The sequence below is a fragment of the Balaenoptera acutorostrata genome, chromosome 4, assembly GCF_949987535.1.
Source record: "Balaenoptera acutorostrata chromosome 4, mBalAcu1.1, whole genome shotgun sequence".
Lineage (NCBI taxonomy): Eukaryota > Metazoa > Chordata > Mammalia > Artiodactyla > Balaenopteridae > Balaenoptera > Balaenoptera acutorostrata.
Window position 1 is genome coordinate 85,997,006 of NC_080067.1, and position 288,358 is coordinate 86,285,363.

Here is a 288,358-nt window from a genome sequence, read left to right on the forward strand (position 1 = left end):
TTTACAGACAAGCAAAAGCTAAGAGAATTCAGCACCACCAAACCAGCTCTACAACAAATGCTAAAGGAACTTCTCTAAGTGGGAAACACAAGAGAAGAAAAGGACCTACAAAAACAAACCCAAAACAATTAAGAAAATGGTCATAGGAACATACATATCGATAATTACCTTAAATGTGAATGGATTAAATGCCCCAACCAAAAGACATAGACTGGCTGAATGGATACAAAAACAAGACCCATGTATATGCTGTCTACAAGAGACCCACTTCAGACCTAGGGACACATACAGACTGAAAGTGAGGGGATGGAAAAAGATATTCCATGCAAATGGAAATCAAAAGAAAGCTGGAGTAGCTATACTCATATCAGATAAAATAGACTTTAAAATAAAGAATGTTACAAGAGACAAGGAAGGACACTACATAATGATCCAGGGATCAATCCAAGAAGAAGATATAACAATTATAAATATATATGCACCCAACATAGGAGCACCTCAATACATAAGGCAACTGCTAACAGCTATAAAAGAGGAAATCGACAGTAACACAATAATAGTGGGGGACTTTAACACCTCACTTACACCAATGGACAGATCATCCAAAATGAAAATAAATAAGGAAACACAAGCTTTAAATGACACAATAGACCAGATAGATTTAATTGATATATATAGGACATTCCATCCAAAAACGGCAGATTACACGTTCTTCTCAAGTGCGCATGGAACATTCTCCAGGATAGATCACATCTTGGGTCACAAATCAAGCCTCAGTAAATTTAAGAAAATTGAAATCATATCAAGCATCTTTTCTGACCACAACGCTATGAGATTAGAAATGAATTACAGGGAAAAAAACGTAAAAAAGACAAACACATGGAGGCTAAACAATACGTTACTAAATAACCAAGAGATCACTGAAGAAATCAAACAGGAAATAAAAAAATACCTAGAGACAAATGACAATGAAAACACGACGACCCAAAACCTATGGGATGCAGCAAAAGCGGTTCTAAGAGGGAAGTTTATAGCTATACAAGCCTACCTAAAGAAACAAGAAAAATCTCAAGTAAACAATCTAACCTTACACCTAAAGAAACTAGAGAAAGAAGAACAAACAAAACCCAAAGTTAGCAGAAGGAAAGAAATCATAAAGATCAGAGCAGAAATAAATGAAATAGAAACAAAGAAAACAATAGCAAAGATCAATAAAACTAAAAGTTGGTTCTTTGAGAAGATAAACAAAATTGATAAGCCATTAGCCAGACTCATCAAGAAAAAGAGGGAGAGGACTCAAATCAATAAAATCAGAAATGAAAAAGGAGAAGTTACAACAGACACCGCAGAAATACAAAGCATCCTAAGAGACTACTACAAGCAACTTTATGCCAATAAAATGGACAACCTGGAAGAAATGGACAAATTCTTAGAAAGGTATAAACTTCCAAGACTGAATAAGGAAGAAACAGAAAATATCAACAGACCAATCACAAGTAATGAAATTGAAACTGTGATTAAAAATCTTCCAACAAACAAAAGTCCAGGACCAGATGGCTTCACAGGTGAATTCTATCAAACATTTAGAGAAGAGCTAACACCCATCCTTCTCAAACTCTTCCAAAAAATTGCAGAAGAAGGAACACTCCCAAACTCATTCTATGAGGCCACCATCACCCTGATACCAAAACCAGACAAAGACACTACAAAAAAAGAAAATTACAGACCAATATCACTGATGAATATAGATGCAAAAATCCTCAACAAAATACTAGCAAACAGAATCCAACAACACATTAAAAGGATCATACACCACGATCAAGTGGGATTTATCCCAGGGATGCAAGGATTCTTCAATATACGCAAATCAATCAACGTGATACACCATATTAACAAATTGAAGAATAAAAACCATATGATCATCTCAATAGATGCAGAAAAAGCTTTTGACAAAATTCAACACCCATTTCTGATAAAAACTCTCCAGAAAGTGGGCATAGAGGGAACCTACCTCAACATAATAAAGGCCATATATGACAAACCCACAGCAAACATCATTCTCAATGGTGAAAAACTGAAAGCATTTCCTCTAAGATCAGGAACGAGACAAGGATGTCCACTCTCACCACTATTATTCAACATAGTTCTGGAAGTCCTAGCCACGGCAATCAGAGAAGAAAAAGAAATAAAAGGAATACAAATTGGAAAAGAAGAAGTAAAACTGTCACTGTTTGCGGATGACATGATACTATACATAGAGAATCCTAAAACTGCCACCAGAAAACTGCTAGAGCTAATTAATGAATATGGTAAAGTTGCAGGTTACAAAATTAATGCACAGAAATCTCTTGCATTCCTATACACTAATGATGAAAAATCTGAAAGAGAAATTATGGAAACACTCCCATTTACCATTGCAACAAAAAGAATAAAATACCTAGGAATAAACCTACCTAGGGAGACAAAAGACCTGTATGCAGAAAACTATAAGACACTGATGAAAGAAATTAAAGATGATACAAATAGATGGAGAGATATACCATGTTCTTGGATTGGAAGAATCAACATTGTGAAAATGAGTATACTACCCAAAGCAATCTACAGATTCAATGCAATCCCTATCAAATTACCAATGGCATTTTTTACGGAGCTAGAACAAATCATCTTAAAATTTGTATGGAGACACAAAAGACCCCGAATAGCCAAAGCAGTCTTGAGGCAAAAAAATGGAGCTGGAGGAATCAGACTCCCTGACTTCAGACTATACTACAAAGCTACAGTAATCAAGACAATATGGTACTGGCACAAAAACAGAAACATAGATCAATGGAACAAGATAGAAAGCCCAGAGATTAACCCACGCACCTATGGTCAACTAATCTATGACAAAGGAGGCAAAGATATACAATGGAGAAAAGACAGTCTCTTCAATAAGTGGTGCTGGGAAAACTGGACAGCTACATGTAAAAGAATGAAATTAGAATACTCCCTAACACCATACACAAAAATAAACTCAAAATGGATTAGAGACCTAAATATAAGACTGGACACTATAAAACTCTTAGAGGAAAACATAGGAAGAACACTCTTTGACATAAATCACAGCAAGATCTTTTTTGATCCACCTCCTAGAGTAATGGAAATAAAAACAAAAATAAACAAGTGGGACCTAATGAAACTACAAAGCTTTTGCACAGCAAAGGAAACCATAAACAAGACAAAAAGACAACCCTCAGAATGGGAGAAAATATTTGCAAATGAATCAACTGACAAAGGATTAATCTCCAAAATATATAAACAGCTCATTCAGCTCAATATCAAAGAAACAAACACCCCAATCCAAAAATGGGCAGAAGACCTAAATAGACATTTCTCCAAAGAAGACATACAGACGGCCACGAAGCACATGAAAAGATGCTCAACATCACTAATTATTAGAGAAATGCAAATCAAAACTACAATGAGGTATCACCTCACTCCTGTTAGAATGGGCATCATCAGAAAATCTACAAACAACAAATGCTGGAGAGGGTGTGGAGAAAAGGGAACCCTCTTGCACTGTTGGTGGGAATGTAAATTGATACAGCCACTATGGAGAACAATATGGAGGTTCCTTAAAAAACTAAAAATAGAATTACCATATGACCCAGCAATCCCACTACTGGGCATATACCCAGAGAAAACCGTAATTCAAAAGGACACATGCACCCGAATGTTCATTGCAGCACTATTTACAATAGCCAGGTCATGGAAGCAACCTAAATGCCCATCAACAGACGAATGGATATAGAAGTTGTGGTACATATATACAATGGAATATTACTCAGCCATAAAAAGGAACGAAATTGAGTCATTTGTTGAGACGTGGATGGATCTAGAGACTGTCATACAGAGTGAAGTAAGTCAGAAAGAGAAAAACAAATATCGTATATTAATGCATGTATGTGGATCCTAGAAAAATGGTACAGATGAGCCAGTTTGCAGGGCAGAAGTTGAGACACAGATGTAGAGAATGGACATATGGACACCAAGGGGGGAAAACTGCGGTGAGGTGGGGATGGTGGTGTGCTGAACTGGGCGATTGGGATTGACATGTATACACTGATGTGTATAAAACTGATGCCTAATAAGAACCTGCAGTATAAAAAAACAAACAAAACAACTAATACTAAACTTTCATTGGGTTATTTGTATGGAAATATGTTAATATAAATGTTTCAGACATTACATGAAATTTCTAAAAATGTTATATTTGTATTTGTATGGAAATATGTATGGAAATATGTTAATATAAATGTTTCAGACATTACATGAAATTTCTAAAAATCTTATATTTGTATTTGTATGGAAATATGTATGGAAATATGTTAATATAAATGTTTCAGACATTACAGGAAACTTCTAAAAATCTTATATGTTCTGGTATAAGGTTATAAGTAATAATCCTAGTTATTACTTTAAAATGTATATCTCAGAAATAACTAATTTTCTTGTCAACTGCATTATTATGAACTTTCATCAAATCTTTAACCATGGTCATTTTTAAGTCTTCTGTCATTTACAGACAGTTCTGGGTGTACTCTGATGATTTTGCAAGTATGTTCCTATAAAAGGGTTTCATCTTCAAGAAATTCATGGAAAAGACTCTGACAAGTACAGGTTTCTGGTAACTGACTGTACTGCTGAACTGAATGAATAAGCATTTTCAGAACTCTAATGAAAAACTGATGAACTCATAAAAGTGCTAACAAAAGATCAAGATGAAAAAAAAAAATTAATTACATGGGACTGAGTGAACTGATGAGGATGAGTATAATTTTTGTGACTTTCTGTCTGAATTAAAAAAAAAAAAATCCCACAAGGACTCAGAGGCAAAGAATATACAAATCAATTTTCACTGCAAAGTAAAGGAGCTGTTACAGTGGAGGATTACTGGACTGAATGTCAATATTATGACATAGTATGAGTGTGTTTCATGTTTGGTAATTGCAATCATTGTTGCTTTTGTTGTGGTCATCCATGTACAATGCTTGGTGTCAGTCTATTTATCTCTTGTAAAAATAAAATACAGTGTGTGTGTGTGAAAAAAAAAAAAAAAAAAAAAAAAGAAAGAGAGCAGGAACCTCATTGGAAAAGGAATGAAGATTAGGTTTTATAAGGAAAGATGTAGGTAGATATTTAAGTAAAATAATTTCAGATGCCATGAAGGTCTCTCTTCCCATCCAACCAAAGCAAGCAAGAAAGAAAAAATAGAAACCCAACCAAAGTAATCAATCACCACAATAAAAGCATCTCTATTTAACATTAAAATAAAAGCATTACTAGTTAATAAATACTTGAAATTAGTTTAAGAAAGCGATAAGGTTTAAAAGAAAAAATTTTAAATATTGTAAGTTGATATAAGTTTTACTAAAGGGTCAAGAGAGGGTGGTCTTTGATAGGAACTGGGAGTTAGGGGCATGCTACAGCCCCTACGCTCTTTTCAAGGAAGAAACGGTAGTCGGAAAAATAAAAGGTATAGGACAAACCTCATCGATTCTTAATTTTGCTAGAGTCAGGTTCTTTTGGGTTACTTAGGGTACAGAAGAAAGGATTGAGAGAAAGTGAAACGGCCAAATAGAAATCATCTGAAAACTGCGATAGAAAAGAATCTTGCCTCTTCGGACGCAGGCCGTGGTGAACTGCCTTGTGGAGCTCTCTGGCGCTCAGGACTGTCACCGCCGGTCTGGGGAGTGGTTCAGGGCGGGGGAGGGGCCCTGGCTGCGGACGAGGAGGATGCCCGCCTTCGGTCCCCAGCGCTCGTGGAGGTGTGCTGGGAGCGCGCGGTCCCGCGCACAGGTGGCCAGGGCCGCGCCAGCTGCGCGCCGCGCTCGCTCAGCGGGTGGGCCGCCAGGCGTCGCGCTGGAGCCGCGGTTGCCGGGGAGACCAAGCGGGGCGAGTGGGCGGCGCGGAGCCGAGCTGCAGCCGGGCTGCCTCCCGAGTAGCCGGGCGAGAGTTGTGGGGAGTGGCTCCCCGGGCGGCGCGAGGGGCCGGCGGGTCCTGGGGCAGCGCGAGGTGGCGGTGGAGCCGCGGGGCAAGACCGGCGAGCCCGGGTCGCGCCTGGTCGCAGCTCAGCCTCCCCGGAGCCGGACGGCGCGGGTGCCGCACTTGCCTCGTTTGCGGGTCCCACCGTCCCAGCCCCGCCGGGCGGTCTGCGGCCGGGCGGCGGGTCTGGGAGGTCCGGGCTGCCCCGAGAGCTCAGAGAGCCCGGCCCGCTCCTCCGCTGCCGCGACGAGGAGCCGGGCGGGCGGCGGGCGCGCTCCCCGCGGCCCCGGAATGACTTGTCGGGGCTCCCCTCTGGCGCCTTTGCTGCTCCTCTCTCTACACGGTGAGTAGCCCTCCCCTCCCCTCCCGGTGGGGCCTGGCGGGGCCGGCGGGCCGGGGGAGGCTGCCTGCGACGCAGACAGCCTTCTCGCCAGGGCCGGTCTTCGGAGCCCAACTTTCTCGGGGGCCATATTCGTTGCTGTCGGCCGAGGCTCCCGCGCCCACGCGGCGGCTGCTGCCCAGCCGCCCCGGTCCCCGCCCCCCGCACGGCTCAGGTGTTCCGATCCAGAGGTAACTACGCCCACCACGCGGTTACCGCCGGTCCTGAACCCGGCGCTGACTCCGACCCCGCTCTTTGCCCTTTATAGACAACGAACTCCCTTACTTACTGGGTCCAGGGAGAAACGGGATTTAGAATCGTTTCCGTTGTCAGGCGGCTGCAGGAAAACTGGAGATGCTTTTAAAATAATTTGGAAAACTTTAAATTGTAGCTTTCCCCAAACCTTTAACGAGCATATGTAGGTTATGACGGAAAATGTGGTCTTTATTTTAAAAAATAACTGCAGTGTGCTACACTAGATTAGAAAACAAGAATTTATTTATTTTTTTATAGTCTAGCTCCTTCCCCAAGGGCTTTAAATCGACTTACAAAAATACATAGGACATAGCAACGTAAGAACAAAAGAAATAAACATGTTTAATTTTCTTAACTGTCTTTAAAAAAATCTATTTAAGTTTAATTTTCTAATTTCTACTTAATCTTTCTTATATTTTATTTTCTATGAATAGTCGTCATATTTAGATCCTGATTTTCATTTTATACACTGCCCTTTCTTTTTGTGAGTGTCCTGTCCTGTGGAATCAACTTTTCTGTTCCATTTAATTGATTGTTGAGATTTACTGAGATTTATTCTGAAGGCTTTTATTTAAAAAACGGGTTAACTGATTTATGGAGTATTGTGGTTAATACAGTTTCTTTCTGGAGATATCAGTATGTTTCCCATAATTTTAGTTGAACTGATAGTGTACCCATAGATCTTGAAGTAACCTAATTTTAGCCGACTTAAATTGTACAAATTCAATTTAAGGGGTCCGTAGGAGTAATAGAAGGAAATAATCAAAATTACAGATAACTTCTCTGGACTTCAGTAGGTATATATTTAGTGATGATGTGTAGATAATAAAGTGACATCAGTATGTGCATTATGTAAACTTGTGCTTCTAAATTAATTTTGTCTGGTTACTACTTAGAGAGGGCCAACATTTTTCTCTGTCCTACTTCCTTTAGGTATGAAATAAGATAGAGTAAATGGGCTTTTAAATAATCCCTTGGACATAACTGAAACTATTATAAATATTACTATAAGAACAACTGAAATTTTTGGTAAAAAATTGGGTTGTTAACCTTTGTATATTACAATAAATGCCACCCTCTTCTTGTAAATAGCATTTGTGTATGGTTTGTTTTTGAATTGTTAGGCAATACTTTTAAAGAGTTGATGAAATTTGCAGAATCAGACTTACAAGGTCATCTGATGTGTTTCTTTTCCTTCAGCAGAACTATTCCTAAACCATACTAGGATGTTTTTAAAGACTTCCAAGGACATTTTAGCCTTCGTGGTAATCTATTCTGTAGAGGCACTTTTCACCCTCAAAAAATGTGTTCATTGGTTCAGCAAGTGTTTACTGAGTTTCCACTCTGGGCACTTGGGTGTCTGGTGGGGCAGGATGGTGGTGGAAGACAAAGATGCGCAAGAGTTTGTCCACAGCCTGTAAGGAGTTTGCGGTTTTAAAACAAGCTGTAAGCATGCACAAGAGATTTATGATACAAGGAGTATATGATGAGTGCCATTTTTTGTTGGTGATATCAAGGGAGACTTCATGGAAAAGTTTCCTTTTGATCTGGACTTTGAATGAGTAGAATTTGAATTGGCTGAGATGAGAGAGTTTGGCTTTCCTAGCCAAAGGGAGAGCCTGGCTGTAGGATATGAAGTGGAAAGTGCAGGGGCATATTCTGGAAAGGCCAGGCTTGTAGCTGCTGGAGCAGGAGATGTATATGCAAGGCACAAAGGGCTAAAAAAGTAGTAAAAGGATGGTAGAGAACGTTGAATACTGAGTTTGGGCTTTATTCAGTGGGACATGGGTAGGCCACTGATACTGTTTCCGTAAGGTGGGGAGGGGATGAGGATGAACAGCTGTTGAGTGCCCAGCATAACAGCCTCCAGGAGGGTACCATGTCCTGACTGTGTTAAGTTCTTGAACCAGTCAATGGCAAAGTTGGAGTGAATGAACTAAGGCCCATTCCTAGGACTTGCAATGTGGAATGAGGGGGAAGAGTGGATATCAGGTGGAACAAAGTTGGTTCCATTATGAAGGGAGAAAAGGGAAATGGATGCTAGATAAACAACCATTATAGCAGTGGCCACTACAATGGGAGAATGCACCAAAGGTAGAAATAGGCTTTTACATTTTTGAGAGAAAATGGTTGTCAAGAAATTTCTGTTTTAATCTCTGTGGAGTAACTTCAAAGGGAATTTGAATTGAAAAGTTGACTTCTGTATAGTTCTACCAGTGGGTTAGATATATCTAAAGCATTTCTTGTATTACTTGTGATTCCTTGAAATAGGAGGTAACCTTCCAGAATCTGAGAAAAATATATAAAAGGTGACATAAAATGAAAAGAATTATGAGCTCTGATTGTTAGCATTATGAAAAATTTATTGTAAACTCCCATTTCTTATATCTAACTTTAATTATGGAACTGTTTTGGAAGGATTCACTTTTTATAAAAATTTGTAGTTTGACCTACATGAAAGGTGACAGCCACTGGATGAACATTTTAGAGAAATTAAGTTCAGTATTCAACATGGACCACTCAGGAAGCAATTTCAATATTAAATCACCAAGCGCTTTAAAAATGTTTTGCTTAGAACTGTTGTGAGACCCAAGGTAATGATGCAGTGGATAAAGACTTTTTCCCCACAGTAACAGTATGTGGCACATTTTCAAATGTGTTTTCACACTTCGATAGTGGAAGCATTTATAATGAAAATTCTCATTTGAATCTTTGTACTTAAGCCATGTGATTTAGTGTCAAACAAAGTGATGTGCTGGTACGTAAGATTCTTTAGTTGCTCTGAGTTATACAGAACACCGGTGTGGAAGTGAAAGTTGGGAAAATTGTGGCGTTCCCCTAATTTCTCATCTAGAACTGGACTATTTAGAATAGGGATTCTGAATCTATTGTTATCTACACCAGTGGTACCAGTTTACATGTTAGGCAGTTTGAGGTAGGATTGCTGACTTTCTAGTAGTCTGATGACCTCAAGTGAACACTGTCCCCTCAATTTCCTCCTCCTTTGTTTGATGAGGACTCCCTGGCACTTACACATCCAACCCCTGTGTTCTGAGGGCAGCCTCCCACCATCTGGAGGCTCTGAAATCCTCCCTCGATCGTACTTTGAGAGAAGCTAGTTTAAGAGACGTTGTCAGTTCTTGGGTGATATTCAAAATGCCATCTGATTTGAGCTGATTTTGGTCTTAAAAGTGGAAAGTTAATTAGTTTACTTATTAGTTAAGCTGATCTTACTAAACTGGAAGGATTTCTTCCTGTTAAAGTTTGGGTAATTGATTTCCTCTCTACCTGGTTTCCTACCATGTAAGAAAGAGACTGTAGTAGTAGTTTGCCTCTGTGATGGTTTTAAAATTTCAGAAATGTGAAGTCAGTCAGTGTTTCCTAATTTTACAAATGGTAGGCTCAGTCATTGATCTGATACCAGTTCATCATTAGCATTATTGGGTACTACATAGGTGCTATATGGTGTGGCTCTGCCTCACTCGTGTGTTATAGGAAGGTCACATTTTCATAAATATCATTAATTTTTAATTTTTATAGAACAGTATTAAACCAATGCAATTTGCCAATGTGAACAAGAAGTCTATTCAATAAAAAATTCTTAGAAGTTGTCTACTTACTGGTTTCATTTATCATTTTCATCTTGGGAGAGGTAACAAACTGACAAGGTTAGATGCACACTTTTATTTAGAAAAGCATTGTGGGTAAAGAAGTTGAGATCCCAGAAGCACTGAGTTCAGGAAGTTCTTGTACCACAGAACGTTTTTTTTGGAAAATCTTCAGAGAATTAGGTTAACATTAATGGCTAATAACGATAGTGGATCAGGATTTAGGGTTGGGATAGATGGTTAAAGTATAATAGCTTTGTGGGATTGGAAATTCAATATTGTTTTTTCATGGAGGGTCACAACTATGTAATAACACAATCTGACATTGTGAATGTAACTCTAATGTAATGGGCCCACTTCTGGGCCATTCTTAAAAGACTCATTAATCCAAATTTTTTTTAAAAAATGAAAAGAAGTTTAAAATTCCATCAAAATCTGTTGAAGATCACACCAGTGGAAGCTTAAGAAATGTTCAAATTTAGAGTTTGAACTTTATCCACCTTTGCCCAAAGTCTCCCTGTTCGCAGCAGTAGCTCGTGTAAAATCTGTTCTCTCACTCCTGTTTTCTCATTAATGTTGATTCTTTTCTCTCCTCGTCCTCCCCTTCCGTTTTGGAGAATGTTACGTTCTTTTAGTAGCATCAGATTCTTCCCAGGTAAATAAATCTAGCCAGTCATAGCTCCTTCCAGTTATCCAGCTCTACCTATTCCAGGATTGACATTAAAAAAAAAAAAAAAAAACCCTGCAGCCAACCAGACAGAACCAGAAATCCCCTTAGAAGCTAGAATTGGTGGGGGTGTATGAGAGTGTGGACATAGTTCTATGCTAACAGTTTCCCCTTGTTCCATGAGGTTAACTTTATGATATAATTATGGGTGTGTATATATGTATGTATGTATGTGTGTACATTTTCCCTAAAAGACAGTACCATGCCTGGCACAGAATAAGTGCTCAGTAGATAATTGTGACTGAATGAGTGAGTGGTTACAAAAACAGGTGGTACTCCCGTGTGCTTGGAGTACCTGAAAAGAATGCTTTTTTTTATTTTAAAGAAAAAGAGAATTTCATTAAAATTTTCCTTAAGGATTTGGTTTGACTGTCAGCTTCAACTAATCTTTAAACCTTGCTGTATGTTTTGTGGAATAGAGGTGATAGAGTTCTATTTTCATAGTCTTTTCAAATTCTATGATTTTAGAAGTTTATTTAGAAATGCTGTATTCACATATCTTTTAAAATTGATTCTTAGCTTATCTTTAATCCTAAAACTTTGAAGGTGTCCATCTTGAGATATTTTTTTCCTAAGGAATTTCTGAAGGTTTTGCTCCATGTAGTGAAGAATGATGTTGGACTTCCGGGAATCCATTTAGAACCTCGAAGTTTCCCATTTATGTCACTGGTATTCTTAGTCCTGAGGGCCTGTGTGTTAGAACTAGTCTCCCAAGAATGGAGATAATTAAAATCACTCCTCATGTGATCTAAGCCCTCTCTCCTCCTCCCCACATCATGTGTACAAAGTACTAGAGAAGCTTTTTTAGAAATAGGAGCATTAACTCAGTCAGCCTCATGTGGGAGGCGTTATAACCTCCTCCTGGTGGAGATTGCTAGTTGTCTTCCCCGCCCATTCCCTTTCCATCCTTTGAAGGCTATGTATTTCCAGCCATAGTTTCTTCCAGCTGTGATTCATTCCTTTATGGACCATCCTCTCAGTCTGCAGTGATGTTTATAGCTCTCAAAATGTCCAAAGTCTTCTACTAATCATAACTGCAACCTCAACAGTGTGCTTGCAGATGCCTTATGTATCATCATCATTTTTTTTTTTAACATCTTTATTAGGGTATAATTGCTTTACAATGGTGTGTTAGTTTCTGCTTTATAACAAAGTGAATCAGCTATACATATACATATATCCCCATATCTCCTCCCTCTTGCATCTCCCTCCCATCCTCCCTATCCCACCCCTCTAGGTGGTCACAAAGCACCGAGCTGATCTCCCTGTGCTATGTGACTGCTTCCCACTAGCTATCTGCTTTACATTTGGTAGTGTATATATGTCCATGCCACTCTCTCACTTCGTCCCAGCTTACCCTTCCCCCTCACCATGTCCTCAAGTCCATTCTCTACATCTTGCGTCTTTATTCCTGTCCTGCCCCTAGGTTCTTCAGAACCTTTTTTTTTTTTAGATTCCATATATGTGTGTTAGCATATGGAATTTGTTTTTCTCTTTCTGACTTACTTCACTCTGTATGACAGACTCTAGGTCCACTCACCTCACTAAAAATAACTCAATTTCGTTTCTTTTTATGGCTGAGTAATATTCCATTGTATATATGTGCCACGTCTTCTTTATCCATTCATCTGTCGGTGGACACTTAGGTTGCTTCCATGTCCTGGCTATTGTAAATAGTGCTGCAATGAACATTGTGGTACATGACTCTTTTTGAATTATGGTTTTCTCAGGGTATATGTCCAGTAGTGGGATTGCTGGGTCATATAGTAGTTCTATTTTTAGTTTTTTAAGGAACCTCCATACTGTTCTCCATAGTGGCTGTATCAATTTACATTCCCACCAACAGTGCAAGAGGGTTCCCTTTTCTCCACACCCTCTCCAGCATTTATTGTTTGTAGATTTTTTGATGATGGCCATTCTGACTGGTGTGAGGTGATACCTCATTGTAGTTTTGATTTGCATTTCTCTAATGATTAGTGATGTTGAGCATCCTTTCATGTGTTTGTTGGCAATCATATATCTTCTTTGGAGAAATGTCTATTTAGGTCTTCTGCCCATTTTTGGATTGGGTTGTTTGTTTTTTTGATATTGAGCTGCATGAGCTGCTTGTAAATTTTGGAGATTAATTCTTTGTCAGTTGCTTCATTTGCAAATATTTTCTCCCATTCTGAGAGTTGTCTTTTTGTCTTATTTATGTTTTCCTTTGCTGTGCAAAAGCTTTTAAGTTTCATTAGGTCCCATTTGTTTATTTTTGTTTTTATTTCCATTTCTCTAGGAGGTGGGTCAAAAAGGATCTTGCTGTGATTTATGTCATAGAGGGTTCTGCCTATGTTTTCCTCTAAGAGTTTGATAGTGTCTGGCCTTACATTTAGGTCTTTAATCCATTTTGAGTTTATTTTTGTATATGGTGTTAGGGAGTGTTCTAATTTCATTCTTTTACATGTAGCTGTCCAGTTTTCCCAGCACCACTTATTGAAGAGGCTTTCTTTTCTCCATTGTATATTCTTGCCTCCTTTTTCAAAGATAAGGTGACCATATGTGTGTGGCTTTATCTCTGGGCTTTCTATCCTGTTCCATTGATCTATATTTCTGTTTTTGTGCCAGTACCATACTGTCTTGATTACTGTAGCTTTGTAGTATAGTCTGAAGCCTGGTAGCCTGATTCCTCCAGCTCCATTTTTCTTTCTCAAGATTGCTTTGGCTATTCGGGGTCTTTCACATCATCATTTAAGTATCATCAATTTTAAGTATCATTATACTAATCTTTGTTTCTTTGGACCATGCCCATCACTATCAGTTATACAACTTTTAACAGCCCCCGTTGGTCAAGTTCATTTGCCAGAACACAAAATACGTGGCAAAAAGAGAGGCTGAGGTGTAGTGAACATCGCTTGTGGCAGAACATATTCAAATCAGGCTAACATTTTATGCTTTCATTGGCTGAGAAAGTTTGTAGTACAGTTCACTTAGGTGTACTGCCCACATATAAGTACAGATTGCTATACTTGCACTTGTTGGCCAAGACTTAAGGCAGTATGAAGAACACATGAAAAATGTGTTAACAGTACACTGCAAAGATTCTCAAACTTTTTGGCGTTAAAGATTATTGGGACCTTAATGATTATAGAGGACCAGAAGAGCTTTTGTTTATGTGGGTATGACTATCAATATTTACCATATTAGAAACTAAAAGTGAGAAAATTAAAAAATATATATTAATCAATTTAAAAACAACAATAATATATGAATTATATGTTGACATAGTATATTTCTATGACAAGTAAGAATTTTTCCAAAACCAAAAAATATGAGCAAGAAGAGTGGCATTGTTTTACATTTTTGGAAAACTCTTAAATGTCTGGCTCATTAGAAGACAGCTGGATTCTCCTGTCTGCTTCTGTATTCAGTTTATTATGATATGTTGTCTTGGTTTGGTTGAACTATATGAAGAATATCTGGCCTCACACAACTATGTATTTGGAAAAGGAAGGAGTATTTTGATAGCATTTTAAGATAATTTTGGTTATTCTTCTTTGATATTCTACCAAAACACTTTAAGTGGTAGTATCTTAAAGACTGGTTGCAATGAAGAATCAGAAACCATATCAATAAACATTTCTTACTCTATTATATTAAAGTCCACTTTAATTGATATTAAATATTGTACTTTAAATGGATCTTTTACTCATGCGTGATTTTTTTGTAACATTATTAATTGATTATTCAGTTGAATAATTATTCGGTTGAATAATAATATTCAGAAAATATTGGTTCACTTATGCAGACCTTACAAATGTTGACATGTATTACATTTTATAAAATGTAAAAAAAAATCACGTGTTAATATCACCATTGATCTCACCAGAACAGCCTTTAAGTATTGCGAAGCCATTAAGCTCACAATGGCAAATTCAAGCTTTCCAAATTTTAATATTTACTCAAATTTTGTCTTTGGCAACAAACAGTTATCAGTTATTTCCCTTGAAGTGATAGTCTTACTTTGTTCAATTTTGAGGCAGTGTCATCCGGGTACCTAAGTCTGAATGATTAGTCTGTCAGTTGTTCTTTCAAGTACAAGTCCTGATCCATGGAAAAAGCGAATAGTTGAGTTAGCCTTGAGCTCCAGCAGCTGCCCCAGTGCTTCTCCTTGGGATACCATTTGGCTCTGGTAGCCACATATGGGATTCATGTTTCATTCTGCCCGTTCGGTCACACAGAATATTAGAAAAGGTCAAGATGTAATGAAACTGCTGTTGTTGCTTCACAAAGACATTTTTTAAAAACTGGTTTTCCTTTTTTAACTGTGAGAGCGTGATGGTGATGACTACAATAACTTCTCCCACGGTTTCGTGACAGTGGCTTGACTTGTGCCAAGGCACCAGCAGTTTTACCCACCACTGCTTCTGCACCATCCATGCAAATGTTAACTCAGGCAAAGAGGCAGATAACACTTTACCATTATTAAGAAAAAAGCTTTTACCTCATGGACTTTCTGACAGGATCTGGGAGACCCCCGTGGGTCCGTGGACTAGACTTGAAATGCTGGTGTACTGTAATGGGATGTTAGTTTCTTTTTTTTTGAAAAGTGTTTTAGAGACAAATAGCCACACAATTATTCTATGTTATGGGGGATGGCATTAAATGGAGTATGCATGCATTTAAAAAAAAATAATAAACTCATTTAAAATTCTTTATTTTTGTATGATAATTTTTTAAATCATAAAAGTAACATATCCTAAAAATTCAGACAATGCAGAAGTGTTTAAGAATTGACTCAAACCCACCTCCACCCACCGAATTCTCTGCTTTTACTGTGCATTGTTCTGGACCTTCCTTTAATCACAAAGTCTGCATGCACATATAATTTTTTTTAAAAAATAAATAATGCCATAAATACTGTTCTGCAACTTATTTTTAAAACATAACAATTTAATATGGGTATCTTACCACATCTGTTACATGGATCTACCTCATTCTTTTTAGTGACCATTTAGTATTTCACAGCATGTATATACTGTAATTTATTTAGCTGTTTCCCCATTATTGGATATTTGTGTTGTTTCTGATTTCTTGTTATTAATGATGTAGTAAACATCTTTGTACATATAACCTATAAATTTGTGTAGGTATTTTTATAGTCTAGGTTGCCCAAAATGGAATGTTTTGGATGTACACATTTAGCATTTGGGGGGAGACGTGCATTGTGTAAAAGTTCATGGGTTTGTATAGTCAGACAGGTTGGGTTTGAATTCCTGACTTATTTATTTGTTCTGTGACTTTGGGAGTGGTATGATGTCCTGAGCTTGAGTCTGATTATCTTGTATCAGTGCGTTGAGAAGTACTAAATTAAATTAAATGACACATCTCTCAACTGTCTAGCATAGTGCCTGGCATGTAGAAAATGCTTGGTTAGTAACAGTTACTGTTATAAGGATTGCTAAGCCCCAGCTTGAGTCAGGAGGCAAGAGTTGTATCCAGGGTTGTCAATGGAGGTGTGACCTGGGGCACATGATACAGCTGTACAGGCCTGCTTTCATCTGCAAAATGAGGGATTAGGTAGGGTAATCTCCTCTTCTTTTCCAGCTCTGTGATCTCATGATTCTTTAACTTGGCTTCCAAGTATTGAGAATATTGGCAATAAAATAAGCTGGAGATAATATATGACTGGTGTTCACATATTTATAAAACTTTTCCTAAAATAGTTACATGACTTTCCTCTCCCTCTCCCCCATCAATATAATGAGACTTCATGGTGATATCTGTTCTAGGAATTAAACCCATCTTCATCTGTTGTAGAAACTTTATAAAAAGTGGTTTCAAATATAAAGAATTATATTTTAAAATTAATTTCTGTTCACTTTGACTCAGGCTATGTACATACATCTTTATTTTCTTAAATCCTTTATAGCATAGATAGGTATCGTGTGTGTCAGGAGAGTGTCAGTTGTGAACAGGCTTTAAATGTGACAGAAAAACGTTTTGCCACAATCACTGTATCCAGGTCCTTTAAACTGATTTTTAGGACCTTTCTCTGCTTTTATCTCATAATGACTTTTCTTGGTCTAAGCCAGGCATAGGTGTGAAAATTTATCTATACTGGGTTACATGATGAATATAGACACTTTAGTAGTGCTGCTGTTGATTAAAGGTGAAAAGCCTGTGAGCTTTTAAAAAACAATGGGTTTTAGTTAGGGAGGTAGTGATAAAAGCTTTGGAGAGGTGTGGTTGGACACATCTTAATTCTGACGTATGTCATTGATAGTGTTTCCCAGCTGTTCTTTGTGCATTTTCATGAAAGAGAATGTTTTTATACAAAGCCAGGTGGTCTCCCAAACGGACAGTTAGTCACATTGGCAGAACTTTCAAATTAATTCTGAGATTCATAAACTCACTGCCTACTGTGTTTTCTTGGTAAGTGTGGTTTGTCTTCAGATCATTAAATTTTTCCTGAAACTGAAACACACTAGTAGAGAAGGTTCTTGAGGTTTGTACTCCAAAGTAGTTATAGAAACTTAAATATGATTCATTTTCATGAAAATATTTTCTGAAAATGTGACTTTTAATTCTTCCTAATTCATGATTTCATTGTCCTCAGAGCAAGACATGTTTCAGTTGCCCTTTGATATCTCCAGTTTCCGTGTTAACATTTGCACTTCTTTGGACAAATGAATTGTGCTCTTGCCTCCTCCCTCCCTGGTTACTTCAAATTCAGGGGGTTGAGTTGTCTTTCTCATTAATAAGAAAGTGCAATGTTGTGAGCCACTGGGAGCTGGACCAGTAAGGTCTCTTAGAGCCCTTTAATTCCGTAATGTCCTTGATCTGATGAAGCCGCTCAGTAAATCTCTTCACAATTTCCACCACCAAGCCATCTGCCTGCATTGAAATAAATCAAATCTGCTTATTCCGTCAACGTCTAACGAATATTCTATAAACTGATGATGATGACCATGAACACGAAAATAATTTGCAATCTTGAGCACTTCCTCTTGAATTCTCATCTCAGATTCTCTTGACATAGTGGAAGTCGGCCTGCCAGCTTTCTCTTTGACTTGAGAAAGAGGGTAATGCAGCCCTTTCCCCGACTCCTTGTGGTGTAGTTATCCCAGGTACAGTGAGTGCACTTCTTCAGCTTTTCCACATTCAGATTAAACTTCACAAAACCTTTACTTGCCTTTCTACTTCATATATGCTTGCTAATATGTAAACACACACATAGTTATCTAATTTTATATGCGGCAGTTTGCATATATACATGTGTGATGTGTGTGTGTATATATATATACACACACACACACACACATACACACGCATATATTTATAATTAAATCTCAGGCAGACTGATTTTATGTGTGGCCCAAGCTTCTGATGTTGTCCAGACTTTGGAGACTGTGGCAGTCATGCTGTACAAGTGCATGATCCCATGGCCTGTGCCTCGGCAAAAATAATTCATTTTTTTCACACCTGACACCACCGAATCTAAACCATTTCTTCTCAGCGTTCTTAATTTCTTGCTCTCCTTTCTTTCCTCACCACCTTCCTTAATTTATATCCTTATCATTTTAAGTTTACAGTATTCTGACAGTTTTCTAGCGGGTTTTTATTTCACCTTTCTTCTCTTTGATCCATCCTTTCTTCTCTGCCAGGTTGCTTTTCTGTCAAACACTGTTTTCATTATATTTCTCCCTTCCATCAACAGCAATAACAACCGCAAACTCCGAAAATCTTTAGTAGTTACTCAGCCTTTTCCTTTATGGAACTAAGTTTACAGTAGCTTCCCACTTTCTTCTGACATGTTCCTGCTGCCTTTCTAGAATTTATACGTTGTTCAGTCCACTGAAGAACGATGACATACAGAGTTATTTTTTGGATTATATTTCAAAGTTGCTAAACTTATTAGAAAAGAGAATAGTGACCAGGACAGTGTAATGTACACAAAAATAGTGTAGAAATATTGAGTACTACTTAGTGAATTATCGTAAGTCATATACTTAGGTAACCACCATCTAGATCCAGTGGCGTGCATTGCCCACACCCAATAGCCCTGAAAGACCGTCTCAATCATCCTACCATTCCCTGCTCCCCAAAGGTAACCACTTTTTAAACAAAATGTTTTGAAGTATAGTTGATTTACAATGTTGTGTTAATTTCTGCCATACAGCAAAGTGATTCAGTTATGCACGCATATACGTTTTCATATTCTTTTCCATTATGGTTGATCACAGGATATGGAATATAGTTCCCTGTGCTATACAGTAGGACCATGTTGTTTATCCATCCTATATAGAATAGTTTGTATCTGTGAATCCCAAACTCCCAGTCCTTCCCTCTCCCATCCCCCATCCCCCTTGGCAACCACAAGTCTGTTCTCTATGTCTGTGAGTCTGTTTCTGTTGTGTAGATATGTTCATTTGTGTCGTATTTTAGATTCCACATATAAATGATATCATATGGTATTTGTTTTTCTCTTTCTGACTTTGCTTAGTATGATGCTCTCTAGGTGCATCCATATTGCTGCAAATGGCATGATTTCATTCCTTTTTATGGCTGAGTAACACTCCATTGTATCTATACCACGTCTTTTTTATCCATTTATCTGTCGATGGGCATTTAGGTTGTTTTCATGTCTTGGCTATTTTGAATAGTGCTGCTATGAACATAGGGTTGCATGTATTTTTTAAAATTATAGTTTTGTCTGAGAATATGCCTAGGAGTCGGATTGCTGGATCATATGGCAACCCTATTTTTAGTTTTTTGAGGAACCGCCATACTGTTTTCCATAGTGGCTGTATCAATTTATATTCCCACCAGAAGTGTAGGAGGGTTCCGTTTTCTCCATATCCTCTCCAGCATTTATTATTTGTCGACTTTTTAATGATGGCCATTCTGACTGGTGTGAGGTGGTACCTCATTGTAGTTTTGATTTGCATTTCTCTAATAATTAGTGATGGTGAGCATCTTTTCATGTGTTTATTGGCCATCTGTATGTCTTCTTTGGAGAAATGTCTGTTTAGGTCTTCTGCCCATTTTTTGATTGAGTTATTTCTTTTGTTATTGGGTTGCATGAGCTGTTTGTATATTTTGGAAATTAAGCCCTTGTTGGTCACATCATTTGCAAATATTTTCTCCCATTCCATAGGTTGTCTTTTCATTTTGTTTATGGTTTCCTTTGCTGTGCAAAAGCTTATAAATTTGATTAGGTCCCATTTGTTTATTTTTTGCTTTTATTTCTTTTTTTTTTAAATTTTATTTATTTATTTATTTATTTATTTATTTATGGCTGTGTTGGGTGTTCGTTTCTGTGCGAGGGCTTTCTCTAGTTGCGGCAAGTGGGGGCACCTCTTCATCGCGGTGCGCGGGCCTCTCACTATCGCGACCTCTCTTGTTGCGGAGCACAGGCTCCAGACGCGCAGGCTCAGTAATTGTGGCTCATGGGCCTAGTCGCTCCGTGGCATGTGGAATCCTCCCAGACCAGGGCTCGAACCCGTGTTCCCTGCATCGGCAGGCAGACTCCCAACCACTGCGCCACCAGGGAAGCCCCTATTTCATTTTTTATTTTTTAAAATTAAAAAAAAAAAATTATTTATTTATTTATTTATTTTTGGCTGAGTTGGGTCTTTGTTGCTGTGCGTGGGCTTTCTCTAGTCGCGGCAAGTGGGGGCTACTCTTCGTTGCAGTGTGTGGGCTTCTCATTGCGGTGGCTTCTCTTGTTGTGGAGCATGGGCTCTAGGCGTGCGGGCTTCAGTAGTTGTGGCTCGCGGGCTCTAGAGTGCAGGCTCAGTAGTTGTGGCGCACTGGCTTAGTTGCTCCACGACATGTGGGGTCTTACCGGACCAGGGCTCGAACCTGTGTTCCCTGCATTGGCAGGTGGATTCTTAACCACTGCGCCACCAGGGAAGCCCTGCTTTTATTTCTGTTGCCTTGGGAGACTGACAAAGGTAACCACTTTTTGACTTCTAATACCAGAAATTAGTTTGTTTTTGAAATTTATATAAATAGAACAATCCATATTCATTATGCATTCTTTTGTGTCTGGCTTTGAAAATTCAACGTTGTTTATGTGATTTATCCACGTTGCTACATGTAGCTATAATTTCTTCATCTTCATTACAGTATAGCATTTCAGTGTATGAATACACCATGGTATCGATTTATCCATCCTACTACTCATAGACATTTGGTGGTTTCTGGTTTTGGCCTGTAATGAACAATGCTGCTGTGAACATTATGTGTCTTTTCACTCATAATCAGAGTTAGGTATATACCTAAGAAACAAATCGCATGTATTCAGCTTTTGTAGGTACTGCCGTTTTCCCAAAGTGATTGTGCTGATCTTCACACCTTTCTAGCAGTGTATGAGAGTTCCGTTTCTTCTACGTCCTTGTGAACACCAAGTATTGTCAACTTATTTTACTTTAGTCATTCTGATGGGCGAATAAAGGTATCTCATTGTGTGTGCCTGTTTGTAGGTATTTTGCACTTTGCACTTCCCTGATTACTAATGAGGTTGCTCACCTTTTCCCCTTCTTACTGGCCATTTAGGTATCCTCTTTTGTGAATTGTCTGTTCAAGTCTTTTGCCAGTTTTTTAAAAAACAGCTTTATTGGGATATAATTAACATACCATATATTTCACCCATTTAAAGTATACAATCAATGTTTTTTGGTGTATTACATTATTAATTTTTAAGAATTGTGGTGAAATGTTACATAAAATTAGCCATTTTAATGATTTTTAAGTGTGCAATTCAGCGGCATTAAGCACTTTCACATGTTGTGCAACCGTCATTACTATCTATTTCCAAAACTTTTGTTAACACCCCAAACAGAAACTCTATAAATATTAAGCAATAACTCCCCGTTTGCGCTTCTCCCAGCACCTGGTAACACCTAATTTATTTATATATCTATGAATTTGCCTATTCTAGGTACCTCATATAGGTGGAGTCATACAGTGTTTGTCCTTTTGTGACTGGCTTATTTTACTTAGCATGTTTTTGAGGTTCATCGATGTTACAGCAGGTATCAGAACTTAATTCCTTTTTATGGCTGAGTAATATTTCATTGTTATGTATATGCTGCATTTGTTTATATATTTATCTGTTGATGAACCCTTGGGTTTTTGCCAATTTTTAAAAGTTGAAAGTCTTTATGTCTTTTTTCCCTCTGATTTGTGTAGGTTTTAAAAACGTTTGCTGAAATACTGGCACTTTATTGGTTATGTGTGTTGCAAAATCTTTTACTCTGTGACTCGCCTTTTCACTTTCATACTTCAGTGTCTTTTAAAGAACGGTTTTTAATTTTAATTAATTTAGTTTTGACATTTTTTTCCTTTTTGACTAGCACTTTTTGTGTCTTGGCTAAGAAATCTTTGCCTGTAATCTTCTAGAAGCTTACTGTTTATCTTTTATATTTTGACCTGCAGCCCACCTGGAACTGATTTTTTGTGTGTTTGATGAGAACTGGGAGGCAAGGACTAAAACTTACTGTTTGTGGTGGTTTACTTTTTTATATTTATGTCTGGTCTTCTTGGTTAGATGAGTGCTTTGATGTGGTCTTACACTTCGTTTTGCCTCCAAGGTCTAGTATAGTGCCTTGCACATAGTAAGTGATCAATAAATGCTTAGTAACAATGGTCAGGCCATAAAGACTCATTTCCCAAAAGATACATAGAGACCCAAACAGAACGGTATCAAATCTGACCTTCTTCTTAAATAGCATTCATTTATTAATTCCCTCTTTACAGCATTAATTTCTTCTCTCCTTTTTTGTTATCTCCCTCTTCCTCCTCTGTTGCCCCTGCCATCTTTGCCATCATTGTCTCCTTGTCCTTCATTAATATCATCCTCATCGTCTGGAACTGAGGTTAGATTCTGAATCTCATGATCTTAATTTTACCATTATATAGTACTCTCCTTTAAAAATAATAATTTTAGTCTTATAATAGTGTTTTATATTGCTGAGTACCTTGCATCATAACAACACCACCTTACATTTTTTTTGTACCAGGAGTTTTAACCCATGGTCCAAAAGTGGTTTTCAGAGATGTCACAGAAATTTTTGTGTTGTACACATTTGGTATTTTTCTTGGTGAGAATATCTCAACTTTTAAAAGTATATTCTTTCATTTTACCATAAACTGTTGAGAAACCTACTCTATGTACACCACTGTACGAGGCATTGTGGGTCATACAGAGTATTCAATATGGTACCTGGTCTTAAAGAACTTAACACACGTGTAACTATAGTTAAAACTGTAAGTGCAGTTACAACTTGGAGATTTATGTGAATCAGAAAAGGAGTAATTGTGGAACACTTGTTGTCAGAATCATGTGAGGAAACTGAAGTGCAGATATGTAGTAGTTGAAGTGTCAGGCGCAAGAAGGTAGAGCCAGATAGTTAAGGGCCTTGTGCACTGCCTGTCTGGTCTTCATCCCAGTTGATGAGGCAGAACACCTTTGTTTTTTCTTTATTCAGCAGTTTTTAAGGAGAAAACAAAACAAAAAACGGAGGACTTATTATGCTCCAGGCATCTGGGGATAGAAAGATGAAAAAGTGTAGGATTCCATCTTCAGGACTCCATGAGTTTAGTCAAAAAGACAAACATGATTCAGCTCATTATTATTTAATTTGTTACACTGATATGAATGCAGTGTTGTCTCCTGCTCAATCCTCACTCTTGTTTTGACCAAGCCATGTCATTTTCCTAGGTGGTATGGTTCTTGGGGTCTTCCAGCTCTGCAGCTGGCCACTTTCAACATGTGCTGGAGTGGTGTTGTGGAGGTAGTGGCAGAAGGCAGGTGGAGTCTGAGGCAGTGCTCCTGGCTCCCTAGGGCCTGCATGAAGTGTGTAAGAGACCCGGTAGTGCTTGTGTTATCCTGGTGATAGAGGTCTGAGGTTAGACTGAAGAAATCCATGTGTGCAGGAATTTCAGGATCAGAGGCAAATGGCCAGGACCCCTGAATAAGGATGGGAACCAGCGCATAGCCACCACTGTTCCCCATTCAACACCACCACCACCACCACCGGAAGGAACATCCCCACAGAGCACCAGTCTTAACTTAGTGGTTATTAGTCTGGGAGTAGCGAGTTAAGATACTCTACAGCAGAGGCCGGTAGAGACCCAGAGGACTTTGTGTGGATAGGAGGGCCAGCTCTCTTCTCTGCCTTGGCGTAGTTTGAGGACTCTGTCCTTCATGCAGTCAGGTACCGTCTTGAAGAAAAGCAGGACGAGGGGAAAGAAATCTGAAAGACGGAGCATTTATCTGAGCCATCCAAAAGAGACATCTGTAAGATTACTTAAAGAAGTTGTTCAAATTATTGGATCAGCCTTAGATGACCAGATTGGGCTGAATTGAGTTATCCCCCTCACCCCCACTACCCATCTGGTTTTGGGGTGGGTTGTTGGGAGATGAGAAGTGGTAAGAGGACCATATCAATTTGAGAGAAAATAGACTGTTTCTTTGCACATGCTTATTTATTAACAAAGAAATGCAAACTTACTTATTGCTGTCCTCTTGGTAACATTTGGTTTAGATGCATGGCCAATCCCACAGAATCTAGGGTCCTCCTCTGGCCAGATGCGCCCATCTTGAGCTTTGTCCTGGTTTTTAACTTAAGCTGACATACCAACATGGCAGCAAATGTGTAAACAATTGCAAGAACCGTACAACAGTGGTTTATTGAATCTCGATAAATGATCTTTTAAGAAAAGCCTCTTTATTTGCTTGATCACTTGGAGTGCTTTTTAAAAATACTTGGATCTGGCAGGCTTTTTCGATACTGAGGTGCCCACAGCGAACCGAATGTGGTTAAACAGCTTGGAACACTGGAGTTGAGTAGGCTCTGGGCACATGTGCCAAAGGGTTGGCAAGCCAAGCCGTCCTGCCTCCAGTGCCAGCTCTGACAGGCTTCAGTTCTGCTGCTCTACCACTTCTAGATGCCTCTCAAAGTCAACACATTTCTCCTGCTTTTAGTGTCCCAAGTTTGCGGTCTAGATGTCAAATTTCCATTAAGGTCATAACTGCCATTATTTGGTACCCACCATGTGCCATGCATCACCCAGGCATTTTAGGTACATTTACTTGAAGATCCTTAAGACAAGCCTGTGAGCTAGATGAATATTAGCCCTGTTTCCAAGCGAGAAAGTTGATTGTGTGGTTGGAGAGTAGCGTGAATTTCAGTACCTGGAGTTAAGTGCCTGGAAGAGTAAGATAGTATGTAAAGGGCCTAGTGCTGTGTCAGGCTCAGACAGTCAGTGACTGGATTACATTTTCTCTTTTAAGCTCTGACTTTGTGGTGATTTTGTCTCCATTCTAGGGCCTAACTGGAGAAGAATTTGGGGAACTTTTATATGAGCTGTGTGAGCAGGGCTCATAAAGACCTTTAGAACCCTAAGCACGCAAAGATTATGGTGCCCTTCCTGTGAAACTCAAAATGAATCCTAAACTGTAAAGCAAGAATAAGCAAGTCGAGCACAGTTGTGATTTTTCCTTCAGGAGAACTGCTTTAATCTTTGTTCTGAAATATCAAATATCAACCTTAAAAAACCCTCTCTCTCCCTCCTGCCTTGTTGGTGCCTTAGGTATTTGTTTGGATAATACAGCATGAGCCATAAAAGAGTTTAGAACTTCGTTTTTATTTATTTCAAATAAGTTGGCATGGTAAATTATAAGTTCTCACATTCAAAGGGGAATGATTGAAAAATAATTATAGCAAGAAGAAATTGTGCTTGGCCTTTGTGTTAGACACTGCAGGTGGTAGGATAGAAGTGCACAGCTCCTTTCCTGCCTTCACTGAGTTGACAGTTTTCAAGGAGGGAAGGGAGGAAACATTTTTTTGAATGCCTACTAGATACTAGCCCTTCAAATGTACATTATATAATTAATCTTCATCACACCATTGCATTATTTCCATTTTATAAGCAAGGAAAAGTTAAATAAGGTCACACCTCTAGTGCCTTTTGGTATCAAAAACCTACCCTCTTCTTGCTTCAGGAAAAGGAGAGCAAGAAAGCACTGTCATTTCAACTTGAAATCCCCTTTCTTCCTCTTTCTTCTGGGCCTGGAAAATAAGGCTTATGCTTCCAGACCGAGGTTAGATGTCATCTCCCATGTGGTCTCCCTGAGTTGGCTTTTTCCCTCCCTATCTCCATAGAACGTTGTTCAGACGTAAGCCCATCCTGTTTTCTGTAGTCTACACACTCTGCTTTGTTTAACCCTCCTCTTCCTTCCTTACCTTTAGGCGCTGTGCCTGGTACACAGCCAGTGCTTAATAGATATTTGTTTCATAAATCATAAGTGATAATTGTATAGCTCAAGCTGTAAGAGCAACTGGACTTCAAAGAGACTTTATGGAACAGCAGGGAACTAGCAGAGTCTCGCAGTATCTGAATAGGATTTAGCCGAGCACTAGGGAGGCGGGACACAGCAGATTGGGGAGGCTGAGTGTGGCGACAACATCAGAAGTGGTCACATGGAAAGGAGCATTGCTAGCTCCTGTTAGGAAGTAATGTGAGTTAAATTTGGATGCCACGTTTATTATTTCAGCTCTTTGAAAACTGCCCCAATGATATCTCTTTTCTTTTGTTTCCTCAAAATTAATTATCTTTTTGTAGCTATGGCAACTCATTTGAAGCTCTATTATGCTTGTAATCTGTACACATTGAACTATTTGCTTCAGCATTCTAAGCATTTTCCTGCATAGTCAATAATTCTATATTTACAATGTTCTCTTCCTTCTGGTGAAAATTGGCTTTTCCCTTTAGATTTCTAAAGATTATTTAAAAAAGAATTAGGAGTGACAGCTTGACTAATGAATTACCATAAATGACCATCATCTTTGTCACTAACATTCATGCCATTATTTGCTTATACTGACATATTTCTAGGCCGTTTTTACTTTGAGAGCTTTGAACACATGACGCACACCGCCCTGGTTTCCCTGATTCCCCTGGTTCCGAGGACCCCTACACCCTCACCCCCGAGAGTCCTGCACCTCCCACCCTCCCTGTTGGACTCCAGCAGCCCAGCGGGATGCCTTTGGTGCCTCCTGCCTGGCTCTGTGGTCCAGCCGGTTACACTGTTTGTACCTGCTCTTCCCGTGTGCTGCTCATCCTGTTGCTGGCCTCCCCGGCTCAGCCTTTTTTCCTGGTTGTCTTTTATGTCCTGCTTCTTGGAGGAAGTTTGCACCTGCACCGCAGCTCACCTAGGTAGACTAGATGGTCAGGTGGTTCCATGTTTCCTCCTCTTCTTTGGTCAGAGTATTGTTTAGCCTTTGAATCTTTTTCTTCATTGGAAAGTGAGGCCCATGACACCTACCCCGCTGAGTGATGAAGAGATGGCCCTCACACACGTGGTACATAGGAAGAGTCTGTAACTCTAAGTCCCTGTGTCGTCTTGAGATGCTTGTTCACTTATAATGTAGTGGTAGGTTAAGAATAATGTAACTGACACAGAAAGAAATTATGTTAAGAACTTAAGTTTCCTTAAGTCATGGTAAATGTGCTTTTTAAAGCTTTTACAACCTTTGGATTTGTGTTTATGTTCTCCAGATAGATCAGTTTCTTCAGTGAAGTTACAACCTGTGCTGGGTTTCTGTCTCTGCAACACTTGCAGTTAGTTGTGTTAGATAAGCTGGATCTTAACACAAGAATTTGAAACGAACTCCCGTTAGTTGTATGGTTTTTATTTCTAATTAAGTGACTCCCTATTGCTAAGAACAGTAATAAAAACTTTAACAATTTCGTCTGAGACAGTCATTGCTTAGTATTACTTATACCACAGTACCTTACAGTGGGAAGGTGTTCAGGAAAGGTTTATGGACCCAGGAAATGTTTATTTCGTTAACTGAGAAATAAACTTCTTTTTTGGGGGCTTTATTAAGAATTACATCTGATGTTTATCACCAGTAATAAACACCATCCTCGATAATGCTTGTTTTTCTTTTTCTTTTACCTTATTTTTGTACTTTAGAAATGTAGAATTGTCTTGTTTGAATTGTGTTTATTTTAAAAATACTTCTAGGTTGTTTTAGTATTTACTAAATATTTGTTTAACTTCCAATGTATATACTCATACATTTTAGGGGTAATAAAAAGGTATATAAATAAATATTGATCCATTTGCTTCTGGGTTTAATGTTGCAAATTTCAGACTAGAAGGGGAAAACTTCTTATGCTTACGGTGGCTTTTTGTGAACATTTCTGCAGCTGTCATGCAGTTCCAGAATTGTATATCCGGAAAACACCTTTAGTCTCTGGTTTCTCTTCTTTGCTCACCTCTTTCTTCCTTCCCCTCTTGCCTCTATTCTGGTTGTATAATAAGAAACCCAGAGAGGTAAAATGTTAAGTGGCAAAGTTTGGACTAGAATCCAGGTTAATGCTCTCTCCAATAAAGGCAAGTAATACAGCCAAGCAATGTTTCAGAAAATGTTACTTTTTCTGTCTTGTTCACACTAATTTTAACTGCTTTAGGGTCAAACATCATCTCTTCCTAGGGTCTTTCCGTCTCTGTCACACCACCACCTCAACAAAATATTATACAAGAAAATTGTACATATATCATGAGTGTACACAGGTGTGTATAAATAGTGCATGTGTTTGTGTAATTGTGGTAGGATTATTTAAACACAGTGGAGGTGTTGTGTGCACCTATATATATATATATATATATACACACACATATATATACATATATGTGTGTGTATATATATATATATATATATATATATATATATATATATATATAAGATACCCTGCCCTTACTACAATTATGCTTCTGTCATGTCCTCCTATTCCAGACTGGGTAAGACAAAACAGACAAGAAAATACGCAAATTTCATTTCAGAATCTGTAGCAGCTGGAGTGAACTCAAACAGATGGGCTTTTCCACCCTGATTATCCTAACTTCCTAAATTTAGAAATACATGCTTTAAAAAAATGTAAATTACCCCAGGGGGTGGTGTAGCACATGCCAGGCAGTGCTAACCAGTGCAAATAGATGTCATCTGCTGACTTAGATGAATCTCAGCTCCCACTTCTGTGTCTCTCTTATTTCTTTCCCTTTAGATTTGTTTTATGTCACTGCTTTCCTTTCTGAAAATGTAGTGTCAAGCCTCTTTTCACATATAGGTTAATATTATTTAAAATTGGTGAGATTGATATAGTGTCTTAAACCAAAATAGTGTTTAATCTGTCTTATTACTCAAAGTCCCTTCGAATTGGTGGAAAAGGATAGGAAAGAGACATTAGATGAGCAGTTTCTTGTATCTTACCTTTGCAGCTAACTAGCTGGGTGAATTTGGACAAGATACTTACTCTGCCATCAAATGGGTGGACTGGACTCAGTGGTCTCTAACGTACCTTTCAGTTGTAAAGTTCTTTGTTTCTGAAAATTATCTGTACCTATAAATTATTTTGTGCAGTGTTGTGGCCTTAACATCTAGCTCCGTGCCTGGCACATAGTAGGTATTTAATAAACATTGTCAAAAGAATCAGTACAGCCTTATATTTTCAGTTTTACAAAATTCATTGGGCAAATTGTTTTAGAGCTAAGTGTTTTATAGTCACCCTGTCCTATGTATATTTCTCTCCTGTGTCTTATAGTTAAGTTGAGGAGATCAGCAGTCATCCAAGGACATAAAAAGCAATATCCAAATAAGTGACGAGGTTTGTGAATATGCACATCACCTCCATTGGCATGTGAGTTGTATGGGGAATCACATCTCATGCAAATGAATATGTCGATAGAATCTCCTTTATTCCAAAGTTACAGGAGGGAAAGCAGAAAACGACCTGTATGTAAGTCCATTAGCCAAGGGAAGTGGAATGATCAAGTTTGCAAGATGAGGTCAGAAATGAGTCCAGAAGCTTCATCTTAGGTGATGAGTAGGAGTTCAGGAAGTAAGGGGAAATGTTGAAGGGAGGGGGCCTGAGAGGGCCAGCCCTCTGGCAGAGTAACAGAGGCATAAAGTCATCTGAGAGCTACCAGTAGTTCTGCATGCCTGGAGGGTAGGGTTCCCCCCCCCCCCCCCCCCCCCCGGAGCAGAGGCCAGAGATGGGCCAGCAGGATAGGCCAGCACGGGGATCTGGACTACCTGGTGAGCAGTGGGAAGCCATCCCAGGGTTTTCAGGAGGAATAACTTGCTCAGCTTTGCTCTTTTAGCAGTTTGACTTTAGCAGCAGAGTGGAGGATGGATTGGAAGTGGACCAGGAGGGAGATGGCGAGGTCAGCTAAGAGGCTGTTGTGGAAGCTCAAAATCATGTGAGGTTCCTCCTAAATGTTGATAAATTAAGTCCAAGAAGAGAGAGATACTCTCAGTAAATCTTAAAAAAACTCGAAGCTTCCCTCCCCACGAAGTGAAGACTTGTAAAGAGAATATTTTCTTCTCAGAATGGGGGAAATGTAAGAAGGAAAAAAGTGTTAAGTCTGTGGGAGTTTCATTAATATATGGATAAATGTGAATAATTGAAAGGTTATTAGTGTTGTATGGAGCCTGAAATCTAGGCATTTGTGTCTATGTTCTAGTTCTGTGGTTGGTGACCAGGCCAGACCTTAGAAATCTAGATAGCGTGGTAGACAAAGAAACTCAGTTTCAGTAAAACAGTATCCATCTGAGAACAAACTAAAACAAACCACTTTTTTACAGGGAGTATACAATTATGAATACAGCAAATAAAGCATGTAGAATCATAGTGTAGCCCTTAATTTGGGAATTTCGTAAGGTTTGGGAAATGTCATAATGAATAATCCTGAGAATGGGTCTAATGAATAATCCTGAGAATGGGTCTAATGAATAATCCTGAGAATGGGAGGTCTTCGTGGTTTTTCTTTTCTCGAATTTGCCTTGAGTCACTGACCAAGGCTCTTTTCAGAGATTCTAATTAAGTTGCGTCTTGCACTTCCTGGAATGCATCCTCTCCCATCGTCCTCTCCCTCCTCTTTCCCTTTACCTTAGACTCCCCAGTAGAAGTACATTAAGCTAAGTTAGCCCTTATTAACTGTAGCTTCCTTCCCACACCCCACGGGGAAATGGTTTTTAAAAATTTACATCCCTTTTACTTAGAGTATTTTTAGTATGGAAATGAAACATGATTTATTTTTTTAGTTTGGTTGATGTAATTATAGCCTTTATTGAACCATGATTTCATGGCAGGTGGTAAGATGGTGAGTTGCCTATGACTAGGTCACTCGTCTTACTACAGAAAAAAGGCCCTCGAAGTGGGCATCAATGATTTTTTTAAAAATCCACTTTGATAAGGTACAGTTTGAGTACAAAAATCTGCATCCATTTTAAAGTATACAGTTCGATGACAGTTGTATAGACATCCGTGGACCCACCACTGCAGTCAAGATATGGAATATTTTTACCACCCCCTAAAGATTATCTGTCTCATTTTGCATCCCTCCCTCCCTTCTTCTGCCTCTAGCCTCAGGAAACCACTGATCTTCTTGCTGCTACTGTGTGTAGGTTTGCATTTTATGGAATTTTTGTAAATGGAATCAAACAGTATGTACCCTTTTGTGTCTAGATCCTTTCACTCAGCATGATGATTTTGCCATGTTGTTGCATGCATTGATTTGTTGCTTTTTTATTGTTGAATGGAACCCTTTTGCATGGATATACTGCAACTTGTTTTTCCATTCTCCTATTGAGGAAAATTTGAGTTATTTCCAGTTTGGGGACTACTCTTGTATGCGTCTTTGTGTGAACACGTTTTCAGTCTTTTGGGGTAAATAATTTTACGTGGAATGGTTGATGTTTAACTTTCTAAGGAAACTGCCGAACTGTTTTCCAAAGCAGTTGCCTCATTTTTTTTTTTTTAACCCCACTACCAGTGTGTAAGAGTTTCAGTTGTTTCACATCATTGCCAAGACGTGGTGTGGTCAATCTTTTAAAATTCTGGCCATTCTAATGGATGTGTAGTGGTTTCTTGTGGTTTTAGTCTGTATTTCCGTGACGACTAGTGATGTTGAGCATCTCTTCACTTGCTTAATGGCCATTTGTATCACTTTTTTAGGGAAGTGTTTGTTCAGACTCTATTGCCAATTTTTAAAAAATGGGTTGTTTGTCTTATTGAGTTGTAGGAGTTATTTGTATATTCTGGATACCATTTTTCATCAAATATATGTATTGTAAATATTTTCTGCCTTTTTGTGGGTTGCCTTTTTACTTTATTAGTGGTGTCTTTTGAAGAGCAAAAGGTTTTAATTTTGAAAAGTCCACTATAATTTTTTTCTTTTATGTTTTGTGCTTTTTGTGTCATAAGAAATGTCTACCAAAAGTTGCAGATATTTTCTCCTATGTTTTCATCAGTGAGATTTATAGTTTTAGCTTTTACATAAGTGTCTATGATCCGTTTGGAATTAATTTTTGTAATTCAAGGTGAGGTGAGAGTAGATGTTCACATTTATTTATTCATTTGTTTTTGGCTGCGTTGGGTCTTTCTTGCTGCACACAGGCTTTCTCTAGTTGTGGCGAGCGGGGCCTACTCTTTGTTGCGGTGCACAGGCTTCTCATTGTGGTGGCTTCTCTTGTTGCGGAGCATGGGCTCTAGGCACGCAGGCTTCAGTAGTTGCGGCACACGGGCTCAGTAGTTGTGGCTTGCGGGCTCTAGAGCGCAGGCTCAGTAGTTGTGGTGCACGGGCTTAGTTGCTCCGCGGCATGTGGGATCTTCCTGGACTAGGGCTCAAACCCGTGTCCCCTGCGTTGGCAGGCGGATTCTTAATCACTGCACCACCAGGGAAGCCCCTTAGTTAATTTTTAACTAGTATCGTTCCTTGAGTTCAAAATTATATTTACTTAAGGTGACCAGATGGCCTATTCTTTGCTACTGTTCTTGAGTATTGAGGTATTAAGAGAAGCATCTTGGTGTTTGCTAATGTAGGAATTGCTCCCATCTTTCTTGCCTTTCCCTTTGTTGTTGTGTTCATTATCTTTATTCTTTTTAAACAAGGCTGCTGGGAATCCCGGTTGAATCTCTGTGACCTCATGCATACTGCTTTGCCAGAGGAAGCCCTATTCTTGGTACACTCTGTGCAGGGTTGTCACCTGACTCTAAGTCCAGCTGGCTCTGAAACAGGAGTCTGAGAGGGAAAACTAGCTGACAACACACAGAGCCCCAGAGGGCAGCCTCTGGGATGACTCTTCTCTTCCTAACTTCCTCTACTTTCCCTTCATCCCTCATTCCTCCATTTTTGTCTTTCCCCTTGTTTGCTCATTCCTATTCTCCCTCCTCCCCTCATTGTGCTAATTAAATTATTAGATTAATATTCAAAATCATATCAAAATAGTATCTTTTGTTTCCTAGCCAATAAAACATTACCTTGCTTTTTAAATTGTCTGTTTCATTTGAAATTTGGGCATTGTATGTTTTAAGGTAGACGTTAAGTATTTTATAGATCCTTCCCTTCCTCAGTTTGTAGGGTAGCTGAAAATAGTGTGACAAAACAGTAGAGAGTGAAGCAAGAAAGTCCATGAACTCCCAATTATGTGGGAATAGAAGTACCTGCAGAGGCTGAGTGTAAACAAAATAATCTTTTTATCTGTTAATTCCTATCAGTTCTCTGTTAAAGTCCTAAGTTATTATTGTTACTATGATGGTTATTATTTTGGTAGTATTATAGATGTCTCGAGGAGTGTGCTATGGAAGACGGTGTTGGATGGAGAGAAAGCTTTGGTAGCAGAATTTCAAATATCTTAGCCTAACACTATACAGCTTAGTCTTTAGAATTTACAGTCTGAGAGACTGAGCACAAGTAGATTACAAGTAGGTTAAGGAACGTACGCTCTTCATGCTCATGGGCATGTTTATTTGTAAAAGAAGCTAAGCTCTAATTCAGGAAAACTCCAGGGACTTACTTAAAATGACCAACAATATCTGAAAGAGGTCTGTAGGGGAAGATGTGCACACTTAGCATTCAGCACTGCTGACTGCTTCCTCCTCCTAGAAACTCCTTGCTTCTTATTCCCCTGTTTCTCTTTCTACTTCTCTGACTTCAGTTTCTAGGCAGAATCTTTCAACACTCAGATTTAGACTGTGTATTGCAGACAAGTGCATGGCGGAGGGAGGAATAGAGAAAATGAGGAGGAAAGTTGACTTTCCTGAAAAGATTTCACAGTGGAACTTTATTATTTGGTTTAGATGTTTAGGAATTGATAAGGTTCAAGGACACATTCCAAAGCCAACTGAAATGAGCTTTGGACTATCTGTTGCTATATTTGTATTGACCTTCATTTCAGGTTATAAATGTGGCTCTTCCTTTTTCTTTTGTGGAGATACCTGAAATAATCTTGAGTAGGGGTCATCTTGCTTTAGTTAGTTATCTCTTTTTTTTTTTTTAATCAAGAAATGTGTATTCTTCTGGATGGAAGGCTGTCAAGATTCCTGCCCACAGTGATTCACTGTATAATGTTGGTCAAATTAATCCCTCATGAGTGTCAACTTCCTTATCCATATAATGAGATAAATGGAGCAGATAAGCTTAAAGGTCTCTTTCAGTTTTGACTCAGTGATTAGGAGGACATTAGGGAACTTTGATAAGGCTATTTTAGTAGAGGATTTGAAACGGAAGCATCCTGAAGGAAAATGGAGGAGGTAACGGATGTGGATTATATTTGGGCAGCTTGACTAGAAGGAGGAGAGAAATTTGACAACAGTTAGACGAGAGAGCAGGGTCAAAAGAAATTTTTCAAAATAACAAAATTTTTTGCTTTTTTGAAGGCACAAAGGAAGCAGCCAAAGAAAAGGGAGCACCTGAAATATGAAGTGGTTGGGTGATGAAACAAACAAGATCCTGGTGGAGGTTGAGGGATGCTTTAATTAAGTAAAGGAAGGAGTTACCCTACCTCCTGTGGGATAGAAGAGAAGGGCAAAAGGATAGGTAAAAAGATGGACACTACAGTGTGGTAGAGAGAATTGCTTGAATTTCTTCTAGAAAAGATGAAAAGTGAGGTGTTTGCCAGGAGTTGGAAGGGTAGGATGGGAAAAGGAGTTAAGAAAGATGCATCTTTGGAAGACCTGTTAAAGTCTGTCTGCTATGAACTCAGTGAGAGATGATTAATGGGAATATCTGTTGGAAGTTGGATGGTGAATCAAAACGCCAACCTTTTTTGTTCATTTTGTTTTATATTTTTAGATTTGTGATTTTTGTTCCCCAACAACTCTGGGTGTCAGTTGGTCACTATTTAGGCAGCTTGCTTTGTTCTCACCGTTTTTTTTACCTGAGACCCTGTTTCTCAAGAACCTCCTTATGAATTAATTTTTACAAAGCATTCTGTCATTTTGGGGGCAATGCTAGCTAATGTGGTTAAAATAAAAGTGACCTTAAATGGACATTCTGTTATTAAGTACTATTGCTATAAAGTTTATATATAATATATGCTTTAATTTAGCATTATAAATGAAGAGACATTTTGACTTTTTTTACTTAACAAGTAATGTGCAGTGTGATTAGAAAAATCAAATATTTTCAAAACTTTTTTGCTCAATCATTTCTTATGAGGATTTTTCAAGAAACTCATGTTTTTACTGCCGTTTCCTTGTAGCCCTGAAGGAAACCCATTGTAATGAAATGAAGGAACCCATTGTAGGTACTATTTCAACCATTGATGGAATACAGAAAGGATTTGGGATGAAATTAACTCTAAGATTGCTGTGTTCCATGTGATTCAAGCGGGTGTGTATTGAGCAGTTTTAAGATTACAGACATAATTGTGATAGTTCCTTTTTTACAAAATGGTTTTATCATTGTGGTTATATATAACCTAGTTATTGAATACAATGTTTTTGAAAGTGTTCATTTCTTTTAAAATAATCTTAGACATGGTTTACTTTTTGAAAATGTCATCTATTTTAAACATTTCTATCTTGGAAAAAGGTTATACATTCACATGGCTCAAACTTCAAAAAATATATAAAAGAATACTTCATTGAAAAGTTTCCCTTAACCACATTCCTCCAATATGTCTCATCCACCAGGCAACCAATGTTAGTTTCTTTTGTTGTTGTTAAGAAATATCATTTTAGAGTTATTTTAAGCATATTCAAATACATGTATAACCCTCCCCTTTTTCCTACACAAATAGTAGCACACTGTACCTGTATGCTTCCTTATTATTTTTTTAATATCTGCACAACATTTCATTGTATCGGTGTACCATAACTTGTCTTCCCTGTTGATGAATACTTAGGTGGTTTCCAAACTTTTACTTTTGTAAGCAACGCTAAGATGAATAAACTTATATTGTATATACATTATTTTGCATGTGTAACAGGATTGCTGAATTTACTTTAAATTAATCACATCAAAGAAAGCACCACTTGTCAAATTTTAAGGTAACAGGCTTTTGGACATGAATATAGAAAGTGCAGATTGAAATTTAAGGTTGTGTTGAGGCATTGAAAAGAAATAAAAACCTTACTTTGTTATCCTGTCTGGTATTTTGTCTTATTTTTTAAAAACTGTTTTTGAGGTTTTCTTTTTGAATACAGTAATAGACAAAATATTTCAAGGTGCTATTTGTAAGTACTCTTTTGGCAAATAGCACATTGTGGGGGCAGTCTTTATTCCCCGTAGATGAAAAGCCACTTTTGATGTGATATTTTCTGTATCTTTCCTTTTTTTTCCATTGGATTGGGAAGTACTGGAGACATTTTGCAAGGGATAAGAAATTTGACCAGATAATGCGATATACGCAGCTGGTAAATGTCATCTTGAGTTGAAGTTGCAGGATTTAACGTTTGTGTTTTTTTATTGACTTATAGTTCAATAATTCTTACGTTTTCTGTATTTAGCCAGTGGTTCTTTCTAGACATCAAATAAATGATATATGACTAAATATAAATCAGTTTAAAACCTTAGTACTGTCAAAGTCACCAGGCTGTTTCCTGTGGTCACCTGAATAGTTAACCAACTGACTAGGTCAGAAGCCGACCCCTCTTACACTATAGTCATACATGCTCCCTGGATACGTAGAGAGAGGTTCTCAACAGTTCTGTTTTAAAAGTTAAAATATTTGAATAATTATTTTATTATTGACTTAAAAATTGAATACCATCTTATTGAACTTGAAGGGTTTGTATTCAGTAGTGAAGAAACACTGATACTGAGGAAAGTTAAGGAGGAAAAAGAATTAGGAGGTTGTAATCAGTGTCCCCTACGTCTGCCTTTGGAAAAGTAATCATTACTTAAAGAAACTCTCTGTAAGCTCTTCATGTTTATTTGTCATGTACAGTATTTTATATTAAATGCTTTGCACAGTACTCTAGGAAACCCACTGTAAGTCATAATTTAATTATTATTGTCTAAAAATCCTCGTACCAGCACATTCTAAGGCAGCTCTCTAGCGTCAGTGGGAGAGAGGAAGGGAGATAACTTTTGTATCTGTCGCCTGAACTGTTAACTTAGTCACATGCCCAGACTGAGAAATTGCCTGGTGTAGTGGTCAGGATACGGACTTCCAAGCACGGCCCCAGATGTACTGTCTGAGAGTCAGGAATGATTTATGATTAACTAATAGAGAAGGCATTTGGAAATTGGTGAGGACATCAGATAAGATAACAGAGGTATTGCAAAAGCAGTTTGAAGGAAGTGCCCAAATCATAGGCTTTGCTACCAAATCACTCCTTGTAAAGATCCCACCACAAATCTAGTGCTATCTCAGTGGTTTCTCTTGTCCTTGAAATGCTAACCTAGACCTGACCTAGAGCTGCAGAATTTCAGATTAGAGAGACACTTTAATCTCTTCTAAGAAGCTGAGCTTGCTTCAAGCTTTATTAACTTAGTTCATGATTATCTAAAATAGTCTTAGTCCTGTTTGCCATAGATAACTCTACTTCTGTTAGTTCTGAAATAGTGAAGCCAAATGTCATTGGGATCCAGGCCCATACTGCCAGTTGCCAGTAGGGTAACTCTACTTAGATATACCATAGGCACCTCAAACCCAGCCGGCCTGTAACTGAGTTCATCGTCTTGTCCCAGACCTGATCCTCTCTCTTTCATTCTTTCAATGTACTAGGCACTGAGTATCCCAAGATGAATAAAACCAGACATGTTCTCTGTCTTAGACATTAAGTGCAATGGGAATTCACGGAAGGCTTAAACTTCAAAAAACAGTTTTTTTAACACCTTAAAAAACTAAAAGTAGAACTGCCATATGACCCAGCAATCCCACTACTGGGCATATACCCTGGGAAAGCCATAATTCAAAAAGATACATGTACCACAATGTTCATTGCAGCACTGTTTACAATTGCCAGGACATGGAAGCAACCTAAATGTCCATTGACGGATGAGTGGATAAAGAAGATGTGGCACATATATACAATGGAATATTACTCAGCCATAAGAAGGAACAAAATTAAGTTATTTGTAATATGGTGAATGGACCTAGAGTCTGTCATACAGAGAGAAGTAAGTCAGAAAGAGGAAAACAAATACCGGATGCTAATGCACATATATGGAATCTAAAAGAATGGTACTGACGAACCTAGTGGCAGGGCAGGAATAAAGATGCAGACGTAGAGAACGGACTGGAGGACACAGCGGGGGAGAGGAAGCTGGGACGAAGTGAGAGAGTAGCACTGACATATATACACTACCAAATGTAAAATGGATGGCTAGTGGGAAGCTGCTGCATAGCACAGGGAGATCAGCTCGGTGCTTTGTGATGATCTAGAGGGGTGGGATAGGGAGGGTGGGAGGGATATGAGGATATATGTATACTTATAGCTGATTCACTTTATTGTACAACAGAAACTAACACAACATTGTAAAGCAATTATACCCCAATAAAGATTTTTAAAAAAAGGTTATCCTTGTTTGTAGACTGGATTGGAGTGAGTCGAGGAGAGTGGTGAGGAGAGTGATTGAGGCCATTGGAGAAATCAAGGAGTGAGATGATGGTGGCATGAACCAGAGTGGCAGCAGTGGCGATAGAAGTGGTGGATAGATGAACCAAATTTTGGAATTGGCACTTGGTGGTGGACTGAATGGTGGAGGGGTGCTCTGGAGAGCCAGTGTCAAAGGTGATTCCCAGGTTTCTGGCTCCAACACTAGCATCATCCTGGTGCCGTATACTGGGATATGAAACCCTACACTGGAAAACAGGTTGGGGAGGAGGAGCAAGAGTTCAATTTTGAGAATTATTAGACTTGAAGTATCTTTAGGAGAGTCAACTCTCTCTTGTACATTTCCTCTTATCAATGACATTAATTCTCTTCATGCAGCCTAGAAGCCCAGAAGTTATCCATGATTCTTTTTCCTCACTCTCTACATTCAGTAAGTCATGAACTCTTGTCAATTCTGTACTTCTTTAGAGTTTTCTGGACTCTTTTCTCCCCTTTCTCCATCATTAATGATTATTTTAAGCATTGGTCATTTTCCCCTGGACTATTGCGCTAGCTTCCTAATAATCTCCATCTCCTGTTATCCTCTCTTTAGTGCAAAGTTTTCCACACCTTCTTCTGCCAGAGCACAAAGGGCTGTTCTGTGGTGGGGGGTAGAGGGACATTGTTCAGGCCCTTCCACCACTGTTTCAACCAGAAGAGCTTTGCTTTTTTAACATCTTGGGTTTCTGTGTAAAATTTCATTTGAAGACGCATTCAAAATAACATAGGTCAATAAAAACTGGAAAACCTCTTTCCCTAGTGAATCTTCATCCTACAAACTGTTACGTGGATGATATTTCTAAAATGAATCTGATCGTTTCATTCACTGCTTAAAACCTTTCAATGCCTCACTATTACCTTTAGGGTAAGGTTTAAAATTTGTAGCATATCCAAAAGATCTTTCGTGATCTGGCTTAATTTCCCCAACTCACCTTCTAACATTCTAGTCTCACCCTTATTTGTTCCCCAGTCTCTTTCAGTCCCCCAAGCCTCTTTGCCTTGATTCTGGTTTGCTTCCCTTCCTCCATCCCCTTTCCCACACCATTCCCTTTTACCAGTCCTTTGAAGCCCTGCTCAGATGTTGTCATTCCTATGAGACATTTGTGGGTCATCTCTAGACAAAGTTAATTGCTTCCTTCTCTGTACCATTTCTCTGCCCCCATACTTATACTAGTTTGCACACAGAGCACTGAACTTGAATCATGTGCTTACATGTCTGTCTTAGACTTAAGAGGCTATGAACTCCTTGGGCGTTGGGCCCACTGTATCTTTTGTCTGTGTGTTGTAAACCTGGCCTATGGTGGACTTCAGTCAGTGTTGAAGTAAATGGAGCCAAAATTGGCAGCAAGTGCTGCTAGGTTTTGTTAATTCTTAGAGATTCAAGGTGTTTGGAATATAAATATTGCGTCCTTTGGTGCCCCCAGAACCAGTCCAATTCTAGACCAATGCTTGGGATATGAATGCATGTTGATATGAGAATAATTGTTCTACTTCAAATATGCCTGGCCCCATCTGATATCAAGTAGCTTGCAGGATGGCTTTTACGAGCGCATAAAGATTTGCGGTTTGGCACAATTTAAAAAAAGCTTTATGGAGATATAATTTACATACCATAAAATCCACCCATCTATACAGCAGTTTTCAGTATGCAGATTTGTGCATCCATCACCATAATGTAATTTTAGAACATTTTCAGCCCTCCAGAAAGAAAGCTTGTGTGCATTAATGGTCACTCTCCGCTCTCTCCCACCCCCTCCTAGTACTTGGGCAACCTGTAGACTATTTTCTGCCTCTGTAGAGTTGCCTATATGGTCTTTTATGACTAGCTTCTTTCACTTAGCATAGTGTTTTTGAGGTTCATTCATGTTTTAGCATGTATCAGTACTTCATTCCTTTTGTTTAATGCTGAATAATGTTATATGTGTGGGTGTACAATTTCTATTTATCCATTCATCATTTGGTGGACATTTGGATTGTTTCTACTTTTTGGCTTTCATAAATACTGCTCTGAACATTTATGTACAGGTTTTGTGTGGACATGTGTTTTCATTTTTCTTGCATATATACCCAGAAGTAAAAATTGCTGGACCTTGTGGCACCTCTCTGTTTAACTGCCAAGCTATTTTCCAAAGTGGTTGCACCATTTTACGTTCTCCCCAGCAGTGTGTGAGGGTTTCAGCTTCTCCACCTCCTCACCAACACTTGTTACTGTCTTTTTATTGTAGCCATTCTAGTGGGTTTGAAGTGGTTTCTCATTTTCCTAATAACTAATAATGCTAAGCATATTTTCATGTGCTTATTGGCCATTTGTATGTTTTCTTTGGAGAAATGTGTCATTCGAACCCTTTGTCATTCTTTAATTGGGTTTTTTTGTCTTTTTATTATTAAATTTTAAGATTTCTTTGTAGATGCTGGATGCAAGTCCCTTATCAGACATATGATTTATAAATATTTTCTCTCCTTCTGTTGGTTGCCTTTTCACTTTATTGGTGGTGTCATTTGAAGCACAAACATTTAAAATTTTGATCAAGTTTAGTTATCAAGTCTTCCCTTTTTTGCTTGTGCTTTTAGTACATATCTAAGAAATCATTGCTTAACTCTGGTGCAATTTCTTCAACTTCTCTTTTTCCATTGAACTTTTTTCTTCAATCCGAAAGTGGCTATGGGATCCTTGTAATTTATCTGTGACTTGTTACAGCCCCAGGATCAGTTTCACAAAGCCAGGTGCATAAATCAGATAGGCCAAAATTGCATGAGTGCTTGGAGGTGGGAGTGAGGATGGTGACTGTTTGTCTTGCCAGTCTGGAAGAGGTATTTGCTAGAATCTGTTAATCTGGTGAATAAAAGCTTTTTAAATGTAGATCCAAATAGTGTATAAACAGGCTTTGCGCTCTTTTACTAAATGTTTGAGGAATACCATCTAAATTAACTATGTGCTGGAATCTTAGATTGTGGTTTACACTTGTATGTATGTAATAAGAGATTTACAAAAGGGGAGTATTTGGGTGAAATCTCCCAGTGTAGGTTGACCACTGGGAGATGCATAACATCCAGACCCAGGTCTGCTATGTGAAATTTTTCAACGTGTGAATAACCCTGGTAGTCCTTATTTTTTATTTGACATTTTGGAATATGGGTTGTTTGTGATGATTCTGGTACAATTCCCTGCTCTTCCTCTTAGTGCCAGTTTAAGAAATTGCTAATTGTCCATTCTTACTGGAAAGTACTGATTTCCATTTGAATATAACAGTCTTTTTGCTAAAACTTTCCTGTGGTTGATTCGAGCAAATACAAGAAGCCTTCTGTTTGTGGACTGAATGTTCAGCCAGCCATGACGTGGCCACTATTCTCAATGAAGCTTATTCATCACTTTCCGTGCTGGTGCATTATACGGGCCTTGCTGAGGATCCTGGGGACTTTGAATGGAGAGCTTCTCCTCTGCTTACCTCCATACACTGTCGGTATTAAGGGATTCTGTTCTTGATCTTTTCCAGACCTTGTGGATAATTAGATCTTTTTGTTTTCCGTTGATTCCCAATAGTGTCTTGCAGATGATAGGCGCTGATTGAGAATTTGTTCTTTTTCTAAGAACGGAATGGCAATTAATGCTCTTAAGAGAAAGTTTTTTGTTCTCTTCTCATATACATGAACATTTATCTTTGATCCAATGTCAGTTTACACAGACATAGGCGATATGTTTTTATAAAATAAAATGAAATGGCTGTTGATGATGTTAGATTCAAAGCTCATTACTCTTTAGGTAAATTAAACTTTTTAATATTTAATCTTGTATACTTGTTGAATAATTAGATTAAGTTTACAGGTTAATTGCTGAATTTCATTTATATAGATAGAGCCGTAGAGATACAATAGTGGTTATTTGTTCCAGTTCATGACTAGAAGGCAGTCAAAGTTGTTATAAAACTAAGCCTATTATATACTTTGGTAAAATCATGTGCCCTGAGACATAGCAGGCACTTATTATGAGAGCCTGGTCAAACACCATCAGACCACCATATCATGGCTCTTGAGCCTGTTTCACAACAGTAGTATTATGATAAGTAGTGTTCCCTGTGTGTGTTAGTTATGGCCATTGGGGGTATAAATATCCATGATAGAATAATATTTGAATTGTTTTTGACTACATCTAACAACAGGCTTATTTTTTTTTCAAAATATTTCATGAAAATGGTATATGCTTGCTCTACATTCCCCACTCCTGTTGCTTTCTCTCAGGAGTCACTGAGTTTCAGGGACTCACTAGGCCTGTGACCTCTATTCTAAGAAGAAGCCTAGCTCTGGATCTCAGTGGAGTTTATACTGTGTGTGGGAGGGCTGCATTTTCCCTGAAGAGTGGGTGCTTCCAGAGGAGCTGGCTGGCTCAACAGTTTTCATTTCAGGGACTCAAACTTGCCCTGGGGACATTTCAGGAAATACGAATTTCTTCCAGCCAAGGGACCCTCCCTCCCCACCTACCACCACACACACACACACACACACACACACCATACTCTTTAGAGATTCCTTGAACCCATAGAATTCTCTTGATTGAAAGTGAATCTTGGTTTGTTACTTACTATGTTAAGCACCTCAGACCTTCTGTGGTCCAGAACTAACTTCTGGGGAGTCTCAGGAGACCCTAGAATTGTCCTGGGACTAACAGTGAGGTACCTCCTCTTATTCCCCTTTGTAGCTCCCATAGTATCTGCAATACTGCTCTGTTCATAGAATGTGCAAAATAAATGTGTTGGCTACAACTCTTTATCCATACTTCTTCTCCACTGATACATGTGAATCTATTTAGATTATTTAAGCCCAATATCATTCTAGAATTTCACATTTCACCCCAGATACCTCCCCTGTTTCTCAGCAACACACCCCACTGTTCTTGTGTTTACTGGACTTTCACATTTTCATTCCAGAATTTCCCATTTTATCCCAGTATCTCTCCTGTCTCTCAGTAACGCACTCACTCATTCTTATACTTACCGATCTCTCCCTTGTATAATCACTTACTAAGTGAACAACTGTCTGATTACAGATTCTGACCCATATTGATAAGTAAGGAATATTATGCATATTATACCTTTAAAAAAATTTCTCTAATGATACAGGTGTGCTCCAGGATGACAGTTATGAACCTCAAGGTTATGTAATTTTCATAAGTTTTAGGTTGTCCACATTATCTCTCTAGGTAGCCCACAAACAGATGAAGGCTTGGCTTAAAAACAACTCTTCCCACAGAGAAATAGGATGTGGCTCTAAATTCCTTGATTTCTCTGTTTTAATTCTGATCTAAATTTATGTGTAATAGTTGATAATTATTTATTCATTTGAGTAGGATCTGTGATATAAGGCAAGTGATTTTTTTTCTTGAAAATAGTTTGTTCTGATTGCAACAGGTCAACATATTCTAGGTGGATTATGCTGAATAAAAACTCCATATTGTCTCTTCTTAAAAATAAAAAATAAAAACATGAAACATTTCTCTAAGTCATTCTCTCTTGCCTATTTTCCTTGACATATGCAGGTTTCTTCACTTTCCACCTAGATTATTTTCCAGTATGTTCATAACTGGTCTCTATCTCTCCCTGTTCTCTCTCCCTTCAAATCTACCTACTGTACTTCTGAAAGAATAACTTTAATGAAAATATAAACACATCCTTCTCCTGGTTATAAAAATGGTCAGTGATTCCCTCTTGCGTTTTGGGTAGAGCCCAAAGCCTAAACTATAAAGTCATACAAGTTTCTTTGAATCTTTGTAGCTTAAGTTTCTGCACTTTTACTGTTTATTACTTTGCCTCAAAGTCTGTGCTGTAAACATACCATCTACTTTTATGACCCCCAGGCTTTTGCAGATGCTCTTCCTCTGCCTGGGATGCCTTCCACGTCTCACTATGTCTGATGTATCCTTTGCAGCTCAAAGGTTATATCCTCTCTGGAGCCTCTCTGAACACGCCATTTGTCTTCGTCTGTGCTCATACAGTATTGTATTATATAGTACTTCTGATATATCACTTTATTGCTTTGTGTACCAATACTTCTGTAAAATGTAATAAAAATGAAATAGAAAAATGAGGTGTAAAGAAGACACAGAAAATAGAAACTTCATTTTAAAATTATTAGATTCAACAGACCTAAAATTACTAGGTTTCTAAATGTTTATGCTCAGTTTTGAACTTAACTATGTTTTTATGGACCAACAGCAAACAATTCACAGGTCGTCATTGGTCCACAGGTCACATCTTGAGTAGCACTGTTTTATAACATTTATCAAACAGTTTTACAGTTATTTGCATGCATATTTGCTTTCCTGACTAGACTGGGGTTGTGTCTTTTTTATCTTGTGTTTTCCTTTGCCTGGCTTCTCATCCTTTGTCCCCTAACCTCCCCCCTGACACCCCGGTCATCCCCTCCCCCCCAAAACCAGGTCTTAAAATAGTACGTGACAGAGTTAATCAGTGAATGTTCATTGAAGGATTTAAGTGTAGCAGTGGTCTCATTACCATATAATCACAACTGGCTTGCATTTCAGTTTGCAAAGTCACATGGGTAGAGCTTTGTGTTAGTTCATACGGGTATTGCTTTGAACTTCGTGATGCCATAGTGAAGTTCTGTTGGGGAAGGGGCTTGCAAACTCAGTCTGAAGTAGATGCAGTTATGTTGTACTCTGCCTAATTTCAGTAGTCTCTGAGAAATCTTGCATGCAACACATGTCCACATTCTTCGCACAAGTGATAAAATAGCTCTCTGCTGTAGGGGAGGAGCAGAGAACTAGTAACACCACTGAAGCAACTTTTTAGCAAATACTTGTTTTGAGGAGAATGTTTGCTGCCAGTTACAAATGAAATGCTTTTAATTTTTCTGGTTTTACTGACACACTACATGCAGATGCCAGGTCTCCCACCCTTGGGGACATCCAGCCCTCACACCCCTCCTTCCATCCCCATTCACAGTTCATTAGTCAGTTTAGAATCTGCATTTTTGAAAGTTGTAGTTACCCAGCTTCAGAAGCTTAGAACTTGTCCCATATCTGTGATTTTGGAACAGTGTTCTGCTATGGTGGAAAGCAGTGGAAACCTGAGTTCCAGCCCAGGCTTCGCTTCTAGTTGACTGCATGACTCTGGGCAAGTCATACTCCCCTTATAACTTGTGTCCTCATTTGAAAATCCAGACTAGATTATTTATAGGGTTGTTTTTTAACTCTTCCCTTTGGTCCTTGTGGGAGTCGACGTTTGCCTGCTTTGATTTTGGTCATTTAACTCTGGCTGGTGATCTTCATATACTGTCATGTACATACTGTGCCAGTAGTTACCATGTTATATTGACATTCTCTTTGCTTTTTTTCTTTCCCCCCAGTGCGCTGTAGTTTCCTCAAAGTCATCGTATTCATACTTGTGTTACCTGTTCTTGGCCCAGTGTCTCAATTCACGCCCTATTAATGTTGGTTGACTTGTTAAGCTGAACTCTGTCCTTTGTTTTTGCTACAGAGCTTTGTTTAGCACTATGCCTACCGGGGAACAAGCCTTGCATCAGTTGCATATTTGATATCCAATTAATATATTACAGAACTGTTTCAGGTTGTGGACGTCATGAAGCCCGGTTGGAGTGATGCTGATCAGTCCCGCGACTGTGTAAAGCAGGTGAGAGTTGTGGTTATTCATTCACTGTTCTCCTCTGGAGGGGCTCATTGATTATTAGCTTGATGGAAGATCTGAGCTGGTAGTCCTCTGTCTGGGCCTTCTTGGCCTCTGGCAGCTGAGAGAAAGATGTGAGTTCTCTGCCCACAGACTGTCCAGCCCTGTGGGGCAGCCTGCCAAGAGTCTCAAGTCACATGCCCAGGGAGTTGCTGCTACATTTTTTTCTTCCTTGTCTTTTTCAAGGCTACTGTTGTTGGGCTCTGTGCCTGGTGTCCCTGAATTGTAGCTCTTTGAGTTCTCTGGGTGGTGAACTCCAAACATCGTTGAGCAGCCGGTGCAATCTTTATTGGGGCTGGATTACCTCCACCGAGTAGACCAAGCGTGTTTTTATGCCGTCACCAGGCAAGACTTGCAGCTGTGACCCGTACGCTGAGCCCACAGTCCCCAGTCCCCACAGCGTGCCCCTGAATATCCCCAGCCCAGGGTGTGCGGGGCTGTGGTGTGAGCTGTAGCTTGTCCTCACCCATGTCCTGGAGGAGAGTCCTCCTCATCCTGTGCGGTGAGCTCATGCACTAACCCTCATGCTTAGCTTCTCTGGGTAGGTATTCCATTGCGCATTCCATTTGTAGAGCTGAGCCCTGAGCCTCTTTGTAAGATCTTTCATACACCAAAGTGTTCGGACGCCACGAGGAAGGTTAGTACTTGGAGTTGTATTGCAATGGTGGTGATGGATTAAAACTGAGCCCCGACACACGTTTTCCTAGTCTACGTGTTTGTGAAATGGTTCACAAGGTTAGAAGTTTAGTAGATGGATATCTAGTGGAATGAAACTAATTAGTGCTTAAGTTTATTGCACCACTAGCCTTAACTTTCCTTAACATGGTGTTCTAAGTAACAGCTGTGGTTTTAGGATGATCCCATTACCCTGAGTCACTTATTCTGCTGAGAAATATGGAGAAAAGAGACTGTGAGTCTGGAGAACTTAGAAAATTTTCTTTTCTTCTTCTTTGTGTGGCCTTTTCTTTCCATTTAATTTCTGTGTTCTCTCTCTTATGTGAGAGGCACTAACGGATTCATGTAAAACCTGTATTTTAATGTTGACCCGTCTGCTTTCCAGTTGTTTAGCCTTGGGAGAATTTATTATCCTCTCTGAGCTATAGTTTCCTTCCTAGTAAAAATAAGATACTGCCACTACTATTTTAAACATTAAGCATCATGTGAAGGTGTGTACTTGGTGTGGTACCCGGCTGACCTGCGGAAGGATGATAAAGGATCCTTGCCATTTTCCTGTTACATTGAGCATACACAATATTTCTTATTATAAATCCCTCATTTGTACCTGTAGCGAAAATGTTACAAATGGCATCAAGTAGAAATCGAGGCACTTAATGAAAAAAGTTTAGTGAATGTTTCTTGGGCACCAGGCACTGTGAGTGGAGGAGAAGACAGCTTCCCTGAGCTGTTGGCAGTCTCACGGGTAATACAGAGAAGCAAGCGGCATTTGCAGAGGGTGTGATGGGTGCTGTGGCGGTGCGGCTGGTGTGCTCTTCAAGTGCGGAGACAGGGCACTCGCTCCTGAGGCGAGAGGAGCAGAAGGGATGGCAGAAAGTCAGGGGAGGGTTTCTGGAGGAATGGGGTTTTGAACTGTGGCTTGTTGAAGAGAGGAAGGAGGTTCCAGGCTGAGGGAACTACACGCGAAAGGCCAAAAAGTGTAACGTAGCATGGGGCGTGCAGCGCAAGTCGTTCAGGCTGGCTTCATTGTAGCGACGTGTGACGTGGCCAGTGCTGGACGGTGGAGCTGCTGATGGCCGGCGCATGGAAGGCCTTTCTGTCATGCTGAGAAACTTGGTTTGTCTCTTGTGGAGAACGGGCTTGTCATCGCGAGGCTCTCGTCTGAGGTGTGGCGTGATCAAATTTGCATTTTAGAAGCATCCCCCTGGTGCGAGGGCGTAGAATCTGTTGGTGGGAGACAAGGTGAGGAGAAGGGGGGACATATGCTAAGAGGCTGGTGCAGGGGTTCAGAGGACAGATGATGAGGGTCGGAACTGAAAGAGCAGATGGCAGAAGGGATGAAGAGGAGGACACCAACTGAGAGTAACTGAGGAGGTAAGCATCTGTGACTCCTTCATCTTAAAGAATGAAAAAGCATCTGGGGGAATCTCCTAGGTTCTTGTCTTGGCTGCATAGGAATGGAGAATAATAAAGGAGGAAGGTCAGGTTTTGGAAAAAGATGATAAGTTCAGTTTGGGATAAATTGAATGGGTGCTGCTTGTGGAATGTGATCCAAGGGAAGGGAAAACCAGGAAGCAATTTGATATATGGGTCTAGGGCTTAAGGGAGGTCAGAGCCAGAAATGTAGCTTTTCACCTTGATCGATTATAACGACATAGGAAACAATAAGTAAAATGGTCGTTTTGTCCTTGCACTGTGACAGAGGGACAGACATTTATAATATATCACAAATGAAGCTGTCATTAAAAACGTACAATAGATCCCCCTCCCCTCCTACTTCAGTGTTCTCCTTGGTAGAGAAAGGATATTGCTATTTCTCTTTTCTCTCTCAACTCCCATAGGGCCTTTTGGTTTGAAATACTGCTTTGAAATTAAATAAGGTTGAATTTTGAAGGGTCTTAAATTTTAATATACTTTCCATAACTCTAAGCTGCATTTTAATGTGGCTTAGCATAACTTCTGATGCCTCTGGGAGTGCTTCTTAGTAATTTATTATTATTATTATTTTATCATTAGCTCTTAGACAAAAGTTGAGAGAAAATTATTAGAACAATCAGGATGTATTCCCTAGGCTGTGAAAGGGATGAGTGTAAGGTCTCGGCTACAGTGGCTTTTTGTCTTCTCACTCAGCACACCCTGGCTTCTGTCTCCTGGGGGCTCTGCAGTTTTAGATCAGCATCAAGGTGTCGCTGAGTGGCAGCGTTCAGTGACAGAGTTCTTACAGGTCAGAATTTTTTGGATAATCTTCCACATCCTCACCTTTCCTCCTACCATTCTCTCTTCTTTTTTTCTCATTTCAGCGGACCTTAGGAAATCATATTCTCGGGTGTTCTCATTCTATTCCTTTGTGGTCTCTACGTATTTTCCTTAATTTTCCTCTTGTCAGTATTGAGGTTTATGGTAACCTGTCCTTTTCTATCTTCTTCCATTTGAATATGCATAGAAAATCAGCCATGCTCTTCTGGCATCCTTAAAATTATAGCTTTGCCTGTTTTTTATTTTTCTTTCTCTCTCTTCTACTATCCATTGAGATGACAAATATTCTAGGTCCAATCACCACCACTTCTCCCACCCCCACCCTCCAAATATACCTGTTAAACCTCTGTATTGCTCTAGCTACATGACCAACCACGCTTGCCTTAAATACTTCTTATACTGGGAAGTTCGTTGTCTCGTATGACTTGTTTCATTTTCAGCAGCTTCAGTTGTCAAAAGGCTTTCTTTATAATATAAACACGTGATACTGTGATATGTTAAACAATGTACTTTCTGTTCCTGGTATTTTCTGCTGCCCTCTGACAGTTTTACTTTTGCTGGTTAGCAGGGGAGGGAAGAGACACCACAGCAGAATGCAGAGAAGAGGCAAGTGTCTGGTTTTTGAATTTCAGAAATTACAAAGCCTGGGTCTGACTATAAAAATAAATTTGGAAAAGTCAGGAAAAAAGACTTTGTAGACAAGTTGAGGGAGAGTCAGATAGGGAGTTGAGAGAGCCCAGATATTGGCCTTGTGCTTGAGAGAACCTCTAGGAAGGTTTGATGAATTCTAGAGGAGAGTGAACTTCTCTGTAAGACCTCACAGCAAAACTGCAAAGATTAAGTTTCTGCCTCTCAGCTCAATGGGGGCTCACAATCAAAATTAAGTTTAGTTACTGAAAAAGTGAAGAGAATGAAGTTACATTTCTTGCCCATCTGATTTGTAGGCTGAGATTTGTATGTGTTATTTCTATATTGAAATACAGTGAGACGTAGTGGAAAATTGCACAGGCTTGGAAGCCAGATTAATTTGGGTTTAAATCTTGGCTCTGCGTAATATCCTAGTCAAGTTACTTAATCTCTCTGAGTCTGTTTTTGTGTGTGTGTGTGTGTGTGTAACTGGAATAATAATACCCACTTAGTGGGAGTGTTCTGATGCTTAGATGAGAGGTACATACAGTGTCTAGAATGGTGTCTGGCTTATAATAGGCACTCAGAAATAACTCTCTCACTTAATTTTTTGTCTCAGTACTACCTCTTGTTTTGTCCTCTTAAGACTTAATAGAATATATCTAAATACTTCTTTCATATGATAGGCTTATAAATATTTGAAGACCAATATCCTCAACAGTGCCTAGCACTGTGTCTTGCATATTTGAGAAGCAGTGTGACATAGTGTATTCTGGAGCCCATTGCTTGGATTTGAATCCCAGCTAGGCCTCTTACTAGCTTAGGTAAGTTACTTAACTTCTTTGGACCTCAATTTCCTTGTTTATAAAATGGGATAATAATAATAATACCTATCTCGAGGTGGTTGTGGATATTAAAGATGTTAACACATATAAAGACTTCCAGATGCGTGGTAGTTCATTAGGCAGAGAGTAAGTGCCTCATGGTGATGGAGACAATGCTACATGATCACCTAGTCCTGTTTTATTTTCCTCTTTAGAGCCAGGTCATGGCTGCTTTTTCTTTCCTTCCTTGTGGGTTAGGTTGGGACCATGTATTTATTCTAAACAGTAGATTATAAGCGGAGGTGACAGGTGTCATTTATGAGCCAAAGCACTTTGCCACGTGGATTGTAGAGACCCTCATGTGGATTGTAGAGACCCTCATATGATGGTTTCACAAGGTCATACTGGACTGAGTCCCTGAGTCACCATTTAGTAGAGAGCTTCTGGATCCCTAGAGGACATTGTGTGAGCAAGAAATAAACTTTGTTTAAAGCTGCTGAGATTTCAGAGTTAATTTGTTACTGAGGCACAATGTAGCCTATGAGGATTAATGTAATATGGCTGTTATGATTGTTGACTAGTTGAATACCAAATGAAAGAAACTGTTGAGTCAATTTTAGCAGAGGCCTTTTCAATGAAGATATTAAGGAGAGAGGAGGGGATTTTTTTTAAAGGAAACACAGGGTTGAGACAGGGACATTAATTTTTCTTTTTGAAAGAGGTTTCATGTAAGTTTATGACTGGGTGATAGAATTCTTTGCCCTTCTTTTTCTTGCCCCATATCCTATAATAGAAATCTACTTGTTTTAAAGCTTCTTGTATCTTGTTCAAACAGTTGTGTTCTGGAGTGGTAATTGATAATTTTATTAGTGAATGAGTTTATCAGATAACCATTTGATAGTATTGACGACAGCATGAAAGGAGTTTGAAAAGATAGCTCCAAGGTTAGAGCCGGTTGTTACCATTAGCTAGAAAAAAAATTGGGAAAGCAAACTTATTTTTAAGGAGAAGATGGTGACTTCACTTTTGGACATTGAGTTTAAAGAGTATTAACATGGTGGTTGGAAGTGTGACACTCCATCTCTTGTGAAAAGCTGGGCTAACAGTGGTTTAGATAGAGACTTTTCTGTTGTTAGGCTCAAATAACCCCAGTCCCCCAATTTTATATTTGATAGAGCACATCTTTGAGATTTTAGAACAGGTTTGTGGAAGTATACGATTTATTATTTAAACTTCGGACAGACTTTCTGTGAGCACATCTTTTGCTCATCGGGGGTACAAACTTATCTGTTATGTGTAGTAACAGAAACCTACATGAAATGAGTGAATTATTTTTTTAAGGAAAGGTACTACTGAAGAAAATAGAAAAGTGGAGTGGCACTTAAAAATATATATTTGGCTCTGTGAACAAAATGATTTTTTGATTTTTTTTGTTTAATTTTTCTTTTTCAAGGCAAAGTTTCTTCAGTAAAAGGATGAGAGAGGAGAATTTCTTCTCTGTCAAATTTAATCTGTAGCCATCTGCTGCTGTATCTCATTATGTTCTTCATGTAATTAGAGCAATTAGGATGAGGCTTGCACTATATATTGGTCTTGGAAAGAGGGTTGAGCTGTTTGCAGGCTTATTTTGAGAGACTGGAGATTAACAGCCTAATCTTTTAGGTAAACTGATGGAAACCGAGAAATGTTTAAGCTACTAAAAGAAGAAGGGCAGTTTTTTCTCTTCGCTGTAATGTTGCTTTCCTATCACCATGGTGACTAGGTATGGTGACAAACATGTTTTTAATGAGAGGAACTCAAAAGGTAATAGAGAAGAAAGGTTGTAGAAGAAAGAGAGGAGGAGGGCTCTGTGGAGTGGTGATTGTGGTGGAAACCTCTCTCCAAAATTTTGACACTGAGCTGCTTGGAAGGCAGGAATGGAGAAAAGGAGGAGAATTGAAAGGAGACAACGTTGATTAGAGAGGTACAGAACTCTCTTTTGGGGAGCCAGTCACCTGAATTTGGTTTGTGTACTAAAGAAGGGCAAGGGGGTTAGGTACTGTAACAAAGATGTGCTAAACTATTGTGGGATCCCTCGGATAGGACCGCAGTGCCACTCCACACACCCAGCTAGGATTAGTTGCCATTCCACATCCTGGAAGGGGCTTCTCACGAGGGCCGACAGTTCTTCCTTCCTGCTCTGTCTCCCTCTCTGCCCTTTCATCTTCATTTCAGTTGCCAATACACTAGTGGTGATCCTCATTACCAGTAACTGAACTGTTGCATTATTTTCCAACCGATCTTTATCAAGTCATTATCTACTCCAATTCAACCTACCTGAGGCCACCAAATGCATTTTTATGAAACATCACTTCATTTTCATCTCTCTTTTAATTCACGTGTTTTCCGCATTGCCCACAATGCCACACTTCTTACCCTGGCGTTCAAGGTTCCCTGAAAGGCTACTGACCCATGTTATCAACCATAGCTCTTCTGCACGAACCCTACTATTTCCAGCTAGTCTAGTGTCTTCCCTGTCTTAAGAATGTTTCATGTTCATGTCTACTGCTGCATCTCTGCACATGCTATTGCTCCTTTCTGAAAACCTCTTTATTTCTCTACGTCCTAAATCCTACAAGGTCTATCTCAGTACTTAACTATCCTAATTATTTTCTACCACTATTGTCGCTTATGTTTTTATTGAATAGTCCTTACTGTGCTCAGAATAGTTGTTTATAATATGATAGATGCTGAAAAGTTGGTGGTGATTGAACCATAGCCCTTTAGATGTGAAAGAACTTTAGAGATCAAGATGGCCCATCTTGTTCTTAATTTCAAGTGGTTGTGGCACCGAGTCTCTGGGAACTCAGGCAGGCAAATCAGCTTAAAGAAATGAGTTGGGTCTTTACTGCATTTCTTCATTTAATCTTCTGTCAGAGCCCTGGTGTCACTGAATGTTTGACAGAGACAACCATTTTCTCCAGTTTTAAGGGGATTTATCCTGGATGCACTGAGTGTGTTTAGCTTCTGGGTGCGTGCCCAGGGCTGTGTGCATGGAACACTTAATTCTAGGGGCTGTCCGTGCTCCACTCTATTCAGATCAGAACTTATTTATGTGTGCCAGGCCACTGCTGAGCTTGGCACATGGTGGTGGGCAGGAGAGGCCTGCTGGTCTCTGTGCATATGACAAGTTCTGCTCCTGCTGGGCGGGGCATATGCCCGGGTGAGAGAGCAGCAGAGGGGCAAAACACTGGGAGGGAGAGACTGGGAGTGAGCGCTAAGAGCAGAAAGAAAAGGAGATATTAAAAATGGAGGGGACTGGTATCCACATTCCTAGTGGAAACAGCCAGGGAGAGCATGGCTGTGATGTCTTTCTCAGTGTCTTGCATCTTTATCTGGGTCCTAGCATCACTTGAAGGTAACTGACTCCAACTCCTTATTCATTTACAGTGTGATCTATGCCTTATCCCAAGTCTACTTTAAGAAGGTGTTAATTCTTCATGAAAGGTGTCCATATTTTAGTTCTCCAGGGCTACTTAACTCTTTATTTTAGTTATGCCAGTGAGATCCTGGTCTTCATATCTGAAACTGTTCCATTTATCCTTGAATTATATCTCCAAAGCATTAAGCTCTAGCTTTTACAGATTCAGTCATGGAGTCTGCCCAAAGTGTCCAGGATACAGCTGTCCAGCCCCGTAACCATACTTTATGTTTCAGGCACATGGATTTTGTTGCTTCAAAATGGCAAACTTATAGGGTGTCAGGAATTGCACAGACTATGCACATGAATCCATTCAACAGCTATTTATTGAGCAAGTATTCTCTGATATGAAAAACGCGAAGATCCTTGCCCTCACAGAGCCTCCATTTTACAGCAAGGAGAAATAGACAATAAAGAGTAAGAAAAATAAGGATAATGTATACTACGTTAGGAGGTGGTAAGTGCATTGGGAGACAGAAAAAGTAGAGAATAGTAAGGAGGTGACTTGAAAATATGTGAATGAGACTAAATATAGCTTAATATTTTCAATTTGAATAAATTTAAACCTTTTTTTTTTTTGGCCGTGCTGTGCAGCTTGCTGGATCTTAGTTCCCCGACCAGGGATTGAACCCCGGGCCCCGGCAGTGAAAGCGTCGAGTCCTAACCACTGGACTCCAGGGAATTCCCAAAACCTTATATTTAAAAAAAATATGTAATTTGAAGAGATTGTACCTTTTCATGGGTTTTTAGGACCATGAGGAGTCGGGCATTCAGATGCTGGTTTCTGGACCCTACAGGAATAATTGGTTGTTTAGTCCTGTCCATTTGGGACTGGAGAGAAGGACAGGAATAAACCCCCAAATCTCAAGTCTGTAGATCAAAATTTAGTGAGAAGAAGCTCCAAAGCAAAGAAGACACTGAATGCCCCCTTTCTGTTCTCATGGACTTGGGAGTTGCTCTTTAAAGATAGAAATGCGTCTTGCTCTAATATTTGTCTTCAATGTCCAGCAATAATAATTGGAGTTTTAGGTATTTTTGATTAAATACCTTTTTATTGAATAGATTTAAATATGAGTTTAGGAATATGTTATCTTGAATATGCCATTCTTCATTCTTAATTTACAGGCTAAAATATTAAGGTGCAAGGAAGGGCTCAAAAAGGTGAGTGGAGAAAGGATGCGTTTCCTTTATCTACCTACTAGACTTTCAGTCTTTTATTCTCCCTTTTTCTTCTTGTCACTTCTCTTTAGGATAATCAGTGTTACTGAACTGAGGAACTGTATCTCAGAATCAAGGTCAAACCACATGTCCTGGCATAACCCTTAATTTTTGATGTTCTGTTTTTCATGTGCATGCATAAAATGTTTTCCTTTAGGTATTTATTTTCTGTTACCAAATTTTCACTCCCTAAAGTTCGCTAATCTGACTGGAGCTGACCTACTGATTTATAAGTTGAAAGTCATTCTCTGCTCTCTGCCCCGTCTCTGTCCATGCCATGCATGCCCGTTGTGTGCTTCAGTCATTCAGTGCTTTTTTTTTTTTTTTTTAAATTAATTAATTAATTTATTTATTTATGGCTGTGTTGGGTCTTCGTTTCTGTGCGAGGGCTTTCTCTAGTTGTGGCAAGTGGGGGCCACTCTTCATCGCGGTGCGCGGGCCTCTCACTATTGCGGCCTATCTTGTTGTGGAGCACAGGCTCCAGACGCGCAGGCTCAGTAGTTGTGGCTCACGGGCCCAGTTGCTCCGCGGCATGTGGGATCCTCCCAGCCCAGGGCTCGAACCCGTGTCTCCTGCATTGGCAGGCAGACTCTCAACCACTGCGCCACCAGGGAAACCCATTCAGTGCTTTTTACCCTCAAACACTATAATTGACTCTAGCTATATATTTCCTCAGGTTGTTCTCTAGTCAGAGATTTAGTTAGTGAGGTAGCAGTAGGATCATCTGTCAGTTCCAGGGCTCACCAGGATTCACATCCCGGCTTTGGTGGGGTGTGGAGAGCTGGGCCAGGCTCGTTTTTGTCAGCCTATTGTTGCCTGTTCTGTTTTAGCTGCCCAGCTCTGTGTGTGTGAAGGTAGCACAGCATTATTCTTGGTTTCTTTTTCAGCTAAATATTTTTTTTTTCCAAAGAATAAGTAACCTATGTACCTATTCCTATAAATGAAGAGACTGTTTAATAGAGAAGTGTGAATGGAAAGGCAGATTTTAGGGTTTGAAGGTTTTAAAAACTTTTTTAAAAGATCGGTTGTGCTGTCTCTTTCATAAAACTGTGTATCTATTTGAAGTCTGATAGTATTTGAAAACCATAGTAATGAATGTATTACTGAGAAGCAACTCAGTAGTACTAATTTCTAGAATAAGTCTCGAATCCTTTTTTTGCTGGCATTTTAAGTCATCATCTTGAACCAGAAAAACCTATGTGAATGTAATTCAAAACCAAATTCAGAACCTTTTCACTCTAAACTGGTGTCTGTTTTGATAATGCCATTATTTTCCTAATCTCAAAGGCTAGAAAAACCATGGGATGATTTTATTTTCTCTCTTATTCAGTATCCTTTACTTCTGTTAAACATTCCCATCCATTTTTCCTTTTAATATCTCTCACCCTACCTATTTACTGTCCATTTCCAAAGATCCCCTGGTTCAGGTCCTTTTTATTTCCCACTTAGTTTGATGTGATAATGTTTGCAGTATTAACCAGTGGCCCTCCCCTCCCTATTGTTTCTCTTATACTTACCCTTCTTTTCGTTTGGCAGTCTGACTTATTTTTTAATGAAAAGATTAAACACAGCATATTCCATAGTATAAAAAAGTCAAGTTCTTGACTTTTCAATTTTAGAAGTCAGGTTCGAGGGAGAAAGGGAATTGATGTGGAAGATTCCAAATCTGCTCTTCCTGTCCTCAGAAAAGTAGAGCTTGACGTGGTGGCAAAGAGATCCCCGTGCCCAGCATGGTAGATGGAGCTGAGATAGCTATGCCAATTCCCATGGCCAGGATAATTTAGGTGGCAACAGGAGGTGCCTGTGTGTGCACAGAGGGGTATAAATGTGGCCAGGAGATAGCCAGACTTGGAGAAGGCTTGTGGGAGGAATGAGGAGGATGAGGGAAGGATCTGGGTAGACCTGTTGGTGGAAGAGCTTCAGGTATTTGCAGGGATAAAGGCAAATGATGGTCTTCACCCATCTTGTCCCCAGATCCCCCAAATCTAGCGTTTTGTAATCCTTTGGCATTTAGATATAACCTTTGAGAAAGAAGAAACCAGAAATTGATTGAGATTACCCTGAATTGACTGAAATTTAGTTTTTACCATTCAGTGGAATGGTAGCCCCCAAACAGAAATGAAATTCAGCTATACAGAAATAAACTCCAATTTCTTGCATGCTTGAGATGGTGCTTTGCAGTATGTGCACCTGTTGCTCTAGTTCCTTTCCAGTGCTGCCTTCCTAATGTTGCTGCTTTCCGTGTGGAGGAATCTACCGTCGCTGTTTGCAATACATGGGCTGGATTTCCAGATTCTTCATAGTCGAGTTCTACCCCGTTGTTTCCCACTGTGCTGCAAATTGAACCTCTTCATTTAGGCAGGCTGGTCTCCTCATTAGCCTCATGTCTGCCAGAGAACTCCTCAGCGTCCCACCCAACCACTCTTTATTTGCTTGTATTTCTCCTCTTTACGTTCAGACAGGGACTGTGCATCTCCTCTTTTATGCCAGTCTAAATCCTGTCCATTTTCAAGATTCAGCTCAGATTATGCTGCCTTTTTAAAAAGGTTTTGTTTTTTTTTTTAATTTCAAAATCACAGTGGTCTTGGTTTAAAAAAATTACAATACCGTCTAGCCCTTAGTTACATAGTGCTATTTGTGCCTTGATTTTTGTTCTACAGCCATTAGTCTTTATTTCTCCGACTAGATGATACGCTTCTTGGGAATATGGGTCATACGCCCCCATATTTTTCTTGCATTCTCTTAAATATTAGCACATGATGGGCAAGAGCAGATAATGGAAAATTACTCATTAATTAGCAGGGTAGAAGCCATTGCTGTTTATATTGTGCATGTGAGACAAAGTTTATCTTTATCTGTTTCCTCTGTGTATTTCTACATCTCTACCACTCCAGCAGTTAGATAAATGAAGCAAGCAGTGGGTGGATGCATGCTCCCACAAGTGAAACAAAGCTGATTTGCTCTATTTTTAGAAAGCTCGATGGTGTTCGTTTTTCAGGTGTCACTTAAAAATAGGTAGCTGAATAAGTACTCTGTTTTAATGCAGTCGTATACTTTGGTAAAAAGATGTTTGGAATATGGGCACCTACAGGTTTAACCTCTTTAGTTAATACTTGCTCAGAGTTATTGAAGGGATAGAGAAAGCAAATGCTCTGTCTTGTTTAACATTTTTTAATTATGAAATATTATGTGACATTAATTGCAGTCCCTTGTTTATACAACCTCAAAAGAATAGTTTTATCACAGATTTTAGTTCTGTGTTTCATTTGTTTGCTTGAAAGAAACTCAGCTGGTTTCCTGCCCTGTTCTGTACTTTCCTTTTTATTCAGTATTTGGAGGCTCTTCATAGAGGGGTCGTCCTCCGTTAGGTTTTGGAGAGGCTGGATCTTCCTTTCGCATATTACCTCTCTGGCTATAATAATTCCCTGGAGATCCAGGTCAGGCAGGAGACCTGGGAAAGGAAGGCAGGAGCTGAAACTCGAGAGGCTTCAGGCATGTTATCCTGTTCCCCCTCCCCAGCAATGCATCTGTTTCCCCCAGTTCCACAGGAGAACACAGAACCCATTTTGCAGAAGTCGGCCATATGCCCCTCTTCAGGGATGACCTATAAAACATGTATTGTTTTTCACATGTAAAGGTATATAGTGCATCTAATATTTTTTAAGTCCTCAGATGACCCCTTACAAACAATCTGAGTTTTGTAATACTCTGCTTTTAATGCAATCTTATCTGAGTTGTATTTTTTAAATTAAGAAGCTCTCAAAAGAAATCATGTGTGTGTGTATACATACACATGCACGCACATGCACACACACACACACACACACTTTTCTACTGGTAATGACCCTGTCACAGTAAGGTTATTCCAGAGTGTGCCCTTATTGTGAGAGAAAGGAAGAAGATGCATTAACTTTGGGCAGAATCCTTGCCCCATTCGGTGATACTGCTTGCCAGTGAATAATAAAAAAATGAAATAAAATAAATAGAAAATCCTCTACAAAGAGAAAACAGTACAACTATATTTATTTACTTGCTTGCTCATGCACTTATTTATTTAACATGTTTCAATAGATGCTGATGAGAAAAAGCACCTGGTACTATGAGAAAGAATGCATAGGAAAGGGGGCCTTTCTGAGAAGGGTGCTTTAAGGAAGTGATGTCTAAGCTGACACCTGAAAAGCAAATAAGAATTAGAGAGCAAAAGGGTCAAAGAAGAGGCTGTTGTCTTGAAGTTGGAAATGGCCGGGTGTGTTGGAGGACCTGAGGGCTGGACATGTGGCACAGCGACTGAGGGGCAGAGTGGCAGGTGCTGGAGGCAGCTTCATTTATTTTTTATTTTAAAAAAATTTATTTATTTAATTTATTTTTGGCTGCATTGGGTCTTCGTTGCTGTGCGCGGGCTTTCTCTAGTTGCGGCGAGCAGGGGCTACTCTTCGTTGCGGTGCACGGGCTTCTCATTGCGGTGGCTTCTCTTGTTGCGGAGCACAGGCTCTAGGCGCCCGGGCTTCAGTAGTTGTGGTGCACGGGCTTAGCTGCTCCGCAGCATGTGGGATCTTTCCGGACCAGGGCTCGAACCCATGTCCCTTGCATTGGCTGGCAGATTCTTAACCACTGTGCCACCAGGGAAGCCCGGCAGCTTCATTTAGAAATGCTTATATTTAACTTTTAAAAGATGATTCTTGGGTTCATGATTGACAGCTGTAGAAAGTGAAATAGTTTGTTTTGGGTCATCAGTTTGCCGAAACAGTAGATTCTTATACAGTCATGTCTAACTCTTAATAGAGAATGTAAAGAAAGCCTAGAGGAGAGATTTAACACAGGTCATGCTATGATCAATGGCCTTTATAAACCTTTTAATCTTTTACTTTAATGAGTGGAATACCTGGACATTTACTTGACAAATTTCATATATATATATATATATATATATATATATATATATATATATATATATATATATGTATATATGTATTTGTCTTTGAGTTTAATGTTTTTGGCATTAATTTTTGAAACTCAGTTTATTTGGCATCCCCTTATGTTTAGTAACCTTTAGAACTTGGGTTACTTCACTGAGAATATAACAATGTGGTTAAGTTAGAGCCCTCCTTCAGTACCCAGTTAACTTTGGAACATGTGTCCTTTTTTTCCCTTTTCCTTTCCCTTCTCCAGCGTATCTGTTAGGTAGAATTACAGAAGGCAATGGGAGCAGTTGTCTCTTCTCCACGTGGTGCTGTGTTACCACCTCCTGTGCAGGCAGAACCCTGCGCGTTCCAGAGATGTCCTGGGAATGGAAATGAGACAAAGGGAGAGGAAGGAGCACTGGGCTGGTGGGTTAAGCTGCGGGATACTCAGTTTATGAAAGAATAAACTGGATGTAGAGACTAGGAAGTGGCAAAAAGTTTTTCACTTGGCTATCTTACATTTAAATCTAAATCTGGCCCTTATTACTGTAATCGGATTGCCTTTTATTTGGGTAAATATGTAGTCCTTGACATACTGTCTCAATGCTACCTTTGTACTCACCTAAGTCTGGAAATCCTTATATTTATCATTGGAGATTCATGATATGGAGATGGAAGTTGCCTACAAGAATGAGTTTGTATAATCTTCTCTTCTACAAGCCTTCATAAATAAGATAGATGTTCTGTTTGTGTGAGGTGGTTTAGAAGTGATCTTATTTGGAGCTAAAATAGGTTGGATTACCTATGAAAGAGCCATATGCTCAGAGCCTTAAAAAAACGAAACCTAACAGCTAGTTAAAAGTATAAAATGTCTTTTCTTCTTTTAGTTTGCACCTTCTCCTCTTGCCTTGCTCTTCTTCCTGCAGGTAACTTGTGTATTTGCTGTAATGTGTGTACTTACCTTAAGCTAGTATTTCAAACCCTTTTCTCAGCCTGTGGCATACTGGTAGGAAGTCCTCAGCCCTGAGCCCCTTTCCTTTTCTCTTTAGTTCTGCCCATTCTTTAACCCATCCTCTGATTTGCACTCATTATCTACCTGTATGTTAATTGTTTCTGAAACACTGTGGTTCATACACAGTCATAGATATAACCCATCCAACTTTCTGACTTTTTTTTCCACTTGCTATTTTACTTACAAATCTGCAAAGCAGGTATGCAAACCCAGAGTGTAATGATACCCAAGACTCATCTTTCCCAAGGTAGTCCGATATACAGAATGCCACAGATGAGTCAAGAGGGAGTGGCTGGAAAAACTCAAGGGAAACGAGCACATCCTTTAGGCTTCAAGTGGTGGGGGGGTGGGCAGGGAGGTGCTAGAGTGATTTTTAGAAAACAGTGTGTGGCAGGCTGCACTAGAGGGCCTCCCAAGGATCTTCCTGGCTCCAGTATGCTGAGACCTAAAAACTGTTGCCTAGTCGGAGACCACTGAAAACAAAAGGTTTCTGTACATAGTGGAGCTCATTGTGCTCCTGACCCAGGACGCTTGGCAGCTAGGCCCATCATAAGACTGTCATTAGTCAATTCAAATCAATACCAATTAGGGAGTATTAATTAAAATTGCTGCCTCCCTAAGGAAAAAAAATTGATTCTCTGTTTCTATACATAGATAAAAACACTGACTCTCTATTTCTATATATAAGTAAGTAGAAATATCGTTTTTTCCCCAAATCAAAAGAAAGGCAATCACACTGAATATCTTTAATGTATCTAATAATAGTAATCTAGTGCTTTTAGGTTGCATGACTTCTTTATAGCACCTCAGTACCATCAAACAGAGCTTTTTCTTTTCATTCTTGTTTTACATAGTTCACCTGGCCCTCAACCCTCATCTCCGTGGTCTCCTGTCTACCCATGAACATAATTCTCCCCCCCGCGGCTACTGTACTTCGTCAACCCTCATTAGAGTGATGGTAATCATAATTGAAATGAGCTGATGTAAATGAAGAGCAGAAGTGTTATCTTTGCCCTGAGTACTTCTGATTATTGTATTTTTATCATGTAGTTTTTGACTTCTGGGTGGATGCTAGTAATCATTGTTGTAGCATCCTATTTTCAGAGAGACAAATTACTGAACTACAGAATGTCAGAGGGAGAATGGACCCTGAAGAGCATATAGTGCAGCGATCCCCAAGTTTTAGTATGCATGGGATTACCTGGGGAGCTTATTAAGGATACCTAAGCTTGAGTTTTAACTCCTTAGGTTCTGATTCAGAGGTCTGAGGTAGGGTCCTTGACTCAGCAGTTTTAAACAAGTGTCTCTGATAATCCTGGTGCATGTGGTTCAGTGACCTTATTTCTGTAGATCACTGGAGCGCAGCGAGTCCACTCTGGTTCACCTAGGGTTAGGAACATGGGCTTCTCATTCTGCAGTTTTATGTTTTAGCAAAATGGCCAGATCTACTCACCCTTTGTGGACTGCTTTTGTAAAGACCACCAAAGACATCCTGGTTGCCAAATCCAGTGTGGTTGACATGCAGGCTTCATAATAAATTGACTTTAACATACAAATTGATTTCGTGGGTTTTTGTGCCTGTGTTACTCTCCCCCCGACACCCCCCCCCCACCTTGTTTTTCCCTCCTCCAGGTACTTGCCTTACCTGTCCTCATTCATCCTTGTTCTCTTTCCCCAGTTCCCCTTCCTCTGCCTGCCCCTGAAATGTGCTGTGCCATGAAGTTCTGGCTTTTATTTTATTTTATTTTATTTTTAATTTTTATTTACTTATTTTTTTAACAGATCTTTATTGGAGTATAATTGCTTCACAATACTGTGTTAGTTTCTATTGCACAACAAAGCAGATCAGCCATATGCATACATGTGTCCCCATATCCCCTCCCTCTTGAGCCTCCCTCCCGTCCTCCCTATCCCACCCCTCTAGGTCATCGCAGAGCACCGAGCCGATCTCCCTGTGCTATGCTTGCTGCTGCTTCCCACCAGCCGACTATTTTACATTCGGTAGTGTATATATGTCCATGCTACTCTCACTTTGCCCCAGCTTCCCCATCCCACCCCATGTCCTCAAGTCCATTCTCTATGTCTACCTCTCTATTCCTGTCTGGCTTTTATTTTTGTCTTTCCGTGAATGACCTTTTGTTCATTGTCATGACTTCATGGCCCATTTGTTTGTCTGGGACGCTTAGATCTTGCCCTTTACCCGTATTTCCAGCTACATCCTGAGCCTTTTCATTTGCTAGTCCCTTAGAAGTTCAAACTCAGTGTCTAAAATTGAACCCCAAATCATTTCCCCCCAAACACTTCTTCCACCTGTATTTCCTATTTTAGTAAATGGTCCCACCAGTGGCCTATCCAGAGTACTTGATAACCAGAGTGGATTTTTTGATACCCTCCTTTTTTATATGACAAAATTATTTTCAGTAATGATCATGAAATGAAACAAATAATAATGGCCAGGAAATAAATTTTTCTCTCATGCCAGTAACAAAATAAATATTACAATGCAAAATGAAAACTTGTAAATTATAGTAATGCAATTATATTGATATAATAGTTGAAAAAAGAAGGAAAATACGTGAAGAAACACTTCCAAAAGTGAATTCTGCAAGGTTCAGAGGATGATTTGCAGGTAGAAAGACAGACCTGAAATAATTCAAGCTGTGTTTCTTCCCTTACAGTCACTGTGCTAATCACTGTTTATTTAGAATCTACTCTTCAAACACAGGACCATGTAGTTGGAGACATACGTGGGTTGAAGACAGGAACTGCACTTGAAGTGAGCTCCAGTTCTTTCAAATAAACATGCATCAGAGGCCAGGCTATATAATTACATATGTGTAAATCTCATATAATTAGTGATTTCTGTGAAATAACTTCCATGTGGAATATAATGTTTATTAAAGGATAAGTAATAAAAATGTGCTAATTCAAAGTTTACATATATATTATTCTACTAAAACTTAATAACCATGGCAAATGTTTAGACCAGCACATTTTCTCAGGGAGTAGTTTATTCATGATATTGTTTAGAATTACTGGTTCATGGTGACAAGAAGAAGCTGCCTTTTGTCAGCTGTATTATTATTATTATTTTTAAATTGGCTGTAAACAGTGCACCCCGGTGTTGTCCAACTCACTCCTATGTCCTTACTACTCCACTGGATCCTGCCTTCACGCGTTTACCTCAAGCCAGAAACCTTAGAATCACGTTAAAAAATTCCTTTTCTGTTTTTTTTGAGTTGAGTTTGTTATTCTTTTTTAAACTTTTCCATATGTGGTTAATTCATTAATTTTGAGATTTTCTTTTTGCTAATGTGAACATTTTGGGCAAATTTCCCTTCACCACTTTAAAAAATAGCTTTTTTTTGAGGAGTGATTTATATACAGTACAATTGACCCTTTTTCTAGTGTACAGTGCTGTGAGTTTTGAGAAATGAATATGGTGTGTGAGTGTGAAAGAGCCTGTGGACCTGCAGACACCTAGTGTTGGAGCAAGAGGTCTCTGTGCACGGCTTCACAACCAGAGCCAGCTGTTAGGACCACAGGCCCCATAGTGAGTGGCAGCAACTCTTTGCGGAATAGCCCAGGACCAGCCACATTTCAGCAGGAACCAGTAGAAGGAAGAGAGCCACCCTATACCTGACAACAGTACTCAGATCAGGGCCCTCTTCTCCCCCCGTCGCTGGAATGATCTTGTGATCCCCCATATATACTGTCTCCTTTGGTCTTCCTGGAGAAGGGGACGGGGTGACATAGAGCTCTGAGAGACTGTCTGAGTCCTCCAAAGGGGACCACTTAAACCAGCAATTTTGTCAAGTCAGATTTTAATAGATAAATATTTAAACTGAAGAATTATTTAAACTGGAAGAGTTTGAAATATTGCTGATTAGCAAATCTGTTTTCCCACTTCCCATGAGGTGCCTAAGGATGATTAAATCAGCCATGGAAATGAAAGAGGCTGCATTTCTTTGCACACTGAAAGTTTTAAAAATAAATTTGCAACATTTTACCACAAAAAGTAACCCTTGCTAAAAACAGGTGTGTAGCCTTGCTGTGTGATAATAAGAGTAATATAATAAACACATGGGAAAAAGATCAGAAATATGTACCAACAGTCTTCATCTCTGAGAAGTGACATTACAGGTAATTTTTCTTTTTTTTCTTTTTGGGTTTTTTCCTCCTAAATCATCTGAAATAAATTAATAAATAAATTATCTGAAATACTTTATTGCTAGGAGAAACAAATACTATTAAAAATAATAAATTAATCAGCCATCAGAACTAATAATTTCCTTATCGGATATATATGCATTATTCCACAGCCTTATGGTATACATTTTACGTGTACATATTTGATGCGATATTTTTTATAGAATTTCATATCCTGTTTTTTATCACCTCATGTTAGAGCATGATCATTTTCCCTTTTCCCTAAATGCTTTTCAAAAGCGTTTTTTAAAAAGTTATATAATAGTTTGTTGCTGAACCGTTTCTCTCTTGCTGGACATTAAGATTGTTTTAAAATTTTTACCATTTTAAGTAATCCTGTAGTATAAATAGTTTTTGTAAATCTTTGCATCTTTGATTGTTTCCTTGAGATAGAGTCCTCGAGATGGTATTACTGGGCCAGAAAATAGGAACATTTTCAAAATACTAGGTAGTAGTTTTATTTTATTTTTTAATTTTTTAAATTTTATTTATTTTTGGCTGTGTTGGGTCTTAGTTGCGGCACGTGGGATCTTCGCTGAGGCATGCGGGATCATTCGTTGTGGTGCAGGCTCTTTGTTGTAGCGTGCAGGTTTCTCTCTAGTTGTGGCATGCGGGTTTTCTCTCTCTAGTTGTGGCGTGTGGGCTCCAGGGTGCGTGGGCTCTGTAGTTTGCAGCATGCGGGCTCTCTTGTTGAGGCATGCAAGCTCCGTAGTTGTGGCGCTCGGGCTTATTTGCCCCGCGGCATGTGGGATCCTAGTTCCCTGACCAGGGATCGAACCCGCGTCGCCTGCATTGGAAGGCGGACTCTTCACCACTGGACCACCAGGGAAGTCCCATAGGTAGTAGTTTTAATTTTAGTGATCCTTTAAGCCTTAACTAAGGACTGAGCTACATTATCTGAATATAGCCTTTTCATTTCACACATATATTATTTCTTAATAAAAACAACAACAGCAACAATTAATACACCCACTTGTATGTGTGCACGTGCGCACACACACACACAGCCGTTCTGTTCTATCTAATCAAGACTTACAAGTCCATACTCTCCTAAAAATTGAGGACACCTATTGTCTGTCCTCTTTGAGGAACCTCTCACTCCTTTTTCTTTTTTTTAACATTTTTATTGTAGTATAATTGCTTTACAATGGTGTGTTAGTTTCTGCTTTTTAACAAAGTGAATCAGTTACACATATACATATATCCCCTTATCTCTTCCCTCTTGTGTCTCCCTCCCTCCTACCCTCCGTATCCCACACTTCTAGCTGGTCACAAAGCACCAAGCTGATCTCCCTGTGCTATGTGACTGCTTCCCACTAGCTATCTATTTTACATTTGGTAGTGTATATATGTCCATATGTACACTACCACGCTCTCACTTTGTCCCAGCTTACCCTTCCCCCTCCTCGTGTCCTCAAGTCTATTCTCTAGTAGGTCTGCATCTTTATTCCCGTCTTGCCCCTAGGTTCTTCATGACTACTTTTTTTTTTTTTTTTTTTTAGATTCCATATATATGTGTTAGCATACGGTATTTGTTTTTCTCTTTCTGACTTACTTCACTCTGTATGACAGACTCTAGGTCCATCCACCTCACTACAGATAATTTCGTTTCTTTTTATGGCTGAGTAATATTCCATTGTATATATGAGCCACATCTTCTTTATCCATTCACCTGTCGATGGACACTTAGGTTGCTTCCATGTCCTGGCTATTGTAAATAGTGCTGCAATGAACATTTTGGTACATGACACTTTTTGAATTATGGTTTTCTCAGGGTATATGCCCAGGAGTGGGATTGCTGGGTCGTATGGTAGTTCTATTTTTAGTTTTTTAAGGAACCTCCATACTGTTCTCCATAGTGGCTGTATCAATTTACATTCCCACCAACAGTGCAAGAAGGTTCCCTTTTCTCCACACCCTCTCCAGCATTTATTGTTTCTAGATTTTTTGATGATGGCCATTCTGACCAGTGTGAGATGATATCTCATTGTAGTTTTGATTTGCATTTCTCTAATGATTAATGATGTTGAGCATTCTTTCATGTGTTTGTTGGCAATCTGTATATCCTGTTTGGAGAAATGTCTATTTAGGTCTTCTGCCCATTTTTGGATTGGGTTGTTTGTTTTTTTGATATTGAGTTACATGAGCTGCTTGAAATTTTGGAGATTAATCCTTTGTCCGTTGCTTCATTTGCAAATATTTTCTCCCATTCTGAGGGTTGTCTTTTCGTCTTGTTTATGGTTCCCTTTGCTGTGCAAAAGCTTTTGAGTTTCATTAGGTCCCATTTGTTTATTTTTGTTTTTATTTGCATTTCTCTATGAGGTGGGTCAAAAAGGATCTTGCTGTGATGTATGTCATAGAGTGTTCTGCCTATGTTTTCCTCTAAGAGTTTTATAGTGTCTGGCCTTATATTTAGGTCTTTAATCCATTTTGAGTTTATTTTTGTGAATGGTGTTAGGGAGTCTTCTAATTTCATTCTGTTACATGTAGCTGTCCAGTTTTCCCAGCACCACTTATTGCAGAGGCTTTCTTTTCTCCATTGTATATTCTTGCCTCCTTTATCAAAGATAAGGTGACCATATGTGCGTGGCTTTATCTCTGGGCTTTCTATCCTGTTCCACTGATCTATATTTCTGTTTTTGGGCCAGTACCATACTGTCTTGATTACTGTAGCTTTGTAGTATAGTCTGAAGTCAAGTCCGGGAGCCTGATTCCTCCAGATCCGTTTTTCTTTCTCAAGATTGCTTTGGCTATTCGGGGTCTTTTGTGTTTCCATACAAATTGTGAAATTTTTTGTTCTAGTTCTGTGAAAAATGCCATTGGTAGTTTGATAGGGATTGCATTGAATCTGTAGATTGCTTTGGGTAGTATAGTCATTTTCACAATGTTGATTCTTCCATTCTAAGAACATGGTACATCTTTCCATCTGTTTGTATCATCTTTAATTTCTTTCATCAATGTCCTATAGTTTTCTGCATACAGGTCTTTTGTCTCCTTAGGTAGGTTCATTCCTAGGTATTTTATTCTTTTTGTTGCAATGGTAAATGGGAGTGTTTCCTTAATTTCACTTTCAGATTTCTCATCATTAGTGTATAGGAATGCAAGAGATTTTTGTGCATTAATTTTGTGTCCTACTACTTTACAAAATTCATTGATTAGCTCTAATAGGTTTCTGGTAGCATCTTTAGGATTCTTTATGTATAGTATCATGTCAGCTGCAAACAGTGACACTTTTACTTCTTCTTTTCCGATTTGGATTCCTTTTATTTCTTTTTCTTCTCTGATTGCTGTGGCTAAAACTTCCAAAACTTTGTTGAATAATAGTGGTGAGAGTGGGCAACCTTGTCTTGTTCCTGATCTTAGAGGAAATGGTTTCAGTTTTTCACCATTGAGGACGATGTTGGCCGTGGGTTTGTCATATGTGGCCTTTATTATGTTGAGGTAAATTCCCTCTATGCCTACTTTCTGGAGGGTTTTTTATCATAAATGTGTGTTGAATTTTGTCGAAAGCTTTCTCTGCATCTACTGAGTTGATCATATGGTTTTTCTCCTTCAATTTGTGAATATGGTGTATCACATTGATTGATCTGCATATATTGGAGAATCCTTGCATTCCCAGGATAAACCCCACTTGATCATGGTGTATGATCCTTTTAATGTGCTGTTGGATTCTGTTTGCTAGTATTTTGTTGAAGATTTTTGCATCTCTGTTCATTAGTGATACTGGCCTGTAGTTTTCTTCCTTTGTGACATCTTTGTCTGGTTTTGGTATGAGGGTGATGGTGGCCTCGTAGAATGAGTTTGGGAGTGTTCCTCCCTCTGCTATATTTTGGAAGAGTTTGAGAAGGATAGGTGTTAGCTCTTCTCTAAATGTTTGATAGAATTGGCCATTAAAACCATCTGGTCCTGGGCTTTTGTTTGTTGGAAGATTTTTAATCACAGTTTCAATTTCAGTGCTTGTGATTGGTCTGTTCATATTTTCTATTTCTTCCAGGTTCAGTCTCAGAAGTTGTGCATTTCTTAGAATTTGTCCATTTCCTCCAGGTTGTCCATTTTATTGGCATATAGTTGCTTTTAGTAATCTCTCATGATCCTTTGTATTTCTGCAGTGTCAGTTGTTACTTCCCCTTTTTCATTTCTATTCTATTGATTAGAGTCTTCTCCCTTTTTTTCTTGATGAGTCTGGCTAATGGTTCATCAGTTTTGTTTATCTTCTCAAAGAACCAGCTTTTAATTTTATTGATCATTGCTATCATTTCCTTCATTTCTTTTTCATTTATTTCTGATCTGATGTTTATGACTTCTTTCCTTCTGCTAACTTTGGGGGTTTTTTGTTCTTCTTTCTCTCATTGCTTTAGGTGTCAGGTTAGGTTGTTTATTTGAGATGTTTCCTGTTTCTTAAGGTAGGATTGTATTGCTATAAACTTCCCTCTTAGAACGGCTTTTGCTGCATCCCATAGGTTTTGGGTCATTGTGTTTTCATTGTCATTTGTTTTTAGGTATTTTTTGATTTCCTCTTTGAGTTCTTCAGTGATCTCTTGGTTATTAAGTAGTGTATTGTTTAACCTCCATGTGTTTGTATTTTTTACAGATTTTTTCCTGTAATTGACATCTAGTCTCATAGCGTTGTGGTCAGAAAAGATACTTGATACGATTTCAATTTTCTTAAATTTACCAAGGCTTGATTTGTGACCCAAGATATGATCTATCCTGGAGAATGTTCCATGAGCACTTGAGAAGAAAGTGTATTCTGTTGTTTTTGTTTTGGACGGAATGTCCTATAAATATCAATTAAGTCCATCTTGTTTAATGTATCATTTAAAGCTTGTGTTTCCTTACTTATTTTAATTTTGGATGATCTATCCATGGGTGAAAGTGGGGTGTTAAAGTCCCCTACTATGATTGTGTTACTGTCAATTTCCCCTTTTATGGCTGTTAGCATTTGCCTTATGTATTCAGGTGCTCCTATGTTGGGTGCATAAATATTTACAATTGTTATCTCTTCTTCTTGGATTGATCCCTTGATCATTATGTAGTGTCCTTCTTTGTCTCTTGTAATAGTCTTTGTTTTAAAGTCTATTTTGTCTGATAGGAGAATTGCTACTCCAGCTTTCTTTTGATTTCCATTTACATGGAATATCTTTTTCCATCCCCTCACTTTCAGTCTGCATGTGTCTTTAGGTCTGATGTGGGTCTCTTGCAGATAGCATATATACGGGTCTTGTTTTTGTATCCATTCAGCCAGTCTGTTTCTTTTGGTTGGAGCATTTAATCCATTTACATTTAAGGTAATTATAGATATGTATGTTCCTATTACCATTTTCTTAATTGTTTTGGGTTTGTTATTGTAGGTCTTTTCCTTCTCTTGTCTTTCCTGCCTAGAGAAGTTCCTTTAGCCTTTGTGTAAAGCTGGTTTGGTTGTGCTGAATTCTCTTAGCTTTCGCTTATCTGTAAAGGTTTTAATTTCTCCGTCAAATCTGAATGAGATCCTTGCTGGATAGAGTAATGTTGGTTGTAGGTTTTTCCCTTTCATCACTTTAAATATGTCCTGCCACTCCGTTGTGGCTTGGAGAGTTCCTGCTGAAAGATCAGCTGTTAACCTTATGGGGATTCCCTTGTATGTTATTTGTTGTTTTTCCCTTGCTGCTTTTAATATTTTTTCTTTGTATTTAATTTTTGATAGTTTGATTAATATGTGTCTTGGCGTGTTTCTCCTTGGATTTATCCTATATGGGACTCTGTGCTTCCTGGACTTGATTAACTACTTCCTTTCCCATATTAGGGAAGTTTTCAACTATAATCTCTTCAAATATTTTCTCAGTCCCTTTCTTTTTCTCTTCTTCTTCTGGGATCCCTATAATTCGAATGTTGGTGAGTTTAATATTGTCCCAGAGGTCTCTGAGACTGTCCTCAATTCTTTTCATTCTTTTTTCTTTATTCTGCTCTGCAGTAGTTATTTCCACTATTTTATCTTCCAGGTCACTTATCCTTTCTTCTGCCTCGGATATTCTGCTCTTGATCCCTTCTAGAGAATTTTTAATTTCATTTATTGTGTTGTTCATGATTCTTTGTTTGCTCTTTAGTTCTTCTAGGTCCATGTTAAACGTTTCTTGTATTTTCTCCATTCTATTTCCAAGATTTTGGATCATCTTTACTATCATTATTCTGAATTCTTTTTCAGGTGGCTGCCTATTTCCTCTTCATTTGTTAGGTCTGGTGGGTTTATACCTTGCTCCTTCATCTGCTGTGTGTTTCTTTGTCTTCTCATTTTCCTTAACTTGCTGTGTTTGGGGTCTCCTTTTTGCAGGCTGCAGGTTCGTAGTTCCCATTGTTTTTGGTGTCTGCCCCCCGTGGGTAAGGTTGGTTCAGTGGGCTGTGTAGGCTTCCTGGTTGAGGGGACTAGTGCCTGTCTTCTGGTGGATGAGGCTGGATCTTGTCTTTCTGGTGGGCAGGTACACGTCTGGTGGTGTGTTTTGGGGTGTCTGTGACCTTATTATGATTTTAGGAAGCCTCTCTGCTAATGGCTGGGGCTGTGTTCCTGTTTTGCTAGTTGTTTGGCATAGGGTGTCCAGCACTGTAGCTTGCTGGTTGTTGAGTGGAGCTGGGTCTTGGCGTTGAGATGGAGATCTCTGGGAGATTTTTGCCATCTGATAGTACATGGAGCTGGGAGGCCTCTCGTGGACCAATGTCCTGAACTTGGCTCTCCCACCTCAGAGGCACAGCCCTGATGCATGGCTGGAACACCAAGAGCCTGTCATCCACATGGCTCAGAATAAAAGGGAGAAAGAAAGAAAGAAAGAAAAAGGTAAAATAAATTTTTAAAAAGTTATTAAAATAAAAAACAAAAAATAATTATTAAAAAAAACTTTTTAAAGTAATTTTAAAAAAAGAAAGAAGAGAACAACCAAACCAAAAAACAAATCCACCAGTGATAACAAGCGCTGAAAACTATACTAAAAAAAAAAAAACAACAAAAAAAAACACGGAAAGACAGAACCGTAGGACAAATGGTAAAAGCAAAGCTATACAGACAAAATCACACACAGAAGCATACGCATACACACTCACAAAAAGAGAAAAAGGGAAAAAATGTATAAATATTGTTGCTCCCAAAGTCCACCTCCTCAATTTGGAATGATTCCTTGGCTATTCAGGTATTCCACAGATGCAGTTGATTGTGTAGATTTAATCCACTGTTCCTGAGCCTGCTGGGAGAAATTTCCCTTTCTCTTCTTTGTTCACGCAGCTTGTGGGGTTCAGGTTTGGATTTGGCCCCACCTTTGCATGTAGGTTGCCTGAGGGCTTCTGTTCTTCGCTCAGACAGGACGGGGTTAAAGTAGCAGCTGATTCGGGGGCTCTGGCTCACTCAGGCCGTGGGGAGGGCAGGGTATGGATGCGGGGCGAGCCTGCGGTGGCAGAGGCTGGCGTGACGTTGCACCAGCCTGAGGCGTGCAGTGCGTTCTCCCGGGGAAGTTGTCCCTGGATCACGGGACCCTGGCAGTGGCGGGCTGCACAGGCTCCCAGGAGGGGAGGTGTGGATAGTGACCTGTGCTTGCACACAGGCTTCTTGGTGGCGGCAGCAGCAGCCTTAGTGTCCCATTTCCGTCTCTGGGGTCTGTGCTGATAGCCGTGGCTTGCACCCGTCTCTGGAGCTCCTTTAAGTGGCGCTCTTAATCCCCTCTCCTTGCGCACCAGGAAACTAAGAGGCAAGAAAAAGTCTCTTGTCTCTTCGGCAGCTCCAGACTTTTTCCCAGTCTCCCTCTCGTCTAGCCGTGGCACACTAGCCCCCCTTCAGGCTGTGTTCACGCTGCCAACCCCAGTCCTCTCCGTGGGATCCGACCGAAGCCTGAGCCTCAGCTCCCAGCCTCCGCCCGCCTCAGCGGGTGAGCAGACAAGCCTCTCGGACTGGTGAGTGCTGGTCGGCACCGATCCTCTGTGCGGGAATCTTTCTGCTTTGCCCTCCGCACCCCTGTTGCTGTGCTCTCCTCCGTGGCCCCGAAGCTACCCCCCTCCGCCACCTGCAGTCTCCGCCCGCGAAGGGGCTTCCTAGTGTTTGGAAACCTTTCCTACTTCACGGCTCCCTCCCAGTGGTGCAGGTCCCATCCCTATTCTTTTGTCTCTGTTTTTTCTTTTTTCTTTTGCCCTACCCAGGTACATGGGGAGTTTCTTGCCTTTTGGGAGGTCTGAGGTCTTCTGCCAGTGTTCAGTAGGTGTTCTGTAGGAGTTGTTCCACATGTAGATGTATTTCTGATGTATTTGTGGTGAGGAAGGTGATTGCCACGTCTTACTCTTCCGCCGTCTTGAAGCTCCTCCCTCGTTGTAGTGTTCGGACCTCTCACTCCTGATACTAATTGCTCTCCTTCTGTGAATTCAAGGACAGCCAGCTAAGAATGGCTTCGGTAGTCAGTTCCTTGGTGCAGTCACATTATCTTGGAATATTATTCCTTACCTATCATTCCATCAAGAGTTATGCACGACATGTTTCTCTGAGGAGTTCATTGCTGTTTCCTTTGTCTGGAGTATGGTCCTATCTCCTTGATGTTTAATTATTCTTCTCCCTGTATTTACAGATCTCACACAAAACTCAGACCATCCACAGTCTTTCCTTTTTGAGTTAATCCCATCAGTCTTTTCCTTTTCTGACATCCAGTAGCACATGTAATCTGAGCCAGACATCTTACCTAGTGGCTTGGATCTTCTCTAAGCAGAGCCCTGTGGCTTACAGTTCATGATAGGAAACATTGAAATTGACTCCCAGTTTAAAGAAAAATCTTCCATACATATTGGAGGGCAGGTAGCCTATCTGCACTTCTTGCCTAATCCAGACATCACCTCCAAAATGCAGTCTTTAACGTCCAGTGAAATCTGGTGTATCCAACTTTATTTATTAGTAAAGTGGTCTTCTCTCACACACACACACATTTTGCATGTGCCTCTGTAGTCCATAACGTTCAGCAGAAGTAAGTTACTGCTGGGAGGAAAGAGGGGAGTTAGCACTTGGAATACATGAAATGGGATGATGACTTCTGTTAATGTAGAGAATCTCATTTGCTGCTTTTGTGTTCCTCACAATGCTTAACTCAGTGCTAAGGACAAAACTTGCCCTTAATAAATATCTGTTCTCTGTTCATCTACACTTCTGTTTCATTTTATTGTTATAATAATGCCTTTTGTGATAGTTAAGTGTTGATGAACATCTGTTTTAAAGCATATTTATTAATATACTTGTCATTAACTCAGCTTTTTACGCACTGCACTTACATCTAGTGTTCTTCATTTTTGAATCATTTCAGTGGCAGAAGCAATCATGGCTATCAAATGTTTACATTTCTTGAGGTTACTGTAGTGAATATTCATGCATCCCTTTGTAATAGTGTACTTTATATTGCTGCTTATGACACCATTTTTATTGTTTTCACTGTTTTCATTAGTTGGAGACTAATGCAGTGCTTCCTACAAGATCCCTAGACACTCATATAAGTCATCTCTGGGTACATTGTGATAAAGTAAGGGAAGGGAAAAATTAAATTACCAAGTTTAGTCACAAAATATGCCTACTTTCCTCCTTGCTTTTCCCTCTAAAGCATGAGTGGTGGTCACAGTGATGGTAATTATGATGGCTTCTGGATTTTGGTTCACTGCCACATTTGTCAACTTTATTTATTCCTCTTCTTCTTTTATGAAAGAACAACAATAGTCTTCATCATTGACAAGGTTAGTTGTGAACTTTAACCCTTCCTTTTTGCAACTTTGAATTTTTTAAAAGTACCATATTCTATGAAATATTACAGAGAACTTTGCAGAAATATTTGATTCTGAGAAATACAAGAAAAGAGGTGGTTTGCAAGTGACTATAGAATAAGCAGGGTTAAGTTTATGATTTCCTTTTTCTTTTGAATGTCCAGTTTTGGATTGTAGTACCTTTGATTTTAGGAAAAGAGTTGTGCAGCTGCTGTAAACCTCACTCATTAATGACGTTAATGTTAATGTCTCCTAATCAAGTCAGAACTTTGTAACACGCTCAGTAGCCCAGGGAAAGCCGGAAAGGTAAGGAAATTTGGAGGGTGATGTCCTTTCTTGGAGGTAAAGAAAGGAATGTTGGTTTCATGAGCCCTGATAAAGTTTGTAACAAAACCAGCTGTTCCTTTACTCTGGCCTATAGAGAAGGCACTTTCCTCTGAAGCCTCTCCTAGCAGTTGGCTGCTGTTTCAAAGTAGAAATTACTTTTACTCTGTAAAACAGGGGTGATAGTAATTGCATTGAAAAATTATGTTTGAAATAAGTTGCTTGTAAAATAAGTGATGATTGGAGGAAGTAAGCTCGCCTGTGAGGCATGGAGAGCATAGAGGTTAAGAGCATGCATGCCCTCTGGAGACAGGCTTCCTGTATTTGGGACTGGGCTCTGTCATTTATTTGCAGTAAGTTGGCAAATTACTTAATCCCTCTCTGTCTCACTTTTCTTATCTGTATAGTAATAGTACTTATATAAAGGTTGTAAAGCTTGAGCTAATATATGTGAAGAACTTAGGATGGTTCTTAACACATAGTAAGTGCTCATTAAAGGGCTAGATACTATTAGAACTATTATTATTTTAAAAAGAAACATCACCTGAAGCTTACTAATATGTAAATGTGTGATGTTTTATGAAAAGGAATCTGAAAAATAATACCACCCCATTTTGTAGGAGTACCAAAGTCAAATGCTTGTGTGTGTGTGTGTGTGCGCGCGCGTGTGTTTTTGTGTGTTTAGGGGAATCAAGAAATGTTAGATATATTGGCCAACTGGGGATTACCATGTCTAAAAGTATTTAATTTAGATTAAGAGCAAAAAATGCTGTGATCACCAAACCAGACCCATCTGTCAGCCAAGTTAGGTCCATGGATCACCTGTTTGCAACCCCTGGTGTGGAGGAAACATGCATGATGAATAGTTTAGCTCTATAAAAAGACTAAGAATCTAAAACTGTGCTATGCATTAGCCACACATGGATATTTAAATTTAAATTAATTAAAATAAAAATTTGGTTCCTCAGTCACACTAGCTACAATTCAAGTGTGCAATAGTCACATGTGGCTAGTAATATATTGGAGAATGTATATATAGAACATTTTCATCATTACAGAAAGTTCTATTGGATAGAGCTGACCTAATGGTTTATAAAAATATTCACACATTACTGTCTACCAACTTACATGTACCTCCATGAGAAATGGCCAGGCCAAAGGCAGTAGACCAGTAGTTTACAGTAGTATGGGATTGGGAGGAATTGTTTTCTGCTTGGTTTTACATTATAGCTGTTAATCCACTCCCTAGCAGCAGTTTATAAGTTTGTTTTTGAAGTATTTTTAAGAAAGCTCTTTGGTGACTGTAGGCTTCTGGCACTAGGTGAATCTCATTTGAGGAGAAAATTCTATAGGATAGGGGAATAGAAAGGGTGGTTTTCCCCACAGAATTTCAAAAGATACATTATTAGTGCTTTTCCAGGGATGAATGGGAAAATTGAACTGAGGTATATATGTGTTTGCATTTGTGTGTATTTCCTCCCACTCAGAAAAATACATCAGTGAGAAACTTAAATATTCGTTATAGAATATATGAAATGCATATTGCCTTAGAAACTTTTTACCATCATAATAATCTTGTATCTCAGGTTGACCATCAATATCTACTATTGCCAGAATAATGCTTTATCATGTACAGTGGGAAATAGCACACTTTTAATCATTTAATGGTGATTTGAAGAATTTTCACTATTAGAACTACTGGAGGAGGCTTAAACTGGTGGTGGTGTGATGTAGCAGATAAAATTCCTTAGGGCTGTTCAGGTTAGTGGATAGAATTGTATCTCTATTGCCATTCATGATAGAGCCCATGTGTTACTCCTTGAACAAAGAAAGCATATAGAGGGAGTGTGTGTATGGCTATGGTTTCTTTAGGAAGAGCTGGTAGCATCAAATGTGTGTGTCAGGGGGAATTACCAGTTTTTCCTGAACAAATCTGTACTTCCATTCCTGACTCAGTAAATATAGGGCAATTCTTTGTATTTTCTCTCTTTATTAAGCTTTTGCATTGGTAACTGTCCCCTCACCTCCCAATCTAATCTAATTTATTCCAAGCCTTGGGCTTGAGGATTATAACACATATACCAATTTTTATTGGTGAATGAATTTCAGATATTACACTCACATTCAAGTGAATGTATCCCTTCTCTAAGATGTGACGTATGCAGAGGCATATATTTGAGATGTGTGCATTTTTCTTTACGTTTGTTATGTTTCAAAAATTTCACATTAAAATATGAAGTTACAGCTAATTTTATCTTATTTGTAAATGTTGGATTTATTTACTTTTGGTAACTAAATACTTTTTCTTGCTTATCCATCAATTTAAAGAACATTTACTCTTCTTTAGTTTTGTTCCTGATTATAAAAATAACTATTATAAATTTTATTTGCTTTATTTTGTTATTTTCTAATACAAGTATTTAGAGCTATAAAGTTCCCTTTAAGCACTCATTTAGCTGCATCCCAAATATTTCAAGGTTACAGAGAAAAATGCTCATGGCACTCCATGGCAAAGCCAAGGGGTTAATTCAAACCTGACTCATCATTACCATGGGGAAGCCCCCTAACCTTGATTATACTTATTTAAGGCCCTCTGGAAGAAGAAACTTAACTAAACTATGAGCAGCAGGGTAGAGAGGATCTCCCTGAAGTATGTGAGGAATCACTGAAAAAAAACCCAACAAGTGGATACCTGGATACATGGGAAAGAAACAAAAAACTGAATCAGAGATACTAAATTTGACCCAATTGGAAGTCCAGAATTTACTAAAAGAATGTAACGAAAAGATAAAAAGGCACCGATTGACTTTTGCACCTCTACAACATAGGTTCTGAGTTAATTTTAACATCTGCTGAAATGCACTTTCATTTCATGTCTTAATTGATGCTGGGACTCAAATTATAGTTATACCTGAGGATCTTAATAAATTTAAACAAGGTAATCCTGTACATGGGGATCCTACCAAATTTTAATAAGGTACCCCTAATACTCCTAGAGAAGTTACCAAATATGTAATAGAGAACAAATAGGCCTGTCTTACCTTACCCATTGGAATTAATGCCTTGCCTAAATTCCCCATGGTCATAGCATTTATTGCCCTAAAATATCGAAGGTCAGCATGGATGCACTGACCCAATGAATAATAAATTAAATTACATCTTTGACACTTACAGTTGGCTTGGAAATATGGGACTTCCTTGAATCCCTCCCCACTCCATGATTAAAATAGCTAATATTGCCCAATGTAAATGAAAATAAAGAGCCTTCAAGAATTAAAACCCATATATAAGACCCTTTAACAGAATGGGTGATGATTCCTACTCTTTCTCAGTTTAACAGCACAATCTGACCTGTTTGTAAACTCAGAAAGAACGAATGGTACCTCCCAGTGGATTACCATAACTTTCGAGCCATGATCCTACCCATTAAGGCCTCCAATCCTAATATTATGGAAATTACTGACTCCATCTAATCAGCAGCTGGTAGTACTTTGCAGTCATAGATTTGGCTAATACGTTCTGTTCAAAGCCTATTTCAGCAACCTCTCAACTGCAGTCTGCCTTCATCTTTGAAGAGTACACCTCTGCCCAGCAGTCCATGGGGTCCATCAATAGTCCTATTATTGTGTACAGTCTTTGCAGGCAAGATCTTCACCACATCCAACTTTCTCCAGAAGCACAAGTATGACATCACCCTGGTGACATTCTCCTCCAAGGAGATCCACTTGACATACTCATTCAGGACATGCTAATACTCACAAAGGACATGAGCCATTGATTGCCCCGCACATAGTACAGGACCCTGCTACATTTGTTAAATTCCCGAAAATTATTATTTTTTTTTTTAACATCTTTATTGAAGTATAATTGCCTTACAATAGTGTGTTAGCTTCTGCTTTATAACAAAGTGAATCAGTTATACATATACAATATGTTCCCATTTCTCTTCCCTCTAGCATCTCCCTCCCTCCCACCCTCCCCATCCCACCCCTCCAGGTGGTCACAAAGCACCGAACTGATCTCCCTGTGCTATGCGGCTGCTTCCCACTAGTTATCTATTTTACATTTGGTAGTGTATATATGTCCATGACACTCTCTTACCCTGTCACATCTCACCCCACCCCCTCCCCATATCCTCAAGTCCATTCTCTAGTAGGTCTGTGTCTTTATTCCCGTCTTGCCACTAGGTTCTTCATGGCCTTTTTTTTTTTTCCCCTTAGATTCCGTATATATGTGTTAGCATACTGTATTTGTTTTTCTCTTTCTGACTTACTTCACTCTGTATGACAGACTCTAATTCCATCCACCTCATTACAAATACCTCCATTTCATTTCTTTTGATGGCTGAGTAATATTCCATTGTATATATGTGCCACATCTTCTTTATCCATTCATCTGTCGATGGACATTTAGGTTGCTTCCATGTCCTGGCTATTGTAAATAGAGCTGCAATGAACATTTTGGTACATGACTCTTTTTGACCTATGGTTTTCTCAGGGTATATGCCCAGTAGTGGGATTGCTGGGTCGTATGGTAGTTCTATTTGTAGTTTTTTAAGGAACCTCCATACTGTTCTCCATAGTGGCTGTATCAATTTACATTCCCACCAACAGTGCAAGAGGGTTCCCTTTCCTCCACACCCTCTCCAGCATTTATTGTTTCTAGATTTTTTGATGATGGCCATTCTGACCGGTGTGAGATGATATCTCATTGTAGTTTTGATTTGCATTTCTCTAATGATCAGTGATGTTGAGCATTCTTTCATGTGTCTGTAGGCCATCTGTATATCTTCTTTGGAGAAATGTCTATTTAGATCTTCTGCCCATTTTTGGATTGGGTTGTTCGTTTTTTTGTTATTGAGCTGCATGAGCTGCTTGTAAATCTTGGAGATTAATCCTTTGTCAGTTGCTTCATTTGCAAATATTTTCTCCCATTCTGAGGGTTGTCTTTTGGTCTTGTTTATGGTTTCCTTTGCTGTGCAAAAGCTTTTAAGTTTCATTAGGTCCCATTTGTTTATTTGTGTTCTTATTTCCATTTCTCTGGGAGCTGGGTCAAAAAGAATCTTGCTGTGATGTATGTCATAGAGTGTTCTGCCTATGCTTTCCTCTAAGAGTTTGATAGTGTCTGCCCTTACACTTAGGTCTTTAATCCATTTTGAGATTATTTTTGTGCATGGTGTCAGGGAGTGTTCTAATTTCATACTTTTACATGTTCCTGTCCAATTTTCCCAGCACCACTTATTGAAGAGGCTGTCTTTTCTCCACTGTATATGCTTGCCTCCTTTATCAAAGATAAGTTGACCATATGTGTGTGGGTTTATCTCTGGGCTTTCTATCCTGTTCCATTGATCTATATTTCTGTTTTTGTGCCAGTACCAAACTGTCTTGATTACTGAAGCTTTGTAATATAGTCTGAAGTCAGGGAGCCTGATTCCCCCAGCTCCATTTTTCGTTCTCAAGATTGCTTTGGCTATTCGGGGTCTTTTGTGTTTCCATACAAATTGTGAAATTTTTTGTTCTAGTTCTGTGAAAAATGCCAGTGGTAGTTTGATAGGGATTGCATTGAATCTGTAGATTGCTTTGGGTAGTAGAGTCATTTTCACAATGTTGATTCTTCCAATCCAGGAACACGGTATATCTCTCCATCTATTTGTATTGTCTTTAATTTCTTTCATCAGTGTCTTATAATTTTCTGCATACAGGTCTTTTGTCTCCTTAGGTAGGTTTATTCCTAGATATTTTATTCTTTTTGTTGCAATGGTAAATGGGAGTGTTTTCTTAATTTCACTTTCAGATTTTTCGTCATTAGTGTATAGAAATGCAAGAGATTTCTGTGCATTAATTTTGTATCCTGCTACTTTACCAAATTCATTGATTAGCTCTAGGAGTTTTCTGGTAGCATCTTTAGGATTCTCTATGTATAGTATCATGTCATCTGCAAATAGTGACAGCTTTACTTCTTCTTTTCCGATTTGGATTCCTTTTATTTCTTTGTCTTCTCTGATTGCTGTGGCTAGGACTTCCAGAACTATGTTGAATAATAGTGGTGAGAGTGGGCAACCTTGTCTTGTTCCTGATCTTAGTGGAAATGGTTTCAGTTTTTCACCATTGAGGACAATGTTGGCTGTGGGTTTGTCATATATGGCCTTTATTGTGTTGAGGAAAGTTCCCTCTATGCCTACTTTCTGTAGGGCTTTTATCATAAATGGGTGTTGAATTTTGTCGAAAGCTTTCTCTGCATCTATTGAGATGATCATATGGTTTTTCTCCTTCAATTTGTTAATATGGTGTATCACATTGATTGATTTGCGTATATTGAAGAATCCTTGCATTCCTGGGATAAACCCCACTTGATCATGGTGTATGATCCTTTTAATGTGCTGTTGGATTCTGTTTGCTAGTATTTTGTTGAGGATTTTTGCATCTATGTTCATCAGTGATATTGGCCTGTAGTTTTCTTTCTTTGTGACATCTTTGTCTGGTTTTGGTATCAGGGTGATGGTGGCCTCGTAGAATGAGTTTGGGAGTGTTCCTCCCTCTGCTATATTTTGGAAGAGTTTGAGAAGGATAGGTGTTAGCTCTTCTCTAAATGTTTGATAGAATTCACCTGTGAAGCCATCTGGTCCTGGGCTTTTGTTTGTTGGAAGGTTTTTAATCACAGTTTCAATTTCAGTGCTTGTGATTGGCCTGTTCATATTTTCTATTTCTTCCTGGTTCAGTCTCGGCAGTTTGTGCATTTCTAAGAATCTGTCCATTTCTTCCAGGTTGTCCATTTTATTGGCATAGAGTTGCTTGTAGTAATCTCTCATGATCTTTTGTATTTCTGCAGTGTCAGTGGTTATTTCTCCTTTTTCATTTCTAATTCTATTGATCTGAGTCTTCTCCCTTTTTCTCTTGATGAGTCTGGCTAATGGTTTATCAATTTTGTTTATCTTCTCAAAGAACCAGCTTTTAGTTTCATTGATTTTTGCTATTGTTTCCTTCATTTCTTTTTCATTTATTTCTGACCTGATCTTTATAATTTCTTTCCTTCTGCTGGCTTTGGGGTTTTTTTGTTCTTCTTTCTCTAATTGCTTTAGGTGCAAGGTTAGGTTGTTTATTCGAGATGTTTCCTGTTTCTTGAGGTAGGCTTGTATTGCTATAAACTTCCCTCTTAGCACTGCTTTTGCTGCGTCCCATAGGTTTTGGGTCGTCGTGTCTCCATTGTCATTTGTTTCTAGATATTTTTTGATTTCCCCTTTGATTTCTTCAGTAATCACTTCGTTATTAAGTAATGTATTGTGTAGCCTCCATGTGTTTGTATTTTTTACAGATCTTTTCCTGTAATTGATATCTAGTCTCATAGCGTTGTGGTCGGAAAAGATACTTGATACGATTTCAATTTTCTTAAATTTACCAAGGCTTGATTTGTGACCCAAGATATGATCTATCCTGGAGAATGTTCCATGAGCACTTGAGAAAAATGTGTATTCTGTTGTTTTTGGGTGGAATGTCCTATAAATATCAATTAAGTCCATCTTGTTTAATGTATCATTTAAAGCTTGTGTTTCCTTATTTATTTTCATTTTGGATGGTCTGTCCATTGGTGAGAGTGGGGTGTTAAAGTCCCCTACTATGATTGTGTTGCTGTCAATTTCCCCTTTTATGGCTGTTAGTATTTGCCTTATGTATTGAGGTGCTCCTATGTTGGGTGCATAAATATTTACAATTGTTATACCTTCCTCTTGGATCGATCCCTTGATCATTATATAGTGTCCTTCTTTGTCTCTTGTAATAGTCTTTATTTTAAAGTCTATTTTGTCTGATATGAGAATTGCTACTCCAGCTTTCTTTTGATTTCCATTTGCATGGAATATCTTTTTCCATCCCCTCACTTTCAGTCTGTATGTGTCTCTAGGTCTGAAGTGGGTCTCTTGTAGACAGCATATATATGGGTCTTGTTTTTGTATCCATTCAGCCAGCCTGTGTCTTTTGGTGGGAGCATTTAATCCATTTACATTCAAGGTAATTATCGATATGTATGTTCCTATTCCCATTTTCTTAAATGTATTGGGTTTGTTATTGTAGGTGTTTTCCTTCTCTTGTGTTTCTTGCCTAGAGAATTTCCTTTAGCATTTGTTGTAAAGCTGGTTTGGTAGTGCTGAACTCTCTCAGCTTTTGCTTGTCTGTAAAGGTTTTAATTTCTCCATCGAATCTGAATGAGATCCTTGCTGGGTAGAGTAATCTTGGTTGTAGGTTTTTCTCCTTCATCACTTTAAGTATATCCTGCCACTCCCTTCTGGCTTGCAGAGTTTCTGCTGATAGATCAGATGTTAACCTTATGGGGATTCCCTTGTGTGTTATTTGTTTTTTTCCCCTTGCTGCCTTTAATATGTTTTCCTTATATTTAATTTTTGACAGTTTGATTAATATGTGTCTTGGCGTGTTCCTCCTTGGGTTTATCCTGTATGGGACTCTCTGTGCTTCCAGGACTTGATTAACTATTTCCTTTCCCATATTAGGGAAGTTTTCAACTATAATCTCTTCAAAAATTTTCTCAGTCCCTTTCTTTTTCTCTTCTTCTTCTGGTACCCCTATAATTCGAATGTTGGCGCGTTTAATGTTGTCCCAGAGGTCCCTGAGACTGTCCTCAGTTCTTTTCATTCTTTTTTCTTTATCCTGCTCTGTAGTAGTTATTTCCACCATTTTATCCTCCAGGTCACTTATCCTTTCTTCTGCCTCAGTTATTCTACTATTGATCCCATCTAGAGTATTTTTAATTTCATTTATTGTGTTCTTCATCATTGCTTGGTTCCTCTTTAGTTCTTCTACATCCTTGTTAAATGTTTCTTGCATTTTGTCTATTCTATTTCCAAGATTTTGGATCATCCTTACTATCATTATTCTGAATTCTTTTTCAGGTAGACTACCTATTTCCTCTTCATTTGTTAAGTCCAGTGTGTTTTGAGCCTGCTCCTTCATCTGCTGTGTGTTTTTCTGTCGTCTCATTTTGCCTATCTTACTGTGTTTGGGGTCTCCTTTTCACAGGCTGCAGGTTTGTAGTTCCCGTTGTTTTTGGTATCTGTCCCCAGTGGCTAAGGTTGGTTCAGTGGGTTGTGTAGGCTTCCTGGTGGAGGGAACTAGTGCCTGAGTTCTGGTGGATGAGGCTAGATCTTGTCTTTCTGGTGGGCACGTCCACGTCTGGTGGTGTATTTTGGTGTGTCTGTGGCCTTATTATGATTTTAGGCAGCCTCTCTGCTAATGGATGGGGTTGTGTTCCTGTCTAGCTAGTTGTTTGGCATAGGGTGTCCAGCACTGTAGCTTGCTGGTCGTTGGGTGAAGCTGGGTCTTGATGTTGAGATGGAGATCTCTGGGAGATTTTTGCCGTTTGGTATTACGTGGAGCTGGGAGGTCTCTTGTGGACCAGTGTTCTGAAGTTGGCTCTCCCACCTCAGAGGCACGGCCCTGATGCCTGGCTGGAGCACCAAGAGCCTTTCGTCCACACGGCTCAGAGTAAAAGGGAGAAAAAATAGAAAGAAAGAAAGAAAGAGGCTATAATATAGTGAAGTAAAATAAAGCTATTGTAAAGCAAAGCTATACAGACAAAATCTCACCCAGAAGCATATACATATACACTCACAAAAAAAAGGAAAAGGGGAAAAATTAATATCTCCTGCTCCCAGAGTCCCCCTCCTGAATTTGGGCTGATTCGTTGTCTATTCAGGTGTTCAGCAGATGCAGGCACATCCAGTTGTTTGTGGAGCTTTAATCCGCTGCTCCTGAGGCTGCTGGGAGAGATTTCCCCTTCTCTTCCCTGTTCGCACAGCTCCTGGGGTTCAGCTTTGGATTTGGACCCGCCTCTGCGTGTAGGTCGCCTGAGGGCGTCTGTTCCCCGCCCAGACAGGACGGGGTTAAAGGAGCAGCTGCTTCGGGGGCTCTGGCTCACCCAGGCCGCGGGGAGGGAGGGGTACGGAGGAGGCGGGGCGAGCCTGCGGCGGCCGAGGCCGACGTGACGTTGCACCAGCCCGAGGCGCGCAGTGCGTTCTCCCGGGGATGTTGTCCCCGGATCCCGGGACCCTGGCAGTGGCGGGCTGCACAGGCTACCGGGAGGGGCGGTGTGGAGAGTGACCTGTGCTCACACACAGGCTTTTTGGAGGCGGCAGCAGCAGCCCCAGCGTCTCACGCCCGTCTCTGGGGTCCGCGCTGATCGCCGCTGCTCGCGCCCTTCTCTGGAGTTCGTTTAGGCGGCGCTCTGAATCCCCTCTCCTTGCGCGCAGCGAAACAAAGAGGCAAGAAAAAGTCTCTTGCCTCTTCGGCAGCTGCAGACCTTTTCCCAGTCTCCCTCCCGGCTAGCTGTGGTGCGCCAACCCCTTCAGGCTGTGTTCACGCCGCCAGCCCCAGTCCTCTCCCTGCGATCCGACCGCAGCCCGAGCCTCAGCTCCCAGCCCCGCCCGCCCCGGAGGGGGAGCAGACAAGCCTCTCGGGCTGGTGAGCGCCGCTCGGCGCCGAGCCTCTGTGCGGGAGTCTCTCCGTTTTTCCCTCTGCACCCCTGTGGCTGTGGGATCCGCGCTGATAGCCGCGGCTCGCACCCTTCTCTGGAGCTCGTTTAGGCGGTGCTCTGAATCCCCTCTCCTTGCCCGCCGGGAAACAAAGAGGCAAGAAAAAGTCTCTTGCCTCTTCGGCAGCTGCAGACTTTTTCCCCAGACTCCCTCCCGGCTAGCTGTGGTGCGCCAACCCCTTCAGGCTGTGTTCATGCCGCCAGCCCCAGTCCTCTCCCTGCGATCCGACCGAAGCCGAGCCTCAGCTCCCAGCCCCGCCCGCCCCGGCGGGTGAGCAGACAAGCCTCTCGGGCTGGTGAGTGCTGGTCGGCACTGCTCCTCCGTGCGGGAATGTCTCCGCTTTGCCCTCCGCACCTCTGTGGCTGCGCTCTCCTCCGTGGCTCCAAAGCTTCCCCCCTCTGCCACCCGCAGTCTCTGCCCGCGAAGGGGCTTCCTAGTGCGTGGAAACCTTTCCTCCTTCACAGCTCCCTCCTACTGGTGCAGGTGCCGTCCCTATTCTTTTGTCTCTGTTATTTCTTTTTTCTTTTGCCCTACCCAAGTACGGGGGGAGTTTCTTGCCTTTTTGGAGGTCGGACGTTTTCTGCCAGCGTTCAGTGGGTGTTCTGTAGGAGCAGTTCCACGTGTAGATGTATTTCTACTGTATCTGTGGGAAGGAAGGTGATCTCCACGTCTTACTCTTCCGCCATCTTGCTGCCTATATCCCGAAAATTATTTGATAAGCCAAGAGCCACTCCATCTCTGACACTGTCAAGAAACAGCTCATGGCCCTTTCAGCACCCACAAATGTTAAAATAGGCTCAACGTCTTTCTGGGTTTTGAAGACAACATATTTTTCATTAAAGAATTTTACTTAAGTGAATTTGTGCTGTTACTTGCAAACCAGCCCATCTTAAATGGGACTCCCTACAACAAAAGGCTATAGAATCTGTCCATATTGCAATACAGTGGCACTCCCGTTGGTGCCCCTCCTCCAACCCCAAGACTCTTTTACTACAGAGGCTTTAACAACCTCTTCTCATACCTCCTAGAATCTCTGGACCACCCTTAATGGCCACACAGCATTGACTTTTGATGTGATCAACTGGCCTCCTGGTCCCACGCTCTTTGCCATTAGATACTGAGATCTGGAAACAGAGGCTCTCATAGGCCTGAGCCATAACCTTTTAGACTGTCTCAACCTGCAGCATCTGTGTTCAGCTCCCCAGTAGCTCTTCTCTATTGAGCTTCATCGAATCATGCCCTTTGCTTGCACAGCTTCATCTTCAGCCAAAGACTTAGGGGAACTCTGTGTGGACATCTGGAGCTTGTTCTTTTTACAGCTCCTACTCTCTCGTGACCTACTCCACAAATTCCACCCACCTTGGTAGCCCCAAACTCGTCTGCCTTTTCAGCTTGATGAGTATGCTGTGCTCTGCTTTGACTCCACTTGTCTTCCCTAAGTCTAGAATGTGCCTCAAGGCAGAAGGCTGGGACCATCATGGGACTCACATCGTTACAGTCCTGTATGCCTCTTTTCCAAGTTCTGAAAGCAATTGCTTCATGTGTTCTGCTCAATTTTGTAGGCTCTTTGTACACAATGAAGAGGGAGAGTAAGATACTCTTTAGTCTTTTATGGCTGGTAGTAGAAGTTATAATATATTTTTTACTAATACTTGATAGGAACTTTATCCTAACCATTTCAAGTAGTATCATCAGCTTTATCCAATGGTATGCTATGTTTTAATTGTACATTATACTCAACTTTGTTTACATAATCTAGACAAGATGTTTTTACTTCGATCACACTCTTACTACTTAAATAGCTGTTGAGTTACTTGTAGGTTTTCTGCAGAACTTGTCTTTAATATTACCAGATTCAGTTGTATATAACTATGGTACATGACATGTATATTTTATGCTTTACACTTTTTATCGAATTCAACTCTCAAAATATTTCAGTAACTTTTAAAAATACATTTGAATTTTTTATACAATGTAATTAGATTATCATAAATAGGATATTCTGGCATTAATTGTAACCAAATAGCTTTTGTATTTTCCCTATGACAGAGTAAGTTTTCCAGCATCTTGTATTTAGTTTGAGTTCATGCAGAAACATTAATACCAATGTTTGATTTTCTAATTTAGAGAATATTTATTGATGTTTTCATGGGGGTTGTGACCTAATATATTAGAAGGTGGGGAGACATGAAACATAGATAATTAAAATGATTGAAATCATCAATTGTAATTTCTCCTCTATAGTTTTAATCTCTTTTCATCCAAAAACTTTAAAATAACTAAGTTTTCCAGAAATTATTAGAATGGACTGAGTTCACAGTCATTTCCTTTCTCTCTATCATCTATCATTTGGTAAACAGCGAAATGAGTAATGGAATAAATAACAGTGGAAAAGATAAAGAAACATAAATTTCAGGCTTCTTATTCAGAAATACTTGAGACTTATTCCGTAGTTTTTGAGTTTATGTCTTTTGTGCCACAAATCTGATACAGTGGAAAAGACACTGAGCTGGGAATTGAGGATTAGCACTAACTAACGGTGATTTCAGACCTGTGACTTCCCTGTTGTGGGGGAGGTTTTTCATTTATGAAATAAAAGGATTGGATTAGATGATATTTAAGGTCACTTTCTACCCTTTTAACATTCAGAAAAGCTTCAAATTAAAAAAAAAACACCAAACATTAAAATGACACCTAAGGGGGACTTCCCTGGTGGTGCAGTGGTTGAGAATCCTCCTGCCAGTGCAGGAGACATGGGTTCGATCCCTGGTCCGGGAAGATCCCACATGCCACGGAGCAACTAAGCCCGTGCTTCACAACTATTGAGCCTGTGCTCTAAAGCCCATGAGCCACAACTACTGAGCCGGTGTGCTGCAACTACTGAAGCCCACACGCCTAGAGCCGGTGCTCCACAGCAACAGAAGCTACTGCAATGAGAAGTCTGTGCACCACAATAAAGAGTAGCCCCCGCTCGCCGCAGCTGGAGAAAGCCTGCACGCAGCAATGAAGACCCAACACAGCCAAAAATAAATAAATTAAATAAATAAATTTATATATGAAAAAAATGACACTTAAGGTCTAGGATTTACCCTAAACCTTGATTTTTACATGAAAAGTGAAAGAATCTGTGAGCTCTGTACGGAATCTTAAGGGTGGCACATAAAACCATCCAAAATAAATACTTTCAAAGAGACTCCTAATGAAAGACGAACAGGAGAGCAATGTGAAATGCCATCTGGTCACTGACTTTATTTCTGAGTACAGCTTGGGTAATTGATACTTTTAGGAATAGAAAACTCACTGTAGCAGACAGCAGAAGGAAGAACTACAGTCCTGCAGCCTGTGGAACACAAACCACATTCACAGAAAGAGAGACAAGATGAAAAGGCAGAGGGCTATGTACCAGATGAAGGAACAAGATAAAACCCCAGAAAAACAGCTAAATGAAATGGAGATAGGCAATCTTCCAGAAAAAGAATTCAGAATAATGATAGTGAAGATGATCCAGGACCTTGGAAAAAGAATGGAGGCAGAGATCGAGAAGATGCAAGAAATGTTTAACAAAGATCTAGAAGAATTAAAGAACAAACAAACAGAGATGAACAATACAGTAACTGAAATGAAAACTACACTAGAAGGAATCAATAGCGGAATAACTGAGGCAGAAGAACGGATAAGGGACCTGGAAGACAGAATGGTGAAATTCACTGCTGCGGAACAGAATAAAGAAAAAAGAATGAAAAGAAATGAAGACAGCCTAAGAGACCTCTGGGACAACATTAAACGCAACAACATTCGCATTATAGGGGTCCCAGAAGAAGAGAGAGAGAAAGGACCAGAGAAAATATTTGAAGAGATTATAGTCGAAAACTTCCATAACATGGGAAAGGAAATAGCCACCCAAGTCCAGGAAGTGCAGAGAGTCCCATACAGGATAAACCCAAGGAGAAACACGCTGAGACACATAGTAATCAAAGTGGCAAAAATTAAAGACAAAGAAAAATTATTGAAAGCAGCAAGGGAAAAACGACAAATAACATACAAGGGAACTCCCATAAGGTTAACAGCTGATTTCTCAGCAGAAACTCTACAAGCCAGAAGGGAGTGGCATGATATACTTAAAGTGATGAAAGGGAAGAACCTACAACCAAGATTACTCTACCCAGCAAGGATCTCATTTAGATTTGATGGAGAAATCAAAAGCTTTACAGACAATCAAAAGCTACGAGAATTCAGCACCACCAAACCAGCTCTACAACAAATGCTAAAGGAACTTCTCTAAGTGGGAAACACAAGAGAAGAAAAGGACCTACAAAAACAAACCCAAAACAATTAAGAAAATGGTCATAGGAACATACATATCGATAATTACCTTAAACGTGAATGGATTAAATGCCCCAACCAAAAGACATAGACTGGCTGAGTGGATACAAAAACAAGACCCATATATCTGCTGTCTACAAGGGACCCACTTCAGACCTAGGGACACATACAGACTGAAAGTGAGGGGATGGAAAAAGATATTCCGTGCAAATGGAAATCAAAAGAAAGCTGGAGTAGCAATACTCATATGAGATAAAATATACTTCAAAATAAAGAATGTTACAAGAGACAAAGAAGGGCACTATGTAACAATCAAGGGATCAATCCAAGAAGAAGATATAACAATTATAAATATATATGCACCCAACATAGGAGCACCTTAATACATAAGGCAACTGCTGACAGCTCTAAAAGAGGAAATCGATAGTAACACAATAATAGTGAGGGACTTTAACACCTCACTTACACCAATGGACAGATCATCCAAACTGAAACTTAATAAGGAAACACAAGCTTTAAATGACAGAATAGACCAGATAGATTTAATTGATATTTATAAGACATTCCATCCAAAAACAGCAGATTACACTTTCTTCTCAAGTGCACATGGAACATTCTCCAGGATAGATCACATCTTGGGTCACAAATCAAGCCTCAGTATATTTAAGAAAATTGAAATCATATCACGCAGCTTTTCTGACCACAATGCTATGAGATTAGAAATCAATTACAGGGAAAAAACCATAAAAAACACAAACACATGGAGGCTAAACAATACGTTACTAAATAACCAAGAGATCACTGTAGAAATCAAAGAGGAAATCAAAAAATACCTAGAGACAAATGACAATGAAAACACGACAATCCAAAACTTATGGGATGCAGCAAAAGCAGTTCTAAGAGAGAAGTTTATAGCTATACAAGCCTACCTCAAGAAACAAGAAAAATCTCAAATAAACAATCTAATGTTACACCTAAAGGAACTAGAGAAAGAAGAACAAACAAACCCCAAAGATAACAGAAGGAAAGAAATCATAAAGATCAGAGCAGAAATAAATGAAATAGAAACAAAGAAAACAATAGCAAAGATCAATAAAACTAAAAGTTGGTTCTTTGAGAAGATAAACAAAATTGATAAACCATTAGCCAGACTCATCAAGAAAAAGAGGGAGAGGACTCAAATCAATAAAAGTAGAAGTGAAAAAGGAGAAGTTACAACAGACACCACAGAAATACAAAGCATCCTAAGAGACTACTATAAGCAACTCTATGCCAATAAAATGGACAACCTGGAAGAAATGGACAAATTCTTAGAAAGGTATAACCTTCCAAGACTGAAACAGGAAGAAATAGAAAATATGAACAAACCAATCACAAGTAATGAAATTGAAGCTGTGAATAAAAATCTTCCAACAAACAAAAGTCCAGGACCAGATGGCTTCAAGGTGAATTCTATCAAACATTTAGAGAAGAGCTAACACCCATCCTTCTCAAACTCTTCCAAAATATAGCAGAGGGAGGAACACTCCCAAACTCATTCTACAAGGCCACCATCACCCTGATACCAAAACCAGACAAAGATACTACAAAAAAAGAAAATTACAGACTAATATCACTGATGAATATAGATGCAAAAATCCTCAACAGAATACTAGCAAACAGAATCCAACAACACATTAAAAGGATCATACACCATGATCAAGTGGGATTTATCCCAGGGATGCAAGGATTCTTCAATATATGCAAATCAATCAATGTGATAAACCATATTAACAAGTTGAAGGAGAAAAACCATGTGATCATCTCAATAGATGCAGAAAAAGCTTTTGGCAAAATTCAACACCCATTTCTGATAAAAACTCTCCAGAAAGTGGGCATAGAGGGAACCTACTTCAACATAAAAGCCATATACGACAAACCCGCAGCAAACATCATTCTCAATGGTGAAAAACTGAAAGCATTTCCTCTAAGATCAGGAACAAGACAAGGATGTCCACTCTCACCACTATTATTCAACATAGTTTTGGAAGTCCTAGCCATGGCAATCAAAGAAGAAAAAGAAATAACAGGAATACAAATTGGAAAAGAAGAAGTAAAACTGTCACTGTTTGCAGATGATATGATACTATACATAGAGAATCCTAAAGATGCCACCAGAAAACTACTAGAGCTAATCAATGAATTTGGTAAAGTAGCAGGATACAAAATTAATGCACAGAAATCTCTTGCATTCCTATACACTAATGATGAAAAATCTGAAAGAGAAATTAAGGAAACACTCCCATTTACCATTGCAACAAAAAGAATAAAATACCTAGGAATAAACCTACCTAAGGAGACAAAAGACCTGTATGCAGAAAACTATAAGACACTGATGAAAGAAATTAAAGATGATACCAAGAGATGGAGACATATACCATGTTCTTGGATTGGAAGAATCAATATTGTGAAAATGACTATACTACCCAAAGCAATCTACAGATTCAATGCAATCCCTATCAAATTACCAAGGGCATTTTTTTACAGAACTAGAACAAAAATTCTTAAAATTTGTATGGAGACATAAAAGACCCCGAATAGCCAAAGCAGTCTTGAGGGAACAAAACAGCTGGAGGAATCACACTCTCAGACTTCAGACTGTACTACAAAGCTACAGTAATCAAGACAGTATGGTACTGGCACAAAAACAGAAATACAGATCAATGGAACAGGATACAAAGCCCAGAGATAAAGCCACACACCTATGGTCAACTAATCTATGACAAAGTAGGCAAGGATATACAATAGAGAAAAGACAGTCTCTTCAATAAGTGATGCTGGGAAAACTGGACAGCTACATGTAAAAGAATGAAGTTAGAACACTCCCTAACACTATACACAAAAATAAACTCAAAATGGATTCGAGACCTAAATGTAAGACCAGACACTATAAAACTCTTAGAGGAAAACATAGGAAGAACACTCTTTGACATAAATCACAGCAAGATCTTTTTTGATCCACCTCCTAGAGTAATGGAAATAAAAATAAACAAACTAATGAAACTTAAAAGCTTTTGCACAGCAAAGGGAACCATAGACAAGACGAAAAGACAACCCTCAGAATGGGAGAAAATATTTGCAAATGAATCATTGGACAAAGGATTAATCTCCAAAATATATAAACAGCTCATGCACTCAATATTAAAAAAGCAAACAACCCAATCCAAAAATGGGCAGAAGACCTAAATAGACATTTCTCCAAAGAAGACATACAGATGGCCAAGAAGCACATGAAAAGCTGCTCAACATCACGAATTATTAGAGAAATGCAAATCAAAACTACAGTGAGGTATTACCTCACACCAGTTAGAATGGGCATCATCAGAAAATCTACAAACAACAAATGCTGGAGAGGGTGTGGAGAAAAGGGAACCCTCTTGCACTGTTAGTGGGAATGTAAATTGATACAGCCACTATGGAGAACAGTATGGAGGTTCCTTAAAGAACTAAAAATAGAATTACCATATGACCCAGCAATCCCACTACTGGGCATATACCCAGAGAAAACCATAATTGAAAAAGACACATGCACCCCAATGTTCATTGCAGGACTATTTACAATAGCCAGGTCATGGAAGCAGCCTAAATGCCCATCAACAGACGAATGGATAAAGAAGATGTGGTACACATATTCAATGGAATATTACTCAGCCATAAAAAGGAACAAAATTGGGTCATTTGTAGAGACATGGATGGACCTAGAGACTGTCATACAGAGTGAAGTAAGTCAGAAAGAGAAAAACAAATATCATATATTAACACATATATGTGGAATCTAGAAAAATGGTACAGATGAACTGGTTTGCAAGGCAGAAATAGAGACACAGATGCAGAGAACAAACATATGGACACCAAGGGGGGAAAGCGGCAGGTGGTGGTGGTGGGTTGAATTGGGAGATTGGGATTGACACATATACACTAATATGTAAAAAATAGATAACTAATAAGAACCTGCTGTATAAAAAAAAATAACAGTCAAAAAAAAAAAGGACTGGTCATAAATACTATAAAAGATACCTCATAATTGAGGAGTGTATTACTCAGTTTGGGGATTGTGTAGACCTCTGGCCTCAGTGTCACTTTCCTCTTTATTGATCGCTTCTCTGGTGAGGTAGCAGTCCCCATTGGAGTCTGGCTTCAAGGAGAGAAGTGGGGTAAAGGAAGCAGATGTTTCCTTTGAGGATATTTTCATTAGGAAATTGGGTTGAGAAAGATAGAGCTGTAACCTCCAATTTCTCCTTTTTTGTGTGCCATGGAAAAAACACTGAACCCTTTGAAAATTGTAGATAATGTGGCAGTCTTATTTTTCTTCTGATCTTCAGCTCAACAGCTACTTTCTTCATGCAGTTTTATTAATACTGTTCTTTTTTTTTTTTTTTTTTGGTATTCAACCTGGGTAACTGATTTTTATCTCCAAATTTTCAGGTTGTATGTATGTATGTATATGTATATGTGTGTATGTGTATGTGTGCATACACACACATACACAGGTGCTTCTATGGTTTTTAAGTAATTAGTCGCAAGCCATTTTGCCCCTAGTAGTCTCTTTTCATCTGGCTAAATCTGAAAACCCCAGACAACTTTGAATAGCCATGGAGTTGTCTGAAAGGATTAAATTGGAATGATGTGAGACTCTTTGTCTAGTTCACAGGGCACTGAGGGAGTGGCCTTCTTGGGTGCAGGACATTAAGATGGTGTGCACTGTACAAGGAAAAGTCAGAGTCTAGGACTACTGCTTCTCATTCCCCACTGGAAGGTGTTTGGGGGAGGGAGAAAAGGAGAGAAGAACTTTAAAAATCATATGGAAGGAACGTATTACTCGTGTTGTATAAGTAGTTTTAGTACCTTAGATCTGAGAGTGCTTTACAATTTTCAAAGCCCTTTAACTCAGAAGTCAGTGGAAGCACCTATTTTCTTGTAAGCAGCTTGTTCCATTGTGATTAGAGTGGAGCCGGATAAGTTTCACTCTCAAGCGGTTACTCTCAGGCAGCAGCTTAATTTTTGCAGAAAAGCGGCAGCTGTGCAGAAAATGCTCTCTGTCCTGCTTGGTGTCTCTAGTTCATGATCATTTCTTCTCATGCCAAAGAAAACATCCCTCCACCAGGCTGTCTGGGCTTCCTCTGAAAATCAGTTTGATCTAAATTCAACTGAAATCCTCTCTGAACCTGAGACAGCTCTGGAAGGGCTGGATAACCAGAGCGGGTGCCCACACACCCTCTGCACCGGGGCACAGAGTCCTAGGGCTGCAGGGAAGAGTCGTGCCCTTCGGTTCACCCTCTGGGCTCTTGCGTGTCAGTTGCAGGCCATGAGCCAGCCCTGGGTCCATGGTATTTTTCCTGAGACCTGAGGACTCAACATTGTAGACAGGCTGAGAGAAATAAAAGTGCATATCTTCTGTATAACATTTATCACCATTGTGTTTAATCGATTAACAGCTATATTTCCACTAGTTGGTGGATTCCTTGAGGGTAGAAACTGTGTCTCCTGTGTTTGCCACTCGTACTGGTGCCTGGCATTTGGTTGGCTGCCTGAATTAATAAGGGTAAAATGTGATCAGCCTGGGCTCATGTGAGCCTTGTGGCCGAGGTGGAAGCATGAAGAGTATGGTTGCCCTGTGCTCCCCAGACTTTAGCCCCAGCCAGTGCCTCCTCCTTCTTTCCCCCCAGCTTCCCCCTCCACTACTCACCACACGCACCAGTGCTCCAGCCTCAGTTCCCTTCTCATGCCTGAAAAGAATTAAGTATATTCTTCCCTATTAAACAATAATATACCTGTCATCAATATATCTTCTCCCTATTCTTCCTCCACTTAACCTGTTTTGTCCAAATCCCTTATTGCCTGTCCTTTTCCTATATTTTAATAACGAAACCCATAAAAATTTATCTTCCTGTGACATTTAAATTACCGGATGTAAATATATGAGCTGAGCCGGTAATAAGACTTCACCATTTAGTGAGAGAACCTAGTGATCATCCTAAAATTCCCCATGCGGAGACCTGCTGGATTCTAGTGTAGGTTGTAACAGGTGTTCAGCACCTTCTGAAATGGTCCCCAGGCACCCAGAGAGTAGGAATGGAAGCAGTGAGAAGATGTAAAATGTAGTCTGTTCCTCAAAAGAGCAGGTCTGGCAGGGGAACACTCATTCATCTAACGTTGTCATTCCCATCTCAACCCTAAGAAGTTCTTTCCCTTTCTGTGCAGTGGGGCTCTGGGGGTGCAATGCTTTTTCTGATAACATCATGCTTCCCGACACTTGGTTGTAGGACCTCTTCATGATGAAACCTAATGTTTTATGTGCATTTGTTAATCCTGCAGTTGAACATCAAGGCTAAGCCAAAATAGGGAAACAGAGACTGCAAACTAGGGCGAGTTTGTTCCCAGAGAGTTAGTTATTCCAGCCCTTTCTTGCCTCTACCTGGCATAAGAGCCCTTGTCAGTGGAGTGACCCTTTCTCATTTTCTTGTTTATCTAGTTTTAAACTTTTCACCAGCAGTATAATGTGCAGTGGACACAAAGTCACAATCTTATATTACTATCGTAACACTCTTATTTAGGAATAGTAGGTGAGGTCTTGTTCTTGTTCTTGTTCTTCTGGACCAAACATTGGGACATCTGTTAGGCCTCAAAAGATTTTTTTTTTTTTTTAGTAAAATAGGCTCATCTTAGAGATTAAATTTGTTGTGAAATGCTATATATATGTTACAAATATAAGTGCCAAAGGAAAATGACAAGTATGCTATGTTTGCTTAATTCTGTTTTTTAGTGGCTAATCTTCTACAGAAATTTGAGATTATAGAGGAATGTGTAATATTTTTAAAAACCATTACTGAATTCTGCAGTTTTGCAGGATTTATATATAAGTGTGTGCGTGTATAACATAATACGTATATTTTTTATCTTCTCATCTGTTTCTTGCCACTGCAGTTCTGTGGTTGCTATGGAGAAAGTTATGATAAGGAGAAGCATCAGAAGGTTAAAAGTTCTTCCTGCATCTGGGACAGAAATAACAATCCCCCCACGCCCTCTCTTTGTGCCCTCCCACTCATGTGATGATACCCAGTACTGCACCACCTATTGCTGACGGAGGATGGCTTGATGCCTTCTTTTAAAAATTACACAGGGGAGCTAATGCTCCTCTTTTTCACTTTTCAGTTTTATCACGTTATCATTTTAGTATAGGCACAGAATGAAAGGAAAGAATAGGAACATTAGGGTGAATCGTCAACTCAGTACATTTTTGTCTTGTGTAGGTGGGCTTTTTTCTTCTATTTTATTTGTGTGTTTAAAATTTTAATTTATCCTTTATTTGCTGGTCCGAGGGAGGACAAGCTTAGAGAAAGGACCTGATGTAGAACAGTTGGGATTTGGTTAATCTGCTTAGAAATAACATTAATCAGTGTCTCAGATACTGTCAACAATACAGGGCCTTCTAGCCCCATTATCTTCCCCCATTCTCTTCCTGCTTGTTCTTCCTGCGCCATCTTTGGTTTCATTTAGATTTGTCTTTTTATTTCCTACCGGTTGTTTTCTAATGTTTTTTAAATATTTTTACTTCACATTTAATTTTTGAATTTCACTCCTGCTTTGTCATGGGAAAGTATTCAGTCTTTTAGCTTTTTACTAGGGACTATGGAGGATATGAATATGCAGTAATACATCTACCAAAAGAAGTTTTCTCTTAACTTAAATATATGCTTAAGCATAACTTTGTATAGCTCTTAGTAATTAAATAATCACAGTTGTAGGTATATGTCAAAAATAAGTATATGATCATAATTTTCCTGAGTTTCATGCCCCTGGGACAATTGTGAGTCTGGGTGAATATATACTTGCTTTCTTCTCTTCTTTCTTACTGCTTAATGCTACTTTGGGTCATCTTCCTGAGATCAGATTCAATTATTATGCATTAAGGACTTCCTTTAAGCCAGGTACTTAAAGTACACTTCTTCAAAGTGATCTTGTGAGGTAGATATTTTTATCCCTTTTCTTAAAAATGCAAGAAAACTAAGGCTCAAAGCGTTTAAGTAACGTGTCTAAAGTTATACAGCTATAAGTAGCCGTGCCTGGGTTCTAAGCCCCGCACCCTTTTCACTGTTACTAGGAGGCCATATGAAGTACTGGTTAGGAAAGGCCAGGGAGTCAGAGTGGACATTGCTTTGAATCCCAGTTCTATCTGGGAATGTGTTTTAGCATCTCTGGACCTCAGTGTCCTCATGTGTAAAATATGATCAATAATCCTGTCATCTCCCAGTCTTGTTTGTTACTAAGCTTATATAAAGTGCTTAGAAGAGTATTTGGCATGTAAGTTCTTGATGAATTTTATCAAATGCATATTGGACATTTACTGTATTATTGGGCATATTGGACCTGGGCATATAGTTTCTACTTAGAATCTGCCTAGAAGGTTTCTGACAATTTCAAGGAAGTACAGGGTGCTGTGGAGGTATGTAAGAGGTCTGGAGGCCAGGGAAATTTTGAAATCTGAAGGAGAGGTAGGAATTAGAAGGATCGTGTGTGTGTGTGTGTGTGTGTGTGTGTGTGTGGGAGTGTATTTCAAGCTATGGAAAGAGACCATACAAATCCAGGAGAGGCCAGTGTATTCCTGGACCTGAGAAAAGTCCACTGTGGGAAAAAGTGCTGTAAGACTGGTTGGAAAAACAGGAAAAGGCCATATTCAGCAGGGTCTGAAGGTCATGGAAAGCACTTAGACACATTGTGTCAGTACCTAATTCTGATGTAATATTACCTCTGTCTGCGCTCTTAGATTTCTAAGAGTTTCTAATAGGATAGGTAACAAAATTTCCTACTTTCACATTTTTTAGTTGAGGTATAATTGACATAAACATTATATTAGTTTAAGGCGTGCAACATAATGATTTGATACTTGTATACATAATTGCAAAATGATCACCACGGTATGTCCAGTTAACATCTGTTCCCATATATATACAAAAAATTTTTTCTTATAATCAGAACTTTTAAGATTTACTCTCCTAGCTAATTTCAAATATGCAATAAAGTTTATTAACTATAGTCATCAGGCTGTACATTACATCCTCATGATTTTATAAGTGGAAATTTATACCTTTAGGCCTGCTATTTGGCCTGCCCTCCTGCCTTAGGCAGGTAACAATCTGTTTTCTATATCTTTGAGCTTGGTGTTTTTATTTTATTTTTTTAGATTCCAAATATAAGTGAGATAATGTGGTATTTATCTTTTTGTGTCTGACTTACTCCACTTAGCATAATGTTTTCATGGTCCATCCATGTTGTTGCAAATGGTAAGATTTCATTCATTTTTATGACTGAATAATATTCCATTGTACATGTACACCACATTTTCATTATCCATTCATCCATCCATGGGCCTTTAGGTTGTTTCCATGTCTTGGCTATTGTAAGTAATGCTGAAACGGACATTTAGGTACAGATGTCTTTTCAAATTAGTGTTTTCATCTTCTTTGGATGAATACTGAGAAGTGAAATTATTGGATCATGTGGTAGTTCTATTTTTAATTTTTGAGGAACCTCCATATTTTTCATAGTGGCTGCACCAATTTATATTCCCACAAACGGTACAGTTTGTAAGAGAGAACAGTGGGTTCTCTTTTCTCCACATCCTTGCCAGCACTTGTTATTTCTAGTCTTTTTCATGATAGTCATTCTGACAGGTGTGAGGTCGTATCTCATAGTGGTTTTGATTTGCATTTCCCTGATGATTGATGAAAGATGAGGTTGAACATTTTTCATGTACCTGTTGGCCATCTGTATGTCTTCTTTGGAAAGATCCTCTGCCCATTTTTTAATTGGATTGTTTATTTTTTAGCTGTTGAGTTGTATGAGTTCTTATTTCCTCCACATTTCAAATCTCTTATTTTTTCATATTGTACACATTGAAGAATGCTTTAAACTAGTTAAAAGTTAAACTGGTACTGACACAAACATATCCCCCAAAATCAAGAAAATTAAAAAAAAATAGTGTTTAGTTTGGAAAGAGGCAGTGTTATTGGTGAACAAGAATAAAAATTTCAGTTGAGTCATTTTTAAAAAAGAATTTAGTTGGTTTCAGAATATAACATCCTTCCTGATGGTTTCAGATGGCTTTATTTGTTCATAAATAACTCTACTTTTGATTTAGCCTCTTTTATCATATGAATGCTTCATTAAACAAATGGAGCTCGCTCATTATAGCCAAGTGGGGCTATATTCAACCATTTGGTGACGTTGAGCGTGCGTGGTTGTATTTAACAGTAAAAGCCATTTATCTGGCCTTTTGCCATCTGGAAACTCTAGTTAGTATTTCCCAATATAAATCTTCAGTCTGCTAACCGGATTGATACTGGCATTTAGCTACAGTGTCACAATATCAGAAAGGCCTACCCAAATATAAACTAAAGAACTTTGTAATTTCTTTAGAAAACACAACAAAACTAAGCCAGGAAAGAAAAGTACATTCTTCCACCCTAGTCATTGTCTGGGTTAAAAGCCTACATATTTAGAAGTTCTTTAGAAAGCTAAACAGTAAAAGCATTTTAATTTTTTTCTTCCTGGAAAAGGCCAGTGACTTGCATGTTCAGATTTGCCAAAAGGTTACCCCTGTAATAAAAGGTAACCATGAAATACTGAAAAAATAGCTCATAAACTGTCAGTTTTCTCTCCCCATGCCCTACCCTCTTTCTAAACAGTGATTTCTGAAATTTGAAAGCACAGCGATTTTTTTAAAAAAAGTCTTTCATATAATCCTTGGGACATTCAGATTTATTTTTAGATTATACTTATTCCTAGGACCTGCAGGTTTGCAAGAAATGCTCTTCATCTACTTTCTTTAAGGCAAGTTAAATACAAATTTGAGACTCTCTTCTTATCAACGTGGCAATAAATTTAATATCGATTTTTATTGGGACTCCCTTCTCCACACTGCAAGGTCTCATGCAGAGCCAAAACACTGGGGGACTCCTCTGGTCCTCTGCAGAGTAACTATTAACATGCCCCACGTTTGAGCCCACAGGGTTCGTTGAAGTCTTGCTCTGCAGCTCTGTACTGTGTAGAACTCAGGGGATCTTGCAGTGACAGAGCCCCGGTGTCCAGGGGCAGCCATCCTTTTTGAGACACTTCTATTTCCCTTGGCCTCTGAGGAAAGTAGAGCTTGGATCCCCTCTTTTCTGGGAAGTTGGCTAGCATCCATGCCCTTCCTAGTAGTCCCTTTTCTCCTTTCTTCAGCTCAGAGGTAGCCCCTCCTACCTCCTCTTCCCCCGGACAGTTTCCTCAGTGAAAGCCCAGGCTTTCCCTAGAGATAGCCTGTTTGTCTTTGGTAGTTTCAGCTTTCCACCTTGCAAAAGCCTCTGAGGTGAGGAAATACAGAGTGCTTGACAAAGAAAGGCTTAGAAGAGGCAGGGGAGAGGAAAAAGAAAGAGAAAGAACTTTTACTGTTTTCATTTACTGCTTGTTGTCATCAACATTTGTCCTATTCGTGTCTGGCCATCACATGTTGGACAACATTTCTACATTTGGAGAAATTTCCACATCATGAATCCATCTCCTTAGGGTCGGAAGTGAGAACTCAAATTTCCAGCGTCTTTTGCTGCTTGGACCTCACTCTCCAGTCGGAGGCACTTAGGTGAGACCACGACTTGGAAGAGAACCATGTGAGAAACGGGCTCTGTGCTGAGCGTAGGCAGCAGCAGGAGAGCATGGCTCTGGGGGATGATAGTGTTGTAGGGTTGAGTGCCTGGTAGAGACCTGGCATCAGTACTAGTTGCAGTAAGGTTTTGGCATTTAGGGTTTGGTGACAGGGACAGATGCAGCAGTTTTCTCATCAAGCCAGTTCTACAGGATAGTTTTGGATGTTTTCCTAGAAGTTTAGCCTTGAGCTTGCTTGTTTTTCTAGTCAGCTCAGTGATTCTGTGAACTTAAAATCAGATTTATTGAGGTAAAATTTACGTACAATAAAATACTGTTTTGGGTTTATTGTTTGTTGGGTTTTGACAGATGTTTACAGTCTCCTAATAATCACCACAATCATGATACTGAATATTTCTATCACCCCAAAGAGGTTATACCCCCATGTAGTCTTCTCTCTGCCCCCTTTCCTCTCTGCCCTAACTCCAGCCCATTTTCTGCCCCTGTGGTTTTCCCTTTTCCGTAATACCGAATTTTTTAAAACTGTGAATACATATTGTATATAGTTTTTGTTTCTGTGTTCTTTCACTTAGCATAATGCCTTTGATATTTATCCATGTTGCATATATCAGTAGTTTCTTTCTGTTAATGAGTAATTTTTCCAGTGTATGCCATAATTATTTTATCCATTCACAAGTTGCCTGACATTTGAGTTTTTTCCAGTTGTTTTGGCTATTGTGAATAAAGATGCTATATGAACCTATAAAAAAACCTATGCATATAGGGTTTTTTTGTGTGTGTGTATGTATGTTTTTACATCTCTTGGATAAATACCTAAGATTGGAATTGCTGGATAGTATGGTTAAGTGTATATTTAACTTTGTTAGAAACTGTGAAAATATTCCCAAATGACTGTACCACTTTGTAGTCCTTCCAGAAATGTATGAGGTTTCGAGTTGCTCTGCATTTTGGGCAAAACTTGGTATTGTCAATCATTTTAATTTAACTCATTCTAGTTGATGTGTAGTAGTATCTCAATGTGTGTTTGTTTGTTTTTTTCATTTTTAAAGTCTTTATTGAATTTGTTACAATTTTGCTTCTGTTTTATGTTTTGGTTTTTTGGCTGTGAGGTCTGTGGGATCTTAGCTTCCTGACCAGAAATCGAACCTGCACCCCCTGCATTGGAAGGCAAAGTCTCAACCACTGGACCTCCAGGGAAGTCCCCTCAATGTGATTTTTTTTTTTGGGGGGGGGGATTTTTTTTTTTTATTCAAACAGAAAGTGACAAAAATTATACTCATCCTCATCAGTTCACTCAGTCCCATGTAATTAATTTTTTTTTCATCTTGATCGTTTGTTAGCACTTTTATAAGTTCATCAGTTTTTCATTAGAGTTCTGAAAATGCTTATTCATTCAGTTCAGCAGTACCGTCAGTTACCAGAAACCTGTACTTGTCAGAGTCTTTTCCATGAATTTCTTGAAGATGAAACCCTTTTATAGGAACATATTTGCAGAAGCATCAGAGTACACCCAGAACTGTCTGTAAATGACAAAAGACTTAAAAATGACCACGGTTAAAGATTTGATGAAAGTTCATAATAATGCAGTTGACAAGAAAATCACTTATTTCTGAGATATACATTTTAAAGTAATAACTAGCATTATGACTTATAACATCATACCAGAACATATAAGATTTTTAGAAATTTCATGTAATGTCTGAAACATTTATATTAACATATTTCCATACAAATAACCCAATGAAAGTTTAGTATTAGTTGTTTTGTTTGTTTGTTTTTTTATACTCAATGTGATTTTAATTTCCATGTTGACTAATGAAATTGAGTAATAAGAATTTTCATATTCTTATTACTCATTTGTATGTTGTCAATGGTGCGCTTAAAAAATTGGGTTGTTTGTCTTACTGAATTGTAAGAGTTGTTTATATATTGTAAATGCAAGTCCTTGATGTGTTTCGAAAATATTTTCTTCCGAACTGTGGCTGGTTTTTGATTTTCTTAACAGTGTCTTTTGAAGACAAGAAATTGTTAATTTTGAAAGACTAATTTATCAATTTTTTAAATAGTTCATGCATTTTGTTTCCTAAGAAGTCTTTTCCTAACTCAGAGTCATGGAGACTTTCACCTACGTTTCCTTACAGAAATTTCATAGTTTTCACTCCTACATTTAGGTTTTTGATCCATTTCAGGTTAACTTTTATATAAGGTGTAAGGTAAGGGTAAAGTTAATATTTTTGCATATGGAGGTCCAGTTCTTCCAGCACTGTTTTTTGAAGAGTATCCTTTTCCCACTGAACAGCCTTGAAATCTTTGTTGGAAATCAATCGACCATATTTGTGTGGATCTGTTTCCGTACTCTCTGTATGTCTGTCCTAATGCCGATCCTACACTATCTTGATTACCGTAGCTTACGGTAAGTTTTAAAAATCAGGTATCATAAGTCCTCAAACTTTTTTTTCCTTTTCAAAATTTGGCTATTTTAATCCTCACTTTTACACATACATTTTAGAAGCAATTTGTTTATTTCTACAAAACAGTTCACTGGAATTTTGATTAGGATTGTATTAAATCAATAGATGAATTTTGGGAGACTTGACATCTTAAAAGTATTGTCTTTTGATTAATGGCCATGGTTTGTCTCTTTATTTATTTAGGTCCTTAAATTTTTCTCAGGAAAGTTTTGTAATTTTCATTGTATTGGTCTTGCAGATATTTTGTTAAAGTTATTCCCAAGTGTTTCATCTTTTTGGTGCTATTGTAAAAGTGGTATTATTTTTAAATTTTAATTTCCAAATATTCACTGCTATTATATAGAAATATAGTTGATATTCATATATTGACCTTGATTTCTGCAGCCTTGGTAAACTAATTTATTAATTAGAATTTTTTGCTTTTTAGTAGGTTCATTAGAATGTTTAATGTAGATGATTGTGTTATCTGCAAATAATCTGTACAGTTTTATTTTTTCCTTTCCAATCTATATGCCTTTTGCTTCTTATCTTTGACTTATTGCAATGGCTAGGACCTCCATGTTGAATGGATGTGGTGAGAGCAGACATCCTTTCCTTGTTTCTGATCATAGGAGGAAAGCAACTTTAGCCATTAAATGAAAGTTGTCTTTTATCATTAAATATAATGTTAGCTCTCTATTTTTTTGTAGATGCTTGTTATCCATTTGTGGAAGTTTCCTACTCTTCCTTGTTTGAAGAGAGTTTTTATAATAAACAGATACTGATTTTTGTCACTTTTTCGGTACCCGTTGAAAAGTGTGTGTGTGTATTTTTTTTAGTATATTGGCTTGGTAAATTATATTGATTTCAAATACTGAGTGAACCTTGCATTTAAAAGGGTAAACATCACTTTTGTCATTATTAATTATTTTTCTATATATTGCTGGATTCAGTTTGCTAATATTTTGTTAAGGTCTTTTATGCCTATATTTAGAAGGGATGTCAGTCTGTAATTTTCTTTGCTTGTATTGTCTTTGTTGGATTTTGGTACTAGGGTAATGTAATCCTCATAAAATGAGTTGGGGAGTGTTCCCTTTTTTTTCTGGAAGAATTTATATATGGAATTGGCATTATTTTTTCATTAACTGGCAGAGTTCACAGTTGAAGCCATTTGGACGTGGTGTTATCTTGGTGGGAGAATTCTTAAATGCAAATTAATTCGTTTTTAAAAAAATGAACATAGGGCTAGTCAGGTTATATCTTTTACAGAGAGCTTTGGTAGTTTGTGTCTTTCAAGGGATTTGTTCATTTCATCTGTTTCCAAGATATTAGCATAAAGTTATTTATAATATCCCTTTATTATTCTTTTAATGTCTCTGGGATCTACAGTTATGTCCTTTCCTTCATAATGGTAATTTATGTCCTTTCTTTTATTTTCTTGATAAGTCTGGTTAGAGATTTATCAATTATTGACTTCTCAGAGAACCAGCTTTTGATTTCAGTGATTTACTCCATTAATAATTTTCCTGTCTTCATTTTCAATGAATTCTACTGTTATTTTTATACTTTTCTCTTTTGACTTACTTTTGATATAATTTTCTTTTCCTAGTTTCTTAAGGTGGGTGTTTAAGTTGTTGATTATAAACCTTCTTCTTTCATACTGTGAGCATTTAGATGCTATTAATTTTCCTCAAAGTAGTGCTTGGTTGCTTGCCTTAAATTTTGATGTGTTGTATTTTCATTTTTATGCAATTCAAAAAATTTTCTGATTTTCCTTGTAATTTGGCCTTTGACCTGTGAATTATTTAGAAGTTGATTTTTATAAATATTTGATGATTTTCTATATTTCTTTCTGTTGTTATAATTTAATTCACATTCCCTGTGTGATTTTAATTACTTTAAATGGGTTAAAGTTTATTTTGTAGCTCAGAATATGGTCTATCTTGGTGAATGTTCCATGTGCATTTGAAAATAATGTGTATTCCATGATGCTGGGTAGAGTGTCCTAAAAAATCTCAGTTATGTTAAGTTCATTTGTACTGTTGTTTAGGTCTTCTGTATTTTCACTGATTTTTTTCTTATTTATTGATTTTTATATATTTGTTTTATGTAATTGTCAATGACAGAAAAGTGTTCCACTCTCTAACTATGATTGAGACTTTTTTCTTTTTATCCTTTCAGTTCTATCAGTTTTTGCTTCATGTACTCTGAAGCTCTGTTGTTAGATGCATACACATGACTATTATGTTCTTGATGAATTGACCTCTTTATCATTATTTAATGTCCCTCTTTATTCCTATTTTGGTGATCTAGTTCTCTCTTCACATGCTGCTTCTTTCAGACTCTCCAACAAGAAGGAAGGTCCTATTGGAGTTGCCAGGCACCGTTGTGTTTGGTACATCTTTTGACAAGGATCTTATGACAGCTATCTCATAAACAACTGTCTGGTCTACACGTGACTGATTTGTCAGGTGCTGATTTCTGGTATACAATCACTTGTAGCCAGGATGTGAATGAGATCCTGTGTTAAAACCATGGTGACCTATGTAAGGAATTGCTTCATTCTGCTTTCCCTGAGGGGAATTTTGGCTGTGGTAGCCACCATAATATCATGTTCATCATAACACTGCAAATCTTGCATCTGCTTTTGTGGCTTGCTTCTTTAGACAGCTAATTATAATCACATTACTCATTTTTACAAAAGGATTTGCAAACACAGATGTTCATAGGAGTCAGGCAGGGATCCTGACTGAGAAAAGTGGGCTATATTGTAGATAATAGGGAGTGGTGGGGATTGTGGCAACGTGGAGAACTCAAAATTTGTGTGAAGGGGCAGCACTAATTAATTGCCATGAGAAATTCAGGCCCACTATTACTCTTACAGTTTTTTAAGATAAGTTGGTAATCTAGAGTTTTGTATTATTTAATTGTAAGTAATTCAAAGTACTTAAAAACTCTGAGTGGGTCATATAATATAGGCCAAACAAAATATGTATGTAAATCATCTGTAACCTTGCCAGACTGTAGTCAGCCCTGTAAGGGAATTCCTAAATGGAATAGAACAACTATGTCCTAAGTCAGATGTAAAATTAGGGGAGGGTGATAATAATGGGAGACTTGCTGTAGAAGATTCTGATCAAGGTCACATGGAGTGTTAGGAATTATTGCTGAGTAGAAGTCTCCCATATAATAGATATGCCATGGCACGAAGGGGCCGAGTAGGCAGATGTATATACTTTTGATCACTTGAAAAGTGACAAAGGGGCATGCTAATGTAGAATGTGAGCATTGGTTCAGTACAAGGCCTTGGCCTCCCTCTGGACCTCTGTCTCATCTCTGGGCCTGCTCTTTGGAACTATACCTGAGGAAATCATTCCTATACCTGGGTCCCCTGGCGTGCTGTTTGCCATTGGCATACTTCCTGAGGGATGTTTGTGGCTGAAGAGGAGGAGCCAGTGAGAAAGCACTACAGTGGCATTTAAAGGGGCACCATAATACCATGGAAATACAATACTGTGATATCGTGGGACATGTATGGGGCTACAGTGCTCCAGTCAGAAGATGAGGATGTGTAATTTTATGGTAACCTGCCTTTGTGTACCAACCATAAAGTATGCATATTGTTTACAGAGACTTGGCAGTGGTTCTGTAAATTGATTAATGTCGATGACCAGTGCATAATAAAGCCGTCTACACTGATCAAATTAACCAGATATTTACTCTTCATTTAGTTTAGTGCTGTGTTGATGGCCAAAACCTAATTTAATGTCAGTTAACACAAACATTGTTTTTTAGTTAAAATGGCAGTTAAAATTATATAACAATAACAATTGTAAAGATAATTTCACCTGATTAAAATTTGCTTAAAATATGAAGAGAAAGTGATTTCCTTAAAAATTACTACAGTAAAATAAATAGCTAGTGGGAAGCAGCTACATAGCCCAGGGAGATCAGCTCGGTGCTTTGTGACCACCTAGAAGGGAGGGATAGGGAGGATGGGAGGGAGACGCAAGAGGGAGGAGATATGGGGATGTATGTATATGTATAGCTGATTCACTTTGTTATAAAGCAGAAACTAACACACCATTGTAAAGCAATTATACTCCAATAAAGATGTTAAAATAAATTTAAAAAATAAAATATTTAAAACTTAAAAAAAATAAAAAATAAAAATCACTGCAATGTTAGACACTTGTGTTATTCCATAATTTCCTTCAGGAAACAAGTATAGCATAGAATTTTTGTTTTGTTTTTTTGAAATTTATTTTAGTCTGATAGAACTACAAAACTTAATTTGAACAGGTTAGATGGATTTTGTAATTTTTATATGCACGAAACAGCACTTATGAAATCATATGGGAATCATATAAGCCAATAGGCATTATGTGACCGCTGATATTAACATTTGGGGCAAAAGGACAGCATAGGTCCTCCAAAATGCCATAAGATCCTGTTGATGGTTTGCTGACCATATTCCTGGAGGGAAGTGTTCTGGCAGTTGGGCTGATCCTGAAACATGAACACACACGCTCCATAGACATCAGCAAACACTCTATTTCGACATCTCAGTTAGATTCTTGTGCCAGTTCTGCTTCTGAACTTCAGGTGTTCTGGCTCTGATGGATTTGTAGGGGAGGGCTTGTGTCCTCTGAGTCTAGCCAATCACTGTAAAATGTCCTTTGTCTCTTCTCTTGGCTATGCAGTGTGGATGATCCCTCTTCAGACTTCTAAGGATTCTTTGCTGCCAGCTTCTTTTCCTCTAACATGTACCTCTTGGTCTGAGAAAATGTGAATTTCTTCTTGCTTTAAATCTTGGGAAATAGAGGTCTAAAGAAAGAGTATACACAACCGTTATTTATGGTTTCAACTCCTGGGAGGAAACAGGGCCATGTGCTTTATGTCTTTCTTGTTTAATTGCTAGGAGTCATTCAGAATTCATGAGTTGACTTAATTTTTCTTGGGTGAACGTACTAAGAAAAGATTCAAGTCTGCAAAATGCTGCCAATTCAACTCTTAAATTATGCATTTTACATGTAAATATTGCAAATTGTAAGATATTTTAAATGAATTTTTAATTCAGTATTTAGCATTAAAGTTTAAATTCCTGCCCAGAATTTCAAACATGGAAATACACTCTAACAGGAAATAGGGTTTTTAGTTTTTTGTTTTTTTTTAATAAAATAGAAAAAAAGAAGCATTTAAAATGTGAAACACACCCATTTCCTTCCTTCTTACTCTTTCTAAGAAATTCTCAATTATATTCAGTTGAATCAGTATGTTAAATAGGAATCCTGAGACACAATCACAAAGCAACTTTTTGTCTTCCACATCTTTTAAAATTTATTCAAGATCCAGTTTTTCTTTTTCTAGATGAAAATTTAAGCAGGTTACACAACTTTTCTAATCATTCTTAGGTTAAAAATAAAGCAAAGTGGGCTTCCCTGGTGGCACAGTGGTTGAGAGTCTGCCTGCCAATGCAGGGGGCACGGGTTCGAGCCCTGGTCTGGGAAGATCCCACATGCCACGGAGCAACTGGGCCCGTGAGCCATAATTACTGAGCCTGCGTGTCTGGAGCCTGTGCTCCGCAACAAGAGAGGCCACGATAGTGAGAGGCCCGTGCACCGCGATGAAGAGTGGCCCCCGCTTGCCACAACTAGAGAAAGCCCTCGCACAGAAACAAAGACCCAACACAGCCATAAATAAAATAAAATTTAAAAAAAAAAAAAAAGCAAAGCAAGAAAATCTCAATTTATGCAGAGAAATATATGTGTAGTTCTCAGAAAGCCAGTGACCCACCCTCTAGTCCAGAGGTCTGCCTCCAGCTTCTTTCTCCTGGAAGGCTCATTAGACAGCCCTCTGGGACAGAATCTAAGGGAACCCACATGTGATCCATTCAGATGCCCTTTGCCCTGACATATTCAGGGAAGGTAGCCCCTTTTGCTGGGTGGGAATGGAATGGAACTTATAGCACACCACAGCTCTCCACAAAATCTGTTTCCAGACATTCATGCCTGACCCATTTATTCTCTGTGTAGTCCTAGAAGTTATATAGCCAGTTTTCAGCTGTCTTTGTACAAATCCTTCACGGTAGTTGATCTTAAAACTCGCTTTGAACGGGCATCATCAGAAAATCTACAAACAACAAATGCTGGAGAGGGTGTGGAGAAAAGGGAACCCTCTTGCACTGTTGGTGGGAATGTAAATTGATACAGCCACTATGGAGAACAGTATGGACGTTCCTTAAAAAACTAAAAATAGAACTACCATACGACCCAGCAATCCCACTCCTGGGCATATACCCTGAGAAAACCATAATTCAAAAAGAGTCATGTACCAAAATGTTCATTGCAGCTCTATTTACAATAGCCAGGACATGGAAGCAACCGAAGTGTCCACCGACAGATGCATGGATAAAGAAGATGTGGCACATATATACAATGGAATATTACTCAGCCATAAAAAGGAACGAAACTGAGTTATTTGTAGTGAGGTGGATGGACCTAGAGACTGTCATACAGAGTGAAGTAAGTCAGAAAGAGAAAAACAAATACCGTATGCTAACACATATATATGGAATCTAAAAAAAAAAAAGGTCATGAAGAACCTAGGGGCAAGACTGGAATAAAGATGCAGACCTACTAGAGAATGGACTTGAGGATACGGGGAGGGGGAAGGGTAAGCTGGGACAAAGTGAGAGAGTGGCATGGACGTATATGTACACTACCAAATGTAAAATAGATAGCTAGTGGGAAGCAGCCGCATAGCCCAGGGAGATCAGCTCGGTGCTTTGTGACCACCTAGAGGGGTGGGATAGGGATGGTGGGAGGGAGAGAGATGCAAGAGGGAAGAGGTATGGGGACATATGTATATGTATAACTGATTCACTTTGTTATAAAGCAGAAACTAACACACCATTGTAAAGCAATTATACTCCAATAAAGATGTTAAAAAAAAAAAACCCAAAAAACAAAAACTCACTTTGAATGGGCATCATCAGAAAATCTACAAACAACAGATGCTGGAGAGGGTGTGGAGAAAAGGGAACCGTCTTTCACTGTTGGTGGGAATGTAAATTGATACAGCCACTATGGAGAACAGTATGGAGGTTCCTTAAAAAACTAAAGATAGAATTACCGTATGACCCAGCAATCCCACTACTGGGCATATACCCAGAGAAAACCATAACTCAAAAAGACATATGCACCCCAATGTTCATTGCAGCACTATTTACAATAGCCAGGTCATGGAAGCAACCTAAATGCCCATTGACAGATGAATGGATAAAGAAGATGTGGTACATATATACAATGGACTATTACTCGCCATATAAAGGAATGAAATTGAGTCATTTGTAGAGACATGGATGGACCTAGAGACTGTCATACAGAGTGAAGTAAGTCAGAAATGGAAAAACAAATATCGCCTATTAACGCATATATGTGGAATCTAGAAAAATGGTACAGATGAACCGGTTTGCAAGGCAGAAATTGAGACACAGATATAGAGAACAAATGTATGGACACCAAGGGGAGAAAGCGGGGGATGGTGGTGATGGTGGTGGGATGAATTGGGAGATTGGGATTGACATATATACACAAATATGTATAAAATAGATAACTAATAAAAAATAGCTTTTAAAAAAACTCGCTTTGATATCTCATATCTTATATCTGACATTTTAAGGTGTTGGATGACTTTCAAAATTATCTTTCATAGAGAATTCTGATAGCTAAAGAGCAAAATAGACTTTTTATGTCAAGTTCTGTATACATGAGACTGAGAGTAGAGCAGATATATTTACAAATAAATTGAGTTTTTATTGCTCAGTGTTGGTTCTGTTGGTGAAGAACTATCTTTTCGCCTTAATCATACTACAAGTAATCGTATCATTTGTTTTCAGAGTTATGGTCTGTGGAAGAGTTTGGAATAGTAGAAAATATACTCTATCGGAAGTCAGAAGAAATAGGTCCTATCTTAAGACCTTTGGCAAGTCTATCTCTTTGGACCTAGTATCTTTGTGTGCAAATTGAATTAGATCAATTAAGCAATATATATTTATTGAGTTCATATTGTGTGCTTACAGTAATGGAGTTACTCTGGAGTTAATGTACCTCACAGTATTCCGAGGATGTTATCTTAAATAATCACACTGATGAAAATATGATTACAAGTTTGAATAGTGTTCAGAATAACAAGAACACTGCTTTATGAGACCCTGACCTAAGCTGAGGGGTCAGGAAATGCTCGTCTGTGAGAAGGTAGCACTTGAGCTAATATGAAGAATGAGTAGGAGGTAATATATTAAGTAAAAGATTGGGTGTGGAACAGAGCAAATCAGAGGAGAGACAGAGGACAGAGCGAAGGCTGTGATGGAAGTAGTCAAGAGAAATTTTATTGGTAAAATGGATCAGATTTGATCGTGGACTGGGTTTGGGAGATGATGAGAGAGTAGAAGGAATCAAGAAAGATTTCTAAATTTCTGACTTGTCTAACTTGATGGCTAGTTGAGCCATTTGCTAGCACAGGGAATTCTAAAAAGGAACCAGATATACAGGGGACGCAGGCATGATGGGGAAGATCAAAAGTCTGATCTTGGATGAGTTATCTTTGAGATTTCTGTGTGGAGATGTCTAGGAGGCAGTTGTATATAAGAGGAGAGGTTTGGGTTAGTTAAATTTGGAAGCCATTGCCTTGTATATGAGAAATGAACCCATGATAGTGAATGAGAGTCTGAAGGGAGAGAGTTTAGAATAAGAAAAGACAGCCGATTGAGGAATGCCAACATTTAATAGCTGGGTAGAGAAGGGAGAAACAGCAGAAGAGACTGAGAAGTATCCAGAGATATGGAAGGAAAACCAGAAGTAAATTACATCACTGAAGCTAAGGGAAAGCTGTGTTTCAAGAAGGAGAGGGGAATGGTTATCACTGCTAGATGCTACTGAGAGTCCAAGAATGAATTCAAGAGTCATGGAGCCATCAGGAGGTCTCTGGGAAACCTAGGGAGAACTATGTTAAGAAGTAATGGTGGCAGGAGTGGATTGAAGACTAAATGTAGAAGAGTCTGGAGAGAGGGCAGTCCCTGGAGGGAACTGTGGGGTGGAGGGAGGGAGGAATTTTGTTCTAAGTGGAAATACTTGAGTATGTTTAAATGCTGTCAGGAAGTCTCCAGTGCAGAGCAAGAGGCTGAGGCTATAAGAGAGGGGACAGTCTATGATAAGGTTACTAAGGAGGCCAAGAGGGTGAAATATAAATTATGCTCACCTGAGAGGCTGACCTTAGATGAACTTCTCTAATCTAAGAGGAGAGAAGAAGAAGAGGGTAAGGCAGATCAAAGCTGACTTGGAAGCAGGAAGTTGAGGGAGTTTTTATCTGATGGCTTTATGTAAAAGTCCATACTAACTTAAAATTTGGTGATTGTATAGTATAGTAGTGATGATAAAAACAGACATTTATGGACTGATTTCTGTGTGTTATGTGTGGTCTTTAAGTATATGTTCGCTGTAGATAAACTGTCTGGATTTGAATCCAGAGCTTACCATCTCCTTGAGCTATGTGACCTGTAGCTGGTTTTTATTCTCTCTGGGCCTAAATTTCTTATGGATAAGAAATTATATATGAGGTATAAGATACTTTATAGTATTAAATGAGTTTGTGTGTGTATACGTGTATGTACATGTAAATGTTTACATATAGTGCTTCATGTGGACTCGCTATGTGGTCAGTGTGCCCTAAATGTCAGCTAGCAATAGTGGTGTGGTAATAGTCACTGTCAGCCGTCAGCATCTGGTATTGCCCTCATCATACCCTTCTAACGATGTGATGATGGTATTAGCCCTATTTTATAGGTGAGGCAATGGAATCAGAGAATAAGTGACTTATTTGAGGCCACACAGTTAAGTAGATGAAAGAGCCAGATTTCAAACTAGACCTATCCAGCTTCAAACCCATACTTTTACAAGTTCTGAAAGCAGCTTATCTAGAGTATTTATTCTGCACCTATCTCAATGCTTGAGATTTCAGGGTTAACCTTATGTAAAAATGTGAGATAAATAAAGTCAGTATTTCACAGCTTCTGCCACCCTGGAGGCCTGCCCTCTGCCAGCAGACCTGCTGTTTTCCTCAGCTCCCACCCCGATCCTGTGAATCTACTCTTCCTTTACTGGAATCCTATCGTATTTTGGTAGTTTTCCCATCTACATCTTTATCTTTCATTCTTAGTCTATCTTGCCCTTTTTTTCTTTTTAAAATTTGTATCAAAGATTGTGTGAGTTCAGCTTAAAATTAGTAAATTGAGGGTGGGGGGTATATGTTACCCTGTATAGTTAGTTTAAGGGGCGGCGTATTCCCTACACTTCTTCCTTGGAGTATTATCTGAAGAATGAAGTGATGGAGGTTTTTTGCCAGTTTGGTTTCCACACTTACTTTTAAAAATCTCCATTGCATTTATTGATCATAACAAATATCCTCCATTAACCCACTTCTACCCATGAGGTGACTTCTTCCTGCCATTGCCTGTTCCATGCTCAAGTAACCTCCACTTTCTGCCTCTTAGCACCTGAGGTTCATTCAACTTTCCTTTTTAAAACTTAGAGACTTTCCCTAATGTTATTTAACTTAGAGACTTTTCCTGATGTTATCAAGTGCTTTATATTCTACCACAGATGGCTCATTTTATGAAACATTTTATCCTGTAAATTTAACTCCTAAGAGCGTCATTGGACTGTATGTGAAGAGCACAAAGTTTTATGGAAGGAAGGTGTTATGTATATTTTTTAAACAAATTGTAATCATAACAGTATGTTATTGTGTTATTTTTTTGGGCGAACTGAGGTAATATCACTTCAAAATAAAACGGTTTGAGATACTGCCATGGACTTAATGTATTTTTCATAGTTAGAATAGCTTCTTTATTGGATCCCTCTGACCTATTTTAATCTCCTGTTATTCCCATATTGTACTATAGTCCCAGGGGGCAGGCATTCTTTTCAGAAGAGATAACAGTTGATTTTGACTTGTCAGGAGTTAGCTCTGGTAAGTTACTGTTTTCTTTTTTTTGAATTTTAATAGCAATACTGAGGTGTAATTTACATTCCAAAGAACTCACCCATTTAAAGTATAAAATTCGGGCTTCCCTGGTGGCGCAGTCGTTAAGAATCCACCTGTCAGTGCAGGGGACACGGGTTCGAGCCCTGGTCTGGGAAGATCCCACATGCCGCAGAGTAACTAAGCCCATGCGCCACAACTACTGAGCCTGTGCTCTAGAGCCTGGGAGCCACAACTACTGAAGCCCGCGTGCCTAGAGGCCGTGCTCCGCAACATGAGAAGCCACTGCAATGAGAAGTCTGCACACCGCAGCGAAGAGTAGCCCCCGCTCGCTGCAACTAGAGAAAAGCCCGTGTGCAGCAACGGACACCCAACACAGCCAAACATAAATAAATAAAGTTTATTTTTTTAAAAAAGTATAAAATTCAATTATTTTTAGTAAATTTATACAACCATCAAAACAATACAGTTTTAGAAGTTTTCCATTGCATTAGAAAGTTCCATTGAACCTATTTGCATCAGTCCCTTTTCCCTTCTCTCTTGCCCCATGCAGCCACTGATTTGCTTCCTGTCTCTATAGATTTGCCTTTTCTGGACATTTCATATAAATGGAATAATACAGTATGTAGGCTTTTGAATCTGCCTTCTTTCACTTAGCAAAATGTTTTTGAGAGGCTCATCTTTGTTGTAATATGTATCAGTAGCTTGTTGCTTTTTATTTCTGAATAGTATTTCATTGCATGGATATACCACATTTTGTTTATCCATTCATCAGCTGATGGATATTTGTATTATTCCCATTTGGAAGTATGATACCAGTAATGCTGTTATAAGCATTCATGGTCTTTGTGTGGGCATATATTTTCATTTTACTTGGGTAGATTCCTAGGAATGGAATTTCTGGGTTATATGGTAAGTTTGTTCCATGTCTGTGTTAAACTTTCTAAGAAACTGAAACTATTTTCCGAAGTGACTGTACAATTTTACATTTCCACCAGCAGTGAATGAGGAGGATTCCAGTTTCTCTACATCCTTGTCCAGCACGTGGTTTTGTCTTGATTATAACCATTCCACTGGATGTGTGATGATACCTTATTGTGGTTTTAATATGCAGTTTCATAGTGAATAATAATGTTGAGCAGCTTTCCATGTGCTTGTTATTAACCTTTGTTGAAATACATACTCAGATGTTTTGCCCATTTAATATTAGGTTGTTTGTCTTTTTATTATTGAGTTATAATCGTTCTTTATATATTCTGTATACAAGTCCTTTATCAGATATGTAAGTTACAAATGTTTTTTCCCAGTCTATACCTTGGCTTTTTATTTTTTTAATTAACTCTTTTGAATCACAGAAGTTTTTAAAAATTTTAATCAAGTCCAGTTTATTAATTGTTTTCTTTTATGGTTTATGGTCCTGGTGACATAACTAAGACCACTTTGACTAATCCAAGGCCGCAAAGGTTTTCTTCTATGTTCATTTCTAGAAGTTTAATAGTTTTAGCTCTTACATTTAGGTCTGTGATACATTTTGAGTCGATTTTTGTGTATGCTGTGAGGTAAGGGTCTGAGTTAAATTTTTTGCATATTAATATTGAATTGTTCGAGAATCATTTTTGAAAAGACTATTTTTTCCCTCATTTAATTGTCTTGTACCTTTCTTGAAAAGCATTTGATCATAAATAAATAGGGTTTATTTCAGAACGATCAATCCTGTGCCATTTGTCTGGTGCTCTGTCCTTATGCTAGTATTACACTGTCTTGATTGCTATAGCTAATTTATAGCAAATTTTGAAATCAGATAGTGTAACGTCTCCAAATTTGTTCTTGTTTTTCAATATTCTTTTAGCTATTCTAGTTCTTTGCCTTGTCATGTGTTTTAGAATTAGCTTGTCAATATCTGCAAAAAGCGTGCGGCGATTTTGATTGGCATTGCTCTCCATCGTAGATCTATTTGGAGAGGATTGGCATCTTAACAGTGTTGATTCTTCCAACCCATGAACATTGCATATCCATTTATTTAGTCTTATTTGATTTTTCATCAGCATTTTATAGTTTTCAGGATATAGATCCTGAGCATATTTTGTTGGATTTATATATAAGCATTTAATTTTACAGTGTGTTATTGTGTAATGATTCTTTAAAATACTTTCAGTTTATTTCTTATCCCTCATCACCATTAAAGCTTTGCTTAGACCCTGTCAGTTGAATTCTCCCAATCTGTATTTGAATCTGGCAAATATCAGATAGTGTCTTACAAAATAGAATAAGTGTCTTCTAATATTTTTCCTTTACAGTTTCTAAGAAGTAAAAGGTTGAAAAATTTTTATTATTTTGACTCAGTGAGTGGTCAAAAGTGGTGTTTAGTAAGACTGTCATGTCAGTCTGTTTACATTACTGATAATATAAAACACACAGACCTTTTCGGAAGAGATTTGGTCTATCATATAACCTCTTTTTTCCTCCTTCTATAGGTGTTGCAGCTTCCCTGGAAGTCTCCGAGAGCCCTGGGAGTGTCCAAGTGGCCCGGGGTCAGACAGCAGTCCTGCCCTGTACTTTCAGTACCAGCGCCGCCCTCATTAACCTCAATGTCATTTGGATGGTCATTCCTCTCTCCAACGCGAACCAGCCTGAGCAGGTACTTCTGTTCCATCCTGTGCTGCCTCTGAAATTTTAATCTTTTCACAAGAGGTGGGTAGGAAAGCATCTTGAGTACATATTTGATTTCTAGAATAAGGTGATACTTCCACTGAACCTAAGCTGTTTTAAGTCCTACTCCTGCATTATTAGTCAACTATCAGAAGAAGCTATCCTCTTCGTAAAAGATTTTTTTTTTTTTAATTAAGAGATGTCAAGGGGATCCTTCTGAGGATTTTATGTAGGAACCTGGAATTTCATCAAAACACATTGCTGACAGGAAATACCGAGACAGAAAAAGCAAAGTATATTTTGACAGGGAGGGACTAGCACTAACATAGGTGGATGAGAGAGTACTTTTTAAAGATAGTGATAGGGCTTCCCTGGTGGCGCAGTGGTTAAGAATCCGCCTGCCAATGCAGGGGACATGGGTTCGAGCCCTGGTCTGGGAAGATCCCACCTGCCGCGGAGCAGCTAAGCCCGTGCGCCACAACTACTGAGCCTGCGCTCTAGAGCCCGCGAGCCACAACTACTGAGCCTACGTGCCACAACTACTGAAGCCCACACGCCTAGAGCCCATGCTCCGCAACAAGAGAAGCCACCACATTGAGAAGCCCGTGCACCACAACTACTGAGCCTGCACTCTAGAGCCCGCGAGCCACGACTACTGAAGCCTGCACGCCTAGAGCCCACGTTCCGCAACAAGAGAAGCCACTGCAATGAGAAGCCCGTGCACTGCAATGAAGAGTAGCCCCCGCTCGCCACAACTAGAGAAAGCCCACGCGCAGCAATGAAGACCCAATGCAGCCAAAAATAAAAATAAATTAATTAAAAATAAATAAATAAAGATAGTGATAATATTAAGGAAGTAACATTAGGTAGTACTTGATTTTTTTGGTTAATTGCACAAGTATTTTAAAATAAACAAAGCCAGGCACACTAGATCTCTTCCAAGAGTCTCAAATAAATTAGGGTACGTGAAAATAGAAGCTACTATCTAATAAGGTGTATCAGTTGTAGGTAAAAGATCCCATAATATGCGATACCCACTGCAAAAAATAATCCTTGGAAAATTAGTGAATTGTGACCATGACTATACCTTCATTCCCAAAATTAACTTATTTCTGTTATGAAGCTTTTTGGCTTCAGTAAGCTTTTTACTACCTAAAAATATTTGATAAGCTGAGTTTTCTGATAGGAAATTTAAATTGATATATTTAACAGGAACCTCTTCTATTTCCTTAATCCATGGAACTTTAATAATTAGACTGAGCCTTTGAGATCGTTTTGTTCAGCTTCATCATTTTAGGAGTCAGTGACAGAGGCAACCAAAGACTTGACCACAGTCTGCCAGACATTTAAGGTAGAGCTAAGATAAAACCAGGTACCTCACTCTCAGCCCAAGGGGCTTTTTGCAGTACCACTCTGAGTCCTCTCCCATGAAGAGTTAACTTTGGTAAAGAAATGGACATAGATAAGCAATCATGGACTCATAACTCTTCTTCCCTTTTATGGCGTTCACTTATATTCAGTCTATAACTGTGAGCTATCATTTTGTGACCTGGTAAGCATGAGAATGGCAGTGTTCATTTTTTTTAACATTTTTTCTGGAATTAATTTTTTGCACTGGTAAAAGTATTTATGAACTAATAGTAAGGTATCATAAAATGCACTTTCTATATTCTGTTGAGTTAGGTAAGGATACGATGTTATTCCAGTTTGGTATGTAAGAATTTAGACCCCCTGATATCTACAGATAAGTGCTGTAGTACAAAGTTGGTGACCTAGAGGGGTGGGATAGGGAGGGTAGGAGGGAGGGGATATGGGGATATATGTCTACATATAGCTGATTCACTTTGTTATGCAGCAGAAACTAACACAACATTGTAAAGCAATTATACCCAATAAAGATGTTAATAAAATAAAATAAAATGAAATGAAAAAGAAAAAAAAAGCCCAACAAATAATTAAAAAAAAAAAGTTGGTGACAACTCTAATATTAGAAATATAATTTTCCAATGTTTGGTATAGTCTGCTGTTTACTAGATAGTTATTGTTATGTGTCTAGAAGGAGATGCCGTGGCCAATTTATTTCTTTTGCTTTCCTTTGCAGGTCATTCTGTATCAAGGTGGACAGATGTTTGACGGTGCCCCCCGGTTCCATGGTAGGGTAGGATTTACAGGCACCATGCCAGCCACCAATGTCTCTATCTTCATTAACAACACCCAGCTATCAGATACAGGCACCTACCAGTGTTTGGTTAACAACCTTCCAGATAGAGGGGGCAGGAATATTGGGGTCACCGGTCTCACAGTTTTAGGTGAGTGACAGGAAATGTTGCAGGTACTTTGGCTTTACTCACGAATTTACTCTCAAGCATGTTTACTTCTGCCAGTTTTTCTGTACTCTCTTTCTGCTTGCGTCCTTTTCCTGTCCTCTCTCCTTTCGGCTCCATCTGGACTCTGCTTCTCCATGCTTTGTCCACATAGTCTCCCCACCCATTACTCCATTTCAGGTGGCTCTCGAAAGCTTACTTGTTAAATGACTTTTCCTCAAGGTGGAGAAAGGTGGTATAAAATACCATCAAAAATGGCCTCTCACTTTTCCTAGCTTTTATAGGATAGGGCTTATTGTTGAGAGCAAATTAAATCAAGAACAATTGATTATAAGCAGGGAGCAGGGGTTTTAGCACATGTGAGAATAAATTTACTACTACTTCATATCTATGTAATGCTGAGTAGGCCCCCGACAGTTCTAAGCTTTCACCTCTTGTCCTGGAAGAATTTTAATAATACTTCCTTTTACTCTCAAAAGTATCCTTGTTTGAACGAGAAATTATATGAGCAGTTTGGTCTTAATACCGAGATCAAATAGATTTAGAGTCTTTTCCAAGGTTTTATAGACCATGAACAACAATAAAGTTTAGCTTAAAATTTAGGTCTCTGTACTCAAACCAGTATTCGTTCTATTATACCATACAGATAGACTATCTCATGCTAAATTAAATTCATTCTGAGCACGTTTTATTTCTCACTTCCGCTGCTCCTGAAATAAAGCGCTGCCTCCTAAATGGGTACTTGTGGTAGAAGTGGCTAAATTCAGTTCATCTGGGGAGGATGAGAAGTACTTAGAGAAGCCTGATGCTCTGGCCTGTCCTTCATCCTACTGAAGTCCAGAATCGACTCCAGGATTCCTTGGTACATTCTCCCCCTTTTCCCTTCCACTGTTGAGTCACTTGAAGATACCAGTGTTGGGGGTTCTTGCCATTTTCCTTCTTTGGACAAGAAAATGCTATAGCCCTGGCGCCTTGTTCTCCCAGTCTTCAAACAGAATAAGAAAACCAAGGACAAGTGGGAGATTTCTGTCCTAGAACTATTATTCATTCAAATATATTAAAATTATATAGACTTTAAAGCACTCTGAGTAGTGAATACAGAGTACTATTGGAATTTAACATTATTTTGATGCTTACACCTGTAGTTTAGGTAGTGAGCTTCCCACATGAGCCACATTTATTTTTTCATTTTTTAAAGGAAGAAAAAAACCCTGTAATTTACCTTATAGTTACTACTACCTTCAAATAATTATTTTGGCTTTCCCCTCACAGCCTCATGGTGGCCATGTTTAAAGCAGTAAATTGAGATTGGTTTATCTCATCACAGCAGTTAAGATTCCCTGAGATTTTTCAGTCTTTCTCCCTAACCCTTTCATTGTTCTCTCTTCCCCCACCCATCTTCTTTGCTGGTTCCTCTGTGTAGTGCATTCATTTTCCACTCATTCATTCATTTTTGCAAGGTTGAACACATTTATTAAAAAGTCATTAGCATTGCAAGTGCATCATCACTTGTATTTAAACTCTACTGTATGCATTACCCAATATGAGAATCCAAGCCATGGGCTTAGTTTATATTTTTATTTGCTTGCTTTTTCACTATAAACTATCACCTTCTTCCTTTAGTATTCTTTTTTTGTGCGTAATTTTTTGTTTCACATCCTTTGTGTCCTTATCTGTCTTAGTGATTATAAAATGTCCATTGCATTACTATCAAGTAGTAGATATACTTGAACCTTGCTCTGACTCCTCCCACCATAAAACAGAAGTTGGTATAATGTTGGTGTGTCTGGTTTTGTTTGTAAAGTAACAAAGAACTATGGTAAGGTGGTCTTAGCCGAGAGTAGCCGGCAGGGTAAGTGGATGCTGTTCCTTGAAATATCTTCTTTACAAGGGGGCTCTTTCATCAATTAAAAATTTTAATTGTGGTAAAATATAACAAAATTTACCATCTTAGCCAATTTTTAAGTGAACAGTTTAGTATATTCACATTGTTGTGCAACCAATCTCCGGAACTTTCTTCAACTTGCAAAAATAAAACTCTGCTCATTAAATGACATTTCTCCCTCTGCTCAGCAGCTGGAAACCACTGTTCTATTTTCTTTTTCTATGAATTTGAGTACCCTAGGTGCTGCATATAAGTGGAATCATGCATTATTTGTCTTCTTATAACTGAATTATTTCACTTAGCGTGTTCTCAGGGTTCATCCATGTTGTAGCATGTGTCAGAATTTCCTTACTTATCAAGGTTAAATAATATTCCATTGTATGTATACACTATATTTTGTTTATCCTTCCATCCCTCTATGGACACTTGGGTTGTTTCCACCTTTTCGCTATTGTGAATAATGCTGCTCTGAACATGTGTGTATTCAGTAATGCTTTTAAAAGCAATGTGTTGACATGAAGGATCTTAAGAATTCTTCAAATACTTCTTTGGAGGAAGAATAGTGAAACTAAAACCATAAGATATCTTAAAAATATAATCAGAGGGTGTTGCCCCTTTTACATATTTGCTCCCTGCCAGCTGAAGTTGTAGGCCCTGCACCTATGGCCAAACCTGTGCATCGTACATACCATTCACTGGCTTTGCTCATGAGGTAGTCTTCTGGTATGTGTCCCCAAAACAGTGTTACCTGAGGTTCTAGTGCTGAATGTTGATGTCTCCTCGGTCATCATTTGGCTCATGGTAAATGTATTCTTTATTGCTTACCCTTCCTATTATAGTTCCTCCTTCTGCCCCACACTGCCAAATCCAAGGACCCCAGGATATCGGCAGCGATGTCATCCTGCTCTGTAGCTCAGAGGAAGGCACTCCTCGACCAACTTACCTTTGGGAGAAGCTAGACAGTAGCCTCCAACTACCCCCAACAGCCACTCAGGGTATGTACGGTGTTGCTTCACCCATTTAATTCATTATCATGGAAAATTCTCACTCACAGGCTCACAAAGTAATTGACTTTAATAGAGCTTGAAAAATAACACACTCTATTTGTAACTGCTGAAAAAGCTATCTGGATCGTTTTGTGTTTTCAACTTTAAAGAGAATAAAAATATCTCCTTTCATCTTCGCAATGCTGCCTTTATGAAATATATCTTATCCAGTGGTAACTATATATGGAAATTCTGTCCCTTTGTAGTGAAGACTTAAAATAGCTAATTGGTAGTTTCCTTGAATTGTTAACTGTAAGACAAGCCTTGAAGTTTATAACTGAGAATCTACTTCCTACTGAAGAAACAACTGCCTAATTTAGTATGAGAAACATCAGCATGGTCATGAGAGGGTTAATCATCCTGTTTTCAGCCTCAAGTCTAATTAGAGGAGGAAGATGGGAAAGAGAACAGGAAAAGGCCTCAGATCATGGGAGATCCAGGAGTTGATCACACCAGATAGGTAAAGATGGAGGAGGCATGAGTATCACCGATGGTTTTCTGCATGTAAATCCAGCTGCTTAAATTTGATATTAAAGGAAACACCCTTGAAAAATTGAGGAAAATTTATGAAATGAGGGAAATTACAGAATTATATATGTAATTTTTATTTCAAGAGAATAAAATTTAGCAGTCTTGTGTGTTGTATCATCTCTGATACAGAGCATGTCTCTTCTAGCATTCTCAGGGCAGATTTGCAAATCTTAACTTAAGGAGTTGGCAGTTAGTGGAGAGGTCCCAAACAACCTTAGTTATGCCTGATTAGTTTGAATCATATTTTTGGTATAGACCTGTCATGGAAAGGAAAGTCCTAAGTTGTATGGTGAAGTTAGACATTAAAGAACCAGGATCACCAGCCTCTTAAGAGCTTTTAAGTTTCCTCTAAGAATCCCCACAGAAATTATTAATGGACCTTCCCATCACTTTTTAGTTAACCTAGCCCAGTATTATTTTAAAAAACTTCTTTTCAACATAATAACTTTTGGGTTACTCTAATAATGATCACTGCAATGCTGTTGTTCCCTACTGATTGTTCATTGCTAGATGTTTTAGCCATACTGTGGGCTAAATAGCTTTTTTTTTTTTTTTGGTGGACTAATCTGTTAATAGTACCATTGTAAGTGGCATGTTTAAATTAGCTCTTGTCTTGAAATCCTGAAAACTATATTCAAGTTCTAGATTTTCCAGTAACTATTTCTGTGACAGTTCACCTCTTTGTTGCCTTTTTGTAAAATAAGGCGATTTAACAATATCATCTCCAAGGTCCTCTGTATCAGCATTAAGATTCTATGATTTAAAAAAAAAAGATGGCACCCCAGTGAGAGCCAGGCAGGGAGAGAAAGCCAGAGACGGTGCCCACCAGGCAGCAAATCTAGCTAAGCGCTACCTCGGATGCCTGCCCTTCAGGCCGAAGCTCCAGGACAAGCAGACCGGCCTCCCCGACACGAGGTCTGGGCGCCCAGTGACTGCTTTGCACTGGTCCCTGGAGCAGCATTGCCTTTGAAGATATGTATGTGTTGCTAACAAATGACTGACTCTGGACCTGAACAATGGAAGCCACAGAATGAACGACGTACCTGAGCAAGTCACACTATCAGTTCTGTTGGAGAGACCTTCAAGATGGCGGAGGAGTAAGAGGTGGAGATCACCTTCCTCCACACAAATACATCAGAAATGCAACTAAATGTGGAACAGCTCCTACAGAACACCTACTGAACTCTGGCAGAACCTCAGACTTCCCAAAAGCCATGCGACTGACAGGGTCTTGGTGCTCCGGCCGGGTGTCAGGCCTGTGCCTCTGAGGTGGGAGAGCCGAGTTCAGGACATTGGTCCACCAGAGACCTCCCGGCTCTATGTAATATCACACAGCGAAAGCTCTCCCAGGGATCTACATCTTAACGCTAAGACCTAACTCCTCTCAACAAACAGCAAGCTCCAGTGCTGAGCACCCCATGCCAGACAACTAGCAAGACAAGAACACAGCCCCGCCCATTAGCAGAGAGGCTGCCTAAAATCATAATAAGGTCACAGACACCCGAAAACACACCACTGGACACGGTCCTGCCCATGAGAAAGACAAGATCCAGCCTCATCCACCAGAACACAGGCACTAGTCCCCTCCACCAGGAAGCCTACACAACCCACTGAACCAACCTTAGCCACTGGGGGCAGACACCAAAAACAATGGGAACTACAGACCTGCAGCCTGCAAAAAGGAGACCCCAAACACAGTAAGTTAAGCAAAATGAAAAGACAGACAAATACACAGCAGATGAAGGAGCAAGGTATAAACCCACCAGACAAAACAAATGAAGAGGAAATAGGCAGTCACCTGAAAAAGAATTCAGAGTAATGATAATAAAGATGATCCAAAATCTGGGAAATAGAATGGAGAAAATACAAGAAACATTTAACAAGGACCTAGAAGAACTAAAGAGCAAACAAACAATGATGAACAACACAATAAATGAAATTAAAAATTCTCTAGAAGGAATCAATAGTACAATAACTGAGGCAGAAGAACGGATAAGTGACCTGGAAGATAAAATAGTGGAAATAACTACCGCAGAGCAGAATAAAGAAAAAAGAATGAAAAGAATTGAGGACAGTCTTAGAGACCTCTGGGACAACATTAAATGCACCAACATTCGAATTATAGGGATCCCAGAAGAAGAAGAGAAAAAGAAAGGGACTGAGAAAATATTTGAAGATTATAGTTGAAAACTTCCCTAATATGGGAAAGGAAATAGTCAATCAAGTCCAGGAAGTGCAGAGAGTCCCATACAGGATAAATCCAAGGAGAAACACGCCAAGACACATATTAATCAAACTATCAAAAATTAAACACAAAGAAAATATATTAAAAGCAGCAAGGGAGAAACAACAAATAACATACAAGGGAATCCCCATAAGGTTAACAGCTGATCTTTCAGCAGAAACTCTGCAACCCAGAAGGGAGTGGCATGATATATTTAAAGTGATGAAAGGGGAAAACCTACAACCAAGATTACTCTACCCAACAAGGATCTCATTCAGATTCGACGGAGAAATTAAAACCTTTACAGGCAAGCAAAAGCTAAGTGAATTCAGCACCACCAAACCAGCTTTACAACAAATGCTAAAGGAGCTTCTCTAGGCAGGAAACACAAGAGAAGGAAAAGACCTACAATAACAAACCCAAAACAATTAAGAAAATGGTAATAGGAACATACATATCAATAACTACCTTAAATGTAAATGGTGTAAAGGCTCCAACCAAAAGACCTAGACTGGCTGAATGGATACAAAAACAAGACCCGTATATATGCTGTCTACGACAGACCCACTTCAGACCTATGGACACATACAGATTGAAAGTGAGGGGATGGAAAAAGATATTCCATGCAAATGGAAATCAAAAGAAAGCTGGAGTAGCAATTCTCATATCAGACAAAATGGACTTTAAGATAAAGACTATTACAAGAGACAAAGAAGGACACTACATAATGATCAATTCAAGAAGAAAGTATAACAATTGTAAATATTTATGCTCCCAATATAGGAGCACCACAATACATAAGGTAAATGCTAACAGCCATAAAAGGGGAAATCAACAGTAACACAATCATAATAGGGAACTTTAACGCCCCACTTTCACCAATGGACAGATCATCCAAAATGAAAATAAATAAGGAAACACAAGCTTTAAATGATACATTAAACAAGATGGACTTAATTGATATTTATAGGACATTCCATCCGAAAACAACAGAATACACTTTCTTCTCAAGTGCCCATGGAACATTCTCCAGGATAGATCATATCTTGGGTCACAAATCAAGCCTTGGTAAATTTAAGAAAATTGAAATCATATCAGGTGTCTTTTCCGACCACAATGCTATGAGACTAGATATCAATTACAGGAAAAAATCTGTAAAAAATACAAACACATGGAGGCTAAACAATACACTACTTAATAACCAAGAGATCACTGAAGAAATCAAAGAGGAAATCAAAAAATACCTAAAAACAAATGACAATGAAAACACGATGACCCAAAACCTATGGGGTGCAGCAAAAGCAGTTCTAAGAGGGATGTTTATAGTAATACAATCCTGCCTCAAGAAACAAGAAACATCTCATATAAACAACCTAACCTTAAACCTAAAGCAATGAGAGAAAGAAGAACAAAAAAACCCCAAAGTTAGCAGAAGGAAAGAAATCATAAACATCAGATCAGAAATAAATGAAAAAGAAATGAAGGAAACGATAGCAAAGATCAATAGAACTAAAAGGTGGTTCTTTGAGAAGATAAACAAAATTGATAAACCATTAGCCAAACTCATCAAGAGAGAAAGGTAGAAGACTCAATAGAATTCGAAATGAAGAAGGAGAAGTAACAACTGACACTGCAGAAATACAGAGGATCATGAGAGATTACTACAAGCAACTATATGCCAATAAAATGGGCAACCTGGAAGAAATGGACAAATTCTTAGAAAAGCACATCCTTCTGTGACTGAACTTAGAAGAAATAGAAAATATAAACAAACCAATCACAAGCACTGAAATTGAGACTGTGGTTAAAAATCTTCCAACAAACAAAAGTCCAGGACCAGATGGCTGCACAGGCGAATTCTATCATACATTTAGAGAAGAGCTAACACCTTTCCTTCTCAAACTCTTCCAAAATTTAGCAGAGGGAGGAACACTCCCAAACTCATTCTATGAGGCCATCATCACCCTGATACCAAAACCAGACAAAGATGTCACAAAGGAAGAAAACTATAGGCCAGTATCACTGATGAACATAGATGTAAAAATCCTCAACAAAATACTAGCAAACAGAATCCAACAGCACATTAAAAGGATCATATACCATGATCAAGTGGGTTTTATCCCAGAAATGCAAGGATTCTTCAATATATGCAAATCAATTAATGTGATACACCATATTAACAAATAGAAGGATGAAAACCATATGATAATCTCAATAATTGCAGAAAAAGCTTTCGACAAAATTCAGCACCCATTTATGATAAAAACTCTCTAGAAAGTAGGCATAGAGGGAACTTACCTCAACATAATAAAGGCCACATATGACAAACCCACAGCCAGCATCATTCTGAATGGTGAAAAACTGAAACCATTTCCACTTAGATCAGGAACAAGACAAGGTTGTCCACTCTCACCACTATTATTCAACATAGTTTTGGAAGTTTTAGCCACAGCAATCAGAGAAGATAAAGAAATAAAAGGAATCCAAATCAGAAAAGAAGAAGTAAAGCTGTCACTGGTTGCAGATGACATGATACTATACATAGAGAATCCTTAAAATGCTACCAGAAAACTACTAGAGCTAATCAACGAATTTGGTAACGTAGCAGGATGCAAAATTAATGCACAGAAATCTCTTGCATTCCTGTACACTAATGATGAAAAATCTGAAAGAGAAATTAAGGAAACACTCCCATTTAGCATTGCAACAAAAAGAATAAAATACCTAGGAATAAACCTACCTAAGGAGACAAAAGACCTGTGTGCAGAAAACTATGACACTGATGAAAGAAATTAAAGATGATACCAACAGATGGAGAGATATACCATGTTCTTGGATTGGAAGAATCCAAATCATTGTGAAAATGACTATACTGCCCAAAGCAATCTACAGATTCAGTGCAATCCCTATCAAACTACCAATGGCGTTTTTCACAGAACTAGAACAAAAAATTTCACAATTTCACAACTGCTGCGGCTGGCAGTTGTGCATCATGAAAGATGAGCCAGAAGAGGCGAAGCTAATTTTGCATGATGCTCTTCATCTTGCCTATAAGAGTGATAACAAGAATGCCATCACTTTTACACTTATGATTTGATGGCCAACTTATCATTTATACGGGGTCAGCTTGAAAATGCGGAAAAACTTTTTAGAACAGCAATGAGTTACTTGCTTGGAGGGGCCATGCAACAGGAAGACAATGCAATAATACAAATCTCTCTAAAGCTGGCCACTACTTATACTGCTCAGGATAGACAGGAATTGGCTCTTGCTGGCTATAATTCTGCATTTCAGCTCTAGAGGAAAAAATTGAAAGAGAAAAGGAATTATCAGAAGACACTTTGTCAGTGGAAGAAAAAGCCAACACCCACCTCCTCTTGGGCATGTGCCTAGACACCTATGCCCGCTACCTTCTGTTCTCCAAGCAGCCATCACAGGCACAAAGGATGTATGAAGAAGCTTTACAGATCTCTGAAGAAATACTAGGAGGAAGACACCCACAGACCATCGTGCTGCTGAGTGACCTGGCCACCACCCTGTATGCACAGGGCAGCTCCGACGAGGCTCGTGTTCACGCGCAGAGGGCGTCAGACCTGGTGAGACAGGTGGAGCACCCTGAGCTCCACGTGCTGCTCAGTAATCTGGCTGCAGCCCTGACGCACAGAGAACGATATGCACAAGCAGAAGAGATCTACCAGGAAGCACTGAAGTGAGCAAAGCTGAAAAGAGATGAGGTTTCTGCGCAGCACATCTGGGAAGAGCTGGCTGAGCTGTCAAGAAAAGGTAGACCTTTGTTGTAAAGTTACCAAGCTCTAGACCCCTTTTTGTTGTAGGGAACGCCTAGTAACACCTCTTATTCCAGTCCCAGCGGCACCCTGATCATTGGCTTAAATCCTTTGTCCTTGATACTCAAGTCCCCTCAACTTAGCCTTGGTGGAGGACAAGCTGTATACACTGTATACACGTCCACTTTTGTTGTGCAAAGAAAACTTTCACCCCCGCCTGATTCTGCTTCTAAGGACAGGTGTCAGTTGATGCTTTCCGTTGTAACAGATGGTTGATGAGGTGCTGTCCATGCTGGTCCGAGTATAGCTCTAGATTAAGAGAGGCCAGTTTCCCTCTGGGGTAGAGTCTGGTATTTCAGCCAGGCATCTCTCCCATAAGATTTTTGTCCACCGATTTGCTGCCTTCTCTTATTTTATCAATACCTGGCAGACCAGAGCTACCGGTCTCATGGCAAAGGGGGATGACAGTGAGTTATTTTCTCTTATCATCTATCTCCTGAAGCCCAGTGTGGGATTTAATGTATAAAAAAGTAATATCTTGGCCTGCCACCAGCATCCAGCATGAAGTTTTAAAGTGGGAATTAGGCACTTGAAAGTATAGTGCCCATTTGATTATAAATAAAAGCGAACTGTATGTTTTTGTATGTATCTGGTTATATACAACTATGAAAAAAGGAGGGCAAGGAATGATGACCTCCTGCATCCCTGCTCTCTGAGCATTCACTCCTCTGCATCCGGTCACAGGTGTCCCCAAACCCTCTGACTCCAAGTGGGGCCCTATAGGTGTAGTGTTGAAAGCTTCCCAGTTGCTCTGATGTGTCCGACTGGTGCTGTAGAAGAACCAGTGCCCTGGACCCTAGCTCTGGCTTTTGGAGTTTGGGTTTCAGTATCTTCGTGTGTAGTGAGATTCTCTCTTAGCCCTGGGAGAATGCATTCGGTGGATGTCCTTACCTGGATAGGCTGCTGTGTTGAGAGCTTTATCACACTGCCTCAGAGTGTGTAAAGTACACAACACGGGGGGCATCAATGATGTTTTCACCCCAGCAGTTCTGCAATTCTTCTAGGTACCATGAAGGAACACTGTTGTTGCTGATATGCCTTTGGTGGGGGTGTGGGCAGGATAAACTGATACTTCGGGTTCCTGTGTACATACTGGGAGAACCCTTTCATAATAAACTAGGCACTCTGCAATAAAATAAAGAAATAAATAAATAAAATAAAATTATGTCGCAATAAAAGTTACCAAAAAGTTGTCCTCATATAGTTTACATGTGGATACTAGATACTGAGTAAATTTAGAATCAGCATCCTGTGGAGGTATACTTTGATTTTATACAGAGGAATAATAAAGTGGATTTAGTATTGTTCTTTTGGTATATAAAACTTTGAATTCTAAAATAAGTGAAAACTATGTTCGATGGATATTATCTGAAGCAAAATATAGCAGTCTGGGCAGTGTCTCATTAGGCCTGTATAGTTGGCCCAGGTCCCATTAAGTGGAAACGTAATACATGAGACAGTTCATCAGCCTCTGCATCAGTGGGTTCTCAACCAGGGACAGTTTCATTTGGCAGTGTCTGGAGACATTTTCGGTTGTCACAGCTGGGAGGAAGGTGCTACTGGCAGCTAGTAGGTAGAGGCCAGGGATGCTGCTGAACATCCTATATGCACAGGTCAGCCGCCACAGTAAAGACTTATCCAGCCCCAGATGTCAACAGGTGAATTAAATTAATAGATTTTTCAAACATTAAAACAGCCTTGCATTTCTGGAATAAAGTCTATTTGTGATGAGTTTTTAATAAATTGCTAATATGCAGTATGCTAATATTTTAATAGAACTTTCTCATCTGTGATCATAAGTGAGAATGGCCCATATTTTTCTGTCTTGTGTTATCCTTGGTTGAATTTTAGTAGCAGATGATAAAATGAGTTGGGCAGTTCTTCCTCTTTTTCTATTCTCTGAAACAGTACAAATAAGATAGAGGTGTTTTAGGACAAAGAAGACAGTGTGTTTGGCATGGAGTAAGCAAGGCAGAGAATAGTAGGAGCTATTTTGTCCACTTACAGGTGCTACAATGGGGGTATGTATACATATATATTTCTTAAAATTTATATTTGTTAGTCGTATTATTCAAATACTTTATATCTTTACCAATATTTTATTTGTTTCAGCTAATATTTTATGTGAGAGATTTGTTTAAAAATCACATAGTAGGATTGTGGATTTGTCAATTATGCCTTCTTTTTTTTAACCTATCCTGGGCCTCTGTTACTTATAGGTTGTTATATCTCACTGATTCTCTATGCTTAATATGCATTTTTGTGTTATTTTAACTGATATTAAAACCCCTGTAGTAGCTTTCTTTGGTTAATTCTTATTGTTATGTTTCTCTTTTATGGTTCATTTACTTTCGGGTTTCCATGCTTTATGTTTTAGGTGTATCTCTTGTAAACAGCATGTCTGGATCTAGTTTGGTTTCCAGTCTACAATCTGAGAACATTTTTCCTTTGATTGATTGAATCCATTTACATTAATTTTGATACTGGATATACTTAAGTTAATTTCTAATACCATATTTTATGTTTTCTATTTACCCAGCTTTTTCTTTTACACTCTATCCCATACCTTCTACTGATTATTTCAATGTTCTTTATAAATTATGCATTTTTCCTTCATGGTTCCTAAGAAATCTTCTGTTGTCCTTATCCTTTCATAATTTAATGCAGTGAAGAGAGATGATTAACTCTCCTGCTTGCTTGAGAACTCTGGGCAGAAGCTGGTAATGGAGATCATAGATGGAACATCTTAACTATCACTGTAGTCCAACACTATCATGTTACAAGGGAGGAGACTGAGGCCCAGAGAGGATACCAGGTTTGCCCAAAGTCCACTGATAGAAAGCACTCCCATTCTCCTGCCAGGCTGGGAAGCCTCAGGAATCTTGATTCTCCTTCTTGAACTCCCACTCTGTTTCCCTTCCCAGTGAGAGTGTGTCCATTTTTCTCTCATGGGGAGCAGAAAAGTCTTCAGCCACCTAATTTGCCCAATAAACAGGGGCTTATTTCCTCTTCATCGAGATGTTATTCTGACCAAAGATAAGACTTCCCCTTTATTTTGCCCTCAGACATAAAGAAGCTAGTCCTATGTAGTGTTCATTACTCCCTCTTCTGAAAAAATTAAATATGAGCGATTATCATAACTGTATTCATTTGTTCATACATTCATCCATTCTTTTAGTGTGTGTGTGTGTGTGTGTGTGTGTGCGTGTGTACACATACACAGACACAACACTTATTCTGTGCAACTGCTTTAGGGTAGAGTGTTGGGGAAGGTAAAGGAATATAAAAATAAAGAGATATATCTCCACTCTAGAGTTCACTGTCTAATGGGGGAGACCAATATAAAGAGATAACTACAGTGCTATGTATTTAATGCTATAAAAGTGTTTATAGTGCTATAAAGTTAAAATGATAGAAGTATTAATTCTCCCTGAAGAGTTTAGGAAGGACTTTATAGGGAATGAAATTCCTGAGAAGAAAAGGATCTTAAGGGATGAGTAGATGTTTTACCAGGTAAAAGCGGTTATTATCAATAGAGAGAACCATGCATGCAAAATCTTACAAGCATAAAAGTTTGACTTTTTTGTTGAAGTATAGTTGATTTACAATGTTACATTAGTTTCAGATATACAACATAGTGATTCAATATTTTTATAGATTATACTCCATTTAAAGTTATTATAAAATATTGGCTATATTTCCTGTGTTGTACATTACATCATTGTATCTTTTTTTTTTTTTTTATACCTTGTAGTTTGTACCTCTTAATTCCCTTCCCCTTCCTTGACCCTCCACCAACCACTTTCCCCACTGGTAACCACTAGTTTGTTCTCTGTATCTCTGAGTCTGTTTTGTTATGTTCATTCATTTGTTTTATTTTTTAGATTCCATATATAAGTGAAAACATACAGTTTTTGTCTTTCTCTGTCTGACTTACCTCACTGAACAATACCGTCCAGGCCCATCCATGTTGTTGCAAATGGCAGAATTTCATTCTTTTTTATGGCTGAGTATTCCTCTGTGTGTGTGTGTGTGTGTGTGTGTATTCCCCCCCGCCACATCTTCTTTATCCTTTCATCTGTTGATGGACATTTAAGTTGCTTCCATATTTTGGCTATTGTAAATAATGCTGCTATGAACATTAGGTTGCATACATCTCTTTTTTTTTTTTTTTAAAGGGCAGCGGCTTAAGAAGAATCCACCTGCTTTCTTTTTTTTTTTTTAAAGATTTATTGATTGATTGATTGATTGATTGCTATGTTGGGTCTTCGTTTCTGTGCTAGGGCTTTCTCTAGCTGCGGCAAGTGGGGGCCACTCTTCATCGCGGTGCACGGGCCTCTCACTATCGCGGCCTCTCTTGTTGCGGAGCACAGGCTTCAGACGCGCAGGCTCAGCAGTTGTGGCTCACGGGCCCAGATGCCCCATGGCATGTGGGATCCTCCCAGACCAGGGCTCGAACCCGTGTCCCCTGCATTAGCAGGCAGATTCTCAACCACTGCGCCACCAGGGAAGCCCCCGCATACATCTCTTTGAATTTATGTTTTCATTTTCTTTGGATATATACCCAGCAGTGGAATTGCTGGATCATATGGAAGTTCTATTTTCAGTTTCTTTGAAAAACCTCCATGCTGTTTTCCATAGTGGGTATAAAAATTTACATTCCCACTGACAGTGTATGTTCCCTTTTCTCTATATCGTTGCCAACATTTATTATTTGTTGTCTTTTTTACAGTAGCAATTCTGACAGTGTGAAGTGATAGCTCGTTCTTTCGATTTGCATTTCCCTGATAACTAGCAATGTTGAACATATTTTCATATGTCTGTTGGCCATCTGTATGTCTTCTTTGGAAAAATGTCTAGTCAGGTCTTCTGCCCAATTTTTAACCAGGTTGTTTGCTTTTTAGATATTGAGGTGTATGAACTGTTTATGTATTTTGGATATTAACCCATTACCAGACATGTCATTTTCAAATATCTTCTCCCATTCAGTAGGTTATTTTTTTCATTTTGTATGTGGTTTCCTGCACTGTGTAAAAGCCTTTAAGTTTAATTAGATTCCATTTGTTTATTATTGTTTTTGCTTCCTTTGCCTAAAGAAACAGGTCCAAAAATATTGGTAACACTTATGTGAAAGAGTGTATTGCCTATGTTTTTTTCTAGGAGTTTTATAGTTTTCAATCTTACATTTAAGTCTTTAATCCATTTTGAATTTATTTTTGTATGTGGTGTGAGAAAATGTTCTAATTTCATCTTTTTACAGGTAGCTGTTCAGTTTTCCCAACACCACTCATTGAAGAGACTGACTTTTCCCATTGTGTATTTTTGCCTCCTTTCTTGTAGATTAACTGGCCCATGTGTGCGTGAGTTTATTTCTGGACTCTCTATTCTGTTTCATTGATCTATGTGTCTGTTTTTTGTAACATACTGTTTTGATTACTGTAGCTTTGTAGTATATTCTGAAGTCAGGGAGGATTATACCTCCAGCTTTGTTTTTTTTTTCCCCCTAAAGATTGCTTTGGATACTAGGGGTCTTTGGCAGTTCCATATGAATCTTAGGATCATTTGTTTCAGTTCTGTGAAAAATGTCATGGGTATTTTGATAGGGATTGCATTAAATCTCTAGATTGCTTTGGGTAGTATGGACATTTTAACAATATTAGTTCTTCCAATCCATGAACACAGGATATCTTTCCATATCTTTGTATCATCTTCAGTTTCCTTCATCAGTGTGTTATAGTTTTCTAAGTATAGGCCTTTCATCTCCTTGGTTAAATTTATTCCTAGGTATTTTATTCTTTTTGATATGATTGTAAATGGGATTCTTTCTTGTATTCCCTTTCTGATAGTTTATTATTGATGTATAGAAAAGAAGCAGATCTCTGTATATTGATCTTATATCATGCAACTTGATTAAATTCATTTATTAGTTTTAGTAGTTTTTTGGTGGAGAATTTAGGGCTTTCTATATATAGCATTGTGTCATCTGCAAATAGTGACAGTTTTACTTCTTCCCTTTTTAAATTTTTATTATCTGATTGCTGTGGTTAGGACTTCCAATGTTGTGTTAAATAGAAATAGTGAGAATGGACATGCTTGTCTTGTTCCTGATTTTAGAGGAAAACCTTTCAGATTTTCCCCATTGAGTATGTTGTTAACTGTGGGTTTGTCATAAATGGCCTTTATTATTTTGAGATATGTTCTTTTATACCAACTATGCTGAGAGTTTTTTATCATGAATGGGTGTTGAATTTTGTCAGATGCTTTTTCTGCATCTATCTAAATGATCATGTGATTTTTATCCTTCCTTTTGTTAATGTGGTATATCACATTGACTGATTTGTGGATACTGAACCATCCTTGCATCCCTGGAATAAATCCCACTTGATCAAGGTGTATGATTCTTTTTATATACTGTTGAATTTGGTTTGCTGATATTTTGTTGAGGGTTTTTGCATCTTTGTTCTTCAGAAATATTGACCTGTAATTTTTAAGGTAGTATTGTTATCTAGTTTTGGTATCAGGGTGATGGTGGCCTCATAGAATGAATTTAGGAGTGTTCCTTCCTCTTTAATTTTTGGAACACTATAAGATGGATAGGTATGAACTCTTCTGTATATGTTTGGTAGAATTCCCCTGTGAAGCTATCTAGTCCTGGACTTTTCTTTGTTGGGAGGTTTTGTTTTTTTTTTAATTACTGATTCATTTTCAATACTAGTAATCAGTTTGTTCAGGTTATCTATTTCTTCCTGATTCAATCTTGGAAGATTGTATGTTTCTAGGAATTTATCCATCTCTTCTAGCTCGACCAATTTGTCGGCATATAACTGTTCATAGTATTCTCTTATGATTGTTTGTATTTCTGTGATATCAGTTGTAATTTATTCTCTTTCATTTCTTATTTTGTTTATTTGTGTCCTCTTTCTTTTTTTCTCAATGAGCCTGGCAAAAAGCTTATTAATTTTGCTTATCTTTTTGAAAAACTAGCTCTTGGTTTCACCGATCTTTTCTTTTCTTTTGGTCTCTTTTATTTATTTCCACTCTGATCTTTATTATTTCCTTCCTTTTTCTGACTTTGTTTGGTTTTTTTTTCCTCATTTCTTTAGATGGTAGGTTAGGTTGTTTATTTGAGATTTTTCCTGTTTCTTGAAGAAGGTCTGTATTGCTATAAACTTACCCCAGTAGACCTGCTTTTGCGACATCCCATAAATTTTGGAAAATTGTGTTTTTATTTTCATTTGTCTCAAGGTATTTTCTGATTTCCTCTTTGATTTCTTCATTGACCCATTAGTTTTTTGGTAACATGTTGTTTAGTCTCTATGTATTTGTGTTTTTCCTATTTTTCTTCCTATAATTGATTTCTAGTTTCATACAATTATGGTTGGAAAATATGTTTGATATAATTTATATCCCTTTTAATTTTGTTGAGACTTGTTTTGTGGCCTAACAATTGATCTATCCTGGAGAACATTCCATGTGCATTTGAAAAGAATGTGCATTCTTTTGTTTTGTATGGAATGTCCTATAGATATCTATTAAGTCCATCTGGTCTACTGTGTCATTTAAGGCCACTGTTTCTTTATTGATTTTCTGTCTGGATGATCTATCCATTGATGTAAGTGAGGTGTTAATGTCCCTTACTATTATTGTATTATTGTCAATTTCTTCCTTTATATCTATTAACATTTGCTTTATATATTTTGGTGTTCCTATATTATGTGCATATATGTTAATGAATTTTATATCCTCTTCTTGTATTGATCCCTTTACCATTATATAATGACCTTTTCGTCTTTTTTTATAGATTTTATTTTAAAGTCTACTTTGTCTCATATGAGTGTTGCTACCCCAGCTTTCTTATTGTTTCCATTTGCATGGAATATCTTTTTCCATTCTCCCACTTTTAGTCTATGTGGGTTTTAGCACTGTGAGTCTCTTGTAGGCAGCATATAGATGGATCTTGTTTGTGTTATCTGATCAGCCACCCTATGTCTTCTGACTGGAGCATTTAGTCCATTGACATTTAAAGTGCTTATTGATAGGTAAGTACTTATTGCCATTTTATTACTTGTTTTCTGGTTGTTTTTGTAGTTCTTCCCTGTTTTTTTCTTCTTCTTTTAGTCTCTTCCCTTGTGGTTTGGTGATTTTCTTTAGTGTTATGTTTGTGTTTCTTTCTCTGTAGTTTTTGTGTACCTATTGTAGGTTTTTGATTTGCTCTTACCGTGGAGTTCATATATGTTGACCTATAATTATATTTGCTTGTTTTAAACTGATAGTCACTTAAGTTTAAGCACATTCTAAAAGTACTACATTTTTATTCCTCTCCCCCACATTTTCTGTTTTTGATGTCATATTTTATATCTTTGTGTCAATCCCTTAATTGTTTATTGTAGTTAAAGTTGACTTTACAGTTTTTGTCTTTTAACCTTTGTGCTGACTTGTTTAACTGGTTGATTCTCAGCCTTTCCTATATATTTGCTTTTACCAGTGGGATTTTTCCCTTCCTATAATTTCTTATTTCTTGTTGTAGCCTTTTTTACTTAAAGAAGACTCTCTAATGCTTCTTGTAAGGTCAGCTTAGTATTGATGATCTCTCAGTTTTTGCTTGTTTGAGGAGCTTTGTATCTCTCCTTCAATTGTAAATGGTAATCTTGCAGGGTAGAGTGTCCTAGGTTGTAGGTTTTATCCCTTTCGGCACTTTGAATATATCATGCTACTCCCTTCTGGTCTGCAAAGTTTCTGCAGAAAAATCAGCTGATAGCTTTATATTGGTTCCCTTGTATGTGACTCTTGGTTTTTCTCTTGCTGCTTTTAAAATTCTCTCTTTATCTTTAACTTTTGCCATTTTAATTCTTGGTGTGAGTCTCTTTGGGTTCATCTTGTTTGGGACTCTCTGTGCTTCCTGGACCTGTATATCTGTTTCCTTTTTCAAGTTCAGGAAGTTTTCAACCATATTTCATCAAATACATTTTCTACTTCTTTCTCTCTCTCTCTTCTCCTTATAGGACTCCTATAATGCAAATGTTAGTACACTTATGTTGTCCTTGAGGTCCTTTAAACTATTCTCATTTTTTAAATCTGTTTTTCTTTTTGCTGTTCTGATTGGGTGATTTCCATTATTCTATCTTTCAGATCACTTGTGCATTCTTCTGTATCACCTTATCTGCTGTTAATTCCCTCTACTGTATTTTTCATTTCACTTACTATATTCTTCTGCTGTGTCTGGTTCTTTTTTATGTTTTCTAGTTCTCTATTAAAAGTTCTCACTGTGTTCATATATTCTTTTCCCAAGTTCAGTTGTCATTCTCATTACCATTGCTTTGAACTGTTTATCAGGTAAATTACTTATCTCTGTTTTATTAGGGTTTTGTCAAGGTTTTTTGTTTTTGTTTCTGTTTTTTGTTTGAAACATATTCCTTCCTCTTCTTATTTTGTTTAACTTTCTCTGACTCTGAAATTAGGTGAAACAGTTACCTTTCCCAGTCTTGAAGGTGTGTCCCTGTGTGGGAATGTCCCTATGCAGTCTGCATGTGCCCAGTGGCTTTGGTGGGAGAACTGGATCTGAAATGAGCATGGGCTGTGTCTTCACCTGGGGTGTGCTGGCAGCTACCACCTTGATGGGTGGTAGGGCTGGAGATGGAGGGGCTAGAGCTGGAGCCAGGTGTGAGTTGGAGCTTCTCCTGTGCTCAGTGGCCATCACCACCCTATCAGGGGGTGGGATTGGGGACATAGGGGTTGGAGCAGGACCTCTGAGGGAATTGGATTTCTCCCAGGTGTGATGGCATTCTCAGCCTTGGTTTGGAGTATGGCCAGGACCTGAGGATTTGGGGCTGCACTTCTATGCTGCTTTCACTTTTTCCCCAGTGTGTGCACCTGGGTTAGAGGCTAGGTCGGGGCCAGAGGGGTTGGTTCCACACTACTGGGCTGGCTCCCTCCCCAGTATGTGCAGGGACACGTGCTCAGGGGATGGCTGTTTCTGCCCTGGAGCTAGCCTTTCACCCTTCTGAGTGTGTGCACCAAAGCGTGCACTGGCCGTGGCTGCCTTTGCCCTGGTCAGAGGCAGGGCCGGGGACAGACCAAGTTCTCTTCTCTCAAAGTGTGTGCACACTTGTTGGCAACAGCAGCCTCCACCTTAGTGGAGAGCAGCTTTGGAACAAGAGTGGCTGGAGCAGGTTGCCATTGCCGGATGGGGGCATGCCAGGGTGGTCCTGGCAGGCTGGCCAGAGCTCCACACAGTTTCCAGTCTGCTGCTTCTGTGCTGCGACTGGCAGCAAGCAGGTCTGTGCATGTACTCTTCAAGAGTGTAGTCTTGGTTTCTTACAGCCCTCCAGTAAGCCACGTTGGTTTTCAGACCACCAAGGGGGCTTGTCTTCCTAGTGCTGGACCCCAGGGCTGGGCTGCCTAATATGTGGCTCAGACCCCTCACTCCCCAGGGAGGATCCTCGAGCCTGTGATATCCCCTCCTCTTCTGTGTCCCCCTCTAGAGATGGGGGTCCCAACCAGATCGCTTCTCCTCCCTTACTACCAGACTCTGTGTGGATCTTTCTTTACAGCCTTGGTTGTAGAAGAGCCATCCTGCTGGTCCCCAGGTTGATTTCAGTGAGATTTGTTCTATATATAGTTGTAGCTTTGATGTATTCATGAGGGAGATGAGCCCAGTCCTCCTACTCTACCATCTTAATCCCACACACACTAAAAATTTTGACATTTTAAAGTGAGAAGAACTATGAATAAAGATTCACAAAGGTTTGACCTTTGATCGTGAATAAAAATTCATGATCTGACATAAAGATTCATGAAGGTTTGACCAGAGAGGAGGTTGGCAAGTTCAGGTCCAGATTGTGAGAGTCATTGTATAGCATTCAAAGAATTTGGATGTTGTCCTTGAGGCTGTGGATATTGACTGACCTTTTTATAAAGCCAGAGAAGATATCTAGATCTGCATTTTAGAAACAGCCTCAGCAATCAGGATGAGAGATTGGCAGCCAGGTCACAGATAGGAGGCTTTGATAATAGCTCCATCAAGAAATGAAGAGGGGGCTTCCCTGGTGGCGCAGTGGTTGAGAATCCGCCTGCCAATGCAGGGGACACGGGTTCGAGCCCTGGTCTGGGAGGATCCCACATGCCGCGGAGCAACTAGGCCCGTGAGCCACAACTACTGAGCCTGCGCGACTGGAGCCTGTGCTCCGCAATAAGAGAGGCCGCGATAGTGAGAGGCCCGCGCACCGCGATGAAGAGTGGCCCCCGCTTGTCGCAACTAGAGAAAGCCCTTGCACAGAAACGACGACCCAACACAGCCAAAAATAAATAAATAAATAAATTAAAATTTAAAAAAAAAAAAAAGAAATGAAGAGAGCCTGAACTAAGGACCTGTTGATCAGGATGGAGAAGGGATAGGGGCAGGGTGGGATTCGAGAAAGATGGAAGCCAGAAATCAACAAGACATGGAGCTTGATGATACACTGGGACTCAGAGAAGAGTCAAAGTTAACTGAGATTTCTGTCTTAAGCTATTGAATGAACAGTAACTATTAACTCAGAGAAGATATACTTAAGAGTTTTGCCTGAGGGAAGCAGTGAGGTAGTGGTCCTCTGAGACCTCTAGATGGGGACTGAAATAATGATAATGGTAACAGGTGATGTTTCTTGAGCACTAAGCACCATTCTCCTTTGATAATTAAATCTTAACAATCAACATAGAGACATCTTGATTTGAAAGAATCTACTGATGTCAAGTTAAAAGCAAGACTGCTCAGAGTCCACATTTCTGGGAACCTAGACCGAAATATGTAGGAGAAAAGTAGTCACAAGCTAATCAGTTAGTCTTAATTGTAGCTGTTGCCATGTTGTAAGTGTGTGTTCCTGACCCGTCTGTTGCCAGTGATGAACCATGATGTTTTATACAAATGCCATGAGTGGTATTCCAATAAATAACAGATTTTAGAAGTAAAATAAATCCTGAGCTTAGTATTTTGATGTGTGATTCTATGCAGTGTTATTAATACCAAAGAGATATAAATCTTGCATTATTCAAATATTGCCCAGTAATGTCCACTGGTGTTTTCTAGCGTTTGAGTATTTGCTGTAGATTACAGTTCTTTGAAAATAATAGCAGAAATGCAAAGAGAAGTAGATGGGAATGTTGCTGTAGAATACACTGACGTGAAATCAGAAATGGATTTAAAATCTGAATTGGCAAAAGTAATACCAATTTCAATGACAAAACGAAAATCAGGGCAAAAAGGCAGAGTATTTTCACTGTTAAATAAAGGAGATGAACTAATATGAAGCAGTGTGTGTCTTCACGTCTGCCTCAGAGGTGCTTAGGATGTTCTCTTAATGGGGACAGGTTCTCTCTGTCTCCCCTGTCCATCTCCATCCTAATTCAACCAACATCAACACAGAAAGGAAATAAAATTTTCTTTCTATGTCTGGAAAATTTGGTGTGAAACAAAGATCAAGACTGTTGGATACTTAATGCTGTATAGTGTTTTTAAATTTTCTTTTAGAATGACAGCGTTTAAATATTAAGTATTTGTGATATTATCTTTGAATTTTAAATAGATTTTATTTTGGCATTTATTTTGTGTTAATGTTCCCATTTTTACTATTTTTTATTATCAAATGTTTGTATCTAGTTGAGATAATTTTTAACATATTTTTGAAATATATATAGTATGTCATAATATATTGGTTCAAATAACAATAAACCAAAAATTCATTATTTTTTTCTACAGAATACTTCTGAAATTTTTATGTAAGAAATGACTCACTGTTTATTATTATGGTCACTCATTATTATTTTAAAAATGCATAAATCATATAAAATATAGAGTAATTTGATTTTGGAAGTCTGATCTCTCAACCTCAAATCCTGAGTATTAATATTTATTGGAATTTGGAGACATTCAACATTTTCCCAATTTCTTGATTTTTCTTATGAATCAGAAAATGATGTAAATTTCCCAAGCGATGCCAAGAGGGAATCCCAACGTGGAAGCCTTGCCAGGCACTGTGCATTATCTCACTCAGTCCTCACAGTAGCCTGTGATGTAGAAGCATGGCGGCAGTTCCATGTCACACACGAGGAATCAAAAACATAGATGCAGAAGAGGTAGCACATTCATGACCACCTAGCTAGCAGGTGGTAGAGCAGGTTCCACCCCAGGCTGCCTGGGTCTAGGACACATGCTCTTAGCCAGTGCACCGTGTACTAGGCAGCAGAGAGGTGGTTCTGGAACTAAGGAGAAAGGATGGAAGTGGAGATGTGCACTTACATTTATTTCTCTCTAAATTCTGTAGGGCTTCTGGTCCAGGTACACAGCTTGTGTGGGATACAGTATTGCTGTGAACTGGGGTGTGATGCAATTTGTTGCTTTCCAAACTGCAGTTCCACACTGTTGAACTTCCCCTATTCTTTAAAAGAAAGAAGATCTAAAGAAGATTTATTCTCTAACTTCATTTCAACAAATTACTCTCCTCCAGAGCAGGCCAAGTGAAGTGACAGATTGAGGAATCAGCCCATTTCGTTTCAGAAAGGGCCCTGTGCCCGTGGCAGGGAGCAGTCTGGTGCTGGCTGCAGAGGTGCTCCCATCTCTGCGTTGTTGCCTTGACTACCTAAACAGCCCTCTTCTGCTTCTGGTTAGACCTGTGTTACTCATGTGTCTGTCCCATTCTCTGGTTACGTTCTGAGTTCACTCCGGCGTGGTGTGTCAGCCTCACCGAGGAGGAAAGAACAGTGACTTCACCTTTTTTTTGAAGTTGTCATTTTATTTTATTTTAGAATCTTTACAGTTTACCTCTTTCTGCGTGCCAGAATGCTGCTTAGATCAGCTGTTAAAAATTTCCCAAATTCTCTCTATGGGAAGTGTCAACAAAATCACTGGTTTGGTGTGAGCTGATCAAATTTCTAGAATTGCAGGATTTAGGAAAACAACAACACAGTGTGTGAAATTGTGGGGTTAGTTGCCCAGAGATTATGGTTTTCTTGCATGATGACATTTGCTAACGTATTGAAGGTGGAGTTAGACAGATGGCTTAGTTTAATACTCACAGCATTGGGACATTGATTGCAAGGTTAGGAAATATCCTATAGATGCATCCCACAGAATATTGTGGTTTTAAATACCTTACAAGAAAGTCAAGTGTGTGTATGGTGGTTATGAGCTTTGGACATGACAGACCTGATTTTTTGTGCTGCTACTTGTGTACTGTGTGATCTTGGACCAATTGCATAGCTTCTCTGAACTTTTTCATCTTTGAAAAGTAGGGAATATAAAACTTAAGGTTTGTAAGATTAAATGAGACATGTAAAGCTCTTAGTGCTGTGTATGTGGTACACAATAGACACTCGAGAAGATATCCCATTTATTTATTTATTTATTTATTTATTTATTGAGCACCTTTCTGTGTGCTGGGTAATTTCTGAGGATGATGATACAGTGATGAACAAGACAAACACAGTCCCTTATCTTAACGAGACAAGTAGGCAAGAAATTATAATAATGGGGTAAGTTCCAGCACTAGGGATTACAGGGTGCTGGGGAGCACATAGGAGGGATGGTTAAGGAGAGCCCGGGAAATCAGATAGAACGCGGAGGAGGAGAAAACAGTTTCCCTCCAGACGGACCCAATTATCTGAGTGAATTCACTGAAAAGCCTCATACATTGGTAGCCATCAGAGTTGTTAGTTTTTAAGGAAAAGGAAATAACACACAAGTGTGAACCAAATAACCACCAAGTATATTGACTTGGATGTGTACAGTACAGTTCAAATGTCCAAGTAAGACATAAGTATAAGTCAGTAAGATATCCATATAGTAAGATATCCATATAGTAAGATATCTATATAGTAAGTAAGATATCCATATAGTATGGGTCCGACCATTTAAATGCTCCCATTAAAAAGCAAAAACAAAAGCAAAAAAAAAAAACCAACCCTCCCTTCCCTGGCCTGTATAGTGAAGTTAATTTCAGTGTGTGTTTGATGAGTCATTTGTTAACACTACCCACTATATTATGTTAGAAGGCAGGGAGATAACCCTGAGGGCGGTTGCTGTCTGGGGGTCTTTCAGAATTTGCTCATCCTCACTAGATGCCCCTCTTAAGCACTCTGTATCCTCTAGTGATGGCACGTACCCCACTTATTGTGATTTCTCACTTACTTGTCTCTTTAAAGTACAGGGCTGGGTGTGTCTTGTTCATCATGATATAACCATCCTCAAAAATTATCCAGCACACAGAAAGGTGCTCAATAAATATTTATTTGTTAAATGACTCTGCTTCTGCCTTTGATCTAAGTAGAAATGAAGGTTGCCGGAAGAAACTAGGTGACTAAATCTTAGTTTCATGTAGAAGTTGTCAGCACAGGGTAGAGATAGCTCCAGGTGTTGCCCTAGGGGTATGTGGACTTTGTGTCACCAGTGTGCCACCCGGAGGCTTTTCCTGATTTGCTGCTATTTTGGAGCGGTGAGTGGCTGGAAGAGTTGTGCACTGCCTGAGGGAGACCGCACTGCAGCCTGAGCTTAGAGGTAGGACAGCCCTCCCTTCAGTTCCTGTTGCCCAGCTGTGTAATCTTATCACTCATCTAAAGCCTCGGTTTCCTTATCTGTTCAATGGGATTGATGATAACAATACCACGAAGAGTTAGTGTAAAGATTGAGATCATATGTGTAAAAGCTTACCCAGTGCTTGGCACGTAGTAATAACTATTAACTTAGGTTTTTATTATCACTGTAAGTCATTTGCGTTTTGTTTGTAAGGAATAAATCAACTATCCTAATGTTGATAAGTTACTAAAATGTGAACCACTGCAATATTTCTTGGTAATATCGGTGTGGTCACCTGGGAAATGCATGGCTCAGATCTCCTGCTGTGGGAACATAATTGACTGACAGCCCCAGTGGCTTCCCGCAGCGTCCACCACTGCTTCGCCTGGGCAGCTCCCAGCCGGTCACTGGGGACAGTGGGGCTGCTAATGCAGGCCCATTCCTGCAAGGTCTAAGACGCCTTTAACAGGTGACCTTGGCTCAAGGACTCCCCATCAGCCTGGTGGAAACTTCCATAAGGCTGTGTTGCAGTCTGAGACGCTCCCTCCTTCCTTCCCTCTCCCCTTCACGGGAGCCAGACCTGTACTGCAGTCTGAGCCTCTTCTTGCTTCCTCCAGGTTCCTCTCCATTTCCCTTACTGCCATTTCCTCCAGTAAACCTCCTGCTTGTCTTGGTGTCCACTTCTTGGAGGAGCTGGACTTACACAAATGGTTATCATAGTTGTTGGAAGGGAGTAACAGTCTACACCCTTGAGCACAGAGAGGATATGTTTTCCATCAAGTATGAAGCAGACATTATTATAATGAGTTTAGCTTTGTATGTTATTGCATTTCCTCAAATTAAAATTTGGTGTTTCTGATCATAAATTCTCTAAAATAGGCATTAGCCAACATTTCCTCAGGGAAGGCTGCTCACCTTTAGGACCTCACACTAATCTGCAGATTAAGTTCTAAGACTGCCCTTATTTAGGACAGTCCTCTATAGCTCCGGGTCTTTAACATATGTTATTATTTTAGTCTTTAACCTTCATGAACCAAAAAAATCTCTCCAAAAAAAGGTATTGATAGCTCTTCACTGTTTATCTCTTTTTATAGTCTTCTGCTGATTTCTTTGGTTTTCTTATTTTCTTTCCTAAATCCTCACTTGACTGTTACTTTTGTGACAGACCAGGTCCAGGGAACAGTCACCATCCGGAACATCAGCGCCCTGTCATCAGGTTTGTACCAGTGCGTGGCTTCTAATGCCATTGGGACCAGCACCTGTCTTTTGGATCTCCAGGTTATTTCTCGTAAGTATGTAAAATTCTGACGTCCACTCTGGGTCTGAATGCCAAGATCTTTGTTAAACTAGGGAATGAAAAGTTCTGCTTGTTTAGAGGTTGTTTGAAGATTAAATAGAAATTCTTTTGATTTTAATCATTATTGAAGATGTTTAATAGATGTGTTAGTATACTTCTCAGCCTCAGCAATACGACTTCTTCTTTATGATAAAATGTCTTCTCAGGATCATTAGAATCAGATCAGTTCTGATTATATAGTGCTATAGACATATTAAAAATTTGTAATGATCTTACAGTCATGGCAAGACCTTCTTGTATTTTTTCCTAATCCCTTATATCTGCTTAAATGTTGGGTGCCCAGGTCATACATAAGCAGTGCAGAAATTTTCTCTTTAGTTGAGAATTCTGGGTTGTTTGAATTCCAGTTGCAAAAGGGAATGATCTGGCTGTGATGAGGTAACAAGTTATCCTGCTGCTTGCCAGGTTCATTTGGGGCAGGTCAGGCAAGTAGTCAGGTATGGTCTTTTTCCTGCTCTGCCCTGGTTGTGGCTCTCTTACAGCTGTTCGTTTATTGAACGAATTGCTCGTTCATTCAATAAATGTTTGTGAGCCTATTGTGTGTTAGTCCTAGCCACTGAGGATACAGAAAATTAAGTGAGGTTTAACTTTAAATGGATACAATACTGTAGGCAATTTTGTATATTTTAAGAAGATTCTTTGGTAGCCTTTTATGTTTATGAAGTTGTGTGAGCATATTCTATTTCTCTTTCTCTCTTTCTCTCCTTTTTTTTTTTTAAATATACCTTAAATATATTTTGCAGCCCAGCCCAGGAGCATTGGACTAATAGCTGGAACCATTGGCACTGGTGCAGTTATCATCATTTTTTGCATTGCACTAATTTTAGGGGCATTCTTTTACTGGAGAAGCAAAAATAAAGAGGAGGAGGAAGAAGAAATTCCTAATGAAATAAGGTTTGTGTGTCAGATAATTTATCCTGACATTGGCATAGCCAATGTCTGTATTTCTATTCATTTTGGCAGCTAAGATTTCTTTGCTAATCTTATGACTTTAACGAAGGTAGTTAAAGTGGCCAAATGATAGTTTCTTGTATGTTATATCACTCTTCCTCATGGTACTTACTACTCAGCTTTATTTACTGGATCGTGAAAGGCGGGAGGTGGGTAGGGTAGTCCAGCATGTGCCCAACTAGGAGGACACAAGTGAAGAATTCCTCTGTTTCCTCCCATAGCTTCAGGGTGGGTGGGGTTAGGTGGCTGCCATAGTAGAAAAGTGAGTTTAGAACATGTGTTTAATATTGGCATTTATAAATGATGCAAACATAAAGCAAGAAAGAATAGCACCTGTACAGATAGACCAAAGCAGTATGGCTTGGTTGAAAACAGTTCAGTCAAGAATATGAACATCTTAAGGAAACAGTGTCAAATGATCTTGAAAGAAAGGTGACTCTTGCCGTATTGTGGAGATATGGGGGTTCAGGCTCCGTCTTAGATGGCATCGCATCGATATCCTTATTGAAAATGCTTTAATGACTCCAGTCTACTTAGCATGACATACACAGACCTTCAGAATCTGACCCTTACCTGCTTCCCTGCTTTTATCTCTCACAACTTCCCTGATCACTTTGTGTTCCAGTCTGTTGTCTTCTCTCATGCCTCAGGGCCTTTCCTGTAGCCTCCACCTTGTTCCTGGACCGTTCCTTGCTCCTTCCCTTTGCATCCATCTCTTCAGTACATTCCTTGATCTGGTTCAAGACTAGTCCAGGCATCACCTCCTCACATAAGTTGACTTAGGCCCTTGTCCAACCTTTAAGACTTGCAGCTGTTCTTGCATTGATTGTCACCCTCATTTGACCATAGGCTTCTTGGGTAGAGGAGCTGTCTTTTTCTCACATGAAACATCTAGTAAAATGCCTGGTACTCAAAAAATGGTAAATGAATTAGGTAACATCTTAAATTAACTTAATGACTTCTCTTAGCCTCCTGTAATTCTTAAGGGTTTGGATTCTATGCAGGGACAGATTTCATCCCAGTGTAAGATTAATGAGAAAAACCTCTCATCAGCACACCACAGTGATTTCTCAAATCCCAAAAGGCAATAAAATCAGGCCAATTCTAATAGTTTTTTGAAGTTCCTACACCCGTAGTTTGGTTTCCTAGCTTTACAGCAGTTAGTTCAATGGATTTCTTCATGGACTATTTTCCTATTTAGAGAAAAAAATATATATACACACACACACACACACACACACATATACATACACACACACATACATATTTTTCAGTTATATTGGAAGACACAGTTTTTGAGAGGTTTGATACTACTTTTTTTGTTACTCTTGGGGACTGAGAAGCTGAGGGAGAATTTTTCCTAAGCATTGTCTTAAAGGGAATGAATGTCAAAGCCGAGGCCACCAGGACTGCCGTGTTTGCTTTCATGATAGTGTGGTCTGTCCTGAGGGTTTGAATTTCACAGACGTATTCACCTGAACATGAGAAGACAAGAGTCCTGGGCAGGTAGGTAGGGTAAACCTCAAGTAAATCCTAACAACAGCTTTATTTTTGTTCGTTTTCAGAGAGGATGATCTTCCACCTAAATGTCCTTCTTCTGCCAAAGCATTTCACACCGAGGTGTCCTTCTCAGAGAGCAACACATTTACCTCTTCCAATACCTATAACAGCCGCTGCTGGAGCAACAACCCCAAAGTGCACAGAAACACAGAGTCGCTCGACCACTTCAGTGACTTGCGCCAGTCCTTCTCCCTCCACTCGGGCCACGCCAACGTACCAACCGTCTATGCCAACGGCAGCCATCTGGCCCCAGCCCCACAGAAGACCCTGGTCGTGACGGCCAACAGAGGGTCGTCACCGCAGGCCGTGCCCAGGAGCAACGGCTCAGTCAGCAGGAAGCCCCGGGCTCAGTACACACACTCCTACACCATCAGCCAAGCAGGCCTGGAGCGCATTGGTGCTGTCCCTGTCATGGTTCCAGCCCAGAGTCGGGCTGGCTCCCTGGTATAGGACGCGAGCAGATGGGGTGTGCAGAGAAGACGCAAAGGATGCCCCCATTCCGGGGGGAGGGCGGGGTGGTGGAGTGTTGGGAAAGACACTTTCCTGACAATGATCCTAGTGAAAAAGCACAAAGAAGGAGGCAGGGCTGTGACCCGGCCACTAAGATTGGTAAAATGAACTGGAATGCTCCGGCATGAAGACTTGTTCCCCCACCCCAGCTGTCCCAGGATCCTGTTCAAAAAGCTGGATCTCACAGATGTGCCAAGCCGAGGACAAAGGTAGAAGAGCAGAATAGCATTTAAAACCCAAACTGCAGTCCAGATGGGCTTGTTTTTTAATTCATGTCTAACGTAATAATTTTTCAAGAGACTAAAGTGCCAGATGGAGTTTAAAGAATGAAATTACTTTAAAAGATAGGTGTCCTTAGAAACATACTGAGCAACCCTGTGGTACGTTCTGCCTTTCCCCGTCCCCTCTTGATGTAGGGGGCCAAATGGCATAAATGGCGAATACTGGTCCTAGCAGGGCTGGCTCTTGTATCGTAGAATCAAAACTTTTTACACCAACAGAATTCAGTAAGGAATGGGTGAAAACTAGAAACTTCTTTGAGAAGCCCCTTCATATTTATTTATTTATCTCTTCCTGGACCATGAATTTCATATTTGGAATATTGCTATATTGACAGATTATTGCCTGTCTATGTTTTTCTAGGGTCTGTTATAGGTCCATGACAGTTACTGTTCATTATTTCCTGGGAAAATATTTTTTAAAAGAAAACTGTTGTTTTTAAAAAAAAAATATGAGAGAGGCATTGGGTTAGGAAGGAAAAGACTACTGTTAACGCCACGTCCAGTGAGCTTGTTCGTTGAGCCCGGCAGGCGGCAAGACCTAGGTCTTGCAGGCAGCACAGGAGCAGGGAGGCGGGTGGAAGGGCATTCCTGGCAGCCTCTCAGAGCAGGGCCGTCCAGGTCTCCCTTGCTGTCACACCAGGTTACTTTTAATGAGGGCAGCACCCCATGCCTTCGTACTGCGGTAGATAACTTTCTCCTTGTTTGACAAGTCGAGGTTACTGGGTTGTTACAGGGAGGGCAGGAGTTGCTTTGGTTTTGTTTTTCTCAAAATGATTATTTTTGCAAAAGAGATAAGACTGAGACAAAAGGGATGTCTTCAGATATGCTCCTGGGAGGCTCTGCCCTGTTCTTGTCACAGCTCAGGGTTGCAATTTTGCCCAGATGCGTTTTACACCACTGTAAAGAGATTCTTTGCGATTAATTACCTGGCCTTGGGAGTTCACCAGGTAATTTGCAGACTCTCCACTCTATTTGTGCTCTGTGGATCTGGCCATGCTTGTATCGGTGACTCTCTCGCCTTAATCACACTTTAAGCAACACACAAATGATTTCTTCCCAGATTTGTTTCCTAAATTATTTATGATGCTGACCCCAGGATTGGATAAGAGCATCTTTTCTTTCCCCGATGTAGTCTCTCATTCCCTCTTCCCACTATGCTTTTGCCCTCTTTTCCTGCAAGCACAGTCATCACAGGAAGTGGCCTTCTGGTTTTCACACTTATTTGAATAATGGAAACCAACAGCTGCTGCATACACTATTTTTCCAAGAGGGCTAAGCTCAGAACCTAACCATTGCAATCATTCCAGTATTGATGAAGAACTGAATTTACTTTAGCATTACTTATTTTTTCCGTTTGACGGTTCTTGACTTTGTAAAAATTTAAATAAATGAATGTCTATACTTTTTATAAAGAAGAGTGAAAATGCCATGACAGATAAGATGATACTATCAGATGTTGTTTAGAAAGCATTTATCTTGAATTTCTTTATTGTTTCTAATTATCTAAAATTCAATAAAAGTTTTATTCATATAAAAACAAGTTGTCATTAATTATCATATACTAATGAATATATGATTTTGTACTTAATGTTCTCTTAATGTTTTAAACATTTTCCATTCTGTTAAATAGTATTTATAATAATTTTAATGAGCATATAGTATTCTAAAAATTACTTAGCTCTACTCTTATCGTTAGGAATTTGAGTCCATTTATCACATGTGTGATTGAAAATGTGATGATCCTTTTCATACACTGAGCCATTTTCATGTTTCTTATCTGGAAGTTCATGAAGACAGGATCCATGACTGTCTTTTTCACCCTGTATCTCTGTCACCTAGCACAGTGCCTAATATGGGTATTGAGTAGATAAATGATGATTTCTGAACTGGAGTTGCCAAGTTTCAGTTCAGAAAGTTATGGTCATGACTGTAGCTCTTGATGTATATTGGGTCATTCCTTTAACTTTTTATTTGAGATAATTATGTATTTACATGCGGTTTATAAGAAATAATAGAGATTCCCATATACCCTTCACCTAATTTTTCCAAAGGGTAATATCTTGCATAACTATTATACAGTGTCACATACCGATATGGATACAATCCATTCACCTTATTCAGATTTCAACATTGTACATGCACTGCTGTGTGTGTGTGTGTGTGTGCGTGCGCACACACGCGCACGTGTGCATTAGTTTTATGGAATTTTATCACGTGTAGATTTGTGTGGCCACCACCACACTCAGGATGCAGGATTCCTTGAGCTATTCTTTTGTAGTCATAGCCACCTCCTTCCTCCCCAAGTCCATAATCCCTAATCTCTTCTCCATCTCTATAATTTGTCATTTCAAGAATGCTATATGAGTGGAATCATGCAGTATGTAACATTTGAGGATTGACTTTTTCTCACTCAGCATAACTTTCTCGAGATTCATCCAAGTTGTTGCATGTATCAGTAGTTCATTCCTTTTTATTGATGAGTAGAATTTCATGGTACAGATATACCACAGTTTGTTTAACCATTTACCCACTGAAGGGTATGAAGGATATTTGAGTTGTTTCCAGTTTTTGGCTACTACAGATAAAGCTGCTGTGAACATTTTTTGCAGGTTTTTATGTGAACGTAAGTTTTCATTTCTCTGAGATAAATGCCCAAGTGTATAGTGGCTCCAGCACTATTTGTTGAAAAGTCTATTCTTCCTCCAGTGAATTGCTTTCGCACCTTTGAAAAAAATCATTTTAGGCATATTTGTGTGGGTCTCTTTCTGAGTTCTCTAGCTATTCCTCTGATTTTTGTGTCTGTTCCTTCACCAATACTATGCTGACCATTGTAGCTAATTAACAATATTTAACACCTAGTAGAGTGGTTCCTCGTACTTTATTCTTCTTTTTCAAAATTATTTTAGCTATTCTAGGTCCTGTACCCTTTCTATATAAATTTTGGAATAAGATGGTCTATGCCAACAAAACACCTTGCTGTTTTAATAGGAATTGCATTAAGCCTATAGATCAGTTTGGGAAGAACTGGCATCTTTACTATATTGTCTTTCAATCCATGAACATGTTTTGTCTCTGTTACTTAGGTCTTCTTTGATTTACTTCATCAGCATTTTGCAATTTTCAGGATACAGATCCTGTACATGTTTTGTTGGATTTATCCCTAAGTATTTAATTTATCCCTAAGTATTTAACCATTATGTAATGTCCCTTTTTATTTCTAGTAATTTTTTTTGCTCTGAAGTCTACTTTCTCTGATATTAATTTACCACTCCTGCGTTTAAAAAATTAATGTCTGCATACTCTTACAACATTACTGTCATTGTATTTGAAAGGAGTTTCTTATAGACAGCACATTGTTGGATCATATTTTTGTGTCCACTTTGTAAATACCTGTCTTTTAATTGGTATATTTAGACCATTTACATTTAAGGTAATTATTGATATGTTTAGGGCTTAAAGCTGCTATTTTATTTTTTGTTTTCTGTTTTTCTTCCTCCTCTATTTCCTATTATCTATTTCTCTTTTCTTACCTTATTGTGGGTTACTTGAACAATTTTTAGGATCTCTTCTTGATATATTTAGTGTTTTTGAGTATATCACTTTGTATATTTTTAAAAGTTTATTCTAGGTATTACAATAAGCATATATAACATATCACAGTCTACTTGTATCAAGATTTTACCACTTTGAGTGAAGTGTGAAAACTTACTTCCATATATATTCCTTTCCCCACTTTTAAATATCTTTTTCTTGATAAGATGGTGTATAATTTGTGTTTCAATCATCAAACATAATTTTAAAACTCATGAGAAATTTATTGTATGCACCCATATGTGTGCTTTTTTGTTTTTCTTTCTTTTTTCCTGTTGGTCCAAGATTCCTTTTTTTTTCTTTTTTTTTTTATCATTCCCTTTGTGTTTGAAGAACTCCCTTTAGCCAATTTGTAAGGCTAGGTCTGCTAACAAAAAATTCTATTAGTTTTCTTTTGTCCAAAAATGTCTTCATTTCCCTTTCATTCCTCACTGGGTATAGTATTCATGGTTGACAGTTTTTTTCTTTCAACCCTTGAAAAATTTGGGAAGTGTTCAGCCATTACTTCTTAAAATACTCTTCCGGCCCCACTCTCTTTCTCAAATCTTTCTGAGACTCTGATGATGAATCTTTTGTTATTGTTCCACTGGCTCCCGAGGCTCTCTTCATTTTTTCAGTCTATTTTCTCTCTGTTGTTCAGAGTAAATCCTGTTCATCTGTCCTCAAGTTTACTGATTTCTGTCTTCTGTTGTTTCCTCTCTTCTGTTGAGCCCATCCAGCAAGCTTTTAACTTCAGTCACTGTATTTTTTAGTTTGATAACTTACATTTGATTCCTTTTTTAAAGAAAATTTAATTAGTAATTTAAATTTCAACCTATATTATATTGAGATATAATTTACATAACAAAGTTCACTTATATAAAGTGTACAATTCAGTAATTTTTAGTATGTTTACAGAGTTGCACAATCATCACCAAAATCTAATTTTAGGACATTTTTCATCACCCCAAAAAGAACCTGTACCCACTGACAGTCACTCCTTTTTCCATGCCATCTTCAGCTCCAGGTAACCACTGATCTACTTTCTGTTTCAATAGATTTGCCTACTCTTGGAGATTTTGTGTAAATGGTATCATACAATATGTGTATGTTTTTGTGTGTGTGTGACTGACTTAATTTACTTACCATAATATTTTTTAGGTTCGTCCATGTTGTAGCATATGTTATTACTTCATTCCTATTTCTTTACCAAGATTTTCTAGTTTTTCAGTTAGTTTCAAAAGAATTCATAATTGCTTACTGAAGAATTATTGAAACATTTTTATTATAGCTGTGTTAAAAATCTTCTCTGATTCGTCTTGATGTTGGCATTTATTGACAGTCTTTTCTCATTCAGGTTGTGATTTCCCTGGTTCTTAGGGTAATGAGCGATTTTTAATTTTCTCTTGGACAATTTGGATATTATGAGATTCTGGAAACTTTTTAATATTTTATTTTATTTTTTAGCAGGCATTCTCTTTGTGGAGGTGTAGCACAAGGACCAGATGAGTGTATATGTTTAGTTGTCTGCTAGGCTCCACCTCAGCAAAAGTGGAGTGTTTACATGGTCTCTCTGCATATGGGGGTGGGTAGAAGGATGGCTCCCCCTCAGCTCACTTTCCCCTTCTTGGTGAAAGTGGAGCACGAACTTTCACCGTATTGTTGCCTTCAAGTGGAAGTGTAAGCTCAGCTCCTGCTGGGCCTGCTGACACCAAGGAGGGAGGAAGCAGAGTGCTGACTTGCACCATTTGCTGCTGCAGGGGGGCAACAGAAACTCAACTCCACCCTGCCCCCACCAACATCAGTGGAGGTGGGGAGGGACCTGGAGTGCACCTCACTGGTTAATGGTAGGTGGGGTGGAGGCTCCCCTCCCCACTGGGCCTGCTGAAACTGGGGGGAGGGGGAGGAGGAAGTGGAGTGTCAACTACCCTACTTGTACCACCTCTTTCCACTTCGTTGGTGCTGGGTGTGAGTGCAGGCTCCGCTCCCCTACTAGGGGTTGCCAAGGTCCCTAGGAAGTGTGTCTTCCTTCCACTGTTTAGAGTCTTCCTGTGCTTGTGTGTTGTGTTATGTCCAGGATTTTTTCATTGTAAGAGGGAAGACTGTCTTACAATAGGACTTATAATGGGGCTATTCCATCTTGGCTGGAACCAGAAATCCTAGAACTTTGCTTTTTAAAATAATAAGCAGTTAAACACATCTTATAGTACTCTACTATTTGATAGCTTTGAGGATTCTCAATTGTGTATTAAATAAAATTCTTACTCCTTGGCTTGACTCATTCCATTCCTTCCAGAAATGGTTCATTGTCTTTCCATTCTCAACTCCTGCTAGTCTTCTACATGCAAACTTTGCTCCAGGCCCATTTATCTTTTCTTGAATTAGCTTGTTCTTTTTTCTTTTTTTCCTCTATCTTTTTCCTACTCTCTTTTTTTCTACGTCTTCCACCTATCCCTACCCAAATCTTCCTGTACCACAAGTCCAGTTCAAATGCTCTGTCTTCCATAAATATTCTCTTTTTCAGTCTAGTGAGAAGTGACTGCTTCTTCTCACAAGCCATATAACATTTACTAACTTTGAGGGAATTGTCGTAATCTGTATTATATTCCTGTATTTGTATACATGATTGAACTCCTCTGCTGGCCTATAAACTGAGTTATGCCAGAATCATTTTTGACCCCTTACTATGTGCTAAACACTGTTCTAGGTGTTGGAGATAAAAACAGAAAATAAGCAACAACAGCTGTCCTTGAGGAGCTCATATTACAGGAGGAATCAGCAAATAATTACACTTAGTATCAGAAGTATATGAATGGATATATATACAAGTTCAGGCAGACAGTATGATCTCTTCTAGATCTTGGTGGTCATCACAACACATAGCACATTGCTTCACTCAGAGAAAATGCTTGACGGGTATGCTAACTTGATGAAACTGAAAATATAGGGTTGGTCTCAATGTAGTCAGATATCAGTAAATTCCTAAAGTAATGGTGCATCAGAGTCATTCAACCAAGGGGCAAATGACTGTACCAATTTCCTGGGTGGCATTTGCTCTTATACTAGAGATGCAGTATTCTTTGGGAAAGCTGTAGTGATAATAGACTAAATGCGGTGATTTGGAAGAAACCCGTGTTTTTCAGTCCTCCTGTCTGAGTGAACCTGTGTCTGGAGGAGAGATATGGGGTCCTGGTTGTTTTGCCTTCTAAGGGCCCTCTTTCAGACAGCCTTCTAACTTGTGTTTAGTAAAATAATATTCAGTCTCACAGCAAAATGTGGAGAAAATGAATGCAATCTAGAGAAAGGGTGCTTGTAAATTCTGTGTGTATATAGTTATTTATAGCTTTTCCTCACAGCTCCCTTGTGAATAAGATATTTGTCCCTATTTTAGGTAAAGGCAGGGTACAAAATTATGACTTAATCATAAGACATTAATGATAGAGACAAAAGTATTAAAGCAATAAGTGTGAGTTGATAGTTGACTAATTTTGGCAGGTTGGATAACTAGATAATTTAGACTAAAAAAGTTTCCATTGAAGCTACATTTCTATACCATCCATCACTGCTCCCCAAGTTCATCACATTTACAGCAGTTTTGCATTTTGGGCTTGGACAAATTTATATGTCCATGTATATGTACATGGATGCATTGCAATTGTCCATTTTATAGGACAAGTTACAAAATTCAAGAAGGCTCAAATTCATCTACGAAACAGATAACAGGGACTTCCCTGGTGGCACAGTGGTTAAGAATCCGCCTGCCAATGCAGGGGACACCGGTTCGAGCCCTGGTCCGGGAAGATCCCACATGCCTCGGAGCAACTAAGCCTGTGCGCCACAACTACTGAGCCTGCGCTCTAGAGTCCACGAGCCACAGCTACTGAAGCCCGCGCACCTAGAGCCCATGCTCCACAACAAGAGAAGCCACCGCAATGAGAAGCCCGCGCACCACAATGAAGAGTAACCCCCACTCGCCACAACTAGAGAAAGCCCATGCGCAGCAACGAAGACCCAATGCAGCCAAAAATAAATAAATAAATACATTTAAAAAAAATAGAGATAGGGATTCTCTGGTGGTGCAGTGGTTAAGATTCTGCCTGTCAATGCAGTGGACACGGGTTCAAGCCCTGGTCCGGGAAGATCCCACGTGCCGTGGAGCAACTAAACCCATGCGCCACAGCTACTAAGCCTACGCTCTAGAGCCCGCGTGCCACAGCTACTGAGCCCATGAGCCACAACTACTGAAGCCCACGCACCTAGAGCCCGTGTTCCGCAACAAGAGAAGCCGCCGCTCGGCACAAATAAAGCCCGCATGCAGCAACAAAGACCCAATGCAGCCAAAAACAAGTAAATAAATAAATAAATTTATTTTTTAAAAAAATTTAAAAAAATAGAGATAACAGTAGCTACCTTTGAGGTTGTGAGGATTGGATGAAATAATGGACGTAAAGTGAATAGCATATTGTTTGGCTATAGTAAACAATATTAGCCATTATTAGTAGTAGTTCAGAAGCTTACATTTCCAGGCTATAGTTAAGTCATTTACACCTACTCATTATTCCAACTCTTCTTGCCAGAGATGCTATTTGAGTGCTGCTGCATATAAACTAGCCCTTAGAGATTCTTTTTATTTAAGAGAAAGGAAAAGACTTGGCAATTATTGTCTGTCTGACCAAATTAAACCCTTGTTTCCTATTTTCCCACATTTTATCCCAAAATAGCACATCTATGTTTTGGTTACAATCAATTTTTAAATCACTGAGGAGAATTAAAAGGGAGGGTGGGAAAACATCAGCATTTATAGAGCACCTGCTGTATGCCAGCATGCTAATCACTGCGTGCATCCTATTTAATCCTCAGGACACACTTCCAAGTTTAGTGTCATGCTAATTATACAGGTGAGGAAACCAAGGCTTTGGGTTAAGTAATTTGCTCAAGGTCACAAAGCTAGTAAGCTGTAGAGCCAACAGTATTACTCGTGTTGTCTTAGACTACTCCTCCGTTAAGATAGCTGATAAATATTAAAAGTCTTGGCATTGCCTCAAATTTGGCGTGGCATAGACAGAGCTCTTAATACCTTTTAGTCATTCTTTGCCCAAGCATTTTTAATGATTGGAGAAGATTTCCATCTCTGAACTTCTAGAAAATTAGATTAATTTTCTCTACATAGTCAAGGTTTTTGAGTCTTCCTTTTTAACTCCTATACATTAGGGAGCCCCACAGCCTTTTACTTTTTTTTATTGGTTTCCTAGGGCATTTGCAGTTTACATAAAATACTGATCCCCTCACCACCTTTAGCTCTCCATAGAGCTGTTGTGAGAGGAGGGTGGATTTGAGGAAACTCTCTTAGAGGAGAAGTCCCTTCTCCTTTAGGGACAAAAAAGTCCGTAAAGGCACTGTGCAAATTTGGAAGAAACGGCTAATCAGACGGATGCACTGATTACCCTGGAACCTGAGCTTCAGTCCCTGCTCCATCACTTCCTGACTTTTTAGGCAAGTTGTTTAGCCCCTCTGAGCCTTGTTTCCTTCATCTATAATATGAAGATCGTCATTTCTGCATCAGAGTTCTGAGGAATCAATTAGATAATGCAGTAAAATGGCATAGTCGATAAATTGGAGCTGTTACTGTTTTTACTTTATAAGTAATTTATTTGAATTTTATAAGGAGGGGGAGAAAGTCCCAGTGGCGAGACTACAGAAGATCTGTGTCTCAGATACCACCAGCTCACCATGCTCCCTCTTCTTTACTTCCTTTTCCCCAGTCATCAAGAAGGCAAGGCTGTGTCACCCCTCCAACTTCACAGAGCTACTCCTTTATTATGATGTAGGTAGAGGCTGTGATTTTCCAAGCCCCAACCCCTTTAGTGTAGACATCACAACTTCAAATGCCAGGAGATGTTAAGGAAATGAGAGGATTAGGCCAGGTGGGTGGTAGTGACCTGGAGACTGGCTCCGTGCCCACGATTTAGCAGCTACTCAGCGCCCACCTAGACTTGCCAGGAAGACTCCAGGCCTGCCCGGGATGGCCAGATCTCTCGAATCTTCAAGAGAAGCCGGAAATGCTGATTTGTTTATCTCCTAAATCATGTATGTTGGTAATAACGTGTTTAGAAAGTTAAACCCTGTTCAAGTTAACTATGCGTGTCTGTGGAGCTTAGTTGGCCTGTGGTCCAGTACTTAGAATCTCTCTTATAGAGCAGACCCAGTTCTAGCAGTGCCATGGGTTGATCCAGCCTGAGCTCTCCTCTGCTGTGTAGTGTCTGGTGACCAGAAACCATGTGCCAGGCACTCTTCTAAGCACTTCACATCTATTAACTCATTTTAATCCTCACAACAACGCTATGAGGTAGGTACTATAACCACCCATTTTACAGATGAGGAAAAGAGGCACCAGCAAGTAAGTAGCCCCAGGCTACTTAATAGCAGTAGAGCTGGGACTAGGATTGAAATGAAGACAACCAGCCTCTTAATTGCCAGGTTTTCTTATTTATAGTGGTTTGTGATATTTATGCTTCCAGAAGAAGGAGAAAAGGTGCCTTTCTGATCATGTTTAAATTAAGAGGAAGATATGAATGATTTAGATCAGTACACGCCTCTCCACAGTTCTCCTCATAACAATCTGGGCTTCACACTTGGAAAGGAGGGGACAGGGCTGGTCCAGGAGTCTGACTTCTTGGACTACGTTCTTCTGAAGTACATGGAACTGAAAGCCCCCATTGTGTAAACTCCCAGTCCCCCTCCCCCCCGTGAGAAATCATGAGCAAATCTTGAGTCTCTACATCTCTAGAGGCCTATGGAGGGAAACTCTTCATTAACAATGCATTGATTTGTGACTGCACTTTTATAAAAAGAACAGCTTTAATAGAGGCCTCTGCAGCCTTTTTTTTTTTTTTTTTTCCTAAGGTGCAGTGTTTTTGGTTAATTGCAAAGCACTGAAGAGGAATTAACTTTCAGATGGGTACAAGGAATCTTCAGATGTGTTGCTGCTAGCACTTTTTTTTTTCATTGAGTATATGGGTGAAAAGAATGTTACCTTTCGGGGAGGATTATCAGGAAAGAGAATTTCTTCTCATTGATGAAACGCAGCCAAAAGGGGGAAACCTTTCACCTAGCTTTGACTTTAATTATTCCATATGATGAAAAAATTTCCTCTGTCTTGTCTGAAAAAGAAAGTAAAAACTTGTCGTTTTAGTCTTGCGCTAGCAAACTTATAGATATGTTTAAGAAGGGAAAACAGAGCTGGGTAGAAATTTTGGTCAGACAAGAGCAGGGCTGGGGCCTTAGTCACTGCTGTCCAGGAAAAGGAAGTGATTTATCGAGAGCTTACCATGTGCCAGACACAGTCCATACATTATCTTATTTATTCTCACTTCAAATCCATGAGGTAAGTATTATTTTCCCCAAGGTGTTCTAAAAGGCAGTCATGTCTCCCTCCTCCACTCGTGGCTTCAGGAAGAGGAGTTGCTTGGAGGTGGCAATATACTGGAAAGTGGGCAAGGGGGAGGAAGGGAAAGTGGAGGATTTTTCCTGTCATTCTGTTAGCATAGCAAATACCTGCTTTCATTTTACCTGTTTGTTTAGGAGGGCTGCAGGAGATTATGGGGGAGCTAAACCTCCCAGCACCAAACCCACCCTTTGCCACCACTGACTCCATATAATCCAGGCTGTGGACTTGACATTTCAATATCCTTCCCGTCCTCTCCTTCCCAACTGCCTTTCCTTTAGCCTGTGTTTTTTCCCCTTATTCACTTGGACTATCATGATGGTCTCTTTAGCTGGGCTTCCTGCCTTCAATCTGTCCACTTCCAATCCACTCTCCACACTGTTGCTGGGTGGAAATGTGATATTACACCTCTGCTTATTGCACTCCTGAAATAGCCTCTCATTGCCTACAGAAAGAGGTTGAGCAAACAGTAAAAAATGGTAGATCTCACAAAGGACCAGCTAATCAGTATTATTGGGGGTGAGCCAGGCATCTGCGGTTTTTAAAGCTGTGCAGGTGATGATGATATGCATCCTCGTTAAGATCCAGGGGCCCAGAGCGTCCAGGCTCCTTGGCATGGCACACAGGCCCTCCGTGACCCTGCCCTTGCTCAACTCTCCAGCCTCACTTCTCACTGCAGTCCCCACCTTACCTTATGCTCCTGTCATACCAAGATGCCTCACACCCCCGCCCCCCCAATTCACCCTGCACGGTCACCATTCCCTGTTCTGCACCCCACTTCTCCATCCTTAGATCTGGAATGCTCTTCTTTTCTTCCTTGCTCCTTGGGGGCAAACTCATCATTAATCTCAGCTCAGGAATCACCTCTCAGCAGAAATGAGGACTCTCTCTCTTTGGGGTCCCCACTGTACATCTTATGTCCATCTGCAAAACCAGCGCATTCATTTGTTTCAATGTCTGCCTTCCCATGGTAGATTTGGAGCACCTTTGCATTTTGAGTACTCAGCGCATAATGTTTATGGCTAATAAAGGTTTATTGAAAAAAAATGAATCTACTTTACAGTTAATTCAAGGTCACGTAGGACTCTAGGACTGCCTAAATCACCTGCTCTTCTGTTCTGCTCCCTGCAAGAAACTATGACAAAGAAATATTAGGCAAATTGTGGATACAATAAAGTACCCTATCTCTTATCTATGGCCCCAGAGAACCCTCCCAATGCACACATGCTTAAAAAACATTAAAATCAGGCTGTATGGATAACTGGTAACTTGATTTTTAAATCACTTAATATTATATTAATATATTCTTACTGATTAAGCGGTTTTTAAGAAATATTTATGTAGCTAAATAATATTCCATTATAGTGTTACCATATTTTTAATCTAGTGTCTCTCAGACTGTAGCTCACAACTCACTAACAGGTTTAGTGAGTTGCAATCAACACTTTAAAAACTGAAATTGAATGCATTGTATGTAGTAAAAACATGTATTGTCTCATGAAGCTTTTGTTTCAGATTTTATATATATATATATATATATATATATATATATATATCTGTATATAAACATGCAAATGTGTTTGGTGTGTGAATATATATACAGTAGTCAAGAAAGTTCAAAAGCTACTGCCTTAAGCATTCTCCAATAGCAGGACATTTAGGTTACTTACATTTCTTATTATTGTAAGTAACACTGTAATGGATTTTTCTGTGGATAATTTTTTTTTTTTGGCCACACCACGCGGCTTCTGGGATTTTAGTTCCCTGACCAGGGATAGAACGGGGCCCTCAGCAATAAGAATGCGAAGTCCTAACCACTGGACCGCCAGGGAATCCCCTGTGGATAATTTTTTGAGTTTGTTTCCCTAGAACATATAGATATGGCAAATAATTGGGTCAAAGATATTAATTTTTAGCCTTTTGATTTTTTGGCCAAGTTATTATCTAGAGATATTATATAGCAAGTTACCCCACCAGCAATAACATATGGTACATTAAGGTGATTTTTTAGAACTGGGCCCTGAGTAATGAGCATTTCCAGGCATTCAATGAGGGAGGAAAGCACATTCCAGGCACAGAAAGCAGAATAATCAAAGGAATTGGGCCAGAGGTGCTAGAAGTACCTATTAATTTTGAGGAATAGCAGGTAGTGTTGTGTATGGGTGGTTATTGAAAAACAGCAGGAATTTAGTCAAATAGCTTAGGGCCGGAATTGAGGGGCTTTATATGCCTTGCTAAAGTTTGGGTCTTTATTCTTTAAGAACTGGAGCACCCTAAGGTTTGAAAGCAGAAAGTGAAGTGATAAGACCTATATTATAGAAAGACAAAATGGTGGAGAAACTAACCTTTAGAAATGAGTTAGGGGTTATTTCAATGATTCAGGTAAGGAATGCTGAGAAACGGAACTAGAGTCAGAAAGTGGGGATAGAAAAGAGGGTCCCACTTTGAGAGATAGTTCTGACATAGAATAAGATGACTTGAGAGTATATAATTAGATGACTCCTATGTAGTAACAGAAATGGGGACCTAGTTTGTTTGAAGAGATTGGATGGTAATAGTAACACCCTAGCCCACCAGGCAAGTGCCATGGAATGCTGTCTTGCCTCCCAATATAGAAATCATTGAATGACCTACCTGAGATGTTCCATGGGACCCTAGAGTGCTCTTCAGCCTCTAGTCCTGATGCACTGGTTCCAACCTCTTTATGGCGTAGGTTTGGCTGTGTTTCTGGAACAATTTGATAGTGGGATGAGATGGGACACAGTTCAAGTATGTGAAGCTATTTACCTCCATACAGGAAGTGACTGAGGAAAACATAGAAAGCTGAATTATGTAATGGCACATTGTACCCATTTTCACTTGTGTTCCTTTCCCCTTTGCTTTTTTCAGGATTTCATTCAACATTTTTTTCAACAAATATTTATTAAGCATTTACTATGTGCCAGGGACTCTTCTAGGTGCTGGAGATGCAACAATAAACAAAACAAAGCTTCTTTCCTCAAAGAAACTTACATTCTAGAAATTAGCATAAATCAGTATTAGGAAAGTCACCCCAGCCGTATCATATCATAGATATGCGTGACACTTTGAATTAACCAGAAAGTTCCATTTTTTATTATTTTAGATTCTAGATAAACTGGAGATTATGGTTTCATGGCTACTGAGACCTTTGAAACTGACTATCCTTTTTCAGTCAAAATTTACCTAGGTTGGAACATTCCTAAGTTATACTAATATGTACATAAGACTCTGGTTCCTCTTCAACAAGAGCAGAGTGTGTTCTGGACTTGGATTCAGAAGAAACAGTACTTGGCTGACCACCTGTGTAACCTGGTCAATTGACTTAACCTCTCCAGCCTAGTTCCACTTTTCTAACACAAGTACAATAATATCTGCCTTACTCATTGTACAATGTAGTTATAAATTTCAAATGAGATCACACAAATGAAAAATATTTTGAAAAGTACAAAAGGTAAAACAAATATAAGGTTATTATCTCCCATGATCTTATATAGGCCTGAAAGGGCTTGTTCAGACCTAGGGACAGTCAAGTTCATTATGACTGTTGATTCTGGAAAAGAGCAAAGAAGGCAGGGAGAGGACAGTGTGCTATTAGGGGTAGCGTTGCATAGAGAAAGAAAATTCCAAATCTGAGTGAAAATCATAAGGACTTGGGGAATATCAAAACAACAGAACAAGGACTACCTTTGAAAAATCTACTTTAACATTCTGTCACTCCCCAGCACTTAGCACACAGCTGTTGTCCTAGAGACACTTCCTGATTGATAGTCAAAGGGAGTGTAGAGTGAGGAGAAATAATCTGCTAAACAGCTGTTATCTGCAGTGTAATGTGAAACGGTGCAATGGTTTTTCTTTTTTGTTTTTATTTTGTATTGTTCAATCCAGGTCGAAATGTAGGCGGTGTCCTGCATTATGTGATGTGCATTACACTGGTTCTCTCTCTTGATACTTTCAAGTCCAGGCATTGATTGTTCAGTAGCTCTCGGGTGACACTTGCTGCAAATTGTAGGAACTGCACGGCTTAAAAATTCCACATTTGGGTTTCCGCAGGCTTCTGAGGTGTGACGGGTTAGTAATAACACTGATTCCACAAACCTCCCATGAAAACCAGTTTCACTGCGCCACGCCATACCACATTCCTGTTTAATTGATGTACACCTGGGATTTAAAAGCGAGTCAATATACATCACCGAGCGCCCACACTGTGCACTGTGCTGCCACCGTGTGGCGGGAGAGGAGTGGGGCGTAGTGGGGTGCCCTGGCCTTGGAATCAGGCGACCTGCAGCTCTGTAACATTTCTGTGGGTCATAAACCTCCCTTGCCTATGCAACTGGGTTGTTACGTGGTTTAAATAACGTGTATGTGACAACTTTTGTAAATTATGTATAATGTGGTTGTCCTAAGACGACCTCAGGGACTTACACTCTCGTGGAGTGTAACACAAGGAGTAAATGATAACGACACAAGACCCATACGAATACGGCAGCAGGAATAACAACACTAGTTAACACTTTGTGGTGGTTTCACACTGGGACAATTGTGCTCAGCTGGGATCATCGTCCCAGGTTTCCTTCCTTGCCTGGTTCTGGGTTAGGGCTGCCCGAGGAGAAATCCACGCGAGATTTGGAAGGCGGAAGTGACGCGGCAGCTCGCGTGCTGGGAAGGTTGGTGCAGGGCCCCGGAGAAGGGTGTTTCGCGCTGTTTTGGCTTCACTGGAGTCAAGCCTCAGCTGTGACTGTGTCTCCTCCCGCTCCCACCACCTCTCCTTCAGCTTCTTCCGGTTCAGGTAGGTACGTGCTGCTCGGTGAAGGGCACCCGCTTCTTTCTCTGGTCACCAGCGCTGTGTGGTTAAACGCTGTGAGAGGCAGTCGTGGGTTCCAGTTTTCCTTGCTTTCCTCAGCTTTGGTCTCGAGTTCCTTCCCCATCGGCCTACTCTTCTGACCTAACTCCTCCAGCAGATTCAGAGCCAGCCTTCTCAGCACTGGTTTTCTTCATCAGCTTTCCTTTGTGGTTCCTAATAAGTGATTTTTCTCTGATCCTCCAGCTTTCCCCTTGCAGGCCTTTACTTATCCAGATTTCCCCACAGCTGTGTAAGGGAATCCCTGTAATAAAACCCTTATTCCATTATCAGTCATATGGTTCTGCTTCCCTGATCGAACCCTCCATGATACTCGCATATGGACTCTTCTAAGCATTTCACTCATGTTTACATATCTGATTTCCAGCACAAGCCTGGTGAACAGGTCCGTTTTATCTGCATTTTGAAGACGAGAACATTGAGGTGTAGAAAGGCTAAATAACTTATTCAACATCATAGAGTCACTAAGGGGCAGAGCTGGGATTTGAGTCCCAGCTTCAGTTTTTCCAGAGCCTAGGGTCTTACTCTCTGTACTATACAGTCTGTCCTGGCATTATTTTCAGTGCTGCTGCTGTTGTTCAGTGTCAGGAGAGAGCCATGAGAACTGAAGTTGTCTCTCAAGGGCAAGGAGAGTTGTGTGAAAAAGCTGAGCCTGAAAGTGCTGGTCCTGAGAACCAGAGCAAAGGTGAGCTCCAGACTGCAGCACCAGTCCACAAGGGAGAAAGGACGGGCAAGCGGTCAGAATTAAATCTAAGGTCCAAGGGCTGAATGGAGGAGTGGGGTTGATTAGGTTGTCTGAGGAATCCCATGCAGGTTGGCATGAGAGAGATCCAGCCACAGGTGTTGAGAAGCTGCTTAAAAGGACCTGTGGATCAGGAATGGGAATCCAGTGGGAATTCATCTTCTGGACACGATTATGGTGTAAGTAGAAAAAGAGGAACTGGTAGTCAAGTCAGCTTTTAATACCGACCTTCCTAATTCCCCTTGCCTTGTCGCTGAGTCCAGGGTCTTGGGCAGTTTAAGCCCACAGTGGTAGTTAAATGGATATATGTGATTTGTGCCACATCTCTTCCTTTGGGGACCCATCTTCTGTGATTCTGTGTGATTCATGTGGGTCTGATCGGTCCCCTCATTCCACCCCCAGCTCCAGAGAGGAGCATGTGACCAGGCTTGTGCAGTCAGAGCCTTGTTTGCCAGAACTATTGTAGACAATGTAGGTAGGTTGGAGTTGGCCCTATTCCCCTGGCCTCAGTGATTGGTTATGGATTATCAGCGGAACCAAACAATGCTATCAGAACAGTGTTGTCTTTTCCTCTGATACCATGAGCTACAAACACAATATAAGTTGGAATTACTTGTGGGTCATCTTGCTTGGCCAAATGAAGGTATCTCTCTTTTTGGAGAGGATGAGCCCAATATGCAAAGAAAAGCAAAGCTGAGAGAGAGCCCAAACCACACTGTTGAATGCCTGGATCCAGCTATACCTGAAGGTCTAGTTCTAGGCCTGTGCTGTCTAACATGGTAACCACTAGCACATGTGAGCACTTGAAATATAGCTAGTCCAATTTGATACGTCCTGGAGATGTAAGATAGACACCAGATTTTGAAGACTTTGTGTGTTAGAGAAAAAGAGTAAAATATCTCAAATAATTTTAACTTTCTGATTACATGTTGAAAGTAGGATAATTATAGATATATTGGATTCATAAAGTATACTATTAAAGTGAATTTCACCTGGATCTTTTACCTTTAAAATGTGTCTATTAACAATTTTAAAATTATATATGTGTCTCACATTATATTTCTATTGCTTAGCACTTCTCTAGACTCTTTACTTACAGTAGCCAATAAATTCCCTTTTTACTGATTCTGATTTGAATTGAGTTTTTGTCACTCACAGATGAGAGTTAGGACAGGCACATATTGGATCTCAGCTCAGGCAGATAGGAGGACAGGAGTGCTGCCACGCAGAGCCCTGCATACGTCATCAGGATGGAGACCACAGAGCATTACGCTCTCCATGTATGTGGCTTCTGTGACCTCCTAAATTGCATCTCTTTTCCTCATTTGTTTTCTGAGCACTAGACACAGATTAGTAGATGTTAGGTAGATATTTCCCTTTGGCCATTCCCTACCGCAAAGTCAGCATGTTTATAACCAAATTGCCAGGTCTTTCTGGTCAACCATATTCCAAGATTTGAAGTCATTCTTGATCACACCACCTTTCCCTACTTCTTGATTTTCAATGAAACAGACTTTTGAGCCAGAATGAACTTTTTTTTTTTTTTTTTTTTTTTAAGATTTTTAGAAATTTCATGTAATGTCTGAAACATTTATATTAACATATTTCCATACAAATAACCCAATGAAAGTTTAGTATTAGTTGTTTTGTTTGTTTTTTTATACTGCAGGTTCTTATTAGGCATCAGTTTTATACACATCAGTGTATACATGTCAATCCCAATCGCCCAATTCAGCACACCACCATCCCCACCTCACCGCAGTTTTCCCCCCTTGGTGTCCATATGTCCATTCTCTACATCTGTGTCTCAACTTCTGCCCTGCAAACTGGCTCATCTGTACCATTTTTCTAGGTTCCACATACATGCATTAATATACAATATTTGTTTTTCTCTTTCTGACTTACTTCACTCTGTATGACAGTCTCTAGATCCATCCACGTCTCAACAAATGACTCAATTTCGTTCCTTTTTATGGCTGAGTAATATTCCATTGTATATATGTACCACAACTTCTATATCCATTTGTCTGTTGATGGGCATTTAGGTTGCTTCCATGACCTGGCTATTGTAAATAGTGCTGCAATGAACATTCGGGTGCATGTGTCCTTTTGAATTACGGTTTTCTCTGGGTATATGCCCAGTAGTGGGATTGCTGGGTCATATGGTAATTCTATTTTTAGTTTTTTAAGGAACCTCCATATTGTTCTCCATAGTGGCTGTATCAATTTACATTCCCACCAACAGTGCAAGAGGGTTCCCTTTTCTCCACACCCTCTCCAGCATTTGTTGTTTGTAGATTTTCTGATGATGCCCATTCTAACAGGAGTGAGGTGATACCTCATTGTAGTTTTGATTTGCATTTCTCTAATAATTAGTGATGTTGAGCATCTTTTCATGTGCTTCGTGGCTGTCTGTATGTCTTCTTTGGAGAAATGTCTATTTAGGTCTTCTGCCCATTTTTGGATTGGGGTGTTTGTTTCTTTGATATTGAGCTGAATGAGCTGTTTATATATTTTGGAGATTAATCCTTTGTCCGTTGATTCATTTGCAAATATTTTCTCCCATTCTGAGGGTTGTCTTTTCGTCTTGTTTATGGTTTCCTTTGCTGTGCAAAAGCTTTGAAGTTTCATTAGGTCCCATTTGTTTATTTTTGTTTTTATTTCCATTACTCTAGGAGGTGGATCAAAAAAGATCTTGCTGTGATTTATGTCAAAGAGTGTTCTTCCTATGTTTTCCTCTAAGAGTTTTATAGTGTCCAGTCTTATATTTAGGTCTCTAATCCATTTTGAGTTTATTTTTGTGTATGGTGTTAGGGAGTATTCTAATTTCATTCTTTTACATGTAGCTGTCCAGTTTTCCCAGCACCACTTATTGAAGAGACTGTCTTTTCTCCATTGTATATCTTTGCCTCCTTTGTCATAGATTAGTTGACCATAGGTGCGTGGGTTAATCTCTGGGCTTTCTATCCTGTTCCATTGATCTATGTTTCTGTTTTTGTGCCAGTACCATATTGTCTTGATTACTGTAGCTTTGTAGTATAGTCTGAAGTCAGGGAGTCTGATTCCTCCAGCTCCATTTTTTTTTGCCTCAAGACTGCTTTGGCTATTCGGGGTCTTTTGTGTCTCCATACAAATTTTAAGATGATTTGTTCTAGGGCTTCCCTGGTGGCGCAGTGGTTGAGAATCTGCCTGCTAATGCAGGGGACACGGGTTCGAGCCCTGGTCTGGGAAGATCCCACATGCCACGGAGCAGCTGGGCCCGTGAGCCACAATCGCTGAGCCTGCGCGTCTGGAGCCTGTGCCCCGCGACGGGAGGGGCCGCGATAGAGAAAGGCCCGCGCACCGCGATGAAGAGCGGTCCCCGCACCGCGATGAAGAGTGGCCCCCGCTTGCCGCAACTGGAGAAAGCCCTCGCACGAACCGAAGACCCAACACAGCCAAAAATAAATAAATAAATAAATAAATAAATAAATAAATAAATAAGAAAATCCTTTAAAAAAAAAAAAAAAAAAAAAAGATGATTTGTTCTAGCTCCGTAAAAAATGCCATTGGTAATTTGATAGGGATTGCATTGAATCTGTAGATTGCTTTGGGTAGTATAGTCATTTTCACAATGTTGATTCTTCCAATCCAAGAACATGGTATATCTCTCCATCTGTTGGTATCATCTTTAATTTCTTTCATCAGTGTCTTATAGTTTTCTGCATACAGGTCTTTTGTCTCCCTAGGTAGGTTTATTCCTAGGTATTTTATTCTTTTTGTTGCAATGGTAAATGGGAGTGTTTCCATAATTTCTCTTTCAGATTTTTCATCATTAGTGTATAGGAATGCAAGAGATTTCTGTGCATTAATTTTGTAACCTGCAACTTTACCATATTCATTAATTAGCTCTAGCAGTTTTCTGGTGGCAGTTTTAGGATTCTCTATGTATAGTATCATGTCATCTGCAAACAGTGACAGTTTTACTTCTTCTTTTCCAATTTGTATTCCTTTTATTTCTTTTTCTTCTCTGATTGCCGTGGCTAGGACTTCCAGAACTATGTTGAATAATAGTGGTGAGAGTGGACATCCTTGTCTCGTTCCTGATCTTAGAGGAAATGCTTTCAGTTTTTCACCATTGAGAATGATGTTTGCTGTGGGTTTGTCATATATGGCCTTTATTATGTTGAGGTAGGTTCCCTCTATGCCCACTTTCTGGAGAGTTTTTATCAGAAATGGGTGTTGAATTTTGTCAAAAGCTTTTTCTGCATCTATTGAGATGATCATATGGTTTTTATTCTTCAATTTGTTAATATGGTGTATCACATTGATTGATTTGCGTATATTGAAGAATCCTTGCATCCCTGGGATAAATCCCACTTGATCGTGGTGTATGATCCTTTTAATGTGTTGTTGGATTCTGTTTGCTAGTATTTTGTTGAGGATTTTTGCATCTATATTCATCAGTGATATTGGTCTGTAATTTTCTTTTTTTGTAGTGTCTTTGTCTGGTTTTGGTATCAGGGTGATGGTGGCCTCATAGAATGAGTTTGGGAGTGTTCCTTCCTCTGCAATTTTTTGGAAGAGTTTGAGAAGGATGGGTGTTAGCTCTTCTCTAAATGTTTGATAGAATTCACCTGTGAAGCCATCTGGTCCTGGACTTTTGTTTGTTGGAAGATTTTTAATCACAGTTTCAATTTCATTACTTGTGATTGGTCTGTTGATATTTTCTGTTTCTTCCTTATTCAGTCTTGGAAGGTTATACCTTTCTAAGAATTTGTCCATTTCTTCCAGGTTGTCCATTTTATTGGCATAAAGTTGCTTGTAGTAGTCTCTTAGGATGCTTTGTATTTCTGCGGTGTCTGTTGTAACTTCTCCTTTTTCATTTCTGATTTTATTGATTTGAGTCCTCTCCCTCTTTTTCTTGATGAGTCTGGCTAATGGCTTATCAATTTTGTTTATCTTCTCAAAGAACCAACTTTTAGTTTTATTGATCTTTGCTATTGTTTTCTTTGTTTCTATTTCATTTATTTCTGCTCTGATCTTTATGATTTCTTTCCTTCTGCTAACTTTGGGTTTTGTTTGTTCTTCTTTCTCTAGTTTCTTTAGGTGTAAGGTTAGATTGTTTACTTGAGATTTTTCTTGTTTCTTTAGGTAGGCTTGTATAGCTATAAACTTCCCTCTTAGAACCGCTTTTGCTGCATCCCATAGGTTTTGGGTCGTCGTGTTTTCATTGTCATTTGTCTCTAGGTATTTTTTTATTTCCTGTTTGATTTCTTCAGTGATCTCTTGGTTATTTAGTAACGTATTGTTTAGCCTCCATGTGTTTGTCTTTTTTACGTTTTTTTCCCTGTAATTCATTTCTAATCTCATAGCGTTGTGGTCAGAAAAGATGCTTGATATGATTTCAATTTTCTTAAATTTACTGAGGCTTGATTTGTGACCCAAGATGTAATCTATCCTGGAGAATGTTCCGTGCGCACTTGAGAAGAACGTGTAATCTGCCGTTTTTGGATGGAATGTCCTATATATATCAATTAAATCTATCTGGTCTATTGTGTCATTTAAAGCTTGTGTTTCCTTATTTATTTTCATTTTGGATGATCTGTCCATTGGTGTAAGTGAGGTGTTAAAGTCCCCCACTATTATTGTGTTACTGTCGATTTCCTCTTTTATAGCTGTTAGCAGTTGCCTTATGTATTGAGGTGCTCCTATGTTGGGTGCATATATATTTATAATTGTTATATCTTCTTCTTGGATTGATCCCTGGATCATTATGTAGTGTCCTTCCTTGTCTCTTGTAACATTCTTTGTTTTAAAGTCTATTTTATCTGATATGAGTATAGCTACTCCAGCTTTCTTTTGATTTCCATTTGCATGGAATATCTTTTTCCATCCCCTCACTTTCAGTCTGTATGTGTCCCTAGGTCTGAAGTGGGTCTCTTGTAGACAGCATATAGATGGGTCTTGTTTTTGTATCCATTCAGCCAGTCTATGTCTTTTGGTTGGGGCATTTAATCCATTCACGTTTAAGGTAATTATCGATATGTATGTTCCTATGACCATTTTCTTAATTGTTTTGGGTTTGTTTTTGTAGGTCCTTTTCTTCTCTTGTGTTTCCCACTTAGAGAAGTTCCTTTAGCATTTGTTGTAGAGCTGGTTTGGTGGTGCTGAATTCTCGTAGCTTTTGATTGTCTGTAAAGCTTTTGATTTCTCCATCGAATCTGAATGAGATCCTTGCCGGGTAGAGTAATCTTGGTTGTAGGTTCTTCCCTTTCATCACTTTAAGTATATCATGCCACTCCCTTCTGGCTTGCAGAGTTTCTGCTGAGAAATCAGCTGTTAACCTTATGGGAGTTCCCTTGTATGTTATTTGTCTTTTTTCTCTTGCTGCTTTCAGTAATTTTTCTTTGTCTTTAATTTTTGCCACTTTGATTACTATGTGTCTCGGCGTGTTTCTCCTTGGGTTTATTCTGTATGGGACTCTCTGCGCTTCCTGGACTTGGGTGGCTATTTCCTTTCCCATGTTAGGGAAGTTTTCGACTATAATCTCTTCAAATATTTTCTTGGGTCCTTTCTCTCTCTCTTCTCCTTCTGGGACCCCTATAATGCGAATGTTGTTGCGTTTAATGTTGTCCCAGAGGTCTCTTAGGCTGTCTTCATTTCTTTTCATTCTTTTTTCTTTAGTCTGTTCTGCAGCAGTGAATTCCACCATTCTGTCTTCCAGGTCACTTATCCATTCTTCTGCCTCAGTTATTCTGCTATTGATTCCTTCTAGTGTAGTTTTCATTTCAGTTATTGTATTGGTCATCTCTGTTTGTTTGTTCTTTAATTCTTCTATGTCTTTGTTAATCATTTCTTGCATCTTCTCAATCTTTGCCTCCATTCTTATTCCGAGGTCCTGGATCATCTTCACTATCATTATTCTGAATTCTTTTTCTGGAAGGTTGCCTATCTCCACTTCATTGAGTTGTTTTTCTGGGGTTTTTTCTTGTTCCTTCATCTGGTACATAGCCCTCTGCCTTTTCATCTTGTCTGTCTTTCTGTAACTGTGGTTTTTGGTCCACAGGCTGCAGGATTGTAGTTTTTCTTGCTTCTGCTGTCTGCCCTCTGGTGGTTGAGGCTATCTAAGAGGCTTGATGGGAGGCTCTGGTGGTGGGTAGAGCTGACTGTTGCTGTGGCGGTCAGAGCTCAGTAAAAAACCAGAATGAACTTTTTAAGTTCCTGTAGTGGGGTATAAACTCAATTCATAGGTATGAAAACTGATTAGTCAGGAAGTTTGTTAAATCTTTCTCCATGCTCTTTCCTGTCATAACTCTTCCCAAGTGACGAGAGCAAGCAGTTGCTGCATTCTGACCCTCCCTTTCTCCATGAGGAAGCCCCTGGCCACCTCCTCTGACTCCTGGTATTGTAACTGCTTGGGTTAACTGATCTGCTTGATTGCACTGCCCCCTTGTGGTACCAACAAACGTTGGTTAGTGGTGCACCCTATAAAAAAGAATACTCAAGGATTAGAAAAGTTATGTTAATTTGGTTTTCATTTACTTATTTGTTTTCATACAAGAAGAGACATAACATTTGACTAATTTACTTATCATATTAATCCTTGAGAAGAAATCTTATTCATTAAGTTAAAAATAATTAAAAAGCATACTTCAATATTAAGGGTGAAAGAAAGGAAAAGAGCAGAAAAGGGAATGATGAGTAAGAGACAAAGGCAGACCTTAAGAATGGGGCAGAGAGAGAATAAAGAAAATATATTAAAAAAATAAGGAGACAAGGAAAGTTAGAGTGAGAAACATAGAGACACACAAGGGAAGAGACCTTTAAATGAGAAAAGCCATCCCTATGGAGTGAGGCTTCTGCAGAGTCCAGCACTGTCTTCCCAAGAAGGATTGTTAGCAGTTCAAGACAAGGACTGGACCCTTTCTGGGTGGTGACTAAGTGGGCCTTCTGAGGAAAATAGTCAAGAGGCATCAGGGAGCTGCCAGCTGAGACTGTTCAGGGCCTGGCGGGCAGGGTGCGGTGGGCAGTTGAAGTTACAACACTTGATGCTGCTCCCCTAGTGCCTCAGACTTTGCTTCCAGTGGGGCATCTCTGAACATCTTGTAGGAAGGACTATAAGGAACTGAGGAAAGAGGGCCACAAACATAACACGTGACAAGGCAAGTCCATCCTGTTTGGGACTGTATTAGTCAGCTCAAGCTGCTGTGACAAAATACCACAGACTGGGTGGCTTAAACAACAGAAATTTATTTTCTCACAGTTCTTGAGGCTAGAAGTCCAAGATCAAGGTGCCAGCAGGGTTGGTTTCTGATGAGACCTCGCTTTGTGGGTTGCAAACAGCTGCCTTCTCACTGTGTCCTCACACAGCGGAGGAAGAGAGAGAGTTTTGGTGTCTCTTCCTCTTATAAGGACACCAGTCCTATCAAATTAGGAGCTCACTCTTACAGTCCTTATGACCTCCTTTAACCTTCATTACCTCCTAAAAGCCGTATCTTTAAATATAGACATATTGGGGGTAAGGGTTTCAGCAAATGGATTTTGGAGGGACCAATTTAGAATGTTGGAACGTTAGTGACGAGACAGTCCCCTCCCACCTCAGCAGTGTGGTCAGTGTGGGACAGGTCAGTGAGGCACCAGGGAGTGGAGGGATGGCGGCAGTGTGGCAAGCATGAGGTGGGAATGGCTGGCCCAGGGGGATGAGGCCTGCCTGCATCAGCGATGGTCACATCCTCACAGCACCTGCCATGTAACAGAGACAAGAAGAAAATAGTAACTTTAAAACTAACGCAACACTGTAAAGCAACTATACTCCAATAAAAATTATTTAAAAAAATGAGAGAATAATACTTTCAGCTCCGAGAGGACCAGAGGAGACATTTGCTCTATGACCATAAAGGTGAACTTGTACAGCAATTACTCTCAAGCATAATGACCCACTCAAGAACCCTGTCAGGAAAAAGGAGGAGCTCTGGCAGGACTGGGTTCTAATGTTTTCACTGGCAAGGACTTAGTTTCATTTTTTAAAGCTGCCCACACCTTTCTTAGTCTTGTGACAGCTAGGAGACATAAAGATGGCGGTGCTGAGGGAGATAGCAGGGGTGTGGGCTGACGGATGTCTGAGGATTGACTGAAGAGAGTAGGAGAGAGACTGAGCCACACACACACACACACACACACACACACACACACAGCTGAGCTCCAGATGTACTAATAAATCCAGAGGTATCTTCTGTAACAGAGAACCTTTATTATCTGGCCTTCTGGTTTACCACGGTTAAAGACCTAAATTCAAGGTCATGTTTTCCCAGTCGCAGGTGTGGGGGGAAATGTGACTCTTGGTCCTTGCTACTGAGATGGACGGCATTGAACCGAAGGCTGGGATCTGGTTTGGGGACCAGGGGTCCCTTTGTATTCACTCCCTGCCGAGTGGAGCTGGTAGAAAGCCCGCCGGAAGACTCCTCCCACCATTTCCTCATAAGCAGCTGCTCTTTGAGACATGGTTAGGCCCCAGTGCCTCCTGCAACCAGCCTCTCCTAACACCAGTGAAGAGTGTAGCTGAGCAGAGTCATAATCAGCACGTTCACACATCAGTTAGGGATGTTACAAGAGGAGAAGCGGGAGGTGACTAGGAGCTCACACTCAGAAGACGCGGGCCTTTTTGCCATTGCTAGAGGAAAGGCAACAAAAGGGACTGGGAACTAATGAAAATCAACTTGCCATGTAAGTTCAGATACCTCGAAGATCTTGCCTAAGCCCTTTAGAATGCAGGGCACACCCGGGCCAGTTTCACAGAGCTCCGTATCCCTGGACCAGTGACCGCCTGTGGTGGGTGGACACAGCCACCTTCTCAGAGGCCAGGAGATAGGAGGCATCGGGCAGTCAGCAGGGGAGCAGCGCGGCGGGGGCCGCGAGCCCCCAGAGCTCCCACGCAGCACTTGGTGAAGCGACCCTCAGCCCCGAAGCCTGCCGTCTTCCCTCCCTCGCGTGCAGATCCATGAGCTAGAATGCAAGGGGGGCATGTTAAGCAGCAGGATGACCAAGGCAGGAGGTATCTTCTTTGGAGGCTTTGTGTGCAGGACACTGAAAGCCACCGGCGAGCTAGGCCAGCAGGTGAAAGAGACAAGAGTTTAGAGATGGGAGTGAGAGCAAGTTGAGGGACTCATTGGTGCCTGGGGGAGAGCGTGCGTGCGTGTGTGTGTGTGTGTGTGTGTGTGTGTGTGTGTGTAGCTGTCCAGCTGGAGTGGAGGATGTGACATGGAGAAAATAAGTAAATAAGACCTTTCTGCTTCAGTCAGCAAGCTCAGAGGAAAAGCTGCAGCTCTTCTGTGTCGGGTCACTTGCCTCTCAGTTCTCACATTCCCAAAGTCCTGTGTCTGTATTTGCTGTTGTTATTTACTCCTTCTGGGGTAGAGTTGAAAGCCCAGTCCCTTGGAGAGGAGGGTATTTCTTTGCAAGGTTTATTTCAATTAGTTATATGGTTGGTAACATAACTGTCCCTGTGTTCAGAGGTCCGAGGTTGACAGTCCCCAGGATCACACTCCAAGTGCCACATCTTGTTAGGAGGGCGGGAGCCAGTGTTGGGTGTCTGTATTGTGGCTTGGTGCCTCTGAAGACACTTGTCTCCTGAGATTCTGCTGGTTGGGTGGCTCTGCTTTGACCGTTTGGCCATATAAACGCTAGAGACCCGCCTGACCTTTGGTTGCTTGCTGATATCGTGATAGTAGGAGAAGCAATGCAAAAGGACCTGCTTGCAGAACTAAACTGTCCCAGGATTTTACAAGGTTCAGATCCCTCCTTTAGAGGAGGAGTTGGCCTACTTTTTCTGTAAAGGGCCAGGTAGTAAACATTTTAGGCTTTGTGAGCCAGTTTCTGTTACAACCAGTCAATTCTGCCATTTGTAGCATAAAAGCAGCCATAAACAATATGTAAACAAATGAGCATGGCTATGTTCCAGTAAAACTCTCTTTCCAAAAGTGGGGGGCAGGCCGCTGCCTGGATTTGGCCTACAGGCCATAGTTCGCTGATCCCTGCTATAAAATATCTTTTATATAATCCTCTCCCTTCTTAAACTCCTGCCATCACCAGAACAACCCATATTCCATAGTTATCAGGAGAGGTGGGAGGGGCTTGAAAATCCAGGGTATTTGTTTTGACATTTCTCACTGGGGTCTTGGCCTTGATAAGCTCAGGTTATGTACCCCTGATCAATCAGCATTTGAAAACCCTCTGGGCATGAGTTACTGAACAGAGTTCGAAGTGTCCTCCCCACTGTCCTGTAGCAATAGACAAGTCAAACACGGGATTATATGGCTTCTACCTAGAAGTGCGGGGATGATGATGAAAGGAGTATCTAAAGTGTTTCCAGATAAAAATAGAATTCAGGATAAAGATAAGGAAATGTGGGTGGTATAAATGCAAACGTAGTTTTACTAGAGGTTGCCATTTTATGTATCTGCCAGCTAAGAATCAGAACAAATGTTTTCCTGTAGCCTCACCCAAAGGGTTTATGATTAGACTCATGGGTTTTGCTGGGAAATAAGTGAGAAATAGTATATCAGTGTTGTTTTAATTTGTGTTTCTCCCGTTAGGAGTGAGGTAAAGATCATTTCATACGTTTATGAAACATTTCTTTATCTGTGAATTTATTTGTTCGCATCTGCTGCCCTGTATTTTTATTGGGCTATTTGTCTTTTGTGCTACAAATTTTTTTTAAAGAGCCCTTTTATACTTACGGAGACTAGTGGGGTTTTTTTTTTGATATAAGTTGCATTTGCCCCAGTGTGGTCACTTTTGGTTTTTTTTAATGATTTAAAATTTTATAACAGCTTTATTAAGGCATAATTTGCATACAATAAAATTCACCCATCTTAACTGAACATTTTGATGAGTTTTAGCTATTGTATACAGTTGTATAACCACCACTACACTCAAGATACTTCCAGCATCCCCCCAAATTCCCTTGTGCCAATTTGTAGTCAACCCTCTCCCCTCCTCCCTGCCCCAGATAACCACCCATCTGATTCTGGAAGGTCATATACTTGGAACCATACAGTGTGTAGCTTTTTGAGTCTGGCTTCTTTCACTCAGAATAATACTTTTTCATCCATGTTGTAGCATGAATCAGTAGTTTGTTCCTTTTTATTGCTGAGAAGTATTCCATTGTATGGCTATATGGTATTTATTTGTCCATTCATCAGTCGATAGACATTTAGGTTGTTACCGGTTTTTATGAATTTATGAATTACGAATAATGCTGCTATGAACATTCATATATAAATCTTTATGTGTATATATGTTTTCAATTCTCTTGCATAAATACCTAGGAGTGGGTTGGCTGGGTTGTATGGTAAGTATATGGTTTAACTGTGCAAGAAACTGTCAAAGTGTTTCCCAAAGATTCTGTGCCATTTTGCATTCCCATCAGCAGCGTATGAGAATTCTAGTTGTTCTTGTCAATACTTAGTAGAATCAATGTTTAAAAAACTTTCCTGATGACTAGGGATGCTGGGCATCTTTTCATATGCTTATTGGCCATTCTTATTTTATTTAAAGTGTTTTTAAACCTATCTTTAAAAATATGCTTATATTGAAATGTAATTATATGATATGATTATATTGTAGAGACATTGGTACAGAAATTTGCCCTGGATCTAAGAGGAATTTATCACTAATAGAGGATTTTTAAGCCCATCAAGAATGGGTTTAAAGCAGGAAAGAGCCTTTGAAAGGATCCTGTGGATAAAATGTGGTAGGGGTGGAGGGGTATTTTATTTGATTTTATATTTTTTTGAATTTTATTTTCTTTTTTTTATACAGCAGGTTCTTATTAGTTATCTATTTTATACATATTAGTTATCTATTTTATACATATTAGTGTGTATGTGTCAATCCCAATCTCCCAATACATCCCACCCCTACCCCCCCCCCCACCCTGCTTTCTCCCCCTCGTGTCCATACGTTTGTTTTTCACATCTGTGTCTCTATTTCTGCTTTGCAAACCGGTTCATCTGTACCATTTTTCTAGATTCCATATATATGTGTTAATATACGATATTTGTTTTTCTCTTTCTGACTTACTTCACTCTGTCTGACAGTCTCTAGTTCCATCCACGTCTCTACAAATGACCCAGTTTCGTTCCTTTTTATGGCTGAGTAATATTACATTGTATATATGTACCACATCTTCTTTATCCATTCATCTGTCGATGGACATTTAGGTTGCTTCCATGTCCTGCCTATTGTAAACAGTGCTGCAATGAACATTTTGGTACATGACTCTTTTTGACCTATGGTTTTCTCTGGGTATATGCCCAGTAGTGGGATTGCTGGGTCATATGGTAGTTCTATTTTTAGTTTTATAAGGAACCTCCATACTGTTCTCCATAGTGGTTTTATCAATTTACATTCCCAGCAACAGTGCAAGAGGGTTCCCTTTTCTTCACACCCTCTCCAGCATTTGTTGTTTGTAGATTTTCTGATTATGCCCATTCTAACCAGTGTGAGGTGATACCTCATTGTGGTTTTGATTTGCATTTCTCTAATAATTAGTGATGCTGAGCAGCTTTTCATATGCCTCTTGGCCATCTGTATGTCTTCTTTGGAGAAATGTCTATTTAGGTCTTCTGCCCATTTTTTGATTGGGTTGTTTGTTTCTTTAATATTGAGCTGCATGAGCTGTTTATATATTTTGGAGATTAATCCTTTGTCCATTGATTCATTTGCAAATATTTTCTCCCATTCTGAGGGTTGTCTTTTCGTCTTGTTTATAGTTTCCTTTGCTGTGAAAAAGCTTTTAAGTTTCATTAGGTCCCATTTGTTTATTTTTGTTTTTATTTCCATTACTCTAGGAGGTGGGTCAGAAAAGATCTTGCTGTGATTTATGTCATAGAGTGTTCTGCCTATGTTTTCCTGTAAGAGTTTTATGGTGTCTGGCCTTACATTTAGGTCTTTAATCCATTTTGAGTTTATTTTTGTGTATGGTGTTAGGGAGTGTTCTGATTTCATTCTTTTACATGTAGCTGTCCAGTTTTCCCAGCACCACTTATTGAAGAGACTGTCTTTTCTCTGCTGTATATCCTTGCCTCCTTTGTCATAGATTAGTTGACCATATGTGCGTGGGTTTATCTCTGGGCTTTCCATCTTGTTCCATTGATCTGTATTTCTGTTTTTGTTCCAGTACCATACTGTCTTGATTACTGTAGCTTTGTAGTATACTCTGAAGTCAGGGAGTCTGATTCCTCCAGCTGAGTTTTTTTCCCTCAAGATTGCTTTGGCTATTCGGGGTCTTTTGTGTCTCCATACAAGTTTTAAGATTTTTTGTTCTAGTTCTGTAAAAAATGTCATTGGTAATTTGATAGGGATTGAATTGAATCTATAGATTGCTCTGGATAGTATAGTCATTTTCACAGTATTACTTCTTCCAGTCCAAGAATGTGATGTATCTCTCCATCTGTTTGTGTCATCTTTGATTTCTTTGATCAGTGTCTTATAGTTTTCTGAGTACAGGTCATTTGTCTCCTTAGGTAAGTTTATTCCTAAGTATTTTATTCTTTGTGCTGCAAGCATTATTTCCTTAATTTCTCTTTTGGATCTTTCATTGTTAGTATATAGGAATGCAAGAGATTTCTGTGTGTTAATTTTGTATGCTTTACCAAATTCGTTGGTTAGCTCTAGTAGTTTTCTGGTAGTGTCTTTAGGATTATGTATGTACAGTATCATGGCATCTGCAAACAGTGACAGTTTTACTTCTTTTCCAATTTGTATTCCTTTTATATCTTTTTCTTTTCTGATTGCCATGGCTAGGACTTCCAAAACTATGTTGAATAATAGTGGCGAGAGTGGACATCCTTGTCTTGTTCCTGATCTTAGAGGAAATGCTTTCAGTTTTTCACCATTGAGAATGATTTTTGCTGTGGGTTTGTCATATATGGCCTTTATTATGTTGAGGTAGGTTCCCTCTATGCCCACTTTCTGGAGAGTTTTTATCATAAATGGGTGTTGAATTTTGTCAAAAGCTTTTACTGCATCTATTGAGATGATCATATGGTTTTCATTCCTCAATTTGTTAATATGGTGTATCACATTGATTGATTTGATATATTGAAGAATCCTTGCATCCCTGGGATAAATCCCAGTTGATCATGGTGTATGATCCTTTTAATGTGTTGTTGGATTCTGTTTGCTAGTATTTTGTTGAGGATTTTTGCATCTATATTCATCAGTGATATTGGTCTATAATTTTCTTTTTTTGTAGTATCTCTGTCTGGTTTTGGTATCAGGTTGATGGTGGCCTCATAGAATGAGTTTGGGAGTGTTCCTTCCTCTGCAACTTTTTGGAAGAGTTTGAGAAGGATAGGTGTTAGCTCTTCTCTAAATGTTTGATAGAATTCACCTGTGAAGCCATCTGGTCCTTTTTTTGTTTGTTGGAAGATTTTTATTTTTATTTTTATTTATTTATTTATTTATAATTATTTTTAAAAATTTTTGGCTGTGTTGGGTCTTCGTTGCTGCATGTGAGCTTTCTCTAGTTGTGCTGAGTGGGGGCCACTCTTCGTTGTAGTTCACGGGCTTCTCATTGCAGTGGCTTGTCTTATTGCAGAGCATGGGCTCTAGGTGTGCGGGCTTCAGTAGTTGTGGCGCACGGGCTCAGTAGTAGTGGCTCGTGGGGTCTAGAGCGCAGGCTCAGTCGTTGTGGCACACGGGCTTAGTTGCTCCGTGGCATGTGGGGTCTTCCCGGACCAGGGCTCGAACTGGTGTCCCCTGCATTGGCAGGTGGATTCTTAACCATTGTGCCACCAGGGAAGCCCCAGAAGATTTTAAATCACAGTTTCAATTTCATTACTTGTGATTGGTCTCTTCATATTTTCTGTTTCTTCCTGGTTCTATCTTGGAAGGTTTTACCTTGCTAAGAATTTGTCCATTTCTTCCAGGTTGTCCATTTTATTGGCATAGCGTTGCTTGTAGTAGTCTCTTATGATGCTTTGTATTTCTGTGGTGTCTGTTGTAACATCTCCTTTTTCATTTCTGATTTTATTGATTTGAGTCCTCTCCCTCTTTTTCTTGATGAGTCTGGCTAAAAGTTTATCAATTTTGTTTATCTGTTTATCTTCTCAAAGAACCAGCTTTTAGTTTTATTGATCTTTGCTATTGTTTTCTTTGTTTCTATTTTCTTTATTTGTGCTCTGATCTGTATGATTTCTTTCCTTCCACTAACTTTGGGTTTTGTTTTTTCTTCTTTCTTTAGTTCCTTTAGGTGTAAGGTTAGATTGTTTATTTGAGATTTTTCTTTTTTCTTGAGGTTGCATTGTATTGCTATAAACATCCCTCTTAGAACTGCTTTTGCTGCATCCCATAGGTTTTGGGTTGTCGTGTTTTTGTTTTCATTTGTCTCTAGGTTTTTTTTGATTTCCTCTTTGATTTCCTCAGTGATCTCGTGGTTATTTAGTAACATATTGTTTAGCCTCCATGTGTTTGTGTTTTTTACGTTTTTTTCCCTCTGTAATTGATTTCTAATCTCATAACGTTGTGGTCAGAGAAGATATATGATTTTAATTTTCTTCAGTTTACTGAGGCTTGATTTGTGACACAAGATGTGATCTATCCTGGAGAATGTTCTGTGTGTACTAGAGAAGAAAGTGTAATCTGCTGTTTTTGGATGGAATGTCCTATAAATGTCAATTAAATCTGTCTGGTCTATTGTGTCATTAAAAGCTTGTGTTTCCTTATTAATTTTCTGTCTGGATGATCTGTCCATTGGTGTAAGTGAGGTGTTAAGAGTCCTCCACTATTACTGTGTTAGTGTCGATTTCCTCTTTTATAGCTATTAGCAGTTGCCTTATGTATTGAGGTGCTCCTATGTTGGGTGCATATATATTTATAATAGTTATATCTTCTTGGGTTGATCCCTTGATCATTATGTAGTGTCCTTCCTTGTCTCTTGTAACATTCTTTATTTTAAAGTCTCTTTTATCTGATATGAGTATAGCTACTCCAGCTTTCTTTTGATTTCCATTTGCATGGAATATCTTTTTCCATCCCCTCACTTTCAGTCTGTATGTGTCCCTAGGTCTGAAGTGGGTCTCTTGGAGACAGCATATATATGTGTCTTGTTTTTGTATCCATTCAGCGAGTCTGTGTCTTTTGGTTGGAGTATTTAATCCATTTACATTTAAGGTAACTATTGATATGTATGTTGATATTACCATTTTCTTAATTGTTTTGGGTTTGTTTTTGTAGGTCCTTTTCTTGTGTTTCCCACTTAGAGAAGTTCCTTTAGCATTTGTTGTAGAGCTTGTTTGGTGGTGCTGAGTTCTCTTAGCTTTTGCTTGTCTGTAAAGCTTTTCATTTCTCTGTAGAATCTGAATGAGATCCTTGCCAGGTAGCGTAATCTAGCTTGTAGGTTCTTTCCTTTCATCACTTTAAATATATCGTGCCACACCCTTCTGGTTTGTAGAGTTTCTGCTGAGAAATCAGCTGTTAACCTTATGGGAGTTCCCTTGTATGTTATTTGTTGTTCTTCCCTTGTTGCTTTTAATAATTTTTCTTTGTCTTTAATTTTTGTCCGTTTGATTACTGTGTGTCTTGGCATGTTTCTCCTTGGGTTTATCCTGCCTGGGACTCTCTGCACTTTCTGGGCTTGCGTGGCTATTTCCTTTCACATGATAGGGAAGTTTTCAACTATAATCTCTTCAAATATTTTCTCTGGTCCTTTCTCTCTCTCTTCTTCTGGGACCCCTATAATGTGAATGTTGTCCCAAAGGTATCTTAGGCTGTCTTCATTTCTTTTCATTCTTTTTTCTTTATTCTGTTTGTGGCAGTGAATTCCACTATACTGTCTTCCAGGTCACTTATCCATTTTTCTGCCTCAGTTATTCTGCTATTGATTCCTTCTAGTGTATTTTTCATTTCAGTTATTGTATTGTTCATCTCTGTTTGTTTGTTCTTTAATTCTTCTAGGTGTTTGTTCTTTAATTCTTCTAGGTCTTTGTTAAACATTTCTTGCATCTTCTCGACCTTGCCTCCATTATGTTTCCAAGGACCTGGATCACCTTCACTATCATTATTCTCAATTTTATTTTCTGGCAAATTGCCTGTCTCTACTTCATTTAGTTGTTTTTCTGGGGTTTTATCTTGTTCTTTCATCTGGTACATAGTCCTCTGCCTTTTCATTTTGTGTATCTTTCTGTGAATGTGGTTTTTGTTCCATAGGCTGCAGGATTGTAGTTCTTCTTGCTTCTGCTGTCTGCCCTCTGGTGGATGAGGGTATCTAAGAGGCTTGTGCAAGCTTCCTGATGGGAGGGACTGGTGGTGGGTAGAGCTGGGTGTTGCTCTGGTGGGCAGAGCTCAGTAAAACTTTAATCCACTTGTCTGCTGATGGGTGGGGCTGAGTTCCCTCCCTGTTGGTTGTTTGGCCTGAGGCGACCCAGCACTGGAGGCTACAGGCTCTTTGGTGGGGCTAATGGTGGACTCTGGGAGGACTCATGCCAAGGAGTACTTCCCAGAACTTCTGCTGCCAGTGTCCTTGTCCCCACGGTGAGCCACAGACACCCCCCTGCCTCTGTAGGAGACCCTCCAACACTAGCAGGTAGGTCTGGTTCAGTCTCCTGTGGGGTCACTGCTCCTTCCCCTGGATCCTGATGTGCATGCTACATTGTGTGTGTCCCCCAAGAGTGGAGTCTCTGTTTCCCCTAGTCCTGTAAAAGTCCTGCAGTCAAATCCTGTTAGTCTTCAAAGTCTGATTCTCTGGAATGCTTCCTCCCATTGCCAGATCCCCAGGTTGGGAAGCCTGATGTGGGGCTCAGAACCTTCACTCCAGTGGGTGGACCTCTTTGGTATAATTGTTCTCCAGTTTTTGAGTCACCCACTCAGCAGTTATGGGATTTGATTTTATTGTGATTGTGCCCCTCGTACTGTCTCATTGCAGCTTCTCCTTTGTCTTTGGATGTGGGGTATCTTTTTTGGTGAGTTCCAGTGTCTTCATGTTGATCATTGTTCAGCAGTTGTGATTCTGGTGCTCTCGCAAGGAGTAGGTGCACGTCCTTCTACTGTGCCATCTTCAAATGAAGGTCATATAACTAGATGGTGTGGAAGCTGAGACTCAAATCTTGGCGTGTCTGACCAGGAAGCCCAGATTTTTGCCACTTCCTCAAGCTGCTGTGAATTCTCCTTCCTTTAAGACCAGTTGGCAGGGATTGCCAGGTAAAGCAGCTGACTCCTAAATGTGTTTTGAGATAAGGAATTACTTTGCGGGGAAGGGTGTGTGAGTCAAAGGTGAGTTCCCAGTGTGCATGAGAGGTGAGAGGTGGACGGTCAGTTCTTAGCTGGTCGAAGCTGAGAACTTGTTACCCACCTCCGTCAGAGCCCTAAAGCCCGCCAGCCCAGATGGATCACACAGCCAGAGCTGGCGACCAGCCTCGCGGCACAGGTTGGTCACTTGGTTTTTAGTTTTCCTTATTTTTTTAATGTAAAAGTTTTTTTCTCCTTTTTTTTTTTTACGTCTTAATTAAATTATAATTGCTTTACAATGTTGTGTTAGTTCTTGCTATACAACAAAGTGAATCAACTGTATGTATACCTATATCCCCTCCCTCTTGGGCCTCCCTCCCACCCTCCCTATCCCACCCCTCTAGGTCATCACAGAGCACCGAGATGATCTCCCTGTGCTATACAGCAGCTTCCCACTAGCTATCTGTTTTACACACGGTAGTGTATATATGTCAATGCTACTCTCTCAATTCGTCCCACCCTCCCCTTCCCACCCTGTGTCCACAAGTCCATTCTCTACATCTTCATCTGTACTCCTGCCCTGCCACTAGGTTCATCACTACCATTTTTCTAGATTCCATATATATGTGTTAATATATGGTATTTTTTTTTCTCTTTCTGACTTACTTCACCTCTGTATGACAGAGTCTAGGTTCATCCACATCACTACAAATGACTCAATTTCGTTCCTTTTTATGGCTGAGTAATATTCTATTGTATATATGTACCATATCTTCTGTATCCATTTCTCTGTTGATGGACATTTAGGCTGCTTCCATGTCCTGGCTATTGTAAATAGTGCTGCAATGAACATTGGGTACATGTATCTTTTTGAATTATGATTTACTCATAGTGGGATTGCTGGGTCATATGGTAGTTCTACTTTTAGTTTTTTAAGGAACCTCCATACTGTTCTCCCTAGTGGCTGTATCAATTTACATTTCCACCAACAGTACAAGAGGGTTCCCTTTTTTCCACACCCTCTCCAGCATTTGTTGTTTGCAGATTTTGTGATGATGGCCATTCTGACTGGTGTGAGGTGATACCTCATTGTGGTTTTGATTTGCATTTGTCTAATGATTAGTGATGTTGAGCATGTTTTCATGTGTTTGTTGGTCATCTGTATGTCTTCTTTGGAGAAATGTCTATTTCGGTCCATTTTTGGATTGGGTTGTTTGTTGTTTTGATATTGAGCTGCATGAGCTGCTTGTATATTTTGGAGATTAGTCCTTTGTCAGTTGCTTCGTTTGCAAATATTTTCTCTCATTCTGAGGGTTGTCTTTTCGTCTTGTTTATGGTTTCGTTTGCTGTGCAAAAGCTTTTAAGTTTCATTAGGTCCCATTTATTTATTTTTGTTTTTATTTTAATTACTCTAGGAAGTGGGTCAAAAAGGATCTTGCTGTGATTCATGTCAAAGAGTGTTCCACCTACGTTTTCCTGTAAGAGTTTTATGGTGTCTGGCCTTACATTTAGGTCTTTAATCTATTTTCAGTTTATTTTATTTTATTTTAATTTTATTTATTTATTTATTTATTTATGGCTGTGTTGGGTCTTTGTTTCTGTGCGAGGGCTTTCTCTAGTTGTGGCAAGTCGGCGCCACTCTTCATCATGGTGTGCAGGCCTCTCATTATCGTGGCCTCTCTTGTTGCGGAGCACAGGCTCCAGAAGCGCAGGCTCAGTAATTGTGGCTCACGGGCCCAGTTGCTCCGTGGCATGTGGGATCTTCCCAGACCAGGGCTCGAACCCGTGTCCCCTGCATTGGCAGGCAGATTCTCAACCACTGCGCCACCAGGGAAGCCCCGTTTTCAGTTTATTTTTGTGTATGGTGTTAGGAAGTGTTCTAATTTCATTCTTTTACATGTAGCTGTCCAGTTTTCCCAGCACCACTTATTGAAGAGACTGTCTTTTCTCTATTGTATATCCTTGCCTCCTTTGTAATAGATTAGTTGACCATAGGTGCATGGGTTTATCTCTGGGCTTTCTATCCTGTTCCGTTGATCTATATTTCTGTTTTTGTTCCAGTACCATACTGTCTTGATTTCTGTAGCTTTGTAGCATAGTCGGAAGTCCAGGAGCCTGATTCCTCCAGCTCCGTTTTTCTTTCTCAAGATTGCTTTGGCTATTCGGGGTCTTTTATGTTTCCATGCAAATTGTAAAATTTTTTGTTCTGTGTTCTGTTTGTTTGTTCTGTGTTCTTTGTTTTGTTTGTTTCAGTTTTTTGAAAAATGTCATTGGTAATTTGATAACGATTGCATTGAATCTGTAGATTGCTTTGGGTAGTATAGTCATTTTCACAGTGTTGATTCTTCCAGTCCAAGAACATGGTATATCTCTCCATCTGTTTATATCATCTTTGACTTCTTTCATCAGTGTCTTATAGTTTTCTGTATACAGGTCTTTTGTCTCCTTAGGTAGGTTTATTCCTACGTATTGTATTCTTTTTGTTGCAGTGGTAAATGGGATTGTTTCCTTAATTTCTTCTTCTGATTTTTCATTGTTAGTGTGTAGGAATGCAAGAGATTTCTATGTATTAATTTTGCATCCTGCAACTTTACTAAGTTCGTTGATTAGCTCTAGTAGTTTTCTGGTGGCAGTTTTAGGATTCTCTATGTATAGTATCATGTCATCTGCAAACAGTGACAGCTTTACTTCTTCTTTTCTGATTTGGATTCCTTTTATTTCTTTTTCTTCTCTGATTGCTGTGGCTAACACTTCCAAAACTTTGTTGAATAATAGTGGTGAGAGTGGGCACCCTTGTCTTGTTCCTGATCTTAGAGGAAATGCTTTCAGTTTTTCGCCATTGAGAATGATGTTTGCTGTGTCATATATGGCCTTTCCCCCCCCTCTTTTAAAAATATTTTGTATAGTCAAATAGAGCCATCTTTCTCTTTCTTGCATCTGAAACTTGTCATGTAGGAAACTTTTCCTTCTTTCCAAATTAAAAACAATATACCTGTTTTTCTTTTAGTTCTTACATGATTTCATTTTTCTGTATTTAAATCTCTTATTAATTTGGAAATTATCTTGGTGGGTAATCTGAAGGTGGATTCAATTTTATTTTATTTTTCTAATGGCTATCTAGTTATCTTAATATTAAAAAGTCATATTCCCCTAAGATTTGAGATGGCATTTTTTCATGTATCAAATTATCATATGCACTTGGGTCTGTTTGTAGACTTTTTTTGTTTACTGATATGTTAATAGTATACTGTTTTAATTTAAAGGATTATAATATGCTCTCATATGTCATAGGCTAGCCTCTCCCCCCTTTGCTTTTCTTTTATCAGGTTGTTTCTGGCTGGTTTTCCTTTTTTCTTCTTCCAATTGAACTTTATAATTAAGTTGTCTATGTAAGAAAACAATTCTATTGGTATTTTTGTTAGCATTCCATTTGTGAGTTAACTCAGAATTAAGATCTTTATGATGTTGAGTCTTATTGAAATATGTGGTATGTTTCTATTTATTCACATCTTCTTTAATGTCTTTCATGAATATTTATAATTTTCATCATGTTCCTTCGGTTCAAAGAACTTCCTGAAAAACTGCCTGTTGGACAGGTCTGCTGGTCATGAGTAACCTCAGATTTTACTTACCTGAAAATGTCTTTATTTTGCTTTCAGTTATGAAGAATATTTTCACAGTATGTAGAATTCTAGATTGACAATGTTTATTTTCCCTTTCAGCATTGTAAATATGTCAGTTCATTAGCTTCTGGATTGCACTGTTTCTAATGAGAGGTCAGTGGTAATTCTTAGCATTTTGGGGTCTTTTTTATAAGGTTGCATTTCTTTTCATCATTGATTTCCAGAAATTTGACTATGATGAGCTTATGTGTCATTTTCTTTGGTTTATTTGGATTGTACTGTATTGAGCTTCTCCAGTTTGTGGGTTGATATTTTTCATTAAGTTTGGAAAATTTTCAACCATATTTCTTCAATTTTTTTTGTTGTTGTGTTTTATTTATTATCATTATTATTATTATTGTTATTATTTTACTGTAACATCTGTCTCCTTTCCCACTAGAAATCCAGTCACATTTTTATTAGACTATTTGATATTACCCAATAGCCACTGAGGTTCTATTCATTTTTCCAGCCTCTCCACCCCATCCCCCAACCCCACTGCCTGTGCTTCTGTTTGGATAGATTTTATTGTCCTGTCTTTATGTTCACTGATGGTTTTTTCTTCAGGGTTCAGTCTGCTGTTATGTTCATCCAGAGCTTTTTTCATTTCTGTTCGATTATCAGTTTTAACTTATATAATTGCTGTTTGATTCTTTTGTATAGGGTCCACTTATCTCTTGAAGTTATCTCTTCATTCAGTATATCTGTCTTTTCTCATAAATCCTTAAACATATTTATACTAGCTATTTAAAATAGTTATTTGCTAATTGCAACATCTTTGTCATTTCTGGATCTGTTTCTATTGATTATTTTTTTAATGGATCACATTTTCTTACTTCTCATGTCTGTAATTTTTGATTGTGTAGTAGACATTTTAGCTACTTTTTAAAAAGCCTGACTTTTGTTGTCTTCTTTTAAAGAGTGTTGGGTTTTGTTCTGTCAGTTAGTTTAGTGGAGGATGAGTTTGATGCTTTCAGGGCATAAAATAAGCTATATTAGGATAGATTTATAGTAGGCTTTACTCTATGGCTAGAATAAGGCAACTCATCTTTGGCTTTTCTTTTTTAAATGTTTTTTTTTTTTAATTTTATTTATTTATTTATTTATTTATGGCTGTGTTGGGTCTTCGTTTCTGTGTGAGGGCTTTCTCTAGTTGCGGCAAGTGGGGGCCACTCTTCATCGCGGTGCGCGGGCCTCTCACTATCGTGGCCTCTCCTGTTGCGGAGCACAGGCTCCAGACGCGCAGGCTCAGCAATTGTGGCTCACAGGCTTAGTCGCTCCGCGGCATGTGGGATCTTCCCAGACCAGGGCTCGAACCCGTGTCCCCTGCATTGGCAGGCAGATGCTCAACCACTGCGCCACCAGGGAAGCCCCATCTTTGGCTTTTCTGAAGTCTCAGTTGAGTTCTTGGAGTGCACAGTGAGGTTTCTTTGCATTGAGTGGTTGGAACACCCATGTCTCTGTGCATTCTATGACCTCTGCAATTTCCACTCAATACACAGATCTCATCCCGAGTAGCTGTTATCTGTTATGCCTCATCTGCTCTCATCCTGTGCATCTTAATCTTTGTTCAAAATGCTAAGATCCATTTTCAGAGTTCTTGTTATTCTCCTTTGTGAAGCTTCCTTTTTTCTAGTACAAGGCTGTACAGATTCTATTCCCTTGAGGTCCTGATCTCCAAGCTCTGTCTCTCCAGGTAATAAATCCATTATGCTCTGCATGAACTTACCTCCCTGAACTATGGCCCAGAAATTGCTTTCATACAGAAAGCCAATGCGAGCATAGAGTTTGCCTCATTTGCTTCCCTTCTTTTATATGATTCTTGTTGTCCAACATCTGAAAACATTTACTTCATAGATTTGTCCAATTTTATGGGTGATTCTGTGAGAATATTAGTTTGGTATCAATTACTGTCATGGTTAGAAGCAGAGATATGATCTGCATTTTTTTTTTCTTGTTCTTGTTACGTGATGTTCGGGAGGAAACTTTGTCGATTAAATAAACAAAAAAACCTATCCACTTTCCTGCACGATCATGAAATCCTCATCCATGGTGTTGACTCTAAATATGTCCTTATCTCTAGAGCAACTCTAAAGCATTCTAGCTACCACATTTTGCCTTTGGAGTTTTGGCAGTTTGTCACATTTGCCTCTGAGCTTGTCAATATTTTGACCCTCAACTCTTGAGGGACTCTGTCCTGGCCTGAGCTCCCTCTGTATCAAGGATTTTAAATCTCATACCACAGCTGTGTCCTTGCCTAGTCCTTGTGTTTGGGTATCCTGGCAGCTGAGGCAGAATTCAGTTCTTCATAGAATAGGATGAGAGAAATATGCATCACCAGTCTCTAGAGTCACTGTATAGTACAAAGACACCCCAGTTCATGTGAGCATGCCCTGAGAATTCAAACCAGCAACCCCTGGGGTTCTTGCTGCTGACAGCAGACCCTTTGCTGCAAACCTCATGGGGATTAATAGTGACTTTGCCTCTAAAGCGTCTTTCCTTGGTGGCAATGAGGCTGACACGTCCCTGGAATTATAGATTCATACAGTGCAGCTGCTTAATTCCCATAGAGAACAAACATGGTTTCTCACTGTCATGCTGAGATGCTCTCTCCAAAGGCTTTTTGCAAAGGCAGCATCCCCATTCCCAGCCTTGCCTTCTCTTCTACCAGGCAGCCTGGTGAAAACGTGCAACTATTCTAGCAAAGGGGCGTAGGGATGCTGATTTCTTTTATTACTTTATCTTGGGCTGAAACTGTGCTCGTATGACATCGGGCACAATTTTATTTTGTCTTCTTTGGCTTACAGGAGGCTTAGCTTCTCCCATTTTATTTATAGAAACCCACATATCAAAGGAGAGAATAAGGGAGGTTTTTCTATGATGTGGCTCTTAGCAAGAATCTGCAGATATTATAGGTGTCTCTCCCTCATTGCATATATGCAGTCTCTCTTTGGACAGGGCACAGAGAGACTCTGCCACACCTTTCTAACAAATAATAATTATAGACTATTAGTTCTGTTTAGCCCTGTGAAGAGGAAAACTCCTTATGTGGGAGTGCCAGGAAATCTAGGCCCCATTTAGGACATTTTCTGGAGAATTTCCAATACATCATTTAATATAAATGTGTTGTAATTTGATTCAGAGCCCTTTTTCAAAAAATTCTCAGGCAGTTTATTTAATTGACCATGCATTCTGTTGCTTTATTTTCTCTCTTTCAACACTTTATGAATTAAGGAGATTTGTTTTAAATCAAAGAATTGGTTAACGAGAAATTTAATTTGGAAACAACACACAATAAACATTAATTTCATATAGAAGCCAAAATGTCTTGTGTTGCTGACTGTGACGTTCCTTACTTCATCTGTGTGGCTGAACTCTCGGGGCATATTTCCTGGGCCTCAGTGAGGGCTGTCATCCAAGTCCTTCTGGAACCCACTCTTTGCCCCCCAACTCTACTGCTGAGAGCATACCTTTAGTTGTTGTCTGGACCCCTGGGTAATACGGAAACCTACTACATACCTCACGTGGTCTTCTCTAAGGGACCTAAAAGAGTAAGGAGCTGCAGTTCCTCTTCTCTGTGTGACACTATCTTTGATTCTTCTTGTCTTCCTCCAGCTATTTCCTCTCACTCTCCTACTACAGTGTTTCCTTTACTGGCCAGCGTGGTCCTGCTGGTCTTCAGCTGAGAGGCTTTTCCCAGTCAGTTATTCAGCCTCTGCCCCTCCCGATGGTGCATTCCTGTATCACAGCCACATTGCATTATTAAAGATTTTCATGATAAACAATTCAGAGCAGCATTCAAAATTAAAAACATTCATCCCAAGGCAAATAAGAGCTCTAGTTTATTGGAATGTGCTTTAACAATAATCTGATATTCCTCCGAAGCAGGTTCTCAAATTACAATCTGAGTTGCTGGGTGGTAGGATATCTTTCTAGAGTCCCAGGCTATAGTGACCCTCTCTGAATTTGCCCTTGGTTGTCAGCAAGACAGTTCTCTCTGAAGCTGTGAGCTTTACTCACAGAACTGATTTTCTGTTGGAGAGTTTCCCCTGACTTCTCCCATTCCTCTTTGAGAAATAGGAGCCAGTTTGCTTCCTCCATCATCCATTAGTTCTAGGTGAACTACACTGTACTATTGTCCTAATTAAGGTGTGCACTTTGGATAGTGCGCCAAGCTCAGCATCACGTAAATGAACAGACCTTTAAAATTCTCACCATTTCTGGAAGAATTTTCTTTATTTTATGAACCCTTAAGACACTTTCTAGTGTAATCTCAAGTTCTTCCTCATATGTTTCTTAAGAGGGTGGCATTGCCTTTAAAAAGCTACTCAAATCTACCTTTACAGAGGCAGAACTGCAAAAATGGTGGATGCGTTGCCTCCTTCAAGACTTCACAGCTCACATGTCAGAACTTTAGTTTCTCAAGTGCAAATGACGATGATAATAGTATCCAGCATTTAAGGTTATTGTGAAAATATAGTGAGTTGATAAATATGAAGCACTTAGAACAGTGACTGAAACATTGTTCAGTGTGTTAGCTGCTATCACTTTTATTTGAAAGGACTTCGTATAAATACATACTTTAAAATGTGTATCAAATCAACATTGTATTTAACACCATTCTATCCCTCCAGCGCCGCAGTACCACTAATTGGATTTAGGTTTAGGTCTCTCCAGGCAGAACCTGAATGAACTCCAGGCTGCGACTGGGCTTTACCACCTCTCAGTGGACCATCTAGGTATTGCATTCCTGCCCTCACTTGCTGAGTTTCACCCATTCTTTCAATGGTCTCTGCTACCAACTGAGATAGCCTCCAGTTTTACTTTTGCTCCTCCTCCTGTTCCTCTCTCCCCAGCCACAGGCGAGTATTTACACGGCCTGAGATTAGAGAATGATACAAATCAGGAACCTCTGTTGGCATTTGCAGCTGAGTCTGTTTCCCCAGTGCCTATCTCCTGTAGCTAGATTGCGTGCTCTCCTGGCCCCTCTCCTCCCATCAGTCCTATTTTAAATGATTCATTTAGATGGGATCCTACTCTTACTATTAAAAAGTTGCCTGTTCTCAAACCCAAAAATTGATCTCAAGTTTTAGAAGGGCATTATTGGAAATCCTTCATAAGCAGTTTGTCCTCAACATGATGTAGGAAGACCAATGGTGATGGCAAAATATGTTGTTTGGGGCATTTATTATTTACCAGATATTATAGACTGAATGTGTTCCTCTAAAATTCATATTTTGAAACCTGACCCCCAAGGTGATGGTATTTGGAGGTGGGGCCTTTGGGAGGCGATTAGGTCATGAGGGCCTTGCCCTCATGAATGCCATTAGGGCCCTTAAGAAAGAGACCCCACAGAGCTCCTTTGCCTCTCCTACCATGTGAGGTTACAGTGAGAGGATGGTCTGTGAACCAGGAAGTAGGCCTTCACCAGACACCAAATCTTAGACTTCCCAGACTGTAGACTGTGAGAAATAAATTTCTGTTGTTTATAAACCACCCAGTGTGTGGTAGTTTTGTCATAGCAGCCTGACAGACTAAGATTCAAGGTAACTGGAAATGTGACCTTACACTAGGGTAACCCTGCTATCAGTTCATCCAGGTGAGTCAAAGGTTAAACTTACAGTCCTGGAAATTATTATTATTTTTTATAGAGATATAATCGACATGTAACATATTATTAGTTTCAGGTATACAACATAGCGATTCCATCTATTTTTATATTGTGAAATGATCACAGTAAGGCTAGTTAACATCCATCACCACACAGAGTTACACATTTTTTTTCTTGTGATGAGAACTTTTAAAATCTACTCTCTTAGCGACTTTCAAATATACGATATAGTATGTTTAACTGTAGTCACCATGCTGTACATTACATCCCCAGGACTTATTTATTTTATAACTGGAATTCTGTACCTTTGACCCCTTGCAACCATCTTGCTCACCTCCAGCCCCCACCTCTGTCTGCCAACTGTGAATCTCTTCTCTGTACCTGAGGTTTTTTTTTTTAAGATTCCACATGTAAGTGATATCATACAGTATTTGTCTTTCTCTGTCTGACTTATTTCACTTAGCATAATGCCCTCAAGGTCCATCCATTTTGTCTCTGATGGCAGGATTTCTGCCTTTTTATGACTGAATAATATTCCACTGTGTATGTATTTGTCTACACACACACACACGCACACACACATCACATTTGCTTTATCCATTTGTCCATCAGTGGACACTTAAGTTGTTTCCATGTCTTGTCTTGTAAATAATGCTGCAGTGAACATGGGGTGTAGATATCTCTGAGTTAGTGTTTTCGTTTCCTTCGGATAAATACCCAAAAGTGGAATTTCTGGATCATATGGTAATTATATTTTTAATTTTTTAAGGAGCCTCCATCCTGTTTTCCATAGTGGCTGTACAAGGTTACTTACCCACCAGCAATGCACAAGGGTTCTCTTTTCTCCACATCCTTGCCAACACTTGCCATTTCTTGTCATTTTGAAAATAGACATTCTAACAGGTATGAGGTGATATCTCACTGTGGTTTTGATTTGCATTTTCCTAATGATTAGTGATGCTGAGCACCTTTTCATGTACCTGTTGGTTATCTGTGTGTCGTCATTGGGAAAATGTCTATTCAGATCCCCCACCCATTTTTTTTTAATTGAATTGTTTGTTTTTTTGGCTGTTGAGTTATATGAGTTATATATATATTTTGGATATTAACTGCTTATCAAATATATAGTTCACAAATATTTTCTCCCACTCCATAAGTTGTCTTTTCATTTTGTTGATAGTTTCCTTTGCTGTGTAGAAGTTTTTTAGTTTGATGTACTCCCACTTGTTTGTTTTTGTTTTTTGTTGCCTTTGCTTTGGGTGTCAAATCCCAAAAAAATCATTGCCAAGACTGATGTCACGGAGCTTACTGCCTTTGTTTTCTTCTAGGAGTTTTATAATTTATTTATAATTTATTTATAATTTATTTTTGGCTGTGTTGGGTCTTCGTTTCTGTGCGAGGGCTTTCTCTAGTTGTGGCAAGCGGGGGCCACTCTTCATCGCGATGCGCGGGCCTCTCACTATCGCGGCCTCTCTTGTTGCGGAGCACAGGCTCCAGATGCGCAGGCTCAGTAGTTGTGGCTCACAGGCCTAGTTGCTCCACGGCATGTGGGATCTTCCCAGACCAGGGCTCGAACCCGTGTCCCCTGCATTGGCAGGCAGATTCTCAACCACTGCGCCACCAGGGAAGCCGCTCTTCTAGGAGTTTTATGGTTTCAGCTCTTACATTCCCTAGAAATTACTAAGTGTCTTTTCTTCACTCTTAGAAGTGTCTTAGTTTAGACAATAAATTATAAGATTGCTCTAACTTGAACTGTTGTCTTCTAATCCTCCAAATTGTTTTATGACAGGAGTTCATAATCTAACATCAGTTTCCCTTAGATCTCTACCTCTGCCTTGCAGGCTGGTGGTTTCTATAGGCTCCTCTATTTTAACAACTCTGTTACAAAGCTTCCAGGAGAGTTATGTTGAGAATTATGTTAGAAAACCTAGCATAAGCATATTCATGGTGAAAGGTATGATGAAAATAGGACATCAGTCTCTACCACAGTAGAATAGGAAAATCTCTTTTCAGGTTATACTTCCTCCTGAAGCCTTCCTTGATTGCCCAAGACAGGTGAAGAAATCTGTGCTTATGTAAGACACCCTGTGCTTATCTCTATTTTAGGATTTACCATATAATACTCAAATTATATTTGTCCTGTAACTATACTTCTTGAAGGCAGGGACTATATTGCAATTATTTGTACTTTCCCAGGGTCTGGCACAATGCCTAGCACTAGTACCTGCTGAAAAAAATGTTTGTTGTTCTGAACATGCATCATGCTAATTGAACTCAAGGCTATTTTTTTTTAAATTGTTTTTTATTTTTTGGCCGTGTTGGGTCTTCATTGCTGCATGTGGGCTTTCTCTAGTTGCAGCGAGCAGGGGGTACTCTTTGTTGCGGTGCGCAGGCTTCTCATTGCGGTGGCTTCTCTTGTTGCGGAGCATGGGCTCTAGGGAGCGTGGGCTTCTGTAGTTGTGACTAGCGGGCTCTAGAGTGCAGACTCAGTAGTTGTGGTGCGCAGGCTTAGTTGCTCCACAGCATGTGGGATCTTCCTGGACCAGGGATCGAACCTGTGTCCCCTGCCCTGGCAGGTGGATTCTTAACCACTGCGCCACCAGGGAAGTCCTTCAAGGCTATTTGTATCAACTCTTCTCTTTATTGAAGTTGGTTAGTGCCTACCTACTAGAGGCTGCTGCCCACCTACCTAATGAAGCAAATTAATCTGATGTGTTATCGTCATGCAGGCCACTCCCCCCCACCCCGCCCCAGTCTTCCATGTATGGAACATTCTCTTGCTTCCACCTCGTGGAGGCAGGTGAACCCCTTTCCCTTCTCCCTACTCTAAGTAAGTCTGATGACACCCCATGTTCCTGCTCACCTGATCCTAAGCCACCAAAAATAAGATGAAGCAACACGTACCTCAGCCAAGAATTTCTTAGTAAGATCCTGTCAGGGACTACAGCCAGTCCCAGAGAGACATGGCCACAAGGCCCACAAGTACAGCCAATGACCCAGGTGAGGAAGGTGTGGCCAAAGTCATGAGTCTGGAGTTTGACATCGGAGCTGATCTTGATAAAAGAGATGGATCAAATAAAGAGAAACCAATTAGAATAATTCTCATTCTCTGCCTGTAATTCTGGTAAAACCTATGAAAATTGTGACTCACATACGGTGTTTACACTCTGTGGATTTGAATGACCTGAGCTATTCTTATCTTGCTTTACAGTGAATGATTGAGATTTGGGCTTTGTAGGATGAAAGAAAAAGTGTTTCAGAATCCAAAGGACTATAACAGTATCTGCCTTTCAAGTGGGATAGGGGTGACATATTTCATGTCAGAGGAAAATATGTATATACATCTGTATGACTTCCTTCCACTCACAGAGGCCGGAAGGGGAGGAAGAGAGGAAGGCATAAAACTTCCAAATCTCCCCTGTTCTTTCTTTTCCTTTCTTCTTCTAATCTGAATAATGCTGCAAGTTTTGGGGGGGTATCAAAGGTTGAGATAACCCACTGTTTTGTCAAAGGATATAAATGAGTGTTTTTTTTTTTTTTTATGTTTGCCAACATGAGCACAGGGCTAAGTTGGAGTGGGAACCAAATTACTCTGAATAATAAAATGAGGGGAATTGAGATGTGACATTTGAGATATAAGGTATAGGCATTGCTTTCTTGCAAACCCCTGCATTGCCCCAGATCTGTAATAAAGTCTGTTATTCTCTTCATGCTTTTGAGGAAATCAAGGAACAACTGAATTCTACATCTACAATGTCTGCATTGAGTAGAGCAGAGCTTCTTGAACATTAATATACATGCAGATCACTGGGAAGCTTATTAAACTTGAAGATTTTGATCCAGCAGGTCTGGGGTAGGGTGCAAGATTCTGAATTACTAACAAATGTCCAGGTATTTCCAATACTCCTGGTCTCAAGATCACATTTTGAAGAAGTGCAGGTGGACTGTCATATTCGGCAGATTGAAAAGCTTAGAATCAGAAAAACCTTGAGAACGTAAACCTAGAGTTCCTCAGATATCTTAGGGGAGAGTATTAGACTGCCCACTGAACACAGGAAAAAAAAGTTGGAATCAGTTTTATTAAATCTCAAATGACAAGAAGAGGGCATCTGATACCTGAGTTATAGGTACCTGCATTACTTTTGAGTTTTTGGGATTTGGCGGTTTTAGGATTGAAACCTTCCTGATTTGCTTTTCATGGTTCCTTTTCTTTCTTTCTTTCCTTCCTTCCTTCCTTTCCTCCACTGTTCCTTCTTTTCCTTTCTTATTCTTATCTGCATTTTTCTCACATCCAATGCATGGTGTCCACTGGAATCCTAGGAAGAAAACTGAACCTTGCCCTGAAAGTGTCACCCCAAATTAATATCCCAGAAGTCTACCCTTTCATTAGTATTCAGACCTGGTTTCAGCCCAGATCATTAATGGCCTCTTTTCTCCGAGGATGGTAATTATGTGTGATGCTGATGTTCCCTGCCAGTCTGGGGATATGAAGAGCTTTTATCACTGTGGTGGGCTCATCAGAGAGTTCAGTGGCCTGGATGAAAGCTGTCCCACCAAGAAAACATCTTCGGACATTGTAAGCAAAGTTTCAGCCATCACCAAACCTGATGTTATTGCATGACTTCGTGTGGAGTTTGTGTAGTTGCTGACGGATGAGAGCACGAGCTCTGCTGGGTACTCGCAGACTGTCTGGTATTAGTACACACTGTCAGGTCACCTGTGGGTAGGTTAAATGCAACAAAAACAAGAGTTCCTCCTCTGAAATCAGCTCTAATCTAGGACGCTCCCCATTCTGACTTAGTTAATATGAACAGTGAAATTGTATATTTATCTGATGTTTCCAAACACCTCATTTGTTCTCAGCTTTTCAGTCTGTTGACCATTCTCCAATCCAGTCTTTTATAGCTTTGTGTATATCAAAGAACTTCTGCATATATTCCTATTTGATGCATATGCCCTTATCTCTTTCTAATTCTCTTTTATTGCTTCATCACCTTCCCGATGGAAGATTACTTGTCACTTGCCCTGGCTTATATTCACAGGGCAGTGTGTTCTACAGCATTATGCAAGCATTTCCCTCCCTCAGAGCTGATACTTCTCGGAGCTCTGGCTAAGTCGACACATGGGGGTGCGGCCAGCGGCTCTTCTTGTGTGGCAGGTGACTGATTAAGCTGAGCTGTGGAGGGCGGTGCCAGGGATGAGAACCAGGCCAACGAGCAGGTAAGGGACCAGGTAGGCAGAACACAGCCGGGGGCCACCGTTTCCTGGAGAGCAAAGCCATGAAGGTGGCCTACCTTCCAGGGAAGGGGTTAGGACTTGTAGTTCTATAGAAGCTGAAGAGATAGAGAAAAGCAAACAAGAAAACTAAGTTTTATAAGAACAGCTGCGAAGTCAGGCTGTTTACTGAAGCCATCTTCTGTCACAAAAGTTTATAGATGCTTCTTGCCAAGGTTGAATCTGTTCTCTGGAGTGGCTGCCTCTGGATCTGCAGGTGGAAGTGAGTGAAATAACTTGCTAGGGTGGAGGATGGAGTAGGAATCGAGACCACAGGGAGTCAGCCTGATGCAGACACTATTGTGCATGCAATTTTGGATCCTCGGGTATCCAGAATTACAGGATGACCCAGGAATACTGCTGTCTGGAAGGGACAACACCAGTCATACTGCAAACTAGGTTTTAGAAACATTTACGTTGAGCCCGTATAAACTGTACTACTAGCACAAAGCCTAGTGCCCAATACACAGTAGGTACTATTAATGTTTGCTGTACTGAGGTGGACTAACTGTGAACAGACAGGGGTTTGTCCAAGTGGAAGCCCTGGATGTGTGACTTGGGTAGCAGGGAATTAACGTGAGTTAAAAAGGGCAGGAATATTGAGAAAATGGAACACAGCAATAAAGGGAAGGCTGCATGTTGGGAGAAGGGCTATCAGAAAAAGAACACAGTGTGAGAAGTCCAGAGGTGGGCATCCCCAGAGGAGCTTAATTCAGCCTCACTAATGTTCTTCGAGGGCCAGCTTCTTTGGTCCTGATCTCCATGCGCCGGGGGGTGCTGTCCCTCAGGATGGGCCCTCCCCATGCTGATGAGGTAGCTGCCTCCTTTCCATAGTTACATAGACACAACAACAAACAGGGGACGAGGACTGGCTCTTCCAGCTTCTCCTTCACAGAGAGGTCCCAGCAGATCTCTCCGCCGATCTCTGCCAAGAGCTACGTATGTTCCTGTTTCCTCCTACATCAATCACTGATGAGCAGAATGAGATTCCCGCGATTAGCATATATTGTGCTGAGCGGAGTGTAGTCCTTGGGGCTTTGGGGCTGGGGCTGGAGCTAGACTCTCCTAAAACACTAGACAGAAGAGGGTGGAGAAGAGAGTTTGGGTAGGCTACCATCCATATTGTTATAACGGATATTTAGGGGGTTTGGGAAGCTGTTGGAATTAGTCGTGTGAAGGCCAAATCTGGTGCCTGGTGTGCGTGCCACGTTTACCTCACCTTGTTAGAACATGTGTTGCACTCTGAATCACTGAACTGGGGGCGTGCTGCAGACCTTGTGTGCAAGAAGGGTAATGAAGGGATGGAAGGGGAGAGGCTGCATCCCAAGTTGTGATCTTTAGAAGTGGAACTGACCTGTTCACTTTGATGTAGGTGTGTGTGAGGGGAGCCTTCTTTTAGGAGATTGCTCTTAGCCTGGTTCATTGCATAGTTGTACTGATCCGCAAGAGAAGTTGTTTCTCTTGGTCTGATGCCTATTCTGCTTGGTCCCAGTTTAAAGACTAACAGTGTGGATACTCATTCCCCAAATCCATCTCTCCTTACCAGCTAGATGTCTTGTCACAGCTCCCTCTGCCCTTCTAGACCCTCCTTCCCTTGCTATAAGCCCAGGCTCATGTATTTTCCAAGGTCAACTTTGAACCAGTGGGGAAATGCATTTCTTTCTTTCTTTTTTTTTTTATTGAAGTATAGTTGATTTACAACATTGTGTTAGTTTCTGGTGTACAGCAGAGTGATTCAGTTTTTTATATATATGTGTGTGTGTATACACACATATACACACATGTTTTCTTTTTCATATTCTTTTCCATTATGGTTTATTACAGGATATTGAATATAGTTCCCTGTGCTATACAGTAGGACCTTGTTGTTTATCTATTTTATATATAGATTCCACATATAAATGATATCATATGATATTTGTCTTTCTCTTTCTGATGTACTCCATGTAGTATGATAATCTCTAGGTCTATCCATGTTCCTGCACATGGCATTATTTCATTCTTTTTTATGGATGAGTGGTATTCCATTGTGTAATATATACCACATCTTCTTTATCCATTCATGTGTCAATGGACATTTAGGTTGTTTCTATGTCTTGGCTATTGTAAATAGTGCTGCTATGACCATAGGGTTGCATGTATCTTTCTGAATTATAGTCTTGTCTGAATATATGCCAGGTAGTGGGATTGCTGGATCATATGGCAACTCTATTTTTAGTTTTTTAAGGAACCTCCATACTGTTTTTCCACAATGGCTACATCAATTTACATTCCCAACAACAGTGTAGGAGGGTTCCCTTTTCTCCACACCCTCTCCAGCATTTGTTATTATATTTGTAGACTTTTAAATGATGGCCATTCTGACCGGTGTGAGGTGGTACCTCATTATAGTTTTGATTTGCATGGGAAATGCATTTCCATCTGGGACTTTCAGACAGCCTTGTGGGGGAAATTGGGAGAAGGGCACACCTTTAATGGTACCCCTTGTTTTACTAGATAACTTTTCTGTCTAATCTGCCTCCTCCTCAAGCTCATTATTCCAAATGTATTTCAAGTTCAAAGAGGCCAAAGTGAACGGTGCTTTCTTCCTAACCAACTTTTTAACATTTATTTATTTATTTAATTAACTTATTTTTGGCTGTGTTGGGTCTTCGTTGCTGCGCATGGGCTTTCTCTAGTTGTGGCTAGTGGGGGCTACTCTTCGTTGCGGTGCGCGGGCTTCTCATTGCAGTGGCTTCTCTTGTTGCGGAGCACGGGCTCTAGGCGCGCAGGCTTCAGTAGTTGTGGTGCACGGGCTCAGTAGTTGTGGCTCACGGGCTCTAGAGCGCAGGCTCAGTAGTGGTGGCACACGGGCTTAGTTGCTCCGCAGCATGTGGGATCTTCCTGGACCAGGGCTCGAACCTGTGTCCCCTGCATTGGCAGGAAGATTCTTAACCACTGCACCACCAGGGAAGTCCCCTAACCAACTTTTAATCATGTTTTCCAGTTGCCATTGAGGTGGTTGTAACATTCATGACGTTATAGTTTTAGATTTGGAATTCGTCCTTTACTCCCTAGTAACGCTTAGTTATAAATTCCTTGGCTAAATTCAGTTGGAACATGAGATTCTCCTAATCTCATTCTCAATTTCTTTATGTGAGAAAATCACAAAAGTTACTTTTTATGTTTTGTCTCCTGTGGTTTAAGTGCCAGTCTAACCCCTCGTACCCTTGACACATTGTCCAAGATGGTCTGACAATGGAGACATTTTAGATGCCATAGGATATTTCATAACTTTAAATATTTTATAACAAATTAAATGTTAATTATATGCTGGTCAGGGAAGAAAATCGCTGAAGTGTTTAATTAACATTTAATTTATTAGTCATCAAATATTTACGTAGCTCCTATCTGAGGGACTTTTCCTCTTCATTAGTGTTAAGTTAGTAACAAGTTATCATTGTTAGTTACTGCAGCTCCTACTAACCCAAGTTTGTATGTCTTTCTAGATCTCTTTAAAAATACCTTTGCATATGCATACAGATAGACCCCCATCTGTATACCACTATACAGAAAGACATATTTCTAAAGCCCTTTTTTCCCCCAGAGTCTTTTTGTGAGTCCAGTTGATTGCTAGTTAGACATATTTTCTCATAGAAACCCTATGTTTGTATGTGACTTTACAATTTGAAAACTGCTTTAATTTTCATGATCTCAATTCACCTTGTCACTAGCAACAACTTTCATGAAATTTGTAGGGTGGGTAGGATCACTGATACCTTATAGGAGTTGGATTCTCAAAGGGTTTGTGTAACCTCTCAATGTCATGGTGGCAGAGGTGGAATTTGATCCCAGATTTTCTGCCTGCAAGTTTAACCTGTTTCATGATCAATGTCAGGTGGTATTTCAGCCTTGGAAAAGTCCTGACAGTTACTTTAGTGACCAATTTCATCTTTTGTTTCTAATGTATTATGAATGGAAAATGTGGCCTGTAAATTATTCTCTTGAATATATGTTTATTTAAGCAATGTACTGGATCAATTTTTTTGTGAATGTTTCATGGACATAAGACAAAAATGTATGTGTTCTCTATTTGGAGCCATGTGGTTCTCCATATATTTAATACATTTATTGCATGATTCAGTTCCTCTAGGTATTTGCTTATTTTTTGTCTAGTAAGTCTACCCATTTCTAAAAGAAATGTATTGAATCTTCCTAGTATATTTGTTGTTTATTTATTAAGTTCTGTTTGCATTTCCAGTACTTTTTGCTTTACATATTTATCTGCTGTGTTATTTGGTGCCTGTGGTATCTTGTTTATAAGTAGTGCATTCTTATTATTGCAAAATATCTCTTTGATGTGTTTGATGTTTTCATAATCTTGCTGATTTTAAAATGCTCCCTTCACCTTTCCTTTTATTTGTATTTTCCCAGATTCTCTTTGTATAGTTCTTTATTTTCAGCCTTTCATTATCACTTTAAGTATTTCTTGTAAGCTTAGGGTTTTTTTAATAAGCAAATCTGAATTCTGTCTTTTGACTTTTTTTTTTTTTTTTTAAAGGTAAATTTGAAGCTTAGCCCCATATAGACTAGTTGGAGACTTTTTTTTTTAAAAATTATTTATTTATTTATTTATGGCTGTGTTGGGTCTTCGCTTCTGTGCGAGGGCCCTCTCCAGCTGTGGCAAGCGGGGGCCACTCTTCATCGCGGTGCGCGGGCCTCTCACCATCGCGGCCTCTCTTGTGCGGAGCACAGGCTCCAGACGCGCAGGCTCAGCAGCTGTGGCTCATGGGCCCAGCCACTCCACGGCATGTGGGATCCTCCCAGACCAGGGCACGAACCCGTGTCCCCTGCACTGGCAGGCAGACTCTCAACCACTGCGCCACCAGGGAAGCCCTGTCTTTTGACTTTTAATGGGAGAATTCAGCCATGCATAGTGCAAGGACTGGTATACTTGATGTTATTCTATCTCTTCTTCTTTGGTTCGTATTTATTTGGTTCGTATTTACATAGTTGCATCTTCTTTTTATTTACATGGCTTGTTGAGATATAATTGAAGCACACTAAAGGCACATATTTAAAGTTTACTATTGGATTACTTTGGTATATATATATGTGTGTGTGTGTGTGTGTGTGTGTGTATATACATTTGTGAAATCATATCTTCAATCAAGATAACAAGCATTCCCATCACCTGCAAAATTTCCTTGTGTTTCTTTGTAATCCATCCCTTTCTTCACCTGGCTTTAGGCAAACACTTCTGCCTTTTGCTAATACAAATTAGTTTGAACTTTTAGAACTTTTCATGAATTGAATTATAGAGAATATACTTTTTTTTTGCCTGACTTCTTTCAAATGGCATAATGATTTTGAGATTCATTTACTTTGTGTGTAACAATAGTTCACTTTTAATATTCTATTGTATGGACATACCGTAATTTGCTTATCCAGTGACCTGTTGCTGGATATTTGGGTGTTTCCAGTTTTGGGACTTTATGAAGAATGCTGCTATGAATGTTCATGTAGAAGTCTTTGTGTGGACATATGCTTTCATTTCACTTGGATAAATACATAGTAGCAAAATAGCTGGTTTATGTGGTAGGTCCATATTTAACTTTATAAGACACTGCCAAACTGTTTTCCAAAGTGGTTACACCATTTTACATTCTGATCAGCAGTATATGAGAGTTCCATTGTTCCATGTCCTCCCCAACACAGAGGATTATAATAGGACCCAGAGGCTACATGACATAATATTCTCATTATCTAGTTACTTGATATATAAAAAACCAGAAAAATGTGACTGATACTCGAAGGAAAAGACAATAAAAAGACACCAACCCTGGGACTTCCCTGGTGGTGCAGTGGTTGAGAGTCTGCCTGCCGATGCAGGGGACGTGGGTTCGAGCCCTGGTCCGGGAAGATCCCACAGGCCGTGGAGCAGTTGGGCCCCTGAGCCACAACTACTGAGCCTGCGTGTCTGGAGCCTGTGCTCCGCAACAAGAGAGGCCACGACAGTGAGAGGCCCGCGCACAGCGATGAAGAGTGGCCCCCACTCGCCGCAACTGGAGAAAGCCCTCGCACAGAAACTAAGACCCAACACAGCCAAAAATAAATAAATCAAAACAAAACAAAACAAAAAAACAAAACCAAAAAACCAAATATTTATAGAGTACCTACTAAGTTCCAGGTACTGTTCTAACCTCCAGGGATTCATTAACTACAAAAAAAAGACACCAACCCTGAAATGGCCTGGATGTTGGAAGTATCAGACAAAGTCTTTAAGCATCTGTTACAACTGTGCTCCATGAGGTCAAGGTAAACACACTTAAAATGAATGGAAAAATAGGAGAAATAAAACTATAAAAAATAGTCTAATGGAAATTTTAGAACTGAAAAATATATTATCTGAAATAGAAAAAGCTCACTGTTTGAACTCAGTAGTATAGTGAAGAAGACAGAGAAATAAGTCAATGAATTTGAAGGTAGTCTGAGAAACAAAGGAATAAAAGGTTGAAAAAGTTAACAGAGCCTCAGAGACCTGTGGAATGATATCAAAAGGTCTAACATACATGTCACAGTAGTCCAAGAATGAGAGAGAGGTAAAAGATGTTGAGGAAGAAAACACATTTAAATAAATAATGGCCAAAATTTCCCAAATCTCGGGAATATAAACCCAAATGTTTACAGATTCAGGAAGCTCAGTGAAACTTAAACAGCACAAACTCAAAGAAAGTTGCACCTAGATGCATCATAGTCAATCTGACGAAATAAAGATAAAGAAAAGACTTGAAGGCAGCTAGAGAAAAGTGACACATTACGTACAGGGAAGCAGTGATTAAAACGACTGTGGATTTCTCATCAAAAACCATGGAGGCCAGGGGAGAGTGAAACAACAACTTCAAGTGCTGAAAGAAATGAACTGTCAACCTCAAATTCTACGTCTAGTGAAAATATCCATCAGGAATGAAAGCAGAATACAGATATTTTTCTCAGATGAAGGAAAGCTAAGAGAATTCATCATCAGCAGAACTGCTTCTTAAGAAATGCCAAAGAAATTTTTCAGGTGAAAGGGTCCTTAGGAATAAAGGCAGAGCAACAGAAATGGCAAATCTCTGGCTGAATAGAAAAGACTATTTTTTTTTTCTCTTAAGGTTTTTAAAATATGTATGACTGAAAAAGCAAAAACTTGTGGGATTTTTAGTGTATGAAGATGCAATATAAATGACCATTATAACATAAATGTCGGTGAAAGGACTTATATGGTTGGAAGGCTTTTTCCTTTTATATGAAGTGGAACAAAATGAGCTCAAATTAGACTGAGAAGGTAAGGTTAGATATTAATATTCTAATCTCTAGAGCAACCACTAACAAACAAGTTAAAGCAAAACATATATAACCAAAAAGCCAATAGATAAATTATTATTGAATAGTAAAAATATTTAAATAATCAAAATGAATACTCTTTTTCATTTTCATTTTTTTGGTGTTGATTTGTAAAAGTTGACATTCACTTCATTTGTTGTTAATTTGGAAGTTCTATTGTACTTCTTTTCCTGTTCTGTTTTCTGTTATTCAGACTCATATACATATTTCTCTCCTATTTATTTAAAAATATCTTGCCTATTTCCCCCATCAAGACCCTGTATCTTCCCTCTATTTCCCCTGTCATTATTGCATAAAGTAAGGCTTTAAGAATACTTTCACTTTCCCCCATCTCATAATCTCCCAGTCCCAACCCAGATGAGACTTTTTGGAAGACATCTTTCTTTTCTCTATCCCCAGTCTCAAAGTTTTGCTGAAGTAGTTTAGTACTTTTAATTCTTGAGTATTATTAAAATTTTCACTGAAGTTTACCCCTTGTATTTTAACAATTCTTATTTAGTGCATTCATCTCATTCACACAGTTTATCAGTATCCATTTATAATTGTCTCTGTCTCCCTTTCACAGTCACACACTGCAAAGCTTTCTGTGTGTGGAAAAACACACTGTTTCCTCTCCTCCTCATTATGTTACAAATTGAGTTCTTGGTTCTGATTCATTAGTTCTTTGGTTAGAGTCCTTTCTTGAGCCTTTTCTTGTGGTGAGGTATGGGTGACGTGAGTATAAACAATTATTTTCCTCCTGCTAGTTAAACATCCGGGTTCTTAGGTTGCAGTCCTTTTCTCTCAGTACTTTATAGGTAGTAATCCAACATCTTCTAGCTTCCAGTGTGATGAATAAAAATTTCTATACCAGTTCTTAGCAGATAACTTATTCTTTCTGTTAGATATTTGTAATTATTTTGTTATCCTAAGAGTTTAGGAATTTTAGCATCATGTGCTCAAGAGTATATATTTTTTCAGTTAAATTTGCCTAGAATTTATTGTACAATTTTAATCTGAAAACTTGTACTTTCCTTCATCTCAGGGAAGTTCTCTTTTATTATTTGTTTAATTATCTCTTCTTGTTTCTGTATTCCATTAATGATTTCTAGAACTCCTATTACTGGCATCTTAGTTCTCCTGAATCTATCCTTCAAGTCTTTCACCTTTTCCCTCACAATTTACTTTTCTATAATTTGAGATTATTCTTTTAATCGGAGTTCAGTGCACTAATTTGGGACTCGATGTTTACCACTTCTCTGTCAATTGATTTACTGAGATATTTAGTTTGAGAATCAAGGTTTTCAGTTCTAGAAGATCTTTTTTGTATGCTTGTGAGCTTTGCTTGAATATCATGAAGTGCTGTTGATATACTTCTGGTCAGTTGTCATCTGTCTCCTCTGGAAGCACCACTTTGCTGGGTGCCATTTTGTTTGGTCTTGCCTTCCCTGGGGCCATTAGATGTGTTGTTATTTTCCTTTGTCTGTCACTGAGACTTAGATCTGATTATTGGGGTATCCTAAGTGGCAACAGTCCTGACGGTAGCAAGAGGTAGTGTGATCTCTACCTCATGGCACGGTGGAGTGGAAATAGCAGTCTGGAGTCTCTGGAGAAAGTTGCCCTCTCCCCAGATTCCATACACTGTCCTCACCTGAGGGACATGGAAACCTCAGCCCCATAGTTCAGCTCATCTCAGCATCCTGGGGACCTGTTCAACCTCTCACAAAGGGCCAATGTTGACCTCGCCCTTAGTGGGGTGAAAATCTCTGGGGACCAAGCTCCTTTAGGGTATCCAGTCATCACCCCAGCTCTTTGTCCCTGGTCTTCAGGTCTCCCATGAACTCTCCCTGTTAGACATGGATTGGAGCCCAAGACTTCTCCGGCACTTAGCTGACCATCAGCCCCAGCATCTAATTGGGGTAGGAGTGGCAGATCGTGTGAATTAGGAGGATGGGCGGATATGTGGCAGACTGCCATCATCCCAGACTTCCTCTTCTTGGGGAACTTAAAAAAAAGTCCAAGCTGATTCTGTATAAAAATAGTAAGAGAAGTGGAAATAGAATTTTAAGCAAAATAAATGGAAAGAACATGTGTGTACATATTTCAGATGTTAATTTATCTATGAGAATGAAGGGAAGACATTCATTTTAAAGGATGGTGGCCAAGTTTGGACATTTTAAGTTGTTCATGTTGTATTAAATTGACTATTACCTAGTGCTCATTGATTAATACATTTTAGTGATGTAGGAAAATGTGGTCAATTAAATGAGTGACCTCAGCCATTTATAAAATATGTCCTTGGGGTCAACTTAATGTCCTTATTTGACCCACCTAAGATGTTTCTGGAGGTAACACTGTTTTGAGGGGCTAAACTACTCATCTCTTAGATTTGAGGTAGATTTATAAGACCAGGAACAGGGATGGGAAAGATGGCTCCACGATGCATTGACTCAGCTTTTCGGATACGCTAGTGGAATATTCCCTTGAGGATGGATAGCCATAGCGGGGGAAAGAAGAAGAGTCGTGGTGATTCTTGTCTTTTGGAAGCTCATGACTTATCTTGGAACCATTTTTCCTCCCCTCACTTTGTGCCCAAGCATGAGGAGAGAGCCGGTCTAAGGGTATTAGTTGGCCCGCATTACAAGGAGTTGACCCTTGGTGGGAGGAGTAAAGGTGTGCCTGTATCTTTGCTTCTTTCTTCCTCCTGGGAGGAGCTGCCTTGCCTAGAGATGTCTTAGATGGTAGGAAGAAACTATTTCCCTCCCTTTGCATGGTGTGCTTTTCCTTGGAATTGCTTCTCTTCTGTATTAGAGTGGTAAAACACAAAGGATTAAGATTTGAGTTTAAGCTTAGGGGAGAAGGCCCAAGGCAGCCTCTTAGCCTTCTATGTGTATATGCCTCTTAGGCAGAAGTCGTCATCCATATGGTTCAGTCTGGTCACCAAGGGTTGCATTGGAATTTGGAGTAAACAACTCATGGTAATAAAGAGTATGCCTTTTTTTGGCTTTAATGTATATATTTTCTTAGGGACCTTGGGGAGCAGGCTTTTTCTTGGCTTTGTCTATATATATAATACGTTTAAAACATTTTTATTATTAAAAACTTTTATTATTAAAGAAATTCTATCTATCTATCCATCCATCCATCCATCCATCCATCATCGTAGAGACCTTGGTGGAGCAGTGGTAATGGCCATAATAGACAGCGTTTAAGTATTTGTTGTGTTTTTGTTTTTTGGCTGTGTGGCATGCGGGATCTTCGTTCCCCGACCAGGGATCGAATCCATGCCCCCTGCAGTGGAAGTGCAGAGTCCTAACCACTGGACCACCAGGGAAGTCCCAGTCTTCAAGTATTTGTGGATATTGGGAATTCGGTCATTCCTTTCAGTCTCTCACTTGAAACATGATTTGTAACCTAGGAACTGAGATCGATCTGGTGTGGGCAGTTTTAGGAGGTCCTTTAAGCCTTTCATATCCTTGGGAAATCCCTGCCTTCCTCAGGAATTACTAGGGCTGAGGACGGGCCTCTATGAGTAGAGAAGGGCAGAGTGGGTTGTCTCTGAACCCTCCAGTGGTTTTGCAGTGTGGGACATCTCTGGTCAAGGGGGAGGATAGGAGCCTTGAGCAAGTCATTAAGCTGTTGTCTCTCACCTCTAAAGCCACCCTTCTATCTTTTGCTTTGTGATAATCTCCCAACTGCACTTATGCTTTGCCACCTGGTTCCTGACTAGAATTTGCCAGTAGGGGGCACTAAGAGGGAGATTGCAAGGCTAGAGGAGGGAGATTGCAAGGCTAGAGGAGGAAGATGGGATTTACTACTTTCTTTTTGCTTTTGAGAGTCACCAGTAAAGCTTCTTCACTCTGGCAGCAGCACTTCCTTCCTATAGCAGCAGATGAATTTAGTTTGCAGTATTTCCAGCACCTGGAGAATCAGTCTCATTGTACCTTTCTAGAGACCCCATATCAGTCAGCTGGTACTCCCTCCTCAGTAGGCTGTGTCCCTCTGGAAGTTGTTTTTTTTCCCCTTCTCTAAGTTGTAATAATTACAAACTATTTCCATTGCTCCTCCAGCCCTAAGGGTGGTAGCTGTTTCTTGTACTTGCTGCCTCCATAATGCCCTAATGTTCTATTATTCTTTGTTTCCTGATAAGTAACTTTATACAATTCTTTATATTAAGTTCTCTCTATTCACATTTCTTCTGTGGTTTTCCTGATTGCTTTAACTGATGCAAGACCTTACATGAGCTGGTACCTGGAACTGTAGTGAGGATTTTTAGACAAGGCTAGCGTGGTAGCAAGACTTGAGACACACAGTCTTTGCAGAAAGTAGGAAGAGGCAAGCACATTCTCACTTTCTCAGTTCCCCAGGCCCTCTGTGAAAAGAATGACATGGATTCTGGCTTGTAAGTGATTCCAGACAAGAGCCACCCCTTTCCAGAATGCTGGTTTGGGTCATCAGAAGTTACATCCTTCTAGAGCAGGCAGGACTGAGCACAAGTGCCCAGATAACCCAGGAAATGAGGCAGTGATGGTTTAAAACCAGAGGCATGGTCTTTAGCCCGACTGAGAGTCTGCAAAGCCAGCTAAGAAGGGTTGGTCCTGGAAGGGGAAGAGTTAATGTTGCAGATCTCTCTGGAATCTGCGGCCAGAGCCTCTAGGAGAGATTCGTGGTAATGGTTGCTCCAGTAGCTGCTCTGGGTCAAATTATCAGGGTTTTGGGGAAGCCAGGGGAGGCTTGGTCTGCAGTGAGGAATCTGGGCAAAGTTTTGAAGGATGATTGGCGTGTATCCTCAGTTCACTGAGCACTCTATCTTAGACACTTACATGTATTAACTTCTTTAGTCCTTACAGTAACCCATTTTGTAAAGGAGGAAATAGTTTTAAATAGGTTCAGTAATTTACTCCATCATACAGTCATGTGGTTAGTAAAGACTGGAAATGGACTTTGAATCCAGGTCTGTCTTGAAGCTAGAACTCCAAAGTGCCACTCTTGACCTTCTCACTCTGTAGAAGTTTTGATGGGTGAGAAGTCAGTATTCCAAGTGGGAGGAAGAACATAACGCTTATTTGGCTATACCTGCCTAGTTCCTGCTCCTATCAGTCTGAAATTAGTTTTATAAAAATAATATTAATTTCAAATAATAATTGATGTATGCTTTATCTCTAGGTAGTTTGAATTTTTCTTCTTTGGTTCAAGTTGCGTTTGCTCTTTTTCAACCCAAGATAGCTCTTCAGAGAACAAATCGCTTTTCTTTTTTCTAACTGTTCTCTCTCTGTCCCTCCAGCCTGGACTTGCTTTCTTTCATGTAATTGATTGATGGTTAAGCTAAGTTGGGTACTTTCCCCATGAGTATAGAAAGATTCCTGATTCTCCCACAGTTATTTAGCACACATGTACAGAGAGTTTATCTCACATCAGGGCAGTGGGAGAGGAGCGTAGTTGAGAAGCAGAGATGGGAAGGATCACCATCTTCTCTCCTTCCGTTAGATAACAAATTCCTGGAAGGCAGAGCTCTGTTTATGATTCCACACTGTCACGTTGTTAACTGGTGTTAAATAACTGACCTAGGGCTTCTATTTTAATACGTTTTATAGCCTGTGCAGTAAGAGCAGCATACCTAACCATCTGCACATACTTTTGCCAGGGTGTCCTCATGCCTGATATTGGTGGTGGTGATGTGAATGGAGCTGTTTCATGGGTTTACTGCCACTAGAGGGTGGTGGCTCTTTGTTATTAACAAACACTGATACTCTTTAATAGGCAAAAATATTTTGAACCAACACTCACATTTTTATTTTAATTGTATAATATCAGAATATTTAAATTCACACTTAGTGTGGGAATCATAAATCTGAAAAGGGACTTTCTAGGACCACATCATGGAGGCAACGTGGCAATGGGAAGAGCACTGGATTTGGAGTCAGAGGACTTGGTTTCATTGCTTACTAGCTGTGTTCTCTTGTGTCACATAAGATCTCAAAACTTTAGCCTTATTTCTAAAATGGAGATAGAACACCTGACCATATCACCTCACATAGTACCTGTATTACTTAGGGTGAGATCAGCTGCAAATAACAGAAAGTTCAAATTAGGTCAGCTTAAGTAACAGTGAGAATTTATTAGTGTATATTATTGGAAGTCTAGAACTAGGTGGGCCTCAGGATTGGTGGGATTCAGCAGACCACAGTGTCATCAAGAGTTATGTTTCTATTCGGTTCTGTCCTCTTTTGCCTTTCCTGATGCCAGCCTCATCCTGAGAATATGCCCCATTGCTGTCACTACTCCAGGCCCATATGCTTCCTTGTCCACATTTGGAGTGTGTACATAAGGGAACCGTTTGGACATCTTTCGGAAGAGAGATGGTGCATCTTTCAGATCCGTAGAAAACTCCAGTGTACGATCTCATTGACCCAAATTGTGTCATGTTCCTACCCTTGAACCAGTAACTTAGCCTGGGGTCAGGATAATAATTCTTTTCCTATGTGCCCCATGTCTAGAGCCAGGTGTGGCATGAAGCATGTGGGCCACAGTGGGCAGTGTGTGAATTCTAGAATGGAAATCTTGGCAGCCACCAAGAGAAGGGGGAATGGAGGTTAGGGTAGCAAACACAATATCCATGATAATAACACTGAGGATAAACAGGCAACTTGTGGCCATGATATTTCAAATTCTGTGTCCCATAGAGCCTCAGGAGCCATCGCTAAGGGTGTGAGGGGATGGGCGGACACTCAGCCCCAACCTGCACTAACACACATACCTTCAGCCAAGGCAGCGCTGACCAGTGAACTCTGGGAAAACATTAGAGACCTATAAAGCACTGTATATGATATTATATTATTAATAATAATCATAACAAAACTACCATTATCGTAATTGGTTTAGTTTGTATCCTGTAGACTTTGCTATTCACTTTCTGTTTAGCCAAGAGAAGAAACATCATTTTGTATCTTGCCAAGGTCCAAAGAGTGTTGAGTAATGCTGATCCCAATAAGCTTATGTCATTTTCTGCTTATATTTGAAAGCACCTTTTCTGCACCTGCAAATGCAGATTGGTTTCTGTTTACTGTTGCAAGAGACACCTTTTATTAAGATGTAAGCAGAGTGGAAATAAAATTATAGAAGGAGTCTTCAGTTTTGACCTTCTTGACTTTGTTGCTAATAAACTGTCAGAATAACACATTACCTTACACAGAACACCTTAAAATATTCAAGACTCCACTGGTCAGATTCCTTAACCAAAGGAAAGATAAATCTATGTATAAACAGATAGATTACCAGTTTATATTGTCTGCTTCTTATTTATCAGTCATTGAAGTTCAAGGCCAACAGTGGCTTGAATTTTTCCTCTCTGAAAGGTTAACTTGGTGTTTTTGGATAAGGGCTCTTAGCTCTTCAGTCTTCTGACCTTGGAATGTCATTCAAACTAGAGTCTCCCTCTAATGTGGCCTCAATTATTCAAAACACCTTTAATCTTACAAATTAACCAAATCCCTTCCACTGTCCTTGCCTAGGGCTCAGAGTAGACCTTTATCAGTTAATAAAATGTGACTTGAAAATTTTGAGGTTTTTATCATTTATGTTTAATTTTAAACTCTTTTTTCCCTTTATTACAAGAGTTAAAACTACAATGAAGAGCAGTCTTCCCCCAAAGTTTGAGAGCATTGTTTTAAAAACATAGATTTTATTCAAATCCTAAGCAATAGAATAAAATGGTCCCATCACATATGGGCTGGCCTTGGATATAAAATTTCTTCATTTAGTATTTGGCCTTGATTTAGGAGCTCCTGTCTCCTCCTGCCCTCCTCCTGTGTCTCTCTCCTTTTCTCCCTTCTTGTCTATCTTCCTTTCTTTTCTTCCTCTTCCTTCCTTTCCTCTCCCCTGCCTCCCTCCCTCAAGGGCTGTAAGACTGAGATTTTTGTCCTTCTCTGCCAGCATTGCTTGGTTTTAGCACCTGCTCCATAAATTACCCACTAATGTATAATTTCGCTCATGAGGTAAACTTTTCGATCCTGAATTTTATGACCCGGCTGGGACTGCGGACTGGGGCATAACACTCCCTCCCATTCCCTGCACCCCAGCCTCAAGTCCTCTTAAAGCCCTCACCCCGCCCCTTTTGACTTTGCCCCGGGCTGTGATTCATCTCTGGGGTTCACATCAAGCCCTTCCAGAGCTCCTCTCCCAGCTACCCTGGCATGGAATACTGGGACATTAAGGACTGGCCATTCTTTACTGGAGTAACTCAGTTCAGCAAAACTCTGAGGACCGCCTGCTGGCCACGTGCAGGCAGGTGATGGCAAGGTCACTTCCACCCTGCTCCTCGGAAGCTCTCCCTCCTTGAAGCCTCCACCAGCTTCAGAGACCACTCAGGACTGGCCAGGTTGTCCATCACATTCCAGCTGGGAAAGTCTCTCTCCCACGTTTTAATCTCCACCTAGGAGTTTTTGCCTCTGGATTGCCAAGGGCTGTTGCATCAGCCACGCTGGACGGGCTTCTACGAGGGTACGATACTGCTTACCGCCTGACGTGGCCCTGCATGCACTGTGCCCTCCGTTTCTGCACACAGGGCTCGCCGAGGGCCTGGAGGGAGGCTCCTGTCCTGGAAGTCAGTGCAGAGCGCACCGTGGCCACTGCTGGTGCTGGCACACAGCCCTCTGGCCACTGCCACCCAGCTGGGCTCTTTTGCCCTCCCCAGCGAGGACGGAATGGATCCCCTGACAAGATTTTTAGTTCCTTCTCTGTTTCAGGCAGAGGGTGCACATTAAAATCAAAGGATTATGCTTGTTAAACTGACCCCGGGAGGGGCTGTTGAGTGTCACGCATTCGCAGCCCACCCTTCCCATGAGCTGGGCTGGCTCACGTGAACACGCCTCTCTGTCTCTCTGCCATGTTCCTGCAATAGTGTTTGCAGACTGGGAAACATTTTCTGTACTCAGATTGTCTGCGTTCAGATGCCGGCTCTACTGCCTTCTGTGTGCCTCTGGGAAAGTAAATTCATTTTCCTGGGCTTCAGTTTCTTCAGCTATAAAACTGAGACCATGCTGTTATCTGCCTCAGAGGGTTCCTCGAAGGCTTAGACAACCTGTCTGTGAAGTACTTAACCCAGTGCCCGGTGCATTGTAAGTGCTCAGTAAACACCTATAATATTTATTATAATCATACCTGTATTTGGTGGCACTTCTATTATCTGTCAGTATTTCCATATTCATTATCTGATTTAAACCACCCAGCAATTCTGGGAGGCAGAAGTTACTGTGTCTGTTTTACATATGCAGAAACCAAGGCTGAGGGGAATTGAGTAATTTGTCCAAAGTCATGCAGCTAAAACACGAGAAGCTTTCCTCTGGACTTTGGTCTCTGTGAATCCCAGAGCATCGGCTCTCCTCCTCACTGTCCCCTGCCTCGCAGGGATGACCCAGCGCAGTCAAGCTCCCAGGGTCCTGTCCATTTGGGGGATCCTGCACCTGTGTACCCTCCTAATTCGGAATCCCACATTTCCGAGAGGTCTTCTTCCCCGGGTTCCTGAGTCAGCCTCAAGCCTGCCCAGACCCCCATCGCCCCTGGGTCAGGGATTCCCAAGCACTGGGCCCCATTCCCCTTCCCTCTTCATCCCTGGCCTGACCACCCCGGCTGTGAACCCCTGTTTACCACTTCCTCTTGGCCATGTGAGAGGGTTCTTCCTTCTAGAATATGAGGATGCCCTTCCATGCACACTGTGGCCTCACGGTAGGAGAGGGAAGCTGGGCCGTGCAGGATTTCAGAGGGCAGGGATCAGGCTGGGAAGCTCCTGTCCAGAGCACAGAGGGATATCTAAAGCGAGGGTCAGCCCAGCGGGGCGTCCGGTGTTACTTTCCCCTGGGGGTAGCTCCATGCCTTCAGAGTGAGCCCGGCCAGCTGCTTAGTACAGCCATTTAAAGGTTTCGAAATGTGGATAAACATGACAAAGACTCCAAGACTTCTATGAGTATATGAAAAATTCAGATGTAACCTTTAAATTGGGATTAACTTTTCCCTCTCTCCTATAGCTCAGGCTTAGTGTGTATGGTCTGGGGCGCTTCTAGGTGTTATGAATCTGCACAGGATGATGGGACTCCATGGTCAGCTATGCTGGAGACATGCTGGGTTAAGCAGCTTTCTTCACTGGAAGACTTTTCACAGCCCTAACATAGTCTGAACTCAGACTCTCTAGAGGATGTTGCTTGCAGTATTTCCAAACCTGTTCCATCCTGTGGTTTTTCTTTTTTTCCCACAGAGCTCCCACTGAAGCAAGTATTTCAGTGGACTAAGAGGTGGGAGACTGGGGCTTGGTCCTGACGGCCATCAGCAGCCATGTGACCTGAATGAGCCACTTCTGCTTTGTGGGCTGCAGCCTTTTCAGCCTCGTAATACAGATGTGGGTCCACTAAATGTTTTCTTCCAAATCTGCCATTTCATCTTTGGGTTACATTAGAATACTTCTTGCATGTATTTGCTGGGAGATGGAGAGGTGGAAGGAGATTAAGATTAAAGACTGCCTTTGCCCAGCGTGATCATTCCTGGGCAACGGCAGTCTGCTTATTATCTCTTATTGTCCTATTTCCTTTACTTGAAACTCAGTATACTTGTGAACCCCCATTTCCACCCCCTGCACCCCTGTCATGGCTTTCCCAGCCCCTCATTTTCTCCCTCACACCCCTCCACCTACAACCAGTCGTCACGTCCTGATGGCTCAGCCTGTAAGATCCATCCTTCAGTTCACCTCCTCCTGTCCATGTCCCCTGCCATCATCATCTCTCAGCTGCACCCCTGCAACAGGCTCCTAGCTGGTGTCTCAGTTTCTGTCTTGCTCCCTAAAATCCATTCTCTACTCTGAAGCCAGCTTGGAACTTCTTGACTGGAAACAAAATTTATGTGAGATTTCTCGTTTAGGTGGCACTTTTGCAAGTATACTAATGACACTAGGATGGGATACTGGTTGGGATGTGGAAATTGTTTGGCCTAGTGGGACTTATTTATCTATTCATTAAAAAAAAAAAAACTTTTCCAGATATCTGCTGTATGCACCATTCTCGGTGCTAGGTGCATAGTGGCAGACAAGTGTACTTCTGCAGTGGCTGCAGTCCAGGGCAGTGGTCCTCAAATGTCAGCATGCACCCACCCACAAGGAGAGCTTGCTGAAACAGAGCATGGGTCCAACCCTCAGGGTTTCCCAGGTGATGCTGGTGTGGCTTTTCCAGGGGCCACACTTTGAGAACCAGTGACATAATGGAAGAGAAAGAAAAGTGCATGAGTAAGCAAGTGAAATAATTGTCAGTTGTAATTCATGTTATAAAGGAACACTCAGGTGCCAGAGAGGGACTTATTTAAGGTGAGATGGGCAGGAAGTTCTCCCTGAGAAAGTGGTGTTTAGGCCTAGACCTAAAGGAAGCATGGGGTCTCGCTGTGTCTGGAAAAGAATATTCAACAAAAATGAGCCTGTCCAGAGACTGTGCGGTGGGAAAGATCTTGGCATATTTGAGAAACACAGAGAAGGCCAGTGAGACTGGAGCAGAGAGAGAGAGGTGAGGCTCAGAGAGGTTGGAGGGATAAGATCACGTAGAGCATTTTAGGCGTCAGTGAAGATTTTGTCCTGAACGCAGAGGGAAGCTTCTGAAGGAGTTTTAGGCTAGCTGTGGAATAGAGAGTGAAGGTCAGGAGCAGGATGGTAGTTGGGACAGCAGCTGCGACGCTGTTGCCCTGGCCCAGGGGAGAGAAGACAGCAGCTGGGACTAGGATGCAGCGAGCAAGTGGAGAGGAGGAGATGGGTGAGAGGCTGGATCTTAGAGGCTGAGCCTCCAGCACTTGGTATAACTGGGTGTGGGCAGAAGGGTGCGGGGAAAGTGTGAAGCTAACGATGGCTCCTGAAATGAATAGGGCCCTGTACTGGGCTTAGTTTTTTAAAAATCTGCTCCGGAGGAAGTAGCCATCACGTACGAGTATCTGCCCTAACGCGTGCACCCGATGCCCGAAGAGAGGCTTCCTGGCATGGTTTTCTGTGCGCAGGCTCACGGCTGAGTCCTCGGGGGGAGCCCCTCCCCACCTCCTCACATCACTGCCTGTCCTGCCAGTCAACTGCTTGCTCACCTTCCTGTCTTCTAATCATTTCCGCAGAGGAGTCCGTGTTACATGTCAGCAGGGATTGGTCTGGCAGGTGGAAGAGAAGGCATACAGATCAACAGGGGAGCCTGATAAGCCTGCACATTACCAGATGCTGTCCCTAGAGATGCAAGTCTGGTTGGGGCTCAGGCATCTAAGCTATGGCTGAGTGCTGCGTGATGCTGATGCCGGTGAGAAAACCGCTGCTTTACATCCCGCTCCGCACAGTGTGGTCCCTCGAACCACAGCATCAGCGTCACCTCTGAGCTTGCTAGAAATGCAGAGTCCCAGGCCCCCTCCAGACCTTGTGAATCATAATCTGCATTTTAATAAGACCTCCTGTGGTTCAGTTGCATAGTCAAGGTCAGGAAGCCCTGCTCCAGCTGGTGCAGCCAAACTGACCTTCCACGGTCTCTCATAATGACTTCTGGAGAAGTCAAGAGCCTGCCTCAGGTTTCTGGGGACTCTGGCTCTTCCTGTTTTATGACTCTGTTCAGTTTCATTTGCATAAACCAGCCCGGACCCTGCCTCTCCTTTCTGCTGTGTCCCGGCAGGACTGGGCACACCCTGGCCCAAGGTGACTGGCTGGGGCTGGGCCCCGCCTCGGCCCAGGTTCTCTTTCTCTGGGTGGTGAGTGTGTCCCTGCATGTCCCCGCTTCTCCTTGCCCCTGAGGAGACCCCTCCGCCGGCCGCAGTTTTATTGCTTTTAAAATCTATTTTATATTCCATTATGCGATTTCACTGTCCTCCCTCTCATTCAGCTGGAGTGCATGTTCCATTCTAATCTAGGTTCAGAACATTTCATCAGATGGTCTCTGATTAAAATCCAATAAAATTGAAAGCAGGGGAAAGTCCAGAATAAAGGAGATGCCATACAACACACGAGGTCTGAATGAAATTCTGTTTCAAGACTTCGGAACACATTTTGGGAACCACCTCTGAGGTCTGTATTATAAAGGAAACAAAATGACAATAAAAACACCCTCCTCCTGCCCCCTGCCACACAACCTGTGTTGTGTCTTTAACATGAGAAACCACGTATTGTGTCTGAAGACCTCAAAGGTTTAGTACATTTATTAGGTTCTTATTATATGCTAGGTGTGGGTAACAAATTATCTATCTATCTATCGTCTATCTATCTACCTATCTATCTATCTATCTACCTATCGTCTATCTATCTATCTATCGTCTATCTACCTATCTATCTTTGTATCTGCCTATCTGTCTATTGCCTGTCTATCGTCTACCTGTCGTCTACCTATCTGTCGTCTGTCCATCTATCTACGTATCTGTCTACCTATCTGCCTATCGTCTATTTATATGTCTATCGTCTATCTATCTACCTATCTTTCTATCTGCCTATCTATTGCCTGTCTATCTATGTATCTACCTATCTATCTATCGTCTGTCTATCTATCTATCTATCTATATATCATCTATGTGTTTTGTATCACAACTGCAGCTTCCAGGCCCTTGGAGCCGATCTTCCTGGGCCACACACTGCCTGCACCCTGACCACCTTCCTCCTCTGCTCATTTGTTCACGGCTGTCCCTCTGCATGACTCTTGGCCTCCTTGGATGGTGCTTTCCCTGCCCAGCACCCTCTCTCTCCTCCCACAGGCAGCTCTTCCATTCAGGGCAAGAACTGACAGGAGGGAGTCAGAACAACTTTATTCCGTTTATCCCCGACAAAGTGCCTATTATGGAAAATGGATTGTCAACCCGTTTCTAATATATGTTTTCTTGTCACGTTTTTCATGTATGTAATCAGATGCATCCAACGTATATTTACTCACTGCCCCTTCCTAATTATGATCCCTCCCGTTCAGTGAAGGAAAATGTTTCCTCCGCACAATTCCCCGTATTTAAAACAGCAAACAAAGCTGCAGCCAGAAGCACTGTCATGCACACGCTGACACCTTCACTCAGAATCTCCATTATCATTCTTAGCATAAAGAATTTTTTGCTTTGTGCAGCAATTTTTCTCTAGGAACTTAAGGAATTGTCTTAATTGCCTGGGACAAAGCCTGGGTGATGCAGTCGGAGAGACAGAGTGCAATTAATTTTGTCATTGATTTGGGGATGGTCCGTCTTCCAGGGTAAAGTAGGCTCATTCATCCCTCCATTTTGCCACAACGTACACTGTACAGTAAGGGACGGGGTGGGTGTGGGGAGGAGGCGACGTATGCGCACGAATACAACCCCACTGTTTGTGTGCAATTATGTTCTGTTCAGGCTCCCAGAGTGGGAGTGGGAGAAGGGAGCTGAGCTAAAACTCAAGTTGCTTGTTTTTGTTGTTTGTTAAACTGGAGGAGGAGAAGAACGGCAGGGAGGTTCTGTATTATCTGTTATTCAGTTTTAAATGTTTCAATTATGCTTCTCCATTGGTATGGAAAATTGAGAGTTGGCTATAAAATGCTTGTAAAAATAACCGTACTTGAAGCCGTTTAATTACTTTAATGAAATGAAGACAAATATTTGTAAGTGAAGAGCATGCTCATAGATAATGCAAGTCGAGAACATGTATTATTCAGCAAATGACTTAATTAGTTTTTGATTAGTAGAAATTGCAATAATTTTTTAGCATATCTTTTATTGGAATGGTTTTTAATAATAAAATAGCATGTGGGTATCCTTTGTAGAAAGCCATTTACTGTAAAGCAGGATAACAGATTTGTTTCCACTAGAAAAATTTCAATTCTATTATAAGCTAATTATAGCTGCACTTGTCTTAGCAGTGCTCTGAGGTAGTGCTTCTTGTGTGTCGTCTGTACACATCTGGATACGTGAAACGACTTGAAGATGATTTAGTTTCTAAATTCTTTCGCCCTTTGAAAACCTGTAGGTTTTCATCCATCCATCCATCCATCCATCCTTCCTTCCTTTCATCCTTCCATTTATCATTCATTCATCCATATATTTAATATTTGTGGCATGTCAGGGGATGGTACTGGGTATTAGAAATCTAAAGGTTTCTAAGACCTAGGACCTTTGAAAAGTTCAGAGTCCAAGAGGGGAGACCGACACGTAAAATGAATAATTAGAATTAATTTGGTGAATGGCATCCTACAACCAATATCAGGTGGTTTTAAACCAAGATGAGGGAATAACCAGTTCTTACTGTGGGCTTCAGAGAATGTCACCTAGAAGAACTGACTTTCAAGTTCTTGGAAGGACCTCCAAGCAGTAGGAACTTTAAGAAGAGAAGCAAGAAGGTGTGGAAATGCCTGATGTGTTGAGGAAACGGTCAGGGATAGAAGGGAGTAGCTGGAATGGAGTCTTTCCAGGGCCTTGAGTGCCATGCTATGGAATGTACTTTAAATGAATATTTTCTCTAATTGTTAAAGTAATACGTGCTCATTATGGAAAATTTGGAAAAAACAAAGAAGTGTTATAAAGAGTAAAATAAAAATCACGTGTAATCTTACACATTGTTCATGCTTTGGTACTTTATCTTTGCATACAAACTCACTTAAAAAAATAAGGTGGGCTTCCCTGGTGGCGCAGTGGTTGAGAATCTGCCTGCCGATGCAGGGGACACGGGTTCGAGCCCTGGTCTGGGAAGATCCCACATGCCGCGGAGCGACTAAGCCCGTGAGCCACAATTACTGAGCCTGCACGTCTGGAGCCTGTGCTCCGCAGCAAGAGAAGCGGCGATAATGAGAGGCCCGCGCACCGCGATGAGGAGTGGCCCCCGCTCGCCACAGCTAGAGAAAGCCCTGGCACAGAAACGAAGACCCAACACAGCCAAAAATAAATATAAAAATAAATTAAAAAAAAAAAAAGGATGAGATTCTGTTGTATAAACAGCTTTATATCCTGTTTCTTTCACTTAGTGCATTGTAAGTGTTTTCCCATGTCATTCAAAATTCCTTGTAAATGTAATTTTTAATGGCTGTGTAACAGTCCACAGTATGCATGTCTGTATGGCCTGTAATTTATTTAAGCAGTCCTCTCTTGCTGGGCATTTTTATTGATTCCATTTATTACTATAATAAATAATGCTATAATAAACATATTTGCACATAAATTTGCCTGAACTTCTGGTTATTTCCTTAGGGTAGTTATCTAGAATTGAAATTACTAGGTCAAAAGTTATAAAAATTTTAAGACTTTTGATGCATATTGTCTTAGTGTTTTCACAGTGGAAGAGGATTAAAGTATAAAAGATATGCGTCTTACTGGACAGTCGGGAGTTTTTATAATGTTCTTAATCTTTGCCAGCTTGATAGAAAATAGTATCTTGTTGCTGAGGTAACTTACATTTCCTTAATTATAGTTATTCTTATTTAACATATATTTTAAGCAGCTGCTAATGATAGGCTCTATGTTTTCAGAAGCCATTTGTATTTTTTCCTTAGCATTGTCTAATCCTTTGCCTGTTTTTCTATAGTGTTTTAATATTTTCATTATTGATTTGTTGTTTTATTGATAGGTAAAATATAATGAAATCTATCAAAAGTATCCTTTGAGATTTCTTCCATTCCTTAATGTTTTTCATGTTGTTTGACCTGGCATTCTCAGGAACTCTGAGGCAAACCTACTGCCACGTGCCAGCTTATGCAGTGAAAATTCAGCTTTCATCTGTGAGCAGTGGGGTCTGGGTTGTTCCCGTGAGATATAGATGCACACACACACACACACACACACACATACATGAATTATAACAATGGAAAAAGAAAAAGATGAACACTTAAGATGTTCATTAGCTTTATATTGTATTATGTCACCAAAATGTTTGAATGTTTGCTACTTTATAACATCTTTTCAGAGAATGGGAAGCCCATCTCTTGGAGCCCAATGAAAAAAGGAAAGTTGTGGCTGGATGTCATTACTGTCAATCATGTTTGGATTATAATAGAGGAGGCTGTGATTTCTCAGGGGAGAGATAGAAGGATCAGGTCATGTCCTGGGAACTTGACTATGGTTGCATCTAAGCCAGTGAATGTGGGGTGTGTGTGTGTGTGTGTGTGTGTGGGTCTAGTTTGGCTCAGGCCTTTGAAAGCAGTTCAAGGAGAAGTGATATCTGATGATTTCTTAATGTTATCTTGAATAGAAAATAAAGGGACTTTGTTGAAAAAAATGTCTGATTGATATCTTGGCCTTTCACTCACTGCCTTAAAAAAGAACCGATTAATTAATATGGGACCAACCAAAGAGAAAAGAATACTGATCTTTGGCCAAAAATTCTTCTAAATCCTCCAATTCTTATAATCTATGTCAAATAACCTCATCATCAAATTAGAAGGCAAACAACAAACAAGGAAAACTATTTGAAATAACTATATAATATCTTGAAGAGAGAGTTCCTTATTCTTCTTCTAAGGTATTTAAAAAAGGTATTCTTGTCTGTTCATTTTCCCAAATGGAATTTAGAATACCTTTGTCAAGTTCTACACCTCTCCCTTGAAAAAATATCCAATAGGAAACAATTTGAAATGCAAAGATTAATGTGCGTATATTTTTTCGTAGTATGTTTACTGATAGATTTGATGAACTGACATTTGAGATCAATAAGATTAATGCTGAACAAACATGTGACCCTCCACATGTCTCATAACATCACACAAAATTAGGAATTGAGTGAGCCCCCTCCCAACTGGGACAGGTGAGCACCCGATCCTGACACAGCCCCACTAAAAGCGGCATCCAAAAAAGTTGACAAATGTATGCCATCCCACCATGAACAGGGCCACATGTAGGACTGTTCACTATTCCTTGGCTCAGTCCAAACAGAGGGATAGAAATAATTTCTCTGATGTTCTGTAGACAAGAAAGGACAAGCAGATTTTGGACAACTTGGGGACAGGGTGAAGTGGTCTGGTTAAGATGATGTAATTATTTCAACAGCAGTGTGATGAGGCCAGCTTGGGAGGAATGTACTTCTTTGTCAGTATGTTGGTCGTAAAGGACTTCAGTAATGGGCCAGCGCCTGGGCATGGCATGGGGCTGCCTATTTCAGAGGGCATCTGTTGCTATGATTCTGTTTATTTTCAAACGTGTGGAAGGCACATCTTTGCTGAGAAGTCAACTCTTTAGAAGTCATTTCTAAGTGAATGAAACATTTACTCGACTGACTTTTGATTTTCATCCTCTGGCCTTTGCAGCCTGCCCATCTGTACAGTGCTCTCAGTGTCTGTGCTGGCTTACTGACCCCTGGACTCGTCTCTGGAAGCTTCACAAACGACTTCACACTTAACACAAATGAACCTCAGTTTCTTCACCTGTAAAATGGGATCAGTATATTGTATGCCTAACTCACAGTGTTGTTTTGATAACAAAATAAAAATTATGTATATGAATGTGTTATGCAAATGTGAGGTGTTATCATATCTCAACATGTTTTAGCATTCATCAATAAAGACACTCATGATAGGCCCTGAAGATACCTGGACTAAGCTCATTTTGCATTTTGCCCTCTCTGGGGTAAAACAGGCTTTTCCGAAAGCAGGATATTTGGTCAAAATAGCTATCATCACTTAGTGAATGAAATTCTGGAAATTTGTGATTTGTAAACAACATCGTTTTATCCCCAGGAGCGAAGGCATGTTTTATTAGTATACAGCAGGTAGAACCTTGTAAGTTCTTTCCCTTCACCACAAGGTGGTGCTAGTGTATCCAATAAAATAGTTTGCCCTACGACTGAATCAAAAACCCTCTTTATTTCAGCCCTAATTTATGATCAGGATTTACAACCCAGTGCCATAACTTTACCTTACCTAAGCCATCAATTCTCTATTTATCTTTTAAAAATTCTCTTCCTATGAAATTACTCCTCTTTTTTTTTGGAGGGTTAAGTTTGCTTTTGGGACAAATCCGTGTCTACATTTTGAATTATTGACTCATGATTTCCACAGGGGCCAGTGCTCCCCTTTCTTCAGTGGGATACTGCAAGACCCAGTCTTGGGCTTATTTGCAGAATGTCACCATTAAGTTGTGGTATTTAAATGTTTTGTGATGGATGGTCTAATAGGAGGAGGATGTGAAGGCATTTTCTCTATTGCTGAGCTATTGCTCTGTAGAAGGAGCTTTGCACCCCATTTTGTGAGATCTGTGTAACCTGTGGGCAAGTTCCTTGACCTTTATGAGCTTCATTTTACCATCTCTAAAATGGTAATAAAGGTGACAGCAATCTCTTTGGACTGTTACAAAGATTAGAGATAGATTATAACATAGTTTTTTCTCATCTGTAAAATGGGATGATAATAATAGTTATCTCTTAGTGTAGTAGACTAAGTAAACGAGAGAACACATGTAAAACTCATGTAAGCACAGAATTTGGGATTTAGAGAGTGCTCATTGAACATTAGTGATTATTGTCATTATCATCAAGGATGCCGTAGAGTCTGTGCAAGGGGCTGGGGGTCAGGTTGAAGGGCCCTGCTCTTAGATTCCTTGGCTCTGTGTGATTGTACATAACTGTTTCCCTGGCCATGCGTGAAGCTGGTCATAGCTGCATTTGAAGTGGTAGGAGGTTTTGTCTCCTTTCTTTTCTTTTTCTATTCCTTTTATCCCCTTTTTACTTAAGGGGAGAATAAATTATTTCCATTTAAACTGCCCACCCATGGCCCCTTTGGGGTATGAATTTGTGTTTCTGTAAAAAGACCTGAGTAAGAAGACAGGAGCCCTAGCTTTCTCCCAGAAATGATGTCAATGTGCCCTCTGAGATTAGAGGGAGCAGACCTGGAAACCAGGGGACTCCAGATCTAGAGACTTGGAAATATAATTGCTTATAAATTTAATGACTGACCTTCTCTGATTTGGTAATTCTTTAAAATGGGAATGGTAATATTTTTTCTTCTTATCAGACAGGGTTGTTATGAAGATAAAAATGAGCATGTGAGATGTGAATGATAATATTGGGGTTCCAGATGTCTGTATTAAAAATAGAGGTATTAGGTATCTGATGGTGCATGTGCGTGTTGGGTGAAAGAGGTCATGCTTTTGGAATGCTGATTGGACAACGTGTGATTGACCTAGCAGATTTCAATTATAAAATCAGGAAGTGAGATTATTACATATTTTCTCTTTTTCTCTCTCACTCCCACACCCTAGTTCCAGTTTTTTAAATATTTTAAATAGGACAATTATTTGTCCTAACGGAGTTGAAAATGGAATAAACACTAAAATAAGGGTGACTCCCAACTGTGTTTGGGATATCTAGTAATTTTGGCTTTGCGGGAATGTGAACATTATTTTCTAGGGCAGGGATCAGCCCCTGGCCTCTCCTTAAGAACCCTAGTGGAACAAGGCCTTCCTAGACATGAATAGGCATAGGGCATCGATAGAGCAGATTACAGAAAAGGGAAAGAGGTGGGAAGGAGAGAAGAGGCAGGTGGAGAAGGATAAAGGAGTCGTACATTGCTGGGAGTGAAGACAGTCGAGATGTGGGGTAGAGGAAGAGAGGAAAGACTGGAAGCTTGGGTGTTAGGAAAATCAGGGCTGGCTGACCCTGTGACCCTAAGGGATTAATTTAACTGCTCTGATTCTCAGTTTCCTTAATTCTAAAGTGGGGTTAATAATATCTATCTTTGCATGATTGTAGGTTAGCAGGACAAAATGTCCAGTATTTGTGTGTGTGTGTGTGTGTGTGTGTGTGTGTGTTCTTGCCTAGAGTTGAAGCTGCCTGCCTGCCACACCCTTCTAGACAGTATCCCTTCAGAGCCTTCCCTGTTGAAGCCTAGGCAAATTGTTCTGTGTTCTTTCCTATGCAAAGACTCCCCTTGAGCATCCATCATTGTCAAAAATGTGCAGCAGAATGGCTCCAAGGAAGATATTCTCAGACCCCTCTTTCAAGCCAACTTTGAACACATAATCAACACTACTTGGGGTAGTTTTTCAAACAGACACTGATATACCTAATCACACTGCCCATGAGTCCCCATTTCACCATCCTAATCAGAGGGATATATTGGGGGAATGCTAAATATTTTGCTGAAATTAAGGTATATTTGCCATATCCCTCAAATTATTCGGCTTGGTAAGGAATTCTAACAAATATGTCTTGTGAATATTTCAAAAGGTTTTGTTAAAGTGTGTTCTAAATGTCCTCAGAATTGCTAACTAATGTGTTGGACTGTAGTTGGAACAGGAACTATTCTTTTTACCTCCTTTTATGAACTCAAGAATTCTTCCATCTTCAGTCATCTAATCATTATCTATTCTTCATGATTTCATCGTGGTAACATAGATTAACTCTGAGATACAGGTGCAGATTCCTTTAGCACCTGAGATGTAATTAGTCTGAATTCTGCTACATGTGCTTTTTTTTTTTTTCTTTTAAAAATAAAATAATGCTTTGTCTTAGTCAGTTTGGGCTGTTACAACAAAATACCAGAGACTGAGTGGTTTAGGTAACAGAAATTTATTTCTCACAGTTCTGGATGCTGGGAGGTCCATGGTCAAGGCACTGGCAGATTCAGAGTCCAGTGAGGGCCTCACCCTCATGAACTGATCTCCTCCCAAAGGCCCCGCAACACTAGGGAGTTAGGAGTTCAGTATATGAATTTGTGGGGGGGACAGATTTTCAGTGTATAGCGTGATTCTTTATTAGTATAGGAATAACAACGGCTAAATTTGTCTTCTTAGAAATTTGAAAGTACCTCCACATGCATTATCTCAAGGGATCGGTAACTGTTATCTCCATTTTAAAGACCAGGAAACCGACACTCAGGAGGTTAAGTAACTTGTTCATGATCCCACTGCCACCTGTTGGCAGAGCTGGGTTCTACAAAGTGTGGGACTTAAGACTCGATTTTTGAATGTCTTGTTATATATGTATTTTATTGTGTGTTAACACTATTATTTTTGGAAGAAAGTAAGCTACAAATAGGCAAGAATAGACACAGATTATATGTATACATAGTGCTGTCCAATAGAATATTCTGTGATGGTGGGAATATTCTACCTCTGCACTTACCCAGTTACAGTAGCCACTAGCCATATGTGGCCATGGAGCACTTAAAATGTGGCCCATGTGAACGGAGAATGAATTTTAAATTTTATTTAATTTTGACTGAAATAGCCACACACTACAGAGCCCCATGCCCAGGAGTAAGTGGGACAGCATCCCTCAGCCTGCAGCCCTTTCCCAGAGCTAAGAGAGTTGGTAAGTCCACCCTCTGGGTAGACTCTAAAGGGGCGAATCCTGGATGCACTGAGCATTCATCCCAAGGAGATAGTTTTAAGCCCCAGTGGTTGCTTGGAAGCCTTGCAGGGGCAACCACATGGACATGGGGGCTTAAGAGCATGGGGAATTAAACTCCATTTCTGCACATCTGAGTCATAGTGTATACATTTTAATTCACTGCATGAGCGAGCCTCAGGCCCTTTGGGGCTTTTGCCCTGCTGAATTATTCTTATAGGGTCATGCCATCCTGCATGTGAATCTTTGGTTATGTGCTCTGCTTTCTAATTCTGCACATTTCAAAGTATGCATCTCCACGTAGGTAATTGGTTTTGTTGGCCCTGCTTAGAAAGAACATGGAGCTCCCTGACCGCCTCCCTCGGAGTCCCACAACCAGGGCCCCGAATAAGTAGCAGATCTAGTGTTTAGAGCATGGACTCTGGTGCCAGGCTGCCCAGGTTCAGATCCCTGCTGTGCCACTTACTAGCTGCATGACCCTGGACAAGCATTTAAGTGCTCTGGGACTCAGTTTCCTCATCTGTAAAATGGAACAGTAACGGTCGTGTCTACGTCATAAGGCTGGGGAGAGGATTAGATGAGTGACTGGATTTAACAGTGCCCAGCACAGTGAGCACCATATTGATATTTGATGGATGTTGATACTGTTGTAGGCGCAGCCCCACTCTGGTCTCAAACGCCAACTAAGACCATGGGAGGTTTTAGGTGACAGAGGTTTAAGGAACACTAGGCTTGCTTTCTGCAGCTGTGCAATGAGAGTTTTCCTGTTAATCCTGCTTACCTAGTTCCTGGAGTCCTATCTGTGACCCCCAGACCCCATGAGTCAGTCTCTAGCTGCCGCTAGACTTTCCCAGGACTGAGTCCTGTTTGCTTGCTGGTGGCCCATGCCAAACTTTTACTACTTATTATGCTCAAACCACTTGCCTGCATTTCTGTTGTCAAATTCTGAGAGCTTGAGGGACCCCCTGTTCCACTCTAGTGGGTTTGTGCATTTCCAAGTTCTAACCCCTCGGTTGTCTGGCCCCTCTTCCTCTCATCATGTCTCCTTTTTTATTTCTCATCAGACATTGTTTTGAAGGTCAAATTAGACTTTTGATATTTTTTCTTTTGTAATTTCCTCTCTCTCATGAATTCGGTATTTCTTTCGGCAGTAGGATCAAAACCTATCTTTAAGTTTTGTAATCTATTGATAGAAATTCAAGCATTAACCTCTTTTTTAAAATCTAGGCCAAGTACAGATTAATTAGTTAATTAATTAATTCAACAAACTTTATTTAGTGTCTGCTCTGCCTGAGGCACTATGCTAGGTGCTGGAGATACAGGGTTTTGCATAACTCTAGGCCTATAGGTGGATCTCCAAAAATGGTCGCTCAGTTACACTCTGTAGGATTAAGCCCAGAGTCACACTTTTGTGGATGGCTACTGTCCCTTTAGAGAGACATGCCTCAGTGCCCATAGGTGGGAAGGAAAAGGGCAGCTCACATATAAAGAGCTGAAGAAGACAATGAAGTTATCACCAGGTCTTCTGTCTCTTAGTTGTTGGTCATCCTGCTCTGCGGTTCCACCTACCGTCCATTGCAAAAGATGGCAGGGGGTGAAGAAGAGAGGAGTCCCTAATCCTATGTCTACAGCCGTCCACCAGTGTGCCGCAAGATATAAACGGCAAGATGTATCAGAACTCCCCAAATCTGAAGATGTGTTTAGGACTGTAGATTTGAATTCACATATCTAATCTTGTTTCAGATCTAAGACTCTGCTTGTCCCTGGTCTAATCAGTTAATTCAAGAGGAATTTACACAGCAAAGCACTGAGACAAACACCCACAAACATGCCTTTTTGGTTAATTTGCTTTTTCAAATACAAGCAGTTTAACCTGGGTGCTATTTACCAGGTACTGTCTTAGAGGAAAGAGATGTAAGTACTTACGTCAGGTTTATTGGCTCAGGAAGTTCAGGCCCTACTGGAGAAACCCAGGAGGGCTCCCCTGGCAGAGGCTGAGGCCTCCGGGTTGGGAGGCAGTGGCGGGTGCAGGCACATGTAAACAGTTCTCAGTATTATGCTACTAAGACGTGGCCAGGGCTTGGAACAGAGCGGGAAACAGAGAGAAGCAATAAGAGTGAGAAACCCCTGCTTGCTAATATGTATATTTTACACGGCACCTTTGAAGATGAAGCTGCTGCTTACACCACTTTACTCCAATTCAGTGAGTTTTACAAGACCACAGGGGCATGCGTTCCAGTTTGAGCAAGCGGAAAATGTCTTAGAGCTGACAGAATAATGAGTGTTTTTTCTTTAATATTTTTGACCCAGCTCGGATAACTGTGGTTTCTATCATTTCTGCCCAATATACCTGTCTTTGTTTTCCGCCTTTGTTTCTTTCACTTCCTGAAGGAATTTCTAATTTCTTGTATGTATAATAAGAAAGTCAAATATAGGCAATCATTTCCAATTATTTTTAAGAATTTTCCAAAATTATGTAATGAATATTTGGTTTTCTGGTTAGTTACTTTTAAAACTGATGGTTTTGACAGATTGTTTTTTCCCTTCCCTTTTTATTTTGTGCTAGTTGGTGTATTTCTAGCCCTGATTTGAAGATTAAACCGTGACTGGAGTTTGGCTTTCCACTCCTGGGCAATCAGAAAGGGACGGGGGGGGCTTCCCTGGTGGCGCAGTGGTTGAGAATCTGCCTGCTAATGCAGGGGACACGGGTTCGAGCCCTGGTCTGGGAAGATCCCACATACCACGGAGCAACTAGGCCCGTGAGCCACAACTACTGAGTCTGCGCGTCTGGAGCCTGTGCTCCGCAACAAGAGAGGCCGCGACAATGAGAGGCCCGCGCACCGTGATGAAGAGTGGCCCCCGCCTGCCACAACTAGAGAAAGCCCTCGCACGGAAACGAAAACCCAACACAGCCAAAAATAAATTAATTAATTAATTTAAAAAAAAAAAAAAAAGAAAGGGACAAGGGGAAAATTTTTCGGGACAAAGGTGTGTCTAGATAAGCCCAGCTGGGATTAGGTTTGCAATCAGTGACTGAATGAATATTTAGAAGAAAGATTTTGTATTGGCCCTGAGATTGCCTCTTTCTCAGGGAGAGCTTTATTAGCATCTTTGTTTTTATTATTATCCCTCCTCCCTCTCTCCCTCCCCCTCTCCCCTTCTTCCCCTCCTCCTCCTCCTTCTTCTCCTTCTTCTTCTCCTCTTCTTCTTTTATGGTATGATTTACTAATTTCCTAATATGTGCTAAGAAACTGAGGTTTGGAGAAGTTCAGGAATTTGCTTAGGGTCACTCAGCTGCTGCGTAAACCTAGCTCTGCTTGTTTCCAAAGTTTGTTCTCATTTCACTACATACTTTCTCCATCTCTAAACCTAGGGACTCTGTTAGAAATTCCCTGAAGGCCTAGTATTTTTGCCCCTGAGGTAGTAGGGATTGTGTTGATAAATAAAAGTGCTCTCTCACCCACCTTTATAATTTGCATACAAGCTCACATACCTCACTTCATGTTTTTACAGGGTGGGAGTAATGATCCCATCTTATAGATAAAGACACAAGCTAAAATCAATTTTCTAGAATATCTGTTGTACTTTCTACTTCCCTGGGAGCAAGAATACATGTGTCAGACTTTATACCTTGTATCCGTCCACAGAGCATCAAAGCAGAAGAGAAACAAGAGGGTCTGTGCCCTAGGCCAGGCTCTGAGGACATCCTCTGGCGCTCCCTGCATGGCCTTGCTCGGCCCTCTCTGCCGGTGGTGGTGTGATCTGCCTCCAGTGCTTCCCTACGAGCCAAAGACCTGTTGCAAGTCGGCTCGCTGCTTCCTGTGTGTGCATCCATTTCCCACCCTCATCAAGTGTCAAGTCTTCACTCCCATCCCATTAGATTTCATTCTGCTTCATTTATCAATAATTTGCTGGTGGCAGCGGCAGCTCTCAGCCCTGCTGGTTTCTGTGGCATTCAGGGGAGTGGAGAGGTGGATTGGGAGGAAAATTGAACTAAACTAGGAGACTGGGATTCTGGTCTCACTGGCTGTGTGGCCCTGAGAGGCCATCTTGCCTCTTCCTCATGGTTGGAACAGAGTGTGGACGGGGTGTTTGGTTCTAAGATGCCACGGCTCCTAGTGCAGTACTCGTGGAATGTGAGCGGATTATCTCTGTCACTTTCTGGGAAAGGGATATGCTTGTCTTGTTGCTGAGAATGGTTAGTCCTAAGGATAGTTAGGAGTTTTATATTTTAATCTTTTCTGACAAAAAGAGAGAAACTGCATTTCTCCAAAATATTGACAAACCCAAGGGGTGCTGCATTTGTCTGTGCTGCCATCTGCGCTGGATGGAACACAGCAGAAGTGAGAAGCCCCCAAACGTAGCGCAGTGCGCCAGTGCCTCAAGCCAGAGTTACATGAAATACACCCCAAAGTGCCAATTCTCTAAGCTCAAACTTGGTTACAAAGCAGGAAAGACTGGGAGACAGGGCCAGCTCTATGGAGAATTTTATTGCCCTTTTTTGGTAAAAGCTCTGAGAAGCAGAGTTCTATTTTTCACCTAGAGGACAGAGGAGAGACTGAACAATAAACGCTTTGGGTGTTATAAATATGTAAATGTGGCACCAGAATTCTATGCGAAATGCTGACAGTTTCTCCTTGAAGTTGCAGTCTTGATTTGGGTTTTTGATGCCTTCTCTCCTCTCTCATTCTTCGGGCAGAGGGTGAGGGCGCCCTATTTTCTCAGGCTTTTGCCTTATAAGTTTTTACAAGTTTCTGCCTTGAATCTCAATTTCAGCAACTTATCTCCTTTTTGCTTCCTGCCCTGTTCCCTTGTTTCTCTACCACGAAGTCCTGACTTGCTCCCGCCGTAGGCCTCCTGGAGACACAAGTCCTCACCTGGAAGGCCAGTCCCAGCCTCCATTCTCATTAAGAAAAGTTAAGGGGTTATTAGCGCTATTATTATTTCAAAGGTATTCTGCATGTCTCCTACAGTGGGATCTCATGTATCAATCATGTCCAATGGGGAAAAACTTTTCTCTTTATTGAATATTGGTGTCCGATGGAATCCAAAGAATAAAGAGTGTTTGAAGGAGGAGAGATACTAATAATAATAGTTTTGAATAATTACATAGAAGAGAACTCAAGGGACAATTCCTGCCTTTATTTGTTTATATTATGTCTTTTTCCAAAATAACTCCAGGCAGTTTTCAATAAGGCTCATATATACCATGTCTGTGCCTTTCCAGCTTTCCTAGTGAAGTGCATCTAATGGCAGAGGAGAGTAAATGGGTACCGTTCTTGGGAGACCTGGGGGGAGAACCCAGAATGATCCAGTTTTGCCTTCCAATTCATTATATATCTGTGTTTGTCCTAGTATTAAGATATTTTAAGTGACCTAACTTTGATTAAATCGGGGTCTCCAGACATATGAGTCATCACTGTCCCTGGCTTCCTGGATCCCATGACAGATCACTGCATAGCCTGGGGATACATGCGCTTCAGTGCCAGAGCCTGGCAATAGGACTTTCCCATAGGTATAAAAGAATAGGAGTCAGGTACTATAAAAGGGAGAGAGAAAATTCCAAAGGGCAGAAAGTAGCCTCTGAGTTCCCTAGCAGCAAGGACAAAACAGGAGATCTCAAACATACATTTAAATAAATCAAGCCTAAGACCTTTGTTGGAAAATTCATTTTTTTTCTTTTGTTGAAATATGATCAAAGAAAAACATTGTTGAGTCTATCAGTATAGATTACTTGCTATTCTTTGTAGTGGATGGCTCTGAATACGTATTGTCTACCTATATAAATTTTGCCTCGGGTAACAGAACTTGTCTGTTGATGTTTATTTCCTGAGTATGTTCTAGAGGTTTACAAACTTTCTTGCACATTCGAATCACCTGGGGAGTTTTAAAACAATCCAGATGCCTAGGCTCCACCTGATGCCAGTTAACTGGAGCTGGTGGAGGAGGTAGGAGCTAGGCATCAGCATTTTATTTTTTAAAGGTTCCTAGGAGATTCCAGCACGTGGCCAAATTTGAGATCTGTGGTTCTTGAACTTGAGTGTGTATCAGAATCACCTGGAGGGCTTGTTAAAACACAGATTCTGGGTTCCAACCCCAGATTTTCCTAGTAACTTGGCTTCAAGTGGAGCTTGAGTATTTGCATTCGTAACAAAAATGTTCCCAGGTGCTGCTGATGCCACTGGTCTGGGGAGCAGACTTTAAGAACCATTGTTCTAGAGTGTCAGGTGTGTTAATACTACCAGAATGGATGGGATGGAAATCTTCAAAACCTAAAGATGAATTTGGGTTAGCTTAGTAAAACCAGGTGATGTAGCAGGGCTTGGAAAATACTCTTACAGTCACGCTCTTCTGCTATAATGGGCATATTTGAATTAGATTGACAACGTGTTTTGTTGCAGTTGGATTTAGCCCAGGTTTTGGAGACCCACCCACAGTCTGTTTCCTATGGGTTAACACTGCTTCCTAAAAACGCAAGTTAAGAAAAATGTCCGTCCACTGCTGTTGTTTAACGCTGGTGTCCTGTGAGGCCTTATGGTGCACTGCGAATGCACAGCTCTTGCTTTAGCTTAGTGCATAGTTTCTTTTTTTTCTATTATAAATATCATCTGCACGACACTCTTAGCTTTCCTCGTCCCATTAAAAGGTCATTAGGTTTCCCATTAGCAGCTGCTGTTGATGGTTTCCCGCAGAGGCCTCAGCATGGGCCTCCCTGCCATGAATTTGAGCTGTGGGAGAATGAGAGAAAGGAGGGAAGTGTGGAGACTCCACTAATATTTGCCTCCCAACTTCACACCACAAAAGCTAGGCTGGAACCAGAGTCTCTCTTCTTCAGCAAAGTTGGCTGCAGGTAAAACACAATTTGCATGTTTGTTCCCCAGACCCCCAAACAGTAACTTTCATTTAATCTCTTTGCTTTTTTTTTTTTTTTACATCTTTTATTTTATTTTTAAAATAAATTTATTTATTTATTTTCGGCAGCATTGGGTCTTTGTTGCGGTGCGCGGGCTTCTCATTGTGGTGGCTTCTCTTGTTGCGGAGCATGGGCTCTAGGCGCGTGGGCTTCAGTAGTTGAGGCGCAGGCTCAGTAGTTGTGGCTCGTGGGCCCTAGAGCTCAGGCTCAGTAGCTGTGGCACACAGGCTTAGTTGCTCCACGGCGTGAGGGATCTTCCCAGATCAGGGCTTAAACCTGTGTCCCCTGCATTGGCAGGTAGATTCTTAACCACTGCGCCACCAGGGAAGCCCTACATCTTTTAAATATAAAAACAAATAAAACATCCAGTTATCTTTGTCACTTTTCCATCCCCCACCTTCTGCCAGTTGTCAGTTCTTGTTTTCTTGGGAAAACAGTTCTCATTTTCAGTCTGCTGTCTGGGTTCCCTGCAGTTCTAGATCTGATTAATTAAACTGCCTCAGGTGTGGATTCTTAGGTGACCTGCCGGTGAGGTTGAGTTCCAAACACAATGGTACATACATTTCTTTTACTCAATTTTGCCTTTCTTATAAAAACAACCACCTTTTGTACTAAGTTCCCCACCATCTGTATTTATTAAACACTATATCTCTGAAGAATATATATAAGCAGGATAAAATTTAAAAGAAATGCAAAACATGGGTATTTTAGAAATCTTCCTTATTAACTGCTTATTGTACTTAATATCAATCCTTTAAAAAAATCTGTAACTTTAAAGAAAGGATGCTATCACTTTAGAATTTCTGACATCAGAAGTCCCTGTAAATTCATGCACTTCCTCGGGCTGTAGGTGTTTTCAGCTCTTCTTTAAAAAAGACAGTTATCAAGGCTTAACCTGTCTCCTAAATTAACCAAGGAAGTCATCTTCCAGAAGTTTCTAACTTTCTTCTCCTCAGATGCCCACCTTTCCTTTCTCGCAGTTTGGAGGAAAAGAAAAAAGTTCCTAATTGTATACACCAGCTCCATTTACCTGTTCCACTTCACCATGATTGTGCTTTTCTGATTAGGAGAAAATTTGCTTTCTCTGACTGCTTCTTAGATTTAGCTCTCTGCCCTTTCCAGGGGAAGAGAGTCCTAATTTACACTGCATGCATGAGTTTAGTCATTACCACTAAATGTTACAGCTTCTTGTTGAGAGTTTCCTGGAGCTGTTCTGTCTGGCTTTTGGCACAGCTTGGCTTCCTTTAAGGGACTTCACTGACGTTTGAGCGTATGTCAAAGTCCATCACACAATAAGATTATTCAGTTAGGAATGGGAATGATTTTTTCTCGTGACGGGGATGGTTCTCTTGCTTCTGAGCCAGGTCCGTCCCACTGAATGGAGATCAGGAGGAACAGCACACGTAACGTCTGGGAGTTGACAGGGATGTGACCCCTGGAAGGAACAGGGCATGGCCACTGTTCCCTGTGCTTTGCATTGGCAAGCTGTTCAACTCTTCAGGAAAATTAGGTATAAATCCAATAGAAACTTTAAAAACTTTACCTCCATTTAGTAAGCTCCTTGGAATAATAGAGCTCTCTCTCCTCTGTAAAACACGGGACACTGTCGAGACTTGTGGTAAACCGAATGCTCTTAATATACCAACCACTTCTGCTCCCACGGATGACTTCACTTCTCAAGAGTCAGCTGCCTTTGTGGCAAACTTGTTTATGCCAGTTGTCTTTGTTATCATAATTATATAATTTTATTAAATATTACATAAGTAGATGGGACATTAATGCAAGAAGAAAGCGTTTCTACGAAAGCTAAGCTTCTTTGGAAAGATTTGATAAAACAAGTGGCTAAGGAGAATTGTTCTCAAATTAGGGATGGGCACACCATCTGCAAAAGATTAGAAAAATATTATAAAAGTCTAGAAGAGTTCTGCATTTAGATCGTTTTGCCTCATCTAAAGAAATTAGATGCCGCATTATGGATGTGGTTTATGCAAGAAAACCAGTAAGAACTCCAATCAACAGACTCATAGTAGAAGCAGCAGCCTTGGCTCTGCATGAATACCTTGGTGAATAAATGTGCAGTTATAGGTTTAAGTTTGAATCAAATGTGTAAGGAACTTTAACTGACTTTTCTGAGTAATTGAACAGCTGTCAATCCCCATCGCGTTTACTCTTCATGCAACCCAGATGTGACCTGGGTGTTCCTGCTCCGTGAGAGTTACCGGAAGTTGTCCCAGAGCTCCATACTGGGTCCTGTGGATTTTGAGACTCCCTGGGGGGCTCACATGTTCATGGTCAACTCTGGTTCTAAGTTTCTGGTTTCCTGTATTTTGGTTTTTGCATCATCACCTGTCCTTTGTGTGTTCTCTTTGTTCGGTGCCTCTTAGCCCTACCTATATAACTTGCATTTCTTTAATTTCTATGAAAAAAACTTACATAAAGCACTTACGTGTATAATAGATGTGACTGAAGTGGAGAAAAGGGAGGGCAGGGCAAGGTTTTACAACTTGGGAATGAAAAGAATTTTAAATTGGAAACGAGATATCCTAAGGTCACCCTGCGACTGGGGATGTGGCCCCTAACCCCCTACAGTGTGCCAGCCCCACGTAACTGGCCTCGTTTCTTCTAACTGCTTTCTTCTCTCTTCTGGCTCTTCTCTCCATTCCTGTTTATGTCAGTGCAGAGCAGCTTGGCCATCCCTTTGCTGCCTCATTTCCTGCTGACCCTCCCTCTCTGGTGGGGTCTCACCTCCCTCCCTGCCTAGATAGTCAATAGGGTGACCACATCCTAGGAACCGGAACACCTTTGAAAGTACAAGCAGGCGATGTTAATAATTTCTCCAGGACAAAAGGCAAAAAATTGGGATTGTTCTGGGCAAACCAGAATCTGCTATTTATCGAAGTATTTTCCTAACTGCAGGCTGTTTTCTCCTTAAGAAGCATTCTGGTGTTAACAGATGAAACTTTTTTCACCCCGTTACATATACTCTCCGAATTTTGTTAAACTCAACAGCCAATTCCTTCTCTCATCAGGGGAGTGTGTTATTCACTGAAACAAAGTGTGCTTTTTATTGGCCATCACTGTTTGCTGTTCTGTGTACCTCACCCTCTCAAGCTCAGTTTTTCCACCTATGAAATGGAGAATATTATTGTCTGCTAAGGGACTCAAATGAAAAAAAGAAAACAAATACCAGACAGTAAAGTGTTTTGGAGGAGATTAAGCTGTAGAAATGTAAGGTTTATTTTAATCACACTTAATTTAAATATATATATGTATTTAAATTAAGAGTCAGAAGTCCCAGGGGAGCTGTGAATTATATTATACTGTGTTAGCTTGATGACTTTTCTGGGTTTGAGCCTCTGAGCATCTTATTTGGTCTCTTTTATTCTTGCTCCCTGACTCTAAACCTGGTCATTTGAAATAACTCTACCAGTAATCCTGAATCCTGACCATTAGCCTCCTTACTGTTTCGGTCTTGGACCTCTACTCAGCAAAGTCATCCAATCACCCTGACTTGTAAGTCCTTGAGTCGGGTTATTGTGATGCTGATAAATGAGAACTAAATTGAAGCCATCAGCCTCATTTTCCTTACCTATTTCCAGATGTGGAAGTTAATGGGCTTGGATTGGCTGCTAACGCTGAGCCTCATCAAAGACCATTTTCCCTAAGGGCATTAACTGCAATTTATTGATTGGGTGGAGGCCTGAGGCATTTGGGGTGTGGATTTGTATGAGGGCCTCGAAAACTGTTGGAGCTGAAATCTAAGCCTGCCACCCGAGTTTGTCAAATTGATCAGGAACACTGTGACTTTGGATTCAGAAGCCAGGTAGGCTGACAAAATGAGCAGTTGAAAAAACGTCTTACCTTATTACAAAGAGATAAGCAGCTCTTTCCTTCCTCTGTGAGTAGAATATAGGCCCATTTTATATGTGCCGGTTTCTACTGCTTGAATCGGGCATAAGTCTATTCTTCATTGGCTCTTGTAGTCAGTGATGGCTACTTAGATTGTCTACACCTGCTCTTTCTACTTCTTCACCTCGTGTCTTTTAAAATTTAAGTATATTTGACTTACAATATTGCATTAGTTTCAGGTATATTGCATAGTGATTCAGTATTTTTGCAGATGATATTTTATTATAGGTTATTACAAGATAATGCATATAATTCCCTGTGCTATACAGTATATCCTTGTTGCTAATCTATTTTATATATAGTAGTTTGTGTCTTTTATCTTTCTCAAACTATTCCAAAAAATTGAAGCGAAGGGTACACTCCAAAATTCTTTGTATGTTTGGTAGAATTCCTCTGTGAAGCTGTCTGGTCCTGGACTTTTGTTTGCTGGGAGTTTTTTTTATATTACAGATTCAATTTCACTTCTAATGATCAGTATGTTCAAATTGTCTGTTTCTTCTTGACTCAGTCTTGGCATGCTGTGTTTCTAGAAATTTGTCTGTTTCTTCTAGGTTGTCTGATTTGTTGGCATGTATTCTCATATGATTTTTTTAATATCTCTGTGATATTGATTGTTATTTATCCTCTTTCATTTCTTATTTTGTTTATTTGGGTTCTTTCTCTTTTCTTCTTGGTGAGCCTGGCTAAAGGTTTATCACTTTTGTTTATCTTTTCAAAGAGCCAGCTCTTGGTTTCATTGATCTTTTCTATTACTGTTGTTGGTTTTTCTTGTTTTTTGTTTTTTGGTCTTTTGGTCTCTGTTTTTTAAATTTCCTCTCTGATCTTTATTATTTCCTTCCTTCTGCTGACTTTGGGCTTTGTTTTTCTTCTTCTAATTCTTTTAGGTAGTAGGTTAGGTTGTGTATTTGAGATCTGTCTTGTTTCTTGAGGAAGGCCTGTATTGCTATGAACTTCCCTCTTAAAACTGCTTTTGCTGCACCGCATAGATTTTGTAAGGTTGTGTTTTCATTGTCATTTGTCTTGAGGTATTATCTGATTTTCTCTTTGATTTCATCATTGACCTGTTGGGTTTTTTTAGTAGCATGTTGTTTAGTCTTCACGTGTTTGTCCTTTTTCTGTTTTTCTTCCTGTATTTGATTTCTAGTTTCATACTGTTATAATCAGAAAAGATGCTTGAAATAATTTCTATCCTCCTAAATTTGTCGAGGCTTGTTTTGGGATTGAGTATGTTGATATATCCTGGAGAATATTATCTGTACACTTTAAAAGAATGTGTATTCTGCTGTTTTTGGATGTAGTGTCCTGTAGATATCAATTAAGTCCACTGGTCTGTTGTGTCATTTAGGACTCCTGTTGCCTTATTGATTTGCTGTCTAGATGATCTGTCCATTGATGTCAGTGGGGTGTTAAAGTCTCCTACTATTATTGTATTATTGTCAGTTTTTTCCTTTATGTCTGTTAGTATTTGCTTTATATATTTAGGTGCTCTTGTATTGGGTATGTATATGTTAATGAGTGTAATATCCTTTTCTCGTATTGATCCCTTTATTATTATATAATGCCCTTCTTTGTCTTTTGTTATAGGCTTTGTTTTAAAGTCTGTTTTGTCTGATATGAATATTGCTACCCCTTTCTTATCATTTCCATTTGCATGACATATCTTTTTCCAATCCCCTCACTCTCAGTCTGTGTGTGTCTTTCACCCTGAATTGAATCTCTTGTAGGCAGTATATTGAAGGGTCTTTTTTTTTTTAAATCCAACGAGCCACCCTATGTCTTTTGATCAGAGCATTTAATACATTGTCATGTAAAGTAATTATTGATAGGTATGTACTTATTGCCACTTTATTCCTTGCTTTCCAGTTGTTTTTATAGTTCTTCTTTGTTCATTTATTCTTCTTTTTGCTTTTCCCATTGTGGTTTGATGATTTTCTTTTGTAGTCTCCTTGAGTTCCTTTCTTTTTGGTTTTTGTGTATCTCTTGTCAGTTTTTGATTTGAGGTTACCATGAGGTTCATATATGTTGACCTATAATTATATCTACTTACTTTAAACTGATAATCATTTAAGTTCAAACACATTTTAAAAGATCTACAGTTTTTACTCTTCTCCCTGACATTTTGTGATTTTGATGTCATAGTTTACATCTTCGTGCTTATCCCTTTACTGTTTATTGTAGTTACAGTTGCTTTTACTTTTTTTTTTTTGTTTTTTAATCTACATGCTGTCTTATTTAAGTGATTTTCAATCATTATTATATATTTGCCTTTCCAATTGGGATTTTCTCTCTCTCTCTCTCTCTCTTTTTTTTTTTTTTTTTAATAGAGAATTAGAGTCTCACTTCTTTTCCATTTAGAGGAAACCCTTCAACATTTCTTTTAGTGTAGTTTTCATATTGTTGAATTGTTTTAGTTTTTGCTTATCTGAGAAATTCTTTATCTCTCCTTTTTTTCTTTTTTTAAATATGTTCTTTTGCTTTTTAAATTTTATTTATTTTATTTATAAATTTTTAATTTATTATTTATTTATTTATTTATTTTTTGGTTGCGCTGGGTCTTTGTTGTGGCATGAGGGCTCTTTGTTTAGGTGCGTGGGCTTCTCTCTAGTTGTGGTGTGAGGGCTTCTTTAGTTGTGGCGTGCAGGCTCTAGAGCACATGGACTCAGTAGTTGTGGCATGCAGGCTTAGTTGCCCCACGGCATGTGGGATCTTAGTTCCCGACCAGGTATCGAACCCACATCCCTTGCATTAGAAGGTGGATTCTTAACCACCGGACCACCAGGGAAGTCCCCTCCTTTTGTTCTAAATGGTATCTTGCTGGGTAGAGAATCCTAGGTTGCAGGTTTTCCTTTTCAGGACTTTGAATATATCATGCCACTCCCTTCTGGCCTGCAAAGTTTCTGCAGAGAAATCTGCTGATAGCCTTATGGGAGTTCCCTCGTATATGACTCTCTGTTTTTCTCTTGCTGCTTTTAAAATTCTCTCTTTGACTTCTGCTATTTGGATTATGATATGTCTTAATGTGGATCTGTTTGGGTTCATCTTTTTGGGGACCCTCTGTTCTTTCTGTACTTTTATATCTGTTTCCTTCTTTAGGTTTGGGAAGTTTTCAGCCATAATTTCTTCAAATACATTTTTTGATCCCCTTCTCTCTCTCTCTCTCTTCTTCTGGAACCCCTATCATGCATATGTTGGCATGTTTTATATTATCCCATAGATCTCATATGTTTCTTTTTAAAAATTTGTCTTTCTGTCTGCTGTTCTAATTGGGTGATTCCCATTATTCTGTCTTCCAGATCACTTATGCATTCTTTTGTGTCATTTAATCAGCTGTTCATTGCTTCTAGAGTACTTTTTAATCTCAGGAATTGAATTATCTATTTTTGATTGAGTTCTCTTTATAGTTTCTAGTTCCTTTTTTAAATGATCTATGTTTAGATTGATTCTCTTTCTTAATTCAGTTAGCATTTTTATTACCAACTTTGGAACTCAGTGTCTGATAGACTGATTTTGTCTGTTTCATTATTTATTTTTTCAGAGGTTTTCTCTTGCTCTTTCAATTGGGAGTAGTTCCTGTGCCCTTTCATTTTATTTATCTTCCTCTGTCTTTATGAATTTAGGTGAAACAGTTATCTACTGTGGTCTTGAAGGGGTGTTTTTATGTGTGAGAGTCCTTCTGTTGATGTCTTTGGTGTGATGGCTGGATTTATTGTGTTTACCAGCCATGTCTTTCCTCAGGGTGTTCTGGCTGCTATCACCTTGATAGGGGGTGTGACTGGTGTTGGAAGAGCTAGAGCCTGTGCAGAGTGTGAGGCAGGACTTCCTCTCTGCTCAGTGGCCATCACTGCCCTGTCAGGGTTGAGGTCTGCTCCCCAAGTTGATGGAGCTGATGCCCTGAGGGTCAGGCTCGAGCTGACTGTGTTCTCTTTAAGTGTGTTTTTTCTTCTCCCTGCACTGGGGCCTTTGCCCCAAAGGAGAGGAGTAGCTGTAATAAGTGGGGATCGTGTACTTTCAGAGGTCTGATGCACTACCTGTGAAGGCATCTGTGGCTCCGTTCAGATGCAGTCCAAGGTCATGTTTTTTCCCCTGTTGTTGTTGTCCCAGATGTAGTGCAAGGTAATGGTGTGGAGTGGGCCAGGCTGGAGTGTTTGCTCAGCTGGGACTGGGGATCTCGATGTGTTGGTTGTAGGGGTTCGAGTGACTGAGCTGCTGTCAGAAGTCTGGGCTGCTTCTGGGGTGCTGTTTGAGTAAGTGCTAACAGTGGCTGCCACTGTCCCACCTGGACCACACCTTAGGCCCCCGGGTCATCTCAGCATCCCTAGATCAAGTCTTTTCCCAGGACCTGGCTGCCCTAGATCCAGGGCCAAGCTGTGGTGTGGAGTGAGCAGGGTTGGGGTGTTCACTCGGCTTGGGTTGGGGTGTGCAGTGAGATGGCATTCACTAGGGCAGACCTCTCTTCACCCTGTCTAGTCACAAGCCAGCACCTGTCGTTCCTCGTGAGTGGAGTCTAGGCTTCTCCAGCCCTTCTCTCTGGCCTAGCCATTCTCTAAGCAACCAAGGGGCCTTGTCTCCTCTGCATATGACCCCAGGACTGGGACGCCCTGTCTGTGGCCTGACCTGCTCACTCTCCAGGATGAGAGTCCATCTGTGTGGTCTTCCATTTCCTCTTAGTTCCCTCCTAGGAGCACGGGTCTTGATTCAGTGCTTTTTTTCCCCATCCTACACAATTACATGGGAATCTTTCTTGCAGCCTTGGCTGTGTAGGAGTTCTTGTGCCAGTTTCCAGTTAGTTTTCCGTGAGAATCGTTCCACCTGTAGATGTATTTTTGCTGTGTTTGTTGGTGGAGGTGAGTCCCATGTCTTCTTACTCCACCATCTTGATCCCCTTCCCTTTCCTCCTGTCTTATATCCACTCCACTCAGGCTTTTTATCTCCTCCACTCCCGCCAAACTACTCATGGTGACCATCAGTGCCTTCCCCATTGGTAGAAAATCCCCTTCCCAGCCCCAATTCTAATTGCTCTGTCACAGCATTTAACATGTTTGCTTATACTCTTATATTCTTGAAACAATTTCTTCCCTTGGATTCCAGAACATCACACTCTTCTGGTTTCCTCGCACCTCAGTGGCCACTCCATCTCAGTCCCTTTGGTTGGTTCAGCCTGATCTTCTTGACCTCTAAATATTGGATTCTCTAGGGCTCAGTCCTTGGATGTCTTCCCTGTTCTGCCTACACCCAGGCCCATCCAGAGTCATGGATTTAAACATCATCTGTCTGCTGAAGACTCTCAGATTTTTATCTTTGGCCTGAAACTCTCCCAGGGACTTGAAATGCATATAATCATATGCTTACCCAACTCTCTACTTGAATTTTAATAGGCATGTTAAAAAATTAGTATGTCTCATATTGAACTTCTGTTCTCCCCCTAATGATCCTCCTAATTTTTCCTTATCAGTAAAGGGCAATTCCTCCCTTTCAGTTGCTTGGGCCCAAGTGCTTGAAGTCATTCCTTAACTTGCCTTTTATCTGACATTCTACTTGCAGTGTATCAATATAGTTTATTGGTTTTATTTTTAAAATGCTCAAATATCCAGAATCTGACCACCTCTTATCACCTCTCCTGCTATCACCCTGGTCCCATATACCATCCTCTTTCACCTGGTTTATTGCAGCGTCATTCCTGAATGATTGGTCTCCATGCTTCTGCCTTGGCCCCCTGTAGTGGAGTTTCAACATGGCAGTCAGAGTGATCCTTTAAAAACCAAAGTCAAATTATGTTACTCCTCTGGTCAAAACCTTGAATAGATCCACATTTCACTCAGAGTAACAGCCAGAGTCCTTATGAAGCTCTTACTACAAGGTTCTTCACACCTGTTTCTTTGGTTGTTGTTGTTAAATATTTAAGTAATTAATTAATTTTTATTTTTGGCTGAGTTGGGTCTTCGTTGTGGCATGTGGGATCTTTTTTTTCCCTTGCCGTGCATGGGCTTCTCTCTAGTTGTGGCATACGGGTTTTCTGTCTCTAGTTGTGGCGTGCAGGCTGCAGGGCACATGGGCTCTGTAGTTTGCAGCATGCAGGCTCTCTAGTTGAGGCACATGGGCTCAATAGTGGCGTGGGCTTAGTTGCCCTGCGGCATGTAGGATCTTAGTTCCCCGACCGGGGATTGAACCTGCGTCCCCTGCATTGGAAGGCGGATTCTTTACCACTGGAGCACCAGGGAAGTCCCTTCACACCTGTTTCTGAGCTAATGTCCTAATAGCCCCAGTAGCCCCCTCCTCTCTTACTATATGTGTCAGTGACCTCCCTGGCTTCCAATACTCCAGCCATTCCTGCCTCACGAGATTTTTACTTGTTGTTCACTCTGCTTGGAACTTTCTCGCTCCAGATGTGCATAGTTCCCTCACTTTCTTAGGGTCTTTGCTCAAATGTCACCTTTTCAGTGAGGCCTTCCCTTATCATCCTATTTAAAATCGAAAACCTCACTTACCCAATTCCTCTTATATTGTAGTACTTACTTTACATGAAGCAGAATAAAAAGAGACAATGTTTGTATAGATAAAATTTTTTGGCCATGAATCTTAGTACCAGGTGGGGTTTTTATTCTTGAAAGTCATAATGTTTTCAATTTCTGAAGCTTTTTACCAAGAATATAGTAATCATCCCTAACCATTCTCTTTAAACATACTGTGTAAAAGCACTATCTGTGTTACTTGGATGGTAGATATCACATACCTGTCTCTGCTTGAAGAACTGACCTTTAGTCACTGCATTCTAGTATCTTTGAACACTTACTATAGACCTGGCATTGTGCCTTCCCACCCTGCAACACTCTTTGTTGGAAATTAATTATATTTGTCTAAGTATGTTTGTAAGACTTTTATGTTTTAATGATATGATAAATTTATTCTAGAATTATGGTCTCGTCTATGAATGTAAATGTAAATGAATTGAATCCTCAATCATAGGGAACAACAGGTAGTGGCAACTAAGTACTGAATGGACTTAGGTAGCAAAATCGGAATCTGGGAAGGTAAGTTAAAGGAAACCTGAAACTGGAAATCTCAAACTGTAAAAGCTATCCAGTGGAATTGGCCTCCAGTTATCGGATTGAAGAAAAGGGTCCAGTGGGCATCCCATCTCCGTTTTACTAGGTGCGCAGCTGATTGGCTGCTTCTATCTCGAGCAACGCCCCAAACCACTTCTCAACCTATTAAAAAGTGATAACATATTATTTAAATATATCTTACCCTGCTTTCAAATGTGGTACATTTAAAATACATTCGAAATATAAGTGAATTATTCATTTACCAAAGAGCAGACTTTTACTAAAATAGTTCAGGATGAAAAGCAGCATATGAAATGATCTGATTGTCACCTACTTGCATTCTAACAACCATATGTACTCTCCCATTCACTTGGGGTATTTTCAGTCTTCAGGCTGAAAGGTCAGATAGCATTTTGAGATTTGAGAATTTTGAGGTCTCTGATTAAATCCACACCTACTGGTGATCCAACTGGTGATGGTTCCATATCAGGAAACATCAGGAGAAGAACTTTGCGTGTTTGGACAGCCAGTACTTTCTGAAATTTTGATAAAGTGCAAATTCAATTATTTAGAATTCACAAACTACAAATTAAGATATGTGCTTTAATACAGCTTGTGCTCTCTCTCTCTCTGTCTCTCTGTCTCTTTCTCTCTCTGTCTCTCGCCAATTTTCTGTCCTTCTGTTTGGAATATTGCCTTAGATGCCTCATTAGTTTAATCAGCGTTAGAGAACATCTAATGAGCTAGGCAGTCAGTCAAAATTGGAGTATTTTGAGTGGAAGCTCCCATTTCCTGAGATGTAGAATCATAGAATCTAAGTTTGGAAGGAACCTTAAATTTTCATCTAGACTAATGATTCTCAACTAGAGTTGCACAGTAGAATTATCTGGGGAGTATTTTAAAATACTGATGTCCTAGACCAACTGAAACCAAGTTTCTTGGGATTGTGCCTAAGCGTCTGTATTAAAACAAAAACAAAACCCTAGGTGTTTTTACTATGCAGCCAGGGTTGAGAGCCATGACCTAAGTAAACTCACTTGATGCTTGAATCTCCTCTGCATCATTGTCACTGCCCCAAACTTGGCTGGTCTCTGTTAGATACTTCCAAGGAAGAAGTGCTCATTCTCTAAAGAAGAGCTCTGTAGGAAGATATTCTTTATACTGATATGAAAGCTTTCTCCTTATACCTTCTCTACCCATTGCTCCTGATCCTATTATTTGGGACCACAGAGAACGAACTCCACATCACATTTCTTTGAAAATTAGAAGGCAATTATCATTCATTCACTTTTTTTAAAAGCCAAATATTTATTGAGTATCTTTTATAGGCCCAGACCTGCCCTGGAGCCCCAATACAATGAAAAATGGTCATTGCACTTGTGATGCTCACAGTATAGTGGGGAAGATGGAAAAATCAATGACATTGGTGGACAGCTCAACAATGCACTGTTACCCTCCTATCTCCCCACCTTGCATCCTACCCCATCTTCCTCTTCTCTGAGAAGAATAGCCTCAATTTCTTCAACGTGTTTTCACATGCCATTGTTTGAGGCCTTCTGTCTACTGAGCTTTAGACTTACTTCAGGTTGTCTACATCCCTAATAAAGTATGGCTCTGAGGGTGGATTATGGATGTCAGCTGTGGTCTGAATGTACTGAAGAGAGAGTGGGACTACCGTCTGCTTCCTTCCACTTTTAGATTATACACTGATGGCTCATCATGAAATTGCAGACAATTAAAGCCATTCTTCATGTATCTGGGGCTGCTTATAATGAGCAAATCTATCCTTTGGGTGGATAGGCGGGCAGAGAACACAAGGCTGATGATGTCAAAGCAAGGGGTTGGAGGAGTTTAACTTCTTGTTTAGCTTAATCATGGGTCTCTAAGTTCACATGTGAACATTCTGATAACTGATTATGCCACTGGTCCTAGGGCACCAAGGACGGGTTTGTCCACAGGTGGGCACATTTGCCAAGTGAACTGGCAAATGGGTGGGGAGCAACAGTTTGGTAAAACTCTTTTCTTTAGATTTTCATCTGTCTGCTAATCAATATTAGAAGAAAGTGGCTTTCTAAGTGGTCACTTCTGGATGCAAATTGATCAGTTCTATTTTTTTAGCTCTTGTTTTTTTTCCTGTGCTCTAAGCTAGATGATGGAGTACATATGTTGATTTCCAGTATTGCCTTATCGTTTTATGGGAAATCTTAAATTAGTGACTTCTTTGACCTTTATCTGATTTACACACTTTAGGGTGTCAGGGTTGTTATGGACCAGTAGAAACTCCCAACTCCCATCAACTGACATTTTCAGTGTTTTCCCCAAACCACTCTCTCCCTTTATGTGTGCCAATTAGCATCTCAAGAAGGGATGCTGCCATATATTCAGATTTTTGCATTCACGTTTAATGTTTCACAGATATTTATAACACAACAAATTTTGCTCTGCTGAAATAAAAAATGAGTACATTGAAGACAGATCAAAGGCCATAACATCAACCATAGGATCCGTAAACATTCATTGAGGATGTGTCAAGTAGTTGGTTCAGATTAGAACCAATTTGGGTTCTAATTCAGGGAAGATTTGGGCGAGCTCCTTCACCATTGGTGCCTTCTCCAATATCTCTTCAATAAGAACAAGATGCCACCATCCAGAAGGCGATGGGAAGGCATGGTGAATAATCACACCTGACCACACAATGTGTGCTAGGTCGGCAAGCCTTCGGGACAGATGCTGTTGAACAAAGTGGAAACAGAGCTCAAGTATCTGAGCGGGAGTAGAACAGTGAGGAAGGGGCTCCATCTCAAGAGCCTTCAATCTGCCTACTGTGGGGCACAGTGACCTGTTCTAAGGATGGGTTACATTTTCAGATGTACATATGCAGGTGCTGGAAAATAGGCTTTTATCTACCTCCCAACTTCTCTTACCCAAGCTCCATGAGAGTTTCAAGTACTCAGCTTTTCAAGGAGCAAATTTGTGCCAATACCAGTAGCCTGTTCAATCCTCACCATCATGTCTTCTCTGCTGCATTTGACTTCACTGACCGGTTCAGATCTGGAAAACCCCTCCCTGTGCTCTCCATTTCACTATGCCATCCTGGTTGGTCGTGTCCATCTGGTCCATCCTTCTCTCACTTGGCCCTCCCACCTGCTAACCATGGGTATTCCTCAAGATTCAATATTTGGTTCTCTGATATTGTTTATGTGTACTTTTTCATTTGGATTTCTCAGGAATTAACTACCACTTAAATGATTATATGTTGCAAGTTTTTATTTTCAGCCCTAGAGCACAACATACATTATCAATTATCTGTTAAAGTCAAATGTCATTGTAATTGTTGTTATTATTATTATTATTATCTTGACTTAAATCCGCCTGCATTTTTTTTTTAACTTGGAAATAGAGTTGTTTTTTTTTTGTGTGTGTGTGTTTGTTTTTATTAATTTATTTTTTATGGCTGTGTTGGATCTTCGTTTCTGTGCAAGGGCTTTCTCTAGTTGTGGCAAGCAGGGGCCACTCTTCATCGCGGTGCACGGGCCTCTCATTATCGCGGCCTCTCTTGTTGCAGAGCACAGGCTCCAGAAGCGCAGGCTCAGTAATTGTGGCTCACGGGCCCAGCTGCTCCGCGGCATGTGGGATCTTCCCAGACCAGGGCTCGAACCCGTGTCCCCTGCATCGGCAGGCAGACTCTCAACCACCGCGCCACCAGGGAAGCCCAATCCGCCTGCATTTGCTGCTGTCAAATATTGTCAGTACTTGAAATCAAGTGCTTCATTTTTTTTTCTTTCCTGGTTTCCCTGTCTTTTCAGTGGTACTCTTATTCTCCCAGCCATCCAAGTATATTGGCTTTCTTTTTTTTTCCTAGTAAATACAAGTATTAACTATAGTTCAGACACTGTTCTAGGGGTTGGGTAGATTAGGGACTGAAAGATATGGTCTCTGCATTAGTGGAGTTTGCATTTCCAGTGGGAGAGTTAGACATTAATCATGTAATCCCAAAAATATACTTCACTACATGAATGAGAAGAGCTACATAGGAAAAGTACGGGGAGCCATGAGAATGTATAACAAGGGACCTGACAGACTCAGGGTGATGGACATCTTCCCTGCAGAACTGATATTTGACCTGAGATCTGAGAAATGAATCAGGGTTGGATAAGAACATCCCAGGCATAAAAACCAGCCTTACTGAAAGTCTTGGAAGTGGGGGTGGCAGTGGGAAGAAACTGTGCAAGTCAAAGAAAGTGATGTGGGTAGGGAAGTGACATGGAAGGGAGAGTGGAAAGGGATGAGGCTGAGTCAGATCAAGAAGGGCCTTGAGGCCATGTTAAGTAAGGGGATAATATGATCAGATTTGTAGTTTTAGGCGACCGTGGTCTATAAGGAAGAGAATGGATGGACAGGGAATCCGCCAAAGTGGACATAGGGACACTGGTCTGGAGGCTATTGCAATAGTGCAGATAAGGACAAGGGTGGAGGTTGTGGAGGTGGAGAGAAGAAAATGCTGGTTCTGGGACACACATCCAGAGCTCAGAATCACTATGTCTGAACACACCTCCCATTCAACCAGTCCACACAGTCTATTAAGTTTTCCTGTCTAATACCTTCTGCATCTATGTTTTCCCTTCCATTCCTCTTCTTGCCACTTAATTCCAGAGCTGTGAACTCATGTCTAAATTATATCCATCTCCTGTTATGGTTTGCTCACTGAGAACTGCTGTTGCTCTGCCTCTCAGTTCCCCACCCTAAACAGGGTCTCAAGGGTCCCAGTGACTTGTCCCCCCTTCAGGATCTTTGTCAGCTTCTAGTAGGACAAGACAGTGTGAATTTGTGTGTCTTAAAAGGCCATGGTTCCAAACTCGAATAAACTCCATCATCTGGTGCACTTTGAAAATGTACAGATTCCTAGGCTCCACACTCAGAGGTTTTGATTCAGCAGCAGTTTTTGGGTGGCACCCAGGAACCTGTATTCCATGAAGCTCAGGTTTCTAAGGACCGGGCAGGATTGGTTTGCTCTGAGGCACCACTTATCTGCATTTCCCTTTGTACTGAAGAGGACACTCGTTTTCTGAGTCTAGTCCCTGTCTTCTCTGAGCTCTCTTCCTCCCCTAACTAAAACAGCCTTTCTCACTGAAATCTTTATTTGACTTTAAAGCCTTCTGTTTTGTGGTTTTTCTCCCCACTGGGGAATCTCTGATGTCTTCTGAACAGGCGTAGCCGCCTGTGAAGGGACGTGCCCTGCCACGGAGGACTGCTCCCTGGATGGCTGAGTGACAGGGAGGATTGCCAGAGATTCATTATAAAACAGACCCTGTATTTGCAAATATGAGGTGTTGGATAGAGCAAGAGAGGAAAGTCAGCAGCTAGAAAATAATCTATTTGAGAATGCAGCCCTGATTTATGTATCTACCAGTTAGATTTGCTTCCTTTTGGTCTTTAGATTAAAAAAAAAAACAAAAACCCTCAAATAAACATGACTGTGGTGCATCTGTTTTAATGCTTCTAATCTTCTGACTACTAGAGCAAAAAATTAATATCTTTCTTTCTCGGTAACTTAGATACCAACGGAAGGAGGGGAGTGAAGAACAGATGCAGTTTATCTCTGGGTGGGGGACTTTGTGTGTGTGTGTGTGTGTGTGTGTGTGTGTGTGTGTGTTCATATATATATGTGATTGGCATCAATTTAATATTTTTATGGAACCGTAGCAATAGATCATGTTAGATATGTGAAAAGAAAATCAAAATTGGATCCCTGACTTAATATACCTAACTTTAGAGGCATAAATGCATTATCAGATATCCATGAGCCAAAGAAATAACATGAAGGCAAGTTTACTTGGTGTCTAAATATGGAGTCATAACTTTTTAGTATTCTCTAATGTCTAGTCTTAGAACCACAGGTCTTTTCAAATGTCCTTTAATTTCATGTATATTCATGTATAGTCAGTATACTGACAAGTGGTTATTGAGCCAGGGCAGGTAGCAAGAGAAAACAGATTTACATTGCCTAAAATTGAGTCACTGAAACCTGAATGAAGAGGAACACGGATGAATTATAAATTTAAGTTGGTGTGTGTGTGTGTGTGTGTGTGTGTGTGTGTAAGTTGGGGAGGAGGTGAAACTGAGGGGAGGCAGGAGAATGCCTTACTTCCACTCATAGCACAGGGGAAGATAAATCGACACAGAAGATTAAAAAATGTAAAGAGCTTTTCCCATTCACCTTGCTTCCTTGCGGTGTCTTTGAATGTATTTGGCAGCAGTGGGCCCTGTCAGGCCACCTGTGCAGCCAGCAGATTGCTCCTGGTTAAATTTAAAGGGCTCCTTTATTAATCTCCTCAAGCAGCCCTTGGGGAAGCTGGATGCTCCCTTTGGAATGTCCACTGTGTTTTTTACCTTTCTTGAGGAGTTATTACAGTTTCTTTTGTTTTAAGGTTAGTGAGGGTTTTCTTTAACCCCACAGTCGACGGTGCGCTTCTTCCTTAGTTTTGCGTCATTCAGGATACCTTGTTCGATGGTAGCTGAGGTCGGTACGTTGTGCAGCTCCAGAGCACTGGCCACATTGTCACGCCTGGAGGAAGTGGCTCACGGGGTGCATCGTGAGTGGTGCCCTTTGATGTCACACGGCATCACACGATTTTGTACTGATGTGTCCACACTGGTAGTGGACACTCAGTACAAAATCGGTACAATGAATGAATAAGCAACTGAGTGACTGAGAAAATGCCTTTCTTCTCATTTTTCAGAGACAGTTTGGTGTAGTTTATGTTGAGTCCAGATGAAATAGAAATATGTGGGCTCTGGCTTAAGAGAGACTTGCCTTCAGTCCTGGCTCCCTCATTTACTTACTGTGTGATAAGGGCGAGTTACTTAATTTCTTTGAACCTCCATTCGCCTATCTGTAAAACAGGTAACGTAATACCTACCCTGCAGAGTTACAAAGAAAATTATATGTCATATGTATAGAAAGCACCCAATACAGTCCCTGGCATAGAGTAGCGACTGAATATGAAGAATGCTAATCATGGTTCTATGTTTTTCAATCCAACATGAGTTATATTAGTAGCTGTGAGTGGAGAAAGTAGAGCATGAACATAGGACTGAGCTAAAACCTGTATCAACTAAAGGCAGGGCTTGTGTCTCTTGTTCACAGGTGTAGCTCCCTGTCTGTTCGTATCACAGGGATGGATAGTGCATGAATTATTATATAAGTTACTATTATGAGCTTGCAACATATTTCTTTGTTGAAATGTAAAAAATTAGTTGAGAATTACTGGTTCAGTATTGTGCAACGCTATGGATGTGCATTTTATCATACGTTAGCTTTGGCCTGTGGTAATACAACCAACTAGAAAGAATGTAAAACGGGGTTCTGATATTAAACTCTGAGCATTCCACACAAGTATGGCTGAGAGAACAGCCCTGTTCTGGCCGGCCCACATTCCTCTTCTCGGTTCTGTTCTTCAGCCACGTTCCACTTTCTTTTCTATTGTAATAAATTACTTATCAAGCCTGCCGCCTGCCCTGCAGGATTTATCAGATGTATTCCTTTTTTTATTATTGCCTCCTTCTTGCTGCTTTTTTTCATTATTTGTGCCTTTGCTCTTTCCATGCATTTATTAACTGAATTAGCACATTTCCAATGTTTGTTCACATGTAATGAGGTATTGGTATTTTGATGGTGGAAATGAAGAAGTGAGACCCGCGGGTGAGAATTTTATTGAACTTCACCGTATTTTATTTTCCAAGATGTGCAATTCACAAAGTCATAATCTTTTGTGCAACGCAAAGTGATACATGTCCCTACAGTGTCTGATATTTTTATGGCCGAAAATATAACGCTGTTAAGGAAGGTTCCTCAGACAAATGGACTGTATCCTGAAGAGTTCAGATTTGTTTAATAGGAAAAGAAAAAAAATCTTATTAGTCAGAAACACATCAAATATATTAAAAAAATAATTAGAAATTCAAAATCAAATTGGAAATGCCTCCGGATTAATTTTATTTAATAGTCTTAGTCAAGGTTCTTTTGGTGCAAATAACAGAAACTTACCCAAACTGGCTGGAGCAGAAAGGGGGAGTTTAGTGTAAGGACACACAGGTGTCCCAGAGTTTTCAAGGGCAGAAAATAGGATTGCAGCCTGGAGCTAGGAATCCATCAGAACCTAGGCACAGACGTGATGTCAGCCTCCCGCTCTCCCCCCTACTGCATTTCTTTCTCGCTGCCATTGTTATTTGTGTTTCTTTCTGCCTGTGGAAATTGGCTGTACCCTAAGGACAAATGCAGCTCCTGAGTTAGGGTAAAGAGCCCAAAAGCTGCCCAACATCTCTGAATTCCAAGTTCAGATTCCTAGGAGAAAGAAAGTGATTGGTCAGGGAAGTAGGACTTTAGTGAATACACTGCTGCCTGGAGATCTGAGCTGGGGTAGGATGGACCGGGGTGGGGGAGAGAAGTTCTCAGTGAAGTTGGTTTATAAGACTAGCATTGTCTGTGACACACTGTGTCTTGCTTGATCCTTTTCCAGTGTCACATAGAAAGCCAGTTTAAGTTGGGCACAAAACAGTTGTAGCTGAAGTATTTTGTGACATTTGCTTACTGGTAAAAGGCTGAGTCTATGCATATGCATGTCAAAGTGACCTATTAGAGAAGCTGTCTGTAGAACTTAAGCTCTAATAATTTTTATCTGACATAAGTAGGAAATTATGGAGAGGGTGCATATATTTGATTTTATATTTATTTTGCTTTCTTTGAGTTGGATTAGATTGTGTTTAAGCATCATTATAAGCTCATTACAGTGGTAGCCTTTATTTAATTGCTCAAAAATGTTTATTATTTCATCGATATTTTCCTTTTCTGATCTTTATCCCCTCGTGTGTTCCATTTTCTCCCCTACTTCACTCTTATCCTCTTCTTTCTTCCTTCTCCTTTTTTTCCTCACTCTCTTTCTCCCGAGGAACGAGTAGATACGTGTGGGTGTTGTTGCAAAGGGGAGAGAAGAAAAATTGAGCAGTGACAAGTTTGAAAGTAGCAAAATTATTTTAGTAACTCACTCTCTTGGGAGGATACATATTGATGTATAATTTATACACAAATGCAAATCGCCATGTAAATTGCGTACGTATTTTAGCTCTTAGATAATGCTGCCCACACATTGCTGTGCTGTCCTTCCTGTGCCTCGGTTTCAGGCAGCTGCTTTGGGGTCACGAGGAGTCAGAATTGAGAGGATCTGGTATAACTCATGATGAAATGTGCAGCCTTTATATTTTCATACAGTGACCAAGGCATGTGAAGGGAATGAAAGGGGAGTAGAGAGAATAAATGGAAGAGAAAGATGTGCAAGAAGACAGTGGGGATGATGGAGGAGGGCAAGCAAGCGAAGGAGAACGCGGGCAGCTGCCCGGAGGACACTGACTCGGTCAGAAGAAGGGCCACTGCTGGCGCATCTAGTGTGTGTGTGATTTAGGAAAAGACCCTCCCTTGCAGTTGTGTGGCTGTGGAGGAGTAACGTCCTCAACCGGCCTGGGCGCATCTGTGTGGACGAACCTCCGTAACGTCATGCAGCATCCCTGCGGGTGAGAGACAGGAGAACTGGGAAGTCAGGATGCAAATCTAAGCTTTGCAAAGAGCCCCTGCCTAGCTCATGACCCCCAGGTAAGGACTCCTGCCCATGCTGCAGGGGCTGTATGGGTCAGAGGTTCGCTTTGGGGTATTATTGCTCGGAGACCCTGGAGCAGGGTTGAGTCAATGGAAGACTAATCAGAGGAGACAAGGGTTCGGGTGTGGGTCACGCCTGCAAATGCAGGTGGCAGAGGAGCCTGTGTGGCTGTGAGCAGGAGGCAGCCTTGGGGTGGGGAAGGCCACTGGCACGTGTGACATTACGTACTGTTGGGTGACACAGTCCAGCTGCTAGGAGAGAACCTCCTGGCTCCATTTCACCCCCAGGTGGAGGAGGAAGAGGACTTAGATGGGCCAAGACCAACTCAGTGGAAGGCAGTTCCTTAGCTCATAAGTGGTAGAGATGGGATTTGGATTTAGGCCTGTCTGGCCGCAAAGCCCACGTGCTATGTGTCCTGCCTCAGCCTCTCTGTCACCTCTCCCGCCCTTCCTAAGGGCACTGTGACCTCCAGTTTTCAGCCAGTAGGCTCACAATTGTTACAAACACGCACCTCGCATTCTAGAGCAGCCTCGAAGTAGGGAAGCTGTTGCAGCAAATGTTAGGACGTACAAACTGTCATAGGAGACAAGACTCCTTCAATCTGGTCTTCAGATTTTCTGAAGCAAAAATTGTGTGTGACACATGGTCTAACAAAAGAGTTTTGTGCTGCTTCATGCTGTGAGATCAGACTGGGAGACATAGATAGGAGATGAAATATTCAAACTTCAGGGACTTTGAGAGTGTTTGAAATAAGCATTGTCCTGGAAAATTCTGCATGTAAGTTCATGCTACCTAGGGAAACCCACATAGTAGTATACCATATCTAACAGGTCCTATGGGGCAATCCAGGATGTATTCAGAATGAAAGCACATTTTTGCCCTAACATATACCTGATAGGGAACTACCTCAAACAATTGTGATAAGACAGTAACTAAGGAGTATACAAAGGAGAGGGCTGGCAGTGGGAAGAATTAGTAGACCCTTGAGGGACCAATTAGGGCAAAGAGGCATGAGAGAGACAGGAAGCAACTCAATGGTAAGAACAGAAAAAGGCATCAAGAGAAAAAACAAAATGTTGAACTGCACATGAAAGAATTAAATTATCTTTCCTACTGATAATGTGAGAGAGGGCCTTTGTGAATGAGTTGTGCTTGCTCAAAATTTAGTTCTTGAAGTTTGTGTTCTCTCTCACCTCTGTACTTTAAATGCATGGCTTCTTCTACCCAATGCTGATTCCATCCTTGTCTTTTTAGAGAACATCTATTTTCCTTGAAGGCCTGGTTTACTACCTTCTCCTCAATGACGCCTTTATTCATTTGCCCCCTTCAACTCCCACCACAGCAAAGTGGATCATGCAACAGTTTAACAAGAACTGCTTCTAAGATAAGTGGGGCTCTGTGCTAGCACTGACAATAAAACAGCAAACAAAACACACCCAGTTTCTGCTCTTGTGAAGTTTTCCCCACTTGGTGCCACTGCTGAGCCTTTTTTTTTTTTTTAATGCATGCTACTATTATTTATAATGCTTATACATTGTTTTGAAATTACTTATGTATGTGTCTCTGTCTCCTATTAGATGTGAGTCCTTGAGGGCAGTCACTGTGTCTTAATCAAGTTTTTATCCTCAGTACCTACCCGAGTGCCTGGAATATAATATAATAGTAACTATACATGCATATATATAATAAATGAACACTCTTTGTATTTTTACCTTTTATAAATTTGCAGGCTTTGAACATGTTCTCACTCATTCTTCATCTTCCAATACTTCCATTTTCATAAAGAAGAGCCTCCCAGAGGAATTATTTAGTCCCTTCTACAGACTTTTTTGAGATCTAATATCTATCTTGAGGAGATCAACCCAAACTGGGGCGGAATGATTGTGGTTGGTGGCATTAAAATGAGTTCATTTTATTTCACATGGCCATTATCTGAAACCTCAGATTTACAAAAAATATGCATTATTGAGAATTGTTTAATTTTTCATCAAAGGATTCTTTTATTTGGCAAGTTCTTCTAGTACATTTGAAATGTGATTCTGTTTACAGAACATTGATTTACAAATAGCCTTATCAGCAGTATATCTATTGTTTGAAATATATAACAGCAATATATGGGCACAGGATGAATGATAAGTTAATTAAGAACAAGGAACATAAAACTTTAATCAATAGACATCACAAATAAAATGTACTTCAAACTAGTATTATGGCCAGGCAGATGGTAGGCAGAGGGATAGATGAAACGGATGGGACAGATGAGGGGGTGGGAGGACGAGGTGCAAAGAGAGAAAGTCAAGATGAAGAAAAGGGGGTAACAGGAAATGAGAGGGGGTGGGGTAAAATAGAGGCATGAGGTGGGGAGAGAAGAAAAATCGAGAGAGTAGGATTAGAGGAGTCCAAGAAGGGTCAGCTAGAGACGTGAGGGGCAGAGAGAGTTGGGGACATTGACACAGAGGTGGACAAAACTGAAGCAGATAGAAAAAAAGGCAGAGGGAAGGAGAGAGGCAAAAGGAGAGAGAGTGGGGGGCTAAGTGTGTATCCATTTGTTAGACAAAACTGTATACTTGCCGGGTCATTTTGGAACTAATATGGGGCTGGTGGGGTTAATGAATTCCTTCAGCCATTCATCCCTTTGATAGACATTTATGGAACATGAACCAAATGCTGGGCACTCTTCCAGGTGTGGGGATAGAGTAGTTATCACAAGGAGAAGACCCTTGCCCTCAGAGTTCAAGTTTAGGATTGGCGATGGTGATGGCTTTCGACTCCTCTCATTCCTCAACTACAGCAGTGGGATTTGGGCCTGTGTTCATAGTAGGGTGCATTGTCTTGCACCATCTGTTACACTGTAGGTCTGTCCTGGAGTTACCTCCAAGGCCCTTTGAAACCCTCAGTATCTATGACACTCTGGGGTCTCATCTGAGGCTCAGGATCCTCTTCCAAGCTCATGTACTTGCAGGCAGAATTCATTTCCTTGCACCCGTAAAGCTCACCGTGGCTTGCTTCTTCAAGGCCAGCAGGTGAGAGCATCTCTGACCTCTAGATGTTCTCTTGGGCTGGGCTGGGCCCTTTAGTTGTAGATTCATGATGGGCCCAGATGAAAAAATGCACCTGCACAATCACAAATGAAAAGTCTCTGGCAGGTTGTGATGGTCTTGGTGAGGATACCAATCAAGTGGACCAGTGCCAAGGTTGGGTCATAGGGGCCAGGGCTTGGTCAGGCACAAGGCTGTGATCTAGCTGTTGGGCTGGGACCTCATCTGAGGCTTGGGATCCTCTTCCAAGATCATGTGCTTGCAGGCAGAACTCATTTCTTTGCATCTGTAAAGCTCACCGTCTCTTGCTTCTTCAAGGCCAGCAGGAGAGAGCATCTCTGACTTCTAGATGCTCTTTAAAAGGGCTCACGTGATTAGGTAAGAGTAGACATAAGTATATGGACCCAGAGAGAGACCTTATTGAAAAAAGAGGACTAAAGCTAACCAGGAGGACATATCTATGATTAAGTCCAAAGAAACACTGTAGGGCTAGAAAAAGTAAATAAGGTTAGGAAGTAATCCAGAGCTGGGAAAATTCAGGGATAAGGCTGAAGATGGAACAGAAAGAGGGTGAAGGAACTCTTTTGAGGGGATTGAGAAGCTTGGAGTTTCTCCTTAATGGTTGCTGGCAGTGTGGTTCACTAGACAGTCTGCTCAGATGAAAGACATAGCGTCAGGCACAGACAGTTCCAATTTGGTATGTAGAGATCTCAGAGTAATAAAACGATAGAGTAAGAATTACTCTTATGCCGACCAAGAGAGACTCTTGGGGTATAATCTGAAAGCAGCATTGCTCCCTGCCCATTAATCCCCACACTGTGGGGCTAATTGTGTCCTTCCATTCCCTTTCTTGATAACCAGGACAGCTAGGACACTTACACACACACACACACACACACACACACACACACACACACACACACACACACACACACACACACACACACACACACACACACACCACAAATGCAATTCCAGGTAATAACAAAATCGTTAATCCTTGTGTATATCCTCTCCCAGTTAGTCAAGCTGCAGCCTGACCGCTTGCAAAGGGACAGAGGGTGTGGTCAGCGCTTTTCCTTCTTTTCCCCATCTAGTAATTTAACCCATCCTCCCTCATCTAGTTAACCATAGTTTGGACCTTCATGGAGTAGTGTGTGTAGGGTGATATATTAGTTTTCTATTGCTATGAAACAAACTGCTACAAGTTTAGTGGCTTAAAGTGGCACCCACTCATGATCTCCCAGTTCCTCTGCATCAGGGGTGTGGGCACAGCTGGGTCCTTTGCTCAGCATCTCACAAGGCTGCGATCCAGCTGTTGGGCTGGGATCTCATCTGAAGCTCAAGATCCTCTTCCAAGCTCATGTGCTTGCAGGCAGACTTCATTTCTTTGCACCTGTAAAGCTCACTGTGGCTTGCTTCTTCAAGGCCAACAGGAGAGAGCATCTCTGACCTCTAGATGCTCTTTAAAAGGGCTCACGTGATTAGGTCAGGCCAACCCAGGAGAGTCTCCCTTTTGATTACTTAAAGTCAGCTGATTAGGAATGTTAATCACATTTACAAAATCTCTTCACCTTTGCTTATTCTGTTGTTTAGAAGCAAGGCACAGGTTCTGTCCAGTCAAGGAGAGGGGGTCACACAAAAGTGTGGCTACCAGGGGGCAGGAATCTTGGAGGCCATCTTAGAAATCTGCCTACTACAGGTAGAGAGAAAATTTTCCACTTAATAAATATTGCTATGAGCTGGTATCAGTGCTTTTTGGGATTGACAAAGGTTTGCAGCTGACTCTGTTTCATTAGCCATCCTGATAGGCTTTTGGAAATGCCCCCAGTACCTTTTCCTGCACCATCCCCCCCATCATAGGGGTTCTTTCACCTGAGGTTTCCTTGACACATCCAAATGCACTTGTATTCCAGCTCAGGCCCCTGGCCTACGGCTGGCCACCTGCCCAGCCTCTGTTGGCTGGGCCCCCTTACCCCTGTCAGGGGCTCTTGTTCAGGCACCGTGAGGATTCCATGCAGGCTCAGGAGTAGCTCACACCTGGCTCACCAGGAACACTCACATGTGTACTTCCCTCACAAATACTGGGAGTGCCGGGATCTCAGTATGAGAAGCGCTCTCTTCTCATGTTGTGAGAGGCCAGCCATAACTTTTCTTACCTTTTGGATTTCACAGGCATGAGTTATTCACCATTACTATGCCCACCCAGCTGCAGAGAGAACCCGTTAAATTCTCTGAGAACTTCTGTTTGAGTTCCTTTCTCTTGGCTTGATTGGAGGAGGTGGCGTCAGACCACCTGGGTTAGATATCCTTGATCAAATTGCTCTTGAAAAATACTCTCCTAATTTTCAACTCTCTACCCCTTTATTTCCAGGTTTTTTTTTTCTTTCATCTCAGATTCGGAAGTGGGCACAGCATCAGTCAAAAGCAGTTGCAGAATAGGATTCCATAACCAAGAAAGGCAGAGTACACTGAAGAGTGTAGGTGGCTGGTCTGTCCACTGTAAGGGAAGACATTCAGAGACCTGACAACACAGAGCCATCACATTCAGAACAAGCAGCAGAACGTCAGGTGTGTAGAAGGATGCAGCTATTGCCAGCAGGGCCCAGGAAAGGGCTACAGGTTTGGGAAAGCAGTCCAGAACCAGGGAGCCATGGTTAAAGGAGGGCCAGACAGGCAGCAGATGGCACAAAAATGACCTTGGTTCCTAGCCAAAACCTGTCCTAACTAGATAGTGCACACATGAAGTGATGGGTGAAAGTTGAAAATTAGTAAGGAACATCATTATTTGTGCCTTTTTACTTGCATTTCTTTAAAATTTTTACTAATAACTTATTTAAATGAGCATAGTAATAAAAGTTCTGTGTTAATTACTGTAGGAAATACACAGATGAGCTTTCAAAGAGTTTATGGGTTTAAGATAAATATATAAGAAGCCATAATAAAGATCAAATATAGTTGTCAAGAACCTCTATCCTGTTTTGATATGTTGATATTTAGTCTAAGGTTAAACATATTATTATTAATCATAATGGAGATGTTCACCAAGCTACGTACCTAATACACACAAGTAACTTTTTTTTTCTTAATTAACAGACTATATTTTAGGGTAGTTTTAAGTTTACAGAAAAATTGAGCAGAAAGTACAGAGAGTTCCCAAATACTCCCAGTAACTACTTTTTAAAGTTTCTGATTTTTAGTTGTTCTAATTATTATAATCTTAAATTATCACTAATACTTCCTTTTCTTGATTTATTAATGTTAGATTATATTTGCTGATTCCCGGACATGAAGGATGTGGTATTTATTTCACTTATATTTTTTCCCACTCTCCCTTCCCCTGTTGCTCTCTTCAGTTTTTGTTACATCAGTATTTTTTTATTTGCATTTGTATTTTATTCTGTAATGACATTTTTCTTGCTTTGACTATAGGTTTATTAGGAAAATTAGGCCCCCAAACAGCATTTGCAGTGTTCTGATTGTGCATAGATTATCCATTGTCACACCAAGCTTAGTGCCTGGTCATAAAGAAGGCAGTTTTATCCTGTGTCAGTAAATCACCAGTGCTCAGAAGAGGATATCCCAAGCGTCAGGGTCCACTGGATCGTTGTTTAGTTTCTTTTCAGCTTTCTTCATTTCTTCTAGGTCATCTTCAGCTACCACAGTTTCTTATACCTTATATTGCCTTTATGTATCTCTTTTTAATTTTTTGGGGATAGCTTTTAGTGTATTTTTTTTTCGCATAGGGCACATGAATTTTCTGAACCCTCAATGTCAGAAAATGCCTTTATTTTGCCCATACATATTAAATATGTATGGGACTCTGGCCTTAAAAATCATTTTTTTTTTTACAGATTTAAAGATATTATCTGATTGTGTCCTAGTACTCAGGCTTATTGATGAGAAGAATGGTGATACTTTAATACTAAAGGAGTTATTCTTTTTAAAGTGCCTAGAAAACGGCCTGGGATAAGTGCTATATAAGTGGTTGATAAGTTAAACACTGAAAATACTGTTTAATCCTTTTTTATAAATGATTATTTTCTCTTGGCAAACTTTTAAGATTTTTTTTCTTTATCCTTGGGATTCTGAAATTTCATCAAGCTCTGTTATTAATCCTACTTGACACTTGGTAGAATTTTTTAGTCTGAAGATTCTTGTCTGTCTCAAGCTTTGGGAAATTTTGTTTCATTATATTTTATTTACCCACATCCATTGTAACAGTTTTCTCCTTCTGGAGCTTTTGTTAAATAGATGTTGGACTTCTTGACTCTAACCTCCATATCACTTAACTTTTCCTTCCACGTTTTCCATTGTTTGGGTCCTTTTTCTTCATCTTTTGGATCAACATCTGTCTTGTTTTATAGAAATGTGAAACCCTTTCTGCTGTCACAGAACATACTAATTAGATCTTTGTAAGTTCACGTGTGCTCCCTGGGACACCTGTTTTGAGTCAGTTAATTGGTTTCGTCACCATGGTGGAGCTACATTCTCTCTAGGTTTCACTCAGATGTCTATGGAGTCCTGGTTATTGCTTAAGACACATGATAAAGGGCTGGATTAATTAGATTAATTAGTGTATATTCCTGATATGGTTTCCTCTGTGGTTGTGCTGGTGTCTGTCAACAGGAACTTCTCTCATGAGAGGGAAGTGTGTGAGTGTTTGGGCCACGTGCTGGGCACCTTGAGGTGAAGCAGGCACTTCGTCTGTGGGTGCCACAGCGGCTGAAGTTAGAAGGGAGGGCATTCTGAAGGAGAGCTCTTTCCTTCTCCCATCCTCCTTTTCTTATTCCTCCTTCTTTCCTTTAGGGTCTAGGTGGAGTACAGACACGCATGAAACTTTGTACTCCTTCTCTCTGCCCAGACACCCACACATCAACCCTTATCTAGACAATTGCCCATTTTTGTGGGAATAGTTGTAAAGCTTCATCCCAGCAGACAAAGGTTCTGCCCTTTGTGTTCCGTATACCTGGGAGCAGAGGCAGCACTTTGCTGGCTCAGTTGATTCAAAAAGAGTTCTTCAGTTAACTCACCTGATTGCCTCAGAGCCCCTCCCTGCTCTCTGCTGTTCACTGACACTAAGTTGCTAGGCGGTCTCCAGCTTGTCCTGGGAGCAGCACCTCTTATCTCTGGTGTTTGGGTGGTGAAACCCCTCCCATGCCACCTTCTGTCTTCCAGGATCTCCTCAAACTTTCTGATGCCCTGATTGCTCTCTTTTCTTTCACGCTATCACTGTTATGGTTTCATTCTTTAAACAATATCATTTAGTTGTTTCATTAAGAACTTGGGTTGGAAGAGAGGTAACTGGGTGTGCTCATGAAACCTTCTTGAACTTGGAGGCTTTCTTTTAACGTACTTTAGTAAAAGGGAAATCACGATGGGGGGGGCGTGTGCTAATTGCTGCCCCTCACTACGCTGATGGGCAACAGGGCTCCTTCAGCTCCTAAGCTTTAAGGGAGGCATCACCTGGTGACATATTCGAATTGTGGTCAAGTCCTTAGGAGGAACAGGGAGGCTTCACTATTAGCAGCCCTGCAAACCCAAGTATCTGTAAAAGGATAGCAAACCTCCCTGCCACTCGCCGTCTTTGCCAGCTTCCTCAGCTTGCTGGCAAAGGCATCCACCACTTCTTCTGCCACCTTGACGGCTGCTGACCCCGGAGCATTAGGAGGTGTCGAGGGCTAAAGACCTTCTTACCCTCAGGTGGCCATGGATCCTAAAGCTGAGGAGAAGACATTGCTTATCAGGCCTTTTGAAAATGTCCTTCTTCCTCCTGACTTAGAGTAACACACGTCTCTCCGCCTAAAGTATTCAGCTAGTAGATGATGGGGAACAGGGATGTTCTTAAGGTTCAGGGAAGTTTCAACACAGCAAACACTATTTCCAGTCTTTCAGAAAAACCTTTTGATTACCAACTTGTGCTTGGAGCCATCCCTGAAAAAAAAAAATCCAATTTGGTATATTTTATGGATTTTATTATAGTGCTATTTATTCTCCATTCCAGATAGCTAAAGCCAGTGTTAAATAATGCAGGCTTTTTGTAGCTCTGAACCTCCAATACAGACTGGGTTTGTGTGCTCTGCTTTCAGAGAATCAGAGGATGGGGGAGGGGACGGCAGCTGTGGGCACCGGCTCACAGCCCTCTGCAGCACTGCGGGGCGCAGGGCCCACCTGGAGGCTGGAGGAGCTGGCCGGGAGAGTCGGGACACCTCAGGCTTCTGACTCAGCTCTGAGGCTGTAATTGGGTCGTGTCCCTGGGCAAGTCTCTGAAGCCCTCTGGACCTCGGTTTTTTCCTTCATAAAATGTTTAGAGTTTGCTCCCACTTCCTCAGGCACTTTATGCTAGATGCTCTCGAAGGTTTCTGTTGAATATTCTGAGTCTCTTTTATTAAGATTACCTTTAACAACCCCACAAGCATTTCTGTAAGCAAAAGGAACACATGGAGATAGAGTGCAGCGTGAGTCTTATTTAGGAGACAGTGTTTCCCATGTTATAGGCTTATTCAGCCTGAGAAGGAGGGATATGTCCGTCAGTGGTGAATGATTTAAATGAGGGATTGTCATTACGACTGAAGATCCTACTGATGGGTAACTATTGTGAGAATCTAGGATCTTACACCCTCTAAAATGTATCTCCAGTATCCTGGGTGTTTTCACTGGGTGAGATGATGTTCGGTTCTGGGTGCCTCGGTTTAAAGGGTACATGGATGAAAGGGAGTGCACGTGAAAAAGAGGAGTACACGGATGTCAGGAAGAGTCAGGGGTGCAGGAGAGGTGGGGAGAGGGTGAGGAGAAATGACGGCAACAGGGAAAAAACTGAGGTGCGCATAGAGACTCACATAGCTCTTAAGGCCTCCTGTTTGATGAGAAAATGAGAAACAACGAGATACTGCACAATTCCATTCACATGAACTAAAAATATGTATTATGTTAAGACCACATACAAACATAATTTTAGGAGAATTTAATAAAAAGAAACATTTAAAGGACATGGGATTATTTAGCTTGAAGAACAAATGGTTTGGGAGAGATGTGGTATATATTTGTGGGTATAAAAGACTGTCCTGTGGAAGAGGGAAGATTTGTTCTGGGCAGTCTTTGAGGGCAGATGTGGGACCGTTTGTTCTGAAGTTTGGGGAGCAGGTTTTAGTTCAATGCCAAGAACTTTGTGTGTGCCAGTGAAACCTTACAAAGTAGGCCAGTTGGATCTATTTAGAATCGGTAAGGGGAACTGGTCTTGACTTACGTGGAAGTGACCCCTGGATTGGGCATATTTGATTATATAACGTCTGAGACCCTTTTCGTGGCTAATTCTCTACATACTAGGGTATGTGTAGAACAATCTTCAATGAACTTTAGAGGATAGATAGGAAAGATATTGCTATGAAGGTATGTATTGTTCAAGGGGACAAAGGCAGTTAATCATCAAAACATCCCCAGGGTGGCGCTAGCTTGGTGGATTTGCAGCTGTCTAGCACTGGATAGAAGCTATCTGGTGGCACTATCAGAACAGCTGTTTTCAAACTTTAACAAGCATATGAATCACTTGGGAAACTTGGTTTTAAAAAGGGCCATCCACAGGTGATGCTGCTATGGTAGGTTTGGGCTGGGGTTAGAAGTTGCTGCAGTTGAAGCCAGGCACCCAGGTGGTGGTCCCCAGATAAGCTTTGAGAAACTTTGTGTTGGGCCAGATGCTGTAGGCAGGGTCAGATTTTGAAAGGGTTTGAATTCTTGACCTCTGGGGACGTTTTAATCCTGAGCTCCTGAGGTTCTCTGCCAACAGATCAAAGGAGGCCACTGGCCTCCCCCACTTGCTTCTGACAGCCTCCTTCCTGCACACGGGAGGGGCTTGGGTCCCTGACTCCCCACCCTCCCTGTTACAGACAGCGCCTACCTCTCCTAACATAGGCACCTGACAAGAGTTCCAGAATAATGATGAGTCAATGTCATTATTCCCAAAGATACAAATGTTGATTTAGAAACACATGTAAATATTTAGTGCAGAGTTCTTGCTTTTGGCTGCTAACGATTTTTTGATAACTTTTAGAGTTTTAGTAACAAAATAGACACCAGTGATTCTGAGTACTAATTGCATTTTTTCACATACAGAGCTGGTTGATTGGTTTGGCTCTAGAAATAAAATTAGTTTCCTGAAATCCCACGTTTGTGTTTGTTTGGTCGTTAGTTGCTTCTTCCGAACCTGTGTGCCCAGAAGCCCCCGGGGAAGCCTTGTGAATAAGAGCATATGCAAATGTGAAGCCGGCTGCCCAGACCCTGGAGAACATCAGGATCACCTGGAAGTATTTTAAAACAGTGGTTCTCAACTGGTTTTAAATTTCGATGACTGAGTTCCACCCCCAGAGATGCCAATTTAGCTGACCTGTGCTGTGGCCTGGCGGTCAGGATTTTTAAAAAGGTCCCCAGGTAGTGTATTGTGCAGCCAAATTTGAGACCCACTGTTTTAAACATACAGATTTTCAAGCCTCAACCAAGAGATTTTGATGGGGTGTGTCTGGGGTGGGGCCCAGGGATCTGCATTTAAAAAATTCCCCAGTTGGGCTTCCCTGGTGGCGCAGTGGTTGAGAATCTGCCTGCTAATGCAGGGGACAAGGGTTCGAGCCCTGGTCTGGGAAGATCCCACATGCCACGGAGCAGCTGGGCCCGTGAGCCACAATTGCTGAGCCTGCGCGTCTGGAGCCTGTGCCCCGTGACGGGAGGGGCCGCGATAGAGAAAGGCCCGCGCACCGCGATGAAGAGCAGTCCCCGCACCGCGATGAAGAGTGGCCCCCGCTTGCCGCAACTGGAGAAAGCCCTCGCACGAACCGAAGACCCAACACAGCCAAAAATAAATAAATAAATAAATAAATAAATAAATAAGAAAATCCTTAAAAAAAAAAAAAAAAAAAAAATTCCCCAGTTTATTTCCGACGCTCACTCTTCTTGGAAACTATTGGTGTAAATGAAAGGAGCTTAGATTTGGAACGAGACAGATTTGCTTCTAATTTCTGTTCTGCCACTTATTAGCTGGCAACTTACTGCCTTGGGCAAGTCCACTAACCTCTCTAAGCTGTTTCTACATCTGTCAGTGAGGGATAATATGGATCGACCTCACAGCTCCATAGTGGACACCTGTGAATCACTGAAAAGATTCTCTAATCCTGGGCTTCTCAAGCTTTAATGCGCACATTGCATGCAAGTCACCTGGGGGTTGTGTTTAAATGAGGATCTGATGAGGGGCCAGGGATGCTGCGTTTCTAACCAGCTCCCAGGTCATTCGCTGCTGCCTGCCCGCAGGTTGAGCACCGAGGGCTTCGTGCACAGTGAAAACTCGGGGCCCTTTGCTGAAACAGCGGTAAGAAAGTGTTGTTAAAGGTACTAAAATATAGAGCTTTTTCCTTCTTCCAGGGTCTCACTTTCAGCTTGTCATGGTGTGTTTTGTTATTTAATGTAGCACTATGTAAAGGAAAACTAAAGTTGTAAAATATTAGCATGAAATTTGCCATTTAGCTTTAAATTGTGCAATGTCACTTTTAAATACAAATGTAAGAGCATTGAACTCGTATGTGGAATCACCAGAATTACACAGTTCAGCTCCGTTGCTCATGCGTCCATCTGTATTTTGTCCTCACCTAAGTCACCTGTTGTCACTTCATTTCTTGATGCACTCACAGCCCACAGTGTTCTCTGCTTTCCCCTCCTGATGATGAAGGACTGGACAAACGAGGAACTATGGGTTGCCCTACCTTCTGTTTTTCCTTGTCCTTCCACGTCATCATTTTCAGCATAAGTGGCTGGTTAACACAGGGATATGATGTGAGTTAGAAAAGATCTGAAGATATGGTTCCTTGGTAGTTTGTGTTTCTTAGATTGCCATTTCCAAAGTAGATCCTGGTGCGAAGGCAAGTATGGTTTCTTGGGGCTGCCGGCACTCTGGCTTGCTCAGTCATGGACTTAAAATGCTCACCTTGTACTTGCTTTGAGCCTTGTTGAACTCCCATGTTGTGGGCCCACTGGAACTCAGTGCTTATGGGTACCTCATGCCATATGCGAAGGTGCATCTGGGAACAGTAAATATGCATGTTGCCCGTATCTCCTCAGCTTGTTGAGCATGTTCCATGTACCACTGGATTTCATTTACAAAACACAAGTTGAAAGGTAAAATTATTAAGCATTTCAAAACAGCAGAGGATCAAATCAAGTGTGACCATCGTGAGTGAAGGGCCCTGTGTGGCAGCATAGGTCTCACCCTCGTGAAGCCAACCTTGGCCGTGCTTTGAGTAGCAAGGATCTAGTCTCTATACTGCTGTGCTCTGTCCATTACTCTCCGTGACAGGCAGATATGACAAATCATAGGGCTCAGCAAATGTTCATTCTTTGACTTTCTTATTTTCCCTCTTCTCCCTTCTGAAGAAAGAGTGGTTCAATGGAAAACCTTTGAAACGCTCAGACGAGGCCAACTGCGGGAGATGGTGAAAAGGGTCATCTTCTTTGAATGTACTCATGTTCTGATGAAAGAATGAGTGACCCTGGGGCTGGGCTGGGCTTGATCTCCAGCCCTGGGAAGAGTTGTATGACTCTCCATGGCCAAATGTGGCCACAGGCCTAGGAATTCCAGTCTCAGGGTGCCAGGGAAGGGAGAGAGGGCCAGTTTGCCAGTCACTGAGTGGGAGGACTGCAGCACTTGCCTGTATTTGTTGCTTGTCTTCCTGCTGCTTTTGTTCTTTGAGTGAATTCCTGTTTGAAGAACTGATATTTAATTCAACAGCCCCCATGGAGTCTTGTTCCTGTGATAGAAGTTTCTAAAATTCTCAGTCAACAAAATGATAACAGCTGGTCTTTGAAACTCTGGGCACTGTAGACTGGTGAGGTGCTGGGGGAGGGAGCACTAAGGGAACCAGGGATTGGGGCTGGGGAATGTACTATTTGTTAAGGATAATGAGGCAAAAATGTGACAGAGGTTTTTATTACAAATAATAGACAGAAGTCTTCAAACAACAGCAGAGAGTCATTAAAAAAAGAAACAGAGTTAAATAATTGTCTAATTAGCAGGCACCAAGAAGGCAAAATTTCTTCCATTAGAACTTCTTAAGGGAGAGTCAATAAATTCACAGCTGGGTGTTCATTTTGTCAGGAATACAGAGAATGTGGATTTTCCTGGTGCCCAAGTTGTTCTTCGATCCCTTTGCTAACCTTCGTAATTAACCCAAGGTGAGTCTTGCCTCAGAGAACTGCTAGGCTCAGTTGCTTTACTCAACCATTTCATTGAGCTCTGGCCCAAGTATTGAGCCTTCAAGAAGTCAGGAACCGCAGGGACGTCTACTATTAACAATGCTGTGAGCTAATGTTCATAGAGCGCTCCACAGCTTACAAGCCTTATTGACATACGTGATTTCATTGAATTCTTGCAGCCACTCAGCAAGGGAAGCTGAGGCTGTGTAAGTGAATGTTTATGAGTATGGATGGTGTATTAGCTAGCTTGGGTGACCATAATAAACCACTATAGACTGGATGGCTTAAACAACAGAAATTTATTTTCTCACAGTTCTGGAGGCTGGAAGTCAGAGATCAGAGTGCCAGCATGATTGGGTTAGATCTCTCTTCTTGGCTTGCAGATAGCTGGCTTCTCTCTGTGTGCTCACATGGCATTTCTTCAGTGCACATAGAAAGAGGGAGGGGGGAGAGAGAGAGAGAGAGACACACACACACACACAAAGAGGGGGGAAGAGGGAGAGAAAACAAGATCTCTTTGTTTTCCTCTTCTAGGGCCACCAATCTTATCTGGTTAGGACCCCACCCATATTACCTCATTTAATCTAAATTCCCCCTAAAAACCCCATCTCCAAATACAGTCACTTTGTGGTGGTGGTGGGGTGGGAGGGTAGGGCTTCAACATATGGATTTGGAGGGGACACATTTCAGTCCATACCAGATGGCAACCACCTGGTGAGAACCTGAAAATCCATTTATATGAAAAAAAGATGATTCAACCATCTCTCATCAGAGGAAATAACCCCCTTTCAGGACAGTATAAATCACTTTATCAGACTCATCAAACCACTGTTGATGCTTTAAGACTCTTGGAACTATTTCCTTGCTGTGCCAACCAACCCTAAACTACTATGTCAGGAAGTTGGGCCAGTCTGAATCCGGCCCCTGCCTTGAAATACTTGCCTTAAACCAGACTCCCAAACCTCATAAATATCCCTCCTAGAAAATAAGAGTCTTGTCAAGGGCGTATTCCTCCTTATTATAGTAAGTGATGAACTTCAACTTTGCTTTATCAGTAAGCTGATTAGGTGATTTTATTGAGAAGTCCAAAATCAACATCAGTTTGAACCATTGGTTTGAACCTTGGCTCCAACACTTTCTAGCTGTATGATCTTGGGAAAAAAATTTTAACCTCTCTATGCCTCATTTTCCTCATCTGTAAGATGACCACCAACCACAGAAGGTCATTATAAGGTTTAAATGAGCTAATACAGGTGAAGCTGTTACATACCTGGCACATGGCAGGATCTCAATAAATACATTCATATTATTGAAATCTGTCAGATGGGCTGACCAGTGCCTTCATTCTTTTCTTGATGTATATTTCCCTAAAACAAGGCTGCTTAAGCAAAATAAAATATCATAGGCTTTTGATTTACAATGAAATTATATACCTAATTTCCTCCATTTCAAAAATACCATTAAATATAAAATATCAATTTAAAAACGGTAGGAGCAAAAAAATGGAACACTGCTGTACTAAGTGTACACATTGGCTATAACATGCATACCAATTTCAGAAATGATAAAATGAAAAATTGTCTTCAGGAGGAATAAGTGAATTTAGAGTTTTTTTGTTTTGTTTTTCCCTAAAGCCCTCAGCTTTTGTGGGAAGGATGGGGGCTCCCCTGAAGTGCTTTCAAACACATCGCTACGGCTGAGTGATTTCTGACTCTCTTTTGGGGACAGGCCAAGCCAGCTTGGGAAAAAAGGCAGTGAGCCTAAAACCATTTCACATATGTTTGAGTTCTTCATGGATTTGGCCATGGGACCCTATGTTTGCAGACACTTGGAGTGTGATTGCTGCAGGCTGGAGCTGACGTTTGCTTATGGGAGGCCTGGTAGAGGGGCCCTCTTTTCACAGAACTGGAATTCTGCTTGGCTGTGCTGACAGAAAGTATTGATTCAACCATATTTCCTCTCCCATAGAGAACCTTCCCTCTGTCTCTACTCGGTGGCCTCCTTTTCTTCCTTCGTCTCATGGCATATTCACGGCCACTGAAAGTGACTCAGATGGTCAAGGCACATCTATACAGTGTTTCCGAAAGTGAATTCTGTAGACCAGGGCCAATATGTGAACTGTTTCCAGTCTCTGGTGAGAAAAATACAGAGATCGAGAGCATTTAGACATTTTATAGCAGTTTGACGTTGCTGTGAAATCCATGCAGATGATCAGTGACCTTGTCTCATTTAATAGAGCCTAGACCAATACAGGGGTTGTGTTACACCCACGGTCAGTTGCATTTAGTGCAAGATACCTACTGACTATGTGCAGTAGGATTATAGTGGGCTGAACATTAAAACTACAACAACAGCGACAACCACGAAAAGTGTCCGATAGCCAGAGATTTATTGAGAAATACTGTTGTAAAAACTAATTATTTTGTATCTAGAAGCTATACCTGGAATTTCAGCAGCTGCCATCATGTCATACAAGATCTTGGAACACTGACCTGGACACCAAGAGTTCCCAGCCCAGCTGGTTCAGAATGATTAAAGTTTACAGTTCATTTGACATTGTTCTGAATACCAAACTACGATGCTCTTTTAAAAAGTGACTAGATGTGGACAGATGTGGATTGCTTATTTCTCCATTTCATGAAAATATAATTTGAAGCAAGTTTTGAAGCTGTAGACCTTAGACATAGATCAGCATATTCTCTCTAGCTTCAGTACTAATCAGAACATGACCTTGCACTGGTCTCACTACCAGAGTGAAGGGCCTTTCGGGCTGTCCTTTCTGTAGTTAAGGGTACTTTTAGAGTTAACAAAATAAGCACTTCCTGCCAGAGTCTTACGTCTAGCATTTTTTAAAAAAATTAAAGCAAGAGGATAAGATGTTCTGTTAATAGTCATTTTTTTTTTTTAAAAAACAAACTTTTATCTATTTGGCCCTTGTTCCACTAGAGAGAAACAAACCATAACAATGTCCCATTATTTATTTATTTATTAACATCATTGTTGGAGTATAACTGCTTTACAATGGTGTGTTAGTTTCTGCGTTATAACAAATGGAATCAGCTATACATATACATATATCCCCATATCCCCTCCCTCTTGCGTCTCCCTCCCATCCTCCCTATCCCACCCCTCTAGGTGGTCACAAAGCACCGAGCTGATCTCCCTGTGCTATGCGGCTGCTTCCCACTAGCTATCTGTTTTACATTTGGTAGTGTATATATGTCCATGCCACTCTCTCACTTCGTCCCACCTTACCCTTCCTCCTCCCTGTGTCCTCAAGTCCATTCTCTACGTCTGCGTCTTTATTCCTGTCCTGCCCCTAGGTTCTTCAGAACCATTTTTTGTTTTTTTGTTTCTTTTAGATTCCATATATCTGTGTTAGCATATGGTATTTGTTTTTCTCATTCTGACTTCACTCTGTATGACAGACTCTAGGTCCATCCACCTCACTACAAATAACTCAATTTCGTTTCTTTTTATGGCTGAGTAATATTCCATTGTATGTATGTGCCACATCTTCTTTATCCATTCCTCTGATGATGGACACTTAGGTTGCTTCCATATCCTGGCTATTGTAAATAGAGCTACAATGAATATTGTGGTACATGACTCTTTTTGAATGATGGTTTTCTCAGGGTATATGCCCAGTAATGGGATTGCTGGGTCATATGGTAGTTCTATTTTTAGTTTTTTAAGGAACCTCCATACTGTTCTCCATAGTGGCTGTATCAATATACATTCCCACCAGCAGTACAAGAGGGTTCCCTTTTCTACACACCCTCTCCAGCATTTATTGTTTGTACATTTTGTGATGATTGCCATTCTGACTGGTGTCAGGTGATACCTCATTGTAGTTTTGATTTGCATTTCTCTAATGATTGGTGATGTTGAGCATCCTTTCATGTGTTTGTTGGCAATCTGTATACCTTCTATGGAGAAATATCTATTTAGGTCTTCCACCCATTTTTGGATTGGGTTGTTTGTTTTTTTGATATTGAGCTGCATGAGCTGCTTGTAAATTTTGGAGATTAGCCCTTTGTCAGTTGCTTCGTTTGCAAATATTTTCTCCCATTCTGAGGGTTGTCTTTTGGTCTTGTTTATGGTTTCGTTTGCTGTGCAAAAGCTTTTAAGTTTCATTAGGTCCCATTTGTTTAGTTTTGTTTTTATTTCCATTTCTCTAGGAGATGAGTCAAAAAGGATCTTGCTGTGATTTATGTCATGGAGTGTTCTGCCTACGCTTTCCTCTAAGAGTTTTCTAGCGTGTGGCCTTACATTTAGGTCTTTAATCCATTTTGAGTTTATTTTTGTGTATGGTGTTAGAGAGTGTTCTAATTTCATTCTTTTACATGTAGCTGTCCAGTTTTCCCAGCACCACTTATTAAAGAGGCTGTCTTTTCTCCATTGTATATTCTTGCCTCCTTTATCAAAAATAAGGTGACCATATGTGCGTGGCTTTATCTCTGGGCTTTCTATCCTGTTCCACTGATCTATATTTCTGTTTTTGTCCCAGTACCATGCTGTCTTGATTGCTGTAGCTTTGTAGTATTGTCTGAAGTCCGGGAGCCTGATTCCTCCCAGTCCGTTTTTCTTTCTCAAGATTTCTTTGGCTATTTGGGATCTTTTGTGTTTCCACACAAATTGTAAAATTTTTTTTTTTTTTTTAATATATATTTTTTAATTTATTTATTTATGGCTGTGTTGGGTCTTCGTTTCTGTGTGAGGGCTTTCTCTAGTTGTGGCAAGCGGGGGCCACTCTTCATCGCAGTGCTCAGGCCTCTCACTATCGCAGCCTCTCTTGTTGTGGAGCACAGGCTCCAGATGCGCAGGCTCAGTAATTGTGGCTCACGGGCCCAGTTGCTCCGTGGCATGTGGGATCTTCCCAAACCAGGGCTCAAACCCGTGTCCCCTGCATTGGCAGGCAGATTCTTAACCACTGCACCACCAGGGAAGCCTCGTGAAATTTTTTGTTCTAGTTCTGTGACAAATGCCATTGGTAGTTGGATAGGGATTGCATTGAATCTGTAGATTGCTTTGGGTAGTATAGTCATTTTCACAATGTTGATTCTTCCAATCCAAGAACATGGTATATCTTTCCATCTGTTTGTATCATTTTTAATTTCTTTCATCAGTGTCTTATAGTTTTCTGCATACAGGTCTTTTGTCTCCTTAGGTAGGTTTATTCCTAGGTATTTTATTCCTTTTGTTGCAGTGGTAAATGGGAGTGTTTCCTTAATTTCTCTTTCAGATTTTTCATCATTAGTGTATAGGAATGCAAGAGATTTCTGTGCATTAATTTTGTATCCTGCTACTTTACCAAATTCATTGATTAGCGCTAGTAGTTTTCTGGTAGCATCTTTAGGATTCTCTATGTATGGTATCATGTCATCTGCAAACAGTGACAGTTTTACTTCTTCTTTTCCGATTTGGAGTCCTTTTATTTCTTTTTCTTCTCTGATTGCTGTGGCTGAAACTTCCAAAACTATGTCAAATAATAGTGGTGAGAGTGGACAACCTTGTCTTGTTCCTGATCTTAGAGGAAATGGTTTCAGTCTTTCACCATTGAGGACAATGTTGGCTGTGGGTTTGTCATATATGGCCTTTATTACGTTGAGGTAAGTTCCCTCTATGCCTACTTTCTGGAGGGTTTTTATCATAAATGGGTGTTGAATTTTGTCAATCTTTTTCTGCATCTATTGAGATGATCATATGGTTTTTCTCCTTCAATTTGTAAATATGGTTTATCACATTGATTGATTTGCGTATATTGAAGAATCCTTGCATTCCTGGGATAAACTCCACTTGATGATGGTGTATCATCCTTTTAATGTGCTGTTGGATACTGTTTGCTAGTATTTTATTGAGGATTTTTGCATCTGTGTTCATCAGTGATATTGGCCTGTAGTTTTCTTTCTTTGTGACATCTTCATCTGGTTTTGGTATCAGGGTGATGGTGGTCTCATAGAATGAGTTTGGGAGTGTTCCTCCTTCTGCTATATTTTGGAAGAGTTTGAGAAGGATAGGTGTTAGCTCTTCTCTAAATTTTGATAGAATTCTCCTGTGAAGCCATCTGCTTCTGGGCTTTTGTTTGTTGGAAGATTTACTTGTAATCACAGTCTCAATTTCAGTGCTTGTGATTGGTCTGTTTATATTTTCTATTTCTTCCTGGTTCCATCTCAGAAGGATGTGCTTCTCTAAGAATTTGTCCATTTCTTCCAGGTTGTCCATTTTATTGGCATAGAGTTGCTTGTAGTAATGTCTTATGATCCTTTGTATTTCTGCAATGTCAGTTGTTGCTTCTCCTTTTTCACTTCTAATTCTACTGATTTGAGTCTTCTCCCTTTTTATCGTGGTGAGTCTGGCTAATGGTTTATCAATTTTGTTTATCTTCTCAAAGAACCAGCTTTTAGTTTTATTGATCTTTGCTATCGTTTCCTTCATTTCTTTTTCATTTATTTCTGATCTGATCTTTATGATTTCTTTCCTTCTGCTAACTTTGGGGGTTTTTTGTTCTTCTTTCTCTAAATGCTTTAGGTGTAAGGTCAGGTTGTTTATTTGAGATGTTTCTTGTTTCTTGAGGTAGGTTTGTATTGCTGTAAACTTCCCTCTTAGAGCTGTTTTTGCTGCATCCCATAGGTTTTGGGTTGTCGTGTTTTCATTGTCACTTGTTTCTAGGTATTTTTTGATTTCCTCTTTGATTTCTTCAGTGATCTCTTGGTTATTTAATAGTATATTGTTTAGCCTGCATGTGTTTGTATTTTTAAAAAATTTTTTCCTGTAATTGATATCTGGTATCATAGTGTTGTGGTTGGAAAAGATACTTGATACGATTTCAATTTTCTTAAATTTACCAAGGCTTGATTTGTGACCCAAGATATGATCTATCCTGCAGAATGTTCTGTGAGCACTTGAGAAGAAAGTGTATTCTGTTGTTTTTGGATGGAATGTTCTATAAATATCAGTTAATTGTATCTTGTTTAATGTATCATTTAAAGTTTGTGTTTCCTAATTTATTTTCATTTTGGATGATCTGTCCATTGGTGAAGGTGAGGTGTTAAAGTCCCCTACTATGATTGTGTTACTGTCAATTTCCCCTTTTATGGCTGTTAACATTTGCCTTATGTATTGAGGTGCTCCTATGTTGGATGCATAAATATTTATAATTGTTCTATCTTCTTCTTGTGTTGATCCCTTGATCATTATGTAGTGTCCTTCTTTGTCACTTGTAATAGTCTCTATTTTTAAACTCCATTTTGTCTGATATGAGAATTGCTACTCCAGCTTTCTTTTGATTTCCATTTGCATGGAATATCTTTTTCCATCCCCTCACTTTCTTTCTTTTTTTTTTTTTTTCCAAACAATATGTAGTTTTATTCCCGGTCTCTACGCTTTCCCAAATGATGTTAGTTCTATATCCACCAGGATTCTTTTTTTTTTTTAATTATCATTTATTTATTTATTTATTTTTGGCTGTGTTGGGTCTTCGTTTCTGTGCGAGGGCTTTCTCCAGTTGTGGCAAGCGGGGGCCACTCTTCATCGTGGTGCACAGGCCTCTCGCCATCGTGGCCTCTCTTGTTGTGGAGCACAGGCTCCAGACGCACAGGCTCAGTAATTGTGGCTCACGGGCCCAGTTGCTCCGTGGCATGTGGGATCTTCCCAAACCAGGGCTCAAACCCGTGTCCCCTGCATTGGCAGGCAGATTCTTAACCACTGCACCACCAGGGAAGCCTCGTGAAATTTTTTGTTCTAGTTCTGTGACAAATGCCATTGGTAGTTGGATAGGGATTGCATTGAATCTGTAGATTGCTTTGGGTAGTATAGTCATTTTCACAATGTTGATTCTTCCAATCCAAGAACATGGTATATCTTTCCATCTGTTTGTATCATTTTTAATTTCTTTCATCAGTGTCTTATAGTTTTCTGCATACAGGTCTTTTGTCTCCTTAGGTAGGTTTATTCCTAGGTATTTTATTCCTTTTGTTGCAGTGGTAAATGGGAGTGTTTCCTTAATTTCTCTTTCAGATTTTTCATCATTAGTGTATAGGAATGCAAGAGATTTCTGTGCATTAATTTTGTATCCTGCTACTTTACCAAATTCATTGATTAGCGCTAGTAGTTTTCTGGTAGCATCTTTAGGATTCTCTATGTATGGTATCATGTCATCTGCAAACAGTGACAGTTTTACTTCTTCTTTTCCGATTTGGAGTCCTTTTATTTCTTTTTCTTCTCTGATTGCTGTGGCTGAAACTTCCAAAACTATGTCAAATAATAGTGGTGAGAGTGGACAACCTTGTCTTGTTCCTGATCTTAGAGGAAATGGTTTCAGTCTTTCACCATTGAGGACAATGTTGGCTGTGGGTTTGTCATATATGGCCTTTATTACGTTGAGGTAAGTTCCCTCTATGCCTACTTTCTGGAGGGTTTTTATCATAAATGGGTGTTGAATTTTGTCAATCTTTTTCTGCATCTATTGAGATGATCATATGGTTTTTCTCCTTCAATTTGTAAATATGGTTTATCACATTGATTGATTTGCGTATATTGAAGAATCCTTGCATTCCTGGGATAAACTCCACTTGATGATGGTGTATCATCCTTTTAATGTGCTGTTGGATACTGTTTGCTAGTATTTTATTGAGGATTTTTGCATCTGTGTTCATCAGTGATATTGGCCTGTAGTTTTCTTTCTTTGTGACATCTTCATCTGGTTTTGGTATCAGGGTGATGGTGGTCTCATAGAATGAGTTTGGGAGTGTTCCTCCTTCTGCTATATTTTGGAAGAGTTTGAGAAGGATAGGTGTTAGCTCTTCTCTAAATTTTGATAGAATTCTCCTGTGAAGCCATCTGCTTCTGGGCTTTTGTTTGTTGGAAGATTTACTTGTAATCACAGTCTCAATTTCAGTGCTTGTGATTGGTCTGTTTATATTTTCTATTTCTTCCTGGTTCCATCTCAGAAGGATGTGCTTCTCTAAGAATTTGTCCATTTCTTCCAGGTTGTCCATTTTATTGGCATAGAGTTGCTTGTAGTAATGTCTTATGATCCTTTGTATTTCTGCAATGTCAGTTGTTGCTTCTCCTTTTTCACTTCTAATTCTACTGATTTGAGTCTTCTCCCTTTTTATCGTGGTGAGTCTGGCTAATGGTTTATCAATTTTGTTTATCTTCTCAAAGAACCAGCTTTTAGTTTTATTGATCTTTGCTATCGTTTCCTTCATTTCTTTTTCATTTATTTCTGATCTGATCTTTATGATTTCTTTCCTTCTGCTAACTTTGGGGGTTTTTTGTTCTTCTTTCTCTAAATGCTTTAGGTGTAAGGTCAGGTTGTTTATTTGAGATGTTTCTTGTTTCTTGAGGTAGGTTTGTATTGCTGTAAACTTCCCTCTTAGAGCTGTTTTTGCTGCATCCCATAGGTTTTGGGTTGTCGTGTTTTCATTGTCACTTGTTTCTAGGTATTTTTTGATTTCCTCTTTGATTTCTTCAGTGATCTCTTGGTTATTTAATAGTATATTGTTTAGCCTGCATGTGTTTGTATTTTTAAAAAATTTTTTCCTGTAATTGATATCTGGTATCATAGTGTTGTGGTTGGAAAAGATACTTGATACGATTTCAATTTTCTTAAATTTACCAAGGCTTGATTTGTGACCCAAGATATGATCTATCCTGCAGAATGTTCTGTGAGCACTTGAGAAGAAAGTGTATTCTGTTGTTTTTGGATGGAATGTTCTATAAATATCAGTTAATTGTATCTTGTTTAATGTATCATTTAAAGTTTGTGTTTCCTAATTTATTTTCATTTTGGATGATCTGTCCATTGGTGAAGGTGAGGTGTTAAAGTCCCCTACTATGATTGTGTTACTGTCAATTTCCCCTTTTATGGCTGTTAACATTTGCCTTATGTATTGAGGTGCTCCTATGTTGGATGCATAAATATTTATAATTGTTCTATCTTCTTCTTGTGTTGATCCCTTGATCATTATGTAGTGTCCTTCTTTGTCACTTGTAATAGTCTCTATTTTTAAACTCCATTTTGTCTGATATGAGAATTGCTACTCCAGCTTTCTTTTGATTTCCATTTGCATGGAATATCTTTTTCCATCCCCTCACTTTCTTTCTTTTTTTTTTTTTTTCCAAACAATATGTAGTTTTATTCCCGGTCTCTACGCTTTCCCAAATGATGTTAGTTCTATATCCACCAGGATTCTTTTTTTTTTTTAATTATCATTTATTTATTTATTTATTTTTGGCTGTGTTGGGTCTTCGTTTCTGTGCGAGGGCTTTCTCCAGTTGTGGCAAGCGGGGGCCACTCTTCATCGTGGTGCACAGGCCTCTCGCCATCGTGGCCTCTCTTGTTGTGGAGCACAGGCTCCAGACGCACAGGCTCAGTAATTGTGGCTCACGGGCCCAGTTGCTCCACGGCATGTGGGATCCTCCCAGACCAGTGCTCGAACCCGTGTCCCCTGCATCAGCAGGCAGATTCTCAACCACTGTGCCACCAGGGAAGCCCCATCCCCTCACTTTCATTCTGTATGTGTCCCTAGGTCTGAAGTGGGTCTCTTGTAGATAGCATATATGCAGGTCTTGTTTTTGTATGCATTCAGCCAATCTGTGTCTTTTGGTTGGAGCATTTAATCCATTTACATTTAAGTTAGTTATCGATATGTATGTTCCTATTACCATTTTCTTAATTGTTTTGGATTTCGTTTTGTAGGTCATTTCCTTCTCTTGTGTTTCCTGCCTAGAGAAGTTCCTTTAGCATTTTTTGTAAAGCTGGTTTGGTGGTGCTGAATTTTCTTACCTTTTGCTTGTCTTTAAAGGTTTTAATTTCTCTGTCAAATCTGAATGGGATCCTTGGTGGGTAGAGTAATTTTGGTTGTAGGTTTTTCCCTTTTATCACTTTAAATATATCATGCCACTCCCTTCTGGCTTGCAGTTTCTGCTGAAAAATCAGCTGTTAACCTTATGGGGATTCCCTTGTATGTTATTTGTTGCTTTTCCCTTGCTGCTTTTAATATTTTTCTTTGTATTTAATTTTTGATAGCTTGATTAATATGTGTCTTGGCGTGTTTCTCCTTGGATTTATCCTGTATCGGACTCTCTGTGCTTCCTGGACTTGATTGAATATCTCTTTTACCATATTAGGGAAGTTTTCAACTATAATCTCTTCAAATATTTTCTCAGTCTTTTTTTTCTTTTCTCTTCTTCTTCTGGGACCCCTGTAATTCGAATATTGATGCATTTAATGTTGTCCCAGAGGTCTCTGAGACTGTCCTCAATTCTTTTCATTCTTTTTTCTTCATTCTGCTCTGTGGTAGTTATTTCCACTATTTTATCTTCCAGGTCACTTATCTATTCTTCTGCCTCAGTTATTCTGCTATTTATTCCTTCTAGAGAATTTTAAATTTCATTTATTGTGTTGTTCATCATTGTTTGTTTGCTCTTTAGTTCTTCTAGGTCCTTGTTAAATGTTTCTTGTTTTTTCTCCATTCTGTTTCCAAGATTTTGGATCACCTTTACTATCATTACTCTGAATTCTTTTTCTGGTAGACTGCCTATTTCCTCTTTATTTTTTTGGTCTGGTGAGTTTTCACCTTGCTCCTTCATCTGCTGTGTGTTTCTCTGTCTCTTCATTTTGCTTAACTTGCTGTGTTTGGTGTCTCCTTTTCGCAGGCTGCATGTTTGTAGTTCCCGTTGTTTTTGGTGTCTGCCCTCAGTGGCTAAGGTTGGTTCAGTGGGTTGTGTAGGCTTCCTGGTGGAGGGGACTAGTGCCTGTGTTCTGCTGGATGGGGCTGAATCTTGTCTTTCTGGTGGGCAGGACCACGTCCAGTGGTGTGTTTTGGGGTGTCTGTGACCTTATGATTTTAGGCAGCCTCTCTGCTAGTGGGTGGGGTTGTGCCTGTCTTGCTGGTTGTTTGGCATAGGGTGTCCAGCACTGTAGCTTGCTGGTCATTGAGTGAGCTGGGTCTTAGCGTTGAGATGGAGATCTCTGGGAGAGTTTTCGCTGTTTGATAGTATGTGGAGCCGGGAGGTCTCTGGTGGACCAGTGTCCTGAACTCGGCTCTCCCACCTCAGAGGCTCAGGCCTGACACCCGACTGGAGCACCCTGTCAGCCACACGGCTCAGAAGATAAGGGAGAAAAAGAAAGAAAGAAAGAAAAAAATAAAATAAAATAAAGTTATTTAAATAAAAAATGAAACAAATTATCAAAAATAAAAAAATTTAAAAGTAATAAAGGGTAAAGAAAAAAAAAAGAAGAGAGCAACCAAACCAAAAAACACATCCACCAATGATAACCAGCGCTAAAAACTATACAAAACAAAACAAAACAAAACAAAAATGGTCATACAGAACCCTAGGACAAATGATTAAAGCGAAGCTATACAGACAAAAATCACACAATGAAGCATATACATACACACTCACAAAAAGAGAAAAAGGAAAAAAAGTACATATCTATATATTAAAAAAAAAAAGAGAGCAACCAATCAATAGACAAATCTACCAATGATAATGAAGTCTAAGTACTAAACTAAGATGAACATAAAACCAGAAACAAATTAGATGCAGAAAGCAAACCCCAACTCTACAGTTGCTGTGAAAGTCCACTGCCTCAATTTTGGCAGGATTCTTTGTCTGTTCAGGTATTCCACAGATGCAGGGTACCTCAAGGTGATTGTGGAGATTTAATCTGCTGCTCCTGAGGCTGATGGGAGAGATTTCCCTTTCTCTTCTTTGTTCAAACAGTTCCTGTGGTTCAGCTTGGATTTGGCCCCGCCTCTGTGTTTAGGTCACCTGAGGGCGTCTGTTCTTTGCTCAGACAGGATGGGGCTAAAGTAGCAGCTGCTTCGGGGGCTCTGGCTCACTCAGGCCAGGGGGTAGGAAGGGGTATGGAATGCGGGGTGAGCCTGCGGTGGCAGAGACCAGCGTGACATTGCACCAGCCTGAGGCGCGCCGTGTGTTCTCCCGGGGAAGTTGTCCCTGGATCACGGGACCCTGGCAGTGGCGGGCTGCACAGGCTCCCAGGAGGGGAGGTGTGGAGAGTGACCTGTGCTTGCTCACAGGCTTCTTGGTGGCTGCAGCAGCAGCCTTAGTGTATCATGCCTGTCTCTGGGGTCCGCGCTGATAGCCGTGGCTCACGCCCATCTCTGGAGCTTGTTTAGGTGGCGCTCTGAATCCCCTCTCCTTGTGCACCCCGGAACAATGGTCTCTTGCCTCTTAGGCAGTTCCAGACATTTTCCTGGACTCCCTCCTGGCTAGCTGTGTCGCACTAGCCCCCTTCAGGCTGTGTTCACACAGCCAACCCCAGTCCTCTCCCTGGGATCTGACCCCTGAAGCCCAAGCCTCAGCTCCCAGCCCCAGCCTGCCCACGCGGGTGAGCAGACAAGCCTCTTGGTCTGGTGAGTGCTGGTCAGCACCGATCGTCTCTGCAGGAATCTCTTCGCTTTGCCCTCCCTACCCCTGTGGCTGTGCTCTCCTCCGTGACTCTGAAGTTTCCCCCCTGCCACCCCCTGTCTCCGCCAGTGAAGGGGCTTCTTAGTGTGTGGAAACTTTTCCTCCTTCACAGCTCCCTCCCAGACGTGCAGGTTGTGTCCCTATTCTTCTGTCTCTGTTTTTTCTTTTGCCCTACCCAGGTACTTGGGGAGTTTCTTGCCTTTTGGGAAGTCTGTGGTCTTCTGCCAGATTAACACTGCAATTGGTAGACTGAGTAAAGCAGATTATCCTTCCCAGCGTGGTCTCATCCAATCCATCGAAGGTCTGAATAGAACAAAAGCCTGAGTAAGGAAGAACTTGTTCTGTCTGACTGTCTTCAAGCTGGGACATTGATCTTCTTCTGTCTTCAGATTTGGATTCAGGTTTGAACTGTATAACCACCTTCCTGGGTCTCCAGCTTGCTGACTTCTCAGCTTCCATAATTGTGTGAGCCAATGCTTTATAAGAAATCTCCTTTCTTGGAATAGGAATGTGTACTAGTATCTGTATCTGTATAACTATATATTTATGGATTCTGTTTCTCTGGAGAACCCTGTATTCATGGAGCATGTTTTAGAGGCTATAGAAACTATTATTTTGATTAATCAGTGCAGTTCATCAGCTCTTTATTAAACATCTGTTAGACTCAAAGCAATGAAATATACTAAGTGCTATGAGGACCACAAAGGTAAAGAAGTTTCCAGCCTTAGGGTACGTTTTTAAACTTGCTCTTAAACTATCATAAGGCAGGTAGTTTTAAGAGCCATGAGAGAGGTGCAATTCAAATGCTTTGTGGTTTCAGTGGAGGGAAGGTCACTTTGGCCCGGTAGTTAGGGGATGGCTTTATAAAAGAGGCAGGTCCAAGTCAGGCTCAGTTCTCCAATGTCACTGAATTTTCCAACTATTGTTCTCTTATTTATATGGGAAGAACCTTGAACTCCTCTGGTTGGTGTTGTAGGACATGTTAAAATCATGAAGGCACTATTCTTAGTGAAGATTTAATAGCCATTCAATCAAATAACATAGCATCAAAATAAATAGAGCAAAAACTGTCAAGGAGAAATAGACCAAAACACATTAGTACAAGTAGGCTTTAATAACTTTTCCTCAGTTCACTGACAAATTAAATAGACAAATGAGTAAGTAAAGATGTAGAAGACCTAGTGAACATAATTAACAAGGTAGACCTAACTGATATTGCCGCATCAAACTATAATGTACCATACTCTGAAAACAGAGAAAACGCTTTCTGAACATGTGCTGTGGAACATTTGCAGAAGTGGAACTATGTTGGCCCTAAAGAAAGATTCCAGACATTTTCAGAGCCACAGACATTCTCAGAATCCAATACAATCATATTAAAGATTAATTACCAAAATAGAAAACAAAGATTTCTACCACCTGTACAGTACTATTTGGCCCTCTTTCCCCTTGTTAAGGAAGACACTGGCTGCCCATGCATCCCAGGGATTTGATTGTGGGGCTCAGTCTTTGGCGGTATCACGAGCCATCTATACTTTCCTCCTGCCCTTTCTGTTTCTCTGGTACTTGATGTGAGAAGGCCCTGGACTGGGGGTCATGCTACCTGAGTTCTTGTCTGCTGCTGTACATTTCTGCTACTAACTTGAATATTCTCAGGTCAGAGTCTCAAACAATTGGAGCCTCAGTTTCCTCTTCTACAAAATGAGGGAGGTTGGATTTGATAATTTCTAAAATCTCTTACAGAGATAATGATTTAAGAGTCAATGTCTTTTGCTAGTCAGTGTCTTGTTCCCTGTAGCTCCAGTGATTGCCCTGCACTATACTCTCTGCCCTAGGGTTGGGTCAGGTAGTCAGCCAGAGAACACCGTGACCTTGGATTTCTTTGGTGACTTGGCTAAAACTGGTTCTTAAAGTTTCATCAGTGTATCTTTTTCCTTGAACATTTGTGTGCAAATATTTTTTGTTTGGTTTGTTGTGCTGATTGACAGTGAGTTCAGTAGGAGCTGAGCCAAACTCTCAGTGCTTCTTTTACAAAGTATGAAATGCATTATCATTTTCCTTTCTTGAATCCTGCTTCCTTCTGCCCATTTTCTTCTGAGTTCAGAGCTACTAGGATTGATTAGGATGACCGTCCATTCCAGATTGTGCTTCTGCCGTATCTAAAGGATAGTCTTAAATATATGATCTGTTTGGGGCTTTCTCAAGAGTTAGTCCACAGACAGTAGATCTACTACCAAAAAGTTAAAAAAAAAAAAAAAAAAAGCAAAAAACCGAAACAACCTTCTTTCCTGTATGCATGGAGAGGTTGAGTAATTTGAGGAGAAGGCAAATTTGCAGACATTGACCTACAAGGAAGTAGTTCTTCATGAGAACAGAATATACAGCAGCACGTAACAACTCCTTCTCCCAGATCAGGTCTGCTTACCTGGATACCTACCAGACCATCCACGCTAAGCAGCCTGCATCTGTGGCCTATTATTATTACTGATACTAATCACTGTCTACTGGATGCGGGTCAGAACTAGGAAAGAATACCAGGTCCCATCTGCAAAGCATCACCTTTTGTGAGTCCTAAATGA

The 288,358-nt window shown here is 40.1% G+C and overlaps 1 protein-coding gene and 1 pseudogene across 3 annotated transcripts; both read left to right on the top strand.

Annotated features, from left to right (window-relative positions):
- Window positions 1-6,018: 6,018 nt before the first annotated feature.
- IGSF11 (immunoglobulin superfamily member 11) lies at window positions 6,019-152,050 on the top strand. 3 transcript variants are annotated; one of them, XM_028166451.2, is made up of 8 exons: window positions 6,305-6,367; window positions 46,459-46,521; window positions 118,329-118,492; window positions 120,605-120,812; window positions 123,552-123,707; window positions 147,068-147,190; window positions 148,003-148,153; window positions 149,776-152,049. In XM_028166451.2, the coding sequence occupies exons 3-8, from the start codon at window positions 118,454-118,456 to the stop codon at window positions 150,218-150,220; spliced, it is 1,122 nt and encodes a 373-aa protein (XP_028022252.2). In that variant the 5' UTR covers window positions 6,305-6,367; window positions 46,459-46,521; window positions 118,329-118,453; the 3' UTR covers window positions 150,221-152,049. The 3 variants fall into 3 exon arrangements, with proteins under 3 accessions (XP_057402146.1, XP_057402147.1, XP_028022252.2); XM_057546163.1 differs by lacking the exon at window positions 46,459-46,521 and having other exon boundaries at window positions 6,019-6,367; XM_057546164.1 differs by lacking the exons at window positions 46,459-46,521; window positions 123,552-123,707 and having other exon boundaries at window positions 6,019-6,367; window positions 149,776-152,050.
- On the top strand, window positions 129,506-130,313 carry LOC102998077 (tetratricopeptide repeat protein 19, mitochondrial-like; annotated as a pseudogene).
- Window positions 152,051-288,358: the final 136,308 nt, after the last annotated feature.

Bases quoted from the DNA above. Each gene is read 5' to 3' on its own strand.
- IGSF11 (XM_057546163.1), top strand. From the start codon at position 6,316: ATGACTTGTCGGGGCTCCCCTCTGGCGCCTTTGCTGCTCCTCTCTCTA. The intron at 6,368-118,328 runs GTGAGTAGCCCT...CTCCTTCTATAG, and splicing joins GCTGCTCCTCTCTCTACACG to GTGTTGCAGCTTCCCTGGAA. The intron at 147,191-148,002 runs GTAAGTATGTAA...TATATTTTGCAG, and splicing joins GGATCTCCAGGTTATTTCTC to CCCAGCCCAGGAGCATTGGA.